The 241,702-nt window shown below is 48.1% G+C and overlaps 4 protein-coding genes and 1 long non-coding RNA gene across 11 annotated transcripts; 3 read left to right on the top strand and 2 right to left on the bottom strand.

Moving 5' to 3' along the window:
- Positions 1–29,481: 29,481 nt before the first annotated feature.
- On the bottom strand, positions 29,482–76,988 carry IWS1 (interacts with SUPT6H, CTD assembly factor 1). 4 transcript variants are annotated; one of them, XM_036857928.1, is made up of 15 exons: positions 76,654–76,987; positions 74,129–74,247; positions 54,669–55,818; positions 52,605–52,794; positions 51,993–52,050; positions 46,715–46,812; positions 45,418–45,568; positions 43,867–43,949; positions 42,261–42,390; positions 41,250–41,367; positions 38,391–38,502; positions 37,637–37,693; positions 34,728–34,839; positions 34,105–34,262; positions 29,786–29,853 (listed from the first exon to the last, which is right to left on the bottom strand). In XM_036857928.1, the coding sequence occupies exons 1-14, from the start codon at positions 76,685–76,687 to the stop codon at positions 34,134–34,136; spliced, it is 2,541 nt and encodes an 846-aa protein (XP_036713823.1). In that variant the 5' UTR covers positions 76,688–76,987; the 3' UTR covers positions 29,786–29,853; positions 34,105–34,133. The 4 variants fall into 4 exon arrangements, with proteins under 4 accessions (XP_036713826.1, XP_036713822.1, XP_036713825.1 ...); XM_036857931.1 differs by lacking the exon at positions 34,105–34,262 and having other exon boundaries at positions 29,482–29,853; positions 52,605–52,791; positions 76,654–76,988; XM_036857927.1 differs by lacking the exon at positions 34,105–34,262 and having other exon boundaries at positions 29,482–29,853; positions 76,654–76,986.
- Positions 76,989–93,738: 16,750 nt separating this feature from the next.
- On the top strand, positions 93,739–196,854 carry MYO7B (myosin VIIB). The gene is made up of 48 exons (XM_036856979.1): positions 93,739–93,814; positions 116,744–116,785; positions 122,607–122,720; positions 123,795–123,947; positions 125,653–125,837; positions 133,805–133,926; positions 135,076–135,218; positions 137,136–137,249; positions 139,326–139,479; positions 141,916–141,992; positions 143,072–143,191; positions 143,492–143,634; positions 147,573–147,783; positions 148,416–148,551; positions 153,654–153,817; positions 157,950–158,087; positions 159,856–160,008; positions 160,557–160,655; positions 162,354–162,448; positions 165,657–165,741; positions 167,409–167,615; positions 168,446–168,616; positions 169,525–169,734; positions 169,857–170,024; positions 172,993–173,070; positions 173,220–173,347; positions 177,413–177,539; positions 179,376–179,495; positions 180,545–180,718; positions 181,322–181,549; positions 182,838–183,005; positions 186,166–186,283; positions 186,371–186,497; positions 187,572–187,738; positions 188,699–188,880; positions 189,793–189,923; positions 190,239–190,396; positions 190,555–190,708; positions 191,207–191,362; positions 191,994–192,099; positions 192,892–193,005; positions 193,222–193,309; positions 194,349–194,455; positions 194,927–195,112; positions 195,339–195,455; positions 195,673–195,756; positions 195,941–196,060; positions 196,473–196,854. Exons 2-48 carry the CDS (start codon positions 116,768–116,770, stop codon positions 196,572–196,574), a joined length of 6,420 nt encoding a protein of 2,139 aa, XP_036712874.1. The 5' UTR covers positions 93,739–93,814; positions 116,744–116,767; the 3' UTR covers positions 196,575–196,854.
- A 568-nt stretch (positions 196,855–197,422) lies between these two features.
- Positions 197,423–233,169, bottom strand: LIMS2 (LIM zinc finger domain containing 2). 4 transcript variants are annotated; one of them, XM_036858017.1, is made up of 10 exons: positions 233,029–233,169; positions 214,692–214,851; positions 212,334–212,400; positions 212,050–212,170; positions 201,552–201,701; positions 200,735–200,885; positions 199,765–199,857; positions 199,138–199,186; positions 198,897–198,972; positions 197,423–198,278 (listed from the first exon to the last, which is right to left on the bottom strand). In XM_036858017.1, the coding sequence occupies exons 1-10, from the start codon at positions 233,037–233,039 to the stop codon at positions 198,131–198,133; spliced, it is 1,026 nt and encodes a 341-aa protein (XP_036713912.1). In that variant the 5' UTR covers positions 233,040–233,169; the 3' UTR covers positions 197,423–198,130. The 4 variants fall into 4 exon arrangements, with proteins under 4 accessions (XP_036713912.1, XP_036713913.1, XP_036713911.1 ...); XM_036858018.1 differs by lacking the exon at positions 233,029–233,169 and adding an exon at positions 220,803–220,875; XM_036858016.1 differs by lacking the exon at positions 233,029–233,169 and adding an exon at positions 219,971–220,356.
- On the top strand, positions 207,417–212,038 carry GPR17 (G protein-coupled receptor 17). The gene has a single exon (XM_036858014.1). The coding sequence runs from the start codon at positions 208,249–208,251 to the stop codon at positions 209,266–209,268; it is 1,020 nt and encodes a 339-aa protein (XP_036713909.1). The 5' UTR covers positions 207,417–208,248; the 3' UTR covers positions 209,269–212,038.
- LOC118898089 lies at positions 229,263–232,997 on the top strand. Its single transcript, XR_005020620.1, has 3 exons — positions 229,263–229,471; positions 231,866–231,940; positions 232,632–232,997. It is a non-coding gene; the product is annotated as an uncharacterized LOC118898089 (long non-coding RNA).
- Positions 233,170–241,702: the final 8,533 nt, after the last annotated feature.

Genomic DNA, 241,702 nt, shown 5'->3' with positions numbered 1-241,702 from the left:
AGGGCTCGAACCCGTGTCCCCTGCATCGGCAGGCAGACTCTCAACCACTGCGCCACCAGGGAAGCCCTCTATCTATTCTTATAAGCTTAAGGTGTGTTTTACAGCTGAGAATGTGGTCCGTCTTGGTCAATGTTCCATGTGAACTTGAGAAGAATGTGTATTCTATTGTCATTGGATGAAGTATTCTATAGATGTCAATTAGGTCCAGTTAATGACTGGTACTGTTCAACTATGTCCTTACTAATTTTGTGCCTGTTGGATCAATTACTGATAGAAGGCATTGAAATCTCAAATTATTAAAGTGGATTCATCTATTTCTCCTTGCATTTCTAGCAGTTTTTGCCTCACATATTTTGTCACTCTGTTGTTAGGTGCACACATGTTAAGTATCTTTTTTTTTTTTGCCAATGCAGGGGACACAGGTTTGAGCCCTGGTCCAGGAAGATCCCACATGCTGTGGAGCAACTAAGCCCGTGCACCACAACTACTGAGCCTGAGCTCTAGAGCCCTCGAGCCACAACTACTGAGCCCACGTGCCACAACTACTGAAGCCCACGCACTTAGAGCTCATGCTCCACAACAAGAGAAGTCACCGCAATGAGAGGCCCACACACCACAATGAAGAGTAGCCCCCACTTGCCGTAACTAGAGAAAGCCCATGTGCAGCAACAAAGACCCAGTGCAGCCAAAAATTAAATAAATAAATTAATTAATTTTTTTTAAAAACTTAAAATTTTTGTTTCCCTTGAGTTTGCAATATATACTTACATCCAATATAAGTCTTCTTTCAAATACACTATACCAGTTCATGGATAATGCAAATACCTTATTACAGAGTGTTCCAACTTCTCTCTTCCATCTTTTATAGTATTGCAGTCATTCATTTCACCTATTCATAACCTATAATCACTATTATTATTTGGAACAAAATGTTACCTTTTAGATCAATTAATAAGAAAACTAAAATATTTTAATTTACCTTCATTTATTTCTTCTCTTCCTTTCTTTATGTAAATCTGAGTTTTTGACCTGTATACTTTTCCTTCTCTTTGAAGAATTTCTTGCAAGGCAAGTTTACTGGTGACAACTTCCCTCAATTTCTTTTTTTTTCCTGAGAAAGTCTTTATTTCTCCTTCACTTTTCAAGGATAATTTTCTGGATACAGAATTCTAGGTGTGGGTTTTTTCTTTCAATACGTTAACTATTTCATATCACTCCCTTCCTGATTGCATAATCTCTGAAGGGAACTTTGATATAATTCTTATACGTTTTCCACTATCGGTAAGGTGTTTTACCCTCTTGGCTTCTTTCACGTTTTCTCTTTGCCTTTGATTTCTGCAGTTTAAATATAATATGCATATATGTAGATTTTTTAGTATTTATCATTCTTGATGTTCTCTAGGCTTCCTGTATCTGTGATTTGTGTCTGAAATTGATTTTGAAAATTCTCAGTCATTGTTATCAAATATTTCTTCTCTTTCTTCTTTGGGTGTTTCCATTATGCATGTTACACCTTTTGAAATTGTCCCATAGTTCTTGGATATTCTGTCCCATTCTTTTTCATTATTTTTTCTCTTTGCATTTCAGTTTTGGAAATATCTATTGACATATCTTTAAGTTCATGGATTCTTTCCTGGGCTAGTGTACAGTCTATTGATGAGTCCATCAAAGGCATTCTTCATTTCTGTTACAGCATTTTTTGATTCCTAGTATTTCCACTTGATTCTTTCTTAGAGTTTCCATCTCTCTGCTTATATTGCATACCTGTTCTTGCATGTTGTCCACTTTTTTCATTAGAGTCCATAGCATATTAATCATATTTTAAAAAAAATTATCAGTCTGGTAATTTCAATATCTCTGCTGTATCCAATTCTTGTTCTGACTTGGATTGCTTGCTCTGTCTCTTCAAAATGTGTTTTTTTTTTTTTTTCTTTTAGTATGATTTGTAATTTTTTGTTAAAAGCCAGTGTGAGGTACTGAGTTAAAATGAACTGAGGTAAATAGGCTTTTATGTGAGGTTTTATATTTATCTGGCTATGGGTTAGGCTATGTTTATTGTTTGCTACAGATGTAGATGTCAGAGGATAAAATATATTCTGGAGTCTTTGCTTTGTCTCCCCTACTGTCTTTGGGTTTCCCTAGAGCCTTCTTCTTAAATTACATCTGAGACATGCAGTTCTTTTAGTTGTATTCCTTGTTATTAAACAGGATCTCTATTGACGGGGTTGTGAAGTGTGGAGAGAGGGGAATGTTCTATAGTCCTATGATTAAGTTTCCGTCTCTTCATGAGCTTGTGATCCTGGACTGTGATATTCACAAGTGCTTTTCAGTTGTTTTTTTCTCTCTTAGAGAGACAGGAAGGCTAGAGGGGGCTGGAGTTGGGTATTTTTCACCCACATAGAAGGTTAGAGGAGGCTCGAGTTAGGTATTTCCCCTCCCCCAGGTCAGTTAAGCTCTGGTAAACCACTTTCTCTTGAGGGCAGGCCTTATTAAGACAAACAGAGTATTCTGGGCATATTTCAAAATGACTATTTTCCCCTCCCCCCTCCCAGAAGCATAAGGGGATTTTTTTTCTGATTCTGAGAATGTGGTAGGGCTTCTGGAGATAAAACTCAGAAAAGTGGGGTTGGGGGTATAAGACTGTCCTTCTTGGAGTTTTTAACTCTCAAACTTGTCCTCACTGAGCCTCCAGCAAATCATCAATTACAGTTTAGGTTTTCCTGCGCTGGTATTGGTTCCTTGGAGTTTCTGCTCCTGTAAGTTGTGATTCTCTGTATCTGCCTGTTTCTCTAATTTTGTGGGCAGAAGTTGTGATCTTGAAACTCTGATGGATCTAAGAATAGTTGTTGATTTTCCGTTTGTTCACTTTTTTTCTTGTTGTGAGATCAGCAGTGATGACTGTCAAACTCCTTACATGACAGATTGAAAACTAACAATGTTTTCTAAAGATCAAAAGTTGTTTATTTTGAAGAAGTCTAATTTATTAATTTTTTCCCCTTTATTGTATGTGCTTTTTGTGTTGTTTAACAATCTTTGCCAAGCTCAAGGTCACTAAAATTTTCTCCTAGAAGCTCTGTAGTTTTAGCTCTTACATTTAGGTCTACAATCCATTTTGGGTTATTTTTTGAATGTGGTGTGAGGTAAGGTCAGAGGCTTAATTTTTTGCACATCCAGTTGTTGAAAAGATTTCTTGCAAATATTTCTTTCTTGTAAAGATTATCCTTCCTCACTGAATTGCCTAAGCATCTTTGGCAAAAGTCATATGTGTGTGAGTCTATATAGACTCTCTATTTTGCTTCATTGATCTAATTGTCTCTCTTTATGCCAATACCAAAATTTTGATTACTGGGGCTTTATAGTAAGTCTTTAAACCAAGTAATTAACATAAAGAAAAAATAATTCAATATTAATTATTTTTCAAAGTATTTTGGCTATTGTAGGTCCTTTTCATTTTCATATAAATTTTAGAATCAGCTTGTCAGATTTTACAAAAAAGTCTGCTAGTATTTTTATTGGTAGTGCAATAAATTTATAGATCAATTTTCAGGAGAATTGATACCTTTCTTTCCATGATAACTGTTTACTAAACTTCTATCATATCCCAGGCACTGTGCTAAGTGTTTCATGCTTATTATTATTATATTTTATTTTTTACTGAAGTATAGTTGATTTACAATGTTGTATTAATTTCTGCTGTGCAGCAAAGTGACTCAGTTATAGACATATATACATTCTTTTTTATATTCTTTTCCATTATGGTTTATCCCAGGACATTGAATATAGTTCCCTGTGCTACACAGTAGGACCTTGCTGTTTATCCATCCTATATATAATAGTTTGCATCTGCAAATCCCAAACTCCCAATCCATCCTCCATCCTTCCCCCACCCCCCTTCCCCTTGGTAACCACAAGTCTGTTCTCTATGTCTGTGAGTCTGTTTCTGTTTTGTAGATAGGTTCATTTGTGCCATATTTTAGATTCCACATATAAGTGATATCATATGGTATTTGTCTTTCTCTGTCTTACTCCACTTAGTACGATAGAGAATTGATATCTTAAAAATAGTGAGACTTCTGAAACATGAACATAGTATATCTCTCAATTTATTTAGATCTTCTTTAGTTTCTAACAGCAATTGTAGCTTTCAGGGTACAAGACTTACATATCTTTTGTCAAAGTTATTCATAAACAATCAATAGTTTTCATGCTATTTTAAAATGCATTTTAAAAAATTCAATTTCCAATTCTTTGTTCCTAGTATAAAGACATATGATTGAATTTCCATTTTCATCTTGTATCCTGCCACTCTGCTAAACTCACTCATTAGCTCTAAGAACTCTTCCATAGAGTCAATGAAACTATCTACATAGATAATCACATTGTTTGTGAATAAAGACCTGTTTTATTGTTCTTTTCTAAACCATATAAATGACTTTAAAAAAAGCCTACCTTATTGTACTGGTAAGAATCTCTAACACAATGTTGAAATAAAAGTGGTAAGAACAGCCTTGCCCTGTTGCTAATCTTAGGGAAAAGCATTCAGCTTTTCACCTTAAATAGGGTGTGAGCTGTAGGGTTTTTTATAGATACTCTTTATCAGGTTGAGGAGTTTCCTTCTTTTTCCTAATTTTCTGAGGGTTTCTATTTGGAATGGATGGTGGATTTTGTCAAAATTTTTTTTCTTGCATATATGAGAGGTGGTTCTATTTTAGTCTGTTAATATGGTGGTTTACACTGATTTTGAAATGTTAACCATTCTTGCATTCTTGGGATAAAATCCACTTGGTCATGATCTACTATCTTCTTACACTTGTTAGATTCAATTTGCTAAAATTTTGATATGGATTTTTCATGAGGGGCAACTTCCTGTTTTCTTTTCATGTCTTTTTTTTTTCTGGTTTTGATATGAGTATAATGCTGTCTCAAATAATGAATTTACAAGTGTCCGTTCCTCTTCAATTTCCTGGAAGAATTTGTGTAGAATTATTTCTTCCTTAAAAGTTTACTAGAATTCACCAGTAAAGACTTCTTGGCTTGGAGTTTTCCTCATGGGAAGGCTTTTATTTATTTATTTTATTTTTTAATTAAAAAAAATTTTTTTTAAACATCTTTATTGGAGTATAATTGCTTTACAATCGTGTGTTAGTTTCTGCTTTATAACAAAGTGAACCAGTTATTTTTTTTTTTTTTTTTTTTTTTTTTTTTATGATATTCTTGTCTGCTTACATTCTTTTTTTTTTTTATTTATGTATGTATGTATGTATGGCTGTGTTGGGTCTTCGTTTCTGTGTGAGGGCTTTCTCTAGTTGCGGCAAGCGGGGGCCACTCTTCATCGCGGTGCGCGGGCCTCTCACTATTGCGGCCTCTCTTGTTGCGGAGCACAGGCTCCAGACGCGCAGGCTCAGTAATTGTGGCTCACGGGCCGAGTTGCTCCGCGGCATGTGGGATCTTCCCAGACCAGGGCTCGAACCCGCGTCCTCTGCATTGGCAGGCAGATTCTCAACCACTGCGCCACCAGGGAAGCCCCCAGTTATTTTTTTTAATTGTATTTATTTTTTAAATTGAAGTGTAGTTGATTTACAACATCCTATTAATTTCAGGTGTACAACATAGTGACTCAACATTTTTATAGATTATACTCCATTTAAAGTGCCCAGAACATAATGGTTATATTTCCCTGTGATGTACAATACATCCCTGTAGCCTATCCACTTTATACACAGTAGTTTGTACCTCTCAATCTCCTCCTCCCATCGTGCCCCCCATTCCCCAACACTGGTAGGCACCAGTCTGTTCTCTATACCTGTGAGTCTGTTTCTGTTTTGCTATGTTCATTCATTTAGTTTTTTAGATTCCACATATAAGTGATAACACACAGTATTTGTCTTTCTCTGTCTGACATATTTCACTAGGCACAATACCCTCTGGGTCTATCCATATTGTTACAAATGGCAGAATTTCATTCTTTTTTATGGCTGAGTAGTAGTTGTGTGTGTGTGTTTGTGTGTGTATATACATTTATTTATTTATTTATTTATTTTTGGCTGTGTTGGGTCTTCATTGCTGCACAGGGGCTCTAGAGCACAGGCTCAGTAGTTGTGGTGCACAGGCTTAGCTACTCTGTGGCATGTGGGATCTTCCTGGACCAGGGCTCAAACCTGTGTCCCCTACATTGGCAGGCAGTTTCTTAATCACTGTGCCACCAGGGAAGTCCTATGTATACATCTTCTTTATCCATTCATCTGTTGATGGACACTTAGGTTGCTTCCATATCTTAGCTATTGTAAATAGTGCTGCTATGAACATTGGGGTGCACATATCTTTTGAATTAGCGCTTTTGTTTTCTTCAGATATATGTCCAGGAGTGGGATTGCTGGATCATACGGTAGTTCTATTTTTAGTTTTTTGAGGAAACTCCATAATGTTTTCCATAGTGGCTTCACCAATTTAAATCCCAACAGTGTATGAGGGTTCCCTTTTCTCCATATCCTCATTAACATTTGTTATTTGTATACTTTTTGATAGCCATGCTGACAGGTGTAAGGTGATATCTCATTGTGGTTTTGATTTGCATTTCTCTAATGATTAGTGATGTTGAGCATCTTTTCATGCGTCTGTTGACCATATGTATGTTTTCTTTGGAAAAATGTCTATTCAGGTTTTCTGTCCATTTTAAAATTTTATTGGTTGTTTTTTTTTTGATATTGAGTTGTATGGGCTCTTTATATATTTGGATATTAGCCCCTATTTGTCATATCATTTGCAAATATTTTCTCCCATTCAGTAGGTTGTCTTTCTGTTTTGTCAAAAGTTTCCTTTGCTGTGCAAAAGCTTTAAAATTTAATTAGGTCCCATCTGTTTATTTTTGCTTTTGTTTCCTTTGCTTTAGGAGACAGATCCAAAAAATATTGCTATGATTTATGTCAGAGTGTTCTGCCTGTTTTCTTCTAGGAGTTGTATGGTTTCCAGTCTTACATTTAGGTCATTTAATCCATTTTGAGTTTATTTTTGTAGATGGTGTGAGAAAATGTCCTAATTTCTGTTCTGTAGCTGTCCAGTTTTCCCAGCACCATTTGCTGAAGAGGCTGTCATTTCTCCCTTGTATATTTCTCCCTTGTATATTTCTCCCTTGTATATTCTCCCTTGCCTTCTTTGTCATAGATTAATTGACCATAAGTGCATGGGATTATTTCTGGGTTCTCTATTCTGTTACATTGATCTATGTGTCTGTTTTTGTGCCAGTACCATGCTGTTTTGATTACTGTAGCTTTGTAGTATAGTCTGAAGTCAGGGACTGTGATACTTCCAGGTTTGTTCTTTTTTTTCTCAAGATTGCTTTGCCTATTTGGGGTTTCTTGTGGTTCCATATACATTTTAGGATTATTTGTTCTATTCTGTGAAAAATGTCATGGGTATTTTGATCAGGATTGCATTAAATCTGTAGATTGCTTTGGGTAGTATGGACATTTTAACAACATTAATTCTTCTATTCCATGAACTTGGGAAGATTTTTAACTACAAATTCAATTAAAAAAATAGATATAGGGCTATTCAGGTTATCTATTTCTTCTTGAGTTAGTTTTGGTAGTTTGTGTTTTACAAGAAATTTGTCTAAGTTGTCAAATTTATTGGTATAAAGTTGTTTATAATATTTTGTCTATCTTTTTAATATACATAAAACAGTGCTGTTTCTTCTCTCATTCCTGACATTGTTGATTTGTGTCTTTTCTCTGTTTCCTGATCAGGCTGTTCTATATAAATGAGCCAAAGATAGGTTCTGTATATTGCTCCTATGCTGTTATTCATAGTAGGCTGGGATTCGTAAGCTCAAAGGCTGGTGCCAAACTCAAACTTCACACATCCAGTTGTTTTAAACATATCCCTAATAAACAAATTTTTAGCTCTTTAGAGCCTCTCTGCTTTGCATACCCCAGGAAACTGCACCCAACATCTGCTAGCCACAGATAAGATAAACCCAGAAATCTCTGATCCAGATGCTCTCCATTGCACGGCTGAGCGACACTGTCTAGAAGCATAAGTCCCCCCACCATGATAGTCATGAGAAGGGTTCTTCTGCTGTAAAGAAGCTGAATAAATTACCTGCAGAGGGTTAGGGCAGTTAGATGTTGGAATCGCAGCCTCTTTAATTCTTCTCCTCCTTTAGCATTCTCTTGCCCTCTTCCCCTCCTGGGAGGTGGTCCCTGTGTGGTAGCCTCTGTAGCATGTAGATGGTCTCAGGCTGTGAGAGACTTCCCACATGTCACATGTCAGTGTTGCCCGAATAAAGCTTGCTGTGTGCTACTGCTACTTCAGGATCATATCTTTTTTCTTGATCAGCCCCCCAGATGCTTGAACTCACTACAAGGGTGATGAGGAAAGGTAGGATTTTGGAAATGATGAAGAAATTGATATGGGGTCTACTGAGTCAGTAGGACAATCAATTGGCAAAATGATCCTGGAGAGCCTTAAGCGGTTGGGACTCAAAATTTGGAACATCTCCACTTCAGTTTGATGTGGCATTGCTCTGTGCCATATTGTACTCTATTTTCTGTAGTCTTTCCAGTGCCTCATTAGCTTGGACAAATGGTTCCACCAGTATTGAGTGAACCCCTGCCACTGGAATTGACTTTTGGGGCTAGAGGTCCTGAGCTGCCCTGAGTGGGAGGTCAGTCCACATTCCTGGTCTTCTACTAGGCAGGTGTTGGACAATATAAAACTTTGGGGGCTGGGTGGTAAAGGGGAAGGAGGGCACACCTCTGCACAAAGGGTGGGTTACTTCCGACTCTGTAACAGGCTATAGCATGAGGAGCTCCCCACAGCCAGGCTGGTAATTTAGGGAACTCTTGAGATGAGAGGCAGGTAGAGGAGCAGATGGGGCAGAGATGTCAGGCTGACGCTGGCCTCCTTGACAGTTGGGGGAGATGCCTTTTAAAGAACTAGCATGCCTCTGCTGCTTGGGTCTGCGGTGCCCAACCCTTGGGCTAAACCTGCTAAAGCATTATTCAAAGTGACTAAATACAAGGAAGTTTATATTCCTGCCCCTCTCAGGACTCTGAAGGAGGTGGTTATCCTATTGAACACGTGTTCCAAACCTTGAGAAGATGAGATGCCTGTTGGGCTCTGCTTGCCACTTCTCACCAGGAACTGTCTCTTCAGGATGTCATTGCAGAGGAGGCAGGAGGTCCAACTCCCAGGGGATGAGACCTAGGGGAGGATTCTGGGCAAGAGGCCTGGCACTGCCCTCCAGAGAAGAAGGCAGCAAATACCACCACGACAGTCATGAGAAGGGTTCTTCTGCTGTAAAGAAGCTGAATAAATTACCTGGGGAGGGTTAGGGCATTAGATGTTGGAATCTCAGCCTCAAGTTCTCCTCATTCTGGCATTCCCAGTGCAAAGCCTGGCCCTTGCCTCATGACCCTAAAGCAAAGCCTGCCAATCAGTGGGCTCTGCCAATTCCTATAGCTTTTCCTGTTTTTTGTTTGTTTGTTTGTTTTTTAAATATTTATTTATTGTATTTTATTTTTGGCTGTGTGGAGTCTTAGTTGTGGCACATGGGATCTTCATTGCGGCATGCAGGATCCTCTGCTGTGGCATGCGGGCTCCTCGTTGTGGTGCGTGGGCTTCTGTTTAGTTGTGGCGTGTGGGCTCCAGAGTGTGTGGGCTCTGTAGTTGTGGTGCATGGGCTCTGTAGTTGCAGCACGCAGGCTCTCTAGTTGTGGCCCGTGTGCTCAGTAGTTGTGGCGCGCAGGCTTAGTTGCCCCGCGGCAAGTGGGCTCTTAGTTCCCTGACCAGGGATCAAACCCACGTCCCCTGCATTGGAAGGCAGGTTCTTAACCACTGGACCACCAGGGAAGTCCCTCCTGTATTTTAAAACATTACCTTATTCTCACAATTTAAAAGATGACTGAATACTCAACCACGGTATTTATAGGTGCATATCTACCTGGTGTAAAAACTACTTTTTTAAAAAAGGAGATGATTACGATGAGTCAGAATAGTGATAAGCTGGTTGGGGAGGGAGCCAGGAAGTTAGAGAATTCTGATAGACAGAGGCATACAGAAGGCTTCTTGCGTAATACTGGCAATGTTCGGTTTCTTCATCTGGATAAAAATTCATTCAGCTTAACATTTCTGTTTCATATTTTCTTTTTTGGTATGTGTTATTTATTTTCCACGAAAGAATACTTAAAGGAAAAAATACAAACTAAGACTCACTGGATATTTGAAGAAAACCCTTGATGTGAAAGTAAAAAACCTCAAATAAAGAAATAGAAAAACTGACTCCAGAGGAAAGAGAGAAATTCAGGAAACAAAAGAAAAGTTTAAAAGAAAAATTTAATTTCCTTAAAGAGATTTTTTTTTTGAAAATTATATCCTTAAACAAGAAAAAATGTAATAAAAAAATCAGAGACCCAATTTTAAAATGGGCAAAAGATCTAAACAGACAACTCACCAAAGAGGATGTACAGGTGGCAGATAAGCATATGAAAAGATGCTCAACATCATATGCCACTAGGGAATTTCAAATTAAAACAAGGAGACACCACTACAAGCCTGTTAGAGTAGCTGGAATCCAAAGCACTGACCACACTAAATGTTGTCAAGATTGTGGAGCAACGGGAAATTTTAGTCATTGCTGGTGGGAAAGCAAAATACTACAGCCACTTTGGATGACAGATTGGCAGTTCTCACACCGCTAAACATAGCCTCAACACATGATCCAGCAATTGTGTGCCTAGGTATTTAGCCGACTAATTTGAAAACTTATTTCCAAACAAAACCTACACAGATATGTTTATTGCAGCCTTTTTGGTAATTGCCAAAAAGCATAAATAGCAAAGATGTCCTTCAATAGCTGAACAGATAAACAAATTGTGCTATGTGCATAAATGGAATATTATTATTTTTCAAACGAGCTATCAAGCCATTGAAAGACAAGGATGAACCTTAAATGCATAGTGCTAATTGAAATAAGCCTGTCTGAAAATGGTACTTACTGTATGAGTCCAACCGTATGATATTCTGGAAAAGGGAAACCTGTAGAGACAGTAAAAAGTCAGTGGTTGCCAAGGGTTTAGGGGGAAAAAAGAGGTTGAATGGGTGAAACAGAAGGTTTTTTGGGGGGGGCGGGGCTGTGAAACTACTCTATATACTGTCATGATGGATACATGATATTATTCATTTGTCAAGACCCATAGAATTTCAGTATAAAAAGTGAACCTTAATATATGCAAATTTAAAAAATCATTTAGAAGTTTGGGGAAATCCTACAATGAAATTCAGACTGTGACAAAAAAAAAAAAATCTCATGTATCACAAATACACAAAAGAATCTCACTTAAGGGGATTGGGGTAAAGGTGCTGACCTAAGTAACCCTGGAAATGAGTGGAGTTTGTAAGACTAAAGGGAAAAATAACTGCATATAACAACTGAACTTGAGTTGATAAAGTTGTTTCTCTTAGGTGTATGGGTTAGCAATTCTGATGGCAGAGGGTGGAAGCCAGGATTCTCACTGTGGGAGTGGCAGCTTACAGATAAGGAAGGGAAGGAGGCTAGAATAATCCATAAGGTAATAGATTCGAGTTGAAAACATCAGTACGAATTCATGTTTAGCTTAACACAGATACAGGTGGTTACACAGAGAAATATTTAGAGATATGGTTATATACATGGGGTGGTATACACACATTTATATCCTTGCTCTGTCTCAGCTCTTGCTGGGAGGGCCTAGATGCAGCAACACCCCAGAAGCAACAAGCACGACTAGTGCCCAGATCGTGGTTTCCGATACCATTCTCCAATAAAAGGAATCAGGGATCCCCAGAGAAATGTCTGATTCTAGGACTGAGGCAGAAAATATACAAGATGAGCCTGGAGTATTTTATAGTGCCAGAAAGGAAGGAATCGCTCAAAACACACACACACACACACACACACACACACACACAGATGGGGCTATGTCAAAGAGACATAGGAGCCAACTGAAAGAGTTCCCAATGGCCAAAGCTGGATCCATCTGAACAACAAAATAAAGAAGTATTGGATTACAACTCAAAATACAAAATAAATATTCATACATAAATAACACAAGGAGAAAAAACACATAAATATAGGTGTCCAGCATCTGATTAAACGGCATACCAGAAAAAGAGAATAGAAAAAAATGAAAGAGTACAAATTATTGAAGAAATAATAGAAAAAAATGTCCCAGAACTGAGGAGATAAGTCTTCAAATTAAAAGAACCCATCAAATGCCAAGAAAGTGAGTAGAAAAAGACCCACGCCTATACACACTCTTGTGAACGTTCAGATCAAAGATAGACACTGGAAAGCTTCTAGAGAGATTTTTTTTTTAAAGGTCATCTTCAAAGGCATAAGCAAGTTTCTCTTTAGCAACATTAAATGCTAGAAGAGATAGAGGAACGTCTTCAAAAGTCCGTCGTGAAGCATTTACCTGTCCGTTTGGCACAGAGACTCCAGGAAGCAAACTTTGAGGTGGCTGCAACTTCTAATTTTAAGTCTTGCCCTCAGGGCGCTAGTGGGAGAGCCCAAGTGACAGCCTCCTTTAGTTTATCTGGCTCTCGTTACTGCGTAGGTCCCCACTGAAAAGTGGAAGATTTATGGGGAGGTTCAGTAGACAGGGCTGGCAAACACTGGAAGTGAGGAGCATGCTGGCACCAGAATCCAAACTTTCCTCCTCACTGTTGGGCTTCCTTGACAGATGTGTGAGGTTGGAGTGCCAACAGCTTGCCTTTGACTGGAGCATTAGTTGGCTAGGGCTGCCCTAACAAAGGACCGCAGACTGAGTGACTTAAACAACAGACATTTATTCTCTCACAGTCCTGGAGGCCAGAAGTCCAAAATCAAGGTGTCAGCAGGGCTGGTTCTATTCACGCCTCTCACCTGGTTTTTGATGCTTTGCTGGCAATCTCTGGCACTCCTTGGCTTGTAGAAGCATCGCCCTGATTTCTGTCTTCCTCTTGACATGGTGTTCTCCCCGTGTGTCTGTTTGCAAATTTCCCTTTTTATAAGGATACCAGTCAGACTGGATTAGGGACCCACCTACTTCCATAGGGCCTCATCCTAACTTAAATAATTACATCTACAATGACCCTATTTCCAAATAAGGTCACATTCTGAGGTACTGGGGGTTAGACCTTCAACATATGAATTTGAAGGGGGCACAGTTCAACTCATAACAACCCGATAGCCATGAGTGAAAGGTCCTGTCCCCCCCTTCCCCTCTCCTCTTTCTGCCCCCCCCCCATTTTTCTTCTCTCTCATCTCTCTCCCCCTCCTTTCCTCCCTCTGTCTCTCCCTTCTTCCAAAAGAAGTCCAACTATTAGTGCTGGCTGTAGACGTGAACAGAAAATGATCTGATGTGAGAGAGCTGGAGAAGAAAAATTTCAGGGTACAGAGCAGTGGCAATTCCCTGCTATGGTGGTGTTTAAGAATCTGGGGAGTCCCAAAGGCCTGCCTTGGGCGTTTCTTGATTATCTGTGCCTCTCTGTGGAGCGAAGTGCTAACAGTCTTACCCGCAGGAGAGCTCCATTAGGAGCGTGGTGAGTGGGAGAGAAAGGTGACAACAGTGTGGATGCCGGGCCCTCATTTCCTCTCTTAGAAGGGACCATTTAGAACCACATATGCTCACATAAGAGAGTGGAAACCACATATGCTCACATATGCTCACATATGCCTGTGTGTGGTAGGGAGATTTGCACTCGCATCCTTTGCACTGTTAACTGTTTCTTTTTTAACCATGGGCAGCTTTTACTTTCCAATTAAACAAATAATAATGTAAAAAACATACAGGGGTGAGTGGGTAGAGAATGAAGCTCTGCCACCGGAGGCTGCGATGACTCCTGCAGCACGGCGGGAAGGCCTCCTCCAGGTGCACCGTCATGGGTACAAGAACACATGGTTTTTGACCCCAAAGATAATTATCTTGATTCAGCTGCCTCAATTAGCAGACTTGGCTCTGAATAACTTATCATTCTTGTTCCAAGCCTGCTTTTCTTGAAAGAACAGTTTCTTACCATTATGGACACTCAGGGGACTCTAAGATGACATTGTGGTTTGTTAAATATTTTGAGCAATGGCAAGTGCTCAATTTTGGAATAAGTATACGCCTTCTCAGGGTGGTGTATCTCCAGATTGACTGGGTCAGGACATACACACCTGGAACTACACTTTCCCTCCAACATTCCATCTTCTTGCTCTGTCACCTGATCCTTCTCTTATGGTGAATCCTTTTCTCTCAGGGTTCCCATAATCCCTGCAAGTGGGCCTCTGTCTGGGCCACTCCAGCCCATTAATCCAATCAATAATCAAACCCAGTAGTGGACAAAGTTCAAAACTTTCCCCCCAGATCCCTAGCCCTAACGAAAATCAATGAATATGATGTCTGAAGAAGGTTGTCATCAAACCATTTACCAGTTTGGCTGAATCTCAGCTCCTACGTGGCTGTGACCCACTCAGGCTCTTCATTAGGATTTAGTTTTGTCAGTGTCCTGAGGTCTCCATTTATTATTCAAGGTGTGATTGCACTGAGCAGTAACAGCAAGACCTGGGAGAGAATGGACACAGGTGTTCATTTCAGATGGCATAAGTTTAACAAGGTCCAAGAGCAACTACAGGCTCAGCACAAAAACTCCAAGCATATATTTAAATCCTAGCATTTCCTCCAGAAAACACCAGAGCATAACCAAAAGCTTTGGAGGCAGAATTGACTTCAGATCCTTGGATGGCTTGCTATTTACTGTGTGACTTTGAGCCGTCATTTCATTGTGGACACATTTTCTCACTTATATAAAAGGTAATGATAGATGGTGATCACTCTGTAGTGTATACAGATGTTGAACAATAATGCTGTACACCTGGAACTGATATAATTTAAAAAATAAAAAATAAAAGGTAATGATGACTTTTTATAGTTAATTAAAAAATTAACCCAACACATAGTAGGCACAAGGCTGGTTTTAGTTCCTCTCCCTTTCAGTAGAGAAATGTACAGGATGGTCCTTATAAGACCACCTATGCTATGGGATTGACTTACAAAGTTTTGCTTTTCTGCTTTAAACGGTTTTAGAAAAGAAAATTGGTTGATATGAGAGCAAATTCATTCTGAATTCACCTCTAAGTTTAATATGATTATGCTGAAATTCTACTGTATTTGATTCATTTTAAAATTTCATATTGAACAATATTATTTCTCAAGAAACACTTAAATGGCTTTATCCACCTCATGGTTTTCTCTCTGACTTCATCAGTAAAAACAGAATAGCAATCATTAGGAATGATCAGAAAATAAAAGCCAAGGAATGAAAAGTCTGAACAATAAAAGCTATCACATACTCCATGTGGAAAAAATCCAATTGATCAGGTGGCCAGGAAAGCACATAGGATCTGGAATCAGAAGGCCTGAGCTTGAATTCTGGCTCTGCCACTCACCAGGTAGGTGGCATCTTGTTCCCTTGGCATCATTTTCTTCATAAAACAGGGACAACACCATCTCATAGAAGTAAGTAAAATAAATGTCAAAATGTGAAGTGCTGTGTGTTGGTTTAGCTCAGCAAACTGGAGACAACCACATGGACCTGGTCCATGACCCCTGGGAACTCACAGACTCTTTGACTTGGTCCTACTTCTTCCTGACATGGGTTTCAGAAGAGGCCAGCTTGGAATGGCTACACATAACTACATTGGTCAACTACCATGTAAGCTCCTCAAAAGACCAGTGCTTACTGACCTCTGCCAGTCTCACACAGAACTGATCTGGGGGAACCCTCTCTATTTCTAGACCATGTCTAGCCAAAAATTATAACTTCTTGCTCAAAGAGCATACAACAAAGACAAGAACTACAAATAAATCACTCTTCCTCCAAACTCAAAGGACACTCCAGAATCTACCTCTGCCCACCAGTGGGCCAGCACTAGCCCTAGGAACCCCAGGGGCCCTGTATTCAGCAGCATCATGACCCAGCCCTGCCCACCAGTGGCCAGCAGCATCTGCACAAGGCAGGGCCTGGAGACCAACCGGATGGTGGCTCACCACACCTACCAGACCACCCACCGTAGTCAGCCTGCCACAACAAAAGGACGCACACTGCCCAAACGGGGGCACCCCGACAGCATATAGCTCTGGTGACCAGAGAGGAGTGTGCTGCTGGGACTCATAGGACATCTCCTACAAAAGGCCACTACTCCAAGGTCAGAAAATGTAACCAACCTACCAAATACATAGAGATAAAATCAGCAAAGTAGACAAAATGAGGCAACAGAGGAATATATTCCAAATGAAGGAACAGGATAAAACCCCAGAAGAAGAACTAAGTGAAGTGGAGACAGCCAACTTACCTGGGAAAGAAAAGAGACATCCAGACTTCCAAACAGGATCAACCCAGAGAGGAGCACTCAAAGACACATTGCCATTAAAATGGGAAAAATTAAAGATAGAGAGAGAATATTAAACGTAGCAAGGGAAAAGCAATAAGTTACATATAAGGGAACTCCCATAAGGCTATCAGCTGACATTTCAGCAGAAACTCTGCAGGTCAGAAGGTAGTGGCATGATAGTTAAAGTGATGAAAAGGGAAGACCTACAACTAAGAATAATGTACCAGCAAGGCTTTCATTCAGATTTGATGGAGACACCAAAAGCTATAAAGACAAGCAAAAACTAAGAGTTCAGCACCACCAAACCAGCTTTACAAAAAATGTTAAAGGGACTCCTCTAAGTGAAAAAGAAAAGGCTGCAAATAGAAACATGAAAATTATGAAAGGAAAAAGCTCATTTATAAAGGCAAATATACAGTAAATGCAGTAAATCAACCATGTATAAAGCTAATAGGAAGGTTCAAATACAAAAGGAGTAAAAGCATTTATATCCACAATAAGTAGTTAAGGGATACATAGACAAAGCATGATGTAAAATATGATGTCAAAAACAGTAAACATGGTAGGGAGTAAAAATGCAGGGTTGTTAAAGTGCATTTGAACTTAAGAGATTAGCAACTTAATCACATATATATATAGAGATTGCTATATATAAACCTCCTAGTAACCACAAACCAAAAATCTATAATAGATACACATACAGGAAGAAGAAAGGAATTCAAACATAACACTAAAGATAGTCATCAAATCACAAGGGAAGAGAACAAAAGAAGAAAAGAACAAAAAAGAACTACAAAAATAACCTCAAAACAATTTACAAAATGGCAATATGTACATACCTATCAATAATTACTTTAAATGTAAATGGACTAAATGCTCCAATCAAAAGACATAGAGTGGCTGAATGAATACAAAAACAAAAGCTACATGTATGCTGCCTATAAGAGACTCACTTCAGAGCTAAAGACACACACAGATTGAAAGCAGGAGGATGGAAAAAGGTATTCCATGTAAATGAAAACAAAAACAAAGTCGGGGTAGCGATACTTATATCAGACAAAATAGACTTTAAGACAAAAACTGTAACAAGAGGAAAAGAAGGACATTATGTAATGCTCAAGGGATCAATCCAAGAAGAAGATATAACAATTGCAAATATATATGCACCCAACATAGGAGCATCTGAACACATAAAGCAAATATTAACACAAAGGGAGAAATTGACAGTAACACAATAACATAAGGGGACTTTAAAACTCCACTTACAGGAGTTCCCTGGTAGGGAACTAGTGGTTAGGATTCTGGGCTTTCATTGCCATGGCCTGTGTTCAATCCCTAGTCAGGGAATTGACATCCTGCAAACTGCATGGCATGACCAAGAAAAAAAGAAAGCCACACTTACATCAATGGACAGATCATCCAGACAGAAAATCAATAAGGAAACACTGGCCTTAAATAACACATTATTCCAGATGGAAAAAGAAAAAGAAATATATATATATAAAACATTCCATCTAAAAGCAGCAGAATATATTCTTTTCAAGTACACATAGAACATTCTCCAGGATAGGTCACATGCCAGGCCATTAAACAATTCTCAGTAAATTTAAGAACACTGAAATCACACAAAGCATCTTTTCCAACCACGATGCTATTAGACTAGAAATCAGCTATAAGAAAAAAACTGCAAAAATCACATACACGTGGAGGCTAAACAGTATGCTACTAAACAACCAATGGAGCACTAAAGAAATCAATGAGGGAGTCAAAAAATACCTGGAGACAAATGAAAATGAAAACAAAATGACCCAACATTTATAGGATACAGTAAAAGTGGTTCTAAGAGGGAAGTTTATAGCTGTACAAGCCTTGTCCTCAAGAAACAAAAATATCTCAAATAAACAACCTAACCTTACACCTAAAGGAACTAGAAAGAGAAGAACAAACAAAACCCAAAGTTAGTAGAAAGAAAGAAATCATAAAAATCAGAGCAGATATAAATAAAATAGAGACTAAAAAAATACTAGAAAAGATTAATGAAACTAAGAGCTGGTTTTTTGAAAAAAATAACAAAATTGAGAAGTCTTTAGCTGGACTCATTAAGAATAAAAAGGAGAGAGAGCCAAAATCAATAACATCAGAAATGAAAAAGGAGAAGTTACAACTGTCACCACAGAAATACAAAAGAACATAAGAAATTACTATGAACAATTATATGCCAATGATGAACATAGGTGTAAAATTCCTCAACAAAATATTAGCAAACCAAATTCAACAATACATTAAAAGGATCATACACCATAATCAAGCGGGATATATCCCAGGGATGTGAGGATGGTTCAATATCTGCAAATCAATGCAATACACCACATTAACAAATTGAAGAATAAAAATAGGATCACCTCAATGCAGAAAAAACTTCTGACAAAATTCAATATCCATTTATGATAAAGTCTCCAAAGGTGGGTATAGAGGGAATATACCTCAACATAATAAAGGCCGTATGATAAGCCCACAGCTAACATCATATTCAATAGTGAAAAGCTGAAATCATTTCCTCTAAGATCAGGAACAAGACAAGGATGCCCAGTCTCGCCACTTTTATTTAACATGGTATTGGAAGTCCTAGCCACAGCGATTAGACAAGAAAAAGAAATAAAAAGAATCCAAATTGGAAAGGAAGAAGTAAAACTGTCAATGTTTGCAGATGACACGATACTATACAGAGAAAACCCTCAAGACGCCACCAAAAAACTACTAAAGCTCATCAATGAATTTGGTAAAGTTGCAGGATACAAAGTTAATATACAAAAATCTGTTGCACTTCTATACACTAACAACAATCAGAAAGAGAAATTAAGAAAACATCCCATTTACAATCACATCGAAAAGAATAAAATACATAGGAATAAATCTAACTAAGGAAGTAAAAGACCTGCACTCAGAAAACTATAAGACAGTGATGAAAGAAATTGAAGATGACACAGATGGAAAGATGCATCATGTTCATTAATCAGAAGAATTAATGTTATTAAAATGACCATATTGCCCAAGGCAATCTACAGATTCAATGCACACCTTATTAAAATACCCATGATGTTTTTCACAGAACTAGAATAATTCCAAAATTCATATGGAAACACAAAAGACCCCAAATAGCCAAAACAATCTTGAGAAAGAACAAAGCTGGAGGTATTACACTCCCTGATTTCAAACTACAGTACAAAGCTACAGTAATCGAAACAGAATGGTACTGGCATAAAACCAGACACACAGGTCAACGGAACTGAATAGAAAGCCCAAAGTGAACTCACATGTATATGGGCAATTAATCTACAGCAGAGGAGGCAAGAATGTACAATGAGGAAATGACAGCTTCTTTAGTAAATGGTGTTGGGAAAAATGGACAGCTACATGCAAAAGAATCAAACTGGACTACTCTTTCACACCATGCATAAAAGTAAATTCAAAATGGATTAAAGACTTAAATGTAAGACCCAAAACCATAAAACTCCTAGATGAAAACATAGGCAGTACACTCTTTGACATAGGCCTTAGAAATATTTTTTTGGATATGTCTCCTCAGGCAAGGGAAACAAAAGCTAAAATAAACAAATGAAACTATATCAAACTAAAAAGCTTTTGAGCAGAAAAGGAAACAATCAACAAAGTGAGAAGACAACTTATTGATTAGGAGAAAATATTTTCATATCATATATCTGATAAGAGGTTAATATCCAAAATATGTAAAGAGCTCATACAACTCAATAGAAAAAAATGTGATTAAAAAATAGGCAGAAGACGTGAATAGACATTTTTCCAAAGAAAACATAATGATGGCCAACAGAGAAGATCCTCAATCATCAGGGACATGAAAATCAAAGCCACAATGAGCTATCATCTCTTCACACCTGTCAGTAGAGCTATTAACAAAAACACAACAAATAACAAGTGTTGGTGAGGATATGGAGAAAAGGGAACCTTCATACGCTTCATATGCAAAGTAGACTTTTAAGTCAAAATCTGTTATAAGGGACAAAGAAGGACATTATATAATGATAAAAAGGTCAATTCACCAAGAAGATATAACATATAAACACACACATATATATAGCAAACATCAGAGCTCTTAAATATGTAAAGCAAACACTGACAGAATTAAAGGGAGAAATAGACAGATTTACAAAAATAGAAGAAAACTTCAATACCCTCTTTCAATAATGGATAGAACAGCAAGACAGTAGATCAGTAAGGAAATAGAGGCCTTGAATAACACTGTAGACACCAATTAGACCTAGCAGACATATGCAGAATGTGTCACTCAACCACAGCAGAATATACATTATTCTCAAGTGCACATGGAATATTCTCTGGGATAGACCAGATGTAAGGCCACAAACAACTCCTACTAAATTTTGAAGGATTGAAACCATACAAAGTATCTTTTCTGATCACGACGGAAGAAACTAGAGAAATCAATGGCAAAAGAAAACAGGAAGATCCACAAATATATGGAATTTACACAGTACATCCGATGGCTCAAAGAAATCACAATGGGAATTAGACAATGTCTTGAAATAAACGAAAATGAAAATACAACATACCCAAACTTACAGGATGCAGCAAAAGTAATGCTAAGAGATAAATCTATAATTGTTCATTGTTATATTAAAAAAACTGAAATCAACAACCTAACTTTGCACCTTAAAAAACGAGAAAAATAACAACAAACTAAACTCAGAGCAAAAGCAAGAAAATAATAAAGATTAGAGCAGAGAGAAACAAAATATAGAAAAAAAAAAGCAAAACAAAGACTTGGTTCATTGAAAAGATCAGCAAAATTTAACTTTAGCTAGATTGACTAAGAAAAAGAGATGACTCTAATAACTAAAATCAGCTATCAAGGAAGGGATATTACCACCAATTTTACAGAAATAAAAAGAATTATAAAGGAGTACTATGAACTGCATGTCAACAAATAGGGTAACATAGATAAAATGGACAAATTTCTAGAAACACAATGTACCAAAACAGAATCATGAAGAAACAGAAATATGAATAGATCTATAACTAGTAAGGAGAATAAGGGACTTCCCCAGAGGTCCAGTGGTTTGGACTCCGTGCTTCCAATGCAGGGGGCGTGGGTTCAATTCCTGGTTGGGGAACTGAGATCCCACGTACCATGTGGTGCAGTCAAAAAAAAAAAAAGAAAAGAAAAAAAAAACTAGTAAGGAGATTGAAACAGTAATCAAAAACCTCCCACCAAAGAAAAGTCCAGGACAAGATGGCTTCACTGGTGAATTCTATCAAATATGAAAAGAATTAACATCAAACCTCCTCAAATTATTCCAAAAGAAAATGGAAGAGGAGGGAACACTTCCAAACTCCAAACTCTGAGGCCAAAACCAGAGAAAGACAGTACAAGACAAGAAAACTACAGACCAATTATCCCTGATGAATATTGACTCAAAAATTCTCAGCGAACGGGGGGTGGGGTTATGGGTGAAGTGGGTGAGAGGAGTCAAAAGATACAAACTTCCAGTTATAAATAAGTCATGGGGATGCAATGTACAGCATAGCAACTATAGTTAATAACACTGTAGTGCATATTTGAAAGTTGCTAAGAGAGTAGATCTGGTAAGTTCTCATCGCAAGAAAAAAATTCTCAACTATGTATGGTGATGGATGTTACCTAGACTTACTGCAGTGACCATTTTACAATATATACAAATATTGAATCATTATGTTGTACACCTGAAACTAATATAATGTATGTCAATTATATCTCAATAAAAACAAAACAAAAACCTACTACTTCAGTCTAAAATATTAAAAGGTTATTTAAAAATAACTTTAATTCTAGTAATTCACACCCCCTCCTGCAAAATAAAAGATACTGGCTTTCAAAATTGTCACAATTCAGTATAAGGAAGTATATCAATTCTTTAAAAGATCCACGTTTAAAAGAATTGTTACAAGGAAAATTAAATGAGGATATTGAACGAGATAGGTGGAAACATCCTCAACACAGGGGGGAAAAATCCTCTTGTGTCCATGTCTTACAATAAAGTAAATAAACCTGTAGGCCTATATTATTCACATGTAACTCAGTGAAGGTCCTCTTCAGAATGACTTTTTGAATTTTGATATGACAAAGATGATTATGTATCAGGTGACTGTGAGGTTGTTCAAACTAACAATCTCCAACTGATGCTTATTATTATTATCATTAGAGTGAGGCATTTCTAATTATTTCCTAGATTATAAACTTCTCGAAGCTGGGATCATACTTTCTACACCTTGAGATTCCTTACATCATTAAGTATCATGATCTAAACATAAATGTTTGTTAAACTGAATTTCTGTATAAGCTGATAGTCTTTTATTTTCAAACCCTAGGAAAATAAAATTTATTGAACTAAAAAGACGATCTATTTCTCATGCTATAATGGACTCACATGAAACTCTCGAAACTTGTGAATTATTTTCAAAAATGTATTATGACTAAGAAAAAAAGCTCTTAGCAATAAAAGTTGTATAGATACTAAATTATCTCTTAACTTTCACTTTAGTTAAGACATAACTTTATATGTGGATAAACTGTACATATTACCACATTTTCAAAAATAAAGAACTTGTACCAAATGTTAGAACAGAGTAATTAGAGATTGCCTTTAAAATTCTGAATTGTTTCATTACAGATATTTGGTTAATTATTAACCCTTTATTCCTACCAGTAGAGAAGGGGAAGAGTCAATGTTATGATAATTCTCTTGCTATATATAATAGGATTGCGTATTACCAAATTAAGAAGTTGAATTAGGCCACACTACCAGAGTAGCTAGAAAAATAACTTTGCCAAATTAAAGTTAAAATACAAGTTGCTATTAGAGTGATTTTTAGGCCATCTGTTGAGTAAGAAATATCAGTGAACAGTAAGATCAGTGCCAGAGCCTAGGAATCATATGACTATAGCATATAAGCAAGAATACACATTCATTAGGTATCATAGGTGTTCAATGCTTTTAACTGCAAAAGCAAGAGAATATTCAAGTAATATTAATAGAGAGTAGAGGTGAACAAAAATTTTAGTCACTCTGTGATTAATGCTGTTGACAACAACAAAATCATGGCTTTTTCTTCTAGGAAATGTTTTTTAAAAAATCCTCAAAAAAATTTTAGCCAACAAATTCAATAGCACATAAAAGAATTATGCACCATGACCAAGAGGGATTTATTCTTTTTTTAAAAATAAATTTATTTATTTTATTTTTGGCTGTGTTGGATCTTCGTTGCTGCGCGTGGGCTTTTGTCTAGTTTCGGTGAGCCGGGGCTACTCTTCCTTGCGGTGCACAGGCTTCTCATTGCAGTGGCTTCTCTTGTTGCAGAGCACGGGCTCTAGGCGAGCAGGCTTCAGTAGTTGTGGCGCATGGGCTTAGTTGCTCCACGGCATGTGGGATCTTCCTGGACCAGGGCTCAAACCCGTGTCCCCTGCATCATCAGGCAGATTCTTAACCACTGCACCAGCAGGGAAGTCCATGAGGGATTTATTCTTGGAATCCAAGTATGGTTCAAAACACAAAAATCAATCATTGTAACACATCACATTAACAGAATAAAGGGCAAAAACCACATGACCATCTCAATTGATGGAGAAAAAGCATTTGACAAAATTCAACATCTTTTCATGATAAAAAACATTCAACAAACTGAATAGAAGGAAACTATAACAACATAATAAAGGCCATACATGACAAGCTCACATCATACTCAATGGTGAAAGACTGAAAGCTTTTCCTCTAAGATCAGGAAAAATTAAGGATGCCTACTTTTGAGACTTCTAATCAAATGGTACTGGAAGTCCTAGCTAGAGTAATTTCACAAGAAAAAGAAATAAGTCAACCAAACTGGAAAGGAAGAAGAAAAATAATGTTTGCAGACATGCTCTTAAATACAGACATGCCAAAATATTCTACACTCACACAACCACACACACCTGTTAGAATAAACAAATTCAGCAAAGTTGAACGATATAAAATTAATATACAAAAATTTGTTGCATTTCTGCATGTTAACAATGAAAAATCCTAAAAGGGAACTAAGAAAATTCCATTTACAATAGCATCAAAAAGAATACTTAGGACTAAACTTAACCAAGGAGGTGAAAGACTTCTGCACCGAAAACTATAAAATGTTGCTGAAAGAAGTTAAAGAAAACAATATATGGAAAGACATCCTGTGTTCATAGATTGGGAGATTCTTAAGATGTCAGTACTACCCAAAGTGATCTACCGAACCAATACAAACCCTATCAAAATCTCAATGATGTTTACTGCAGAAACAGTGTAATTCATCCTAAAATTCATATGAAATCTCAAATGATCCCAAATAGAAAAAACAGTCTTGAAAAAGAATGATGTATGAGGACTCACACTTTCTGATTTCAAATTTTAATACTAAACTACAGTAGTCAAAGAAGTATCATACGGGCACAAAGACAAACATAGACTGATGGAGTCCAGAAATAGACATATATGGTCAAATAATTTTTGACAAGGGTGCCAAGACCATTAAATGGGAAAGGACAATCTTTTCAACAAATGGTGTTGGGAAAACTAGATATTCACATGTAAAGAAAAAAAAAAAGTTGTATGCTTACCTTATATCAAATGCAAGTTAACTCAAAATGGATCAAAGACCTAAATATGAGATAAAACTCTTATAGGAAAACCTAAGAAAAACTTCACGAATCATCAAAAAAATCTACAAACAATAAATGTTGGAAAGGGTGTGGAGAAAAGGGAACCCTCCTACACAGTAGGTGGGAATGTAAATTGGTACAGCCATTATGGAGAACAGTATGGAGGTTCCTTAAGAAACTGAAAATAGAGCTACCATATGATCCAGCAATCCCACTCCCAGGCATGTATCTAGAGAAAGCCATAATTCGAAAAGATACATGCACCCCGATGTTCACTGCAGCACTATTTACAATAGCCAGGACATGGAAGCAACCTAAATGTCCATCGACAGAGGAATGGATAAAGAAGATGTGGTACATGTATACAATGGAATATTACTCAGCCATAAAAAGTAATGAAATAATACCATTTGCAGCAACATGGATGGACCTAGAGGTTGTCATACTGAGTGAAGTTAAGTCAGACAGAGAAAGACAAATATCATATGATACTGCTTATATGTGGAATCTAAAAAAAGGGTACAAATGAACTTATCTACAAAACAGAAAGAGTTACAGATGTAGAAAACAAACTTATGGTTACTGGGGGTAAGGGGAGGTGGAGGGATAAATTGGGAGATTGGGATGGACATATACACACTACTATATATAAACGAGACAACTAATAAGGACCTACTGCATAGCACAGGGAACTCTACTCAATACTCTGTAATGGCATTTAGGGGAAAAGAATCTAAAAAAGTGTATATATGTATAACTGATTCACTTTGCTGTAAACCTGAAACTAACACAACACTGTAACTCAACTATACTCCAAAAAAATTTTAAAAAACGAACAACAACACTGTTGTTGGAAAAGGGAAAAATAAAAACTGCATGGAAAAGGAAGAAATAAAAGAAAAGCTTCATGACATTGGATTTGACAAAATTTCTTGGATACCACAAAAGCACAGGCAATCAAAGAGGAAAAAGATAAATTGAACTACACCAAATTTAAATCAACTGTGTGTCAGAGGGTACAATTAACAGAGTTGAAAATACAACCCAAGGAATGGGAAAAAATTTGCAAATCTTATACCTGATAGTCATCCAGAATACATAAAGCACTCTGACAACCCAACAAGGAAAAACTTACTTTAAACTGGGCGAAGGATTTGAATAGATATTTCTTCAAAGAAGATACCCAAAGCACCAATAAGAATACAAAATGATGCTCAATATCACTAATTATTAGGGAAATGTAAATCAGAATCACAATGAAATACTATTTCACATCCATTAGGATGGCTACTATCAAAAAACCAGAAAATAAGTGTTGGTGAGGGTGTGGACAAATTGGAACTCTTTTGCACTGTTGGTGAGAATGTGCAGCCATTTAAAAAAATTACAAATAGAATTACCAGGGACTTCCCTGGTGGTCCAGCAGTAAAGAACCCGCCTTCCAATGCAGGGGACTCGGGTTCAATCTCTGGTCAAAGAACGGAGACCCTACATGCCATGGGGCAACTAAGCCCGCACACCACAACTACTGAGCCCACACGCCTCAACAAGAGAGCCCACGTGCTGCAAACTACAGAGCCCACACGCCCTGGAGCCTGCACGCCAGAACTAGAGAGAAGCACGCACCACATCGAAGAGCCCATGCCGAAACGAAAGATCCTGCATGCCTCAACTAAGACCTGATGCAGCAAAAAAAAAATTAAATAAAAAAAAAATTATAATAAAGAAAAAAATTTAAAAATAGAATTACCATACGATCCAGCAATTCCACACTTCTGGGTATATACTTGAAAGAATTTAAAGAAGAGTTTCAAAGAAATATTTGTATACCCATATTCATGGCAGCATTATTCACAATAGCCAGAAGGTGGAAGCAACCCAAGTGTCCATCAACAGAATGGATAGACAAAATGTGGTATATACATGACAGAATATTATTCAGCCTTAAAATGAAATTCTTTCACATGCTACACCATAGGAGAACCTTGACATTTATGCTAACTGAATGAATGATCCAGTCATGATTCCACTTACATGAGACATCTAGAGTAGTCAAAATCGGAGACAAAGTAGAATGGTGCTTGCCAGGCTTGGGGGAGAGGGGAATGAGTTACTGTTCAATGGGTACAGCTTCAGTTCTGCAAGCTGAAAAGATTTCCAGAGATGGAAGGTAGTGACTGTTGCACAACAAAGGGAATGCTTGTATTGCCACTAACGGGATACTTAAAAACTGTCCTTTAAGATGGCAAATTTTATGTGTACATTACATATTCACATAAAACTTTCCCAAAATTACAATTAATCAACAATTAAAACTTTCTTTTAATTGAAAAAAAAAAAGTGATTCTGCATCACTACGTCCAAGTGGCCAAAGTTAACACCACCAACACTGGGACAAACTGAGGGTCCTTGTTTTGGGGAGAAATATGCATAAGTATTTGGGGATCAAGAGGCAAGCTGTCAGCAAATGTGGCAAAACGTTAACACTTCGTGTATACAGGTGAAGGGTATATGGGAGTTTACCACTTTTGCAACATTATTGTAAATTGGAAGTATCTCCAATTAAAAAAAAAAGACTATTCTCGGCCAATTTTGAGACTTAAAATGAACCACACAGCAATGGTAGTTTATAAAGAAACTAGCAATTTTTTTAACATTTTGAATTCCCCAGGTATGATTATCACTTTAACACCTGGCACCATCAGGAGTTTTACCCTACATACGTGAAATTTTCAGATGACTGGAGCTTACCCCATTAAATGCCAGAATGGTGTATTAATAACTCTAAAGCCTTTTTAAAAAAGTACTATTTTACTTTTCTTGTTTAGAATTTTTAATGATCAGGGTCATCAACATGTTTCAGCAGATGGCTGTTTGTTTTGTTCTCACGAGTGTTTTTGAGGGTATTAATATAAAGCAAAAATGACATTGCAGAAAATAGTTTTTTCCATCTCCATCTAGTGGTTAGCTATTACCTGATATCTTTATGTACCTGCTTTTTACAACTATCACATTTGTGCTTTTAAATTTGTTGAAAGTAAGGGTAAAGAGATCCCCATTTTTTTATGAGTAAAGTGCAAAAACTTCGTGATCTTTTGGTTGTTCCAAGGCTTTTATCGCCAATAAGATTCTCACGTGTTTTGGAAAATCAACATTGCCAGATAACCCTTCCCCAATTTGTATCATAAGATTTCTATAATTAAAATCAATTACTTACTCTTGGATTTAGTCTTCTTGACTAACAAGAGACTTCTCATAAATAAGTTTGCAGAGACTAATAAAATGACTTTAAAGTATCACAAAAATAGAACAATATAGCCATAAGCAATATTATTCTCTATCCCAACTGCCCGGCTGCTTATCAGCAATTACAGTGATTTTTAATTATGTCCATGTTTCCTCTAAGACAGTATTTCTCAATCTTTTTTTTCAAATTGTAGGACCTCCCCCAAGGAGAAAACGAATTTAATTTAAATCAAATAATTAAAAATTTCCCTAACAAGAGAAATACTAAGAAATAAGATTTTGTCCGCATTTTGTTTCAACCCCAGTGGGATACTGCAATTCAGTTCTGACACTGACCACCTGAAGTCATCACTGGCTCCACAGGCGTAAGGGCTCGGTCCCCCACGAGCTGCCCGCACTGGAGATGATGGCTGCCAGTGGAGTCCATCCCCACTTCTAACCGACTCGTTACTAGTTCTGACTAATTTGGGGGTTCCCACAATCCCCTCACATTCAAGAGTTTGCTAAAATGACTCAGAACTCAGGAAAGCACTGTGCTTAAAATTAGTTTTATTGTAAAGGATTCAAATGAGGAGTACCAGCCAAATGAAGACACACACAGGGTGAGGTGAGGTCTGGGAGGAAACACAGAGCTTCTGCACCCTTTCTCTGTGGAATCAAGGTCCATCACCATTTCAGCACATTAGTGTGTTCACCAATCAGAGCCTCAGTGTCCAGAGTCTTTAACTGGGCTTCCCTATTTAGACACGACTGATTACATCACCGGGCAACATGACTACGTCAATCTCCAGCACCCCCCAGCCCCCAGCCCATGAGGCCTGCCCAAAGTCCTGACCCTCTAATTACGTGGTAGGTCCTTTCTGGTGACCAGCCCCCATCCTAAAGCTATCCAGGGGCCTTTCATGACCCACCTCATTCGCATCACAAAGACATTCCTAGCACCCAGGAATCCCAAGGGTTGCAGAAGCTCATCGTCAGGAACCAAGGGTAACGACCAGACAAACCACACCACAGTTAGGCAGGCTGAACTCCGAAGGGCCACAAACCACTGTAATATCTAAAAATTTTCTGCACTCACCAAGAACCAATTTTCACCCCCATGGAGAATGCATCCTCGAAGACAATGAAGAGACAGCCCCCCAAAACCAGAATGGAATTTTATTGTGTAAAGTTGATAGAAGTATGACTAGTATTCTTCTGTACAAAGTGCACAACAAATGGTTTTAAATATAACTGAGAGAAATGCAAGTCCTATGACAACATTTGATACAAGCTGAATCATTTACAAGTACACTAAAAAAGTTTTTAAAATATCATCTTTCGCCAAAGAGTCCATCGCGCATTTCTTAAGAGCAGAGATAGGGAACCTCCCAGGCAGTCACAAGGGCATTTTATTGCCCTCGATGCTGATTTTTACTGCGTGTGCAGATCTGCTTTTTTTCCTGATGTCTGTGAACTTTCTCATCTGTTTATCCAGTCGACTGATACCCTTCTTGGAGGTCCCCTGAAACTAAGAGTGGGGTAAAAATTAAAGAGCAAATTATTGAAACACATACGCTTAGTTTTGTCTTTCATCTTCTTTTATCTGAAAGTCAGCAGACAGAAGGGCTCTCAGCTCTGGAATAGCCAGAATAAGCTTTGGTGACCTCAGGAACAACAGAGCAAGTATACACAGCAGTGTTAGAAAAGCATATTAAACTCTCTCAATGGAGAATAATTTTGTTCTTATCTGTGTCTTACTTTCAAATTTTGCCTCTAGTCCACGGAAATTTGCTAGAAGAGAGAAAGGGGGGTTAAAACTGAAACTACGATCCCCCTAATTCCATCAGATCACATCTTGACTGTATGCTTCTCCCTTTCAAAGACCAAATGTGGAGGTGATCGCTTGACACATATACCTTCAAACAGTGCTGGCATAAAAAATAATGATCTTCTAAGGCAAGGAAAGTCATCGAGAAAAAGCCTGAAGCATAATGAATGAGGTTAGAACCGCTAGGTGCTTGCTGGAACTCTAGTTTCCGATTAGAAACTAGTCAGGGTTCTGTAACCCTGTGCAAATGATGCCCCTTGTCTGAACTACTTCCAGGACTGCTGGGAGAGGTGAATAAGATAATAATAACAAATACAAGCACAGAGGCTAGCGAACAATCGGCGTTCAAAGTAAAAGCAGCTATTATTGCTATTACTACTACTTTGCAATCAATTAGTTTGACACAAAAAGAAAAGTAAATTAATTCTCTTGAACCAAGGGGCTTATACTTCTTGCATCTCTTTCTGCTTGCCCTTTATGTTTAAAGGTTTGCTTGTTAGGTAATTTCTCTTCTATTTTGAAAAGACTGTGTCTTGAAAAGGTGTGGTCTCCAAGAAATTGACACCTTTTAGAAATGTTGAAAAGGTCTGCCATTTATGTCATATCAGGGCAAACTCTTCTTGCTGGCTACAGTAATCTAACAATTCCAATCTTTACGGCTGTCAAGTGGTTTAAAAAAGATGGGATTTTCTAATTCTTCTCCCCAGATGTTTACTACTGAATCACCTGTGAAGCTCAATTCAAAGAATGCTAAAATAAGGTGGAGACTAGGAGACACCCTAAGGTCGGTACCAGTGGGGTGAAGTTCTTTTGAGTTGGGGAGACCCCCCCCCCAAGCCTTATCTCACCTCTGGACTCGTCTTCCACCTCAGTTATAAGCAAAGACCTCTAAGTCATTCTTGAACAAGAGCTGCATTGATCACCCATCCTAGATTTTCTACATACATCCCAATTCCAAATATTATTTTATATCAATTTTAATACTGGGCACTAGTACTCTGAGGGAGCATAAAAATTCATTATCAGATGAGAAAGTTATGCGACTATCACCCTATGCATGCAATACCCCAGATTTCTAGACAGTCCCAAATATCTGACTTCCTTTCAGACACTGTGCCCTGCTTTTTAGTACTTGCAACCAGTCCACAGTGGAAGCCTTACCTGCTCAGACCTCTGCCAACTGCCCAACTCCCAGCAGCCCTACCCATCAGCCCGGACTTCTTATCCACTCCCAGAACCTTCTCTAATACTTTGAGCCTCTAGCCTCAGCAACTGGGACGTGCCCAGGCTGCGCTGATCTACTCCTAGTTACAGCTTGTATGACTTGTATCTGGCAGATGCCTGGTTACCCCAAGCCTGAAAACACACAGAACTGAGTACCTAGCCTGTCAAATTCAATGACTCCTCTCTTGATTTGTCAACGCTACACCACTTCCTTAGGACAGTAAAACTGTATGCTGCGCTGCTTTATCAGTGAAAAACCAAAAGTAGCCTAAAAGATTAGCAAGATGGGTTTGCTTAAAAAATATGGTACAATCATATTACAACACAATATTAAGTCACTGAAGAATGTTAACTCAAATGAATTTTACCATGTTAAGTAAAACACAAACCCAACAAGGTATAAAAGAGTATGATCACAATTTTGCTTAAAAGTTAAAAACCAAAAACAAAAAAACACCACCACCTCCAACAAAAGCCTCTCCAAACCAGTAATAATGTTTATGTACACATATATAAAGGACAGGAAAGAAATAACCCAAAATGTTAATATTAAGGTGTGGTGGGATTACAAGTGACATTAATTTTATTTGTGCTTTTCATATTTAAAAGTCTATATAAAAACATGCACTGCTTGTGTCATTCTAATGTTATTTTAAAAGCATTCCATGGAAAAAATTAGCATATAAACATACAATGTAGCACAGGTTACTGCATTATTTAGAAGCGAAAAATCAGAAACCATAGAGGAATGAATAAACAAATTATATAGTCACATGATAGACTATTATGCAGCCATTACAAATGATAACTCTATAAGGTGGTTTAATGAGAAGTGATCAAAATTCTATACAATATAATTTTAATTATATTAAAGTATCAATAGAAAACAAGGCAAAAATTTTATCAAATTGCTTTTGAGTGGTGAGTGATTTTTCTCTTTATAATCTCAAAATTTTCTACAATTATAAGCAGAAAAAACTAAGTTTAAAGCATTACTGAAAATACATGTAACACATCAAAATTGTTAGCAGTGGTGACTTACACAGAGGAAGAGCAGGACTTTGGGAATGGGGCTTATTCTCTAGTATATTTACTCTTGTAACTTCAAAAATAAAAATTACATTTAAAACAAAAAGAGTTTCATTTGAAAGCCATTTACTCACTCCAATTTTCTTCTTGGGAAACATGTTTTCTAGTAACACTCATTAGTGTCTGTGCAATGTGAAAGCCTTGAATGAATATGTAAGGAATCTTCTTGAACAGGGAAACAGTGTCAGGTGGTTTAAGGACAATTTACTGAAATGTAACATGGGACTACCAGCCCCCAAAACGTGCCTTATTATTATTTTTCTTTTTTTGACAGAGCTCTATAAGCCAGACACAGGCCAAGATAAATACCAGCCCGTTTTGATCTGGGGAGTGCTGGGGATGGAGAAGAACTCTGCTTGAACTCCCCTCTCGTCACGCTGGTCACCTCTCGCTCTAGCAACAGGCTGGGCCACCTCTGCCCACCTCCCCATCAGCTACGGGGAGGGTGGGATCAGAACCAGCAACACCAGCAGACAGGCACATGCCCTTCCAAACAAGACTGGCCACTAGGATTTTTTATTACGTTTTTCACTGCCCTATTATAGTTCTTGATTCTCAAGATAGTGTGCTGGGGAAGAAAATGTGTTACGACAGAGAGGAATAAAAGGATGGAAGAGACAGTGAGAAGTAAAGGTAAAGAGAAACAGGGGTGGTCGGGGGGGAAGGAGGGATATCAAGGGACACAGAAATAGGAAGAAGAAAAAAGGGAGGAAGGGGACTTCCCTGGTGGCCTAGTGGTTAGGATTTCACGTTTTTCACTGCCGTGGCCCAGGGTTCAATCCCTGGTCGGGGAACTGAGATCCCGCAAGCCCCGAGGTGTGGCCAAAAAAAGGGGGGGGGGGTGGGAAGTAAAAAGGGAAGGAAGTAGAGATGAAGAAATTCTTAGCACTGAACCAGTGCTCTTCTACCCTTTATTTATTCTCATTAAGTAAGACTGTGTGCTTTGTTTTGATAGTAGCTTAACAACAAAGTGAAACGGCAGGAAGGTAGTGTGTCCATGGAAATAGCTGCCAAAGCAGGGGTCACGGAGGAGTCACAGAAAGAAGGCAACACACTCAGACAGATGCTCAAGAGGGCACTGCCGCAAAGGCGCCACCGTTAACCTCTGAGCACAGCAGGTCAGTGAGTCTGGCTTTATGAATGTTTCCAAGTCTTCTTCATTTCCGACCATGAACTGAATATGTGTTAATTAAATTTATCTCCTAAATATTCAGTGTCAGGCTTTATGCAATGAGCCCTCAGTGCAGTTACTGAGCCACTGACAACAGGAAAAGAAGCCACCTCCCTTTCACCAAGACGTTACAAACCAATTTGCACGCCTGTAAGGGCGACCACTAGGATTCCAGGCCCTAATAGAAACCTTTTTAATAAAAAGGGTACCAGTCAGAAAGACCAAACTGCCTAGCCGTGAGGTAATTACCTATTAGTCTCTAGGGTACTGATAAAGGAAGGGAATCCCGTATCAATTTCTCAATATTCAAGAGGACTAGAATGTCACTAAGTGCCTGTTACGGTCATTATTTCATAAACTGAAAGTGGTCCTGGCCTTTTCTGGTTAAGAAAGCACACACACACTTGTTTTCACTCTAGCTGCTGACAACTCAAGCCCATGCACAGAGCATGCTTCCTTGGGGATACCTCCCGGACACGCTCTGGTAGGGCCAGGCCTACAGGGGCATCCTGTTGCCTTCAATGCTGAACTTGACAGCACGGTGCACTCTGCTGAGTCGCTTCTGTTCTGCAAATCGCCTCTTATGCTTTTCCAATCGGCTTAGGCCCTTTTTAAGAATACCAGGCTAGAAAGAGTAGTTTGAATGGAGAACAAAAAAAGATTACTGAGAAGCAATAAGGATCACCGAATAGTATTTACAGTGATGGCAGAGGAAGTGTCTACCCTAATAAACACCTCACAACAGAATTACTTAAAACAGCTGAATAGAAAGGGAGGGGTAGCTTGCAGAAGCAGGTGAGTTTTGTTTCTCAGGGTTCTTAAAAAAAAAAACGACTGTACCAAAACACTCTAGGCTTCAAGATTCAGTTGAAATAAAGGGACTAATAAGAGGAAACTTCCCAACTTGATAATGTGCCTTTAAGTCCAAAGTAAACCTCATCAGCAATAAGTGATCTGGCTAGATAAGTGACCAGAAAATAGCTCTCGTCAAATCAGATAAACCTTAAGAGCTGTTAAGGGTTATTAAACACAAAGTAAAAGACAGTCATCTGCATTTCAGATCCACCTTGCTGTCCCCCTGCTTGCTTACCCTGGACGACTCCATTTCCACGTTCCACTTGGGCCTGACAACATAGTCCTTGTTCGAGGGCATGGGGACCCTTGCCCGGGCACAGAATCCAGGATCTCCAGGTCTAAGAGCCCTGAGAGCGGGAAGAAGACATGCTGCTTATGTAGCCGACCACACCCGGCTGCATCCCGTTCTTCGGCTGCACACCTGTGTCAAACCTCCTCTGCCCTCCCGAAGTCACCCGCTCCAGCATCCTGCTGTCTGTCTTAGATGGCCTCATCGTCACTCACACTGCTGTACCAATGGCTCAACTTCCCCCTCAAAGCCAATTTCCTCTGCATTTTCAGGACTCCTTTTCACCTCTCCTCAGCTTCAGATATAATCGCATCTCTCCTTTCTAAGGTTGGTTCCTCCATCAGGACTCTGAATCTCAATTTCTCTGGTCTAATAGAGTCACTCATGTGTTCACTTGTGAGGTGAAAAACCAGGGATTCAAAATGACCCCCCAGACTGAGTATGCCCATAAAGTAGTTTACATGGTTGTGCATATGCAACTCATACAGTAATTTTTTGGTCTGTTTCTTGTTTTTAAAAAAGTTCGAGATAATTATAGATTCACATGCAGTTGCAAGAATTAATGCAGAGAGATCCAGTGTCTCTCCCAAAGGTAACAACATGCAAAAACTATAGTACAATATTACAACCAGGATATTGATGTTGCTATAATCCATCAATTTTTATTTACATTTCCCCAGTTTTACTCGCACACAGTTATCTGTGTGTGTGTGTATTTAGTTCTATGCACTTTTATCATGTGTGTAAGTTCGTGCATCCACCACAGGATCCCTCCTATTGCCCTTTAGTAAACATGTCCACCTCCCTACCCCATCTGCCCAGTCCCTAGCCCCTGGTGACCATGAATCTATTAATTTCTGTAATGCTGGCATTTGAAGAATGTCATATAAATGGAATAATATACCATGTAACCTTTAGAAACTGGCTTTATCCACTCAACATAATGCCCTTGAGGATCCAACCAAGTTGTTACATCTATCAATATTTTGTTCCATTTAATTGCTGAGCAGTACTCTATGGTATGAATATACTATAGTCTGTTGAACCATTCACTTGCTGAAGGACATCTGGGTTGTTTCCAGTTGTGGACTATTACGAATAAAGCTGTACTAATAGACAGGTTTTTGCACAAACATAAGTTTTCATTTCTCTGGGATAAATGCCTGAGAATCTTGTGCAAGTGCTGGGTTGTATGGTGGTTGCATGTCCAACCTTACAAGAAACTGCCAAACTATTTTCCAGGGCAGCTGTACCATTTCACCCGCAGCAGTGGATGAGTGATCTAGTTTCTCTGCATCCTTGCCAGCACTGGATGGCGCCACATACAGTAACTTTTATGTACAAATTGGAGCACTACCACGCTAGACTAACGTAAGACTACCATCCTTCAAAAGTGAAGCCTATTTGATGTCTAGGAATTCGAATCATTCAACCTTTAGGTAACTATCCACCCCAGTGGTAAACGGAGGGTGGGTATTTGCGGGGGTGGGGGAAGAAGAGGAAGAGAAGGCTAAAAAATTCTAAAATTGTTTCTATTCCCTTGTACGGTTTACTCCATTCTTAGTATCAAGCTTCTGTAACTTTCATATACGTGAACTGAAACTTCTGTAACTTTCAGATACATTAACTGACTAGAAAACCTCCCACAACTCTCATTTTTCCCCTGAAGCCACTGTCAGCACACCTATCCACCAGCAAGCGACACGTGCCCCCTCTAGCTCATTTCTCGTTCTCCTTTTGCGATCTGGGTGCTGCCTGATTGCCAGCCCTCACTGCACAAACCCCCGTGAAGCCTACCCTCTGCCACGCCCCCCCACCCCAGCGTGGCCTCATTCTCCTCTGGGTTCTCCTCCAACGTGCAGGACCACAACTGCTCACTGGCCTTCACTGGCTACACCCCTTTTCAAAGGGTTCAGTTTATTTCTTACTCTGTACTCTCTTGAGTCAACAATCTTTTCTACGGAGCTAACTATCAAATCTATGTCTCTAGCCCAAATTGCAGTTCTAAGCCCAGGATAATTATAGGACCATCTCAGTCACCTTACATTTAATATGCTCAAAACAGACATCATCTATGCCTTCACATCTACTCCTCCTCTCCACTCTAGTGAAGGGTTATTTAAGTTTAAAGTTCTGGTTGGTATCTTCAGCTCTAGCCCACTTTTTGCCCGCCACGCCAGACTCCTGGCAGCTGTACACCTGCGAGGGCTCCTCAACCTTCTGCTTCTCCGTTACAGTCTCAGTTTAGCTGTATCACTGCCTTCAGTTCCTCTGCCCTGCAACCCATCCTACATCGTGCTACCAGCAGAAGCATTCCAAATCAATCGGACGACTTCACATCCATGCTCAAAAACTTTCTAGGAAACCACAAAGAGAAGTGAGAATTCCTCATCTTGACTTAAAGCACTTCAGAATTTGGTCAACATCTGCATTTCCAACCTTATCTTCCACCACCTCAGGCACCATACTACTGCCCGACTACTTGCCATCCCTAAAACAGGCCTTGCGTGCTTACCCCACATCTTTGCTTAAGCTCTCCCCTTTGCCTACAATCCCTCTAAAGACTTTCTGAAAGAATGGACTACTTTTAATTTGATTCTGTATTTTCAGAGTTTACCAGAGAGTCTAGCACATAGCAAGCAGCAACAAAATCTTTATTGAATGAACTATTTCTCAATCTTCTTATAACCTCCAGGGCACCCATAGAATGTGAATATTCAATAAATACTACACTAGGAATCATCCCCTGCCAATGTGAACAGAGCATCATTTCATTTGCTATTTTTCTTAAAACAAAGCAGCAAGCAGAACATTCCCAATATAGTCTACACTGAAAATCAATACAAAAATCTTACTTTTCCTCTCCTGTCAGCACCTTTTCCAAATCTCTTCGGGGTGTCTGACCACCAGTGCTGGGAAAAAAAGTAATTGATGAGATATTAGGAAATGTCAGGACCTTATAACTAAGGAAAAAAGAGCAAAATGAAATATCAAACTTAGACTACCGTTAGGTCCTTTACCCTGGATCAGGGAAAATAATTCCTAATATTGTATTATAAAAGTACTACTTATTATTTTTTTTAAAAAATTATTTATTTATTATTTATTTATTATGTTTATTTTTGGCTGTGTTGGGTCTTCGTTTCTGTGCGAGGGCCTTCTCCAGTTGCGGCGAGCGGGGGCCACTCTTCATCGCGGAGTGCTACTTATTTTAATGATCATTTGCACACCAGGTTTCCCTCACCTGTAATGAGCCTGCCATCTTGGATGCAACTACATCCAGTTTATTGATATAAACCGAACACTTTTTTTTTCTCTTAAGGATCTGGAAATGGGACTGAGAAAGTTTTTTCTGCAAGAGGCTGAAACAACCTAAGCAACCCCCAGAACGGTGGCAGAGGCCAGATCCAACCAGAAAAGCCTGCAAGGGGAAGGGGTGTGGGGCTTCACTGTACACTACCACACTTAAACTAAAAAGGTATCATGAACTGCAAGACATATCAAGCAGGCGAAAGACAAAATCCTACCATCTTGTAGGTTTCTTAATGATCTTAATTACCAACCCCCCCGAGTTATCGCAACAATAGCGTTTACTCCACTTACTCCTACCTGTTCATTCGTCGCCGTTGAGGCATCTGCTCTAGGTCTCTCTGCTCCCTTTCTTCTCTTGTCATTCCTTTGTAGTTTGAGGTAAGACCAAATATAGGCCGGGACCATTCATCTACAATGGAGAAAAATTAAATATTTAGCCCATAAAGTAGCATTTCTACTACCATTCTTTGAAATAATCATACCCTAGTGTAATATCATATTCTAGGCATTAAGAACATTCTTTCCTTAAAGATAACATTATCTCAGGACCATTTGTAGAATAAACACAGCATGATACCAGCATCACAACTAGCTCCAGCTGATTCAGAAAATTCAATATAAAAAGTTCACTTAAAAAAAAAAAAAAAGATCACTTAAACCTGTAATCACCACAGAGGCTTAAAGAAAGTAACATCTATCTCACTTTGACAGTCATCAACTAGCTGTGTTATTTCATAAAGACAGTTTAATTTCTAAATTTAGTCTCTTGAAAACAGAAAATCTTTTGTTTTTTTTTTTAATTGAAGTATAGTTGATTTACAATATTTAGTTTCAGGTGTAGAGCATAGTGATTCTTTTTTTGGCAGATGCTTTTTCCATTATAGGTTATTATCCCCTGTGCTATACAGTGTATCTTTATTGATTATCTATTTCACGTATAATATTTTGTACCTGTTAATCCCATACTCCTAATTTGTTCCTCCCCGCTTCTCTCTCCCCTTTGATAACTGTAAGTTTGTTTTCTATGTCTGTATGTCTGTTTCTGTTTTGTATACAGATTCATTTGTATTATTTTCTAGATTCCACACATAAGTGATATCATATAGTACTTGTCTTTGTCTGACAAGTACTATATGATATCACTTATATGTGGAATATGTATTTCACTACGCACAACATTCTCTACGTCCATCCATGTTGCTGCAAATGGCAATATTTCATTCTTTTTTATGGCTCAGTAGTATTCCGTTGTATAAATGTACCACATCTTATTAAGCCAATTGTCTGTTGATGGGCATTTGGGTTGCTTCCATGTCTTGGCTATCATAAATAATGCTGCTATGAACATTGGGATACATGTATCTTTTTGAATTAGAGTTTTCATTGTTTTTCTGGATATATATCCAGGAGTAGAATTGCTGGACTGTATGAAAGTTGTACTTTTAGTTTTTTAAGGAACTTCCATACTGTTTTCCATAGTGGCTGCACCAATTTACATTCCCACCAATAGTGTAGGAGGGTTCCCTTTTCTCCACACCGTCTCCAGCATTTATTAGTTGCAGAGTTATTGATGATGGCCATTCTGACTGGTGTGAGGTGATACCTCACTGTGGTTTTGATTTTCATTTCTCTAATAATTAGCAATATTGAGCATCTTTTCATGTGCCTGTTGGCCATGTGAATGTCTTCTTTGGAGAAATGTCTATTTAGGTCTTCTGCCCATTTTTTTAATGGGCTTTTTTTTTTGATATTGAATTGCATGAGCTGTTTGTATATTCTGGATATTAACCCCTTGTCGGTCACATCATTTGCAAATATTGAAAACAGAAAACCTTGAAATTCCTCTACTTTCTTACTCTAACCAAAAACAAGCTCCCTTATTACTTGTCAAAATGGTCTAAATCTTTAAAAATTACATTTTGATAGTGCAGGTGTAGGGTCTGTACTTCATTAAGAAAGCTGCTAAGGTGATCACACAAAAAAGTACTACATGCGCACTGTTTAGCCAATAAAAGTCCAGAGGTGCCAGCTGATGTCTTTGCTCTTATCGCTGCATTGTATCAAAACAAGAAAGGACCTTTACAGACAGAACACAGGTGTTGTCAAACTAAGAAGGAAGCAAGGAGTCTCAGGGGAGTCTATATCTCTTTAAAAACTGACCCGCTGTCCCCAACCCTGGATTCAGAATCACCTGTAGTACATCACAGGTACCAGGGGGAACAGTCTGCTTCTCTCTTGCCTAGGGCAAAAAGAACGTCGAGACCCACTGCATCAAAGCATCAAAAGCTTATTGTTTAATAGGCAATAAACTACTGATTATTAATAAGATCGAAGATATAATACTTCTCTAGTTTATAAAAAGAATTAAATTTCTCTAAAGGCTTTTGATAGTCTTAAACATTCAACAGAAAAATAACTACTGTATTCAGATACAAAAGTAGTTACTATTTCAAATTAGACTTGAAGTTTAAAAATTTCTTTCCAACACAAAGCACAGGAAGAGTTAAGGAGGATGATGAAGACGCATGTGGTGTTCATGAACAATATGGCAACTGAGTAAATGAACCTCAGTTAGATTCCTCTGGATTCCTCTGTCATCAGTAAGTCATAACACACAAAGGCTTTGGAGACCATTATAAAAATAACAACAATAGCAGCAGTGGCTACCATTTCTTGAAGACTTACTATATTCTAGGCACCATGCTTTACATACACCTTCTCACTTATTCTTTAAGACAACCCAAACTAAACACATAATTCTCTGTTTCACAGAGGAGGAAACCAAGGCTTAGAGCTTAAATCACTAGCCCAAGGATATGCAATAAGGTAGGTGGTGAATCTAGGATTTGAACCCAGGTTATGACTGACTCCAGGGCCAACATTCTAATCCCTCTCTCTCTACATGGTCTTGATCCATGATTAGAAAATGTATCATTCTACTTGTTATATACTGGATAGCATACTTAAATATACTGAGAAGCATTTTAAGTCTAAGGGGAAAAAGCTTAGTACCTATAAGAAGGTATCAAAAAATTTTCCTACTCCATTTCATTGACTCAATTTTAAATGAAAATTGGTAAAAATATAGTTAGCTTTTATATATACTTGTCTCTCTATATACATAAACACACCAAACAAAAAGTAAAATGTACATACTGATTAATTTCCCTGCCATGTCCTTGTTGGACCTTGATTCCTTGGGGTGTTTATAGAGATACATCACTGCTCGTCCAATCCCACTATGCTTCAGGGTCTCCTGGCTCACACTAGGTAGCTGGGGAACATAAACACAGACATACATATTAATCATTCTGAAGCTGGGAGTCCTGCCAATCTACTCTAGAGGGCCGGCAAGACCTGGTTCATTCACAATAGAATAACAAAAAAGTTTTATTTTCAGGATCTACGGACACTGAACACAAACATACTTTGTGTTCACATCAGTAGTTGAGAGTTCAGTACTACCACTGAGTTGAAGTAAAACTTAACAGTATGAGAAAGTGTGAACTAAGCATCCTCAGAGGTTAGCAGCGTAATAAATCAAGGGTCCTCTCAGGCCTCTGAACCAAACAGACCTAAGCCTGAACCCAACCACAGCCATCTGCTAGCTATGTGACCTTGGACAAGTCATTTAACTTCCCTGAGTCTTAATTTCCTCATCTGTAAAATGGAGATAATACACCTACCTTGCAGGTTTGTTGTGAGGAATAAGTGAACCTATATATTTAAAAAACACCTGGCACATAGCAGGTTCCTCGGGAACTCCTTCAGAAGTTAAGTAGCTTGCCCAAGGTGTCTCAGCCACATGAAGGTGGCCCAGATCAAGATTCAAATGCATGCTTATCTGATGCTGAAGCTGGTGCTCTTTCTACTTCAAGTGCCTCCCTACAACATGCCCACTACTATACTACTCTTCTCAGATAAACCAGAGCTACTCCAAGATCTTTTTTCCTTCAATACCACAGTCACACGAAGTTTTAAAAGGCTTTCCTTTTATGCTCATTTTATTCGGTATGTTCCTAATAAACACACCTAATAAAACTCCTCTTCTGATAGGCTGTGGCAGCGAGGATATATAAATATATGGCAAAATACAGAGGTTATGATAATACAAACCACAGTAGATAATGAATGAAGAGCAAATAAGTCAGATTATCTGCCTCTGACCTCTTGCAGAATCTTCAGCAGCTCTTCTCGAATCTTTAGTGCCGGCAAACTCCTATCTGGTAGAGGGGAGAGCCATTCTTTGATGGCAGACATCACACCACTGTCAATAAATGTTTCTTTAAGGTCCTGCCTGTAATAAGAAGAAGAATTAAAAAAAAAAAAAAAAAAGTCAAGTCTATGAATGTTGATTCTATTGTAGCTTCCTTTGGATTTTCTCACAGATTTAGTGATGTTTCCAAAAACTGCTTTTAAAAACTGACTCATATACATTATTTACTGAGCACCTATTCATAGACTTCAACAGCAATATGAAATTTAGCTCCTATTTTCAAGAAACAAACAGACTTGATAGGTAAAGATGATGTGTTAAAGGAAAAAAAAAAACACACAAAACACACCAAATTACAAAAGGTAATGCTGATATGAATGGTACAGACTGTAAGAATAATGAGCTTTAATTATTACAGCTAAGAAAAAAAAATGTTTAATCTATGAGAATAGTGATCCTCAAACTGTTTCAAGTAAGACAGAACCCAGAATTGTGCTATTCTTTGCAGGACACCAGGGAGAATACCATTCTCCTAGCAGAAAAAAATCCCAATGAAATACTGATGCTATTCAAATTCTATTTTATGTACTAGAATCAATTATGGTAACAGGGAACATGACATTATATATATGAAATCTGGCACAGATAATTTTGTCTGTTGGGATAGAGGTAGCAATATTCTAGTAGAAAGTCCTAGACCATATGGCTGGCTCATCGGTGTACTAATGCATTTCTTTAGCCATCAAAAGAAGGCTACTGCTGAGTTCAAGGAGAAATCAAAGTTGCTCAGGAATGTGAGCAAACCAATGAAAAGAACCTGCAGAAGGACCACTGACATAATTCATGATATAACAGGACACATGAGTCTTATTCACTATGTGCTTCAACTAGTCTCCCAGGATTTGCTCTGTTCTCAATCACACTGGGAAAAAAGATGCAATTTTACCAGACACTAAACAGTCTATAAAGAACAAAATAAGTGGTTTCCAAGTTTTTCTTTCATTAATATTAGTTTGCTATTTGTTCTGTTTGCATCAGGCATCAAAGTTTAAGAAAAATTTGTGATGAACTAATAATCTAGGAAATTCTATTCATTATTGTTTTTCTGTAAATTGACAGAAGGCAATCATTCTTTAATATCTCTAGAATACTAGTACATAGCTTGAATATCATTCCATTAAAAGGGAACACTTTTTCGGACTTCCATGGTGGCGCAGTGGTTAAGAATCCGCCTGCCAACGCAGGGGACACGGGTTTGATCCCTGGTCCAGGAAGATCCTAACTGCTGCGGAGCAACTAAGCCCATGCGCCACAACAACTGAGCCCGTGCTCTACAGCCTGTGCTGTGGACCCCGTGAGACACAACTACTAAAGCCCTCGCGCCTAGAGCCCACTCCGCAACAAGAGAAGTCACCGCAATGAGAAGCACGCGCACCGCAATGAAGAGTAGCCCCCGCTCGCTGCAACTACAGAAAGCCCGCGTGCAGCAACAAAGACCCAATGTAGTCATAAATAAATAAATAAATAAACACTTTTTCAAGAAAACAGAATACTTACTTCTTAAGGTGCATGACCACAGTAGGTAATAATGTTAATTTTTTCAGTGCTGGCTTTTTTTGATTATTCAACTGTCTGTCTTCCTATCCAGGAAGAAAAAGATTGAAAAAAAAAAAAAAAAAAAGGAAAAAAGGGCAATTGTTAACAGCGAATTATAACCACTACAATTCTAAACTTTAAATATAATAAAGCAGCAATTTCTCCAAGACACTACAGTTTTTCCTAAAAGAATAATTACATAAAGAATAGACTTTCTGCAGAGCCAAAACCCACAAAACTATTACAATAATTAGTTTTAACAACTATAAACCGAGAGGAACAAATTTAATTTAAAACATTGGCATTAACTATCAAGTTTTCAGAGTTCATTCAAGGTACAAATTATACATGGAAAAATTTGGTTTATCATCAAGAATAATTTTGCAGCTATATGAGGCTTGTAAGAAAGATAAAAGAATATGCTATTAAAGAAGAGTTTTAGTATTTGCTTGGGTATGTTTTTCCTACTTTTTTTTTTGCCAGGCCACACAGCTTATGGGATCTTAGTTCCCCAACCAGGGATCGAACCTGGGCCCTCAGCAATGAAAGTGCAGAGTCCTAACCATTGGGCAACCAGGGAATTCCCCCTACTTTTTTAATTATAGAAAATTTTAAATTCTACAGACATACAAAACAAAATAATACACTCCTGTCATGTACATTTCAACAATTAAACACACATGGCCAGTCTTATTCAGCTATCTCTCTAGCTACTTTTCCCTTCACCCTTGAATAATTTTGCAACAAATCCTAGACACATGTCATTGGATTCACAAATACTTCAGCAAGTGTCTCTAAAAGAGCAGGACTTGTTTTTAAACATAATACTTGGGCAATTTTTACAATTTGAGCAGAATTTTTAAATGCAGTGAGTTAAATGCAATCATTTGATCAGAGACAAAAGAATGACACACAGGTTTATAACATAATAAATATGAGTTTATAATTTTTTGTATGTGAAGAAACATCACTTTGTGGTAGCAGAACCTGAGAACAAAATCATTCCCCCATAAAACCAGCAAACCAATTCAGCTAAACAGCCCCATTTTACTTAATACTTAGTCTTTTCACTTTTTTCCTAAAACACACTACTTAAAAATTAAAATTATTTCCATGCTTAAAATTTAGAACAGTAAATGCTTATTATAAAAAAAACAAAGTATTTTTAATGTAGTTTAAGCAAGGATTAAGTGTAAAAAAAAAAAAAAAAAAAAGGCGGGAATTCCCTGGTGGTCCAATAGTTAAGATTCTTCACTGTCGAGGGTCCGGGTTCAATCGCTGGTAGGGGAACCAAGATCTCATAAGCTGCACGGAGAAAAAAACAAAACAAAACAGGGACTTCCCTGGTGGTCGAGCAGTTAAGAATCCATGCTTCCAATGCAGGGGACGCAGGTTCGATCCCTGGTCTGGGAACTAAGATCCCACATGCCTCGCAAACAAACAAAACAAAAAAGGCCACATAACCAATTATGTGGGAGAAAGAAAGATGAAGCTAGAAGTGACCTATCTCACCTCAGCAGCTTCATTCATCTTGACGATCATGGCGCTCACAACGTCGTCAGCATCACTAATAAAAGTACCACCATCACGGTTACGCCTGCGCTTGCCACTCAGGCTCTTTTTCCGCTGCAACATCATCTCAAAGTCCGACAGAAAGTCCATGCTAAGCAGTAACCCAAAATTAAGTGAAATATAAATTCCCTTTTAAATACCCATTTTCTTTTATGACAGTTAAGAACCACCAACTTTCTTAATTCTAACTCAGTGAAGTGCTACTTTCTTTTAAAGTGCAAGTACTTTTAAAATTGCTTTTAAAAGTACAAGTGATCATACATTTTATGCTCAACTTCCCAACAGTTACACATTAAATACTAATAGCCCTACACCTTCATACACTATGTTCATGCTTACATGTGTTAGCCTGAAAAAGAACATTTCAAATTTCAAGTTTTGCCTGCCACTCCATGGTTCAGTTTTAGTTGCATTGCCTTTTTGGGGGGGGAAAAGAGTTGTTTTCAATTATCTGAATTTTTTTGTCTTATACAGAATAAGTAGGAAAAAAAAACTGCTGTTTTTTAGTGATAAGAAGTATAACTCTCAAAACATAATGTGACTGAGATAAAGATAGAGATCTACAAATCTGCTAAGAGCCTCAAAAAGACTTTGTAGCTTTCACCTGAATCTTTACACTTAACGAGGAGCTAATATGCTCTCTGCCTCTATCATATAAATAAGATGATACGGTTTATAATTTAATTTCCAAAGGCACTGCCAAACTCATTCAGCTTAATTCTTGCATGTCACTAGGAATTAAAGCATCATCTTTATAAACAGTAACTAACAAATCATTCTATGTTTGTCACCTCTCATGACACTAGATTCTTCTGAACATAGATTCCAACCATCTCAACAAAACTATGTGAAATACAATCAAGGAATATTTTGTATCTAAAACTTCCCCCCTGGGACCCCCAAATCAGCTTCCTCTCTCTCTGTCAAAAAAGAAAGTTTTTATTAGGTTATTTTTCAGAAGAACTTACCTGGTGAGATATAAATTAAAAGCCTGGTAACCATACAGCCCCACAAATTAAGACAGCTGAGCACAGGGCAAATGAAAGAAAAATAACAACAGCAAATAACTTTTGGACAGCACTGTATATAGAGAAGTAGATGGGAGAAAAAAAATGGAAGATTCTTTCCTACACTTAATCAGGAACCAAAATAAGAAAAACAAAGTTTGGTAGTCTCCACCTTCATTTTTAAAGTTCTCTTTAACAAAGTCCTTTTTAAAAAAATAAAACAAACTTACTGTTTTCCTCTCTTTATGTTATCATCAGAATCCGAATCTTCTGCTTCTTTTACCTGTGTTTCACTTTTTTCTTCTTCCAAATCTTCTTGGTTAAAACCCTAAAGGCAGGGTAAGTTAGCCGGAGTTATCGCAACCTCATTACAGACTCTCTTCTATGTAACTGCTCTTAATTTTTTGCATTTTTAAAGTAATACATTCATAAAGAATAAAAATTAAGTAGATATCAAAAGACATATAGCAAAAAAGCTCCCTCCCACCCTAGCCCTTAGTGTTATTAGTTTTCTTGTCTCCTTCTTCATTTTTAAGGCTTTAGATGATTTCACCAAATGACTGCAACCATAATTTAAACATTTCCCTAATGACATTTAGGTATGTGTATTTGAAATTTTGAGAAACATCTGCATGCAAACTGTCCTCTACAGAGGTTATACCAAATTAACTCTCCTTCCAGGAAAGCACAAATTCACCTGTTTCCTCACCTTCCCACTACTACAGCAGGTTATCAAGCACTGATATTTGCAATCTCTGGACTGAAAAAAACAAAAGGCATCTCTGTAGCTTTCTTTGCATCCTCTTATTATGAGTAAAGCTGGGCATTTCTCATGTTTCAAAGCCATCTGTTGCTATTTCTCTGTGAACTCTCAATATCCTATGGCCAGTTTTCCGTTGGATCTTTGTCTTATTGGTATGGAAAATCTCTTTAAAAATTAGGGAAATTAGCCCTTGCTACATGATGGGAACTGCACAATGCTGACATCTGTACAGTTTGATTTTGTTTATGGTAATGTCTTCTGGGTATAATTTAAAATTTTTTATGTAATTTAAATGGTCAGTCTTTTCTTTATAGCTTCCAACTTTCATGTTATACTCAGAAAGGCCTCCCCAATGGTTCCCCTAGTATGCTGTTTTCTACACTGAACTGAACCCATAATCAAGTTGATGTCCACTCTCCACACTAGAGAAACATATCTTATGCTTGTAAAATGTTGCTTAACTGAGTGTAAGCTCCATGAGGGCAATGTCCTAACAATCTCTGGTATACAGGCTCTCAAACATTTGTTGAATGAATTCTTTTCTATTTTCTTTAGGTTTATTTACTATTTTTCTACCATCTTGAATTAGACTCTAAATTCATCTACTTTCATTCTCTCTTGCTTTAGTAATGAAAGTACTGACTTCTTTTTTAACACAAGAACTGTTTAACAACTAAGTTTTAAATTTGGGGATGGCAAGGGTGCTTTTATGTGCTAATTTTGTTACTAATTTTTAATTTCATTGCATTCAGAAAATGTTGTCTATAGTTTGTACATTTTGCAAAAGCTTGATTTAAACTTTATATGGAAATGCAAAGAACCAAGAAAAGCCAAGACAATCTTAGAGAATAACAACCTTAAAGGACATAAATAACCAGATATCGAGGGTTATGCATTAATGGTGCAAGGACAGACCAATGGAACAGAAAAGATACTTCAGAAACAGATTAGAAAATACATACATACTCGATTTATGACAAAGATGGCAGAATAGTGGAAAAGGATAGTCTGGTTCAACTAGATACTACAAATGGGGGGCGTAAATCTTGACTATCTCATATATACTGCACACAAAAACCCATTCCAGGTGGACAATATAACTAAATGAAAAAGATAAAATAATCAAGCTTCGAAAGAGTAACTCAGGAGAATATTTTATAACCTTGGGGATAGGCAAAAATTTCTTACAATTCAAAAAACTTTCAACATAAACGAAAAGACTGGTAAAGTTGATTTACACTAAAATTAAGAACTTTTGCTCATCAAAGACTCCATTTAAAAAGTGAAAAGGCAAGCCACTGAACAGAAGGTATTTTTATCTTTTATAATCTCCAAAGGGCTTATATCTGGATTATATAAAAAGAGACACTTCTCTTTTCTATCTTTCCTGGTTTTTTGGTCTTGATTATTCCATTGTTTACATTCCACTTAGATTACAGATCTGTTCATTCTCTTCACGGTTGTGTCAATTTTTGTTTTGCTTATACATATTTAAAGCCATATTACTAGGTACATGGCTAGGTACAATTTTAAACCCTTTTTCCAATATAAAGAGACCCTCTTTACCTCGAACAATGGTTTTTGCCTTAAAGTCTACCTCGTTGATATTCATATAGCTACACCAGTTTTCTTTTCGTTAGTGTTCGGAGAGAGTACCTTTTTCCATCCTTTTATTTTCAACTCTATCTTCTGTTTCAGATGAATTTCTAAATTAATATATAGCTGGTTTTTAAAATCCAGTCTTTAATTTGTCCTTTAATTGGAGCACTTAATATATTTCAGTATGATTTCTGATATTATCAAAGTTTATATCTGCTACCTTACTATGTACTACTTTCTAACTGTCCCGCTGTTTTATATTTCTTTTTCTCTTTTCTTGCTTTCTTTTGGATTGACTAGCTTCTATTATTTCATTTTTCCCTCTCTATTAGGTTGGAAGTTACACATTCCATTAGTCTTTTTAGAGATTACCATGCACATCCTAACTTACCAAAGACTACTAATGTACTTTTACATATATTTGCAAAGACCTGTGAACATCTCAATTCCATGTAAACACCCAATTTGTCACTGCCGTCATTATGTTTTAATTTTATATGCATTTTAAACCACACCAGACGTGACTTTGTTTTGGATGATCATTACACATTTAGACCTAGCCACATGCTTTTGTTGCTCTTTTTCCCTTCCTGCATCCTTGACCTTCCACCTGAGATTTTCTTTCTGCCTTTAGTATTTCCTTCAGTTGGCATTTGGTAAGATGAAATAGCAGGGAATCTTCATTCCTGAGAAGAATTTTTACTGAATATAAAAGAACTTTAAGTTTGCAGTTATTGGATTCTATTACTTCTGTTGAGAAGTTAGCTGTTAAAATAACAGTTGCCTCTCTGAATGTAATATCGTTTCCCCTTTGGCTGCTTTTAAGACTTTCCTGTTTTCGTTGGTTTCTTGCAATTTTCTTGTGGTGTATTGGGTTGGCCAAAAAGTTCATCCAGGTTTTTCCGTAAGATGTTACAGAAAGGGACTTCCCTGGTGGTACAGTGGTTAAGACTCCGCGCTCCCAATGCAGGGGGCCCGGGTTTGATCCCTGGTCAGGCAACTAGATCCCACATGCATGCCGCAACTGAGAGTCTGCGTGCCGCAACTAAATATCCTGCATGCCACAACTAAAGATCCCACGTGCCGCCACTAAGACCCGGCACAGCCAAATAAATTAATTAATTAAAAAAAAAGTTACGGGCTTCCGTGGTGGCGCAGTGGTTGGGAGCCCGCCTGCCGGTGCGGGGGACACGGGTACGGGCACTGGTCCGGGAAGATCCCATGTGCTGCGGGGCAGCTGGGCCTGGGCGCCATAGCTATTGAGCCTGCGCTCTGGAGCCCGTGGGCCACAACTGCTGGGCCTGTGTGCCGCAGCTGCTGGGGCCCGCGCGCCTGGAGCCCGTGCTCCGCGGCGGGAGAGGCCACCGCAGTGAGAGGCCCCACGCCTCAGCGAAGAGTGGTCCCCACTCGCTGCAACGGGAGAGGGCCCGTGCACGGCAGCGGGGACCCAGTGCAACCAGAAGTAAATAACGGATTAATTAAAAAAAAAAAAAAAAAAAAAAAATTTTACAGAAAAACCCGAACGAACTTTTTGGCCAGCCCAATATTTAAGTGTGGATTGCTTTGTTTTTATCCTGCTTGTAATTTGTAGAACTTCTAGACTCTATGGCTTTATGAATCATTTCTTTAAATATTGTTTCTGATATATATACATATACATTTTCCCCCCTCTCCTTCTGGGATTCCAAGTCACTCTGTTAAACCTTCTCATGCATAATTTATGTTTTATTTTTTACATTTTCCACACTAATAGCAATGCTTCATTCTACATAGTTCCTTCTATTTATTTATTTAGTTGGTTAGTTAGTTGTGGCAGGTCTTAGTTGCGGCAGGCGGGCTCCTTCGTTCCTTCTATTTATTTATTTAGTTGCGGCAGGCGGGCTCCTTAGTTGCGGCGTGCACGTGGGATCTAGTTCCCTGACCAGGGATTGAAACTGGGCCCCCTGCATTGGGAGCGCGGAGACTTAACCACGGTGCCACCAGGGAAGTCCCTCTACATAGTTCCTTCTAACTTACCTTCCAGCTCACTCATTTTCTTTTCAAATACGTCTAATCTGTTGTTAAACTCATCCACCAAGTTTTTAATTTCAGTTACTGTATTTTCACAGTTCCAGAATTTCTACTTGGTTCTTTTTCAGGTATTTTAAAAAAACTGTTTGCTCTAAGAAACTTTTCGATCCTTTACCTTGCTAAACATATATATTTTTTAAGGCAATATCTAAAATTCCTATATCTAGAGCCCCTAGGTCTATTTCTGCTATCTGCTGTTACTATTGTTTCTTTTTAAATGTTACAGATAAGTATGTACTGTGTATTTGAAAAACTACAGAAATAATTTGAGGTCTGTGATGATGTTACTTTTGTCCTGAAAGGATTTCTGTTTGCATATGTCAGGTGCCTGAGAGCCAGACAATGGTTTAAGAATCACTGCAATCAAACTTCTGAGACTGAGGTTCTCTATGTTGCTAGATGACTCAAAGGTGGCCTAAAATCTGAGCAAAGGCTATTTTAACTTCCAGTTCACCCTTAATCCTAGCAGTCTCAATCCAGAGCATGGGGTTTTCAGGGTCCCCTAACCTCAGCAGGTCCCAACCTCCCAGTTTTATCTCTTAAGCCTTGAGGCAATCAAAAATAAATTTAGCCTCTCAGCTTGAGTAGATGAACATCCCAGAAAAAGCAGTTCTAAATGCTGAGCTTACCTCTTTAGGTTTCTATCTTTTGCTGGGTTTTGGCTTAGTAATTCTTTGTTATCTAGTTCTTATGATGATGAGCAGATTTTTTAAACATTTTGTCTAGCTTTTGTAGTTGTCCTTAGCGGAAGGGCTGGTCCAAATGATCTCATGTGCCATTGCTATAATCAGAAGTTCCGTAACTACTGTGAATCTTTCTCTTTAGCATTATAAAGCGTGTTTCATTGTCTCTTAATGTGTTCCTTCCTCCCCTTAATTCAATTTTGCCTGTTATTTTCCTTTTATGTCTTTGTAGACCCTTTTATTTCACTTTCTGAATACCTTTGTTCTAGATTTTTCTACTGGATACATCATAGCTATTTATTTCTACTTATTGGAATCTCCTACTAGACAACCACTGCCATAAAAACAAAAAAAAGCATAATCAAAGAGGAAATCTTTCCATCTTATACTTACTGTAAATTCTTCCTCCTCCTCATCACCAGATTCTCCAAATATGTCTGCAATAAGATTTCTAGAATATAAAAAACTTTCATTTGCTTTCTTCTCATTTGCATAGGAATCATAAAATATTTTTCTAATAGGGTATAATTTAATAACAGTAAAACATGCAGATCTCAAGTGTCCATTTCAATGGGTTTTGACAAAAGCACATATTCATGTAACCATTATCCTAACAGAACAATTCCATCTCCCCAGAAAGTTCCCTTGTGGCCCTTTCTAGTCAGTCCCCCCTATCAACATCCCAGAGGCAACCACCACTCTGATTTCCACCACCACAGATTAGTTTTGCCTGTTCTTGAACCTCACATAAGTGGAATCAGATAACATGTCCTCTTTACTTCTTTCACTTAAGATAATATTTTTGAGGTTCAACCATGTTGTAGCATGCAGCAATAGTTCAGGACCTAAAATCCTGAATCCCCCAAGGTCATGAAATTAAGCAGGGTATATTGTATTACACCTCAACGCGGAATTTTAATACGAGTTTAAAAACCCTGAAAGACAAACCCCTCTCTCTACCACCTTGTATGAACCCTGGGAAGTTCAGGTTACACTGTCACTTACTCTTCTTCATTCCCTGACTCACTATCACTCCCAAACAGGTCCTTCTCTTCATTTTTCTTATCAGACAATTCTTTCCCTGCTTCTTCTTCACTGTCAGATGCTATCGTCTTCTCTCTTTTGCCTGATTTGTCTGATATAACATCACTGTCAGAGTCATCTGCATCAGAGACAACACGACTCTTCTTTGCTGCTGTTGAAAAAAAAAATCATCATTAATCTTACTCCATCACAGTCACTGTATTACTAAGTACAACAGGTGCTCTAAAATGTCAGTACGTGGCAAAACCCAAAGGCCTCATGATACACAGTTTAGAATAAAAAATAAATAAATAGCTAAAAGATTCAGAGTCATCTTACAATTATCTGCTATATAGAAAAAAGTGGCCAAAAGATGAAGATTTTCATCAACATAAAAGTGGGCATCAATAGCTACCTTACTTTTTGGGGAACAGAGAAAATAAGAGTAGAATCCCTTCTATGCTGCCTAATATTAGCAGAACTCTAAAGGCTTGGACATTCTTTTGTGGAATCCCCATGTTCCTCAGTCATCCATCACTGCTCAATCTGGAATTTCTCATCTACCTTAGGAAACTGCACATGTGGTGCTCTTTTCCCTTCTCCTTTAACAACTGTCGGGTTATAAAGAAATGTCTTTTCCCAAAAAGATGTTTCATAATAAAGTAATCAAGTAGTAAAGATTGGAATACTTTGTGGAGACATGGAGTCTCTAAATAGAGTCCCTCACAAACGTCCTTGAATTTGGCATTCAACAATGTTTAACAAATGAAGACAGGTACCCATGGGAGCTCAGTCATCGTCTAGATGGGATGTAGTGCATTAGCTGTCAAAGAGACCACAGTTAACTCTGGATAAGGTTGGGTTTTCATGTAAAAGTATTCTTTTGAAACATTACCCTTTCCAGTAAAAAAAAAAAAAAGGACTTCCCTGGTGGTCCAGTGGTAAAGAATCCGCCTTACAATGCAGGGGAAGTGGGTTTGATCCCTAGTCAGGAAACTAAGATCTCACATGCTGTGGGGCGACTAAGCCCTCATGCCACAACTACTGAGCTCGCGAGCCTCTACTAGAGCCCGCATGCTGCAAACTACAGAGCCCATGCACTCTGAAGCCCGCGCGCACAACTACAGAGCCCACACGCCCTGGAGCCTGTGTGTCACAACTAGAGAGAGAAAATCTGCAAGCCACAACTAGAGAGAAGCCCGCGGACAACGAGGAGCCTGTGTGTCACAACTAGAGAGAGAAAATCTGCAAGCCACAACTAGAGAGAAGCCCGCGGACAACGAAGAGCCTGTGAGCTGCAACGAAAGATCCCACGTGCCGCAACTAAGACCTGACGCAGCCAAAAATAAATTAATAAAAAATCTTTTAAAAAATTCTCATTTTCATATAAATCTTTTATATTGCCTTACTAATGCAGTCTAGTTTATCATTTTGAGGCAGTCAGAACTTAACAAATGCTGCTAGAACAACTCAAAGGAAATTTAATATTAAGACTTGCCAATGAGGGAAATCCCTGGCGGTCCAGTGGTTAGGACTCCGGGCTTTCACTGCCAAGCTCATGAGTTCAATCCCTGGTGGGGGAACTAAGATTCCATAAGCCACATGGTGCAGCCAAAAAAACCACAAAAAACAAAACAAAACAAAAAACCGAAACACTTGCCAATGAAAACCAGTGTCCTGGTGATATTTTAGAACACCAAGTTGAATGAGAGAATACAGACCTAACATTCCAGGAAAAGAAACAATGCTTCATAGTTATAAGCTTAGACAACAAGTAAAGCTATGGAGGGACTTCCCTGGTGGTTCAGTGGTGGAGAATCTGCCTGCCAATGCAGGGGACACAGGGTAGATCCCTGATCAGGGAACTAAGATCCCACATGCCATGGGGAAACTAAGTCCGCGTGCCGCAACTACTGAGCCCGCGTGCTCTGGAGCCCACGTTCCACAGCTAGAGAGCCCGTGTGCCTCAACTAAGACCCGACGCAGCCAAATAAATAAATAAATAAAAGTAGAGCTAAGGGGAAACAGCCCAAAATAATTCCTTACATGCTTTCTCTTCATCGTCACTATCAGAAAGCACGGCAGCTTTTCGCTTCGCTACCTTCTCCTCCGCCCCCTCTTTTTCTTCATCCTCGTCACTGCCCATCTTGGGCCTTTCTGGTTCTCCCGCCTCGCTGTCAGAACTGCTGAACCGCTTCCTGTCTGCACGGGCATCTGCACGAAAGGGGTCGCCCTGCACTTCGGCGTCCTCCCTCTTGCTCTCCCCGTCGCTGTCCTCCTCAGAGCCCGGCTTCGCTTTGCGTCTGGAGGCACCCTCAGCTTCGGAGTCGCTGGCAGGTCCCTTCTGCGGCTCCTCGCTCTCAGAGTCACTGACACGGGGTTTGGGAAGCTCCTCAGCTTCCGAGTCACTGGCTTGGTGCCTTGGGGGATCCTCGCTCTCAGAGTCACTGACACGGGGTTTGGGAAGCTCCTCAGCTTCCGAGTCACTGGCTTGGTGCCTTGGGGGATCCTCGCTCTCTGAGTCACTGATACGGGGTTTGGGAAGCTCCTCAGCTTCCGAGTCACTGGCTTGGTGCCTTGGCGGGTCCTCGCTTTCTGAGTCACTGATCCGGGGTTTGGGAAGCTCCTCAGTTTCCGAGTCACTGGCCTGAGTCCTCTGAGGCCCCTCACTTTCTGAGTCACTGATCCGAGGCTTGGGAAGCTCCTCGCTTTCCGAGTCACTAATGCGAGGTTTGGGAAGCCCCTCGTTTTCAGAGTCACTGGCTTGGTGTCTTGGGGGCTCCTCACTCTCAGAGTCGCTGACTTGAGGTTTTAGCGCATCCTCTGCTTCCGAGTAACTGGCAGGGCTTTTGGGGAGCTCTTCAACCTCTGAATCACTGGCAGGAGGCTTCCTAACGTCTTCATTTTCTGAGTCACTCGCGTGCCCATTAAGCAGCTGCTCATTTTCAGAGTCACTCACAGGTAACTTCCCGGTCCCCTCATTCTCAGAGTCGCTCCCATGGTGACTGACGCCCTCGTTTTCGGAATCACTCGCAGGAGGCTCCGCGTGCTCTTCCGATTCAGAGTCACTGTCTTTTTGCCTTTGAAGCTCCTCACTTTCAGAGTCACTGGCATTAAGATTTGAGGGGTCATCATTCTCAGAGTCTGTCACATGATGTCTTTTGTTGAGGCCATCTTCTCGATCACTAGGTTCATTCTGAAAAATCAAGGGAGAAAAAATTAGAAAAGTGCAAAAAAAGTTTTGGTAGTAAAAATGTTAAAAATTTTCAACTTAAAAAAAAAAAAGGAATACGCATGCTTAAATGTAGAATTCTCATCCTATACGTATATAGAAACATTCCACTTTTAAAAAGGCCATTCATCTGTGAAATGGCTAGCGTGGTTTAGATCCCAAAATGAGGAACGATAACCTGCCTTCATGAATCTGTAAAGCATATACCCCCAGATTACTCTACGGTACCTTATACTTTGAAAAGCTAGATTAAACAACAAAAAATAAACCTTAACTTTCTCATATAATTCTAGCTCCTAAATATATTCTTTAAGTACATACAAGCAAACATGTACCCAAGTTCTTTTAAAAAAGGAACATTCTTGGGTTTTATAATGTTAAAGTTATTTTAAGGAAGAGAACTATAAAACTTTACTTTATTTAAAGAGCCAAATTACACTTAGGGCACATTCTCCCAAGTGAATCTGAACGTATAAGGAGAGGAGCAACTAACAGAGCCAAATACCATGTTAGGGTCTCTCCTGCTAGTTTACTCCTCACGAGAGTATTTTTCATGATTAGAGAACTGAGGCTTAGAGCAGTCTTGGACATATATCTAGTAACCCTGGCAAAAAATTTAAAGTTTTAGGGAAAACACTGACTAATCCAGCTATACTAACAAATAATGTTACATGAAGGAATCTGAAAACTCTAGGGTACAAATTTGATCTAAGCATATTATAGCTATGTTTTTTAAATGCAGAGAAAAATATATAAAACTAAACATACCAAAATACTAATAACTAGAATGTGGAGAATTTTTTCCCTTCTATAATAGTATCTGAACTTCCAGTAACATGGTAATTAATATTCTGGCTTAAAAAGTAAAGTACTTCTGTGTTTGAGTTTTCCCCCTTAAAAGTTTACTGAGCCAAATATTTTTCTTTAGAATATATGACGGACATTTCCTGAACTTACCACAGATCAATTTTCAAGGAACAAAGAGCCTTTAATAAAGTATATGCCCACCATATCACACAATGAAATAATTAAGCAGTAAGAGAATACAGCGACAAGATAAAAGGCATTAAAATGTTTTCACAAAACCCACACTTTAACTTGCTTCGGGCTCATTTAAAAAAGATTAAGTATGCTGTGTCTACAACTTCAGAAAGAGTATAAAAACTTATAAAATAAGCTTATAAAAGATGTTTGAGGGTTTTTCCCCTCCATATTTCATTGTCATCTTGATAGCACAGAGTTCCAAAGATACAGTAACTGCTATACATATTCATTCAAGTATAACATATTCAGGAAACTTTCTAAAATAATAAACTTTTCAAATTTCCCAAAGACATTTTTCTTTTACTATCACGGGACACTCACAGCATAGCACTGGATTCCTTGTCAGTCATACATCCTACTACCTCAATGAAACTGGCATTTATCTATTAAATTAGGACAGGAGAAATAACAGAACCTTTTGATACAGTACAAGATATAGTACTCTATATACTGCTAGAAGTTTACTCTTGGCCATACTTCATAATTTAATTCTTTTATATTTTAAAAGAATATAGGTGAAGAAATTAACTATCCAGAATGTAAGCCCTAAGAAGGCAGGCATTTTTTGGTCTGTTTTCTTCACTGAGAAGGCACACTCTGTGTTTCAGAGCACAGAATGGTGTCTGGTATATACAAAATTACAGTAAATTCTTACTAATTAAGTAATTACTTACTTACCTACCTACTTACTTACTGTGGAAGAAAGTAATTACTTACTTAATTTTCTCATTTAATAAAAAGAGTTAAATGAGAATAATTTAAAGTGAGGAATAATTAACTGAACAAGTATTTGTTTAATGTCTACCACGTGTAAGGTGCTAGGAATCAAAGCTGACCATGTCTCAGTGCCTGACCTTAAGGAAATGTTGTCTAATGAGCCAGCCAAATATACCATAACAATACAGTATAACGTGCACTGTTATGAAGGTACGCGTGACATTTTGAAAGCCTACAGGAAGTAATCTATAAGAGACTAAGCTATAAAAGGTGTGTAGACAACAGGTATTCAGAATTAGTTTGTGATGACTGAATTAAGAAGTTAACTACATTACTGAGGGCAGAAGATGAAACATACAGGTACCAGCAGAGGCAACTAAAGCAGGAGGCAGAAGGGGAAATTGTTAACTGGCTTTTGGAATGCTTTCCATGGCATACACATGACATAACTCTAACAACATGTTCGTGTGTGACTCAATTTATTTCAGCTGCAAACAACAGAAATCATCTCAGGCTAGCTCCAGAAAAAAAGAACAATCTTTCCAGAATCAAAGTGGAATAAATGGCTAAAGGCTCAAGAAGGGTAGGAACCAAGGCAGCTCAGAGAGCTTAGAAAAGGAAACTCAAGGACCTTTCACTAGAGTACTATCAATAACATGACTCAGCTCTCACCTTGCTAAATTTCAGTGTCCAGGATCTAAATTTTAAATTCCCAGGAGACATGATCTAACTGGCCATGGCAACAGAGGATGTCGTTACTCTGTGACTCAATGCCAGAGCAGGGGCACAGCACTGGGAGCCACTCCCAAAGAAAGGAGAGATACCATGACCTGAGTAGTCTTCCCAAAACTTATCTGTTACACTCTACCCTGGACTTCCCAACACATGGTGTATGCATTCCAAACAAGCAACCATTACAAGGACATTACATGTAATTAATGACTGTGAAACTTACGAATTCCCATCAATTTTTGAGGAGTTTCATAAAATCCTGAGTATCTATCCATTACGTGTGGCACAGTGGGGAAAATGTGGGAAATCACTGCAGTAAGAAAGTACTGGTCGACAGACTCAAGTTAAAGAAGGCAGTTAGGTAAAGACATCATAGGATTTGGGAAAAGAATTAACCTTGGGCTTCCCTGGTGGCGCAGTGGGTGAGAGTCTGCCTGCCAATGCAGGGGACACGGGTTCGAGCCCTGGTCTGGGAGGATCCCACATGCCGCGGAGCAACTGGGCCCGTGAGCCACAAATTACTGAGCCTGCGCGTCTGGGCCTGTGCTCCACAACAAGAGAGGCCGCGATAGTGAGAGGCACGTGCACCGCTATGAGGAGTGGCCCCCGCTTGCCGCAACTAGAGAAAGCCCTCGCACAGAAACGAAGACCCAACACAGCCATAAATAAATAAATAAATAAATTAAAAAAAAAAAAAAAAGAAGTAACCTTAAAAGTTATCAAAACAATATTCAAATATTTTAGACTGGTTTCAGCAATTAGTCTAAATTGCAAACTTAAAAAAAATCCAAAATACAGTTTTTAAAAAGTCAAATATGGGTACATCAAATCAATAGTAGAAGCTGCCATTTAAATGCTATTTCTTAATAATATTAAAAAAATCCCTAATTTTAACTGTCAGAGAAATTGAGCACTCTAAGTGTCCTCAGAGGCTTTAGAAATGTCTATAATGCCTCACACTTCCCTCTTATGATCATTTACATTGTAGTTATAAATAACTTCTGGTTCCCCATAATGAATGATCTGGTGGTTTATCTCAGCAATCAAATGGTAACACACTCTTTATGACCAGTGCCACAATATACATGCACAGAGATAATTAACATTTTAAAATTACAAAATAAATAATAAAATTGCTGTAAAGCAAACATCAATTTGTAAATTACAAAGTAGTATAAGAATGTCAAATAGGAGTCCTTGTAAAGAACCAAACAACTCAGGACACCTGTTCCCAGTAAAAGAAACTCAAAACTGTTGAACTTGCATTCTAACCTTCCATCATAAATTGGTAAAACATTCAACACCAAGTCACACAGTAAATTCCATGAAGAAATATCTATAGGAGCATTTTCAAAACCATGTTTTACTGGACCTTAGTTCCAGAAGATATATTTGAAATCCTCGTCTTGGAGTTTGTCAATACATATCATCTTAAAAGCATAAGGAAGAATCTGGGAAATCCAGTTTTTACTACACAATGCTGTTAATCCAGGGTAGGTCCTGGAACGCTGCAAGGCTTTGACTCTGAGAAACTCCAGCTTTACAGCAAGCACAAACACACATAACAAAATGAAGATGTATACCAGTGTCCTTTGTCAAAAGCTGGTTGATCTTATTAGAATCAGTCAAAAACAGAAGCACTCCTGATGAGTACTAGAAAAAGAAAATGTCTACACAAAGTCTAAGAGTTTATAATGGGGACTTCCCCGGGGGTGCAGTGGTTAAGAATCCACCTGCCAACGCAGGGGCCACGGGTTCCATCCCTGGTCCGGGAAGATCCCACATGCCGCAGAGCAACTAAGCCCATGCGTCACAACTACTAAGCCTGTGCTCTAGAGCCTGCAAGCCACAACCACTGAGCCCATGTGCCATAACTACTGAAGCCTGCGCGCCTAGAGCCAGTGCTCCACAATGAGAAGCCCGCGCACCACAACGAAGGGTAGCCCCTGATCGCCGCAACTAGAGAAAGCCCGCGTGCGGCAACGAAAACCCAATGCAGCCAAAAATAAATAAATAATTAATTTTTTAAAAAAAGTTTATAATGATGAAGCAAACTCCTGCCTACCTCTCCAGACTCATTTCTGCCCTCTCACCACCATCAACCCTATGTGCTGCAGCAGCAGTTCCCAAACTTTTGCATAAGAATAACTTGGGGAGCTTTGGAGGAAAACATACAGATTTTTGTGCTTCTCACCTCCAGATATTAATACAGTAAGTCGGGGGAAGAGGTCAAAGAATCTGCATTTTGACATCTAATCCAAGTGATTCTAACCGCACATTATAATTTTACTGCAGACACATGGAACTACTAACTTCACTGTTACCTCCATGCTTTTACCTCACCTAGTCCTTTTCATACCTCAACACTAGGCAAAAATACCCCCTTCCTGAAGCCTCTTCCATCCTTCTCTCTAGGTAGAATGGACTCTGTGCAATATAATGTGACAGTTCACGACGTGGCCTTTAGTGTCGGTAAGACCTGGGGTCCAAAGCCTAGCTCACAGCCACCTTCTACTGTGTAATCCAGGGAAATTTTCTTAACTTCTCAAAACCTCAATTCCTCAATATGACAGAGTCAGAAATAGTATCTATAACTTAGAGGGCCGTTCAGAGGACCAAATGCATGTAACGCAGTTAGCATGTGCCTGTGAGCATTCAATACATGTTGTTAATCATTTATAACAAAAATACCTTATTAATTACAAAACATTCACCCTTCAAGACTCAGCTCAAATACATCATCTATGAAGGCTGAGCTGGTCAGTCATTCCTTCTTACATGTCCCCATAGCATCCTGTATCTCTACCTCACTGAAAGGTGATTTTTTACACATTTATCTTCATAATATGATTGAATAAATGACCTTAAGATCAAAAAACTATCTTTTACCTTCAGTATACAGAAGATACTCAAATTAAATTCACTGAAATAAAACAAACCCACAAGACAATGCTTAACAAAAAAGAACCAAAGCAAAACAATGTTCTTCTCCTCAATTTGGCAGACTCAAACACAAAGGCTGAAACCTAACACAAAAAAAAGAAGTGTAGATGGAATCAAAAGAACTGGTAAGAAATAGGGTAAACAAGGGACGGCAAAAGCCAACAAGAATCTTCTACGGGCCCTGACGTACTCCCCATAGGAATACTCTACTTATACTAGCACGTCTCTGTGGAAAGATCCAAATGACCGCAGGCTGCCATCTTTACTCAATTCAGAGTAAGGTTGGCGCTAATGGGGCTGTCACCAACTTCAATGACAGATGGATGCTTGTGCCCACTAGGCTTTGCCTACAGTCAGAAAACAAGCAGAAGCTATGCGCCATTTCCAAACAATCTCTTTCTCGATTGTCCCACACACTACTTTTTTCCTGTGAGACCCTCAGGAAGGGAACACTACTTTTCTATGCAGATGAAATCTACAAGCTGTATTGTTAAACGCTTATTACCTTCAATGTATTTCTGTGGAATAAAAACCAGCTGACCACAATCCACAACTAATTTCACACTGTTCAAGAGAATTTTTTATTTATTTTTTGGCCGCACCTTGCAGCATGTGGGATCTTAGTTCTCAGAACAGGGATCGAACAAATGCCCTCTGCCTTGGAAATGTGGAGTCTTAACCATTGGACCACCAGTGAAGTCCCCAAGAGTAAACAACAAAAATTAGAACTGGCAACTAGTTATAACTAGGTCACATTCACGCTCAAATTGCTTTATTAAAAAATGTGTCTTCAGTAATGACTATTCAAAAACATTTTTAAAAAAATCTTTCCCCTTTTCCCTATCTGCCCTACCGTCAACGTTGTGTGAAGATTCTGAGTTCTCAAAGTGCTCTACACAGAATAAATATACTTGAAAACTCTCCTGATATTCATATCCCTTTTAGAAACCTAGCCCAAAAGATGTTAATAACCTAGAAACAAATAATTTAAATATGTCATCAACTTATTGCTGCAATTGCTTATATATAGATTTCTTTAACAAACCAGGCCTAAACTTAAGAATATTATTTTTAAATTTCATTTCATAAGGTAAGTCTCTTTTGCTTTAAAACAGTGGGCCTCAACCTCATAAAGATTAACTCTTGACTAGCCCCCTAAGAAATAATCTGCCTAATTACTGTAAAGGCTAATTGTAAAATAATTAAAGGAAACCAGATTATGTCCCCTCAAAATATGCCTCTGACATAAAAATTTTGATCTGAAGGCAATTAATAAGCAGTAAACACAAGAGTAGCTCTCTCTACCTTCCCCCCTTTTCCTTCAAAAGGCAGGATATTCCCATTACTGGAGACAGAACTGTCATTAGCCCAAAGACACCAGCAGAGGAATCAGCAAACAAACTTTACTACATTAGTTTCTTCCCATATATTTACCTTCGCAGTCTGTCATCTTTGGAAGCCTAGAACTGCTTTCCTTTGTCCTGTCCTTTCTCCACAAAATTATTACTCTCTGTTGAAGATGCTATATAAACTAGAATTCTAAGCTACTGCTTTGAGTTACTCTCTGTTGAGTTTTTTCCTGCGTGATGTATGTTGCACATGTTAATAAACTCAGTTTTTTTTCACGTGTTAATGTCTTTTTGTTAAAGAATTCCAACCTAAGATGGGTAGGGGTAAAATTTTGCCTCCCCTACATAACATAACTGCTATTACAGTTTTCAGAGCTGTTACATAAGTTTTATTTAGCCCTCACAATAATTACTTTAACCCACTGTCAAGATGGTGGAGCTGAGGCTCAGAGATGAAATAATTTTTCTAGGACCTGACAGTCATTATGGTTATTAAGTGGCAAAGCCAATATATGAAACTACACTTTGGCCATCACACTGCCTTTCACTCTAAAGAGCTATGCAAATACAAAATTTTATCATCATCACCCAAGAGAGATTTGCTATTATACCATCTAACCCAAACTTAATTCTTCAGTATCATCTTCCATTAAACTATCCCACTTTCCAGTCACAATACTCATTCTTGAAATGTAACAAGTCCTTCTCAATCCTAGGCCTTTGAACCTGCGGCTCTCCAGCTAGAATCATCGCCAGCACCCCTAACCGGCTTCGGCATCTGGCAATAATGTCAGACTCGTTCCTCAGAGTCCACTCAGCCCACCCTCCCGTCCTCCCGTGGCCCTTCGTATGTACCCTTTCTGTAACTTTAAATATATTTAAAATTATTTGACGCATGCTAGTAAAAATAGGTAACCATATAAAATGATGGGACAGTTATTCTAACTATTCTCCCTTTGATTTTAAATATTAATGTGCCAACACAGGAAAGTATAAAGAAAATTAAAATTACCTTTAATAACAACCCAAAGATCACCATCATTTCCAATTTTTACAAGGAATTTCTTCCCAATCTTTTCCTTGTGTGAATTTACTTTAAAAAAGTAAACAAGGATCTAGAATCACAATTAATTTAATGGCCGTCACACACTGAATTCTCCCATGTCACAAAATATTCTTTGAAAACAATTTTAATGGACACATTGCCATTCTTACAAATGTTCTATTTACATTTTAATCACTAGTTTTTTATATTGTTGGAAACTTCTTGTTTCCTTTCTTATGCTTTCTACACCTCATTTGTCCATTTCAGTGTTCTCAGCCTAAGGGTAGCTCTGGGTTCTCCCCTAAGGGGTCATTTGTGAATGCGAGGGACCATTTTTGGCTGGCCATGACTGGAGAGGATATGTTACTACCATTTTATTTACTGTTTGGGAACCAAGATACTAAATGTCCTGCAATATACAGGCCGGCCTGCAAATGCCAACAGCTGGCTTCTCAGAGTCACCTGTTTAGGGAAGCACTGGGCTGCCCCCCGTGCAGAGGAGGCCACGGACAGGACCCACACACACAGGCAGGAGACCCAGTGAGACGAAAGAGCCAAATGGCCTAACAGAGACTGTGGTAATAGACAAGTAAAGCATCCTGGGTTCTTCTGGAACGTGAATGGGGGAATATGGAGAGGTTTGACCAATTATTAGAAGAGATAAAAACTAAGCCAGATGAGGGCTTCTGGTATGAAAATGAAAAGCTCTGCTGACCCACTCTCCAGTGAAACTGGTTAAAAGTATTTAAAAACAACTATTCAAAGCCCCTGGAAATGGTCCTAAAGACAAAGAGTGAATAAAGAAACATCTATCCAAGAAGATCTACAAAAATTTGGTAAGAGAAGCAAAAGTATCTGGTATCTGAACCAAGACCACTCCTCACTTTCAACTTCACAGCTCAGTCAGAAAGACTCTACTCCAGGCTGCTGCAGCCAAAGACAAAGGGTCCTCTTTCCCTCCAGCTTCCAGGGGCAGGGTGTCTTCCCAGGAAGAGCCCGATGTCAGCATTTCTCATTCTGCCTCCAGCTACCTGCTGTTGAAGGTAAGTTCCAGGCAAATGTAGTTGCAAGTGGGGGCTCCCATCTTCTGCCCAGCACTCAATCACAGTAAGAAGGCTCTTCTTTGGGCACAGCACACTGACAATACTGGGGCCCTGATCACCCTTGCCCCCATTTGTGTGACAGTGGTTCCATGCCAAGAGAGGCAAGCCAGGAGCACCTCAGGCTGCTATCAAATCCCCACTGCACACTGAGAGCTCGGCTTCTAGAACTGGGATGTCACTCAGAAAGAAACCTGCCGTCACTCTCTCCCCACCCCCTACCCCAAACTCCAGAGCCCGGCTCAGAGATTTTGCTTGGGGAAAAGGCAGGCAGTAAAGTAGATAGCTTCTAATTTTTCCCCAAAGAAACCAACTTCATTTGCAACCAAGCTTGGGGACGTTCAGGCTAAGGCAAGTTCACTAACACTGGAAACTGGTGGAAGGCACTTAGAAGGAGATTCAAAATACAGGATAAACTGTAGGCCAGCTAGTTTGCAGGAGATAACCAGGTAATAATACAGCTGGGAGGAGCCATCCTGAGGTCAGAACAAAGCAAACACAGACCTCAGAAATTATGCCTTCAAAGGAGCCAGAATTTGATTAGATTGACTTGTTGCGCAATTTATGCCATAGGGCATTGCTGAAAATAACACAGCCATCAGTGGAGTTTTAACAGCTGATTGTGGTAAGAGAAAGAGAAAAAAGGAGGCCTACTAATACCACTGTCATCCCAGGTGACTGTAAGCATGTCCCAAACTGCACATCTCTGAGGATGCAACACCAGAGATTTAAAACTGCGAGTGAGGAAACAGTATTCACTAAAATAATCCAGCTAGTCACTAAACAATTACTCTAAAATGTCCAGTTTCCAACAATAAATTAAAAGGCAAGCAAAGAAACTGGAAAGTATGACCCATAACCAGGAAAAAAGCAGGCAACAGAAACTGCCTGTGAGAGCAACCAGATATTAGATTTCTCAGGAAAAGACTTCAAAGCGGCCATTTGTAAACATGGTTAAAAAAATAAAGGCATGATGACAATATCATATCAAATAGAGAATATATATAGAAATAGAAATTTGACTCACCACCTGTAAGAGTAACCCAGTAAGATTAACAGCTGACTCCTCAATGGAAACAATGGAGGAAGAAAGCAGTGGGATAACATATTCTAAGTGCTCAAAGAAAAACTATCAACTAAGAATCCTATATCCAACAAAGCTATCTTTCAAAAATAATTAACAAAAAAGAAGTGAAAACTTTTCTAGATAACCAGAAAAGGAAAGAATTTGTCAAGTAGACCCACCATACAAGAACTGCTAAAGGAAGTTCTTCAGGCTGAAAGCAAGTGACCTCAGTGAATCCACATGAAAAAACAATAAGCACCAGTAAACATAACTGTGTAATTATGAAAGACAGTATAAATGCATATTTTCTCCGTTCTTAATTTAACTGATTTATGTAACAGTTGCATAAAGTAATATGTATATACTGTATTGCTGGACTTGTAATACATAAGACCAATGACAGTACAAAGAAGGTGGGTGGGAACAAACCTGTATTACACTAAGGAAATAACTTCTATAACAACGCATTGTTGGATTTTAGCATTAATAAATATAATATGTATAACAATAATATTACAAAAAGAGAAAAAGAATAGAGCTACATAGCACTAACCTTACTATATACCATTGGAATTAAGCTACCGTTAATCTGAAGCTGATTCTGATTAATATATGTGGTAAACCCTAGAGCAACCACTAAAAAAAAAAAAAACCTCAAAACCATAGTAAAAATATTATTAAAGAAATTAAAATGCACAGAGTATTAAAAATATAACTACAATAATTTGTTAACGAGTACACTAGAGAAAAAGACATAAAGCGTGACATCAAAAACATAAAATGTGGGGGAGAGCAAAAATGTGTAACTTTAGCATGTACTTGAAGTTATCAGCTTAAAATAGACTGGTATAAGATATTTTACATAAGCCTCATGGTAACCCATAAAGCAAAAAGGTATACTAGATATACAAAAAAAAATTTTTTTAAGTAATCTAAGCATACCGCTAACAGAAAATCATCAAACCACAAAGGAAGAGAGCGGGAGAAGGAAAAAAGGAATGACAAAACAGTCAGAAAACAAAGAACAAAATAGCAATAATAAGTCCCTACCTATCAGTATTTACTTTAAATGTAAATGGACTCAATTCTTCAACCAAAAGATAGAGTGGTTAAATGGATGGGAAAAACAAAAACAAAAACTGAACTATATGCTGTCTACAAGAGACTCACTTCAGCTTTTAGGACACACGCAGACTGAACAAAAAAAAAGGATGGAAAAAGATATTCCAGGCAAATGGAAACCAAATGAAAGCAGAGGTAGCTATATTTATAATTAGAGAAAATAGACTTTTAGCCAAAAACTATAATAAGATACAAAGAAAGTCATTATATTGTATAATGATAATAGAGTTAATCCAACAAGAGGATTTACCATTTGTAAATATTTACGCACCCAACATCAGAGTACCTAAATATTAACAGACCTTAAGGAAGAAATAAGATATCAACACAATAATAGTAGGGAACTTCAATGTCTCACTTTCAAAATGGATAGATCATCCAGACAGAAAATCAATAAGGAAATATTGGGCTTAAACTACACGTTAGGCCAAATGGACTGAACAGACATTTACAGAACATTCCATCCAACAGGAGCAGAGTACACATTCTTCTCAAGTGCACATGAACAATCTCCAGTACAGATCATATGTTAGGCCACAAAGTAAGTCCTAATAAATTTAAGAAGATTGAAATCATACCAAACATCTTTTCCGACCACAATGGTATGAAAGTAGAAATGAGTATGAGTCTGAGAAGTATGAGAAGAAAACTGAAAATTTCACAACCATGTGGAGATCAAACATCATGTTGCTAAATAACCAATGAGTCAAAGAAGAATTCAAAAAATATCTTGAGACAAATGAAAATGGAAATATTGATATAACATACCAAAACTTACGGAATACAGCAAAGCAGTCCTAAGAGGGAAGCTTACAGCGATAAATGCCTATATTAAAAAAAAAGAAATATCTCAAATAACAACTTTACACCCCAAGGAACTAGAAAAAAGAAACTAAGCCCAAAATTATTAGAAGAAAAAAAAAATAACAAAAATCAGAGCAGAAATAAATGAAATAGAGACTAAAAAGACAATAGAAAGGTCAATAAAATTAAGACCTGTTTTTTACAAAAAATAAACAAATAGACAAACCTTTAGCTAGACTTACCAAGAAAAAAAAGAGGATGGAAAGAAATAAAACTATAAAGGAAAGAGGAGACATTACAATTGATACCACACAAGTACAGAGGATCATAAAAACTAAGAACTGTATGCTGAGAAATTGGACAATCTGTAAGAAATGGATAAGTTCCTAGAAACATACAAGCTACTAAGATTGAATCATGAAGAAATAGAAAATCTAAATAGACTGATTACTGTGAAGAGATGGAATCAGTAATCAAAAACCGCCCAACATAGAAAAGTTCAGGACCAGATGGCTTTACTGGTGAATTCCACCAAACATTTAAAGAAGAATTAATACCAGTCCTTCTCAAAGAGTGCCAAAAACTTGAAGAGGAGGGAGCACTTCCAAACTCATTTCATGAAGCTGGCATTACCCTGATACCAAAACCAGACACGGACACAAGAAAAGAAAATTACAGGCCAATATCCTTGATGAACATAGATGCAAAAATCCTCGACAAATTATTAACAAACCAAATTCAGCAATACATTAAAAGAATCATACACCATGGTCAAATGGGATCTATTCCAGGGATGCAAGGATGGTTCAACATCCACAAATCAATCAATGTGATATACCATATTAACAAAATGAAAGCTAAAAATCACATGATCATCTCAATAGATGCAAAAAAAAAAGTAATTCAACTTTGATTCATGACAAAAACTCTTAACAAACTGGGCAAAGAGAGACTGTATCTCAACATAATAAAGGCCATATGACAAGCCCACAGCCAACATCACACTCAATAGTGCAAAGCTGTAAGCTTTTCCTCTAAGATCAGGAACAAGACAAGAATGTCCACTCTCACCACTTTCATACAACACAGTATTGGAAGGCTTAGCAATTAGGCAAGAAAAAGAAATAAAAGGCATCCAAATCAGAAAGGAAGACGTAACATGGTCTTTATTTGCAGATGACATAATATATAGAGAAAACCCTAAAGACTCCACCAGAAAACTGATAGAACTAATCAATGAATTCAGTAAAGTTGCAGGATACAAATCAATATACAAAAATCTGTTGCACTTCTTTACAGTAACAGTGAACTATGAAAAGAAATTAAGAAAACAATCCCATTTATAATTGCCTCAAAAAGAATAAAAGAATCTAGGAATAAATTTAACCAACAAGGAGAGTACACTGAAAACTGTAAGACACTGATAAAAAAAATCGAAGACAGGGCTTCCCTGGTGGTGCAGTGGTTAAGAATCCGCCTGCCAATGCAGGGGACATGGGTTCGAGCCCTGGTCCGGGAAGATCCCACATGCCGCAGAGCAACTAAGCCCGTGTGCCACAACTACTGAGCCTGTGCTCTAGAGCCCGCGAGCCAAAACTACTGAGCCCGCGAGCCACAACTACTGAAGCCCGTGCACCTAGAGCCCATGCTCCACAACAGGAGAGGCCACCACAATGAGAAGCCCGCGCACCGCAAGGAAGAGTAGCCCCCGCTCGTCACAACTAGAGAAAGCCTGCACGCAGCAACGAAGACCCAACACAGCCAAAAATAAAAAATAAATAAAATAAATCAATTAAAAAAAAATCGAAGACATAAATAAAAAGAAAGCTATTATGTGCTTATGGATTAGAAAAATTGATATTGTTAAAATGACCATACTATCCAAAGCAATCTACAGATTTAATGCAATCCATTTCAAAATTATGACATTTTTCAAAAAACTAGAAAAAATAATCCTAAAAGCTCTATGGAATCACAGAAGATACTGAATAGCCAAAACAATCTTGAGAAAGAACAAAGCCACAGAGGCATCATATGCCCTGATCTCAAACTATATTACGAAGCTACAGTAGTCAAGACAGTGTTAACACTGGCATAAAAAACAGACACATAGATCGACAGAACAGAATAGAGAGCCCAGAAACAAACCCATGCATATATGGTCAAATGGTCTACAACAAAGGAGCCAAGAATATACAATGAGAAAGAATAGTCTCTTCAATAAATGGTGTTGGGAAAAGTGGACAGCTACATGAAAAAGAATCAAACTGGATTACTTTCACACCATATACAACAGTATACTCAAAATGGGTTAAAAACTTAAATGTAAGACCTAAAACCATAAAACTCTTAGAAGAAAACATATGCAGTGCACTCTTTGACACTGGTCTTAGCAATGTTTTTTTGGATATGTCTCCTCAGGAAACGGAAACAAAAGCTAAAGTAAACAAAGGAACTATATCAAACTAAAAAGTCTGCATAGCAAAGGAAACTATCAACAAAACAAAAAGGCCGCCTACTTAATAGAATAAAATATTTGCAAAAAATATATCTGATAAGGGGTTAATATCCAAAATACACAAAGAATTCATACAACTCAACATTAAAAAAACAAATAACCCAATAACAAAATGGGCAGAGGATCTGAATAGACATTTGGCCAAAGAAGACATACAGATCGCCAACAGACACATGAAAAGATCACTCATCATCAGGGAAATGCACGTCAAAGCTACAATATCACCTCACACCAGCTCTTATCAAAAAGACAAGAAATAACAAGTGTTGGGGAGGATGGGGAGGAAAGGGAACATTTGTGCACTGTTGGTGGGAATGTAAACTGATGCAGCAAATGTGAAAAACAGTAGCAGCAACTTAAATGTCCATCAATTGACAAATGGATAAACAAAATGTGGGATCTCCAAAGAATGGAATATTACTGATCACAAAAAGGAATGAAGTACTGATACATGCTACAACTTGGATAAACATTGAAAGCATTAAGTGAAAGAAGCCAGTCACAAAAGACCACATGTTATGTAATTCCATTCATATGAAATGTCCAGAACAAGGAGGGGTTGGGGGGTGGGGGTGATAAGGAGGTAACAGCTAAAGGGTTTCTTTTCAATGTGATGAAAATATTCTAAAATTGACTATGGTGATGGCTGTACTACTGTGAATATACTAAAGACCACTGAATTGCATACTTTAAAATGGGTGAATTGCATGGTATGTAAATTTATCTCAATAAAGATATTTGAAAAAAAAAAAAGGTGATATTTTTAAAGGTCAAATTTGACACAAAAATCCATGATGAACAAAATATCAAAATTTAAATACTAGCATACACATGACTAAGTCTTCTTTTGCTTCAGGCTCCAATATGGACCAGTAAAGCACTGTTACTGATCCTGACTTTAAGATTTTGATTTTTTTTCATCATATTTTTTGCATTAAGTTTTAAAATATTATCTTGATCTTTTTTAACAGTTTCCTTAGAGATCTAAAGAAACACATGCAGAATGAGTACTATAGATAAAATGAATTAAAAAACAAACCAAAAAAACAAACCACAACTAGCCTGAACTCCAAAATGCAAACGGGAAAAACATTATTTGGAAAAATCATGTTGTGAGTACCATCTTGCAGCAGGCAAAACAATGCCCCCACAAAAGATGTCCACATCCTAATCCCCAGAACGTGTAAATAAGCAAAAGGGATGTGCAGATGTAATTAAGGATAGGAAGATTACCCTGGATTATCTGAGTAGGCCCAGTATAATCACGAAGGGTCCTCATGGGAGGGAGGCAGGAGGGTCAGAGTAAGAGACCAACGTGTGAGGACACAAGCAAAGGTCTGAGAGATTTAAAGATGCGACAGTTCTAGCTTTGAAGATGGAGGAAGAAGCCATATGTCAATGAGTGCAAGTGGCCTGTAGAGCTAGAGAAGGCAAGAGAGCAGATTCTCCCTTAGAGAAGGAACACAGCCCTGGTGCCACCTTGATTTTAACCCAGTGAGACCCACTTTGAACTTCTGACCTCCAGAATTGTAAGAAACGAATCTCTGTTTTTTTAAGCCACTAAATTTGTATCAGGTTGTTATGGCAGCAATAGGAAACTAATACACATCTTTTAAGTTTGGGGGCTATAACCTGCACTGCTCCATTTAATATAACTGTACTCTTTCAAGGGTACAATTGGCACTCAAACTACTAGAAGTTTAGCAAATTAGGATAACCCTCCTGGAGGGGAAAATCTACGAAAAGCACAAAAATATGTTCATGGCAGACTTCATTTATAATAGCTAAACAGTCTAAATGTTAATAATCAGGAAACTGTTGAATAAGTAATAGTCCATCCATATTATGAAATATTATGCAACCATTAAAAATTACACTTAGTGGGAATCTTTAACGACATGCGGAAATACTTAAGTATAATGTTAAGTGAAGAGATAAAAATGTTATATTGATACGTAACATATATAGAAAAATCACAAGTAACTTAAAACATATACATACGTTCTATAGAAAGAGAATAAAAACGCAGGAGAAATAATGTAAAAAAGTTAATAGTCATTTCTGTGACAGGAACATGCTGACTTCAATTTTCTTCTTTAAACTTTTATATAATTTCCAAATTTTCAACATGCACATTTATTTATTTAGAATCCATCTCATTAAAAAAAGTAGTTGAAAAAAAGAAAGTCAACACTACATTTATACATTTATAACTGAAGCATGAAGCCATCAGTCAATCTCCTGATGCTGCTTTCCAAAATGGAAAGTTAAGATATTATACACTAAATAAACTGTAACAATGTTTATGTTATCAAATAATTTCTACCTATCAATTACATATTAATTAGAATTTAGTCTAAATGCTTAAGAGTGTACCAAAAACTGAACGACGTCAAAATAACTAAAAGATAAGCCTTCCTCTCACTTCTGATCTCACCTGCCGCCTATTTATTCTAGCCACAACGGCTCCAACCTTAGATGTTTGTTAGGAGTGTTCATCCCCTACATAGACACGTGCTATTCCTTCACCTCCTTCCACGTCTTGATTCAAATGTCACTTTCTCAATAAGGCCTATGTGTACCTCCCTATTTAACACCAAAGCCTGCCCTCCACCTTGGCACCCTTCACTCTGTTCAAACTTTCTTCTTTCTCCACAGCATTTATCACCTCCTAACAAACTACAATTTTTAAAAAGAGGTGTGGAGGGCTTCCCTGGTGGCACAGTGGTTAAGAATCCACCTGCCAATACAGGGGACACTGATTTGGCCCTGGTCCGGGAAGATCCCACATGTTGCAGAGCAACTAAGCCCATGCGCCACAACTACTAAGCCTGCGCTCTACAGCCCGCAAGCCACAACTACTGAGCCCGCGTGCCACAACTACTGAAGCCCGCACGCCTAGAGCCCATCCTCCGCAACAAGAGAAGCCACCGCAATGAGAAGCCCGCGCACCACAACAAAGAGTAGCCCCTGTTTGCCGCAACTAGAGAAAGCCCGTGTGCGGCAACAAAGACCCAATGCAGCCAAAAATTAAAAAATTAAAAAAAAAAAAAGTGTATGTTGTTTAATGTCTTTCTCCCCCTGCTGGAAAATAAATCCAAGGAGAGGATTTTCGTGGCAGTGGAACCTCATTTAGTCACTCAGAAGAGCCTGACACATAGCAGGTGCTCAAAAAATATTTGTTGGATATATGAATATACTAGTGATATGTCAACGGACAGAGTCAATAACGCAATCTCTAACAACTGTATCTACTACTTAAAATTGGACAATTTTCTGTGCATGTGTAGTCAAAGCAAAATATTTGGTATATTGGCCATCTTTATCATTCCTACGTTTCAGTTTGTGTTTACCAAAAACTTACAGCTGAATTATTGAAAAAGTCCCAATTTTATTTTGTTAACATTGTGCAGTACAGACTGTATAACCAGGGAAGCAAATTAAAATCATATAAATTTAATAGGTGATAACCACCATAACTTTCTACTTCAATTGATGTTTCTTCAGACTGCAAATCCGCACTGCCCCACTAAGACATCATTCTGGGAATGGGGAAGCCTAGCCAAATATCAAAGGCCTGGCCTATTTTCTGAATCAATAAGCACAGTTGAAACTGCCTAATATCCAGAATGGGACTCAATCAATACTTATTTCCCTGTGATTTCATAAGTAACCAGACGATCCCTATTTATTTACTTTGAAAGCAGTTCTCTATCATTTTTGAAGGGGTTGAAGCCTAGACCCTAAGACAGGCTCTCTACAACTCCTAAATAAAACAGGTCTCATAGAATGTGCAAGGGAAAAGCCTCCCCAAAGATGTTGTTTAGCCAATACCTCTGAATGACGCTCTACACTTCCAGGGTCTGATCCAGAGTGCTGCTCATTTACATCCTCCTCAACGTCTGACCCTGAATCCCGTTCATCCTGTACTGGGGTAGCGCCACCATCATCTGCTTAAAAATAAAACAAAAACCCACTTAAGGTGTAAGATGGATGACATCTACAACCGAAACGAACACAATGAATCAAGAATAATGTAAGAGCAAGGGTTACCACTGATGAAGCGTAACTAATGATGCTAATTTGTGAATAAGACAACAGTACAATACTTACATAAATACCAACAATCGTAACTTGTATTGTTGACACATGTGGCAGCGAGAATATGTCATTAAAGGAATAGGAAGCTTAATAAACACCACTAAGGATCAAGTCAACAAACTAATAGTGTGCACTTTATTTCAACTTTATGTTAAAATAACCGAGTCTATTTTCTCCATAGCACTTACTTACCACCTTCTGATGTACTACATGACTTTCCAAGTTAGTTTTGTTTAATGCGCTTCTCTCTTCGCTTGAAAGAAAGTGCCAAAAGAACAGCGATTTTTGGTTCACTGCTGAATCCCTGGAGCCCAGAACACTGTCTGGTACAGTATTTGTTTATGAATGAAGAGCACAAGGAACTCCAGTCCAGAAATAGTGTAAACTCCCTAAAGTAAAGCATATACTACTATACTATTATAAAATGAATTGCTACCTATCTTTAACCAATACTTTAAAGATACAAAGTAAAATTGTACTGAGAGGAATTTAGAGTTGTTGGAGAATATGGGAAGCCTTGGTTAGGAGTTTACTAAAAATAAATAAATTTTTTTTAAAATTAATTAATTTATTTATTTTTGGCTGTGTTGGGTCTTCGTTTCTGTGCGAGGGCTTTCTCTAGTTGCGGCAAGTGGGGGCCACTCTTCATCGCGGTGCGCGGGCCTCTCACTATCGCGGCCTCTCTTATTGCGGAGCACAGGCTCCAGGCGCGCAGGCTCAGTAGTTGTGGCTCACGGGCCTAGTTGCTCCGCGGCATGTGGGATCTTCCCAGACCAGGGCTCGAACCCATGTCCCCTGCATTGGCAGGCAGATTCTCAACCACTGCACCACCAGGGAAGCCCAATAAATAAATTTATAAAAATGAAGCACTCAACTACAGGAAAATCAGTATCATACTAATCAGCTTCTCTACTTAGCTAAGGAGTAAAAATATATATATATTTAATATTTAATATTCTTATTATATAGTCATAATAAAAAATTCTGAAGTGTAACGAAAACTTGCGCTTCAATGGTTGGAATATGGGGGAAAGAGGGCACAGAAGAGGCTAAGACCCTGTCCTAGCATAATAGGAAGTCGTTACACAATGCCTAAAAATGATGCAACGAGATAGCATAAATTAGGAATACAGGGATGAACGTCAAAAAATGGCTAAAAAAATGAAAAGTCAGGAAATTGCTAACTTTTCATGTCTTTCAGCACGTTATATACACATATTACATATGATTACTTATTTTAAAGTAATTTAAAAACACAAATAAACTGACAACTATTTTGAAAACATCAGGAAAGCAAAGCAAAACAGCAGTATGTGTTTAGAAACGTGTTTGCAGTTTAAAGCAAAACAGCAGTATGTGTTTGGAAACGTGTTTGCAGTTTAAAGCAAAACAGCAGTATGTGTTTGGAAACGTGTTTGCAGTCACTACTATTCGCCGTCACATAATAAGGAATCGAAGTGAACTCAAAACACAACGGAGTAATTAACGCTTAGAAAATTATTTAAGCCCTTTTGATAGAGAATACTCAATGGAACTAGGACACAATAGGAAAGCAAAAGCAACGTTTTTATTCCCCACGAGGTTCTGCCTTATTCGTCTTTGGATCTCCGCTGGCTAGCACGGTGTTAGCAGAGAGGGGCCCCGTGTTTACAGACTAAACAGGAAAAGAAAGGAGAACTTCAGTGAGGAGAAAGGGGAAAGATCTCAAGGTGAAGGAAAGGAACAAAAATCGCTAGTAAGCCCCAGAGGAACACGCCTTATTCTAAAATATGTATACAACTCAAATTTGGGTCCTACGTGTTCTTTAATGGGAGAAACTAGTTTGCAGGCGAGATCAAACTAGTCCCAACTCCTAGTGAAAAGTCTAGATAAGATCCTGCAACCCCACTGAACAGCTAACTCCCTCGGATTCTCGAAAATCACTCTCAACTCCTGAAAAAAATCCCCTATCAGGAGACCTTCCCTCGTACTTTGCACACAGTGTCTGATGTATGGCTCCCTATTGCAGCGACGTCCTTCGCCGATTCAGAAGACAGCTGTCCCTCTAGAATCCCCTCTCCGAGGTTCTAACTTCGGGGGCCGCAGCCCGTCGGCTGGCTCTCAGCGCTCAGCCTCACTCCACGTTAGACCCAGTCCGCGGAGGGAACGTCTCCGGGGCGTCCCTCCCCTCCCCACCCCTCCCCCGCGGGAGTGCGAGGCCAAGCCCGGCCAAGTAACCGCTCCGCCCCCCAGCCCTGTCCCCTAGGTCCGGGCCCCACCTGACTGGTCGCCGCTGTAATATTCCGAGTCCATGGCAGGCGGCTCTCGGCGGGGAGTGTCTGCGCCCCGCGCCGCCCCTGTCACCTCCTTCCCGGCGCTGTGACCACCGACGGCGCGGCGCGGTGCTCAGAGGCTCCCGCCCGACTAGAGGCCTTGGAGGCTGCGGAGAGTAAGGCAGCAACAGCTGCAGACGCGAACACTTCGACCTAGAAAGTCCCGGCAGAAGAGGCCATACCCGGCAGGCTGGCAAGGTGTGTAGGTCAGCGCACTACTTCCCAGAAGCACCTCTACGGCCAAAATGGCGCCTGCCCCCGACCGTCAAAAGAATTCAGTGCGCAGGCGCCGTCACCTGTCATCCGGCCAATGAGAAGCCGCAACGGTAATGACGCACGACACGACCGGAAAGGAGACTACTGGGAAAATTGAGCGGGAGCCGCGGCTGCGGTTAAAACCTTCCCTTGGAGGAACCTGGTCCGTTCCCCATGGAGATGATAATGTTACTATATGGGTTCTCCGTCCGCGCCTTGTTTGAGGACCTTCTAATTTACTCTTCTGAAAAATGAAGACCCGCTAAAATTAAATTTTCCATCATACGGAAATTAACTGTCGTTCCCATCATGCAGCGAGGCGCTTGATTCCCGCCCTTAGTACGGTGAGGAAGTGGCGCATTGCCCTCTGGGACTTGTAGTTCGAAGCCTGGCGAGGTACGATGAGTTACTAAGTGGCGTGATCAAAAGGTCCTCTTTTCAAGGCATTTTTCTTCCTTTCTTTTTTAACATAACGACTTAACTTTCATCTTAAAAAGCCATTTGGTCAACAATACGAAGTACAGGTTTTTGCTTCCAGAAGAGTCCCCCCTAATGAAATCTTGAGGAAGTCACACTGTTGAACTTTACTTGAGCACTATATGCTCCCTGGAAACAACAATGGTTAGAAACTTCCTGACCTGTCAGTGTTCCCAGAACGGCTCACTGTAAAGAACAATCCTTGTCCCTATCTCTTAGGTAAAACTCACTCTCCACCCTTTTTCATGAGTCCTGTAAGACTTACAGAAGACCCCCTTGTTTACCCGTGACAAGGCCAAAGACCTTTCCCCATTTTTCTGACCCTGCTCGTAAGGGCGGACTCAGATCCTCAAACTTCCTGTTAAAATCTTTGCCCTCTAAAACTAGCTAGATACGGAGATAAATATTTTCTGTTCACTTGACTGATTGAAACTTCTGATTGCAAATCAATCCCGACTGTAAATCATCCCACCTTCCTCCCTATGAAAGCCTAAGACAAAACCACACAACCTAGACATTCTGATCTTCATATCTGGTGTGCTCTCCCTATTGCAATACCCCAAATACAGTCTTATTTCTTTGCTTGTTTGTTTTTCTCTTAAATAAAGAGGACAATGTTACTACCTTTGGATTGGAGGAGGGCCAGAGGAGGTATAAGCAAATGTTCCCCAGCAGGTATAGAGTTGCAGAATTAGGGCCTTTTGTTAGTGACAAAACATACATCTTGAACTGGATTTCTGGGCATGCCTAGCCTGCTGTAAGGCCTCATGTGGTGCCCTGAATGGTCCATCTCCTACCTTGGAGTTGAGATATGTGAAATCCCTGATGCTAGCTTTGCTATGAATTCTCAAAATGCCTTTAAGTGAAGCCACATTCCGGCTTTGATAATCCTGGAGCCCTTTGTTAGCCGGTCAGAATATGCTGGCAGAACCCAGTTCTAGGCTCCAGAAAAGGATATGAAAAGAGAAGGAAGAGAGAGGTAGGGTTTCTCTGGAAATTGTCATTTTCTTGCAAGAGAGTTCATGGGCATTCTTTCCCCTGCATAGTGGAAACCAGCTTTGAAATCCAAGTCTGCCCCTTCAGCTGTAAGAATGACATCTTCTCAGGCTGTTGTGAGAATTATAAGAGAAAGGAATTAATGGTGCTTGGAACCAAAGATGCAAAATTAAAATATTCATTTCCTTCCATTTAATAGAAGAGGCCCCAGGATCTAAGCTCTCTTCTAAAGAGAGTGCGTGAGATTGTACCTGTGTAATAAGGCAAGGTGAATAGGGCAGAAGTCCAGGAAGAGGTTAAATGGAAGGGAACCCAGTGCAAATCCTGCCAATAAAGAACTTGTAATTTCACCAAAGGTACAAGACCAACAGCCGTGAAAGTAATTGGGCTAAACGATGTAATTACAAGAGGATAATTGCTGAATTTTAACATAAAGATTCTAATTGTCCTGGCGGTTTGGAGAATGGAGAGATAGAAGTGAACTGAACACACAGTAATGTGCGGAGCCCCAGAAGGCTGTAAGGAAGTGTCAGATCTATTTTTTGTACTCAAGAAGCCATTAACTTAGTGAGACAGGACAAACTTTTTGAAATAAACATAGAGTCTTAGTTAAAGCATTGTGCTTGTAAATACAAACACAGCTCCAGGAAAGTTTTCCAGAGTCCCTTTTCACCAGCTAGCTGTCCTTCAGAGCCCCAAATGGAGAAATCCTGGAGCAGCACAGATGTGCTTTTCTGAGTCTTGGCTGCCTTGCATCTTGGAGACCACCATCTCTCCAATCCTCATTCCTCTCTCCAGTCCCAGCACAGCTGGTCCATGCTGGTGGTGGTAGAGAGGCTCACAGGGGGGACGCTGTTTTTCCCACCAAGGATACTAAGGACAAAGAAGAGAGGAAGGGAGAAGTGACCTTGCAGCCATCCAGAACTCTCTTTCCCTTGGCTGATAACCCAGAGACATACAAGATTTATCTGGCCAGCCTTTTGAGACACTGTAACTTGATGAACATGTCTGGGAGTGAAATGTCACACAATATAAAGAACAGCCTGGCACTGGCAGAGCTGCATACTGGGGGCTCAGAGATCTGGGTTCTGGGTCAAGCTCTGAGATTATTGTGTCAAATGAGGGAGTTGGATCAGAAGATTTCAAGGCACCTTAATTTCATTATTCTACGTCAGAGAAACCAGGCCTCCAAGTTTGATCTGCCTTCTTGTGCTTGAGCCACTAGAGGGCCCTGCCGGTGAAGAAATGAATGAAACAAGTGCGTTCTAAGCCTGCTCCCCAGGTCTGTGCACTGTTCTCACACCCAAGCCTCATGACTCACTAGGACACATGCAAGATGTGTCCTGCGAAGTCGCTTGTAATATTGAAAAGTGGGACTCACTTGAAAGCCCATTAATAGTGGATAATGAATCACTAAACATCAGTACCATGGCATTCCACACCACCACTAATACAATTGAATTGAGTCTTTAGCTCTCACATGGAAGGATCTCCACAATATATGAAGTGAACAAAACAGTCATAGAATACTATAAATGGTATAACATTATTTATGTGAACAACCAAAACAGCAAACAAAAACCCAACCTAAGAATTCCTTCATAAAAATAGAGGGAAAAGAACTTTCCAACAAAGATTGAAAGCTAAAGTCCATAAAAGGTTGAAAATTTTGACTAAACATAAAAACTTCAAAAAATAATAAAATAAGTGTAAAAACATATGCGTGGCAAAATCAACACACCATTATCAAAACCAAAAGATAAATGATTAGGAAGTTAAAAAAATTTTTTTTTCAACTCATATCATAGACCAAAAGGCTAATCTCCCTAATGAATATAGAGCCCCTAGAAATCAATAAGACTAATAACTCAATAGAAAAATGGGCAAAGGATATGACAATTCACAAAAGAGAAAAACAATTTTATAAGGAACAAGGTTTTTTTTAATAAATTTATTTATTCCTTTATTTATTTTTGTCTGTGTTGGGTCTTCGTTGCTGCGCGTGGGCTTTCTCTAGTTGCAGCGAGCAGGGGCTACTTTTCGTTGCGCTGCACCGGCTTCTCATTGCGGTGGCTTCTCTTGTTGTGGAGCACAGGCTCTAGGTGCATGGGCTTCAGTAGTTGTGGCTCGAGGGCTCAGTAGTTGTGACCCATGGGTTTTGTTGCTCTGCGGCATGTGGGATCTTCCTGGACCAGGGATCGATGCCGTGTCCCCTGCATTGGCAGGTGGATTCTTAACCACTGTGCCACCAGGGAAGTCCCGAGAAAATTTTAATGGCTTTAAGACGCATGAAAATATATCCTAAAGTAAGATAAAAGCAAATTAAAATCATATTGAGATACAAATTTTCACTTCTCAGATTGCAAAAATCTGATAACATTCCATTTGTGAGGCTATGGAGAAAGAGGCCCTCTCATAGGGTGCTGGTGGGAGTATGTTGGTGTAGCTCCCTACAGAAAGCAATCTAGCAATGTTTATAAAAATTACAAATGCATATGCCCTTTAGCCTAGCAATTGCACTTCAGAAAATGTATCCTATAAATATACTTTATTATGTGCAAATAATGTATCTACAAAATTATTCATTGCAGCAGTATTTGAAAAATACTGTAAATAACCTAAATGTCCAAACAGGAATGATCACAAAATTATGATACATCTGTACTATGGAATGTTATGTAGCTATAACAAAAAACAAGAAAACTCTCTATGTACTGATATATGAAAGATTTCTAAGCTGTGAAAAATTGCAAAGTGCAAAACAGTATGCCATCTTTTGTGAAAAGGGGAGGAGAACATATATTTATTGTTACTTGTAACTATATTTTTTAAATTTGAAAATCGTATAAAAAACAAAATATTGGTTGTCTGTCGGGGGAAGGGAGGACAAGGAAAGAGGGTGGGAATAAGCTTTTAAGGTTTTTAATAAACACATAACATTTACTCTTGCTCCACGTGATAACTCCTGTACAACTCTTTAATTTTGTCATGTTATATCTGTGAAAATTGATAAGCAGAAGCCTCATTTAAAATGGAGTCAGAAGGTCAGAAAGGGGAGCTCTTATGCCCTACTGCTCCACATCAGTTACAGACCCGACAGAAAGAAGTATCTTTGCATGTCCAACAGGAAGAAGATTACTGCTTTACTACCCAGCAGGAGGAAGGAAGAAATTTTCCTTGCCTGGCAATAGGCAGCCAATAAGAAACGGTCACACCTTAGCCAATGAAAAGCCACTACACTTCAAACTCCCAGTTTCCTCCAATGGACTCCGTTTAACAGCCCCTCCCAACGCCCCCTTCTCTATAAAGAAAATGGACCTCTCCTTTGTTCACTGGATGAGATTGCAGTTCACCATAGATTGTATGTGGCGAACTGCAATTCTTTGCTGTTCCTGAATGAACATTTTGCTGGCAAAATAACTGGCTGTTTTATTGTTTTAGATCAGCATATCAAATTAACTTCACAGCCCACTAATGGGCTTACAGCCCATAACTTGAAAACCGGAAGTGCCAGTCTCCAGTTGCCCATGGTGTGGAAGCTACCCGGACCAATCTGCTATGATTGGGCCCCATCTCTAGGCCCAATGATCCAGGCAGAGATATCTTCATGGATTCTGGTCTTGCCTTTTATAGAAACCGTAGGTGTGTGCCCTGCCCTGAGCAAAGCCTCTTCAACGCACAATTATGTGTGTGGCTGAATAATTATTCAAGTTAAGGACTCTTTGTTTTTGTTTTGTTTTAGTTTGTTTTGGTTTTGGTTTTGGCTTGTGGTGAGCACCATATCACTGGAAGTGTGGGAGCAGAGACTGCCAGTGTGTCATAAAGGGGTTCAGCTTTGGAACCATGGTTGGACCAAGTGACCTTCACAGCCTTTTTTTAAAATATTTTTTTATATTAGTAAAAAAATATATATAACACAAAACTTGCCATTTTATCTATTTTTAAGTGTACAATTCACTGGCATTAACTACATTCATAATGTTATGTAACCATCACCAAAATATTTCCAAAAATTTTCATCATCCCAAACAGAATCTCTGTACCCATTGAACAATAACTCCCCATTTTCCCTTACCCACAGCCCCTAGTAACTTCTAATCTACTTTCTTTCTCAGTGAATATGCCTATTCTAGATATTCCATACAATATTTGCCCTTTTGTAACTGGCTTATTTCACTCAGCATATTTTCAAGGTTCATCCATGTTGTAGAATGTGTCAGAACTTCATTTTTTTATCGCTAAATAATATTCAATTGTATGTATATACCACATTTTGTTTATCCATTCTTCTGTTGATGAACATTTGAATAGTTGTCACCTTTTGGCTACTGTGAATAATGCTGCTAGGAAGAGCAAAATTGCAATACAAAATCAACACTCAAAGATTAATTTTTTTCTATACACTAGTAATGAACAATCTGAAAAGAAAATTAAGAAAACAATTCTATTTATAAAAGCATCAAAAAGAATAAAATGCTTAGGAATATAGTTAACCAAGGAAGTGGAAGACTTGTGCACTGAAAATATAAAACATTGCTAAGAACAATTAAGGAAGATATAAATAAATAAAAAGCTATCTCATGTTCATGGATTGGAAGACTTAATATTGTTAAGATGGTAATACTACCCCAAATGATTCAGTGTAATCCCTATCATAACCCCAATAGTGTTTTTTTTTCAGAAGTGGAAAAACCTATCCTAAAATACATATGCAATTGCAAGGAATTCCTGAAGAGTTAAAACAATTTTGAATAAGAGCAAAGGTGGGGGACTTTCACTTCTTGATTTCAAAATTTACTACAAAGCTTCATTAATCAAAACAGTGTGGCATTGGCATAAGGATAGACATATAGACCAATAGAATAGAATTGAGAATCCAGAAATAAACCCTCACATCTATAGCCAACTGATTTTTGACAAGGGTGCCAAGACTGTTCAGTGGAGAAAGAACAGTCTCTTCAACAAATGGTGACAGGAAAACTGGACATCAACATACCAAGAAAATGAAGTTGGACCCTTATCTTATACCGTATACAAAAATTAATTCAACATGGATCAAAGATCTAAATGTAAGGGCTAAAGGTACAAAACTTTTAGAAGAAAACATACAAGCAAATCTACGTGACCTTAGATTTAACGATGGTTTCTTAAATATGACACCAAAAGCATAGGCAATAACAACAAAAATAGATAAAGTGGACCTGGTTCAAACTAAAAACTTCTGTACATCAAAGGAGCACTATCAAGAGAGTGAAAAGACAACCCAGAGAATAGGAGAACATTTTTGCAAATCATATATCTGATAAGGGCTTAATATCTAAGATATATGAAGAACTACAATTCAGTAACAAGAGGACAAATAGCCCAATTCAAAAATGGACAAAGGACTTGAGTAGACATTTCTCCAAAGAAGATATAAATACAAGTGGCCAATAAGCACATGAAAATATGCTCAGCATCATTGGTCATTAGAAAAATGCAAATCAAAACCACAGTGGGATACCATGTCACACCAACTAGAATGGCTGTAATCAAAATAATAGAAACCAACAAGTGTTGGTGAGGCTATAGAGAAATTGAAATCTTTATACAGTTGCTAGTGGGAATGTAAAATTGTGCAGCCACTGTGAAAAAATTTGGCCATCCCTCAAAAAGTTAGACATAGGATTACCATATGACCCAACAAATCTAATCCTTGGTATGGATCCCAAACAATTGAAAGCAGGGGCTCAAATGGATTTTTTGTTTTTTAATACATTTAAAATTTTGGAATAATTTTAGATTTACAGAAAATTTGCAAAGATAGTTTAATTTCCATATATCCCTCATCCAGGTTCCCTTAATATTAATAACCTACATTACCATTTGTCGTTACTTTTGTCAAAAGCCAGAAACCAACACTGATACATACCATTAACTAAACTCTAAACTTTATTTATTTATTTTTCAATATTATTTATTTATTTTTGGCTGCATTAGGTCTTTGCTGCTGCCAGCGGGCTTTCTCTAGTTGCGGCACACGGGCTTCTCATTATGGTGGCTCCTCTTGTTGCGCACCATGGGCTCTTGGCACGCAGGCTCAGCAGTTGTGGCTCGCGGGCTCTAGAGCGCAGGCTCAGTAGTTGTGGTGCAGGGGCTTAGTTCCTCCGCGGCAGGTGGGATCTTCCCGGACCAGGGCTGGAACCCACGTCCCCTGCATTAGCAAGCAGATTCTTAGTCACTGAGCCACCAGGGAAGTCCCTAAACTTTATTTGAATTTCAACAGTTTTTCTACTAATGTCCTTTCTTTGTCCTAGGACCCCAACCAGGATACCACATTGCCTTTAACTGTCTCCTTAGTCTCCACTGGTCTATGACAGTTTCTCAAACTTCCCTTGTTTTTCATGATCTTGACAGTTTTGAGGCATCCTGGAAAAATAGTGTGTAGATTACAGCAGTCCCCAACCTTTTTGGCACCGGGGACCAGTTTCGTGGAAGACAATTTTTCCACGGTGTTTGGGGGGATGGTTCAGGCGGTAATGCGAGCAATGGGGAGTGATGGGGAGGGGCAGGTGGAGCTTCGCTTCGCTTGCCCACTGCTCACCTCCTGCTGTCCTGCCCAGTTCCTGACAGTCCGCGGACCACTACCAGTCCGCAGCTGGGGGGTTGGGGACCCCTTGTGTAGAATGTCCCTCGATTTGGTTTGTCTGATACTTTTCTCATGATTAGACTGGGGTTATGGGTTTGGGGGAAGAATACCACAGAGGTGAAATACCCTCTCATTACAGCATTGAATATGACATATCACAGGAGATGTTAAAACTTGATCACTTGGTATATTAGTCTGCTAGGGGTGCTGTAACAAATACCACAGGCTGGGCAGCTTAAACAACAGGGATTTGTTTTCTCACAGTTCTGGCAGCGGAGAGTTCAAGGACAACGTGGCAGCAGGGTTGGATTCTTCTGAGGATTCTTTCCCTGGCTTGTAGATAGCTGCCTTTTCCCACTGTCTCTGCCTTGTCGCTCTTCATGTCTGTGTCCTAATCTCTTAAGGGTATCAGTCAGATTGGAATAGGGCTCTACCCTAATGACCTTGTTTAATCTTAATTATTACTTCCTTAAAGATCCTATCTCCAAATACAGTTCCACAATGGGCCACCTCAAGACCCTGGACTTCCTTTTGTCTCTAATAGTCTGGGTTTATTTAACAGAAGATATAAATTAAAAGAAGATTTAGGAGAAGTTACTAGGAGTTGTAATCTCTAGTTTTAGGGACTATGCAGGAAAAAAAAGTTGCTTTTTTCAAAACTAGTTTCAAGTAGCAGTGAGTGAGTTTTCCTGGATTATTTGACACATTTTCCGGGGCTCTGGATGGTAAATACATACCAGCACTGAGAGGAAATCCTGCCCTGCCCACACAGTTTGCTTCCAGCTGACCTGCAGTTCCCTCAGCCAGCAAGTGGTGGGTGACAATTCCTCTCCACCTTGCCGGCTTCAGGTATTAGAACAAATGGGATCAATACCATGGCTCCCTGCCCAAAGCGGGCTGCAGTTTCACTGGACATACAAGCTAATGGTCCTGAAACAATTATGGATGAGATGGTATAATTACTGGAAGCTTAGTCATTACTCAAGTTTCTGGGTGTGAATCCCGGCTCTGTCACTTTCTAGCTTGTGACCTCGGACAAATTGCGTAACCTCTCTGTGCTTAAACGTCCTCATCTATAAGTTGGGGATATTAGTAGTATTTATCTCATAGAGTTATTATGAGGATTAAATGTGTTTATGTATAAATAATGATTCCTGGGAGATATATATATATATATATTTATATACATATAATACATATATATATATAATACATATATATTAGTTATTATCATTATTATTATCAGGCACTGTGAAGATACAAAAAAACTAACATATAATTCTTGCCTGGAGAAACTTACAATCCATCAGAAGTCCTACTCTAAAAAAAAAATACATGGTAACAGGTAAATCATGTGATCTGAGTAACGAGCGCCTTAGAAATTAAAAAGTGGGCAAAGCTAGAGTGAACTGTAGCAGTCAGGGCCAACTTCCTGGGAGAGGAGTATTTGTGATGGTATTTGAAAGACAAAGGCCGATGTGGATGGGAGAGGGATCATGTTTTAATTATGGAAGGTTAACTATTACAACAACAACAAATTTTAGTGGCTTGAAACAAAAAAATTATTTCTTGCTCTTGTAAATGGGCAGTGGGGTCAGTGGTGGTACTCTGCACCCTGGAGTCATTCAGGAACCCAGGCTCTTTCCACACTGTGGCTCCACCGTCCCCTAGGGCCTCAGAATCCACTCCTGGATGCTCTGCATGCCACCAGCAGAGGGCAGAAGAGAGACAGTGCAGAATGGCACAGGAGGTTTTAACGGGCCGGGCCTGGAAGTGAAGCACATTACTTACCCTCATTCTGTGGCCGATCCTAATCATGAGTGAGGCTGAAAAGAGTATCCCAGCTGTGCGAACAGGAGGACACACAGAGCATTTGGTGCACACAGAGCATTTCAGCCAGGGGTAAGATGCCAGCATCCTAATGCTTCTTTTTTCAGAAATAAAGCTCTTAGCAATGGGCCTCTCACCCTCAACCTCTTCCAAGAGCTGGACAAAGTATTATTATCATCATCAAAATCAGCATCATTTAACTGGTTATTGAGCTGCCACATAATCAGCTTTTGCTTTCCCCTTCCACTACTTCAACCTCCCCAGGGAAATCATATTAGTCACCAGGATGCCATTATTCTGGTCATGGGGCAGAGGTCCCCCTGTTTACAACCAGTGGCCTGGGATTAAGTGCCAGAGCCCAAGACTGAGATTTATTCACTGGACTGCCCACAGTTCTCCAGAGAGGAGAAAGTGACACATATTTTGTGCCTGTATGGTCAGGCCACTCAAGATAGCTCTTCTCTTGCTCTCTGTACATCCCCTGCCCGACCAGTGCCTGCTTCACCTATATTCTACTCACCGGACTGACCTTCCTACATACTTGCCTCAGGCCTCAGCTAGTGATTGTTCTTATCAAAAAGGCAGTGAGGGGCGTGTCCCTCTGCTGGTTTCCCTGGTAACTAATGAGCCAACCTGACGTCAATTTCCCCCTAGAAACTGGCCGCCATGTCCTGCCTGCTGTTCACAGCACACAGTGGGGTGTCACTCCAGGACCTTGCTTCAGACTCCCCCCATCCATTAAACCACTGATGTCTCTGTCGCCGACTCTGGACTCTTCCTTTGGTCTTAAAGCTGGGCAAGGGCAGGCCCTAGAGGCCTGCGGGGTGCAGTCCAGCAGTGCCCCTCCTGCTGCCTAACCCTAACACTAACCCTTGGACAAACCTCTGGGCGGGTCCCTCAGATGGGTTCTGATAAAGCACAATCAGAAATGAGTCATTCCTCCTGGACAGAGATGGTAGACAACCCCCTGGCCCATCAGGACTTTGGATCTAAGCTTTGCCCAGTCTGGAAATGTCTATCTCACAGTTGCTGATCCAGGGAGGACGCAGTACTTGGGCTTCCCTGATGATACAGGCATTTCCTTGGTTTGTCAGAACCAAGATCCTCTAGGGAACACCAGTCCAATAGCCCCTGCCTTGTACCTGCTCCCTCCCCCATCTTCTGAGCCATATTTTCTTGCCATTCCAGGAGGCCAATTTGGGTGTCACCTCTTCCAGAAAGACATTCCATTCTGGCTCTGGCTGGCCTCCTCTTTCTCCCAGCCTTAATTGCACTTGGACCTATGAGCTATATATTGGTCTTCCATGGGGGCTGGGTTTTCCCCCTATTTGGAAATATTTGGAGACACTTTGATTGCACCACCAGGGGAGTGCATACAGTGGGTAGAGGCCAGGGGTGCTGCTAAAAATCCTAAAAATCCCACAGTGCACAAGACAGCTCCCCCCAATGCCCCCATAAACAATAATCTAGTCTGAAGTGTCAACAGTACCAAGATTGAGAAACTCTGAACTACCCAGATAGAATGTTTTCTGTGACCTACACCCCTGTACTGTGCATAACTGTTTCTGGGGAAACATTTAAGCCCTGCTTTTCCCCAGATATTTTTCTGCCATTGCACTTTGGAGATCACCGAAATGAAAGGCGAAAGGGCCTTCAGATCCTGAGCTAGGACGAGCAAATTGGAGAAGCACCTTCCCTGAAAAATCTCTAAAAATGGAAGTCTTATCTGTCTTTGAGGGAGGGGAGGGAGTCCAGGTTTGTTTGAGGGCTGGTGTGGTGTAGTGTAGTGCAATGAGCACTGGCCCTGGAGTCAGGTAGACCTCGGTTCAAATCTTGCCCCTGCCACTTTTCCCCATGTGACCTAGGCAAGTTTCTTAACTTCTTTGGTTTTAATTTTCTTACTGTGAAATGAGGATAAACACCCCAAATTTGTAGGGATTTTGATGAGGGTGGAATGGGTTCACATGCAATGAAGCCAGTATACCAAAAGCACTCATTAAATGCTCATTCTCTTTGAGACCGAGAATTATAAAATTCTCTAAACAGTCACTCTGTCACAGAGGTCTATGCTTACTGCTGTGCTATTTTATAGTGTTAATGGATAACTTAGTTGCTGTAGACTGGATGGGAAGATCGGCATTACCAGGAAACAAACCACTTCAGGTCGCTCTATGGTGTGTTGGCAGAGCTGAAATGAAACACTCACTGTGCTCTGTTTTAGTTGCTATGGTGATACTACAATGGGTTTGATCATTGGACAGAAATGGAATGAAACATAGGTTGTCCCATGGAGGCATTTTGGCTCAAGTCAGAAGCACATTCTTCTTTTTGTTTGTTTTTTTCCTTGGACTTAAATTTTATAATGTGTATAATACAAATATTAACTTTCATCATCTTTTCATATTTTTATTTGTGGCAGGCAAATATTATTTACAACACACACACACACACACACACACGTACACACACAGCTCCCTGCATCTTGAGGAGGATCCAGGTAACTGGAGTGTCCAAATTGTCCTTTGTTTGCTGACAAGTGAGGGGTGTATGGACACGAGACCGAAGAGCATGGAGGTGGAGAGTTGAAAGGCTCTAGCAAAAACGAGGTTGGATTGGTTGCTTGGAGGAGGCGATTGTCAGCTGGTGGCCTGGATGAGGGCCTGGGGGAGAACTGTGCTGAACAACGTGAATCCCACCTTCCCAACCCCAACCAAACTTGTCTCTCTTAGGAGACCATTAGTAAACTTTCCATGTCTTGTTAATGGGGTGGATTTTTCAGGGAGGTAGAAGGGGAGAGTGCAGAGGAGTTATGAGAACACAGGCTGATTGCTGGATCCAATTATTTCTGGGTTACATAGCTTCTCTTTCTGGGATATAAGTGCTACATCCCCAAATTACTAATAAAATGACAGTAAAGTAATTTAAAATTTCGGAAGACACTATAAACACCAACTTGTAATTTGTTTAGTCTAGATTCTTTTCTATGTGTAGGAATTAGAAAAGAAGCATAAAACTATATAACAATTAAAATCTGGTTTAATGAATGTCAATTAGTCCAATTCTCATGGCCTCCTTCCAGATCCTGTTTTATGTCTGTCAGATACACAGAATTATTACTGGATAACTGGGCTTTCCTGTATCATTCTAAGTGGAGTTCAATTATTATTGAACATTTCTTTTTCTTTTTTTTTTTAATTTATCTATTTATTTATTTATTTATTTATAGCTGCATTGGGGTCTTTGTTGCTGCACGTGGGCTTTCTCTAGTTGCAGTGAGCGGGAGCTACTCTTCCTTGCAGTGCGCGGGCTTCTCACTGCGGTGGCTTCTCTTGTTGTGGAGCACAGGATCTAGGCACGTGGGCTTCAGTAGTTGTGGCTCTCGGGCTCTAGAACTCAGGTTCAGTAGTTGTGGCGCACGGACTTAGTTGGTCCGCGATATGTGGGATCTTCCCAGACCAGGGACCGAACCCGTGTCCCCTGCATTGGCAGGCGGATCCTTAACCACGGCGCCACAAGGGAAGTCCCTATTTCTTTTTCTATGATAAACTTCTTTTGAAAATAGCAGTTTCAGAAATGAAAAATTTCTAAGATTATGAAGTACCATATCTAATAAAGTCATAAATTTTGAATATTGAATAATAGAAAAGTCCATTCTTCTTGCCCACAAAAATCCAGATACATAATAATCTAGTAGACTGGCTTCCTTTAAACAGGTTTGAAGACTTTTGAAATACAAAAACTTTTCCAGTTTCTGTTGAACTCCATCTACACCCTCTGCTAGCATTTCAGGGATCTGGGCAACTGAAAGAAAATCTAGAGACAGAATCTTTTAAATGAATTTTTTTTAAAATAAATTTATTTATTTATTTATTTATTTATGGCTGTGTTGGGTCTTCGTTTCTGTGCGAGGGCTTTCTCCAGTTGCGGAGAGCGGGGGCCACTCTTCATCGCGGTGCACGGGCCTCTCACTATCGCGGCCTCCCGTTGCGGGGCACAGGCTCCAGACGCGCAGGCTCAGTAGTTGTGGCTCACGGGCCCAGTTGCTCCGCGGCATGTGGGATCTTCCCAGACCAGGGCTCGAACCCGCGTCCCCTGCATTGGCAGGCAGATTCTCAACCACTGCGCCACCAGGGAAGCCCATGGAGACAGAATCTTTTCATGCTCCTGGAATTCACCGTCTTTCTCCGACTCGGGCACGTTTCCCTCGGAGTCATCCCCGCGGGGGTCGTTCCCCTCACCGTCCAGTGGTCCCCACAGACGTCGCCGTGATCCAGCCGCCACGCAGCGGCCCCTCGTCACCGGGGCCCAGAAACACGTTCTTAAAGGTTAGCGGACTATTTGCACCCTGAGGAGAATTGTGGAAGTAGCACTAGGCCATGGGAGAGCCCAGTCTGGCCACACATGTGACAGGGAAGAGCGTGCCCTGACTTCGCAGCCTCTCTTCTTGATTTCCAGGGCTTGGGGTACGTCAGCAACAGAAAACCCGAGGCTCTCGGAGAACTGCCCCTCAGCTGTCCCCTTTGAGCCCTGCCAACTGACACAGCAGTCAGGCCAGGTCCTTGAAGTTGTATGGACGCTGTTTGCTGGGAGGGAGGACTTGACGTGCCACTTGAGAAAGGTTAGCAACAAAACATTCAAGCCCCTTGTTTCAGTAAGTTCCCTTCTGCAACCTCCCTGTAATGACATAATGCAAACAAAGCTGTGAGCACAGACTTGTCCATCGCGGTGCTGCGGATGATCGTGACGGACTGGCTGCCTCCTGATGTCCATTCAGGGATGACTGCTACACGAATGATGGAGCGCTTGTAGGTTGGACCACCATGCTGTCTTTTTTTTTTAATTAATTTTTATTGGAGTATAGTTGATTTACAATGTTGTGTTAGTTTCTGCTGTACAGCAAAGTGAATCATTTATACATATACATATATCCACTCTTTTCTAGGTTCTTTTCCCCTGTATGTCAATACAGAGTATTGAGTAGAGTTCCCTGTGCTATACAGTAGGTCCGTACTAGTTATCTATTTTGTACATAATAGAGTGCATGTGTCAATCCCAACCTCCCAATTGATCCCTCCCCACCCTTTACCCCTTTGTAACCGAAAGTTTATTTTCTACATCTGTGACTCTATTTCTGTTTTGTAAATAAGTTCATTTGTACCATTTTTTTTTTAGATTCCACATATAAGCGATATCATACGATATTTGTCTTTCAGCACGCTGTCTTTAAAGACTGGTGGTTAAAGTTTGGTACAGTGTCAGAAAATGCTTATGATTTAATGTCAGATGTAAAAAAAAAAAAAAAAAAAAAAAAGCAGGAGACAAGTTTGTAAGTATCCCAAATGTGTTTCTATCAAATTTTAAGACAGGCTCTGGAGAGAGATGTCTTATAAGTCATTCTGTTCTACACAGATATTCTGTTTCACTATATTTTTTTGCAAGAGGACAGTGGAATGAGGGCTATAGAGGACCTAACCTGGTCCCGGGAGTCCCAAAGTAGGGGGCTCGTCATTTCCAGGAGCTGCTAGGATCAGCGGTGCCAATCCTGTGGGAGTGAAATGGTATCTTCCTAAACCAGAAAAGCCACCGGCCATGTGAAGCCCCCCAGAAGCAAGCATTGGCCCAGGAACTGGGTGAGGTTTTACGGGCCAGGAGGCTAGTTGGAGCCGGGCAGATCTTGAACACAGTGCTTGCGGGGAGTGGGTGGGAAGCTGGCTGAAAACCTCAGGGCCCACGCTTCCTCCAAATGGCCCTTCCTTAAGTCACCTCCCAATTCGCTTCCCTGCCTTTGTCCTGGGCTGGTTGGCTGTAAGGAACAGAAACTCCTTCAAGCTGTCTCAACAATGGAGTGTGCAGCAGAAGGAAGCTTCCGCAGAGCCCACTGCAGGAAGCACAGGAAGCTCAGGCAGCAGTGGCCACCGCCCCTCTCTGGGGCCACGTGGTCTCTGCCCCTGTGGCTCTTCTACTTCACCCTTCTCTCTCCCACCAGCATTTGGCTCCTGTCCCCCAGAGAGGCCCAAGGTCAGGGCTGCTGCCGTGCTGTGGCCTCAACTCTGTCTAAAAGATGATAGCTAGTCCCTACACCTCTGCCTGGGGTTCCCTCCCAAGTCCTGGGGAAGGCACAGAACCTGATCGGCTCTAGTTGGGCCAACAGTGAGGACCCCCGAGGCCTCTCCTCGCCCAGGGAAAGCGTTGCAGCTGAGCAGGTATCTCCCGTGGACTCATTTTCCACCCACCTCCAAAGCCCTCACCCTCACTTCCAGGGTCGGCCTGTCCCCTTCAGCCTGGCCTCTCCCAGGACACGCTGCCTGATGCCCTTTTCTTCAGAAGGATCTGAATTTGCCTCATAGCAAAAATCCCCCCTGCATTCAGGTCCCAGCCCAAGCCAGCCCCCTCTGCTCCCAGGGACCCTCCTGGGAATCTAGTTGCCCCAGTGGCCTTTAGCTCTGGTGTAAGGCTTCCTGGCACCTCCTGTGTGTGCCCCTGATTAGGACATGGGGTGTTTGGGAGCAGAGCCCCCGCATGGGCTGCCTTGGAGTCCCCTTGATGCCCGGAAAGATGCTCAGCTCCCTGGATGGATGGTCACCGTGGGATTTGGCTGGTGGCCAGCAACAGGTGTGTGGAATTGGGCTCTAATGGCCCTTGGGGACTCTCTGCTGCAGAGGCTGGGGTTAAAGATCGGACCGCCGGGAAGCTCTGCTAGCTGGGGCTGCAGGAGCCGTGTGGGAGTGGGTGTGCCTGGAGCCCAAGGACAAAGTCCTGTAATAAATTACGTGGGCCCGGAGGACTCTGCCGTTTCCTCTTGGGGCCCTTCCGCCACGCTCTCCAACGCACCCAGAGCCCTGGCACTGCCTCCTTGCCCAGCTCTTTCAGAGTGCTGAGGGCAGAGGGGAAGGTGGTCAACAAGAGCCCCACCCCAACAAGGTAAGAGAGCTCTTGGGGCCTTCTCTGTGTGCCAGGTGCCCCGGGCCTGCATTCTGCCAGCTGGGGGCATGGGAGGGGAAGCGCCTCCCGGGAGGAGGGTCTCTGGGCAGGAGGTGGGTTGGGAGACACAGACCTGGGGAAGCCCTGTAGGGAACAATGTGGGAAAAACCTTGTCCACATGACCAGGAGTGAGCTGGAGAGGCCCTGCGGCAGCCTGGAAACCAGAGCCCCAGTGCAGAGGTCCATCCCGGCAGCTGCAGGGCCCCTGGGGGGCTGAGCAGGGGAAGGAGGAACAGGAGGTGTCCCAGGCTTCTGCTCTAGGAAGGCAGACGCAGGAGCGGAGGGGAATGACAGGTGCCGGGGCTGCCTTTTTCCAGCAGGAGGGCCTCGGGGCAGGGGGGGAGCCTCATGGGGCGTGAAGGATAGCCTCGGCGCCAAGGACCGGGCACCCGGCAATGTCAGCCATGCCATATGTGCCATGTCACTGCACACTGGTGTTTTACCGACAAGGAGACTGAGGACCGTGGGAGTTGAAGTGCCCACGCGAAGAAGCAAAGGGGGACCCGACTCCGAGGCCCGGGCTCCTCTGAGCCACCACCTACCCTCTTGGACAATTGTAGACAGGTGTGTTAGTCGCCTCTGAGCGGCCTGGGCCCGCGGGTAAGGCAGGACCCTGCCTGCCAGGCCTCAAGGCCTTCCCTGGGAGGGGTGCTGTGCTGTGGGGAGAGGAGGGCCACCAGCCTGGGCTCCTCCCTCGAGCGGTCAGCGCGGTGGGCACCCGTCCCCACCTCCCAGAGGAGGGAATCTGACATGGACTCCCTCTGGGGAGGGGCTGGCCGCGGGCAGGGGGCGGCCCCATCCTAAGCCTCCTGACCCTACAACCAGGCCTCCCCCTCAGCCTCCACTCTGTAACTCTGGACTTGAATTTTGTTCCAACCCATAAAACCCCCGAACTCCATTCAGGATTTTATTTTGAAGAAAACCAAAGCTCTGCGTGCGGAGCACACACCCCCACCCACACACAAGGAATCTTTGTTCAGAAGCACTCAGCTCAGGGACTTCCCTGGTGGTCCAGTGGTGACGACTCCGCGCTTCCACTGCAGGGGGCGCCGGTTCGATCCCTGGTCGGGGAACTAAGATCTCACATGCCAGCCAAAAAAAAGAAGAAAAGCACTCAGCTCAGTATCACCGCTCCTACCCTGGACCCTCTGGGAGCTGAGCAGCTAGCCCTTGCGGCCTCTACCCAGGGGAGCTGTGCGTGCGTGTCGTGGGCCCTGCTGCACCCACGCCTCAGCATGGCCAGGCCTTCGGGGGGGAGCGGGCCACAGCTCTGCGGAGGGGTGACACAGCAGGGGCAAACGTTTCCCACTTTCCCAGATGCATTCGGGTAACTTGGTGCTTCTCATGTCTTACGAAGGAACTTGCTTGCACATCCTTAGTCTCCATGACAAAGCCCTCCAGGGAGGAACAGCAGGAATTATAGATCATTTTCACAAGAGAGGACATTGAGATGAAGGAGGGTAAAATCCTTTGCCCAGGGCTACTGGATATGCGCACCTTGAGGGCACAGACCGGACCTCCTGGTTCCTCTGGCCCCTGCACCCACCCAGGACCTGGTGGAGAGTAGGCCCTGGGCAGATGTATAGAGGAGTGGAGTCGTGAGTGGCAGAAAGAGAGGTCGGAACGAAGTCACATTTTCTAGTCCACTGTCATGTTAGACTGTCTTATCTTCCTCCTCAAGTAATCAAGCAGCCTGTATCACGTTCCTGCTCTGCCAGGCTGGTGAGGTGAGACCGTGCAAAGGAAAAGTCACCCATCCGGGGGTACAGGCCTCACAGCAGCAGGAAGTCAGAGGTGGAGATCGCTGGGGCTGAGGACAGGTGAGGAAGAGGGAGGGACCGGAGTGGACTGTGAAGGCAAGGATGGCTTGATGGCGATGGTGGAGGGCAGGGGATGCCCAGGCTGAGGAAGGGCCATCCTAAAGATGCAGAGGAGGGACTTCCCTGGCCGTCCAGTGATGAGGACTCCACAATTCCACTGCAGGGGACACGGGTTCGATCCCTGGTCGGGGAACGTAGATCCCACAAACTGTGCGGCACGACGGAAAAAAAAAAAGTAAAGATGCAGAGGAAAGAAAGTACAAGTCCAGCTCGGGCATGGCTGGCTCCTGGCAGGAACCCAGCGTAGGTGTAGGGAGGCTGTGGGAAATGCTCTTTCCATGCTGAGAGCAGCATTCCCTCCTGCACTGTCTAATACAGCAGCCACTGGCCACATGTGGCCATGGAGCCCAGGGGGTGTGGCCAGTGTACCTGAGGGACTGAATTTTTAATTTTAACTAAGATTAATTTAAATTTCAATAGCCACTTGTGGCTAGTGGCTACCATATTAGACAGTGCAGCCCTAGAGAGTGGAGCACGTCAGACTCGGGAAAGAGGTAAAGTGGAATAAATGAGCAGAGCCAGACAAGCGTGGGTTCAAATCCTGACCCAACCACCTACCAAGTATGGGACCTGAAGCCTCGGTTTCTTCATCGGTCAAATGCAACGACATCACTTACCTTGCAGCATTATTGTACAGATTAAATGAATGGACTACCATTGGAAAACTTTCAGCACAGTGTAGTAGGAGCCCCTACTCTGTTTTGGGGGCTAGGGACGAAGTGCTGAAGGTACAGAAAGGGGCCACAGCACAATGGGAGACTGGCATGCACATGTGGATGTATCTATCAACCTCTCTCTCATCCATCACCTGCCTTATTCAAAAGTAAACAGAAGAGAGTCACTTGAGACAGCTTACAGAGATACGTGCAATACAACAGAATCAGAAATATGAATACAATAAATGAGAAACCAAGATGAAGGAAAATTAAGGTAAATACAATGCAGCAGGAGAAAGGTTTGCAAACGAAGCTCCAGTCTATTTGCTAGACAGAGCTACCAAATGTATTCTGAGCTTCCTGGCGGATAATGCAAAAATAAAATAGAAGCAGCGACTAGATTAATAATGTCCTTGAGTTAAGAACAAGCCCGTTTCTGAGAAGAAGCCCATCTTTCCTGATGGGATACCACGAAGGGGGTACCAAGAGAGGAAATGCTATTGACATAAACGGTAAATTCAGGAGGGCTTCTCAAGGGCCGTCCCTGCCAAGCTCTCTCCAGGCAGGCTGACAGCACCCCGCCAAGGCAAAGCTTGAGGAAAAGAATGTTCTCTGGACAGGTGTAAACCATGGGTTTCAGTGCAGGGTGGTGAACATCCTTCCCAAGGGCTGGCTAGGGTCTTCTGGGACATGAGAGAGACAGATATTAGCTAGGGTGGCTGAGGACAGAGTCAAGGAGGCTGCAAGGGGACTCTTAAGCCAGGTCTGGAAGAGTGGCCTGGAGATGAGTTTGGAGAGGCAGGGACTTCACCTGTACCTGCAGGGAGCCAGAAAGCACTTGAACCCAGGTGTGAGAGGGGACTGGATAAACCTAGTTTAATTCACTCACTGTGTGACTTTGCGGGGGACCGGCAGCCTTGCTGAGTTCCCCACAAGTGCACTGCGTCTCAGGAGTGGGAGCAGAGCCCTGCTAGGAGGAGAGATTCCCCTGGGAGGGCCCCTTCACCGGGGCCACCCTGCCATCTCTGACTTCCCCTGCAGGGGCCAGGAGCCTGGCTCTGGGGAAACGGCGTCTCTCATTGTCTCACACTGCAAGGTTTTTGGCAGTGAGGGTGGCCAGGCAGGCCCTGTGCCCTCTAAGGGAAGACGGGACACAGGACTATACCTTCACATCCTCACCCTGGGTGACCTGGGCAGAAGGGAAGGAGCCCTACCAAGGACCCAGGAGCATCACGTCTCTGGGCCGGGGCACCTCTCTACACCTTCTGGGCGGCCAGTCACATGTATTCCTGGAAGTGCCACCCCTGGACATCATCCCGAATGCCGGGCAGTCCTGGGTGGGGTGGGACTTGCTTTCAACAGAGGGTGTGACTTTCTTCAGGCCCTCTGGGGCCCTGGGCTGCAGAGAGGGGCTGAGCTGTCCCTGGGTGGATCAGGGCCCACAGAGGGGCTTAGACTCTGGATTCCCAGGCCCTTTCCTGTATGCACAGCTGAACCCCGCCACACTGAGAGCTCCCGGCTCAGTGCAGCTGCGACTGCCGTGAGCTCTTCCATACCGCCCTGTCACTGAGACTGGTGGCTGATCTTTGCAGGTAGTCATCACTGTGGGGACGAGGTGGGATTTCAGGCCCCTGGACAATCCTGTGAACAGTAAAATTAATAATAAAAGCAATCTCTGGATGTGGAAAGGCTCATCTCCCTCTGCTCCCCATCCCAATTCCCTTCTCCAGAAGAAACCACCGTCAATGGTTTAATACAGTTACCTCTAAAAAAGATGTATCTCCAAAAAATATATCTTATAGCTTGTGTTTATTACATACTCATATATCAACATGTATTAGATGGAACCACGTGAAACTGCCGATATTTGACTTTCTTGACTGTCTGGAGTGGGTGGGCCAGCCCGGATCCCTGTCACCTGCTGGATGATGCTGATTTCCACAGAGCATTGGCCCTTCCCACCTTTGCCAGCCCGTGCAGGCTTTGTTTTCCTTGCAGTGTCGGATTCTACACTAGGGACCTTGAGCTCTGGGAGGGTGGGGAATAGGCAGTTAGCTGGTGGCATAGCGTATGTACCTTCCAAGCCTCTCAGTCTCTCACCCAGCCCCAGACACCCTTTTGACCCAAAGATGCTCGCATCCCTGACTTGGGCAATGCTTTGTCAGCCCTCTAGGATAGGGGCTCCTTCTGGCCTGGCAGCCCACAGACTAGAGTCTCAATTTGGCTTTGCCTCTTAGACCCCAGTCTGCTGATCTGTGCCCCACCCACCACCTGGCACACAGCCCCCGGCCCACTCTGGTCCCTCCTGGTCCCTGCAACCTTTGATTTTCTCCCCAGGTCCACTTTCTCATTCACCTTTCAGCATTTTCTTACCCACTCCCCCCACACTGATGTTCAATGATGACCCAGAAATGCATGTTAGTGGTGTGGTTTTAGACCTCCAGCAGCTCTGAGGACGTCTTTGGGAACCAGCAGCTTACCCTTCTCCCCTCGGGTGATAGTCATCCCCATTCTGATTCTTAAGATTAGGTAGACCCTGGGGCCAATGCAAGGTACTGACCACCATGGGCTCAGCCACAGTGACCTGCCTCAGAGCTGGACAAGAGGGTCTGAGCTAAGAAGAAGCATCTCACCTCAAAGGGGCAGGAACTTGCACATACCCCTGGGCTTCCCCTCAGGAGCAACCCCTTACCCGCCTTCCTGGGATGTGGGCGGGGCTGCTTCCATCCCCCAGGACCCATTCATCCATCCACCTATCCACCCACCCATCCATCCAGTCACTCAGCAATCATATCGTGAACTCCTTCTGGGATGAGTAAGGCACAGTTCTGCTCCTAAGTTTCTCACAAATGTGGGAGAAACAGAAGTAAGTGACATAAGAAAAAAACAGAAGTAAGGGATGACGTAGCAAGAGCTGCTGCATGTGAGACGTGTGTGCCTGTGTGTGAGTACATGTGTGCATGTGTATGTGTTCCTAACTCATTTCGGATCAAGTTCAGAGACACTGAGGTGAGAGACAATATGGGGTATTTCAGGAACCGCATGAAATTCAGCACATCCTGGGGGAAGAGGTGAGATACAGGGCAAGCTGAAAAGGTGGGCAGGTTAGGATCCTGAAGGACCTTGAACGCTATAAAGATACAGCACACTCTTAGCTGTGGAGAGGCATGACATGATTGATTTTTTCCATCTTTTAAAGATTACTTGGTTGGTTAAATGAAGAATGATTTTTGGAGAGAACGGAAGAAGCAAGTCCACCTGGGAGGCTTCCATTCTACCAAGTGATAGGGGACTAAGGGATGGGCAGGAGGGGAGAAACCCTCAAGTTTTTCCTTTCTTTTAATGTCTGTTATCTGGTTTTGGTATTACGGTAATGCTGGCCTCATTGAATGAGTTAGGAAGTGGTCTCTCTGCTTCTATTTCTTGGAAGATATTGTAGAGAATTGGTATCATTTTTTTCCTTAAACGTTTGGTAGACTTTATCAATGAAACCATCTGAGCCTGGCATGTTCTTTTTTGAAAAGTTCTTAATTATTAATTCAATTTTTCTAGGTATAGGTATACCTAGGTATAGACCTATGTAGATAGTCTATTTCTTTTTATGAGAGTTTCAGTAGATTGCATCTTTCAGGGAATTGGTCCACTTCATCTAAGTTACCAAATTCGTAGGGATAGGGTTGTTCATAATATTGCTTTATTACCCTTTTAATGTCCCTGGGATCAGATCAGTTATCAATGGGGTGTCCCTCTTTCATTTCCATATTAGAAATTGTGTCTTCTCTCTTTTTTTCTTGGTTAGCCTGGCTAGAGGTTTATCAGTCTAATTGATGTTTTCTAAGAACCAGATTTTGGTTTCATTGATTTTCTCTGTTGATTTCCTGTTTTCAATTTCATGATTTCTGCTCTAATTTTAAATATTCATTTATTTTTCTTATTGCTTTAGGATTATATTGCTCCTCTTTCTCTAAGGTGGAAGCTTAGATCATTAATTTTATACCTTTTATTTTTGAATTAAAAAAATTTCCTGATATATAGTGGATTTACGTATTATATTAGTTTCAGGTGTACAGCATAGTGACTCAGTATTTTTACAGATTATACTCCATTAAAAGTTATTACAAGATAATGGCTATATTTCCCTGTGCTATACAATATATCTGTGTTGCTTAGTTTGTGTCTCTTAACCCGATACCCCTAACTTGCCCCTCCCTCTTCCCTTTCCCTCTTGGAAACCATTAGTTTTCTATATCTGTGAGTCTGTTTGTGTTTTGCTATATACATTCATTTGGTTTTTTTTTTTTTTTTTTTTGGCTGCACCGTGCAGCATGTGGGATCTCGGTTCCCCAACCAGGGATCGAACCCATGCCCCCTGCAGTGGAAGCTCAGAGTCTTAACCACTGGACCGCCAAGGAAGCCCCTCATTTGTATTATTTTTTAGATTCCACATATAAGTGATATCATACAGTATTTGTCTTTCTCTATTTGACTTATTTCACTAAACATAATATTCTCTAGGACCACCCACATTGCTGCAAAGGGCAGAATTTCATTCTTATTTTATGGCCAAGTAATAGTCCATTGTATATTTATGTACCACATCTTCTTTATCCATTTGTCTGTTGATGGACACTCGGGTAACTTCCATATCTTGGCTATTGTAAACAGTGCTGCTGTGAGCACTGAGGCACATGTATCTTTTCAAATTAGTATTTCTGGTTTTTTCTGGATATATACCCAGGAGTGCAAATGCTGGATCATATGGAAGTTCTATTTTTAGGTTTTTTGAGGATGATGATAGCCATTTTGACAGGTGTGAAGTTTCTCATTGTGTTTTTGATTTGCATTTCTCTGATAATTAGTAATGTTGAGCATTTTTTCTTTTTTTAAATATTTATTTATTTATTTATTTTGTTGCGCTGGCTCCTTAGTTGCAGCACATGGGCTCCTTAGTTGTGGCTTACGGACTCCCTAGCTGTGGCATGCAAACTCATAGTTGTGGCATGCATGTGGGATCTAGTTTCCTGACCGGGTATCAAACTCAGGCCCCCTACATTGGGAGTGTGGAGTCTTATCCACTTCGCCACCAGGGAAGTCCCCAAGCATTCATTCATATGCCTGTTGGCCATCTGTATATCTTCTTTGGAAAAATGTATATTCAGGTTTTCTGCCCATTTTTAAATTGGGTTCTTTGGTTTTTGTTTTGTTTTTGAGATTGAGTTGTATGAACTGTTTATACATTTTGGATATTAACCCCTTATCAGTCATATAATTTGCAAGTATATTCTCCCATTTAGTAGGTTGTCTTTTCATTTTGTTGATGCTTTCCATGCTGTGAAAAAGCTTTTAGGTTTAATTAGGACCCATTTGTTTATTTTTGCTTTCATTTCATTTGCCTTAGGAGACAGCTCCAAAAATTATTGCTACAATTTATGTCAGAGTGTTCTGCCTATTTTCTCTTGTAGGAGTTTTACAGTTTCAGGTCTCACATTTAGTCTTTAAACCATTTTGAGTTTATTTTGTATATGGTGTGAGGAAATGTTTGAATCTCATTGTTTTACATGCAGCTGTCTAGTTTTACCAGCAGAACTTATTGAAGAGACTGTATTTTCTCTATTATATATTCTTGCCTCCTTTGTCATATATTAATGGACCATAAATACATGGGTTTATTTCTGGGCTCTCTATTCTGTTCCATTGATTGATATGTCTATTTTTGTGCCAATATCATGCTGTTTTGATTACTGTAGCTTTGTAATATAACCTGAAGTCAGGGAGCATGATGCCTCTAGCTTCGTTCTTTCTCAAGATAGTTTTGGCAATTTGGGGTCTTCTGCGGGTCCATAAAAAATTTAGAATTATTTTTCCTAGTTCTGTGAAAAATGTCATGGGTATTTTGACAGGGATTACATTAAGTCTGTATATTGCTTTTGGTAGTATGGACATTTTAACAATATTATTCTTCCAATCCAAGAACACAGGATATCTTCCCACTTCTTTGTATCATTTTCAAATTCCTTCATCAATGTTTCATTGTTTTCAGAGTACAGGTTTTTCACCTTCTTGGTTAAGTCTACTCCTAGTTATTTTATTCTTTTTGATGTGTTTGTAAATAGGATTTTTTCCTTAATTTCTCTTTCTTATAGTTCATTATTATTGTATGGAAAAACAACAGATTTCTGTACATTAATACTGTATCCTGTAACTTTACTGAATTCACTTATTAGTTCTAATCATGTTTTGGTGGAGGCTCTAGGGTTTTCTATATATAGTATCATCTCACCTGCAAATAATGGCAGTTTTACCTCTTCCCTTCCAATTTGAATGCCTTTTACTTCTTTTTCTTGTGTGATTGCTGAGTCTAGGACTTCCAATACTGTGTTAAATAGAAGTGGCAAGAGTGGGCATCCTTGTCTTGTTCCTGATTTTAGAGGAAAAGCTTTCAGGTCTTCACTGTTGAATATGATATTAGTTGTGGGCTTGTCATAAATGGACTTTATTATGTTGAGATATTCCCTCTATAACAATTTTGATGAAAGTTTTTATCATGCATGGGTGTTGAATTTTGTGAAATGCTTTTTCTGCATCTATTGAGATGATCATGTGCTTTTTTATCCTTCCTTTTGTTAATGTGGCATATCACATTGATCAATTTGTAAAAATTGAACCATCCTTGCACCCCTGGAATAAATCCCACTTGATCATGGTGTATGATTCTTTTTATATATTGTTGAATTAAATTTGCTATTTTTTTGAGGACTTTTGCATCTATATGCATCAGAAATATTGGCCTGTAAGCTACTTTTTTTTCTTTGTAGTGTCTTTGTCTAGTTTTGGTGTCAGGGGAATGGTGGTGGCTTCATAGAATGGTTTGTGGAGTGTTCCATCCTCTGATATTTTTGGAATAGTTTGGGAAGAATAGGTATTAGCTCTTCTTTATATGTTTGGTAAGATTTCCCTGTGAAGCTGTCTAGTCCTGGGCTTTTGCTTGCCAGGAAGTGTTTTTGTTTTTCTGTTTTAATTACAAATCAGCTTCACTGCTAATGATTGGTTTGTTCACGTTGTATATTTCTTCCTGACTTACTATTGGAAGGTTGTATGTTTCTAAAAATATTGTCCATTTCTTCTAAGTTATTCAGTTTGTTGACATATAACTGTCTGTAGCAGTCTCTTACAAATTTTTGCATCTCTGTTGTATTGGTTGTTATTTCTCCTCTTTCATTTATTATTTTGTTTATTTGTGTCTTATTTGGTTTATTTGGATCTCTCTTTTCTTCTTGATGAGGCTGGCTAAAGGTTTATCAATTTTGTTTATCTTTTCAACAAACATGCTCTTGGTTTCATTGATCTTTTCTATTGTTTTTTGGTCTCTATTTTATTTATTTCCTTTCTGATTTTTATTATTTCCTTCTTCGGCTGACTTTGGGCTTTGCTTGTTCTTTTTTTTCCTTTAGATGGAATGTTAAGTTGTTTATTTGAGATTTTTCTTGTTTCTTGAGATAGGCCTGTATTGCTGTGTATCCTTCTTAGAACTGCTATGCAGCATCTCAAAGATTTTGGAAAGTTCTGTTCACATTTTCATTTGTCTTAAGGTATCTTCTAATTTCCTCTTTGATTTCTTCATTGACTCATTGGTTTTTAGTAGCATGTTGTTTAGTCCCCACATGTTTTTGCCATTTTTCTTCCTGTAATGAATTGTTAGTTTCATACCATTGTGGAAAAAAAAATTGCTTGATATAATTTCTTTCTTCTTAAATTTGTTGAGACTTATTTTGTGGCTGAGCATGTGATCTATCCTGGAGAACGTACCATGTGCATTTGAAAAGAGTGTATATTCTGCTGGTTTTAGATGGAATGTCCTGTGATACGTATTCAGTCCAACTGGTCTATTGTGTCATTTAAGACCACTGTTCCCTTACTGATTTTCTGTCTCTATGATCTGTCTATTGATGCAAATGGGGTATAAAGCCCCTACTATTTTTTTTCTTTTTTTAACATCTTTATTGGAGTATTATTGCTTTACAATAGTGTGTTAGTTTCTGCTGTATAACAAAGTGAATCAGCTATATGTATGCATACATCCCCATATCTCCTCCATCTTGCATCTCCCTCCCACCCTCCCTATCCCACCCCGTAGGTGGACACAAACACCGAGCTGATCTCCCTGTGCTATGCAGCTGCTTCCCACTAGCTATCTGTTTTACATTTGGTAGTGTGTATATGTCCATGCCACTCTCTCACTTCGTCCCAACTTACCCTTCCCCCTCCCGTGTCCTCAAGTCCATTCTCTATGTCTGCATCTTTATTCCTGTCCTGCCCCTAGGTTCTTCAGAACCTTTTTTTTTTTTTTTCGATTCCATATATATGTGTTAGCATACGGTATTTGTTTTTCTCTTTCTGACTTACTTCACTCTATATGACAGTCCCTAGGTCCATCCACCTCACTACAAATAACTCAATTTCATTTCTTTTTATGACTGAATAATATTCCATTGTATATATGTGCCACATTTTCTTTATCCATTCATCTGTTGATGGACACTTAGGTTGCTTCCATGTCCTGGCTATTGTAAATAGAGCTGCAGTGAACATTGTGGTACATGATTCTTTTTGAAGTATGGTTTTTTCAGGGTATATGCCCAGTAGTGGGATTGCTGGGTTGTATGGTGGTTCTATTTTTAGTTTTTTGAGGAACCTCCATACCGTTCTCCATAGTGGCTGTATCAATTTACATTCTCACCAACAGTGCAAGAGGGCTCCTTTTTCTCCACACCCTCTCCAGCATTTATTATTTATAGATTTTTTGATAATGGCCATTCTGACCAGTGTGAGGTGATTCCTCATTGTGGTTTTGATTTGCATTTCTCTAATGATTAGTGATGTTGAGCATCCTTTCATGTGTTTGTTGCCAATCTGTGTATCTTCTTTGGAGAATGTCTATTTAGGTCTTCTGCCTGTTTTTGGATTGGGTTGTTTGATTTTTTGATATTGAGCTGCATGAGCTGCTTGTATATTTTGGAGATTAACCCTTGGTCAGTTGCTTCGTTTGCAAATATTTTCTCCCATTCTGAGGGTTGTCTTTTCATCTTGTTTATGGTTTCCTTTACTGTGCAAAAGCTTTTAAGTTTCATTAGGTCCCATTTGTTTATTTTTGTTTTTATTTCCATTTCTTTAGGAGGTGGGTCAAAAAGGATCTTGCTGTGATTTATGTCATGGAGTGTTCTGCCTATGTTTTCCTCTAAGAGTTTTATAGTGTCTGGCCTTACATTTAGGTCTTTAATCCATTTTGAGTTTATTTTTGTGTTTGGTGTTAGGGAGTGTTCTAATTTCATTCTTTTGCATGTAGCTGTCCAGTTTTCCCAGTACCACTTATTGAAAAGACCGTCTTTTCTCTATTGTATATTCTTACCTCCTTTATCAAAGATAAGGTGACCATATGTGTGTGGGTTTATCTCTTGGCTTTCTATGCTGTTCCACTGATCTATATTTCTGCTTTTGTGCCAGTACCATATTGTCTTGATAACTGTAGCTTTGTAGTATAGTCTGAAGTCAGGGAGTCTGATTCCTCCAGCTCCGTTTTTCTTTCTCAAGATTGCTTTTGCTATTCGGGGTCTTTGGTGTTTCCATACAAATTGTGAAATTTTTTGTTCTACTTCTGTGAAAAATGCCATTGGTAGTTTGATAGGGATTGCACTGAATCTGTAGATTGCTTTGCGTAGTTTAGTCATTTTCACAGTGTTGATTCTTCCAATCCAAGAACATGGTATATCTCTCCATCTGTTTGGATCACCTTTAATTTCTTTCATCAGTGTCTTATAGTTTTCTGCATACAGGGCTTTTGTCTCCTTAGGTAGGTTTATTCCTAGGTATTTTACTCTTTTTGTTGCAATGGTAAATGGGAGTGTTTCCTTAATTTCTCTTTTAGATTTTTCATCATTAGTGTATAGGAAGGCAAGAGATTTCTGTGCATTAATTTTGTACCCTGCTACTTTACCAAATTCATTGATTAGCTCTAGTAGTTTTCTGGTAGCATCTTTAGGATTCTCTATGTATAGTATCATGTCATCTGCAAACAGTGACAGTTTTACTTCTTCTTTTCCAATTTGGATTCCTTTTATTTCTTTTTCTTCTCTGATTGCTATGGCTAAAACTTCCAAAACTATGTTGAATAATAGTGGTGAGAATGCGTAACCTTGTCTTGTTCCTGATCTTCATGGAAATGGTTTAAGGTTTTCACCATTGAGAACGATGTTGGCTGTGTGTTTGTCATATATGGCCTTTATTATGTTGAGGTAAGTTCCCTCTATGCCTACTTTCTGGAGGGTTTTTATCAAAAATGGGTGTTGAATTTTGTCAAAAGCTTTTTCTGCATCTATTGAGATGATCATATGGTTTTTCTCCTTCAGTTTGTTAATATGGTTTATCACATTGATTGATTTGCATATACTGAAGAATCCTTGCATTCCTGGGATAAACCCCACTTGATCATGGTGTCTGATCCTTTCAGTGTGCTGTTGGATTGTGTTTGCTAGTATTTTCTCGAGGATTTTTGCATCTATGTTCATCAGTGATATTGGCCTGTAGTTTTCTTTTTTGGTGGCATCTTTGTCTGGTTTTGGTATCAGGGTGATGGTGACCTTGTAGAATGAGTTTGGGAGTGTTCTTCCCTCTGCTATATTTTGGAAGAGCTTGAGAAGTATAGGTGTTAGCTCTTCTCTAAATGTTTGATAGAATTCGCCTGTGAAGCCATCTGGTCCTGAGCTTTTGTTTGTTGGAAGATTTTTAATCACAGTTTCAATTTCAGTGCTTGTGCTTGGTCTGTTTATATTTTCTATTTCTTCCTGGTTCAGTCTTGGAAGGTTGTGAAGTCCCCTACTATTATTGTATTGTTGTCAATTTTTCCTTTTTATGTCTGTTAATATTTGCACCTATATTTAGGTGCTCCTGTATTGGGTGCATATATGTTAATGAGTGTAATATCCTCTCCTGATATTGATCCCTTTACCATTATATAATGCTCTTCTTTGTCTTTTGTTATAGACTCTGTTTTAAAGTCTCTTTTGCCTGATATGAGTGTTGCCACCCCACTTTCTTGTCATTTACATTTTTAAAAATACATTTATTTATTTATTTATTTATTTATTTTTGACTCCATTGGTTCCTTGTTGCTGCACATGGGCTTTCTTTAGTTGCAGTGAGAGGAGGCTACTCTTCGTTGTGGTGCACGGGCTTCTCATTGTGGTGGCTTCTCTTGTTGTGAAGCACAGGCTCTAGGCACGCGGGCTTCAGTAGTTGTGGCTCACAGGCTCTAGAGAACAGGCTCAGTAGTTGTGATGCACAGGCTTAGTTTTTCTGTGGCATGTGGGATCTTACTGGACCATGGCTTGAACCCGTGCCCCCTGCATTGGCAGGCAGATTCTTTACCACAACACCACCAGGGAAGCCCTTGTCATTTACATTTGGATATCTTTTTCCATCCCCTCACTTTCAGTCTGTGTGTGTGTTTAGCTCTGAAGTGATTCTCTTACAGGCAGCATATAGATGTCTCATTTTTAATCCAATCAGCCACCTTATGCCTTTTGATTGGAGCATTGCTTGTCTTCCAGTTGTTTTGGTAATCCTTCCTTGTTCTTTTCTTCTTCTTTTAGTTTCTTCCCTTGTGGTTTGCTGATTTCATTTAGTGGTATGTTTCTGTTCTTTCTCTCTTGTTTCTGTGTATCTATGGTAGGTTTTTGATTTGGGATTACCATGGGGTTCATATATGTTGATCTATAACTATATTTAATTGTTTTAAACAGGTAGTCCTGTTAAAATTAAATTAAAATTAAAATTAAATGTGTTAATTTCAAACACATTCTAAAAGAGCTACATTTTTTATTCTTTTCCCCCATACTTTGTGTTTTTGGTGTCATATTTTATATCTTCATGTTTATACCTTTACTGATTATTGTAGTTATACCTAGTTTTATTTTAATTTTTTTTAGTTACACTTAGTTTTATTTTAATTTTTTGTCTTTTAACCTTCATACTAGCTTATTTAAGTGGCTGATCCTCAGCCTTTACTATATATGTGCCTTTACTAGTGGGATTTTTTTCTTTCCTATAGATACTTACTTCTTCTTATAGCTTTTTCTTTTCCACTTTGAGAAGACCCTTTAACATTTCTTTTAGGGTTATTTTAGTACTAATGAACTCTTTCAGGTTTTGCTGGTTTGAAAAGTTGTTTATCTCTCCTTGAATTCTAAATGATAATCTTGCTGGGTAGAGTATCCTAGATTTCAGGTTTTTCCCTTTCAACATTTTAAATATATCATGTCACTTCCTTTTGGTCTGTAAAGCTTCTGCAGAAAAACCAGCTGAGAGTCTTATTGGGGTTCCCTTGTATATAACTCTGGTTTTCTCTTGCTGCCTCTAGAATTCTCTTTTTTCTTTAACTTTTGCCATTTTAATTATGATATGTCTTGGTGTAGGTCTGTTTGTGTTCATCTTGTTTGGGACTCTCTGTGCTTCCTGTACCCAGATATCTGTTTCCTTCTTCAGGCTTGGGAAGTTTTCAGCCATAATTTCATTAAATACATTTTTTACGTTCTTCTCTATCTCTTCTTCTTCTGGGACTCCTATGCTGTAAATATCGGTACACTTGATGTTGTCCCAAAGATCCCTTAAACTGTTTTCATTTTTAAAAATTTGTTTTTCTTTTTACTGTTTTGTTTGGGTGATTTCCACTATTCTACCTCCAGATCACTTATGTGTTGTTCTGTATCACCTAGTCTGTTGTTCATTCCTTCTAGAACACTTTTCATTTGAGTTATTGTATTCTTCAGTTCTGACTGGTTCTTTTTTATATTTTCTAGTTCCTTGTTAAAATTCTCCCTTGTTCATCTACTCTTTTCCTTAATTCAGTTAACATTGTTATTACTAATGCTTTGAATTCTTTATCTAGTAAATTATTTATTTCTGTTTCATTAGTTGTTTTTTTTTAGGGGTTTTCTCTTGTTCTTTCAATTGAGACAAATTCTTCTCTCTTCTCATTTTAATTATCTTTCTCTGTCTCTATGAATTTAAGTGAAATTTTTACCTATGGTGGTCTTGAAAGTGTGTCCTTATGTGGGAGCATCCCTATACATTTTGCTTGTGCCCAGTGGCTTTGCTGGGAGAGATGGGTTTGATGTGAACACAAGTGATGTCTTTCCCCAGGGTGTGTTGGCAGCTGTCTTCTTGGTAGTAGGTGGGGCTGGAGAAGGAGGGGCTAGGGCTAGAGCCAGGTGTGAAGTGGGGCTTACCCTTTCCTCAGTGGCCAACGTTGCCTTATCAAGGGTGGGGTTACGTCTCAAGTTGCTGGAACAGAAGCCCTGAGTGTCAGGTGTGAGCTGGCTAAGTTCCCTTTAAGTGTGTGCTCTTCCCCCTCCCAGCACCAGCACCTTCAGCCCCAGAGGGGAGCAGAGCTGGAGCAAGAGGCGCTGGACTGGGTATTCAATGAACGTTGGGCACAGACTATGTTGATATGGCCACTGTCAAAGATCTGGAGTGCCTCTGATGTATCACTTGTGCAATCACCGGTAATGACGGCCCCCTCCCTGCTCAGAAGCTGCTTAGTGTTTGAGCTGCCACAGAGTCTCATAGCCAAGCTTTTTCCTTGGCCATGGCAGCCCTCACTCCAGTGTGGAGCTGTGACGTGGGGCAAACAGTGCTGGAGCATTTGCTCAGCTCAGGTTAGGGCACGCTCTGGGGTGGTCCTGGGAAACCAGTCAGACAGCTGTGTGGTTTCAATCTGCCCTCTCCACCCTGCTTCGGGAGCAGACAGGTGTTCATGTGTTCCTCACAAGCAAGGTACAGGATTTCCACCTCCCTCCTGTTAGTCCCACTTGCCCTCCAATGAGCCAAGGGGGCTTGTCTTCCCTTTGTCAGACCCCAGGGTTAGAGCACCCAATATGTTGCTCAAACTGCTCCCTCTCCAGGGAGGGTCTCTGCCCATGTAATCTCTCTTTTCTTCTGAGTCCCCTCCCAGGGGCACAGACCCCCACCTGACAGCTTCTCTTCCCTTCCTACCCAATTTTGTGTGTATCTTTCTTAGAGCCTTGGTTGTACAGGAGTCTTTCTGTTAGTCTCTAGTTAGTTTTCCGCAAGAATTGTTCCATATGTAGATGTATTTTTGATATGTTCGTGGGGGGAGGTGAGTTCTGTGTCTTCCTACTCCACCATCTTGATTTGGATCCTCATCTTTTTAAATATAGTCTTTCAGTATTATAAATTTCCTTCTAAGCACTGCTTTCACTGCATTCCACAACTTTTAGTAAGTTGTATCTTCATTTTCATTTAGTTGAAAACACTTTAAGAATTTTCTTGAGACTTTGACTTGTGTTATTTATAAGTATGTTTCTTAATCTCCAAATATTTGGGGATTTTCTAGCTATTTTGATTTCTAGTTCAATTTTTTTGTAGTCTGACAACAGACATTGTATGATTTTTATTTTTTAAATTTTCTCAGGGGTGTTATGGCCCAGAAGGTGGCCTATCTTGGTGAATGTTCCATGTGAACTTGAGAAGAAGGTATATTCTGCTGTTGTTAGATGAAGTATTCTACAAGTGTCAATTAGATCCAGTTGACTAACAATGCTATGCATTTCAACTATGTACTTATTGATTTTATGCCTGCCAAATATGTCATTACTGATAAAGGGGTGTTAAAGCCTCCAACCATAATAGTGGATTTATTTTTTTCTCCTTGTAGGTTTATCAGTTTACCACATGTATTTTGATGCTCTGTTGTTACACACATACATGTTAAGTAAAGTTATGTCTTCTTTGGAAATTGGCCCCTTTATTATTATGTAATTCCCCTTTATATTCCTCATAATTTTCGTTGCCCTGAAGTCAGCACTACCTAAAATTAGTATAGCTACTCCAGCTTTCTTTTTTTTTTAATATTTATTTATTTATTTGGTTGTGCTGGGTCTTAGTTGTGGCAGGGGGCCTCCTTAGTTGTGGCTCGTGGGCTCCTTAGCTGCAGCTCCTGATCTTAGTTGCAGCTCGCCAGCTCCTTAGTTGCCACACATGGGCTCCTTAGTTGCAGCTCCAGGGTTCCTTAGTTGCGGCTCACTGGCTCTTTAGTTGCAGCACGCAGACTCCTTAATTGTGGCACGCAAACTCTTAGTTGTGGCATGCATGTGAGATCTAGTTCCCCGACCAGGGATTGAATCCAGGCCCCCTGCATTAGGAGTGCAGAGTCTTATCCACTACACCACCAGGGAAGTCCCCAGCTTTCTTTTGATTAATATTAACATGGTATATTTTTCTCTATCTCTTTATCTTTAATCTATCTGTGTCTTTATATTTAAAGTGAGTTTCTTGCAGACAACATATAGTTGGGAGCCTCAAGCTTTTAAAAGATGAAATCTTCAGATCCTAGTGATCATTTAGATATGAGGATCATAGGACGACTGAAGTGTTTTCTTCAACAATTGCTAGTTTCATTCACTGAGATAAAGAATGAAGGGGAAAGAGCAGATTTAAGGACAGAGGAGATGTGTGGTCATGTTGAGTTTGTTGTGCCCATGGCTTATCTGCTGGAGATATCCAGAGACTAGGGCCTTGGTGGAGCTGGAGTTCCGGATAGAGATGAGGGTTTGAGACATTGACTTCAGACTCAGAAGTGCTTTGATTCTGTCAGTGGCCCTGGGAGAGGGTGGGAATGTGCAAGGGGAGTGGGCAGACTGAAGGAGAATAGAATGAGGACCACCATATCAATGAGAATTCTTTGGTTTCAATGACAGAGTACAGATGGCTTAGCTCAAATAACAAAGTGCAAAAAGTCAAAGACAGGATTTCTGTCTTTTGTTTCATTCCCTCCTGTCCTTCCAACTTTCTTCTCTCATATCAGCTATTTTCAGGACAGTAGGACCATAGCCCCTGGCAGTTCTGAAATCACATTTCAGAACTTTGTAACTAGAGAAGAAAACTAATCCCCAGCTCCAATTCAGAACATCTCAGCGAAAGCCCTTTCTTGGATCGCATGCCATCTTTGAGGTACCATGATTCATGGTTCCCATCAGAAACATTTTGGACAAAGGGAGGAGAATTTCCCTCAAAAGAAAATAGGGGAAGGCACATCAGGCAGACAAAAACAACCAGCATCTCTCTCAGACACCAAGAGATCAAGGTGAGGGAAAGGGCCCTGGGAGGAGATTGAGGGGACCCCCAAAAGCAACGGAATGACAGGGAAGTGTAGTCCTGCAGAAGCCAAGGGGGCATGCTCAGGGAACAGGGCATGGCTGAAAAAGTCCTGGCATGGACTTGAGCAATGTTGGCCCTGGAGGAGTCGGTGCAGCATTTATGGGTATGTGTGTGTGACCCAAGGCTTGGGAAGGCATGAAGGGTGAGATAGTGGAGGCAGCATGATGGGGCAACTCTTTCAGGCAGTTCAGCTGTGGAATAGAAACAAGAGGAGGGCAATAGCTGGAGGCAGTCATGAGGCCAAGAAAATTCATTTTAAGATAGACAAAACTTGCATCTCTATGCAGGGAGGAAAACCAGAAGAGTAAGAAAGAATGAAGATGTGAGAGGGAGAGGTAATTGTATTAGTTATCTACTGCTGCATAACAAATTACTCCAAGATTTTGCAGCTTAAAATGACAAATATTTATTTCCTCACCCAATTTCTGAAATCCAAGAACAGCTTATCTGGGTGGTTCTGGGCCAGGAACACTCACGTGGTTTATATTTATTTTCTAGGGTTGCCCTAACAAAATGCCACTGACTAGGCAGCTTAAACAATAGATATTTATGTTCTCATAATTCTGGAGCTGGAAGTCTCAGACCAAAGATGTTGGCAGGGGTGGTTCTTCCCAAGGCCCCTCTCCTTGGCTTGCAGACAGTTACCCTCTTGCTACTTTGTCCTCGTATGGCCATCCCTCTGCATGTACAGCTCTGGTATTTCTTCCTCTTCTTACAAGGATATCAGTCATGTTGGATTACGCCCCACCCTCACAGCTTCAGTTTAACATCACCACCTCTTTAAAAGGGCTTTATCTTCAAATACAGTTCCATTGTGAGGTACTGAGGGTTAGGACTTTCAACATATGAACTTTGTGAGGGGTTCACAATTCAGCTCATAACAAGGTTGCAGTCAGGACGTTGGCTGGAGGTCTGGTCATCTGAAGCCTTGACCATGGCTGGAAGATCTGCTTTCAAGATCACTGGCTGTTGACTGGAGACCTAAGTTCCTCACCACATGGGTCCTCCTTGAGGCTGCTTGAGTATCCTCATGACATGGCAGCAAGTTCCCCCAGGCCGAGCGATCTCAGACAGAGCAAGGAGGAGGACACAGAGCCTTTTATGAACTAGTTTCAGAAGCTACACTCCATCACTCTGACCTTATTCTATTTGTTAGAAGGAAGTCACTAAATCCACATCCACAGTAAGGAGAATGAGTCTCCATATTTGGAAGGGAGCAGTGTCAAAGAATTTGTGGGAGTATTTTAACCACCAGAGTAATTGATAAAGCAAAAGCCCTGATGGAGGAGGCCAGAGAGGGCAGGGCTGGAAGGGTTAGTGTGGGGCTGTCAGGGGGCCCCTTCCCCTGGGCGGTCCCTTAAATGTTCTCAGATATAGGGAAAGGCAGGGAGTGGGCAGAGCTGGAAGCTGAGGGTGATTTTTCTCTCTTTTTTCAATGACACAGATCAAGGTGTTCTGCAGAGTGAGTAGTGGGAGGGAGATTTGAAATAAGAGTGTTGCTGGGTTTTTTTTTTTCCAGAAAGAGCTGACCAGGGCCCACTCAAGTGTCCCTGAGCATTTCTAAGGTCGTAGGGGAGGTGCTGGCCCCTGTCATCAAGATGGTGTGACCCATCCTTGGTGTGCTCAGCGTGGTGCTGGGACTTTGCAAGGTGCGAGCAGGAGTCAAGAACATTCACAAGACAGGGGTGGACCAGAGGGGTCCACAGAGAGTGCAGCTTATTGTACTTTATTTTTGTATTCCGTTTATGGGTACTTACAAAACCACTTTGTTCCAGAAAAGATGTAAGTCAGTTTCTAGGCAGGTTGGGATAGAAATGAAGCTCGGATGCCTGGTTGATAGAATGGAGAGCAAAGCAAGGGCTGAGGGGTCGTGATGAAATGAGGGAACAGTGGGCCATGGGCAGAGGGCCTGGTGCTGGCCTGGGGTGTGGCTAGAGGGTGGCAGCTGGAGGACATGGCTTCTGAAGTGGAGAGGTTCTGGAACACAGGAAGACCAGGGCCAGTCGTGGGGGAGTGGAGGTCAGTAGAGTCTGGGGACCAGAGGAGTGAGAGTCCAGAACACTTGGCAGGTTCATCCCCCAGGGATGGCAGGATTGGTGGGGGGCACCTATGGGACAGATCCTGGTGTCTGGAGAGGGATTATGTCCATGGAGGTCAGTGCCATGGGTGAGGGGGTAGAGGGTGACAGAGCTAAAGAACATGGGTGAGCCTCAGATTCCTACCTGGGGTGGAGAAGTGAGGGGCCAGAGCCACAGTGGGGAGCGAGAGGCAGGCAGTGCCCTCTGTGTCTTTCCCACCCACCACCTCATTGCAGTATGTGAGGCGTGGAGATGGACCAGCCTCCCCTTGAAAGAGCTGTAGCCTCAGACCCTTAAAAAGGAATCTCAATCTGATTACTACCGCCTTTTCCATTGTAGGCACTCAACAAATGCTAGGAGGAGTAGATTGCCATAAACATATAAATGCTCACACACTAAAGAAAAATTGGAATAAGAAAATTCTTTGTCCAGCAGAACAGAGTGGCAAAGACTCTCTGTCACATTCACCCACTACCTACACCTCTACTCTCCTCTTACCTCCCAACTTGGTCCGCTCAACCCAAATGTGCTGACCCCTCACATCCTTTGCACTTTTCCCTCTGCCTTTGCTAAAGTTGCAGCATCCCTAGAGAATCGCTCCCCCTCCCCTTTTATTTTGGTCTCTCGGCTTGCAAGATCTCAGTTCCCTGACCAGGCATTGGACCCGGGCCACGACAGTGAAAGCCCTGAATCCTAACCACTAGGCTACCAGGGAACCCCCGAGAAGGCCCCTCTTTCCTTCCACTGTGAATTCTTACAAATCTGGCAAAGCCATTGTCAAAGGACATCCTCTCCAAGGGCTTCGTTCTCTGTTTCACTGAACGACTATTTCCTGGGTCCCTCCTTGGAGCAAGTCTGTGTTAGAAGCAGGGAGCATATGATGAACGAAAAAGCCAGTACCTGCCTCCCGCAGCTCAGTGGGGCAAGGCTGGGGATGGGTGGGGCTCCTCCTTGAGATCAGGGCCTCCGCCCTCCCCTCCCCTCCCCTCCCTCCCCTCCCCTCCCCTCGCCTCCCTCTCCTCCCCTCCCCTCCCCTCCCCTCCCCTCCCCTCCCTTCCCCTCCCCTCCCCTCCCTCCCCCCCCTCCCTCCCCCACCTGCTGGCAGCTACACAGGCCCGCTTGTGTGCTCCCAGGGCACGGGGGAGGATGCCAGGTGCTGCGGACAGGTTTGCAAGGAGGCAGGTCCAGGTTGAATTCCCAGCTGTGCTACTGATCAACGGGTCACCTTTCCTTTGTTGAGTTCCATGAGTGAAATGGGGGATATCTGTGTTTTGGGGGTGTCTGTGAGGTTTATTTATTTATTTTTGGCTGCGTTGGGTCTTCTTCTTTGCATGGGCTTTCTCTAGTTGCGGCGAGCAGGGGCTACTCTTTGTTGCGTTGTGCGGGCTTCTCATCGTGGTGGCTTCTCTTGTTGCAGAGCATGGGCTCTAGGTGCGCAGGCTTCAGTAGTTGTGGCTCACGGGCTCTAGAGCACAGGCTCAGTAGTTGTGGCGCATGGGCTTAGTTGCTCCGCGGCATGTGGGATCTTCCCGGACCAGGGCTCGAACCCGTGTCCCCTGCATTGACAGGTGGATTCTTAACCACTGCGCCACCAGGGAAGCCCCTGTCTGTGAGGTTTAGATCAAGTATGTTGTGTCTCTAGTTCTGCTGCCTGCTTCCCTCAGCACTCCGTGTGGTGTAGGGTGATGACTGGTGTTCACGGATGTCTGACCAGACACAGCTTGAGCTTCTGGATGGCAGGGATGGTGTCCTAAGGATGTTCAGAACCACCGCACTCCCAGTTGAGCCCAGTGCCAAGTGCAAAACAGACGTTCAGTAAAGATGAGATAGGATGGACCAAGCTGAGAGAGCCTCCTCTCACACTTGTGGTGTGACTGTGACTCATCCTCTCATTCATTGAAGAGTCATTTCTCAGCCCCATGCCAGGCGCTCAGAGCCACGCTGATGAACACACGTGGCTCCTACCCTCCAGGGCTCCAAGTCAGGGCCACGAGGACTGACTTTCTGCTTTCTCTCTGCACACAGGCTGTCAGGAGCGGCTGCCTCAGGATGTCTGGCTTGAGACTGGTAAGAATTGCATCTCTTCCATCAAGGGGTTGTTCGTGGGAGTTGCCAAAGGCTGAGTCAAATCACTCCCAAGGAAAGAAGAAGAGAGGCAATGAGACCCTGTAAGGAAAATACCGGAGACAGGGAGTTTGGAGGAACAAGACAGATTGTCTTAACTAAAGAAAATGACCTTGGCCAACCTTTGGGCTTTGGCAGGGGGACCACACTTGCACAGTAATCCCTCACTTTTATTCAGGGCTTAAAATGTCTTGACAAAACACACTACAATATATAAAATAGGTAACCAACAAGGACCTACTGTATAGCACAGGGAACTATACTCAATATCTTGTAGTAACCTATAATGGAAGAGAATGTAAAAAAAGAATATATATATATATTAATATATATATGTATAACTGAATCACTTTGCTATACACCTGAAACTAACACAACATTGTAAATCAACTATATTTCAATAAAAATTTTAAAAATAAAATAAAATGAAAAATAAAAGAACAGAAAAACAAATGTCTTGACAGGGTATTTCTCAATTGTTGGATCCTTCATTTATCTAAGTAAAGGCAGCACAGAGCCATCTCTAGGCCCATCTCTTCTATGGGAAGAGAAGACATGGCAGGTGGGCACATGGGATCAGGGCACAACACCCATTTCAGCCAATGTCCAGAAGAGCCAGCCCACCTCGGAAGACTGAGGGTCAGGTCTCCCGGAAGTGGATTCTTCATGGCCTTGGGTCTTTGAGCTTCCTTGTAGTAATTTCTGTCTCAGGCTGGGGAAGGAGCTTTCTGCATCATGGGCAGCAGCCAGCTGTCAGGTATTTCTTACCACAAAGAACAACGAAGGTCACGTGGATCTCTCTGCTTTCTGTAATTCATCCGCTATTTCTTGAATCTCAATATAGACTTGACTTTCTTTGCAGCTGATAGCTTCTGCTTTATCTCTTCTCGCTCACTCTTCTCCTGATTCAGCTGTTTCTGCACAGTCAACTTTTTCTTCCAATAGAGTTCATGAAGCAGCTCTATTTTCTGCTGCTTGGCTTCTCATTTATTTCCTAGGAGAGCTTTGGCCAAATGGAGTGAACAAAAGTCATGTTCTAGCTCTTTTATTTATTTTTCCAGCTCATGTTGGCCTGACACCTTATCATTAAGTGTGGACTGGAAATGGTCTTTCTCTTTTTCATCTCTGGTTAATATCAAGTTCACTGTGAGATGCCCATCATCTGTCTTTTTATTTATTTATTTATGTATTTATTTATGTATTTATTTATTTATTTATTGGCTGCGTCGGGTCTTCGACGTATGCAGGATCTTCGTTCAGGCATGCGGGATCTTTCACTGTGGCGTGCAGGCTTCTCTCTAGTTGTGGCGTGCGGGTTTTCTCTTCTCTAGTTGTGGTGCACAGGCTCCAGGGCGCATGGGCTCTGTAGTTATGGTGTGCGGGTTCCAGAGCGCGTGGGCTCTGTAGTCTTTGGCACGTGGGCTCTCTAGTTGAGGTGCGCAAGCTCAGTAGTTGTGGCACTTGGGCCTAGCTGCCCCGCAGCATGTGGGATCTTAGTTCCCTGACCAGGGATCAAACCCACATCCCCAGCGTTGGAAGGTGGATTCTTTACCACTGGACCACCAGGGAAGTCCCCATCATCTGTCTTTGACTGATAATCTTCTCTCTTTGGTAATTTGCCCGCTGTTTCAGCTGCATGCTGCAATTTTCACACTGGAATTTTATCCTTGTTGTAAGAAAGTTTTCTAGGTCTCTGAGGTTCCTGATGTGATTCAATTAGTTCACTGAATCTAGTATGCTGCTCAGGCTGGTCTTCTGTATCCTGTGGCAGCTGTTCCTTACCGTTCTTCTTCATTTCGCTTTTAGTTTTATTAAGTTGTTTTGGGCACACAGTTTGAAGAATCAGTTCCCCACTTCCTCTTCCAGAGAGGTGACCACCCTCGACCTTCTAGTCGATTCATTGATACTTCCCTCTGTGTCTCTAAAGAACATGTGTACAGGGCTGCTTGAGTTTTTGGTTTCAGGCGTCACCTATTACTGACTTCCCACTAGGTGAGAAGGGCCTTAGCTCCTCGCTCCTAACGCCCACCCACAGTACTCATACTGTCTCTCCTTCCTCCCAAAATTGTTAAATCCTAGCTTTCATTAGATCTACATACAGAGTTTACTTGTTTTATCTAAGAAAATGTTCCTCTCGAATGAAATTATGGTTACCAGGGAGGAAGTGTCAGGGGCAGGGAGGGATAGTTAGGGAGTTTGGGATTGACATGTACACACTGCTATATTTAAAGTAGATAACCAACAAGGACCTACTGTAGAGCACAGGGAACTCTGCTCTATATTATATAACAACCTAAATGGGAAAAGAATTTGAAAAAGAAGCGATACATGTATATATATAACTGAATCACTTTGCTGTACACCTGAAACTAACACCACATTCTTTTTTTGTTGTTGTTTTGTTTTTATTTTTGGCTGCGTCGGGTCTTAGTTGCGGCACGCAGGGTCTTCATTGAGGCATGCAGGATCTTTCTTTGCAGCACGTGGGCTCTTCGTTGTGGTGTGTGGGCTTCTCTCTAGTTGTGGCCTGTGGGTTTTCTCTTCTCTAGTTGTGGTGCACAGGCTCCAGGGTGCGTGGGCTCTGTAGTTGTGGCTCATGGATTCCAGAACACATGGGCTCTGTAGTTTGTGGCATGTGGGCTCTAGTTGAGGCACGAGCGCTCAGTAGTTGTGGCATACGGGGTTAGTTGCCCCACAGCATGTAGGATCTTAGTTCCCTGACCAAGGATCGAACCCACGTCCCCTGCATTGGAAGGCGAATTCTTTACCACTGGACCACCAGGGAAGTCCCTAACACAACATTGTTAATCAGCTATACTCCAATATAAAATAAAAAGTTAAAAAAAAGAAAGAAAGAACATGTTCCTCTCAACTGAGCCCTGCAATGTAGTCTAAGTGCTGTGCTTCCCTTTGCTAGACTTTGTAATTGTCCTTCTGCCCTATCTGCTTTGTTTTCTCTGTACTTACGACGACATAACCTCCCCCCACACCCCGCCACCCAGCTTTCTCCCAGATATGTCAATGTCCTTTCAAAATGATTCATCTGGGAGTTCAATCAACTTCATCCTCAGGAAGAAGTTTCTCCCAGAGTTGCTGAGGCCATATCTAAACCGGCATCTTCTACTTCTGAGGCACACGTCTCGGAATTGTCCTGGGGTCTCCTTCACAACCACCCCGAAGATTTCTTTCACGTCTCCTTTGCACTGAATCCCTTTTCTTGGACCCAAGGTTCTTCTCTCTCTTGGTTTACTCCCTTGTTTTGATCAAGCACAACCTGTAATAGCTTCCTGAGAAAGGGTACATATGAAGTAAATATTTTTAACAACTGGCATGTCTAAAAATATGTTTTTTCACATTTGAATGTCAGCTGGGCATAGGATTCCATACTAGATGTAATTTTCCCTGAAAACTGTGAAGACATGTACTCCTTCTGGTTTCCAGCCTTGCTATGGAGAAGGTGGACAACATTTTAATTCTTGAGCCTTTGTATAAAACTTATTTTTCTCTCTGAAAGCTTTTATGATCTTTTCTTTGTCCCAAGTATTTTGAAATTTCTTCATGTGTGTGTTGGTGTGGACCTATATTCATTCTTTGCACTGTTGACTGAAGTTTGTCCCCTAATCGTTTTTCTCCAAAAGGCTTATGGGAAAATGTTGCATCTTCAAAAATGTTTGTTATCTTTATACTGGAAAGACAATTTGGCTGGGTTAAAAAATTATTGGATTTTTTTTTCTATTTTTTTATTGTGGTAAAAAATATAACATTCAATTTACCATCTTAACCATTTTTAAGTGTACATTTCAGTATTGCTACATCTATTCACATTGTTGTGCAACAGAGAACACTTTCATCTTGCACACTTGAAACTCTATACTCATTAAACACTATTTTCCTTCCGTCCTCCTCCAGCCCCTGACAACCACCTTTCTACTTTCTGTTTCTATGATTTTGACTACTTTAGATACTTTCCATGAGTGGAATCATACAGCATGTGTCCTTCTGTGACTGGCTTCTCTTGCTCAGCATAATGTCCTTGAGGTCCATCCACACTGTAGCACATGACAGGATTTCCTTCTTTTTTAAGGCTGCATAATATTCCATGGTGTGTAGTATTCATTGTGCTATGTCATTTTATATAAGGCACTTGAGCATCCATGGATTTTGGTATCTGCAGGGGCTCCTGGAATCAATCCCCCAAGTACTTTTAGGGATGACTGTATATATTACATTTTTGTTTATTTGTTCATCTGCCAATGGACATTTGGGCTGCTTTTACCTCTTGGCTATTATGAATAATGCTGCAATGAACATGGGAATGCAAATATGTCTTTGAGATCCTGCTTTGAATTTTTTTGGATATTTACCCAGAAGTGGGATTGCTGGATCATATGGTAATTCTATTTTTAATTTATTGAGAAACCTTCATACTGTTTTCCCCAGTGGCTGCACCATTTTACATTCCCACCAACAGTGTACAAGTGTTCCAATTTCTCTACATCCTCAAAACACTTGTTATTTTCTGTACTTTTTATAATGGCCATCCTAACAGCTGTATTGCTCTCTTCCTGAGATCTTTGTAGGAGGTGTTCAGCCCTCATATATGATTTGAATTTGTCCTGAATTATCTCCTTATAAGTGAACTTGTCTTTTTGTCTCCCTACCCCTCAAAAAATTATTTCTTTATTTTTGAAGTCCAATAACCTTTATGTCCTAGAGTTGATTTTTCTTTGTCATTATTTCAAAGACATAATGTTGTGTCTTTAATCCATAGATTCAAGGCTTCATTAATTTCTTGAAAGTTGTCTTGAATTTTATATTTAAGTATTTTTTCTCTTTTTCTCCCCGATTTTCTTCTTTGTGCACTTCAATTATTAGTATTTTTGTCTGCCTTCCATATCTATCCTTTTCTTCCTAATCCTAATTTTGAAAATTTCTCTGTCATTTTGCTCACTTTTCTCCTCCTGTCTTCTATGATCTTTACTATGATTTTAGCAGTGCTTATTCCCCTGTTGTTGCTTCCAGTTTTGCTTTCATCTCTGGCCCATGTTTACTTCTTTTCCTCTGTTTCTTTCTTGAGCTCTGCCAATTCATGTCCCATCCTTTTCAATTGTCTTGGCATCTAATTTCTGAGCCCTTGTGCCTCTGCTCTACACCTCAGTAAGTTTTTGGAAATCATGGTGAGATACTTGGTCACAACTTTCCACTGCTCTGTGGCAGTTTCTTTTCCCCTGGTGAGTGTTATTCACCTGCTCATTTCCTCCTTTTGAATGTCAGTATATTTGCATGTGGATCTGTGCTTGTTCCTTTGGGATTCCTCCTCTTTGAGCAGGGTGAGCTTTCTTGGATTAGAAAGAGGTTCATGTGGGTCAATGCCATGTTGCAGGCCAGGCACAAACCTACTGAAATTTTAGTCTTTGTCTTTCCCCAGCCAATGGGTTTGGGTACTATAGGGCTATTCGCAGGGCAAAGACTCTCTTATTGCACCTCACAGAGAGATACTTTCCTGCAAAAACTAGGCCAGGGAAGCTTCCCCTGCCACCTCCCATTAACTTCCTGGCAAGAGTGAGAAAGGGCTGGGAGCAGGGTAGGAGAGAGGGAAGAAGAAAAAGAAGAAGGAGGAGGAGGAAGGGAAGGGGGAGAGAGCACGCCTCAGCCACCTTGGGATCTCTTGGTTGGAAGGGACACCCCCCCGGGGAGGTAAGTCTTGAGCAGGAAGGGGAAGGTGGATCAAGGATCTGACCATCGACTCCTCTCTGCTCTCCAGGGTGACCATGTGTGGCTGAACCTCACCTCTGCTGACAAGACCAGCGTGCCCATCGGGGGCATCATCAAAGAAACAAAGCCTGGCAAGATCTTGGTGGAAGATGATGAAGGCAAAGTCAGTATGGCCACCCTCTCCTGAGAGGCTCCGCCTTCTCAGCCCCATCGCCCCACCCCTCCTGGGCCCCGAGCCCCCTGCCTTCTCTGGTGCTGCTCCCAGCACCAGGGATTCCAGAGCCCAAGTCAGGGACCCATGTGGCAGGACACACTACAGGGAAGTCCTGTCATGGTGAACATTGTGTGTCTGTCTTGGGAACTGTTTCTATAGTGAAGAAGCAGGGAGTGTGTTGGCAGATGGAAAATTAGGACAATTAGGGGAGCAGGAAAGCGTGAAGTGGGAAATGGGCTGTGACAGAGGGAAGGGGAGGGCAGGAAGATGGTTTGCAAAGTAAAGGAAGCTGAGCAGGAAGGACAGGAGGAGGGAGGGAAAGGTGAGAAAGATGCCTGGAGGGGAGGCCCCGGAATGTGAGGAGGAGGAGGAGGAAGCCCAGCTCACGCTGAGCAAAACAGCCCAGAAGAGAGAGTAGGAAGCTCAGGGTGACCTGCTGGGAAACCAGCTCAGTCACCTGGGGGGCTGGGGAGGAGCAGCGAGCGACCGTGGAGAAGGGCATGCGGAGTGAGGGGTCCAGCTGGTCATTTAAGTCCTCCTTGGGCAACCCTCTTTGCTGAGGGGCTTCCAAGTGAAGCATGTGGAGACTTGGCCTCTAAGGAGAAAGTTCTAGACTGTGACCTGTGAGCCCCATAGATTGGAAGCCAGTCAAATGTTAACAATAATATCTTCTATTTGAAAAATGATGTCATGCCATTTAAAGAACACTTTTACTTGCACACTTTTATTCCAACTATCTGTGAGGCTTCCCAGCTGCAAACTGCCCCTGATCCCAATCACAGCCAGATCTAACTCCTGGCTACACGCTCCTCTGACCCTGGTCTGAGCTTCACTCTTAGCCCCAGTGCACACTGACCCTCGGCCCTAGACGTGTGCTGACTCCAGCCTCGGACTGAGCCGATCCCTTGACCTTCACCACAGACCAACTCTGGCCAGGTGCTGGCCACCAGATAGGCTGATCCATTGAGGACATGGAGGTCCAGGACAAACCCCACTCAGGAAAGCCTGTGCCCTTTGTTCCAGGAACACTGGATCCGAGCAGAGGACCTTGGCACCCTCAGCCCCATGCACCCCAACTCTGCTCAGGGCGTGGATGACATGATCCTCCTGGGGGACCTGAACGAGGCGGGCATGGTGCACAACCTCCTGATCCGCTACCAGCAGCACAAGATCTACGTGAGTCCCTCCTGGCCACATGGGGCCCCCTGGCGCGCTGGGGCCACACGCGCTGACTTGGCTGGGGAAGCAAACTATGCCCCGGGCACACCTGGCTCAGTCCCCACTCCCCACGCCCTCATAGTATGAGGAAGCTCATCAATCTCTGCTCCCCAGTCTGAAAGAAGCAGGGGGATAAAGCCTTCGAGTGTACAGAAAGCTGACAGGCAGCATGCCAGCTCAGTGCCCGGCACACAGGAGGTACTCAATTACTGCTGCCTCTTCGCTGCTCTGAGGGCCGAGTGGACCGAAGGCCATGGGGAGTAGTCTTCTGCCTGGTCCCTTCCTAGGTATGCGGCAGAGACAGGGTCACCAGGCAGAAGACCTCTGCCCTCCTATGAAGTAAGTTGTGTGATGACCAGGAGGGCCACGTAGGTAGATGCGGGTCCTTCTCCCAAAGCCTAGCTGTGGATGGGAGGGTCTCATCCCTGTTCTGATGCAGACTTCCCAGGGGAGGTGGTATTCCAAAACTGACACCAGCCCTGCCGTGAGTGGCTGTGACCCGGGGAAGTCACCACCTGCCTGGGCTTCTCAGAGGGAGGTGGCTCATTGACCTCTGACCAGCCCTGATCCTGGGGTGCTCAGAGGAGTGGGAGAGTGAGCAGGGGTCCCCGAGCAGAGGGCTGGGCTGGGAGAGGAGGAGGAGGAGGCCCTCAGGGGAAGGAGGAGGGGACGGGGCACTCTGAGTCCACTTTGGATGAGTGAGCCTCAGCTCCTGGGACCAATGACAGCAAGTATCTAAGATGAATTGCAGCTTATCCTTTCCAGAGAGCTTATGCTTGCGTTCTTGTATCTGGTTGTCATAGTCCTGAGCCAGAGAGATTATCCCCTCCCTTCCTAAAATGAAAACGAAGACGCAGATGATTACATGACTGCTGAGGTGGCCGTCCCCGTCCCAACCCAGAGGGGCAGGCAGGCCCAGTGGAGGCTCCAGATGAGCGGGTGATCCTGAACTAGGGTCCAGGAGGGGTCCATGAGGGCTACTGTGGTGGCCCAGCCTCACGGAGCCCCCTGTGAAAGGCAGGTGAAGACTCGTTTCATACATTCACTCCTTTTTTTTGGCTGCATTGGGTCTTCGTTGCTGCACGCGGGCTTTCTCTAGCTGCAGCGAGCGGGGGCTACTCTTCATTGCGGTGCACAGCCTTCTCATTGCAGTGGCTTCTTTTGTTGCGGAGCACGGGGTCCAGGCGCGCGGGCTTCAGGAGTTGCAGCACGCTGGGCTCAGTAGTTGTGGCGCACGGGCTTAGTTGCTCCGCGGCATGTGGGATCTTCCCGGACCAGGGATCGAACCCGTGTCCCCTGCATTGGCAGGCGGATTCTTAACCACTGCACCACCAGGGAAGTCCCCATTCAGTCCATTTTTATCAAGCCTCTTCTGAATACCAGACAGAGCGCCAAACATTAAGCACGACCGCCTCATTTAATGTCCCTGTGAATGCGCCCCTGCCCCGGGAGCTCTCATTCCTGGTGAGCACCCTTATCTTTCCAGGTGAAGGATCTGAGCTGCTGAGGGTCTCGTCTCTCGGTCCAGAATCAGACCCCGCCTCCCCGCCACAGTCAGCCAGCCCTGGTGGCCGTCGGGAGGTGGCATCCAAGGCCAAGATCAGGGCCAGGCAGTGCTGATCCTCAGAGTAGGGGGTCACTAACCACCTTCTCCCTTCCCCAGACGTACACAGGCTCCATCCTTGTGGCCGTGAACCCGTACCAGGTGCTGCCCCTCTACACCGTGGAGCAGGTGCAGCTGTACTACAAGCGCCATGTGGGCGAGCTGCCACCGCACATCTTTGCCATCGCAAACAACTGCTACTTCAACATGAGGAAGAACAAGACGGACCAGTGCTGCATTATCAGGTGAGGTCCTGGGCGGGCAGGTGGGCCGGACACCGCCTCTGAGCATCTCGTAAAGGAGGGCGCATCTCCTCTCCCAAAACCTCTCCGGAGTAGTGTGTGACTTAGGGGCTCCCGTTCAACTACAAACACCCCCCTTCATGGCCACCAACTCCCCTGCATCTGGCCCCTGTGGCCACTCCACCCTGAAAAGTCCTTCTGAGGCTGCCTTCCTTCAGAACCTGCTCTTCCACTGTATCATCAGGGCCTGGACCGCCCCAGCCTTCTGTGAATATTTCCTGAGACAAGGAAGGAAGGGTGGGGATGGGCTGATTGAGAAATGGGACCCAAGACAGGCACTTGGGGTGCAAGGATCCAACAGGTGAGGCCCCTCAAAAACAACCTCAGGGGGACTTCCCTGGCGGTCCAGTTGTTAGGACTTCGCCTTCCAATGCAGGGGACACGGGTTTGATCCCTGGTTTGGGGGCTAAGATCCCACATGCCTCAGGACCAAAAAACCAAAACATAACACAGAAGCAATATTGTAAAAAGTTCAATAAGGACTTTAAAAGTGGTCCACATCAAAAAATCTTAAAAAAAAAAAAAATCCACCTGAGGGCAGGTCTCAGGGAGGACAGATCTCAGGTACTTGGGCCCAGAAGGGATGTGTCCCTCTCCAGTCCAGGTGGTGCTGCTGCTTCAGAGACTCGCTGCCTGGCCTGGCTTCTCTGCCTTCTGCCCTCCTGGTACCCATGGAAGGGAGGCAGAGTGGGAAAGAAAGGGCGAGAGGGAATTTGGCTCCAGGGCACCTTGCTTAGTTCTCTAGTGGAGTCATCCATTCACTCATTCTTTCATTCACTCATTCATTCATTCATTCATTCACTCATCCATTCATTCACCCATTCATTCACTCATTCATTCATTCATTTGAGGTTCTTTTGTGCTCCAATTCTGTCTCCTGTCCTGTCCTAACATGAGGAGACAGCAGCAAAGGAAAGGGACTAAAATCCCTGCCTTGCAAAGAATATACAAATCAATTTTCACTGCAAAGTAAAGGAGCTGTTACAGTGGAGGATTACTGGACTGAATGTCAATATTATGACATAGTATGAGTGTGTTTCGTGTTTGGTAATTGCAATCATTGTTGCTTTTGTTGTGGTCATCCATGTACAATGCTTGGTGTCAGTCTATTTATCTCTTGTAAAAAAAAAAAAAAAATCCCTGCCTTGTGGACCTTACATTCTAGAAGAGGAGACAGGCAATAAATAAGCAAATTGTTTCAGCAGGTAATAAGAACTTTGAAGGAAAACACTGCAGGGAAAGAGGAGAAAGAGAGTGATGGGCCCGCTGCTTTAGGTAAAAGGGCAGATCGGGCCGGCCTCTCTGAGGAGGAGACGTTGGAACAGAGACTGGAATGAAGTCCTACAGCTTAGGTTATCATGTTTCACGTTGTCAGCAACTCTCTGTAGTAGATACTCCTATTCCTGTTTTACTGCTGGGGAAACCTCCCACCAGAGAGGTTGACATTCTTTCCTAGAGACACACAGCTGTTAAACAGGGAATTTAAACCCAGGGCTCTGGGAAAAGAAGACAGAGTGATGTCCTGGCCAGGAAGCCTCACCCCCAGGACAGCAGTCCCTGCAGAAATGCGCAGAGCACCCGGGTGGCTGTTTGCATGAGCACCACTTGAGTCAAACTGCCTCCCCGGGGCGCGAGAGAGGCACCTGAGCCCCCTTCCTTCGGAGTCATCTCTACATGCAGGGGTGTTCTCCTGACTGACTTCCCTGGCATAGTGATCAGGGACATTTGGATCAAAACTTTTTTAAAAAATTAATATTTTCAGAGGAAACCGTATTTGTCTGAGGTTTGCTTCAAAATAGTACAGGAAGTGCAACAAAACTGGTCAGGAGTTGCAGCTGGGAATGGGACTGTGGAAGTTCATTAAGCAAACTGTAAAGTGCAGGAGTCCCCTGGGAATCTCGTGAAAATGCAGATTCTGGTTGCGCAGAGCTGGGGGAGCCTGGGAGTCTGCATTTCCAACCAGGCGGCAGGTGCTGCTGGCCTATGGGCCATACTTTTATTAGCAACATATTGCATAATTCTGCCTCCAGTTGTTACGTTTGACATTTTCTATAATTAAAAATAATTCATAAAAGGTAACACTTAGGGACTTCCCTGCCGATCCAGTGGTTAAGATGTCGCCTTCCAATGCAGGGGGTGCGGGTTCAGTCGCCGGCCAGGGAGCTAAGATCCCACATACCTTGCAGCCAAAAAACAAAAACATAAAACAGAAGCAATATTGTAACAAATTCAATAAAGACTTTAAAAAATGGTCCACATCAAAAAAAAAAAAATCATTACTGCAATCCTGAGTGTGTGCTATGTGCCAGACATAAGTATATTTTTTAACTTAATCAAACCCCCTAAGTAATTTTTATCTTTATATTGATTGATTGATAATTATTTTACTGTTAAAGTTTAAAACATGTATGGTTTTGTTATGGTTTCCTCTTTAATTCATTGTCTTTTGTTATGGTTTCTTCTTTAATTCATTGTCTTTTAGAAGAGCACCTTTAATTTCTAAACATAAAAATGTTTCCACATTTTAGTCGTTGATTTCTAATTTAATTGAATCGTGATTAATATGTTCTGTATGTCATTGACTCTGGAATATGCTGCTTTTACAGACCTATTAGTCAAATGTGTAAACATTTTATGTGAGCTTCAAAACATTTATATGTTCTCTGTTAGCTCAAGAGTCTATAATTATTAGTTTAAGCTCACTAATGCTTTTTTCTATCTGCTTGATCTTCAGATTTCTGACAGAAATATATTAAAATCTCCTTTTAGTTTCCACAGAGTTGGCTTTGTATATTTGGAGGCTGTGTTATTAGGTGCATACAAATTTGTGCTATTGATATCCTGGGAATGGTTTCTTTTATTATGTAATGTCCTATTTTTTCTATTAATGCTTTTTTACCTTGGTATATTTTGTAGTAATATTTTGGGTATTTTTTTCTGATATATCTGTTCTTTCCAAACTGTGTGTGCATGGTGTGTGTTTTGGCTATTTTTTCTGATTAGTATTTTATGGTAGATATTAATGCTTTTTTTTTCTTCCAGTTTTATTGAGATATAATTGACATACAGCACTGTATAAGTTTAAGGTGTACAACCTAATGATTTGACTTACATACATCATGGAATGATTATCACAATAAGTTTAGTGAACATCCCTCATCTCATATAGATACAAAATTAAAGAAACAGAAAAAAATTTTTTCCTGTGATGAGAACTCTTAGGATCTACTCTCTTAACAACTTTCATATGTGATGTATGACAGTGTTAATTACATTTATCACGTTGTACATCACATTCTTAGTACTTATTTATCTTATAACTGGAAGTTTGCACCTTTTGACCGCCTTCATCCAATTCCCCCTCCTCCCACCCCCCACTTCAGGTAACCACAAATCTGATCTCTTTTTCTATGATTTTGTTTGTATGTTTGTTTCTAAAGTATAATTGACCTACCACACTACATTTGTTCTTGTTACACAACCTAGTGATTTTTTTCCTATACACTTCAAAATGATCACAACAAGTCTAGTTACAATATGTCACCACAAAGATATTATTTAGTTATTGACTATATTCCCCACACTGTGCATTTCATATCTGTGACTCATTTATTTTGTGACTGGAAATTTGTACCTCTTAATCTCTCTCACCTATGTCTTTCCTCCCCCCACCCCTGACCCTCAGGCAACCCCCTGCTTGTCCTCTGTATCTATAACTTTGTTTATGTTTTATTCTGTTTGTTCATTTGTTGTGTTTTTTAGATTCCACCAGAAATCATACAGTATTTGTCTTTCTCTGTCTGACTTATTTCAATTAGCATAATACCCTCTAGGTCCATTCATGTTGTAGCAAATGGTAAGATTTCATTCTTTTTTATGGCTGAGTAATATTCCATTATATATATCATTTAGTCCCTTTACATTTAAAGTAATTGTTAATAGGTATGTACTTATTGTCATTTTGCTAATTGTCTTCGGGTTGTTTTGTAGTTCTTTTTGTTCCTTTCTTCTTTTTTTGTTCTCTTCCCTTGTGATTTCATGACTATCTTTAGTGTTATGTTTGGATTCCTTTATTTTTCTCTGTGTGTATCTATTATAGATTTTTGGTTTGTGATTTCTGTGAGGTTTATATATTGCTATGTAGATATGTATGTCATATATCATACATATAATCATGTATATAATCATACATATACATGATATATAATAATCATACATATATACATACATATATATACATGATTATTTTAAGTTGCTGATCTCATAAGCTAAAACGTATTTTAACAACCCTGCATTTTTACTCCCCCCACCCATTTACTATTTTCCACATCATATTTTATATCCTTTTGTTCTGTATATCCCTTGACTACTTATTGTGGATTTAGGCGATCTTAACTCCTTTTGTCTTTTAACCCTCCTACTAGCTTTGTATGTGGTTGACTTACTACCTTAACTGTATATTTACCTTTACCTATGAGCTTTTTTCTTTTCATGATTTTCATGTTTCTAGTAGTGGCCTTTTCTTTTTTGCTTAGAACTCCCTTTAACATTTGTTTTAAAGCTGGTTTGGTGGTGCAGAATTCCTTTAGCTTTTGCTTGTCTGTAAAGCTTTTGATCTCTCCATCAAATCTGAATGAGAGCCTTGCTGGGTAGAGTATTTTTGGTTGTATGTTTTCCCTTTCATCACTTCAAATATATTGTGCCTCTCCCTCTGGCCTGAGGAGTTTCTGCTGAAAAGTCAGCTGATAGCCTTATGGGAGTTCCCTTGTATGTTACTTGTTGCTTTTCCCTTGCTATTTTTAATATTTTCTCATCCCATTATCATTTTAATTACAGTGTGTCTTGGTGTGGTCCTCACTGGTTGATCCTGCTTGGGTCTCTTAGTGCTTCTTGGACCTGGATGTCTGTTTCCTTTCCCAGATTAGGGAAATTTTCAGCTATTACGCCTTCAAATATGTTCTCTTCCCCTTTCTCTCTCTCTTCTCCTTCTGGGACCCTTGTAATGTGAACGTTAATATGCTTGATGTTGTCCCAGATTAAACTGCCCTCATTTCTTTTCACTCTTTTTCCTGTTGAGCATCAGTGATTTCCACTACTCTGTCTTCCAGCTTGCTGATCCGTGTCTCTGTATCATCTGATCTACTGCTGTTTCCGTCTAGTGTATCTAGCTGATGGGTGTGGCCAGTTCCTGACATGGCTAGCTGCAGGGTCTGGGATGTCCCAAACCTGGCTTCGGCCTGTTGGTGAGTGGGGCTGGATCTCAGGGTGTCCTGGGGCTATTGCTGGCTCACTGGGGACAGAACTGGGTTCCCAAGGTGTCTCAGAGCTGGTGTCAACCTGCTGGTAGGCAGGGCCCGGGGATTTCCAAGGTTGGTGTTGGCCTGTTGGTGCGTGTGGGCTGGTCCCAGGGGTTCCTGAGGCTACTGCCAGCTCGCTGGTAGGTGAGGCTGGGTTCCAGGTCCTCTGGTGGACAGAGCCAGGTCCTACGGCAGCTGTCTGGGGGTCTTAAGACAGCCTCCTGCTGGTGGGTGGGGCTGTGTCCCCATCTAGCAGTTGCTTGGCCTGAAATGTCCCAGCACTGGCAGCAATAGGCTGTTGAGGTCTTGACACAAATGAGCTAGAGGGAGGATTCCACAATGGCACCCACCAGCCCCCGTGTCCACTTGGTCAACAAGCTCCCCAAATGGCTGCCACCAGTGTCCGTGTTCCCAGGGGGAGCTGCAGTTGCCCCTTGCCTTCAGGAGACTCTCCAAGATCAGCAGGTCTGACCCAGCCTCCTTTCAAATCACCGCTTCTGCCCCAGGCAAGCAGTGTGAGGTTCTGTGTGCGCCCTTTAGGAGTGGAGTCTCTATCCCCCACAGCTCTCTGGCTCTTCTTAAAGTAGGTCCCACGATAACTGATTCACTTTGTTATAAAGCAGAAACTAACACACCATTGTAAAGCAATTATACTCCAACAAAGATGTTAAAAAAAAATTTTTTTTTAATTAAAAAAAAAAAGTAGGTCCCACGGGCCTTCAAAGGCAAACATTTTGGGGCTTTGTCTTCCTGGTTCAGGAGCCCAGTGTGGGTCGCTCCTTGGGGAGAACCTCTATAATTGTAATTATTCTTCCACTCGTGGGTTACCTACCCGGGGGTATGGGTCTTGACTATATTGCATCTCTGCCCCTCCTACCATCTCATTGTGGTTCCTTCTTTGTTGTTGTTGGTCTGGTTTTTTTTTGTTTGTTTGTTTGTTTTGAGTTGATATAATTTAACTGTGAACTAAATGTATTTTATTCTTTAAACATAATTCCATTTAACATTTAGTCCCGAGACAATTAAGCAAATATTTTTTGTTTGTTTTGTTTTGTTGTTGTTGTTGTTTTGGGGTTTTTGTCTTTTTAATTTTATTAGAGTAGAGTTGATTTACAATGTTGCGTTAGTTTCAGGTGTACAGCAAAGTGATTCAGTTATACATACACATATATTCATTCTTTTTCAGATTCTTTTCTCATGTAGGTTATCACAGAATATTGAGTCGAGTTCCCTGTGCTGTGATTCCTTCTTTATGTATTTAGTTAAAGAATTTCTTTCCCTCTAGTCTTCCAGTTTTCGTCATCAATAATTTCTCTGTAAATAGTTGTAATTTGGGGGGACTTCCCTGGTGGTCCAGTGGTAAATAATCCGCCTTACAATGCAGGGGACGTGGGTTCGATCCTTGGTCAGGGAACTAAGATCCCACATGCTGCGGAGCAACTAAGCCCGCACACCACAACTACTGAGCTCACGCGCCTCAACTAGAGAGCCCACGTGCCACAAACTACAGAGCCCACGTGCCCTGGAGCTCAAGCACCACAACTAGAGAGAGAAAATCTGCCCGCCACAACTAGAGAGAAGCCCGTGCGCCACAAAGAAAGATCCCGCATGCCTCGATGAAGATCCCGTGTGCCGCAGCTAAGACCCAACACAGCCAAAAATAAATAAATAAATAAATAATGAATAAATCTTTTAAACAAATAAATAGCTGTAATTTGGGGACAGGAGTCAAGCTCAGGGTCCTCAAGGTCCTTCTATAGCACTATCTTGGCCACTGCACTGCCCTAAGTAATTTTAAAAACTGGTTTTCATATTTTACCATTATGAAATTAATATATATATTCACTATGAAAATTTTAGAAAATTTCAGAAAAATATTCTCAGCAAAAATATTGCTAGACATTTTTGGAAGAAAAAGCTTCCTCTACCCACTTGGTTAAAATTTTACTGAATACTACCTACATTTACCACTTCACTTAACTGGTAAGCATTGCTCATGTGACTGCAGGCTCTGTGCAGACCGGGATTAAGTGGCTGCACAATGTTCTCTGACTGGATGGACCACAACTAATTTCCCCCATTTTTGTTGCTTCCCATGTTCCACAGTTGCAATGATAAATAAATAACACTTTAATGAGCAGGAAGCTTTGTGGAGAAGGCTTTTTCTGATTTTAGGATTCTTTCCTTAGACTAATGGCGGTATAATTCTGAAGGGTTTTGATACCTATGCCAGACTGCTTTCCCGAAAGGCTGATGCAGTTCCCCCTCTGGCCAGCATGACCTCACTGCTCACAGAGAGAACGTTATATCAGGGCATTGCATCACCTGGTCTTATTCATTCATGTAGTTACTGAACACTGTGCCAGTGACCCTGGAAAGAACCACATACAACCATACCCACAGAGTCGAGCAGGAAAGATGAACACACTAATAAACTAACACAAAGTAGGCGGGGGACGTCAGGGAGAACGCAGTGGGATTTCTGCACAGGGAGAAAGCATCCTTGTTCAGACTGGCCCAGAAAGCGGGCCTGTGATGGGTTTGCAGGAGAGTTGAGAGGTGTTGAAAAATAGTTGTTCTATTGACTGACGTTCCTGCATACCCTCTTTGCAGTGGCGAGTCTGGAGCAGGGAAAACAGAGACCACCAAGCTCATCCTGCAGTTCCTGGCCACCATCAGCAGCCAGCATTCGTGGATTGAGCAGCAGGTCCTGGAGGCCAACCCCATCCTGGAAGGTATGCAGTCACCCACGGGACCAGCCTCCTTTCCAGGACCTGTGGGCTGGCACCTTCCTGCCAGGGGGTGCCTGTGGGGAAGGGCAGGATAAGCCTTACACTTTCAGCGACTTCTCAGGATTCCTCAGGATACGAAAGGCAAGGATGGGGTGGATGGTAGCATGGGGGCTTCCGGGAAGCACAGAGAAGAAAGACCGATGATCTGCTGAACTTTCACAGGTGTGATTTCCATGGAACCTTAACAAGTATTCCTTTTAAAAAGGGCTCCAAGGGACTTCCCTGGCGGTCCAGTAGTTAGGACTCTGCACTCGTACTGCAGGGGATGCGGGTTCGATCCCTTGTCAGGGAACTAAGATCCCACATGTCGCGCAATGCAGCCAAAGACTAAAAAATAAAATAAAAAGGGCTCCAAGATGAAATCAATTTGGGAAATGCTGGGAATGGATTATTGATACAAGGAAGGATCCCAAATGCATTATGCTAGTAAGAGTAGCCAGATCCTCTGTTTTTTTCAGTTATGTGTGCAGGTGAGGATGTGTGTGCAAAGGATCTTTCCTAATGCAGTCACATCCTAAAACCTTGCAGAAACAGCTCTACGGAGTGCACTTTGGATCGTGCTGCAGCCCAAATGCCATCTGGTCTAAGCTCCTTATCTGCGCCCTGACCCGTGCCAGCTCTTGCCACTCTCTCTGCGAGCTTGCCCTCTGGAACCCAGCCTCCACCCTACAGCCTGAGCAATCTTCCTAAAATGTAAATCTGCCTCCACACTCCCTCAGAAGGTTTCCTGCTTCCCCTGTCACCTGTGGGACTAATGCCAAACTTCTTAGCTTGGCATTCAAGGCTCTGCACTCCTTGGCACCCCCTGCTAACGGTTCCATCCATCTTCCACTGCTTTCCTCCTGTATCCTATGGTCCAGCCGAATTTCCCTCCCTGGAAGCACACCCCATGCTTTCTGACCTCCGAACCTTTAGCTGCACTTTGCCTTCCTCTTAGCAAACCCTTGGCTGCCACCACTGTCCACTGTAATCCTACCCATCCTTCGAGTCTGGGCTTGGCCACCTCCTCTGAGAAGGCTTCCCAGAGGACCCCAGTAAGAGTAAATTTTCTCTTCTCTGCTCCCATCATGGGCATCATCTGTCGGCCCTCAGCCTTTGGAAATGCCAAGACGATCCGAAACGACAACTCAAGCCGCTTTGGGAAGTACATCGACATCTACTTCAACCCCAGTGGGGTGATTGAGGGGGCGTGCATCGAGCAATTTCTCCTGGAGAAATCCCGGGTCTGCCGGCAGGTGAGGCCTCCGCCTGCTGCACTGGTCCTGGGGGAACCTCCCCCGACCCCAGGATGGGAGTCAGGGGATCGGGGAGGCTTCCAAGAGGGGTCCCTTCCATCACTCTCACCCCTCCTTTCCTCCGCCCCAGACCCCATAGGCCTTAGCTTGCTGTCATTGAACCCTGGTCCGAGATGGGCCAAGGACCCTTAGAATTGGATAATGATGGTCCTTCCCCAATATTCAAGGAAATGATTTATTCAAGGATGTTCTCTTTTGAATTTTCCATCTATACAGTTGTCCTCATCCTTTCGTGCTTACTACTCTTCACCTCTACTAGAATTAATTCTGAGGCCAGGCCAGTCCCCGTCTGGGGGTGGATGTATCTTCAGGTGTGTTGGGGCCCCTGGCAGGAGGACCTAGATGACACTGTCCAAAAGACCACCTGCAGGAAATGAGGTGGCATGTGGCCTGTGTCGTCAACACAGAGCCTTGTACTCACGGGGGCCCGGTCTCAGTTTGATGCTCTGTTGTTGCCATCTTGAAATTCTTAATAAGTCTTTAGCAAGAAGCCCCATGCTTTCATTCTGCACTGCGCCCCACAAATCAAGTAGACAGTCCTGGGTCACAAGGGGCCCAAAGTGTGGCAGCCACGTCGGCTGAGTTAACACGGCTTTGTTGGGGGTAGGGTGCTCTCTCCTATGATGCTATAACCCCCAACACGTGTGTGCATGAGCGCACATGCACCACACACACACGATGTTTCAGATTGGGGACGTGCCGCCAAAGGGACTGGCACTGTGTGTTAGGACAGACAGACACCTGGGCAAGCTGAAGAAGGAAGCTCACCTTTAGTGACCCCCACCTGGCGCCAGGTGTTTCCCCTGCATTATCTCATTAGACCTTCACAACAACCATGAGAGATGGGTCTCTTTCTTCCCATTGTATAGATGAAGAAACTGAGTCCGGGTAAGTTAAGTAACTGATCCAGGGTCACAGAACTAGTAGAAGGTAGTCTCTCCGACTCCAAAGTTTGCCCTTTCCAGAAGCTTATAATTCTTCGCATGGAGGTTGGTGAATTCAGAGAATTTGTTCCTCAGAGAGGTACCCCAGGATGGACAGGAGACTTCTAAAGCAGGTCAGAGACAAGTCCTGTCCATGATAAGATGAAAAAGTTTTGGCATATCTATACTGTGGAATGCTGGGCAAGTTAAAAGGATGGGGAGGTGTGTCTGTGTCAGTGTAGACAGACGGCTAAGAGACCCATTTAGATGAAAAAAGAGGAAGCTGAAGAACAATAAGTATGTTCTTGCCTAAAAAATAAAAATAAACTTTTCATAGATATACTCTAAGTAAATACATTAGTGATGTCTAGAAAGGAACACAGGCCATCAAACTGTTCTGAGGAGGAAGAGGAGGTCATTTGAGGAGTGGCAAGGTGGGGCGGAAAGAAACTCACCCTTTAACACTCTATACTTGGCATTGTCTGAATTTCACAATGGGGATGTGAAATAAAGTTTAAAAATGTAGAGGCCCAGCTAGGTAAACCTGTGGATGTCAGGTCCTGGGGGTCACACGGTGAATAGGAAGGCTTCACCGTAGACTGTAAAGAGTCCAGGGTTCTGAGTCAGAGGGCCCGGGTCTGAACCTGGACACACTGCCTCACCTGTGACTCCGGGCTGCGAGGAGCAGTCAGTATGCAGGGAAGCCCCGGGGAGTGACGAGTTCCAAGGGCAAGGTGGTCTTTCCGCGCAGAACAGTCAGGATGAGCTGGCCTTGGAGGAGCGACCGGGCGTGGCCATCCCTCAGGTCAATGCCGGAGCCCTACCTGCTGAGAAAGAAGGAAGCTGGGACAGGGCTGGGGGCAGGAGACAGTCCTGAGGCCCCGCAGCCTCGGGGGAGATGCTTACAAGCTCCCTGGAACTCCCTCCCCACTAGGCCCCGGAGGAGCGGAACTACCACATCTTCTACTGCATGCTCATGGGGATGAGCGCGGAGGAGAAGCAGCTGCTGGGCCTGGGCACGCCCTCTGAGTACCACTACCTGACCATGGTGAGGCCCGCGCTGCCCCTTCCCTCCCCTTCTCGCCCTGCCCCTGCCCTGCCCTGCCCCTGCCCTGCCCCGCCTCTCCCGCCCGTTCCCTCCTCGCCCCTCCCCTTCCCTCCTCGCCCCGCCCCTTCCCTCCTAGCCCCGCCCCTTCTCGCCCTGCCCCCGCCCCGCCCCGCCTCTCCCCGCCCCTTCCCGTCCTGCTTCCTCCGCACGCCTCAGCCCCCGTGGCCTGGGGCGCCGGGAAGAGGAGAAGATCCGGTGCAGGTTTCTGTTCAACCTTCCTTTCCCTCCCCGCCTTTCCCTTCCCCTCCCCCCTCCCCTTCCTACCCCGTCCCTCCTCTCCCTGCCCCTCCTCTCCCCTCCCCGCCTCTCAATAACAATGAAGAAGAAGGAAGAAGGGCCGGCTCCAGCTCAACCCTTGGTTTACAGCCTCATAAAAGCCCAAACTGTGGTCGTGCCCCTGGGCAGGGACTGAGGACGCCCCTTTTCCATTCTCCACGCCACCCTTTCTGTGTTTGGCATCCACTTTGCGGCCATCAGAGGCTTGCCCTTGTCCGTGTGCTTCCCTGTTTCCTACTGAGCCCATGGTCCTGCCCCACAAGCCTCATCTTCCTTCGTTCCCTATGGCCAGAAGGCTCTGAAACCCTCGCTTCATTCCACTCACCATCCTCGGAGGTGCCGCTAGAACTTGAGCTCCAGGAGAGCAGGGGTCTTGCTCGCTGCGTCCCCATGCACGAACAGTGTAGCCCAAGCAGCCATCAGGCTCACCTTGCCGCTGAGGGAATGAATGGAACCCACGTCTTGACCCTGTGTCCTGCCTAAGCCCTCTCTCCTGGGTCTCTGCCTGGAGGCCTCCGTCATCTCTTGCCTAGACCATGGTGCTAGCTTCCTCCTGGGTCCCCCCCTCTCTTCAGACTTGACCCCAATCTATCATCCAGCCCGAGACCTCCCACAGAGCAAGTCTGACAGACCACGTCTCTCATTACAGCTCTTCAGGGGCTCCTTGTGGCTCCTTGGCAAGGTTTCCAAGCCCCTCCACATCCCACCATCCACCAACCTCTCCCCCTCAGCGGCGACGCCAGGCTCCTTGCGGCTTCCACCCGTGCCTCCCACCTCACTGCCCAGTCTGGCCGTTTCTCCCCTGTGCTGCTGTGAAGCTCAGCCTGTGGGACCGCTCAGATGCCTCCTCCAGGAAGCCTTTCCCCAGCTCCCAGGAGGCCGGTCCAGCCCCCTTTGGTCTCAGCGCCTGTAACAGCCTGTGACCCCGCCATTCGCTTTGTGCCTCCCCTCCTGGATGCAACAGCACCCAGGGCAGGGCCTGGTCTCTCCATTTCTGAATTCCCAGCACATAGCCCAGGGGCTGGCACACAGTGAGCCTTGGAAAGTGTTTGTTAAAGGAATGAACCCGTGATGTTCCCCCCGAGAGGGTGAGGCAGGCGTTACCATGGATGGCTGACAAATAGAGGCTCAGAGAAGCGGAATGACTTAGCCGTGGCCACACAGCTGTCAGGCTACCATAGCACGCTGCGTCTGTGTCACCACTGTTCCGCCTCTGTGTATTTTCTTTTTCTTTTTTTAAAATATTTGTGTATTTATTTATTTATTTATTTTTGGCTGATTTGGGTTTTTGTTGCTGCGTGCGGGCTTTCTCTAGTTGCGGCGAGCGGGGGCTACTCTTCATTGCGGTGCGCGGGCTTCTCATTGTGGTGGCTTCTCTTGTTGCAGAGCACGGGCTCTAGGCGCGCAGGCTTCAGTAGTTGTGGCACGCGGGCTCAGTAGTTGTGGCTCACGGGCTTAGCTGCCCTGCGGCACATGGGATCTTCCCCGACCAGGGCGCGAACCCGTGTCCCCCTGCATTGGCAGGTGGATTCTTAACCACTGCGCACCAGGGAAGCCCTTCTGTGTATTTTTTGAGCTTGGGCCTCCAGGTGGCCCCTTGGGATCCACCCAGAGCCAGTGCAGTATCACTTACCAGGGCCCTTTGGCTGAATCCCTGATGCATCTCTGCCTTGCTGGCCCTACAGTGGAGGAGGTAGGGTGTGGGGTGGCCCCAGAAACCTGATGGGCCCGATCTTGCAGGGGAACTGTATCTCCTGTGAGGGGCTCAGTGACGCCAAGAACTATGCCCACGTCCGCTCAGCCATGAAGATCCTCATGTTCTCCGACTCCGAGAACTGGGACCTCAGCAAGCTGCTGGCCGCCATTCTCCACCTGGGGAATGTGGAGTTCATGGGTAATGCTGTTTCCACCCAGAGTACACCCCCTGGGGAGGAAGAATGGGGGGACTGGGACAGAGGAGGAAAAAAATCCCTGCGGGTCCTCACCCAAAGGACCCACCAAAGTCACAGCATCTTGGAAAAGTACATTGAAAATTTTAGCTATGATTTTGGAGGCCTTGTGGGGTTAGGGGGGAGATGCCAAAGCTTAGGGCCCTCCAAAGGTGAAGACTCTGATCAATCATCCCCCCACTTTTGGCTGGGAACCCAAAGGGTGATACAGAGTAAGCAAAGCCATGCGTGAACTTACAAACCAGTTTGTAAGCATCCAGTTGGTCTGGGGATTAAGGTGTCCTGGCTTGTTAGTGCCTCCAAGCGCCTGACTGACAGAGCGGCTGACAATCCTCTGTGGAAGAAAATAGCATCCACCTAGGTCACAAATTATTCCTTTAAACAGTTGCAAACACAACATCCAGCATGCCCCCAAAAATAGACAAGAACAAGGGAATGAGATACCATGAGCAAGAATCAGCAGACATAATAGACAATAGAAACAGAGCCACATAGATTTCAGAGATTGGAATTACTGAGCACAGACCACAAAGCAGCTATGCTTGCTTTGTTCAAGAAAAGAAAAAACCAAGCCTGAAAATTTAGACAGGGAACTGGAAACTATAAAAAAAGTGACATTACAGATTTTAAAAGGAACCACATAGAAATTCTAAAGTAAAAACAAAACAAAACAAAACAAAATGAACTCAATGGATGAGTTTAACAGCCAGTTTTTTTTTAATATATATATTTTAAATTGTTTATTTATTTATTTTTGGCTGCATTGGGTCTTTGTTGTGGTGCGCGGGCTTCTCACTGCGGTGGCTTCTCTTGTTGCAGAGCACAGGCTCTAGGCGCGCAGGCTTCAGTAGTTGTGGCACGTGGGCTCAGTAGTTGTGGCGCACGGGCTTAGTTGCTACACAGCATGTGGGGATCTTCCCGGGCCAGGGCTCAAACCTGTGTCCCCTGCATTGGCAGGCAGATTCTTAACCACTGCACCACCAGGGAAGTCCCTAACGGCCAGTTTTATAATGTGAAAAAGGAGGAAATGTCAGAAGAAACTGTGTGTACAGCATGGAGAGATAAAAAGATGGAAAATATAAAAGAGAGAGTAGGAGACCTAGAAGATACAGTGAGAAGATGTAGTATACATTTAATTCGAGTTCTAAAGGAAAAGAGAAGGATGGGGCATACACAACATTTGAAGAGATTATGGCTGGCTTTAGACCTAATGAAAGACACCAATTCATAGAGCAGTGCGGAAAAGATGGACTTTTCAATAAACTGTTCTAGAGCGATTCATATAGAAAACATGAACTTGAACCACTGTCTCACAGGATATGAGGAAATCTGCTCCAGGCAAGTTGTAGCTAGGTGACCATGTAATGAACCAGACGTGGGTGCTGACAAGCAGGGGGGCTTCAGGACATGGAAGAGAATCAAATGTGATATTGAAGAAATGAAGCCAAGTGAAAGAATACAGACAATTATAGATCACACTTACACAAAATTTAAAAACAGGTAAGATTAAATGCTACAAAGGAATGCAGGTGGTTAGATGACACACAGGTAAACAGGTAAAATTAAATGCTGTTTAGGGATTCATACGTAGGTAGGAAGAAGATAAAGAGAAAATAGGGAACTGGTTTCCATGGAGGTCAGGAGAATACTGCCTCTTGTGGAGGAACTGGTCTGAGCAGGAAAGGATGTAGGAGGCTGCGGGTGTTAGTGAGACTCTGGGTTTTGGCTTCAGTGGTCGTTACACACTGTTGACTTAATAATTATCCGTTATGACATGCCCTTGGATTTTATGCATTTTAAAAAATCTGTATGCTTTATTTTACAATTTTTTAAAGTTTAAAAAAGAAAAAAAAAATACAGAAACAGCATTCCTCCCTCCCCCCAGCTCAGCAGCCCTGAGGTGGAGGGCCTCAAAGGGGAGGGACTTGAACCAGGAGGTGGGTCAGGAGACGTGCAACAGAGCTGGGCCCCGGCCTCCAGCCACTCCTCCACTCAGCTCCGTGCTTGTTTGACCAAACGAACGAACACGCCTAGGTTTCTATGGACAGCAGAGTGGATGGAAGGGGACTGATGGCTGATTTTCTCCCTCAGGAGACCCCACCTGCCCCACCAGCACCTTCTCCCTCCAATAACGTCAAACTCCCCTTTGAGTCAGGGTCCCGATCTCAGCAGAGGGGGACATACCCTGTTAACAGTAGTTACAGCTAAGGTGTTGATAGGTCCCCAGGGAGGCCTCGGCTCTCAGAGGGGGTCTGGGAGAGGCAGTGCTTCCCTCCTGGGGACGGTTGTCTCTAAGTGTGGATCTGGGGCTGCCTTCCTGAGGCCTCTGTCCCATCACTTCAGGCCAATTTGCCTCTCAGGGTCATTGCTTCTCTCTGCAGCTGCGGTCTTCGAGAACCTGGACTCCTCTGACGTGATGGAGACGCCCGCCTTTCCCACCGTGATAAAGTTACTGGAGGTGACTGGGCTGTTATGTCCGCCAGCTTCCATTTTCGTGAAGAGCCCCGGGGGTCTGGGCTGACAGCCCTTCCCAGGCTCTAGTTCCTTGCTCCTACCCCTCTCCCAGGCTCTCCGCTCACCCCCTGAGCTCCCTGGTGGAGCGTTGCAGGCCCTGGGGTTGGGAATCAGGGTGGGGTCATGGAGCTAACCATTAACGAAGTCCTGGAAATGATCAGTTTTGCTCGAACGTGTGTTTCTTCCCTTTTCCCTGACCCTCCTGCTCTTCTGTGGCCTTTACTCAACTTTCCACCCCACCCAGACCCCAGGCTCTCCCCACTCACACAATCTGATGTCCTTACATCAAAAGGTCCCTGCCCCGTGTCCTGGTCCCCGGGGCTTCTCCATGAGTTGTGCTATTCTGGGCCCGTGGGATGTGCTCAGACCATTCACCCTACACGTTATTAAGGAGACCAAATAGAGCGTTGACTTGGAGCGATGGGGCATTGTAATGTTCTACAAATGACACCCCGTTGACAGGTCCAGTGGGAAATTAATAGAATCAGAAGGGGAGGGGGAAAAAGCAATCACATTAGGTGGGCATGTTTTGCTGCTAATGCTCTTCATGTGGTTCAGGGTTCTTAGAAACCTTCGGTTTTTGCTGGTTCAGTCTTCCCCGCGTGGTGGGAGGGACTCCATCCAGAATCCTCTTGCTCCCTTGGGTCTTTGGCCTCCAGGCAGGAGCGACGTCAGTTGGGGCGTATCCAGATGTCAATGGCCGGGCCTCAGAGCCCTTCCTTCCCGTTGTTTCCCAGGGTCCACCCAATGGTGGGCCCAGCACCAGGAGACCAGCACAGGACTGGTCAACCAAGCAACCAGCGTGCTCGGGGCCCACCCAGCTTGTGCATCTTTCCCCAGCACTGATACCCCAGTGCTCAGACTGACCCTGGACCGGGCCCTGCCCAGCATCCTGACTCTGGCCCTAATCACAGGCATCTCCGACCCTCAGGCCTTGGGCATAGGGTATTTGGTCATGAGACAAGGTGTTGGCGCCAGGCCCTGCTCAGTCAGCTGTGATGCCAGCCCCCACCTGCCTTCCAGGTGAAGGACCAGGCACTCCGAGACTGTCTGATCAAGCACTCCATCATCATCCGTGGGGAGTTTGTCACCAGGCCCCTGAACATCGCCCAGGCTGCAGACCGGAGGGATGCCTTCGTCAAGGTACAGAGCTGCGGGAAAAGATGCCCGCGTGTCAATCTGTTGAGCATGGCTCCTTGCCTTGTGGGTGGACAGCAGGAAAGGGCAGAGATAGCTGGGCAAGTCCCAACTCTGCCGGTCACCTGCCTGGTGACCATGGGCTGCCTAGTCTCTCCAGGGTGGTTTCTTACCTTAAAGTAGGGATGATCTCCCTGAGTAGGTCCATGAGATCCAGTGTGCCTGCAGCCTTTCCAGGTGAACTGGAAAGGGGCAGCCTTCCTCTTGTACATCAAAGCCTGTGGGCTCTACCCCATGTCTCCGCAGGGCATCTATGGGCACCTCTTCCTGTGGATTCTCAAGAAAATCAACGCTGCAATTTTCACCCCACCTGCCCAGGACCCCAAAAACGTGCGAAGGACCATCGGCCTCCTGGACATATTTGGTTTTGAAAATTTCCAGAAAAATAGGTATGGAGATCAGTGCACCTGCTTTTGGAAAATGGAAGATAAGCTTAGCTCTTCTCTGAGCCAGCTGGAGGGTAGGCGTTCCTCCCCCTCTGGGCTAGGAGCAGGACCTCTCACCTCTGCTCACAGACACCAGGGTGAGTCCCTCAGCAAGACTATGGCTTTCCTCAGTGAGGTGGGTGGTCCGTGCACATCCCCTGGCATCCACAACATGTCTAGAAAAGGCCACATAACTAAAAGCATCCCTGAGAGTCAGGCTAAAAGCACCTCAGCATTCATCACCCCTCTTGAGCCATCCGCTCTCCTCATGAACTAGAGTGAATCATCACATGTGGTTAGGGTGAAAATGGAAATCAGTAACACTGATGCAACTGCATCTAGGTGGGATATCATACTAGATAATGGGGTTTGTGGCCCATCACTGACTCTTCAGTTTGGCAGGGGTAAGGTGAGGCAGGACACTTTTGATCCAGTGTCCCAGTCTGGAGGCTAAAGATCTGGAGGCAGGAGGCAGTTCAGAAAAGTAATTCCCAGCTGAGACTGTGATGAAGGCTGGAGGTGGGGGTAGAGAGGTGTGGTGAGGGGAGCCAGGCAGTGGGGCCAGATGAGGACAGGTGTTGCTCTGGGGTGTTATCCGGGGGCCGGAGGACAAGGAAATGAGGACTGGGGACAAGCAAGCAGGAGGCGTCCTACATGCGTGACCTAGCTTACCCAGGTGAGCCTGGTTCACTTAAAGGGATGGGCTGGATGGAGCCTAGAGTTGGTTCTGTTACCGAACTGAATTCAGGTCTGCTCACCCAATGTGCAGCAAAGCCAATCTACTGACACTGGGCTATAGTGAAGGAAAACACAGCGTTTATTGCAGGGTCAGGCAAGGAGAACGGGCAGCTCATGCTCAAAACACAAACTCCTTGATGACTTTCAGGGAAAGTTTTTTAAAGGCAACTTTTGGGGTGAGGGTCACAGGGTACGTGATCAACTTGTGGACTTTCTTCTGATTGGTTGGTGGTGAGGTAATGGGGTGATGTTTCACGTAGCTTAATCATCAACCTTCTGGTTCCAACCAGTCTGGGGTCTACGTGCTTGTGGTCAGCGTGTAGTCACCATCCTCCACCTGGGCAGGGGTCTTAGTTTCTGTAGAAGAACTCAAAGAGATGCATCAGATTGTTATGTATACCCCTTGAGGAAGAACTAGGACTCTGTTTTATCACTGCATTATTGTTTCTTGACTGCATTTCCTCACTTCCCTAATTAGTAACTGCTTGAGTCTGCTCTTTGGAACTCAGGGATGGCCTAGGAGACTAAAGCCTTTCTCTACAAACAAGAAACAGGGGATGCAGAGGGGCTTTTGTACCTAGGAGGGTCCCGCAGGGTCCTGCTTGGTTTCGGTTCCAAGTGGAGGCCTCTGGGAACTGTCAGAGGAGCCAAGGGGCTGTCCTGACCCTGGCATGCCCCTGCCTGAGGCCCTATCTCCAACTGAAGTCTTAGAAGGTCCCTTTGTTCCAGGAAGGGGGACCACTTCCAGGGCCCGAGAGTGGGCCCTTGTCTAACACTCGGAAATGAATTGTCCGAGGAGACACATGTGCTGACAAAGCAAGAGACTTTATTGGGAAGAGGTGCCCGGGTGGAGAGCAGGAGGCTAAGGGAACCCAGGAGAACTGCTCTGCCATGTGGCTCGCAGTCTCAGGTTTTATGGTGATGGGGTTAGTTTCTGGGTTGTCTCTGGCCAATCGCTCTGACTCAGGGTCCTTCCTGGTGGCGCGCACATCGCTCAGCCAAGATGGATTCCAGCGAGAAAGATTCTGGGAGGTTGGTAGGACATATGGACTGGTGTCTCCTCTCTCTTTTGACCTTTCCCGAATTCTTCCACTTGGTGGTAGCTTGTTAGTTCCACATTCCTTACCAGGACCTCCTGTTTAAGATAACTCATGCAAGTGGTTACTATCAGGCCTGGCCAGGGCGGGTGGTTTCGGTCAGTGGTTTCCCTAACAACTTGGCCACGATTGTTAAGATACAAGCCATTCCAAACGCAAGCACAGGGGGATGACAGCCTCCCAGGACCAGCTCTCTGCAGGCAGGTGGGATGGGGTAGGGCTAGCAGAACTCAGCCCAACGCGATGCAAGCTCTAAGTAAACTAAAAAGTGATTCTGATCATTGGTTTCTGGCCCTGAGAGGGGCCGTTGAGCAGACCAAGCACACTTTTGGACCCTGTGGAGGTGGACGAGTAGTTGGTTGTAGGGGATCTGGCCATTTATGCAAGGACCCTCCGTGAAGGAGCCGCGAGCCGGGTTTGCGACAGGGCTGCAGTCTGGGGGCCACGTGAAGGAGCAGGGCTGTGTCACTCGCCCGACCAGGGTTCACCGAGCGCTCTTGTCGACTGAAAAAAAGTGCACGACCTCAAAGTTGAGAGTCATGTTTTATTCAGTGGACGTTCTTAGGACTTGAAGCCCAGGAGACAGCATCTCAAACAACTCTGAGAAAACTGCTCCGAGGAGGCGAGGGGCGTCCCCAGGCATATAAGAGTTTTGCAACAAAGGGCAGGTAGTTGGAACATCAAAAGATTATTGTTAATTAAAGAAAATCAGACATCCCAAGTTAAGGCATTTAGCGCTTTTCTATGTATGGGAAGATGCAAGAGTCAGGGCTCATTGAAATCATTCCTTTGATAGGCACCTCAGCTATCCGAGGCCAGTATCCTGTGCTTTCTCATCCTGAGTCTCCTCCATCTGCACCGTTGGGGGTGGCTGCAGTCTGCTGACTGCTAGATGGTGGCCATTCCTTGTCTCCATCCTGAGTTCCCTCGGGGCTCATGGCTGTGACACCCTTTGTTTACTGATATGGCAGGCAGCATTCTTAGTCCACACTCTGCAGGCGGTGTGTTAACTCTCTTGGGTTAACAGATCTTGAACAACAAGTCCCGGGTACCGCGCGGCTTTGCATAAATGGGCAACACATCCTGAAAAAGAAATGCCTAAGTGAGACCCAGAGGGTGAACAGAACAAGCAGGTCAGAGGAGGGAGGGGAGGGGGCTTACGCGTGTGAAGAAGACTCAGAGGTAAGGAGGGGCAAGGTGCCTTCCCAGCACCCAGAAGTCCAGGGTGCCCCTCGGCCACTCCCTGGCAGAGACGGGCAGGCTTTCTACCGTGTCACTGTCTGTCTGGATCCCGAACACAATGGGCGCCCAGGTCCGCGAGGATTCGAAGCAGGGGGAGAGCGGGATCAGATCTGCTCCCCCTAGTGGCTGTGGAGGGTGATTGCGGGGGTGAGGCTGGAGGGAGGCAGAGCCAGGAGCAGGCTGTTACCGCGCTCCAGGTGAGGGAGAAGCGTGGCCTGGATTAAGGTAGCAGCAGTGGCGGTGAAAAGAAGTAAACAGGTCTGTGTTGGAGAAAGCGTGGACCAGACTTTGGCAACTGATTGGAATTGGGGAGGAGGGAGAGAGGGGTGTCAGGCATGACGGGCTGCTTTCTGACCTGAGCTAGGGGAGATAAGTGGCGGACCCATTTTCCAAGGTGGGGAACCCAGGAGGAAGAACACGTTGGGAGGATTGGGGTGGGGGTAGGGGGTATGTCTGGTTGATGCAAAGGAGCCCAGCCAGAAGCTCATCTTAATACCAAGGCCACTTGCCCACGGATGCTGGGGTGGCTACCGGACATTTGGTCCCCCAGGGATTGTCTCCGTGTCAGGATAGGCAGGCCTGGCAGAGGACTGCAGGGGACCGTAAGGAGCCAAAGGCAGGGGCTTGATGATACACAGAGCCTCCTCATGTCTCTGAGTCTGTTTGCCGTGGGGCGGAGGAGGTGATGGAGGTGGAGGTAGAAGAAGAGGGAGGCTGTGTGTCGGCGTATGCATGTGTTTGGGGGTGTGCAGCTGTGTGCCAGTGGCCGGCTGCAGTAGCGATCGAGCCAACCCTGCCCCGCCCGGGGCGACCCTGTCCCCACAGCTTCGAGCAGCTCTGCATCAACCTGGCCAACGAGCACCTGCAACAGCTCTTCGTGCAGCACGTGTTCACCATGGAGCAGGAGGAGTACCGCACCGAGCACATCGCCTGGGACTACGTCCACTACCACGACAACCTGCCCACGCTGGACCTGCTGGCCCTCAAGCCCTTGAGCATCATCTCCCTCCTGGACGAAGAGAGCCACTTCCCACAGGTGCGCCCCTGGGCCCGCTGCCCCTCGGGTGGAGACCCCACACGTGGGAAACTCCGGGGCTGCTGGAACCTCTGCCGGGGGTTAGCAGACAAGCCCCAGCCTTCCAGCCTTCCTCTCCTTCAAGGCCTGCCTCCTGCAGGAAGGCACCTGACTCTACCCTCACTCCCACTCCCCAGCATGCATTATTTAGATTCAAGGACACACCCCAAGAGGGGGCTTGTTCAGCCTTGTGGGTCAAGGGCTGCAGAGGGTTCAAGACAAGGAAACACTTTCATTCTCACTTTGGGGGACTCTGCCTGTCCTTGGGGAGATGGATTCTCAAATGTAGTCAGTGAGAGCTCTGATCCACAGAAGGGAGAAGCTCTGGTCCCTGGGCAGCTGTAGGGAAGGGCGGAGCAGGAGAGCTGGCGGTGGGAGAGAGACCCAGTCTCCACTCCCGCCTCTGTCCTCACTCACCGCAACAAGCTGCCGCCACCTGGGCATCCGTTTGCTGTCTGTAGAAAGGCCCTCAGTCATTCTGAACCCAGTTGTTTCGCCCCCTTGAGGGAGCCCCTGAGACCTGGGGCTGTGCCAGCTGACCTCCCAGTGGCTGGACTCTGGGACCTCAGCCCATAGGGTGTCCGTTCTTCCAGGGGACAGACACCACCTTGCTGCAAAAACTGAAGAATGTCCATGCCAACAACAAGGCCTTCCTGCAGCCCAAGAACATCCACGATGCCCGATTTGGCATCGCCCACTTTGCCGGCGAGGTGTACTACCAGGCAGAAGGTGGGTGCAGCTCCTCTCCGCAGCCCCTTCCTTCCAAATCCCGAGCACTCCAGGGAGGCCAAGGAAAGAAGGCTCAGGGGACTAGGTCATTCTGCAGAACCAGCAATGGGACAGAGGGAATGGAATGGACCAGGCATGTTTGTTTGTGTTTTGTTTTGTGGGTAATAGTTCTATTGAGAGATCATTCACATACCGTAGAATTCACCCATTTGAAGTCTACAACTCAATGGTTTTTAGTATATTCACAGAATTATGCAGCTGTTGCCACAATTTTAAAACTTTTTCATCACCCAAAAGAGAAACTCCCATTAGCGGTCATTCCTCATTTCTCCCCAGCCCTAGGCAACCACTGATTTCTGTCTCTATGGATTTGCCTGTTTTGGACATTTCACATAAACGGAATCATACACCATGTGGCCTTTGTGACTGGCTTCTTTCACTTGGCATAATGTGTTCATGGTTCGTCCACGTTGTAGCATGTGTCCGTACTTTGTTTCTTTAAATTACAATATTCCACTGTACGAATATGCCACATTTTGTTTATCCTTTCATCAATTGATGGATATTTCGGTTGTTTCCACTTTTTGGCTATTATGAATAATGCTGCTATTAACACTCTTGTACAAAACTTTAAGTTTTCCTTTTTTAAAGAAATTTTTTTAATTTTTTGGCCGCGCCCCGCACCTTGCGGGATCCTTGAACCCGGGCCCTCGGCAGTGAAGGCGTAGAGTCCTAACCACTGGGTTGCCAGGGAATTCCCCACGTACAAATTTTTATGTAGACATATGTTTTCACTTCTTGGGAGTATATACCTAGGAGAGGAATTGCTGGGTCATATGGTAATCCTATTTAACTTCTGGAGTAAGCACCAAACTGTTTTCCAAAGCGGCTACACCATTTTACATTCCCATCAGCAATATATGAAGGTTCCAATTTCTCCAGCTCCTTATGAGCACATGCTAATTGTCTTCTTTTTTATTGTAAGTACCTGAACAGATACAGAATGTGCAAATATTATCTCCTATTCTGTGGGTTACCTTTTCACTCTCTTGGTAGTGAAAGTGTATATGCTGAGATAAGGTCAGGCATGGTTTTGATTGGAGAAATAAAGACCTGGGGTGGTCAATCTGCTGATGTGCTTAGAAAAATGGGAAAGGTGGCCAGAGAATGCTGTGGTCAGGAAAACGAGGCAGACGGTCATAGTGTCACTGTGGGGCTCGTATGGAGAAATGAGGAGTTGCTCTGATCTGTTTAAATGGAAACTCGGAGTCAGGGATGTTCCAAGCACTTTTCAGGTGGAGGGACAAGGCAGCAGGAGGGGCTGATGTTTTACATAGAGGAGGGGCAGTGTTAGGAGGTCAGGGGATTATTTCTGTTGGAAAAATAAGGAGGCGAGGCTGCTCCTTCGTAGTTCCCACCAGATCCTGGCTTTGGGGCTCTTCCGAAAGGGAGAGACCAGAGCTAGCGGGACCCCAGAATCCCAGAATACAAAGACACTGAGCGCAGCAACCTCCATGGGCTACTCAAGGCCAAGTTTTAGTCTTTGAAGTGACCTGAAGCTTTCCTGTATGCTAAGATTAAGGTAGCTTCTTTCTGAGTGCAAAATTTTATTCACGCTCTTTGACGATGGGCCTGCTGGTTTTTCTTTTGGCGCCCTGCTGTGCTGACAACTTGAGCCCCATTTACTCTGTCTTTTGAGGGACTGAGCCCAGGGGTGCCTTGACCCTCCCCCGACTCTGAGAACACCTGGGGCGGGGAGGCTTCGCCTAAGCCTGGAGAGGCACAGGGTGCCACCAAGTGTCTGCCCGTCCCCACCTGCAGAAAGCAGCCTCCTGGCACACAGCTGGGAGAGGGGCTTCGGTGGCCTTGGAGCCTCGCCTAGGCTCTCACCACTCCCAGCTTGGCGAGGGCCGCATGGCCCCAGCTCCCGGTCCAGTCCCCTCCTCTCACAGCACCTGCTCTCAGAGGGGAAACCAGGCTCCCTTCTTCCACCCTTGATGCGGTCTCCCTGCACCCCACACCAGGCCGTGTGGGGTTTTTTTTTTTTTTGGTATGCATACAATTCAGTTATAGTTTTGTTAAATTAACTGTTAAATGGCAGAGATACACAGATGAGCTTTATAGTATTTTGGGGTTGTTTTGCTTGTTTGCTTTTGTTTTTTTTTATATATAAATTTATTTATTTATTTTTGGCTGTGTTGGGTCTTCGTTGCTGCGCGCGGGCTTTCTCTAGTTGCGGCGAGCGGGGGCTACTCTTCGTTGCGGTGCGTGGGCTTCTCATTACCGTGGCTTCTCTTATTGCGGAACACGGGCTCTAGCGTGCAGGCTTCAGTAGTTGTGGCACGCGGGCTCAGTAGTTGTGGCTCATGGCCTCTAGAGCACAGGATCTGTAGTTGTGGCACATGGGCTTAGTTACTCCGCGGCATGTGGGATCTTCCCGGACCAGGTCTTGAACCCGTGTCCCCGGCATTGGCAGGCGAGTTCTTACCCACTGCGCCACCAGGGAAGTCCTATAGTATTTTTGTAGTTCCTTAGTACCACTTAGTATTTCAATATTGTATCAGCTTCTGATATCCTGTAAATGTGAATTAGAGGGAATAAGAAAAGTCTTTCATCGGTTATCACTTTTAAATTCTGAACAAAATAGAGACCATACACTACTCAAATTCCTAAGAATTTAAGAATGCACCCCACTAAAATGTGGGGTGACTCAAAGCATGAGGACAAGTCAGGGTCGGGCCCTTGCTGGGTGAATCCCTCAGCAGGCCCCGGGTCCTCATCTAGCCTGGCTTCGAGAAGCAGCCTCTTCCAGTGCCTTCTCCCTGCGATTCTGTGCCCTGCCTCAGGTGGTCCACTCTCTCCCATGGCAGCAGGGGAGGGGTGCTGTCTGCTCACCCCCAGACCCACGCCTCTGTTCGTTGGCCAGCGCTGCCGTGGCAAAGTTCCACAGATGCGTACAGAAATGTATTTTCTCACAATTCTGGAGGCCAGGAGTCCAAGACAAAGATGTCGGCAGGACTGGTTCCTTCTGATGTCTCTCTTCTGGCATCTTTATTGTCTCTGGGTCCTAATCTCTTCTTCTTCTTTTTTTTTAAAATAAATTTATTTATTTTGATTTTTGGCTGCGTTGGGTCTTCGTTGCTGCGCACAGGCTTTCTCTAATTGTGGCGAGCGGGAACTACTCTTGGTTGCGGTGTGCGGGCTTCTCATTGCCGTGGCTTCTCTTGTTGCGGAGCACGGGCTCTCCGCACACAGGCTTCAGTAGTTGTGGCGCACCGGCTCAGTAGCTGTGGCACACGGGCTTAGTTGCTCCGCCGCATTTGGGATCTTCCCAGCCCAGGGCCTGAACCCATGTCCCCTGCATTGGCAGGCGGATTCTTAACCACTGCACCACCAGGGAAGTCCCTTATCTCCTCTTCTTATACGACACCAGTCAGACTGGATTAGGGCCCACTCTAACAGCCTCATTTTACCTCAATTATCTCTTTAAAGGCCCTTCTCTCCACATATAGTCACATTCTGAGGTACTGGAGGTTAGGGCCTCAACATACGGATTTTGGGGGGCACACAGCTCAGCCCATACATTGCCCTCCCTGATTTCTGGAGGCTCAGTCCTTAGGCTGGAGGGCCCCTTGGCCCTAGAAAGTCCTTCCAAGGCCCCAGAGCAGGGCTGGTAGAGGGGCCCTGGGGTTCCCAGGCCCTCAGGGTCTCCTTAGTGAGTGACAGACATGCTTTGTTCTTAACCCTACTCTGTCCAAGCACACACATATGCTCACACGCATGTGCGCACAATGCCTATGGGCACACGTTCATTTCCAAGACCAGTGCAGTTTAAACTTATGACGAAGAGGGAAATACGTCTCAGGACCTCATAATCAGCAAGTCACCCCCCCCCCCATCCTTGAAGCCAGGAAGCCAAATGGTGTTTAATTTCTTTCGTTTCCCCGTTTTGGGCTTCCAGGAGGAGCAAAGCAGCTACTGCCCCCGCGCTGGTTCCGCAGGGGCGTTTTCAAGTGGCCGCTCCTGCACAGACCGGCCAGCTGGGAAGGGTGGGCCTCCAGGCGGGAGTGCCCAGGTCTTCCTCTCCAGACTGCAAGCTGCCTGGACGTGACCAGGCTGCCAGATTTTCAGGGATTATGAGGGGTGGGGAGGTTTCTGTACTTTCTCCTTTCCCTTCTCTTCTTCTTTTGGCTCCTTTATGTAAACACGCAGTTGCCTCAATCATACTTGCCCAGGGTCCCCGGAAATTCAGAGCCCGGAGGAGAGCCTGCAGGCACTGCCCTCGGGGAGGTCTAAACTGCACGTGAAACGGACACTCCGTCTGCGGTGCTGCTAGTGGGTTCCTGGGTGCATGTGGCAGTGACAGCGGTGGCTGGGATTGCTGGGATGTTGAGGGGCATGCACTCGCTCCTGCCCATGGTCCACCCGGGGAGCCGTGGCTGGTGGAGCAGATGCGAAGTCCTCAGGCCACCCCTGAGCCGAGTGACAGGGCGTAAGGGAGCCCCAAGGAGGGCCTCTCACCCCACTTGTGGGACAGGAGAGCCTCCTGGGATAGACGACGCTTGAGCTGGCCTGAAGCACAAACCAGAGTTGGCCTGGGTGGGTTAGGAGGGAAGAGGGCCCCAGAGAGCTAGTGGAGGCTGCAGGCCCCCCTGGAAGAGATGAAACCCCCTGGGGTGGGACACAGGGCCTGGGGGAGACATGAGGTCTCCCTGGGGCGGGGTGGAGGCCCCGGGGGAGAGAGGAGGAGGAAAGCAGGCACTGGCAGCAGAGGAAAGGTACAGAGGGGTGACGGGCGATGCGCCCTCTCAGGAAGGCCCCTGGGGGCAGAGGGGCCAGGCAGGCAGGGAGGCGCAGGAGGCAGGCAGGGTAATCAGGCGGAAGGCCTGGGGGCGGCTTGGATGGGGGCGGCAGTGGGGATGGGGGCTAGCGGGGGCCGTGGGATGTGGCCGTGGCCGTGACAGCCCCCGGCGCCGCTCCCCGGTGATGGAGGCGGGCCTGGAGGGGGTGGCCTGCGGGGGGCTCGTGTCTGCACCGCGCCCGCCCCTCGCCGGAGTCAGCAGCGGTGGCTGAGCTGGGTGGGGGGCTCTGCTTCCCTGCAGGCTTCCTGGAGAAGAACCGGGACGTGCTGAGCAAGGACATACTCGCCCTGGTCCGCTCCTCCCGGAACAAGTTCCTGCGGGAGATATTCGGGCTGGAGTCCTCGGAGCTCAAGCGGGGCCGAGGGACCATCGTCCGGGTGCCGGCGGGCAACCAGCTCTTCAAGGTGGGCTCGGTGGCCCTGCCCAGCCCGGGTCCCGGGGTCTGGGGTCGGGGATTCTCAGGCGGGGCGGGGCAGAGGTGGCTGAAAACGCGGGGAGGGGCTTCAGGGGCAGCAGGCGGGGCGGGGGCGGGGGAACGGGACTCCGCCTGCTTCCCAGTGAGTGGTGGACTCTAGAGGGCCCACCTGCTTTGGTTTTTATCTTGTTTCTTTCTATATCGGTCTCTGTGTGTGTTTTGTGTGGTGTGTGTGGTATGTGGTGTGTGTGTGTGTGGTGTGTGTGGTATGTGTGTGCGTGTACGTGGTATGTGGTGTGTGTGTGTGTGGTATGTGGTGTGTGGTGTGGGTGGTGTGTGTGTGTATGGTGTATGTGGTATGTGTGTGTGTGTACGTGGTATGTGGCGTGTGTGTGTGTGGTATGTGGTACGTGGTGTGTGGTGTGTGGTGTGTGTGGTATGTGTGTGTGTACATGGTATGTGGTGTGTGTGTGTGTGGTATGTGGTGTGTGTGTGGTATGTGGTGTGGTGTGTGGTGTGTGTGTGTGTACGTGGTATGTGGTGTGTGTGTGTGTGTGGTGTGTGTGTGGTATGCGGTGTGTGCTATGTGTGTGTGTGTACGTGGTATGTGGTGTGTGGTGTGTGTGTGTGGTGTGTGTGTGTGGTGTGTGTGTGTGTGCATGGTACGTAGTTTGTGTGTGTGTGCTGTGTGGGGGGTGTGTGTGTGTGGTATGTGGGGTGTGTGTGGTATGTGTGTGTGTGGTGTGTGTGTGTGCGTGTGTGTGGTATGTGGTGTGTGGTGTGTGTGTGTGTGGTATGTGGTGTGTGGTGTGTGTATGTGTGTATGTGGTATGTGGTGTGTGGTGTGTGTGTGTGGTATGTGGTGTGTGGTGTGTGTGGTGTGTGTGTGTGGTATGTGGTGTGGTGTGTGTGTGTGGTATGTGGTGTGTGGTGTGGTGTATGTGTGTGTGTGGTATGTGGTGTGTGGGGTGTGTGTGTGTGGTATGTGGTGTGTGGTGTGTGTATGTGTGGTATGTGGTGTGTGGTGTGTGTGTGTATGTGTGTGTGTGGTATGTGGTGTGTGATTTGTGTGGTGTGTGGTGTGTGTGTGCGTGTGTGGTATGTGGTGTGTGTGTGTGTGTGTGGTGTGTGTGTGTATGTGGTGTGTGGTGTGTGTGTGGTGTGTGTGGTGTGTGTGTTGGTATGTGGTGTGTGGTGTGTGTAGTGTGTGTGGGTTTGTGTGTGTGTGTGTGTGTGTGTGTATGTGGTATGTGGTGTGTGGTGTGTGTGTAGTATGTGGTGTATGGTGTGTGTGTATGTAATGTGTGTGTGTGTGTGTGTGTATGTGGTGTGTGTGTGTGGGGGGTGTGTGTGTGGTATGTGGTGTGTGTGTGTGGTATGTGGTGTGTGGTGTGTGGTGTATGTGTGTGTGTGGTATGTGGTGTGTGGTGTGTGTGTGTATGTGGGTGTGTGGTATGTGGTGTGTGTGGTGTGTGTGTGGTATGTGGTGTGTGGTGTGTGTGGTATGTGGTGTGTGTGGGGTGTGTGGTGTGTGGGGGGTGTTGGGTGTGGTTTGTGGTGTGTGGTGTGTGGGGGGGGTGTGTGGGTTGTGTGTGAGTGGGTGTGGGGTGTGTGTGTGGTGTGTGGTGTGTGTGTGGTATGTGGTGTGTGTGGTATGTGGTGTGTGGTATGTGTGTGTGTGTGTGTGTGGTATGTGGTGTGTGTGTGTGTGGTATGTGGTGTGTGTGGTATGTGGTGTGTGGTGTGTGTGTGTGTGGTATGTGGTGTGTGTGTGTGGTATGTGTGTGTGGTATGTGGTGTGGTATGTGGTGTGTTTGTGTGTTGTGTGTGTGTGGTGGGGTGTTGTGTGGGTGTGTGTGTGTGGTGTGGTGTTGTGGTGTGGTGTGTGATTTGTGTGGTGTGTGGTGTGTGTGTGCATGTGTGGTATGTGGTGTGTGGTGTGTGTGTGGTATGTGGTGTGTGTGTGGTATGTGTGTGGTACGCGGTGTGTGGTGTGTGTGGTGTGTGTGTGTGGTGTGTGGTATGTGTGTGTGTGTGTATGTGTGGTGTGTGTGTGTGTGGTGTGTGTATGTGTGTGTGTGGTATGTGGTGTGTGGTGTGTGTGTGTGTGGTATGTGGTGTGTGTGTGGTATGCAGTATGTGGTGTGTGTGTGTATGTGGTATGTGGTGTGTGTGTGTATGTGTGTGTGTGGTATGTGGTGTGTGGTGTGTGTGTGTGTGGTATGTGGTGTGTGGTGTGTGTGTGTATGTGTGTGTGTGGTATGTGGTGTGTGGTGTGTGTGTGTGTGTATGTGGTGTGTGTGGTGTGTGTGTGTGTGGTATGTGGTGTGTGTGTGGTATGTGGTATGTGGTGTGTGTGTGTGTGTGTGTGTGTGGTGTGTGTGGTGTGTGGTATGTGTTGTGTGTGGTATGTGGTGTGTGGTGTGGGGGGGGGTGTGTGGGTTGTGTGTGAGTGGTATGTGGGGTGGTGTGTGGTGTGTGTGTGTTTGTGTGTGTGTGGTATGTGGTGTGTGTGGTATGTGGTGTGTGGTGTGTGTGTGTGTGGTATGTGGTATGTGGTGTGTGGTGTGTGTGTGTGTGGTATGTGGTGTGTGGTGTGTGGTGTGTGTGTGTGTGTGGTATGTGGTATGTGTGTGTGGTGTGTGGTGTGGTATGTGGTATGTGGTGTGCGTGTGTGTGTGGTATGTGGTGTGTGTGTGTGTGTGTGGTATGTGGGGTGTGTGTGTGTGTGTGTGGTGTGGGTGGGGTGGTGTGTGTGGTGTGTGTGTCTGTGGTGTGTGGTGTGTGTGTGTGGTGTGTGTGTGTGTGTGGTATGTGGTGTGTGTGTGTGCGGTGTGGCGGCAGCAGCACTGAGGCTCCTGGCCAGGGCGGTGGGCAGCAGAGAGCCCCAGGTGCTCCTCAGAGCAGCCTAGGACGTCAGAGCAGGGTGCGGGTCTGCCCACCCACTGCCAGCCGTGCCTTCACCCCTTAACAGTGACTGTTCCACAAAAGCCCCGTGAGTCACCTGACGAGGAGCTCCCCCACCCCAGGCAGGGAGATGAGGCTGGCTCAGTGGCTCAGCAACTGTGGGTGCAGCAGAGGACACCCCCCATCCCCCACCCCATGCCGCACAGTCAGCTCTGGCCACACTGAGGTGCCCTTGACCTCTCATCATCCCCACCCCGACCTGTACTCCTGAGGCTTTAGCGCCCAGGGCCCACAGCACGACCACGTGCAGAGCCAGCCCAGGGGGGTCACCAAGGAGCCGCGAGGCTGTGCAGGAATTGCCCAGGTCTGGAACCAGGCGGAGCCGGGCCAGACCCTCTGCATTCACGGAGCCAGCCTGGATGTCACAGCTGAGGCCGGAGCACAGCCTGGTCCTGGCCCTGTGGGGACACCAGAGCATGTCCCACAGGTTTCAGGGAACAGAATGACAGTGGAGGGAAATGCACATTATTTTATAAACCGGAACAACAGGAAAATGCTGCCCATTGTCATTAGGCCTGCCGGTGATTGCATCCTGCTTTCAGAGGTGTTAAACGGTGAACTCGTGTCTCCAGACTGATGCAATTTGGCAGTACATACATTTGCTCAGGAACATTCGACCTTGGAAAGGTTTGATCAAGGAGCATGGTCCAAGGCCAGCATTGCCCAAAAACACACACTACTCTTGGCCCGGGGCTTGGGCTCTTGTTTTCTCTTGCATCCATCATTTTAATACATGTATTTTAAAACTGTAGACATTTACTATAATGCTTACAATGTACAGTATAAAACACACAAAAAAGCAAATAAAACCGATACAAAAACTGAAAATGTAGAATGGTGAGGTAGACAGTTGGGAGTTCTCACATTCGCTCCTCACCCTGGTGCATCATCTTGTGCGTCCCACTTGGGGGGCCCCACCCCTAGACAGGAGGCTTGCCCTGTCTTACTTGGCTCTGGGTCCCCAGTGTCTAGCTGGGCACCTGCACACATAGGCACTTGGGGAACCTGTGCTAGATGAATGAATGAGCGATTGGATGAATGTAGCCCTGCCCACCTGCGGGACCTCGGCAGAAGCCCTCACTGTGCCACGGGTCAGCTGTGCCCCAGGCCAAGCTCCCCAGCCCCCCACTTGTGCCCTGTGCTTTTGCCTGCAGTCTGCAGACTCCAGCAAGCGGCCCTCCACCTTGGCGGGCCAGTTCAAGCAGTCCCTGGACAAGCTGATGAAAATCCTGACCAACTGCCAGCCTTACTTCATCCGCTGCATCAAACCCAATGAGTACAAGAAGCCACTGGTAATGCGGGGAGGGAGAGGGCCTCTACTGGATGAGTCTGATGGCATCTGGGGTCATGTCACTCCCTGCACAAGTGTCTGAGCAGCTTTAGAGCTATCTGCCCCCATTTTACAGATGGGGGGTACTGAGGCAAGGTGACCAGTCTAGGCCATTCGAAGGTCTGTGACCTTCAGGGCTTTGGATCACCCGGACCTCAACTGTCTCAGCCCTGCCATTCGCCTGCCATTGGCCAGGTGTGTTGCTTCTCTGAGCCTCAGTTTCCTCTTCCGTAAATTCAGGATCTGCCTACCTGCAGGGGGTAGCAAGGATTGCACGTGACGTTTTTGCCACACCTGCATAAGTAAACCACACTCCGTAAGGGGCAGCAACCAGTACTGTGATTTTAGAGACTGACACCAACTGCTGGTCACCGAGACCTGAGGCCATGCAGCCCTTGGAAGGCGGCTTTATCTGCTTATGTGTGGGGTGGGGTGGGAACCTGCTGCCTGCCCAGCCCCTGACGTGTGGGCTTGGGAATCCCACCCAGAGGCTGCAAATACAGGATTCCAGAAACTGGGAGATGCCATCTGAGAGGAGATAGAAGGATTCAAAAACACAAAAAATCTTATAAGAGAAAAGAAATAAGATTACATTAAATGAAGTGCCTTTTTGAAAAGTATAAAATCATATGAAATTCAGGCTGGCCCAGGAGATCCAAAGTGTGTCTTCCTTAAAGCACAATGCACAGGTGTTAGAGAGTAACTGTGCTCCCAGAGGTCCTTACCCACGCCCACAGGTGGGGGGCCTGAGGATCATTCTCAGGTCTTGTGGGTGCCTCCGGCTGAGACATTTCTGGGAGTTGGTAGCTGCTGTGCGGGTGTAGGGGAGCCCAGGCTGAGGGGCCAGGAAGGCTCAAGGTAGGAACCCTGGCTCAGCCACTCAGGAGCATGGCCCTGCGCCTCAGGCAGCTTGTCTTTAAGTTGGAGCTAAGTACTGCACCAGGTAGGGCTGTTGTAAAGATTAAAGGAGAAGCACCAGGCCCACCAGAAAAAATAAATGGGAGCTAAGAGGTTGCCCAAAACTAACTACTGTGGCCCTTCGTGTTTCCAGGTGCTGGTGGGCTTGCCAGATTGGAGGGCTTGCCCCTAGTCCCCAGACACTCCTGGTTGGAGGTGGAGGGGGGCTCTCGAGGGTCCCAGCCATGCAGAGTCTTGGGGCCATGGCTGAGACCCCATACCCCTGTGCAAAGCATCGTGGCCAAGTTCCTCTCCAAATACCCATCTCTGGAGGATGGAGAGACTAAGTTGACTAGAACATTTTCACACTCAAAGTAGGAAAGGTACTTATTCCTTCCACTAGAGTGTGAGAGGCACGATGGAGCCCCAGCCGGAAGGACTGCAGGGGCACCAGTCACCCCAACACAGGCAAGGCCAGAAGGAAGCCGTGTCCTTGGGCATCATTGTTTGGGGGTACTTCAAAAAATTTTAAACGTGGCATATGCAAAAACACTTTGATATTCCTCATACTTTGCATATTCTGAAAATGCGGGAAGTATCTGGTGTTCTTGTGGGTGTCCCAGTTCGTATGTTATCGACTTTTTATCTCCTTGGGAAACACTTCCAGGACTTGGCAGCGACTTCAACCAAATATCTCCCTTCAAAACAGAACGTTCATGAAACCAGGCGTTTGCTTCGTTCTCCTGCATTTGGTGGACGGCCGAAGGGTTGGTGGCAGGGAGGTCGGGAAGGGGGCGGCCCGCGCCATCAGCCCCTCTCCTCTGCGCCCGCAGCTCTTCAACCGGGAGCTGTGCCTCTGGCAGCTGCGCTACTCAGGCATGATGGAGACGGTGCACATCCGCAAGTCCGGATTCCCCATCCGCTACTCGTTCGAGGAGTTCTCGCAGAGGTTCCGCGTCCTGCTGCCCAGCGCCGTGCGCACGGAGGTGTGCGTCCCCGCAGCCCGGCCCACGGGCCCCGACAGGCGGCGTGCGCATGCGCAGAACCCAGCCGCCTCTGGGCGCCCGCACGGCCCCCGTTCCAAGCGGGCTGCCCACCTGATGCCCAGGGCCCCTCCCTGGACTCCAAGCTTTGAAATGACCCCCGTTCCTGCTTCCCTTCTCTGGACGAGGCTAGCCACTGAATATGTTCCTTCTAGGAGCATCCGCAGTTAGAAGCAAACACTCTCTTTTACGTGGCAGAATGTCACAGAGGTGATAAGTGGCCAGGGAGCAGGACCCTTCCTGTTTCCCAGCCTTCCCCGAACACTCGGCCATCCTGAAGTTTGGGCTGCCCGTGTCCAACGGCCACACTGAGGCCCCAGGCCCTACAAGGTGTGGTGGCCTCGTGGTCCCCTGGGCCCCACCCTTGATCCAGGAGCCCCTGACGGCGACACCTGTGGGAGCAGAGGGACCCCTCTCCCTAGGAAGCCCCCGAGGAGGGACCTCAGGCTCCAGCGGGACTCCACAGAGCCCCTCCTGTTTCTCTTTGGCAGCTTCAGGGCAAGTTTCGCCAGATGACCCTGCGCATCGTCGAAATGTGGCTGGGCACAGACAAAGACTGGAAAGTGGGAAAGACCAAAATTTTCCTGAAGGTGAGACCCTGAACGCGCTGGTCCTCAGCCTCCTGAAGCCTGTGTGGCCTGTCTGGTGCCCGTGGGCGCCTGCCCCGTGCGTGGCCCCTGCCCTCAAGAAAGCCACTCTAGGGGGGAAGGGAGGCAGGGGGTCGGGGGAGAGCCCGGCCCAGCCCGTGAAAGCCCGGGGGCTTCTCAGAGGAGGACATTTAGGGCGAGGCCTGAGGAGAAGGAGGGCCTGCCTCCAAGCCACCGCGGGAGAGCAAGAAGGAGCTGAGGGAGGTCTCCCACTGTCCCCGAGAACAGCCCTTGAGGCCCGGGGCCACAGTCTGCAGTCCGACCTGGGAAGCCCCGCCCCTGCCTCCCTGGAGAGGCGGGGCTTCAGGCAGGAGGCAGTGTGCCCCCCTCCCCCCATGACAGCTCCTTGGCGGGCCAGTGCAAGCAGCACCATCTCCCACCTCCCACCTGCCTCTCCATCAACTCACAGGGAGGCTCAAGGTCACGCAGACGCAGCCTCCCGCCCTTGAGGCTGGCCTTCGGGCCCTCCAGGATTGCAAACTGGGTCAGAGAGCCACAGGGAGAGAACCTCCGTGTCTCCTAGCCTCACACACCTTGGGCAGGTCAGCAGGGCGAGAAAGAGAGGGAGGAAGAGAAGATCAGGGCTAGAATCAGGGCTCTGCCAGCCCGCCCCGCACCCCACCTCGTCCCCACTGCCCTTCCTGAGGCCTCCACTCTGTCCTCTTCCCCCGTAAAGCCTGCCCAAACGTCCTTGTCTGTCCTCCCAGCCCCAGCTCTCCAGTGGGTCTGTCCGTCTGTCCGTGCGTTAGTCAGGTCTGCCTGTGCTGGGACTCTGGGGCTTGACAGGAAGGAAGAAGCAGAGGGGCTTCAGACTCCACTGGGGAGGTGAGGCTGGCAGAGGGAAGAGGTCTGGGGAGTCCCAGGGCCGCTGCCCAGGAGGGTGTGGTATGGAGAGTGGGGTCAGCGTGGGTGGATGGCCAAGGAGGGGAGGAGAGTGCCCGCCCCTCCATCCCTCCCCCTCCCTGGCTGCTCCGTGAGGCCACAGTCGGGGGTCTAGTCCATCTCTGTGTCCCCAGGGCCCACCCAGGCACACGAAGAGACCCAGTGCTTGCTTGATGCAAGACTGATGGGGGCAGGAAGGGCCACCAAGCCCCTGGCCTCTGCCCATCACTTACCAAAGGGCCGTGCTGGTCTCGCCTCTGCAAAGACAGTCCCTTCCTTCCGGCCCGGGATCCAGGGGCAGCAGGGAGGTGGGCCAGGGAAAGTCACCGCTCAGGGATGAACATGGCTCATCACCTCACACCGTGAAGTCTATGCAAAGGCTGGAATTCATGTTTACATGGAAACAAGCATGCATCTCTGTTACAGCTGAATGCGCGTTGCACATGAATTTTGGGAAATAAAATACAGCTTTGGGGAAATTTTTTGCCCCCCTCTTGGGTTCTCCGGAGCAGAAGTGAAATTTCCCAGATCGAATTAACAAGAAGAAAGAGCTAAAATGGGAAGTTCTTGGATTGGGGCTGGGGATGTAGCTGCGGTTCTCTGCTCTGAGCCACAGCGGTGGCAACATGAGGGCCCCTTCCCCTGCCCGCCCTCCTGGGAGCAGTGTGGGAAGAGTCTGAGAGACCCTGACTTCTGGCTGCAGGTGGGGGAGTGGCGGTGCGGCGGGGCAGCTGCATGATGAGATCTCTCCCATCCCAGGAAAACCAGGAAACCCTGCTGGCGGTACAGAGGAGCCAGGCCCTGGACAAGGCTGCCGTCAGCATCCAGAGAGTCCTGCGGGGCTACAGATACAGGTGCCCGCCCTGCCCCCTCCCAGCCCACACACCCACCCGCCTTGTGCCCTGGGCAGGCCTGTACCCCCCAAGGGCCACAAGTTCCCACTGGTCCCCCTCTCGGGGTAACCGAGGCAGAAGCGCTGTCGGGACCTCCTGACCAGGGACACTGCAGTCTGTGTTGGCCAGAGAATTCTAATACATTATTTGAATGTTTGGGGTGGAGGACAAAATCCACCACGGAAGCAAGAGGCAAATGAAGCATCAGCTCTGGTTTCGACTGTATCTCGGCGCTCTCCTTCAGTTGTCTTAGAGAATGTATGGGTTTGGTTTTATGAGGTGGTTGGTTTTGGAGGGAAGAAAAGAACTGTCTTTGACTCGGTTCCCTGGTCAGTAAGAAGATAATGCTTGAATTTCAGTCCAGGTTCAGTAAATCAGCCATATTACCGCCTCCCTCCCCCTCACCACGTCCAAGGGTCTCGGCAGGTCCCATGGTGCCATTCCCTGCTGTCCTGTCGGCCCGTTGCCAACCATAAGAAGGCCTGGAAACCCAGATAGGACAAAATGCAAGCAAGTGGCTGAGCCACAGGAATATCGGCCATGGGCACCAGCAAGCACGGTCGTGAGGCGGGGAGGTGTGGCTTAGAAGGCCATACAGGTTCAGGATTCCCCCGTGGTCTCCACTGCCATTGTTGGGGGTGGGCTCATTACTACCCATCAAGGATGACTTCCTATACAACCCAGGTGAGGGTGGACGTCTAGGCTTTCCACTGGGCATCTTCTGGTGTAGGTGGGGGAACCACAGTTGTTTACACGGTGTTTCACTGGAGTAGACTTGGTTATTATCTAAAAGTTTTCTGTCTTGCTAAACTGCCCCTTTCTTGATCCTTTTGGTAGAGAGAGAAGGCTTTTCTTGGGGTCTTTCTGGTCTGTGCCCATTGTCATTTCTGGACTGCCTTCTTCTTCAGCTCCTAGTCTAGAGTATGTGAGGCAAAAAGAAATCCAGAGAAGTTACCACTGTGTCTGAGATCCTTAGCTGGTCTTCCTTCTTCTCTCCATGTTTCAGAGTCTTCTTAATGTTTGTTTTATGTATAATGTCTAGGGGTTTTTAGTTGTAGTTAGCAGGAGGAGTAAGGGAAAGTATGTCTACTTCATCTTCCCAGAAGTGATCACCATTGGTAATTAATGGTGTTCTCGCTGTTCTGGCCAATGCAATTAGACAAGAAATTTAAAGAAAATATAGAAATCAGGGTTTTTCAGCTTCAACACTACTGACATTTTGCTTGGATAACTTTTTGCTACAGGGGGCTGTCCTGGGCATTGCAGGGTGTTCAGCAGCATCTGAACTCTACTCACTAGATGCCAGTAGCATTCTCCTCCCCAGCCCCCGGTCATGGCAACCAAAAATGTGTCTCGACATTGCCAAGTGTGCCTGGGGGGCAGAATCACCCCCAGTTGAGAACCACTGGTATAAATATTAGAAAGGAGACCAATTATCTTTATTTTTAGATAACTCAGTTGTTTACTTTGGCCTTATATTAGAATCATCATGTGAGTGTGTGTGTGTGTGTGTGTATGTACATGCACCAAAAAATATTGAATAGATAGATATACAGATATATATTGTCCACCCATCAACAAAGATTCTGACTTAATTGGACTGCACGGCACCCAGGCATCAATAAATATTGAAATTTTCCAGATGATTTTTTTCTTATTCCTTTTTTGTTTGTTTGTTTTGGTTTTTGGTTTTTATCCCCCAGTTTTATTGAGATATAATTGACTTACAGTACTGTACAAGTTGAAGGTGTACCACATAATGATTTGACTTATACGTATCATGAAACAGTTACCACAATAAGTTTAGTGGACATCCACCATCTCATATAGATGTAGAAACAAAAGAAAAAAATGTTTTTTTCCTTGTGATGGAAATCCTTCCTAGGGTTTACTCTTTTTTTTTTTTTTTTTGTTTTTTTTTTTTTTTATTTATGGCTGTGTTAGGTCTTCGTTTCTGTGCGAGGGCTTTCTCCAGTTGCGGCAAGCGGGGGCCACTCTTCATCGCAGTGCGCGGGCCTCTCACTATCGCAGCCTCTCTTGTTGCGGAGCACAGGCTCCAGACGCACAGGCTCAGTAGTTGTGGCTCACGGGCCTAGTTGCTCCGCGGCATGTGGGATCTTCCCAGACCAGGGCTCGAACCCGTGTCCCCTGCATTGGCAGGCAGATTCTCAACAACTGAGCCACCAGGGAAGCCCCAGGGTTTACTCTTTTAATAACTTTTATATGTACCATAGAGCAGTGCTAACTATAGTCATCATGTTGTACATTACATCCCTAGTACTTAACCTTATAACTGGAAGTTTGCACCTTTTGACCACCTTCATCCAATTCCCCCTCCCCCAACTCCCCGAAGATGATTTTAATATGATTGAGATCTATTTTCCTAAACCTAAGAAAATACCCTGAAAAATTATTAGAAGTGCTAAGAAAACTCACTTAAGTGTGGGAGAAAAGGTACATCCGTATGCACCTCTGACTCCCCAGAGGCGAGGTTTCAGGTTACCTCCTCCAGTTTTCAGCCCACTTTCCTCCGTGTGGAGGGAGCAGTCTGATGGAGCTTGCCAGGCTGCCTGGGTCTGGGGGCTGCCCTCTGCTTTGACCTGCCCCCAGAGAGGAGCTCTGGTCCTGAGACTTCTGACCTGATTTCTGATAAACCCCTGGGCTAGTGGCCAGAGGAGGGGGCGGAGTCTGGCAATGAATAAAAAGTTGGAAATGGGTTTTATCCCTTCAGAGATCTTTGGGGGGAATGAGGAAATTTTTTCTCCTCACTCTAAACACTGGACTGTCCTCGGGAATTCCCTGGTGGTCCAGCAGTTAGGACTCCTCACTTCCACTTCAGGGGGCACAGGTTCGATCCCTGGTTGGGGAACTAAGATCCCGCAAGCTGCGTGGCATGGCCAAAAAAAATAAAGAAAAGAAAAAGAAAAAAGATAAATTTAAATAAATAAATAAAAACTGGACTGTCCTCATTCACAAATTTAGTTGTTGGCCGTAGATTTTAAGTTCCTAACCTGTCTTTCAGCCTATAAAGGCTTCTGGAAAAGAAATATTGTATGCATTCATTTCCCCCAACATTTCATTATCTCTCTTCCCTTAAAATCAGTTTTTCCCCCCCAAAGGCTTTAAAATGTCTGTGGTTGTTACCACTGACTTGCATTTCCGCTTCTAGGAAGGAGTTCCTAAGGCAGAGGCAGGCAGCTGTGACCCTCCAGGCCTGGTGGAAAGGCTACTACAGCCAGAGGAACTTCAAGCTGGTAAGAGACTCACGTGGGAGGCGGAGCCTGCAGGAGCAGCCGTCCAATTAGATACGAATGTTGACGTTTGTTTATGACTGTGAGAGCTGGGGCAGGAAGCATCACATCAGTCACAGGCGTGATCCAGACCTCAGCACCCCACACACTCTTCTCAGCACAGTGTCAGGTCACACGGTTTGCAGGTTTCAAAGCGTTCTCCTGCAGAATTTGGGGCATCTCCAGAGCTAGAATGAGATGTCTTACTCTGAAATTAGATGGTGGCTTTTTTCCAGGCAACAAAATAGGTTAATGGATTGATTATTTTCTGTTTCAAGCATTTTTTTTCTAATTTTTTCCTTGACCACAGGCGCTGCTAATGAGTGTCTGCACAACAAACAAACCAGAGCAACCTTTAACCGTGTCCTGTGGGGTCTGTTTGACTGCTTGTCTTGGTCATGGCTGCGACTGTGGTTGGGACATGCAGTGGTCACATCAGCAAAACTGACCCAGACCTGTCCGCATTCCATGCTCACAAGGGCACGTTGGCAGCTGATATGGATGGAAAGGCCACTTGGGGCCTGTTGCTCTGTGTGCATCCTTTTATTTACTGTTAAGCCAACGCTGTATGTCAAGGAACCGAGGCACAGAGAAATTAAGTCATTTCCCCAAGAGCACGCCATCAGTAGGCAGCAGAGCTGGAGTTTGGATGCATGTCTGTGTGACTTCCAAACCTGTAAGATGAAGCATGACCCCTCACACCTGGCAGCCGTTAGGTTGGTCTTTCAGAAGCCAACAGGAGCCATCCCAGAGGCTTGGGGACTGCTGTGGCCTAGGGTGTGTTTGCAGCATAGAAGCAGGTACTCATAGTTTATTATTTCCTCTTGATTTTCAAGATCCCTGAGGGATTAGCTTGATGGAGCCGGCCATAGGCCTCCACACAGGTGCTCTAGCTCCACACAAGCTGGCTGGACTTGGCTGCAGGTGTGAAAAGCAAGGCCTCTGGAATCGTATCACGCATGTGACACCCAAACCAGTTCTCTGTGACTGGCAGAACTACCAGGAAACTACCTTATTATTTACGCCATTTTTTTTCTTTTTTTTTTTTTAAGGAATTCCTTTATTTTTATTATTTATTTATTTATTTATTTATTTTTGGCTGTGTTGGGTCTTTGTTTCTGTGCAAGGGCTTTCTCTAGTTGCGGCAAGCGGGGGCCACTCTTCATCGCGGTGCGCGGGCCTCTCACTATCGCGGCCTCTCTTGTTGCGGAGCACAAGCTCCAGACGCGCAGGCTCAGTAGTTGTGGCGCACGGGCCTAGTTGCTCCGCGGCATGTGGGATCTCCCCAGATCAGGGCTCGAACCCGTGTCCCCTGCATTGGCAGGCAGATTCTCAACCACTGCGCCACCAGGGAAGCCCTATTTACGCCATTTAAAAAGACTTCTTTAGCACTAATTTCTTGCCAGGCTCTGTTCTAACTGCTTTACAAGTATAACTCATTTAATACGCTCGTACTCACAGGCACATAAAATTTTAGCACTCGCGCTTTGCCATAAAGCAGGTAACTGTAAAGCTGATTTGTGAGGTCACCTTGCCCCTTGCTCTCTGTCCCCTCGGGAAGGCCTTTCTCTGCTCTGTGCCCGGCTGGGCCCAGGCCTCTCTGTGAGCGCCCGTCCTTCTTGCCTCCGCAGGTCCTCCTGGGTTTTGAGCGTCTGCAGGCCATTGCCCGGAGCCACCTGCTGACAAAGCAGTACCAGGCCATGCGGCAGAGGATGATCCAGCTGCAGGCCCTCTGCAGGGGCTACCTTGTGCGCCAGCAGGTCCAGGCCAAGAGGAGGGCAGTGGTGGTCATCCAGGCGTACGCCAGGGGCCTAGCTGTCCGGCGGCAGAAAGCCAATGTAGGTGGTCACTGCCCTCTCGGGCAGGTGGGAGATGGCCGGGCCCACGTGAGGGAGAGTAGGCAGGAGGAGTAAGCAGCAACACAGGGCTCCCACCAGACACTCCTGCCCCCTCCAGGTCCAAAAATACCAAGAAATACCAAGAGGAGCCTTCAAGAGAGTCCGGGCAAGAGAGGCGGGAGGGCGGGGAGCAGGGGAGTGGCGCCAAGATGCATATCCCTGCGTTCTGAAATTTCACCCTTGCGTGATCCCATTTCCTCCATTCGGACAGCACCTGAGACTCAACCTCACTCCTCAGAACTTGCTCGTTTGGCAATGGTGATAAGGAAGAGGGCCTAGGATGAAGTCTGCCCCTGCTCCGTAGATGAAAATGGGTCCCCGGAGCACAGTGCTAGTACAGTGGCCAGAGCAAGAAAGAGGGCAGAGCCCCAGACATGTCAGCAGCGTGTTCCTGCACCCACATGGCCCCGGACGGGCCACAAACCAGGGCCGGCCCAGGGCCCTCTCCCAGGGGAACCTTGGTGCTCTTTGTGAAGGGACCAGGTGGGCCTGGGTGGGTTTTGCAGCTAGGTTCTGGGGGTCTTCGGGCTTTGGCGTGGTGCCCTGTGAGGACAAGCAAGCATCTCCCCTCTCTGGACCTCTAACTATCCACTGGGAAAGGAGAGGCCCAGGCTGGTTATCTCCAGTCCCTCTCGCTTTTAAAACCTAGGATTTTAGAGGGAAATGTATTGATTTGGACAAATACGGCAGGAGGAGGTTTATTTGGCTTCCGGGAGGGGCTTGCCCCCGCCGGGCCTGTGGTAACCGTGGCCCCCGGGGTGTCTGTGCAGGGGCCTCTGGTCGTCCCCGCTGAAAAGCAGAAAAGCCCAAGCGCTGTCCCCAGGAGGAAGCGTAAGTCCATCTACGACACTGTCACCGACACGGAGATGGTGGAGCAGGTGTTCGGCTTCCTGCCTTCCCTGATGGGCGGGCAGGAGGACCAGGCCACGCCGCACGTCGAGGTAAGACAGGCCCTGCCGGCCCAGCGGCGGTGGGGGGCTCTGTCTAGGGGCCAACCTCTAGGCTTTGTTGAAAAGCCAAGACTCAGCTCGGGGAGCCGATGGAGAAGGTAGGTGTTGAAGTGAGTTCTGCGGTCCTGGGTGAAGATGCAGACAAAAGAGGAGCGACGGTCTCTGTGGTCAAACCCTTTCAAGTTGAGCAGGTTTCTCACCTGCAAGGCTTCCTAGAGCCTTTACTGTGCGAATGTCATTGGGCTTTCAATCGAGCAGCGTTTCCCACATGTGTTCGGCCCCTGTCACACAGCACCTGGGTGGCCGCTGCTCTGCCGTATGTGACCTGGGGACCCGAGGTACAAAACGCACGGCAGGAGGAGGCCGTGTCTGATGGGGGGGGGGGGAGGAGGGGGCGGCCGGGCGGGGGGGGCGGGCAGGAGGGGGCAGCTCCGGGGCTGTCCCGTTGGCTCACACCGCATCCTGCTCTGGGCCAGTGACCTAGGCGCCCCCCAAGGTGCTCATGCCTCCCCCTCCCCCCGCCCAGGCTCCCCCCACACAGATCATCTGTGCAGTGCCGGCAGCCCGGCCCCCCTCCACTGGAGGAGCACTTGACGGAAGCGAGCAGGAGGCGGGTAGGGAGTGGGGGGTGTCTGGAGAGCCCAGGTCTGCAGGCAGAGGGTGCCAGGTACCTGGGGCTTTCACACCGAGGCCCGCCCAGCACCCGGCAGCCCACCAGGGGCCCACCGAGGGTGAGGGTCGGGGAGGTCCCCAACACAAGGGGCAGTGGATAATTCTGCACCCCGTCAATAACCAGACAGACCCTTCTTGGGGCTCCCTGGCCCCCAAAGATGCACATGCTGCCAGGTCACATCTGAAAGGACAGCAGACCCTTGTCCCTCTCTCTCACGGGCACCCAGGATCTGGAAGAGAGGACCCAGAAGCTACCCGAGGTTGACCTGGACACGGTCCCCATGATGGGGGAGCCCGAGGAGGATACAGACGACCTGGCCGAGTACACCTTCCCCAAGTTCGCCGTGACCTACTTTCAGAAATCAGCCAGCCACACACACATCCGGCGGCCCCTGCGGTACCCTCTGCTTTACCACGAGGAGGACGCCGACTGCTCGGTACCTGGCTCTCTGGTTTCTGGCGGCTCAGGCCTCCCCCTGGCGAATTCGGGCGGGGTGCTGTGGGCTCCGCACGGCGTGGAGCCGGGTTCCAGCCGGGCGCTCTGTCCCCGTCTCCCCAGGCCGCCCTGGCTGTGTGGAACGTCATCCTGAGGTTCATGGGTGACATCCCGGAGCCAGTGCTCTTTGCCAGGAACACCCTGCGCGGTGGCTCGGTGATGCGGCAGATCCATGACGCCCTGGGCAGGGAGAGCAGTGCCCAGCCTCCGACGCACAGCGGATCCGCACAGGTGCGCAGTGGGCGGGGGCACAAAGGGCGTGTCCCCCAGGCCCCGGAAGCTGGACCGGCAGGGGGAGGCAAGGCGTGGAGTGAGCACCACCTGCTGGGCGCAGGGGCCCCCAGGGCTTTTCAGTCTTGAATGGCACTCAGGGGCTCACGAGTCAGGCGTTACACCCAGGACTTTGTGAATTATACAGTCATCACAGGAGAGGATCTCCCAGGCTCTGAACACCGGGTTTGACCTGAACATTGGGCAGTAATACTAACAACAGATGTTATTACTGACTGGCAACGTGCTATGTGCCAGTTGCTTCTCTTCAGTTAATTTCCAGATGAGCCGTCCCTACAAGGTAGGGATTATTAAGTTTATTGTAGCTAGAGAAACTGAGAAGTGAAGTGACTTGTCCCCAGATCACAGTGAATACATCTGACACAGCTGGGCTTTGAATCCATTCTGCTGAATTCAGAGACCAAGTTCTTTACCCATGTTCTGCCCTGTCCTCTGATGGAAGGTTAATTCACGTCCATTTTTGGTCAGAAGTCCTTCCTAAAGCCCTAGTTTCATGATGTCATCTTAGTGGAATTAACCAAAATAGTCCAAAGGAATGACACAGCAGTGATAGCACTCGGGCCCACCAGCATTAGGAGTCCCACAATTGCCTACGATTCTGACACCAATTCCAGTGTATGTGGATTTTTCCCCACACCAAGAATTCTCAGCACCAGCTGGGTGTCCTACAATTCAACTCAATCCTGACACTATCTGCCTGGAGATAGCATCTGATTCCACAGATGAAGGGCTCCGTCCTTCAAGACGACCCCTGCTTCAACTCAAGTCCGGATTGTTCCTCATTTGCTGACCCACTGGCTATAATCAGAGGTTCCCACGACCCCCCCTTGGGTTTCATTTGCGAGAGCGGCTCAGAGAATTCAGAGCAACATTTTACTTACTACATTACTGGTTTATTATAAAAGGATACAACTCAGAACAGCCAGATGGGAGAGATGCATAGGGCAAGGTGTGGGGAAAGATTAAGACGCTTCCATGGGGAATTCCCAGGTGGTCCAGTGGTTAGGACTCTACACTTTCACTACCGAGGGCCCGGGTTCAATCGCTGGTGGGGAAACTAAGATCCCACAAGCCACACGGTGCAGCCAAAAGATAAATAATAAATAATAGAAAAAAAAAAAAAAAGAAGCTTCCATGTCCTCTCCAGGCACCACTCTCCCTAAATCTCCAAGTGGTCACCAACCTGGAAGCTCTCTGAACCCTGTTCTTTGGGTTTTTACGGAGGCCTCATTACATAGATACGATTGATGAAATCATTGGCCACTGAGCCAGTTGAACTCAATCTCCCGCCCCTCCCCCACTCCCCTTGTCCCCTGGCAACCAGACCCACCCTTAGGTGCTTTCCAAAAGTCACCTCATTAACATAAAAAGACACCTTTATCACAGGAAATTCCAACGGCTTTAGGAGCTCTGTGCCAGTAATGGGGACGAAGACCAAATATATATTTCTTATTAGAAATCACAATATCACAGTGCCCCATACCTCAGCTCAGATAGCTGTGAGGTCCTGTGTGCAGACCAACTGCATAGACATCTAAGGGAGTCTGCAGCCTGGCATCACGTGGCCAGATCTGGTCCAGGGATGACATGGAAGTTGCCCAAGCTCAAGCCCTGACTCCCTGACCTCTAGAGATGTGGGCTCTGCAGAGTGTAATAGTCATTCACTGCTGTGTAACAAATTACCCCCTAAATTTGGCAGCTTGAAACAGCCCACATTCGTTATCTCAGACAGTTTTTGAGGGTCAGGAGCAGCTTAGTTGGTTAGTTTGGGCTCAAGGTCTCTGGTGAGGTTGCAGTCAAGCTGTCATCTCGAAGCTCGACCGGGGCTATGGGATCTGCTTCCAAATGGCTCCCTCACGTAGCTGCTGGTGGGAGACCTCAGCTCTGGCCACCTGGGCCTCTCCATGGTGCTGCCCGAGTGTTCTCACATATGCTTCCTCCACAATGAGTGACCTCAGAGAGACAGCAGGAAGGAAGCTGCAATGCCTACATGCCCCGGTGGGTGAGAATGTCAGGAGGCAGGGGCCACTGGGGGCCACCTTGGAGGCTGGCTACCTCTCAGGGAGGGGACGCTGGGAGGTGGTCCAGCCACTGGCACCTCTGGAAGGTGAGCACAGGGAGGACTGGCTTCCCAGAGGTCAGATCTCAAGTGTTCCTTCCTGCACGTTTATTAAGCACCCACCGTGTGCCCTCTGAGGAGGGGCAGTGGGCTGAGTGAGCCCTGCCCACCCTCGCTCGCCAGCCTAACATGTTTTATGTTTGTCCCCTGTGTGCCAAACCAGGTTTAGCCCAGCCAGAAGCTGGTGCCCAGCCCTGGACCCGGTCCCACACTGAGCTCTAATTTTGGCAGCAACTTCTCATGACACCATCAGGACAGGGTGTGACCCCTGCCTAAGGAGACCAGCAGATCATGATGGCTGGGGGCAGACCCCTCCCCACACAGCCTGGGCCCCGCAGCTTAGAATCTTCTGATCTCTGGGAAAGCCCCTACTTTGCAGTGGGTGGAGTGTATTCCAATTCATCCACCAAATTGTCACAGAGAATGACCATAGCCTGGGGCTGTCCTGGGCACCTGGGCTCAGACCCAGCCCGCTTGGCTGGCGAGAGGTCCAAGCTTTGGAATCAGGACAGTCCTGAGCCCTCCCAGAGGGCTGGTGACTGGCCGAGCAGCTTTTGTCCAGTTTCTCACTTTCCTTCGCCTCTGTTTCCTCACCCAGCTGTGAGGATGGCAGTGCACACCTGTCAGTGTTGCACAGCTCGGTCAAGATGAGGGGCTGCTCGGTGCTTTGTGAATCGGCTGGGAAATGGCTGGGGCATCTGGAGACCAGCCCCACCCTAGGCACTGTTGGGTCAGATTGGGAGGTGCTACCCCAGCTCACCATCCCTCAAGAACTGTCTCCATCCACAGAGGCCCAGCCGCAGGGACAGAGGGACCAAGGACATCTCCTCCATGAAGCTGAAGCGGTCCTCCAGGGTCACGGGCCAGGTGAGCCCAGGGGACAGGGGACCCGGGCCTGTTCCCAGCTCTGCCGCCCACCGGCTGGCCTGCGGCAGCATTCCAGGCTTTCAACCGGTTTCCTCCTTTGCAAATGGGAAGAATCTCAGCTGTCCTGACTGCCGCCTTTGGGTTTCAAGGTGGCCAGCCAGCTGAATATCGGAGAAGAGGCATTTGATCCTGACGACCCCATCTCAGACCGACCCATGTCCAATCTGGAGAAGGTGCAGTTCATTGTGGGCTACGCCATCCTGCGGCCCAGCCTCAGGTCAGTCCCCACCCCCGTCGCACCTCATTCAGAACATGGGACCCCTCACTGGCTCTCAGCCCATGGCTGCGGCCCTATCCTGCTCCCTACCCTGGGGCCTGCAGGCTGGGTCTCAGGACAACAGACGCTATCATCAAGGGTTCTCTATTTGCTCTGCGTTAAAACCCCTGGGTGAAACCCAGTTTTAGGAAGACAAATTCATCATGGGCTGGTGATTCATTTGATAACCAGCTTTAATGCAAGTCCCTTTAAATGGGCAAGTCCCTCATTTATGTTATATATATTTTGCTTTATATACAACTTGCTTTACAGGAATTGTGTTTTTATACAAATTTAAAGAACCATGTATACTGCTTTCAGGGACAGACTACTGTATCTCAAGGGTTCACATATTTTAAGTTATTATTTTTAACCAAATTGGGGGAATTTGGGGCATTATTTCTTCAAATGTTTTTTTCTACTTCATTCTCTCTCTCTTTTCCTTTGAACTCTAATTAAACCTATGGAAGACTTTTATATTATCCCTCACATCCCTGAGGGTCTGTTCATCCCTGCTTTCTTTTTTTCTCCTCTGTTCTTTAGATTGGATAGTTTCTACTAATCTATCTTCACATTCACTGATTTTTCTTTTGTCTTCCCCAGTCTGCTATTATACCCATCCACATTTTTTTAAAATTTCAGATATTATATTTTTCAATTCTAGAGCTTGCAGTTGGTTCTTTTTTATAGTTTCTGTTTCTCTACCAAGATATCCTGTTTGTTCATTCACTATGAGCATAGTGTCCTTTACATCTTTGAACACAGTTACAGTAGTTTTTAAACCTTTTCTGATAAATCCAATATCTGGTTCATCCTGGGGCCAGTTTCCACTGATTGCCTTTTCTCTTGAGAATGGTCATGTTTTCCTGTTTCCTCATATGTCCAGTACCTGACTGTTATTTTCTCAGAAGTCTAGTACTTTGGGGTTGTATCCTAGACAGTTGGGGATGATATGTTTAGAGACTCTGGAATCTGTTGTATTCCTTCAGAGAGTGTTGACTTTTCATTTTGGCAGACAATTAACTTGGGTGGATTCAAACTCTGTCTCCCTTTGGTGAGCAGCAGCTGGAAACACTGTTCAGTTATTTCAGCCTTTGCTGGACTACCTGGAGTCTGCCCCACACATGTGTAGATCAAGGGTGAGCCAGAGGTTTAGGAAGATTTTATATGCAAAATGTAGGACTCCTGTTCTTTGGTTGTCTTCATTACAGGATTTCTCTTTTCACTTTCAACTGCTGTGGGTACCCAAACTCTGTCTTCTGGTTCTTCAAGCCAGTAAGGCTAGCGTTTTAACTGCCTGCATGACACTAACGTGGCAACTCTTCAAACTTAGTTGGTTCTACTGGTAATTCTCTCATGGCTGGTCCTCACTGGCCATCACACTCTCCAACATGGCAGACCCATATGAGATGATTGTGGGTTCTTCAGATACCCTGTAGGCACTTCTGCCTAGTCCTGACCCCAGCTGGGGCCAACACTGTCTCAGGGATCCCTTGAGATTCTCTGTCATCTCTAGCCCCTAATGGAACATACCACAGCCTCTTACCACTGGGACCCTCTGGAATGATGGTTGGCCTGCTTGCGTGGATCCCAGCAAGATGCCTGAAGCCCAGCTCCTTCCATGGCCTCCTCTTGGTCAACAGAACACTCATCCACGCTTGCCCCACCAAACTGTACAAGTGCAGTTCTCAGTTCCCGACTGTTCTTTCTCCATCTTGCCCATCAAGGGTGGTTTAGACTTCTCTAGCAGGAAGCAGACACTAGTCTCTTGTTCATGGAGACCCCCAACTTGTATCTCCAGGGGACACAAATGAAGCACTCTCAAGAGCTCTGTCATCATGCCCCATTCCAGTACCCTGGGGTGGTCCAATGGGCTGCTGGGGCTCATCATGCCTCAGATGGGGAGTGAGATGGGTCCCGTCTCTGGCAGACAGTCCCCATCTCCATTAGCAGTTCTCCTGGGTCCCCCTCACTCCCCCTCACTTAGATGTAGTGAAGATGAGCCAGAGATCTCTCTATTCCCATGAAGTTGCTTCCAGGAATCACCTTTCAAATTTCTCACCTTCCTTTATGCAGGCTGGAGATGGCGTGCTGGCTGGACTGGTTCTGCCATCTTTTAGTAAATCCTACAAGAGTGTATCTCTTTAGAATATTGAGTATTATCATCTGTTTATCCTTGGCTTTGGAGTCTTAGCCAAATTCCAAGACAAAGCAAAGGCCCCACTTCACATCCAGCCACACGTTCGATAAATGTTTATTAAGTACCTGCTCAGGGCCAGGCCCTGGCCTGTGGGCTGGGGATGTAGAGATGGAGGCAACATGTCTCTGTCCTCAAGGAGCCCATCCTTTAGTTGGGGAGCATGGGAGGACCCGGAGACCCACAATAACTGCCTGTGCTAAGGTGGTGATCCAGTGGGGGCACTGAGAAAGAGTAGGGCCAGGTGGGGTGGGAAGGAGGAGGGGTGTTCGCTAGACAGAGGGAGAGGGTGAGCGGGGTCACAGAGTTCTGAAACAGCCTGAGGGTCTGGAATTCCAGATGATTTGTCCCAGCTGGGGCCCGGAGTCTGAATTCAATCCTTAGAGCGTAGGGAAAAGCTTTAAGAGAAGACCATGAACATAGATGACTTCCAGAAAGATCTTCCTGGCAATGACATGGAGGGATGGAGCCTGGGGGTGGGAGGCCAAGAGAGGGCTGCTGCAGAGCTGATGAGGGAGCCCAGGGAGCAGAAGTGGAGAGCAGAGGACAGGGAAAATTTCCGGGAGACAGATAGTAGGATGTGGTGGCCGATGGGTGGAGTCTGGGGTGGCCCCCAGATTTCCAGTCTGGGTGAGTGGTTGATGGCAGTGCCTGCAGAGGCTGCAGAAGGAGGAGGTCTGCTGGGACTGACTCTACTGGCCCAGGAAAGCTGGCAGTGCTCGTCTCCTCTGAACTCTGTGGTCAGCAAGGTGACATTGTTGGCTTGAAATCAGCATTGGTGGGAATATTTACACCACAGAAATTGGCAAATGCAATGAATTTCAGGGCTTTTTCCCCCAGAAGAGTTGGTTGTTAAACATTTAGGAGCATACCACTGAGTAATTAGGGGAAAGGTGCTGGCCTCTGGGTATGTGAGGTTGGAGAGGCTAATGGGACACTCTTATAAGTTGATAGAGGCTTGAGTCAGCAGGGAAGAGTGGAGGAAAGCCCCTTCCCCAAGAGGACACAGAGAAGAGAGGCTCATGAGCCTGTGGGAATGGGAACTGATCAGGAGGTAAGGAGTTGAGGGGTTCTCTCTCGAAGTCCCCACTCTCCTCCCTGCAGTGGGGGGCGGGGGGGGTGGGCTGCATTCAGGGGCAGGGGGAGGGCCTCTAGGCAGAGGGAAAGGTTTGAAATAATTGTGAGGTTGGGGAAAGGGGCAGATCAGATTGGGCTGATCTACTAGGAGCAGGGCTTTGGCTGGAGACCCCTGGGCCCTCCCTGTAGCTGTGACCCACAACTGGAGGGTCAAGGTGCTGTGGGCAGAGTGGGTGAGGGAGGGAGCAAAGGCCCAAGGGGCCGAGATGACTGACTGGGAGGACGGAGGGCTGAGGCTTTGGGAAGACAGGAAACAAGGGCTATCAGGAGCGGGGGTGCAGAGGGGCTTCCCTGGTGGTCCAGTGGCTAAGACTCCGTGCTCCCAATGCAGGGGGCCCGGGTTCGATCCCTGGTCAGGGACTAGATTCCTCATGCCGCAACCAAGACCCAGCACAGCCAAATAAATAAATAAATATTAAGGAAAAAAAAAAAAAGGAGTGGGGCTACAGAGCTCACTGGGGAGACATTGGAGGGAGCACAGTCCTGGGAGACGACAGGGTCCACGGTGGGCCTGAATGTGACGGGGAGGTGAGGGCGTGCAGCAAAAGCAATTGGAGGTGAGGAGGCTGGAGGTCCCCCTGCAAACATGTCTGCCCCCAGGGGTGCAGAAGCTGTGTGCCCGTGTGCCCCATCTCCTCTTCTCCCCCAGAGCCAGCCCCCTGCCTGGCCTCCCAGCGCTCCGTGTCTTTTAGGGATGAGATTTACTGCCAGATCTGCAAGCAGCTCTCGGAGAACTACAAAACGAGCAGCCTGGCCCGGGGCTGGATCCTGCTTGGTCTGTGCCTGGGCTGCTTCCCGCCCTCCGAAAGGTTCATGAAGGTGGGGAGGGCCGGGGGCAGGGGCTGAAGGCGGGGGCAGCGAGGGTGGGCCCGGGGCCCTGGAGCAGGTCCAGACCTCCTGACCCAAGCATGGCCCAGTTCTCCTGCTCCTGCAGGCCAGGATGGGTGTCAGTGCCCGGGCTTCTTTGAGCCTCAGTTTCCCGTCTATAAAGAAGGATGCTCCTTCCAACCCCTAATCAGGATCTGCAGGGTCATCTTACCTGGGCTCAGTCACCAGGAGACAATGAGAGGATGGGTGCAATGGGCATTGAAAAGGCAAAGGAGTCTGAGGAGTGGGCACCAACCAGAGATTGGCTGCAGCATCTCTCTCTAGGCCTTAGAACTAACAAGGGAGGTGCTTTCAAGTGTTGGAGGCCCCAGGCTTTGCTACTCTAATATACCTTTTGGTTCTGATGATAAAAGTAATATGTAGGATAAGAAGAAAGTCTAGAAAGAAAATAAAAGTCATTCCCACACCCAAAGGTAACTTCTGTTACAATTCCTGGCCTTTTATGGTGCGATAGGGTCATACTTGGAATCACATAGGAAACAATCTCACTACCTCTTGTCCCTTCAGGGACAGCAGGAAGTGTGGTCACCCTGGCCATCTGCCCTGGGCCCTGGGCCACCCTTGACACCAGTAAACCCTTCCAGGCTGCATCCCCTCAAAGAATCTCTCTGAGAGACAAAAAGGTTTTCAATGCCTTGTTTCAGCATCTTGTCAAACATATTTTGAACATCGGCTCTCCTGCAGCTTTCACTTATCTTATGTGTCTTCTCATGTCATAAACTGTTCCCAAATGGCAGTGCTAATGCCATCTGTTAGCGCTGTCCCAGAGCGTATTTCACTCGTTGATGGACATCTAGGATCCATCTTCCAATTGCCCATCACCATAAACACCACTATGACTAAAAACTTTAGGGACTTCCCTGGTGGCACAGTGGTTAAGAATCCGCCTGCCAATGCTGGGGACACAGGTTCGAGCCCTGGTCCGGGAAGATCCCACATGCCGTGGAGCAGCTAAGCCCCTGCGCCACAACTACTGAGCCTGTGCTCTAGAGCCAGCAAGCCACAACTACTGAGCCCACGTGCCACAACTACTGAAGCCCATGTGCCCTAGAGCCCATGCGCCACAACTACTGAGCCCGCGTGCCGCAACTCCTGAAGCCCGCACGCACTAGGGCCTGCGTGCCACGACTACTGAGCCCACATGCTGCAACTACTGAAGCCCGCGTGCCTAGAGCCCGTGCTCTGCAACAAGAGAAGCCACCGCAATGAGCAGCCCGCGCGTCGCAACGAAGTGTAGCCCCCCCTCACCGCAGCTAGAGAAAGCCCACGCATAGCAACGAAGACCCAGTGCAGCCAAAAGACTAAATAAATAAATAAAATTAAAAACAAAAAAAAAACTATATATCTCCCTTTATCATAGGTTTGAATTATTAGGTCGAAGAGTATGTACATTTTTAAACTATGTACTATTTAAAACATATTGACAAATGACTCCTCAGAAATGCTGTGCAATTGATATTTCTTCTCACAGTGTGAGAGCCCCGTGTCAATGCACCTTTGCCAACACTATTATCATTTTTATTTTCATTTAAACTTTTTTCCAGTTTTATTGAAATATAATTGACATATAACATTGTTCAAGTGTAGGGTGTACAGTGTAGTGATTTTACATAGGTGTGTATTGCAGAATGATTGCCAAGTAAGGTTAGTTAACACATCCAACGTCCATAGTTACAATTAGTATCACAGTTTCTAGAATCTGGACAGTAAGTAGAAAGTGTCCTCTATTCTAAGTGTCTTCGTCCCCTTCCCTTCCTCGCCCACCAGTATCTGCTGAACTTCATTGGTCAAGGGCCAGTCGGCTACGGGCCCTTCTGTGTTGAGCGCCTGAGACGCACCTGTGCCAACGGGGTGCGCACGGAGCCACCCTCCTGGCTGGAGCTGCAGGTAGGGGCGAGAGACGGTCTGTGTGGGGTGGTGCCAGCCGTCACGGCTCTTCCAGCACAGCTCATGGGGCTGCCAGCAGGAAGTGTGTGCTCCGGGCCCGTCCACCGCCTTCTGTGCCAGTGGTCCCTGTGAGCCTCCCCAGGCCTGGTCCAGCCTTCAAAATTGCACCCTCGCCACCAATCTAAATCGGCATTCCTTTAGGGCCCTACTAGCTGAAGGGGAAAGTAAGTGTACTCAGTTCCTTAGCTGCAGAGTGTGAGTGGCTGCTTAAAGCGTTACCCCTCCCAAGGACATATGCATTTTATGTGGCCAACCAAGGTTGGCAATGTTGTTTGTGTCACCTGTGAGTTCCTGCAGTATCCTCAGGAAAGGTCCTTCAGAAGCAGGCGGGGTTGAGGGGACACCCCTGCCCCCCACTATACCTGCAGCTCCTGAAAGGCACTCACTGTCTGTGCCCCATGGTGCCCTATACCAGGGTAACCTCCCGCCACACCCCCTCCCATCCTCGCCCTGCCACCCGAGTCCACAGGGCCTCCCCGCTTCCACCTTATCTACCTGCTCTGCCCGTGAGCCTTGGGGTTGCAGGTGAACTTGCCTTAGCGGTGTGGTGGTGCTCATGCCCTGCTGTACGCAGAGAGGAACAGTGGCTTCCTTGGACCCAAAATGTTCCAGAGTACGAGACCCAGCCATTTCCAAGAGCTTTTTGACTTTCTGTGATTCTGAGTCACCCAGCCAAAGCTCAGGGATCTCATGTTAAAACTGGGCCTTCCACTTGCCGGCTGCATCCCAGGGGCGCAGCCCTGGCCCACTCTGTCAGTTCAGTAGCAGATGTCCGTTGGCCAGGACTTTTGTTAACTCCCTGCCGCACCGGGTGGGGCTTCAGAAGGCCCCTCCCCTTGGAACCCATGGGGATGAGCCAGTAGGGTCAGCGGGTTGGGAAGAGGGGATGGTGGACCGGCCTCCCATCCCAGGGTTCCGGGAGCACCAGCGCCGGCAGCTGAGTCCAGGAGCCTCCCGGGTAGAGGACCTGAGTCTTCGTCTGTCCCCAGGCTGTCAAGTCCAAGAAGCACGTCCCGATCCATGTGACCTTGGCGACTAGAGAGAGCCTGACCGTCTCGGTGGACTCAGCCTCGACGTCTCGGGAAGTCTGCCTGCACATCGCCCACAAGCAGGGCCTCAGCGACCACGTGGGCTTTTCCCTGCAGGTCGCCGTGTACGATAAGGTACTGGCCAGGGGGTCCCATCCACCACCCGCCTGTCGGCCTAGCCACCGCTCGCCTTGCCGGCTGCCAAACACAGATGCGAACACAAACTCCCGCTCACAGACATGCCTCCTAACCAGGCAACCTGCCCTCCTGTCCCAACACTCACGCGCTCAGCCCAGAGGCTGTACCTCGGCCCCAGACGGTGTCACACACACACCTGGTAGGTCCCCTGCCATGCCCACATCCTGCTCCAAGCCCCCCCACGCCGGGGAGCTCAGACTCCCATGTAGCAATGCGGAGGTCACACCAGCACTGCCCCACCTGAACCCCACATTGTCGGCCCCCCAGATGCCCTGACGCCCATGCTCACAGCCTCAGACCGAGACGTGCTCACGCCAACCAACCAATCAGAGTGTTCCGACCCCGTCACGTGGGCATGTGCCGCCTGTGGGCGGGGCGGGCGGGGGGCAGTGTTGAGGGGGGGGTGATTGACAGTCCACGCCCCGTGGGGAGGAGTCCCTCGGGCGTCCAGCGGGCTCTTGTCCTCCGTGTGCCAAGGGCAGGTGGGGCGGCCTGACACGCAGCAGTCGCTCACCCCTGCCGCCCCGATTCTGGCCTCAGTTCTGGTCGCTGGGCAGCGGGCGCGACCACGTGATGGACGCCATGGCCCAGTGTGAGCAGCTGGCCCGGGAGAGGGGCGAGAGCGAGCGCCAGGCGCCCTGGCGCCTCTACTTCCGGAAGGAGTTCTTCACCCCGTGGCACGACTCCCGGGAGGACCCGGTCAGCACCCAGCTCATTTACCACCAAGTCCTCCACGGAGTCTGGTCCGGCGAGTACAGCTTCGAGAAGGTGAGGGGGCCGCGGCCGTCAGGGCCCTGAAGACCCACGCATCAGACAGCCTGAGGAAGCACCCTGTTCCAGCGCAGGGGCGACGGGGACAGAGCAAGGGCAGCTGGGCTGCGGCCACCAGGGATGCCCGTGGGGAAAGTGGAGGGCAGGCGGCCAGGGGAGAGGAGTGGGCCCGGGGGTGCGTCCGCCAGTGTAGGTCCCTGGGCCCCTCCGGGCGCAGCTGTCCCCGCCCGGCCGCCTCCATCTCGCCCCTCAGCCATAGGTTTGCTCAAGCCTCTGGGGTTTGGGGCACCTGCAGCAGGTGGGGAAGCCCCCCCATCAGCCCCAAGCCCACCTGGCCTCACCAGGGCAGCTGCTTATGGGGCAGCAGGGCCTGGGGGTCAAGAACATGGCCTTGGAGCCCCGGCACTTGAGTTCAGGTCCCACCTGTGCCTCTTCCTGGCAGTGTGACCTTGGAACGTTAGGTCACCTCTCTGAGCCTCTGGCCCTCATCTGGAAAGTGCAGAGTCACCTGAGCTTTCTGTATGTTTGTGAGACTTGAGGGAAGGGAGCTCGTGCACCTGAAGTCCTCGGGCAGCACTGCACCTGTTCAGTGGGTGCAGACCTCCCGGGCCTGAATCGGAGGGTGCTGCCCTGGAGGTCGGAGGCAGCCATGGCAGTCCTGGAGGCCGGCCTGGAATGGGGCAGTGGGCAGGGAGAGGCAGGGGTGAGGGGAAAAGGGGGCCGAGAGGGCAGGCAGCTAGGTGGCCGGGCAAGGTTTTGGTCTCCCGGGAGGAACAGGGCTGCTTGGAGCCGGAGCCCTGCTCTGTGCTGTGCACGCTGGTGCCTTACACAGGCTTCCACCCACATGAGTCCCGCAGAGGCCACGCAGGGGTGGCCACTCGTCACCTTTGCCCAGTGAGGACTCGGGGAGACAGGGTAAAGGCCTCGCCCACACTCACCCCACTCAGACAGCAGTGTTTGGGGCTCCACCCAGGCCTCAGAGCTCCCTCCCACACATTCTCTGGCTCCGGAGGGCCACAGGGGATCCCCCCCTTGTCCTCAAGCAGAAGCCCCGCAGGGCTCAGGCCAAGGCCGCTGGGAGGTCCCTGCCTGCCAGCCGGAGCCCAGCCCGCGTCGGCGCCCAGTCGGGGCCCGCGGAGGTTCTGCCGTGGTGGGGGAGGGGCAGGTCCTGCCTAGCGGAGGTGGCTGGTCACCTCTGCTGTGCCGGGGCGAGAGCGTCCTGGGGGAGGGTGGGCCCTCAACGCCATCCCCCCCCCGCCCGCTGTGTGTCCCCCGGGCTGTGCAGGAGGAAGAGCTGGTGCAACTGCTGGCCCAACACTGCTACGTGCAGCTCGGCACCTCGGTGGGGAGCCAGGCCGTCCAGGAGCTGCTGCCCAGCTGTGTCCCCGCCAAGCTGTACAGGACCAAGACCCCAGAGAAGTGGGCCAGCCTGGTCACCGCCGCCCACGCTGAGGTCAGCCCCCCAGAGCCTGTGCACTCGGCCTGTGCAGCTCTTTTTGGGGCCCTGGGGGCCCTGGGTGTGTAGAACGGTTGGAGACCCCGTTACGAGTCCCCACTCATGGGGGGTTGGGAGACTAACTTGCCTCTCAGCAGAGCCCTGTCTCTTCAGGTTTAAAGAGTCTCGTTCAGGTCCACTCCCTCTGACAGGCCCGTTCCGTCTTCCCTCCTCCTTCCACGGTGGCATCCTGCATAGGTCAGGGCGGCTCAGCCCCGCATTGGTCTCCACTGCAGCGTCGGGCTGGGCCCTGGCCTTCCGGCGCGAGAGGGCATCCCCAGCTGCTGACCGCGAGCACGCCCTTGCCTCGGCACCAGTCCCGCCCTGTGAGGCCCCATCCTGGCCCCAGGCCTTACGGTGTCCCCTTGCTGGGCCCTGTGTGCCCGGGGCTGGCTCTGGACAGCAGGGAGGGCTGCCCCTCTCCTACTTGGTCAGCCGCACCAAGTGAAGGCGGCTCCCGGAGGCGCACAGCCTCCTCCCCAAGCCTCTGCCTGCACCTCCCAACGCCCGCTCGTGTTCTCGGGATCGCCCGCACCAGCGGAGGTTTCTGCTGCTCCTGAACTTCCACCCCAAGAGGGGACAAAGACAGGCTGTCTGGTTCAGTCCCCCTGTCTCTCTGCCCCTCCCCACAGGGCTGTCCCCAACCCGCCCCTCTGTCAGAGCCTCCTTCCTCATAGGGTGCTTTGCTCTGCAGCGTGGCCTGAGGGTGCAAAGGCATCTCTGAGGACCTGGCTGGCTGGCGCAGCTGCTGCAGGAGAACTGTGCACGGGGGGTTACTGAGGATACAGCCCTTTGGTTAATGCCTCCCCTGCATTAACTTGCACTGGGGGCCAAGAAAGAACAGGACAGGCAGTGGGAAATACGAAGGCAGCATGGCGCCTGTTTGGCAGGGGTTGACAGCCCAGTGGCAGGGAGATAAGCCCCGGGGGGAGTGGCAGCAGGGCCCATCCAAGCGCGGAGAAGGGCAGGGAAGATGACCAAGAAACACGCTCTCCTTTCTGGCAACACAGAAGGAGGGGCTCAAAGTGGGTCCGTGGACAAGGGCCCTGTACGCCTGCGGCGGGGGATGCAGCTTGCTCTGTCCTGCTCTTAGGGTGTCACAGTGCACAGCCCTTAGGAAAGGCTCTAAGAAGTCCTGCAGGACAGAAGCCTGATTGTCTTACCCAGTGTTCCCCACACAAGCTTGACCACAGATGCCCTGTTCCACAAGGCAGTGGCTAGCATACCTTGGGGACAATCCTTGAACGGGAATTTGGGGAAGCAAACCCTGTTGGTTGTTTCTGTTGTTTCCCAGCCTGAGTGGACGTGTTTACAGGGGAGAGACCATGGACGTTTTAGGGCTAGTACGAGACGGAGGGGAACAAGAGAGGCACACGACCCCAGATGAGCATGAGTGAGAAGTGGCTTCGTAATTTGGGAAGGGGGAGTTGGGGTGAGAGTAAAGAATTAGGAAATTCACACCACACTTTTTCCAAAGTGGACATAGTTTCACTGATTTTTTTCCATTAAACACTTAAAACCTGGGCATTACCAAATAAACCAGAAAATACAGACAAATACAAAAACAACAGGGAAATCACCAATAATATCACATCAAAGCGCTCATCCCTCTTAAGCTTGTGGCGTGTGTCCTTCTAGACTGCCTTATTCACACGTACACAACGGAGACGTGCATATGATTGGAGTGAGAGAAACACGCCTTTTTTTTTGGCTGCGTTGGGTCTTCGTTGTTGCACATGGGCTTTCTCTAGTTGCGGCGAGCAGGGGCTACTCTTCCTTGCAGTGCGCAGGCTTCTCATTGCAGTGGCTTCTCTTGTTGCGGAGCACGGGCTCTAGGCACGCGGGTTCAGTAGTTGTGGCACACGGGCTCAGTAGTTGTGGCTCACGGGCTCTAGAGCGCAGGCTCAGTAGTTGTGGCGCACAGGCTTAGTTGCTCCGAGGCATGTGGGATCTTCCTGGACCAGGGCTCGAACCCGTGTCCCCTGCATTGGCAGGCAGATTCTTAACCACTGCACCACTAGGGAAGCCTGAAACACACCTTTTTTAAAAAATAAAAATAGGATTATCATTAGATAACTTTAAAACATGCTTCTTTACTTCACTTAATAGTTTGGGTCCCTACTTCTGTGTCACTAAATACCGATCTCTCTGTTTTTAAGGGCTGCATAGTACTGTATTCATGAGTTATAATTCACTTCACTGATTCCTACTGATGAATGTTAAGGTCATGCCCCATTTTTCACTGTTAAAACAGCAAGGCGAACCTCTTTGTAGATACAACTTTTGTATGTTTGCCGGTTATTTCATCAGGATCAATTTCTAGAAAAGGGATTTCAGAGTGTGTGAATGTTCTAAAATCCTTGACACCCGTTGCATACTGCCAAGTCTCAGGTAGGATGTATCAATTTACATCCCCCAATCCAGTATCTGAATGTTACCCAACCACCTTTTAAAGTAGGAACAAGAGAAATAACATTTTACTCAACACACTAACAAGAAAGCTCAGTTGGATGTTACAGCCAGCGATGAGCACAGAGCAGTGAGACGGGGAGAGGGAAGGGTGAAGGTGGGGAAAAGCCGAGGACGGGGGAGGAAGGAAGGTGAGACCAGACTTGGTGCGGGGGTGGTTTGAGGTGAAGGTGCCTGAAAGACGCCTCCCAAATGTGCAGACGAAGAGCTCCGCAGAAGAGAGGCAGAGGGGCACCAGCAACACACGGACACACACACACCATGGTTGGCCTTGGGCACGGAGCAACATGCAGCCCCTTGAGGCCAGTGTCGGCGAGAGCCCGCCTGAGCCCGCAGACGGGGGCCCGCAGACACCTGCACGTGACCCTCACGGTCTTCCAGGCTGAGGCAGCGAGCAGGAGCCTGGCCCTACAGCCTCTGGAGCTCTGATGCTGAGGAGGGGAAAGCCTTCCTTCCTTCTCAAAACCGCCCGTGAGGGGTCCTCCCCAGCCCACCAGAGCCTCCCACCCAGCCCTCGCCGGCACTGGCCTGGCTTTAGGCAGAGGCTTCACAGAATGATCCAGCGCATGAGCGCCCTGGGCGCTGGGTGAGTAGTTAGGTGGCGGATGATGAGTGACGGAGGTGACGCATCATCATGTCCCCCGAGCAGGCGCCATACACCCAGAAGCGGGCCACGCCACTGGCCGTGCAGGAGCAGGTGGTGGACACCGCCTGCCTGAAGTGGCCGCTGCTCTTCTCCCGGCTCTTTGAGGTCACCACACTCTCAGGTAACGGCGTCTGACCGGGTAAGAGGGTGCGGCTGGGCCCACACCCCGGGCCAGCCCAGGCTTCACACTTCTGTCTCCGTCCGCCAGGCCCCCGACTGCCCAGGGCCCAGCTGATCTTGGCTGTTAACTGGAAGGGGCTGTACTTCCTGGACCAGAAGGAGAAGATGCTGCTAGAACTCTCTTTCCTAGAGGTCATGAGCCTGACCACCGACAGGTGGGCGCCCTGAGGGAAGAGGCCCCAAATCTCTCTCTTCCCACAGCCTCAGCCCTTGGGGGCTGCAGGAGAGACAGGGAGAGGAGGAGGGACATTGTCCCTGGGAGCCCGGCTGGCTCATACCACATCACACGTGTGGTGTGATGGCCGTTGGATCGGGACCCACCTTCCACTGTCCCAGGGCCAGCACTGTGTCTGCACATCACGCGTTGCCTTCTCAAGCTTCCTTTAGAACCCAGGCCCCCTGGAAAGGGGCACATAAGCTTGCAGCCTCCAGGGTGTACGTTCACCTATAGGCTCCTTCCCTTCTCACGGGTGGGAACCACTGACGCGGAGGTGCCAGCCATCTGGGAGAGGGAGCGAGGGACAAGGCTGCGTGTGCAGGGCACAGAACAGCACGAGGGCGGCCTTGCATGCCTGGTGGGACCTCGGACGCCCTGTCCCTGTGCTCTCCATGGCTCTCACCTTCTGAGAAGGCCTCCGTGCCCTTCGGGAAGGCCTGCTTGTGCCCTGCCAGAGCCCCTGGTTGGTTAAAGCACAGCCCGCTGTGGCATGACCACTGTGGTCATTACCGGTGTGTGCAGGGCGCAGGCTGGCCACCACTCACTGAGGCACACCGTGCTGGGCGCTCTCTGCTATGCCAGTAAGTCCCCCCAGCACCCCCAGTCTGCAGATAAATGAACGGAAGCACATAGAAGCTGGGTAGCTCGCCCAAGCTCGCCCAGGCTGGTGCTCCATCTCAGCGCCACCATTCTTTGCGGTGGCCCCGTGGTGGCCCTCCACGCTGGCCACCACCTTGCCTGCCCGGAGCTGACCCACAGACTGGGGCTCAATACCACCACTGCGTTTGGAGCCCATGGGAGCCTAAGCTCTGGCTCACCTGCCCACACACACAGCGGGGCCTGGGACCGGGGCAGACTTGCTCTCAGCCCCTGGCCCTGCCATGGCTCTGGACTCGCTGCTCGGTTTCCTCATCTGTAACGCAGGCGGGTCACCCCTCCGAGGCTGTCGAGGGGCTGACCCAGGGGGAGGGTGGAGTAGACCTCTGGTCACATTGCCCCCTTTCCCCCTCAGGGAGGCCCAGGGTGGGCAGAGGCTGGCGCTCTTCACGCTGCACGAAGAGGAGTTCGAGTTCAGGTCCCCCAGCAGCGTGGCCATCGCCGAGCTGGTGGCCATGTTTCTGGAGGGCTTGAAGGAGAGGTCCGTGTTCGCCATGGCCCTGCAGGACAGGAAAGCCACAGGTACCCAGCCAGGTGGGGAGGGGACCCGGTGAGGTGGGTGGCTTGCTCGTGCCAGGTCCCAGTGGTCACGTGGCAGGCGGGGCACAAGGACTCAAGCAGAGAGAGGGAGAGCGGCCACCAAGCACTCGGGGGGCAGCGGTAGGCAAGGCCTTCCCATGTGCAAGATGAGGGGACTCGGGGAGGGGTCTCAAACCCTCCAAAGTGAAGTGCGCTGAGGGCTGTCCTCGCGCCCTCACCTGCAGAGAACAGCTGGGCCACCCGCCCGTGCCTTGCCCGCCATCCCCACAGCTGCCCTGTTGTCCCATTTTACAGGCAAGGACTGGAGGCTCAGAGAAGGGGCGCAACTTGTCCAGGGCCACACAGCTCAGAGGGGGGTTGCGGGCGGGGTGAGCCCGGGCAGTCGAGTTCTCGGCCACAGCTTCCCTGAGCACGGCTGGAAATCAGGCTTCACGAGGGAGGGGGCAGGGGAGGGCTGTGCACAGGGTCTTAAGTGCAGTAGGAAACGTCAGCAGAAGCTTTGTCCCTGGGGCCCATTCCATCCTCACAACAGCCCCAGGAGGGAGGAATGACTCTTCATTTTACAACTGAGGAAACAGGCTCAGAGAGGTCACCCAGCTCCCGGGCAGGCTTGGTGACTGCCAGCTGGTGTTCTGTTCCCTTGGTCCACCTCCCTCCCGGCTTGCCAGCCATCTCCTGGTCAGGCGTCTGAGCAGGTCTCCCCAGCTCCTGCCACCCCAGGCTCTGTGCCTGTCCAGGCCCCCTGAGGGCCAGAGCTCTGGGAATCCCACCACCAGCTCACTGTCAGGGTGGCCTTGGGCCCATTGCTTTGCGTCTCCATTTCCCCACCGGTCAAAGGAGATGGCCCACAGGATGCCAGCACAGCCTGTGGCCTCCGCTGAGCCCTTGGGAAACGGCGTCTTCTCTGCCCCGTGTGTGTGTCTGTGTGACCTGGATTTGTAGAGGATGCCACCCTCCTGCCCTTCAAGAAGGGGGACCTGCTGATCCTGACAGAGAAGCAGGGACTGCTGACCTCTGAGGACTGGACCCTGGCCCAGAATGACAGGACCAAGAAGACGGGGCTGGTGCCCACGGCCTGCCTCTACACCATCCCAACGGTCACCAAGCCCTCGGCACAGCTGCTGGTAACTCATGTGCTCCCCTGCCCTCAGCTAGGCACCCGTGGGCACCTGGGGAAGTGGCCGAGATGCCCGGCCTGGGGTCCTAGCTCAGGGGCGGGGGACCCACCTCACAGATCCTGGGCAATCACGTCAGCTCTGCCAGCCCCATCGTCCTTCTGGGGTGATGGAGAGGCAGGAAGTGCTTGTGCAGTGAGTGCCTGGCGCAGCGCTCGGCATTTAGTAGGTGCTCAATCAGTGGGCATTCCTTCCACCCCTCCTACCAGGGAGTGTCCTGGGGATGCATCCGTCCTTGTCTCAGCCTCATTTAAACTCTGACCCAGGGGGGCTCAAGTCTCCCTACCCCTGACAGCCACCCCACCCCAGCCCCCAAGACCAGCCCCCCAGGGAGACAGGACAGACAGGCCTTCCAGCGTGCATGTATTGAGTGCCAACTGCGTGCCCCGCGCCTGCAGTACAGGATTGAACACAGTAGTATCTCCGCCCTCAAGGAGCACTGGGACGAATGACTTGATGGCAAGTGAACGAAGTGCCACCAAGAAGAAGTACCTGTTGTTATGGGAGCAAATCCTAGGGCGGGGGCTTGCCCTGTCTGGGAAGGTATCCCTGAGGGACTGGCACTTGTGCTGAGGCCGGAAGGAGGTCGGGGGCCAGGCTGTCAGGGTCAGGGTGAGAGATGTCCCTGAGGAGAGGTGCCCCAGGGAAGGGGAGCGTGGTGGGCCTGAGAGCCCTCCTCAGGGAAAGGAAACAGGTTCAGAGAGTCACTCATCCTGGGTCACACAGCAGGTGACACAAGAAGGGTAGACCCAGGCCTATCCAGCCCTGTGGGCCGACCCCTCCCGAGTCCCTGAGGCAACCAGGCCAGGAGGAGCCAGTGGGCAGGGGCTCCTGGACACCCACAGACCCGTGCCCTCACAGAGCTTGCTGGCCATGCCACCAGAGAAGCGGAAGCTGGCAGCCCAGGAGGGGCGGCCCGCAGAGCCGGCCCCCGAGGAGCAGCCTGAGGAGAAGCTGCACACCCTGGAGGAATTCTCCTATGAGTTTTTTAGGTGACTGCCCTGCCCACCCCCAGAGCCCACCCCAAGCAGCCTCTCTCTGCTCCCCGGGGGCCGGAGGCCATGAAAGCAGGTGCACTGCCCGTCTGGCCTCGCTGGGCAGGGAGGGGACCCTCTGACCCTCCCACGACCACCCCGTTTCTGAGCTGCGTGCTGTGGGCACAGAGGGCCTCCCCGTGGGGACCTGCACTGGAGCCCGGGGCTCTCCTGCCACTGTGTGCGCGTGGCTCGTGGTGGGGAGGGGACAGAGAGGAGCACGGGCAGAGGAGGCCTGAGGAGGGCCCTCACCCCCGCCTCGATCCCGGACAGGGTCCCAGAGAAGGAGACGGTGAGCAGAGCTGTGCTGCCCCTGGCCCGGACCCGGGGCCGCCTGTGGGCCCACTCAGCCGAGCCGCTGCGGCAGCCTCTGCTCAGGCGCGTCCACGCCGACGCCGAGCTGCGGGACGTCGCCTGTCGGATCTTCATCGATATCCTTTCCCGGCCAGCCTGCCCCGGCCCCGCAGCCCGCCCGCCAGGGGGCCAGATCTCCCAGGGCACAGCGCTGCCCCAGGGTCCGCGCGGGGCGGGGCTCGGGGGTCAGCGGTGACAGGCAGCCCCGCCGGCGCGTTCTCCTTGACAGCCGCACCCATCCTCAGGTACATGGGCGACTACCCCTCTCGGAAGGCCTGGACCTCCCTGGAGCTTACCGACCAGATCTTCTCGGCGGCCCTGCAGCAGGCGGCCCTGCAGGATGAGGTTTACTGCCAGATCCTGAAGCAGCTGACGCACAACACCAAGAGGTCTGTGGGGACCGGGGAGGGGCAGAGGGCACCGCGCGCGCGGGTTGCCATGCCCACGGCCCCCTCAGGCCTCGCCCCAGCCCCCGAGGCTGTGTCCACTGTTCAGAGGGGGAGGCGGCCCCTCATAGAGGCGACCCTCGCAGTAACGGTGGGAAGGTTGGGACCCGGTGTGTCCCTGACTTCCTGGGCTGGCCAGAGCCGGCGGGGAGGCAGACCTGCCCTGGGTCCCCCTCTCTCCTTTGTCACCTGGGCAGGCCCTGGCCTCTCTAAACCTCGTGCCCTACTCCACAAGATGGGCACAATAGCACCCCCTCCCCTTCTCGTGGGCAGGGAAGCCTTGGCGGCATTGGCAGCAGGGCAGCGGCTGCCTTGCCCAGGGCCTCAGGCAGGCCTCAGCTCATAGCATAAATCCTAAGAAGCCCCATCTCCCCGAGGTGCCTGGCTGGCCCGGGCTGCCGGGAGGGGCCCCTCCTGGGCTGACCAGCGCTCCACCTGCAGGCACAGCGAGGAGCGGGGCTGGCAGCTGCTGTGGCTCTGCACCGGCCTCTTCCCGCCCGGCAAGGCGCTGCTGCCCCACGCCCAGAAATTCACAGACACGCGGAGAAGGGAGCTGCTGGCCCCCGACTGCAGCCGCCGCATCCAGAGGGTCCTGAGGTGCGCCTGACAGCTCCTAGGCCCCCGTGGCTGCCTGTCCAGGGCAGAGAAGGAACTGCCCTGAGGCCACAGGATGGCCTTGATGTCCCCAGCCACCTGTGTGTCCCCCTAGCCCAGCCCACAGGAGTTGAGCTCAGACCCATCCCTGCCAGCCCGTCCTGCAGTTCTTCCCCGGCTCTGCCTGCCCTCCAGCCCTGGCTTGGCCTCCTGTGTCTGTGGGAGAGGGTGGGGTGACCTGGTGAGCAGACGTGACAGTGAGTGGCAGCCTGGGTCGCGGTGGGGAAGGTGGGTGTCCCCATCCCCAACCCCCCGCCCAGCTGTGTGGGAATGAGGACACGACCCACCCTGCCTACTGGTGCCGGGCCCAGGACCCCTGGCCAGCCGGGGTCCCCTCCCCACGTGTGTCCTCAGAACCTCGGGGCACCTGGGAGGGGAGGCCAGGCTGGCTGCTGCTGCCTCCTCTAGGCCATGTGCCCAGCACCGCAGGCAGGGCGGCCCCCAGGGAACGGCGGTGGTCTCGGGGTTGGCTTTTGTTTTGTACCTGGCACAGAGCTTAGCTTAGAGGCTGGTGACGGGCTGGGCCCAGGTGAGGGTGTCGGGTGGCAGGTGCAGCGTGCACTGTCTGCTCCAGGACGGGGCCCCGGAAGCAGCCCCCGCACCAGGTGGAGGTGGAGGCCGTGGAGCAGAACATCTCCCGCATGTGCCACAAGATCTGCTTGCCCAACAACACGAGCGAGGTGAGCCCCTGCACCCCCCCAGGGACCCGCAGCCGAAGCAAGGTCCCTCCCCACGGGGGTCACCCGAAGAGAGCCGGGAGACACCGCCGGACACGGCTGTTTCCAATACAGAGTGGATGGTCTCCCCTTCAGCGCTCTCCTAGCCCTGCCCTGTCTCCCCCGAAACTACCACTTCGCCCCACCCCGGTCCCCATGAGCATGAACTGAGTGCTGGGCGCCCTCAGGTGCCCCGGGCCACACAGGGGAGGGATGGGCCCCGGGGCGGCTGTAGAGCAGTCAGGAGTCCGGACGTCCCAAAGGTGTGGGGGGCATTCCAGGCTGGGCACAGGGGAGAAGAGGCCACAGGGCTGGGCAACAAGGCTGAGTCCCAGGGCCTGGGGGCCCCGGCCCCGGGACACGGTGAGCAAGGGCCGCCATGGGGTGCCTGCGGACAGAGCCCAGTCGGCCTCTGGGGACGGCGGAGGAGACAGGTGGGAGGCGGGAGACCCTCGGCCAAGGGGCAGCAGTGCAGCGAGGGGGCCCTCACAGCCCTCCCCAAGCGGACTGTGGCCTTGACAAAGCTCCCACAGTCTGGCGGCAGGCTCTCAGAGCAAGTTCAAAAGGCTGGGACTCTTGGGACCCCAAGACAGCGAGCCCTGTGACCAGACAGCGCACACATCGGCCAGGTTTCCAGAGAGTCTTGCCCTTCTCAGGACAGGGCAGGCGCGAGCCCAGCCCCAGCCAGCAGGCTGTTGAGGGTCACCCCGGGCCGAGCCGCGTCCTGAGGCGTCCCCCTGCCCCCTCTCTGCCCAGATGCTGGAGGTGGGCACCAACACCCGGGTGCGGGAGGCGTGCGACAGCATCGCCGCCCGGCTGCAGCTTGCCTCCTGGGAGGGCTGCAGCCTCTTCATCAAGATCGCGGACAAGGTGCGCGGCCCAGCAGGCCAGGGGCCGGGAGGGAGGGCGGCCGGGCGGGGGCCTCCCACCTGCGCTGGGCCGGGCCCCCCGCGGCACACAGGCTGAAGGGACGTAGGCGGGAGGGTCGGAGCCCCAGTGCCGCACCTAGCCTCCCAGGCTAGAGATGGGTTCCTGGATACCGCACAGCTGCGTGCCTCCCTGTGCCCTCCTCTCCACCCGCCCCAGGTCATCAGCCAGAAGGAGGGAGACTTCTTCTTTGACTCCTTGAGGCAGGTGGCCGACTGGGTGAAGAAGAACAAGCCCCAGAAGGAAGGTGAGAGGAGGGCTCTGTGGGGCAGGCTGGGGCCAGAAAGGAGGGGAGGGGCGGGGAAGGAGCGGTGGGGCCGGCAGGGAGGGGTGGGACCGGCAAGGAGGGATGGGGCCGGGAAGGAGGGGAGGGCCCAGGAAGGAGGAGGGGGGCGAGGAAGGGAGGGGCCGGGAGGCCGGGAAGGAGAGGTGGGGCGGGAAAGGAGGGATGGGGCGGGGAAGGAGGGGAGGGGCCGGGAAGGAGGAGTGGGGCGGGGAAGGAAGGGAGGAGCGGGGAAGGAGGGGTGGGGCCGGGAAGGAGGGGAGGGGCGGGGAAGGAGGGATGGGGCCGGGAAGGAGGAGGGGGGCGGGGAAGGAAGGGAGGGGCGGGGAAGGAAGGGAGGGGCGGGGAAGGAGGGGTGGGGCCGGCAAGGAGGGGAGGGGCGGGGAAGGAGGGATGGGGCCGGCAAGGAGGGGAGGGGCCGGGAGGCCGGGAAGGAGAGGTGGGGCGGGGAAGGGGTGGGGCGGGGAAGGGGTGTGGCGGGGATGTGAAGCGGGGCAGGGTTTGTCTGCCTCCTGGGCCAGGGTCAGGCGGCTCCCCAGGCCACTCCTGCATGGCTATGCCCATTCATTTATTCATTCATTCTCATTACCCTTCATGTTCCCTGGGTCATGGGTAGGCCAGGCCCGGGGCCAGGCGGTCAGGCCCTGCCCCTGGAGCTCTCCCAACTCCGGCAGGGGCCGGGCATGCTGCAGGCCTAGAACACATGGCGGGACTGCGGGTGATGGAGGGTGCATGGGGGCAGAGAGGGCGGAACGGGGCCTGACCCCTCGGGGAGATCCGGGAATGTTCCTGGAGGAGGGGGCTTCTACACTCATCTTGAGGGATGAGGACGAGCTGGGGGCCAGGGAGGAAGAGGTGTGGAGGCTTTCCAGCTGGGGAGGCCGCGGTAGCAAACACAGCGGCGATGCGAGGGGCCAAGGGGCAGGGTGCGGGGGTGGGCGGGCAGCGCCCCGGGCCTGCCGGGCCAGGGACAGGCTTGGTGCTCACTGCCGCCCCTGTCCAGGGGCCGCTGTGACGCTCCCCTACCAGGTGTACTTCATGCGGAAACTGTGGCTCAGCGTGGCCCCAGGGAGAGATGTGAAGGCAGACACCATACTCCATTACCATCAGGTACCCGGGCCGCCCCTCCTGGTGGGCGTTGGGGCCACGCTCGCTCCAGCCCACACCTGCCCTGAGAGTGGAGCACGGCCGCCTTGCCCCTGGGCACCCAGCTCCCGGCCAGGGCCTCACAGTGGGCCGGCCGCGCCCCTGAGGGCTCTGGAGCCAGGAGCAGAGGGACAGCGGCGTCTGGAGACAGCGGCCGTACCAGCACCTGCAGCGTGCCTGCCGGGGCGGGGAGGCGCAGGGGGTCCTTCAGCCCGAGGAGCACTGGCCCTTGCCCTGAAGGGGTAGAGCAGGCCTCGTCCTCCACGGCAAGACGGCAGGGAGCCCTGCCTCCACTTAGCGGCCTTCCCTCTGCGGGACACCTTACCCTGAAGACCTTAGCTTTTTGCGGCTCGGTCTCCTGAATGAGGGCGGGCTATCACATGAGTGTGAAGCCGGGGGCGGCCGCAGCCTGAAGTCCAGCTGTGCTTCACCCAGGAGCTGCCCAAGTACCTGCGTGGGTTCCACAAGTGTTCGCAGGAGGATGCCGTCCACCTGGCAGGCCTCATCTACAAGGCCCAGTTTGGCAATGACCGGTCCCAGCTAGCTAGCATGCCCAAGGTCCTGAGGGAACTCGTGCCTGAGAACCTCACACGTCTGATGTCCTCAGAGGAATGGAAGAAGGTCTCTGGCAGGGGCTGGGGAGGGGCCCCTCGGCTGCTGCCCCTACAGGGACCCCGCCCAGGTGCCACCGTGGGGGGTGGCCTGGGTCCGCTGTGGCACCGTCCCCGCGCTGTCCACGGCCTCAGGCAGCAGCCGCCGCTCTGGGCCAGGACCTCGGGGCCTTGTGTGGCAGCCCGGTCGGGCAGTGGCCTCCGCTCAGGCCCTCACTGGCCCTTGCTTCCCCCAGCGCATCCTCCTGGCCTGTGACAAGCACAGGGACATGACAGTGGAGGAGGCCAAGGTGGCCTTCCTGAAGTGGATCTGCCGGTGGCCCACCTTCGGGTCCGCCTTCTTCGAGGTGAAGGTAGGGTGCGCCGCCCCAAGCCCGGCCATCCTGGCCACGCAGGCCCCGCCCGGCTCTGGCCCCAGCAGCCTGAGCTTCTCCTCCAAACACGCCACGGGCAGGGCCAGCGCAGGTCTGGGGGAGCAGGTGTGCACCTGTGTGCGTGCGTGCGTCTCGGGGAGGGGCCGCCTGGCCTCCCAGGCTGCGCTGTGATCACTGTGACCCCCTCGCTCCCCAGCAAACCTCGGAGCCCTCCTACCCGGACATCATCGTCATCGCCATCAACCGGCACGGGGTTCTGCTCATCCACCCCAAGACCAAGGTAGTGGCAGGACCCCGGGGACTGCGCCAGGGTCCTGGGGCCCCTGCGCAGGTGGGGCGGCCCTCCTGGCCTCCCCCACATGGCCCCGTGGGCTCTGGAGGACCCCGGGCAGCAGCTCAGACTCAGGGCCCCTGGGCCGTCTGGGCTTTGGTTGGCTCCTACCCCCCGCCCGCTGTGCCCCCAGGACCTGCTCACCACCTACCCCTTCACCAAGATTGCCAGCTGGAGCAGCGGCAGCACCTACTTCCACATGGTGCTGGGGAGCCTGGGCCGGGGCAGCCGCCTGCTGTGTGAGACCTCTCTGGTGAGCCCGAGGCCCGGGGGGCTTCTCCCAGCCCACACACAAAGGACCCAGAGGCTCCGGACACTGGGTTTCCCTGACCCTGACCCAACGCCCCTGGCCACCGGGCGAGTTGCTCCCTGGGAGGACGTGGCCCCCATGCCTGGGGTGGGCAGGCCAGGCTGGGCCGGCAGAGGAAGGAGGTGCAGCTCAGGAAGGGTTGGGCGTGTCACCCAGGGGGGCAACAAGGCCTGGCAGGGGGGCCTGTGGTCTCAGGGAGGAAAGGGGACTTGGGGCCCGGGCGCAGGAGCCCTGTTTCTCTCCTCACGCCCTGCCCGGTGTGTCACTGAGGCAGAGGTTGGGCCCCGCAAGCGCTGGCCCAAGCCCCGCTTAGCTGTACCCCTCAGACTCCCACCCCACCCTTCCCCCCGTCCAGGGCTACAAGATGGACGACCTGCTGACCTCGTACGTGCAGCAGCTGCTGAGCACCGTGAACAAGCAGCGGGGCCCCCGGACCTCAGTCCCGGCCAATCCCTAGCAGCGGGGCCCTCTTGCCCATTCAGCCACCCTCCGCAATCGGGGGGTCCTGGTGGCACTTCCCGAGGGCCCTTCTCTGGGCCCAAGGCCTGCCCTCTGGTGGCGGGCTTTCAAGTCACCCTCTCCCCAGAACCCCCAGCACCACCACCCTGTGGCACCCCAGGGGCCCCCTCCCCCAGGTGCTGACTCTGAGGGCCGAAGGGCAGGGCCGGGACAGGCAGGCCTCCAGGCCGACGGATGGATGACAGGGAGGACCCGCCCCCGCAGGAATGTTCAATAAAAGTTCCGCGGAGCAGTGGGGAGCGTGTCAGCGAGAGACGAGGGCTGGGCTGGGGCTCGGGTGGGCAGGAGGTCCAGCAAAGGGTTCCTTCCAGGGAAAGCAAACAGCACTGCAGCCCGTCCAGTCCCAGCAGAGGACAGCTCCGTTCTCAGGGAGTGACTTCCTTTGTGTCTCCCTCCTCCCTTTCCTTCCACCCCCCCACCCCTTCCCTTCCTGCTTCTCGGACTGCGGAGATGCTTTCTACAGGCCCCTCTGCACACCTTTTCTCCTTCCCCCGCCCAGCACTGGACATGGGCTGCCACCAGGAGGGTCTGGTGGAGGTGGCCGCTGGCTTCGCTGCCCCGAGAGCGGAGCTGGATGCAGGGCCTCGGAGCCTGGGCTGGGCGCCCACGGCCCCGGCCCGCCCTGTCGGAGCCTGTCCCCCGACTCCACCCACCGGGCCAGCCTTCAGGGACTGAGGGTCTCTGTTGGCAGCCTGGCCCTGGGATGCCTGTCCAGTCTGGCGTCTGTCTCCCTAACCCCGTGGCAGCGTGTCCACCGCAATGTCACAAACCACACAAGCCCTGGGGTCGTGTAGAGAAGCCTTCATTCGTTGTGCAAGTGCGAGTCCCAACACCAGGGTCCCAGGCTGTCCTCCCCGGAGGGCAGGAACGAGCCGCCCACCAGAGCCCACCACCTCATGGCCCCAGGCCGTACCCAGGGAGTCAGCGCGTGCCCTGGCGGCGGGTGAGCGGGGCCCTCCTGCTGCTGCATGGGCTGAAGGAACAGGACTTGCCGGCCCGGTCTGGGCACGAGGCTCCTGCTTGGCTGAGCGCGTGCGTGGTCGGGGGACCGCAGGGTGGTTCCCCGGGGGCGCCCACCCACGTGGCCCTGGGGTCCGGGCGACCACCTGGCCGTGGGCTACACCCGTGCCACGGGGGGCGGAGGCTGGCCAAGCTGCCACAGCATGTGAGCCACGAGGCCTCCTGCGGGGATGGAACAGGTCAGGACAGGCCGGCCCAGGTGACCCTGGCCCTACTTCTGTCCCTGGAAGACCTCGGGCTGAGGCTGTGGACGAGGACCTGTCACAGGCTTGCCACGCCCAGGCCCCTGCCCCGTGGCCTCTGGCCTCGTGGAAGGAGGGCGGGGAGGGACGGGACGCCTTGTGGCGGGGAGGAAGAAGATGCTGAGCAGAGAGACGGGCAGGGGGAGGCCACAGGTTCGGGCAGCGGGGGCAGGCAGCGAAGCCGCGGGGGGCAGGAGGACGACGGGCCGGGAGCGGGCGGCGGGCGGGCCTCTCAGGCGGGCTGGAGGCCCGCGGACTTGGGCTGCGCCCTGCGGGCTGCCAGCTCCGACAGCTTCTTCAGCCGCTTCTTCAGCTCCAGCGGGAACTTCTCGTAGCACCTCTTACACACGGGCTTCATGTCGAACTCCACGAACTTGTTCCTGGGGAGGAGGGGCAGCGGCCAGGAGAGCCGCGGTCTCCTCGGACCCCCGGCCCAGAGCCCACCACCTCCCCCTGCCGCAGCCTGTCCCCCGCCAGCCGGCCAGGCCCGGGGGGCACCTTCTGGCCGGACGCCATGGGAGACGAGGAGATGGGCCTCCAGGCTTCCCTTTCTGCCTAGAGACTTCTCTTGAATGCAGCAACTCCAGAACCTTCCCTCTTGTCCTCAGAAGCCGGGCCGCACCTCCCCTCCCCTCACCGCTCCAGCTGGCCTTCCCCCCTTGGCCTCCTAGGTGAGGTCTGGCTCCTCTGGCTCTGAGCGCGCTGCTCCCTGAGCCGGAGCGTCCCTCCCTCCCAGAGGCCAGCGCCCTTCCGGGTGCTGGAAGGCCGTGTGACTTTTCCTCCCTCTGTGCCCTGGGGGGGGTCCCTGGACCTGCCTTCTCGGGGCTGGGGCTGCCCCTGCTCCCACTGCATCCCCAGGGAAGGTCCGATGAAGAGAAGAGCCCATGGCAAGCCGACTCCAACCCGAGCCCCCAACGGGCCCCAGGAGGCGGGAGGGGGACGCCCTGCAGGTCTCCGCCCCCCTTGGCCCCCGACCCCCGGGAGCCAGCACGACTTACTTCAGGGTGAGCCGGCTGTTGCAGGTGGAACAGGAGAAGCAGTGCACACACCAGGCCTTGTTGAGGGCCGACACCACTGTGCGGGGCAGATGGGGGCTTAGAGGCCCCCCCAGGCCAGCCACAGGCCCAGCTGTGCACACGGAGGGCCAGCTGGGCACGCAGCTGCAGGACCCACAGCCCAGAGAGCGCGGGGGAACGGGGCCTGGGGCGGGAAGGGGGCACGGGGACAGAGGGGCCTTACCATCGCCCTCGATCACGTGGCTGCAGGTGTAGCAGACGTCCCCGAAGAGCTGTGGACAGAGCGGGTGTTAAACAAGCTGCAGGCATTTGTGCCCCCAGCCCGGGGCCAGGGGTGTGGCCCCCACCCACTCCCACAAAGGGCAGCTCTCATCAGCCACCTGGGCCTCCTGCCAGGGCACAGCCTCAGGCCTGAGGGCCCATCAGAACTACCCCCTGGGAAAGACAGCAGGTGGAGGCATTGCTCCCCCTAAGGCCCCTTTGCTCCCGCCCATGTCCTGAGAAGTGTGGGCAAGGCAGTAACCCTGTCCTCTGTGCCAGAACAGCTGGGCAGCTTTGCCAGGCCTGGCAGGGGGGAGGAGATGGTGGTACACGTCACCCCGAGAGCCCAGGACTTCACACTGCCATCTCATTCAGTGCCCGGGGCAGGCCTGGGCCACAAGGCACGTTTCTCAAATGGGGACACGGAGGCCCAGAGGGCTGCCCCGGTCCCGAGACCCTGAGCTCACCAGCCTGGCCTCAGCACCCACGGCGGGGCCCCGGGGGCCGCCCCATGTCCTCTCCTGCCACTCACACAGCCCGCGCCCTGCCGGCTCCCCGCAGCCCCCGCCCCCCCTGCCCCGGGCCCTACCTGGTTGTAGTGGGTCTCACAGTAGGCCAGGCCCTTCTTCTCATAGTGCCGGTGGCCCAGGAACGGCTTCTCACACTTGGCGCAGACAAAGTGCTGGGGGGGGTGGGCAGGGAGGGCAGCGTCAGGCCTGGAGCGCCTCCCAGCGCACAGCCAGGAAGCGGAGGCTGGTGGGCGGGGGGCCTCGCTGGGCTGACACCTCCACGGACTGCTCCTGGTCAGCAGACCCCACCCCTTCCCTGATGCCCGGCGGCGCTGCATCCGCCCCGGGCCCACGGGGCGCCCTCGGCCCCCGTGTCGGCGCTGGCAAGGAGCCCGGGCCGTGGCGGGCTGCACCGTCTGCTTCTGGCGCCCACCTCTACAGGCCCAGAGTCACCGGACACGCCTTCCGCCCGTGGAGGCTGCGGCGTGTGAGGATTCACCCTCCCCCAGGGGGCCGGGGGCCGCGCCAGGACCCTCGCAAACAGGCCGCCCAGGGCAGAGACTGCGGGACACAGAGCTGGCCCGGTCACGGGCTTGCACGCCTCCCTGCCAGGTGGTGTCCCTAAGGCCATCAGAGCCCCCGGCGCAGGGGTGAGTGTTCCCGGACAGCCGGCCGGACACACCTGAGCACCTCGCCTGCAGGTGGGCCAGACACGCAGCCACTTCCGTCAACCGCAATCCCACAGGGCACCCCGGGCCAGTGTCCCCAAGGTGTTCTCATGACTTTGGAATCCTCTAGAAGGCCAGGATGGGGAGGGAGGGAGGGGGTGTGCCTGCGCGGCCATGGCCTGTGGGCTCAAGTCTCCTGGGTCCCGTGGACAGACCTGTCCCAGACCAGGGGTGAGGAGGGGTAGCACCCAGGAGGAAGGTGCCCGCTGGGAGCCGGCCACGTGGCCTGGGGGCTGGAGGGCGTGTGGAGGGGCTTCGGGGCCAGGCTGGCTGGGGACGGGAGCCGGGGCGCCCACCTGCTGTCCGGGCTGGCCTCGCTCACCTCCACGTGCCACTGCTTGCCCAGCGCGTTGACCACACGGCCCTCGATGGGCCGGCGGCAGGCCCCACAGATGGGGACACCCATCTTGTCATGGCAGGGCAGGCAGTAGAGCTCGCCCTTCAGCTCACGGGCCTCTGCAGTCAGCTCCTTCCTGGAAGACAGCGTGAAGCCCCCGGGTGACCACCCTGCCCTTCCGTGGCCTGTCGTGCTGGGAGGGTCACCCCAGCCCCTCAGCGCCAGGGAAGCAGCTTCCTGAGACACGCCCGCCACCTCCACCCCCCACCAGCTCAGTCCCAGCAGAGCGCCCGGGACAGGCGCTGCTTTCATCTCTGCTCTCTCTGGAGACTTCCTGTGCCCCAGACGGGCCCCAGGGCACAGGATTCCCGCCCGGCCCTGGCAGAAGGCGGCCTGTGTCCGGCACAGATCTGTTCCCCGGGCCCCCGCCCTCCAGACCAGACTGGGCGTCTGGGACTGGCACGAGGGGATGGCTCCGTGGCCTCTCCTTCCTCCCTCATCCGCCCCACCTCACGCTCACCCTCCGCACCTGTGATTCCCTCCTCTCGGCTTCACCGGGGGGCCCAGCCCTCCCTCACCCACCCTCACCTGTGAGTCCTCCCATCAGCCTCCCCTGAGAGACGTGTTTCCTGCAGCAGTGCCCTCCCGGACCCATTCTACCTGCCCCTGCACCCCACTCTCCGGACGCCCCTCTCTGCCCCCCTAGTGCTCCCCTCCCGCCCCGTCACTGCCCCGGGCGGCCGGACCCCCTCCACCCGGCTCTCCACCTTCCCGGTCCGCCGGGCCCCGGCTGTGCCCCTACCCGCAGTGGGTGCAGCTGAAGTGGTCCGGGTGGTGGGCATCATTCCTGAACATGAGGGGCTGCTCGTCGATGACCAGGTGGCAGCGCTGACAGATGTACTTGCCCAGGTCCTTGGCCTTCTCACGGTTGTGGCAGGGTCGGCACAGGTGCCTGTGAGAAGTGAGCTGGGGGTCAGGGGCGGAGCCGCTCCTCTTCCTCCCCAGGCAGCCTGGGCCACCTCCCTGGAGAAGACGCCCCCAGCCCCCGCCCGCAGCTTGAACGGACGCCTGCCGGGAAGCCTCGGGGGCTCAGCACGGTGGTCCAGAAAAGCAAGCTAACAGTCCTGCGGCCGGGAAGGCCACGGGTGCACCCTCTAAAAGGAGCCTCTGCACGGGACAAAGGCCAGAAGGAAACACGGCAGCATGCTGGTGTTTGCCGTGTTTGGACAGTACAGCAACTGTGGTGCTTTTCTTCTTTACGCTTTTTCTGAGCCTAGGACATCGTGTGTGGACGAGAGCAGAAGTTTCATGGATATTTGCTGAAAAATTCATTTTATTTTTCAAATGTCTTTTAACACACACGAGTAACCGTATAGTGACTTTCGTGCCCAGCCCAGGGGCCAAGGAGTGCCAGGCCCGTTGGGCCTGCACGCCTGCTTCCTCAGGGGTCGGCCCGACAAAGAGGAACCCGGACGTCTACAGGCCCTCTCTGTCTCCAAAGACAAGCGCAGCTGTGTCAGATGGAGGCCCCCAGACCCAGGAACTGTCATCACAGAGTCTTTTTTGTGAAGACCTCTGAGGAATTTCTGGTGCTGCTCCCTCCATTGGGCCACAGCTGCGGTCTCCACCGAGAGAGAAATCAACATGGTTTCTGTTTCCTTGGGCCTCAAAGGCGGCAGCAATTTAGATTCAGGGTCCCCCGGCGAAGACGCACAAAGGCCCCAGTGCACTGCTCCCATCCCCCACCCGCCACCCAGTCTGCAAGTGCTCTCAGCATCCGGGCCCTCCTTCCCTCCCTTTCCAGGTCCCCAACCCACTCTCACCAGCCTCCCGGCCACCTGATACCGGTGTGGGCCTCTGTTAGAGGCAGGTCAGGGAGTGCACTTAAGCGATGGACTCTCAGACTCAGGAACCCCCAAGCAGGTGTGGTGGGCAGATCCTAGGTGCCAGGGCAGCCAACTCAGCACCCACGCCCTTGACCGCAGTGCCTCCTACCGCGTTTGGGTCTGGACCGCCCTGTGCTTGCCCTGAGTGTGTCCTAGCTCCCCGGGGTGAAGGGCAAGGGGCCCAAGGGAGTGCCCAGCAGCCGCCTGCTAAGCCGCTGACCAGCTCCCAGCTGTGCTCTTCTGGACCCTGTGTGCCCCACCCAGGGCAGCGGCTCAGGACAGGTCTTCTGATGCGTACGTGGGTGAATGGTTGTAAAAGACAAGAAGGGAAGGACGGCGGGCGTCATCTCCCCACGACGACGTGGCCACAGAGACTGGAAGGTCGCCTCCTGGCCTGGGACCCCCGGCTCACTCTACCGGCCCAGGGGCCACAGACGTGGCCCGTGGCTTCAGTCCCCATCTCCCTTCCGTCCCCAGATCCCTGAAGCCCAGTGGGTTCTCCCCGCCCCACTCTCCCCCAGACACCCCGTGCCCCAGCCCCATCCCAGGCCTCCTGCCACGGCGGGGCCTCGCCACTCCCACGCCTGCCGCCTACTGCGTCTCTGCCACAGACAGGGCATTTATTCCCTACAACCCCACTCCAATCCTGGTGACTCGTCTTCAGCAGTAGGACAACATGCAACCCATACGGAACGCTTTTTGTTTCAAAGATATAGAAATTAGCGCAACTCCTCAAAATTCTGTTGCAACGGTCAGTGCCCTTAAAACCACTGCCATCAGTCACCCGACAGCAGCCAGCCAGACTCCCACATTTCAAGTCACCGTGAGCCAGTTCTCCCAGACGGCCACCCCGGGCCACAGCGGGGAGGGGGGCCGCACACCCCACCGGCTCCCAGGCATGACAGAACTGCGCAGTCCCGCTCTCTTGACGGAACCCCAGACGGGAAACGTCTTTTCAGCAGACCTGATCCCAGCACCAGATCTAAGGGCAACCTGCAGAATTTTTTCCCAGGTAGAATGAAGATGGAACCTAAGAATTTTACCACTGAGCTGCAACAGAAGAAGAGAACAAAACACACACGCTTACAGCCTGAGTTTTAGAGTGACACACGCTTGAGTCCAAATGCGGGCTCGGCCACCCCACTGGTTTGTCATTGGCCAGTTACCTCACCTCTCTGAGCCCCAGTTTCCTCGTCTGTAAAATGGGCAGTAATCCCAAGTGCACGGGATTGTGCGAAAGAAATTCAGACATTTCAGACAGTACTTGTGGCAGGTACTTCCCAGTGATGGCTGTGTACATCTTTCAACCTTGTAACTAAAAAGTTTTTTAAAGTCTTTTGAAATTAGGAATGGTGATTCGGTTCCCTGTGTCACCGGACGCATCATTTCGGGAAAGACGGGGAGAACCAAGCTCTGCTGGAGCCGTCTCAGGAGCAGCCACTGTCAACATCCAAACGCCCCGCAGACTCCCGGACTCCCAGGAGGAGCTGTGGGGCAGGTGGGCGGCGGGCCACAGCGACCCTCTTCCCAGGCTTCCCGTCCGGAGGAGGAGCCCACACAGGCGAGGGCCAGGCCTCCGGGTCCCCACAGGCACAGACAGCGCCCCATTATGAGGCAGCCTGCAGCTGGGCCCCGCTCGAGATAAAGGCCGTGATTTATTCCGCACACCCAAGCGGGGCCTCATTATATGGGGCAGGACACAAGGACCCTAAGCAGGCGTCCTGAAAGAGTCCCCTCTCATTGGACCGAACGAGACTCCTCGGCCTCCCACCCTCCCCATTCACAAGACCCCCTCTGCCGATGGCCAGTGCGGGCTTGGGCGCCCAGGCCCGTTGCCATGGCGGCCAGCCCCTCCCTGGCCCCCTCCCCCACCCCACCCCCCCAGGAAATTACCCTGATCTGAAACGTCCTGTTGTGTCTGTCGGTCCCAGCCAGGCCTCCCACCCGGCCGGCGCCCACTCTGCGGCTTCGAAGACGGTCGCACACTCGGCCTCTGTGACGCTCGGTGGCCCAGCTGGGGGCGGGGGGGGGGGGGGGACGGCTGGGACACACTGGAATATTCACGGCCCAGCGGCAGCAGAGGCAGCTAGAGGAGTGGCCCACCACACAGGGGACCCCTCAGGAATGAAGCGGCCTTTCAGGGCCCGAGGGGCTGCAGCCTCGCCTCCTCTCCTTAAATAGCCAGCCGGCCTCCAGCACAGCTGCCCGGAGCTCACCACCCACCCACAGGCTGCAGCCCACCTGCCGCCCCAGACCCGCCGAGAGAGGTAAGGGCAGGGCCTGGCGGGGCGGGCGGGGAGCTCAGGCCCAGCGGGGGCAGAGTCGGAGCAGGGCAGGGACGCGAGCCCAGCCCCGTCCCCCAGAAGCCTCTCTGTGGTCGGGCTACGACCTAGTTATCCAGGCCGCCCGGTCTGCATGAGAGCGGCGCACAGGCAGCGTTCCCGTCTCACTGTCGGGGCTTTTAAAGGAAGGGTGAGCGCCCGGCCTGCGGTCCCACGGCTGCAGTGACAGCCCCCGGGCGCCTCACCTCGAGCCAGGCGGCTCCGGGAGGGGCCGGAGGAGGAGTCAGGAGGGAGAGGTGCTGGCGGCGCCGATGCCGGGAGACGGCCACCTCGGCCACCTCCCGCCACCAGGCCTGCCCACGTCCCCTCCGCGGAGGCCAAGCCCTGCGCCTGACCCACGGCCGGGGCCCCAACCCCCCAAGGCCCGGGCCAAACTCCATGCAACCCAGTCGCCCTGGCCGAGCAGAGCGACACATCGAGGGGCAGCGAGTGCGGACGCTTCTAGGGACCCGCGGAGGGGAGCGGGAGCCACTGCGGACCACGCGGCGGGACCAGCACCAAAACTCCTAACGTGGCGGAGGGGGAGAGAAACCCCGACAAACCAGAAACGGCCTGAAAGCATTCTGAAACCAAGTCTGCGCCCCCAGAGAGAGCGCGGTGCACGCAGCCTTCAGGGGTGGGAGGCGGAGGGCACGGGGCAGGAGCAGAAAGCAGGCGCTGGCCCGCCCACCAGGTGCCACCTGGGCAGGCACGCGGGGCCCACGCTCGGTTCGCTGCTCTGCCGTCACCACTGTGCTGCTTTTTGAACAGCGGTGGTACAAACTGTGTCGCTGGTCCTGGGGCCAGGCCCCCCGGGGGCGCCGCTGAGCCGGGGAGGAAACTCCAGCACGAGCTCTAGCAGCCGGGAGCTTCCAGCCTCCACGAGAAAGGCAGGTGGAGGTGTTGGCTGTCCCCGCCGGGTCCTCCTGACCTGACTTCCTACTCCAAGGCCGTCACCCGGCCAAGTGACCCTGGGCAAGTTGGCGGATGCTGAGCCTCCGTTTCCTCATCTGTGAAATGAGGCAACGGACGCCTGCCCCTCAGGACTGGGGTGCGGTGTCCAGGCAGGCCCGCCGCCTCATGCCGGCCAGAGGAGGTGGTCAGTACCTGTGAGTGGCCCTCACGGAGGGGCACGACTGCACCGCCGCGGGGCACAGCCCGGGCCCGAGGTCAGCCCAGAGCGGAGGGCACCCAGCTCAGCCCCGCCCCATCCCCAGGTTTCCAACAGGACCCCTCCCTCACTTGGCCTCCAGACCACCCCCTTCAAGTCACACACACCTGGACCAACAGGCAATAATCCCTGTATCAGAACTTCAGGCAGCCTGAACCACTCTGGAGCCAGGAGACATCATCTGGCCAGGGGAACTGCCCTGGACCCCTTCAATAATTAAAATGCGGTATGATTGGGCAAGCGCCCGCCCTCTGCTTGAGGACGACTGGCCAGATGCTCTCTGCCACTCAGCCACAGCCATCTGTGGGGAGGGAGGAGCCCAGGGCCCCGGTGGTGGTGAATGAGGCATGAAGCTGCTGCCCGGCCCGACAGCCCCTCGTCCCCGCAGTCTGGACCACCCTCCCTCCCTCTACTATGGGAACCCACGGCTGGGGACGGCACCCAGCCTCCTCCTCAGGGCTGACGTCCCCACGCCGTCGGGGCACCTGTCAGCCCCTGCCAGGGCTATTATCATGGGCATGAAAGCGGAGGCCTAAGAGCCAGGGGAAGCTTGCAGACAACTTGCCCCACGTCCTGCTGCTCGGCGGGACACGCCGCTGCGCAAGCTGCTCGTCCCTGCTTCCTGCTGCCCCCCTGCAGCCCAACCGCACAGGCAGGGAGTGGAGGTGTCGGGAGGCGGGGCTTCAGGGGAGCCCCAGAAGCTGCGCTGCAGGCAGGGGTCGCTAGGCGGAAACCCCAGGGCGTGAGAAGGCCCTGGCAGCCAGCTCCCCGACCCCCACTCGGGGCTGTGGCCTGTGTGGGGTGTGGACAGAGGGCGCTCTGGCCCGGCTGTCCTGCCTTCTCCTGCCCACACCACCTGGTCCCAGGCCTGGCGAGGGAGGCGGGGTGTTAGGGACCTTCCCTCTCCTTTCTGGATCTCCCGAGTTCAACAAACTCAAAATAGGAATCTGTTACTCTGTCTGCTGGGGCGGCAGCAAGGGTGACCCACTCAGACCTGGGGTCGGCAGACAGAAATGGCTTGTTACCAAGGCCAGCAGGGCTCCGAGCTGCGCGGCCTCTCAGGTGTAGGTACACCAGGCGGGCGAGGCCAGGCAGAGACAGGCCGCCTCCCTGGGCCCCGGGCCTCTCTGGGGCTGCAGATCTTGGCCAGAAAACCCTGGAAGGTCTCTCTACCTCTGGGAAAAATGGCTCTTCCTCTCCTGGCAAAGAATCCGCCTCCTGGTAGTTAAACTACCCTGGGTGGTAAAATACCCGCTGCAGGCCTGGGGCCCAAGGGCTTTCTAAAACACAGGTCTCCCCTCATTAAGATGCCTAACGTGGGGCTGGTGGGCTAAGTCCAGAAAGTTCAAGAGACCTTGGGATCCAGGCCCGGATGTGCCAGCAGACAGAGCAGGCCTCTGCCCCCCTGACACTCTGACACTGCATTCCCAGCCAGGCCCTCCTGTGGCGGGTGCCGGGTGCCGGGAGAACTGGGGAGCCGGGTGGGCAGGCGGGTCAGGGAGGGGTACGCAGGGTTCTCCCGAGGCTGAAGAGGAGCTGGCCGAGTTCCACACACCGGGCCCTCAGGAACAGGTGACCCGGCCACCCACCCATGAGAAGTGGGGCTCAGGGGCCCCATGCACCCCACCCCTCAGACAGCACACGGGGGAAAGGGATAGAAAACGTGGGGCTCCTCCCTCCGCCCTCGCACCCCCCCAGAGCCTCAGACAGACGGGTCGCCATGCTCTCCCTGTGGTGCTGACTCCATCCCCCAGGCCTGAGAGGGGGCCTTCCGGGTCACCAGGGTCCAGCGAGGGCCCTCACACGCCCTGTAGGGACGTGGCTGCAGAGTGGGGAGCCAGCCCCAGCCGCAGGTTAGCACCCAGTCCCTGCTTTTGGTTTTGCTTCCTGCTGGAGTGCAGAGAGCCTGTGACGCCTGCCCACCCCCAGCTGGACCCAGGAGGTGTCCCCAGTGGCCCCCGAGGCAATGCCGAGCATGGAACAGGGTCGGGGTCGGCAGGTACCGCAGGCTTCCGAGGGCTCACGTCTGCAGAGGGTGACGGCCCGCCGGTCGCAGGCTCTCCGGGGCCTGTCTGCTTGTTCCCTCCAGGCTCAGCCCCGGGCTCGACCTCCAGCCAAAGCATGGATGGCCTCGAGGTGGCTTCCCCAGGCCTGACGGCCAACTCCTCCCTGGCCCCCCCGGAGCACTGTGGCCAAGAGACGCCCCTGGAGAACGTCCTCTTTGCCTCCTTCTACCTCCTGGATTTCATCCTGGCTTTTGTTGGCAACTCCCTGGCCCTGTGGCTCTTCGTCCGGGACCACAAGTCCGGCACCCCTGCCAACGTGTTCCTGATGCACCTGGCCGTGGCTGACCTGTCCTGCGTGCTGGTCCTGCCCACCCGCCTCGTCTACCACTTCTCGGGGAGCCACTGGCCGTTTGGGGAGATCCCGTGCCGGCTCACCGGCTTCCTCTTCTACCTCAACATGTACGCCAGCATCTACTTTCTCACCTGCATCAGCGCGGACCGCTTCCTGGCCATCGTGCACCCCGTCAAGTCCCTCAAGCTCCGCAGGCCCCTCCACGCCCACCTGGCCTGCGCCTTCCTCTGGGTGATGGTGGCCGTGGCCATGGCCCCGCTGCTGGTGAGCCCACAGACGGTGCGGACCAACCGCACGGTGGTCTGCCTGCAGCTGTACCGGGAGAAGGCCTCCCAGCACGCCTTCGCGTCTCTGGCCGTGGCCTTCACCTTCCCGTTCGTCACCACGGTCACCTGCTACCTGCTCATCATCCGCAGCCTGCGGCAGGGCCCGCGCGTGGAGCGGCGCCTCAAGAACAAGGCGGTGCGCATGATCGCCGCGGTGCTGGCCATCTTCCTGGTCTGCTTCGTGCCCTACCACGTCCACCGCTCCGTCTACGTGCTGCGTTACCGCGGCCACCGCACCTCGTGCGCCGCCCAGCGCGCGCTGGCGCTCGGCAACCGCGTCACGTCCTGCCTCAGCAGCCTCAACGGCGCTCTCGACCCCGTCCTGTACTTCTTCGTGGCCGAGAAGTTCCGAGACGCCCTGTGCAGCCTGCTGTGCGGCAAGAGGCTCGCGGGGCCGCCCCCCAGCGCCGACGGGAAGACCAACGAGAGCTCGCTGAGCGCCAGGTCGGAGCTGTGAGCCGGCGGCCACCGCCTCCTCCCCAAGGGCCACCCCTCAGACCCACCCCCGAGGAGGAGCCCGCCTCCGCCCCAAGCGGCCCCCGAGGAAACAAACTGCAGCCTCAGCGGGCCACCGCCACCTGCTCCGAGGCCCGAACGCATCACCCGGCGCTGAGTTCTGTCTTCTCTGCCACGCAAATCCCTGAACAGGGAGAACAGAAGGGACCAGACGGCCACCCCCCTGCGGAGACTGGCCCTGCTCACTCACAGCTACAAGACACTCAGCAGCTTCACCCCCTGCTGCGGGGGCAAGGAGGCCGGAAACATTCCTGCACAATGAGCGTCTTTCTTTCCCGAGTGCCGCCTGCCTGCGAGGTTCCCGGCCTCCTTCCCCCGACAGAGACAGAAACGCGCGGCGGTGAAGCTTTGCAGAGAGGACGCGGGAGACAGCTGCAAACGGCCCACCGGAAGAGGGGGCACTGGAAGCTGGGGGGCGGGGGGGGGTCTAAAGGTTTTCTCTCAAGTGCAAGGTGCTTTGAGGTCCCTTTGTGGCACCTTTGCCAAAGGACTCTGCGTTTAGGGGACACAAGCTATAAATTAGAACCCAACACTGTAGGCACATTTCAGGGTGGTCACCAGGTGACAGCCAGCAACACGGGCGGGGCCTGTGAGGCACGTCAGCTCTCCATCCCTCCTGCCAGACACCCACACACAGACCTGCATGTGCCCGACAATCCCCAGGGCTTCTCGGCAGCTGCCCAGTGCCTCCCGAGTCCCGGTGGAACACACGCTATGGGTGGACGGTCACAGGGAGCTGAGCTTTGTCACCGCCGGGCGGCGGGGAGGGCAAGGCCCGGCCTGTGAACCCGGCTCCCACTAACCCAGACCCAGCAGGGGCAGAGCCCCACTCCTTCCCAAGAGGCTTCCACCAGTCCCGGCGGGCCAAGCTTTGAGCTGTTTTGCTCATAGGGTGGCCTGTATCGCCCTCACCGGTCCTTTTTTGTACTTGATTATACTGATCATAAACATAACCGTACTTTAATAACTGAAGGTTATTCTGTTTGATTAACACAACTCCCTCCCCAGAACTTTTCTTCCCTCTGACCCAAGAACGGCAAAGCGGAGGCAAAGGCAGCAGTGTGGACTGTGGGTCTGGGGGCCCTACGGTGGGCCTGCCCCGCGCAGACTCTGAAGTTCTGCCCCGTGGGCTTCAGAGCGCCGACCTGGGCTGGAGGGTGCGCGTAGGGGCCCCGCGCTCCTTGCATCACAGCGATACTTTACTTTCCTGAGCACGTCCAGCCTCTTCCGGATTTTTCCAGCAGAGCACCGGAGCAGGGGTCCCAGCATGAGCTGCGGCTCAGGCGCACACCCGGCAGGTGACCCCACAGACCAGCATGGGACCCCCCCCCGCCCCGCTGCACTGTCTGCTCCCCGATGGTCTCTCAGATCCGCACCCACCACCCGGGCTGATACCGAGTGCTCTGCAGACACCAAGACGGACAACACGCGTCTCTGGTGGGGCAGGCAGATGGGCGAGATCGCTACGGCAGCGTCAGGAAGGGGAGCTCAACCGGCACCAGAGAATGTGACAAGTGCCCGGACAGGGGAGGGCATGGGAGGCAGACCGCTAGGGCGCTGCTAACGAGGCCGGCCTGCTCTTCCCCGAGGCCTGACTGTCGGCAGAGGGGAAACTCGCAGTCGCTTGGTTGGTTGGGCTCTGTGGCACTTGGGGTGCCTTCTGGACACCACGTGGAGCTGGCATGTGGGCAGTGGGGTATGCGGGGAGAGGTCTGGGGGGGAGGCGGACATCTGCATCGCCCAGCACACACTCACCATGTGAGGCAGCCGGACTTTGGGCCCAGGGCAGAGCCCCAGGGGAGCCCAACATGGAGAGACGGGCGGAGGAAAGTGAGCCAGGAGAGGAGAGGGCCAGCGCAGCTGTGAAGTAGGAGGAGACTCCCAGAACACGGGGGCCTGGGTGCCCAGAGAGGAGCAGGAGCTGCCGCAAAGGCCGCGGGGACACCGCCCAGCCTGGGCGGCGGGGAGCAGACGGGAGGACCCGGCTGGAGGGCTGGGGAGGGCTACAGGGAATCGCTGTGGAAAGAAGGCTCAGAGGGTGCTTTGAACCCTGGGGGCCACCGAGCCTGAGCCGTTAGAAAGGGAGAGAGAGCGGACCAGAGCCACGAGCCCCCGCTGGAGAGGGTGTGTGGAGTGAGCAGGGCTTTGGGGTGCAGGGACACGGCCCCCACTCTGACAAGGCAGTGGGGCGGCACAGATGCCGGGCGGCAGGGGTGCCCATCCCTCGGGGAGGGGGACGGGAGGTCCTGGCTGTGGGCGTGAGGGTGCAGGGACAGTGCGGGGTGGGGGGTGGGTAGGAGGGGAGGAGAAAAGAGCAAGTCTTCGTGGAAGGTGACAGCTTAGCCTGCTGAGGAAACCTGGGCCTCAGCTGAGTGCCGTCCCTCCAGCAGCGCTCGTGGGGCGTGAGGACGGAGGTGGACGGCTGGGGTCAGCACTGAGGGTGGCCAGGCAGGCAGGACCTTGACTCAAAGCTCCTCATCCGTGAGGATGACCCACGCACCCGCTTGGGCCGCCTGTACGCTGTCAGCCTTCTCCCAGGAAGAGCCCCGAGCCTGGGTGGCCCCCGACTCACCGTCCCTCCCTCTCTCCAGGCTCCGTCCTCACCCGTAGTCTGGACAGGGCTCTCCTGTCTGCCTCGCGGGGACAGGGCCGCACGGCAGCCCCACCCGCAGCCTGCAGCGCCTGGACCGGGCCTGGGCCTGTGACGAGGGGCCCGCCTCACCTGCCGGCGTTCTTCACGAAGCCCAGGTCGGCCAGCTCCACATCGCACAGCTCGCAGCGGAAGCACCCGGGGTGCCAGTTGTTGTTCATGGCCTTGATGACGCGGCCGATGATGAACTCGCCTGGAGGAGAGAGGTTCCTGCTCGCCTGGTGCCCTTCCCCTCCGCGGCCCCCTCCCAGAGCCGGGAGGGCGGTGCCCGCGGGAGCCCGAGGCCGGTGCTCTGAGAGGCAGGGCTCTCTGCCCACCCGCCCCCCAGGCGGCGCCGAGGCCTGTGCGGCCCTTACCGCAGGTCCTGCAGCACGGAGCGAACAGCATCTGGAAGTCATGTTCGCAGTACTTCCGCCCTTCGAGCTGCAAACGGGGCCAGCAGACAGAGGACAAGGAAGGCACTGTCATCCCCCGAGCTGCGCTGGCCGGTCTGCTGGGTGAGGGCCTGCCCTCGGGGAGGCTGGACAAACACCCCACTCTGTGCACCTGCTGCCACCACAGGAAGCGGGGGTGGGGGGCGGGGAGGTTTCCTGGAGGAGGTGATGAGGAGTGGAAAGGCAGCAGGGGGTGGGGGTTCCGAGAGGAGGGAATTCCAGACAGTGAGCAGCCCGTGCAAGGCCTGGAGATGGGACGGGATTGGCCTGTTCGACCTGGGGAGAGTGCAAAGCGAGGGGCCTCGAAGAAGCTGGCAACTCAGCAAGGCCAGCCCCTCAAAGGGCCACTGCCGCTTGCAGAAGATCTTGGCCCTGTTGGTCCCAGGAACAAGCTGAGGGCTGGGGGCGGAACTTCAGGCTGGGGAGGGCGGGGATGGAGTTTGAATTCTGTGTGTCCCTTGGCCCTATTTCCTGTGTGAGAAGTCCATTCCCCCAGGGGCCACAAAATACCCAGGGAAGGGACACAGAAGGAGGGACACAGGAAGGGGGGCAAGGGAGTCCTGCAGCCGCTGTCCGCATCTGTCTGGGCAAGGAGGGCCCTCACACTGGCCCCAAGAAAGCCTCTGCTTTCTTCTCCCTTGATAACTGTATTTGGTTTTCCCCTGTTCTCTAAAATGAGTGTCTTATTAAGCTGCACCTGGCTAGAGCCCTAGCCAGTGACCTGCAGAGGCAGCAGGAATTTAAACTGTCGTAGGCACATCCACAGCGCCCTGCCCACATCACACCCCCCCCCCGCCAGCCCCGCCTGCATCATCGGCCAGCATTTCCCAGGAGGCACCACAGGCAACAGCAACCCCTACTCTGCCAGGCAGATCACACACCCCACAGCCGTCTACCAGCCCGTCCCATCAGCTTGGAAATCTATCCAGCCTCCGAGCACTGCCCTGGTGTGCTGGTAAACATTTCACAACTGGTTCTGAGGCTGCCTTGTAGCGTTTGCCGATTTCTATGGTGTAAATATTCCCACCCGTGGTCAATTTCAAGCTACCAACAGACCTCCGCATGGAGCTGAGAAGAGACGTCAGTAGCCACCATGGTACAGTGTTTCCAGCACACAGGCATAATAACAAATCATAACCTCAAAGGCATAGCTGATCGTGAAATGTAATAGAGTAATTAGGAAGTGGTGAGTTTTGAGTTTCTGTTACCTTTGTTGTTTTTTTAAATTAATTTTTATTGGAGTATAGTTGCTTTACAATGTTGTGTTTCTACTGTACAGCAAAACGAATGTTACCTTTGTTTTTAATACAGTTTTATCTCATTGTATGTTTGTATCATTTAACTTTTAATAATGGCTGTGTTTAACAACCGGCTTGCAAGACTGCTGAAAATTTAACAATCTGCTCCTGTGACCCAGTGCAGCCCAGTGTAGGCCCCTTCACTTCCATCTGGATTACGGAAATAATGGGCTTCTGGTCCCACCTTTTCTCCTGGCTTCTGTCCCCGCCCGCACACAGTCTCTCCTCAGCATAGCAACCAGGGGTCCTTCTCTAAGGTCAGACAGACGATGTGACTCCTCCCCTCCAGACCCTGCAGTGGTTCCTGCCCCTCCCAGAATGAAAGCCTAAGGCCCCACGAAGGCCCACGGGGTCAAGCAAATCTGCCTCCCCACTCTCATCTTCTGCTGTTCCCTCTCCTTTGCTCTGCTTCCATCACACCGGCCCCCCACTGCTCCTCAAATACCTGCATGCTCCAACCTCAGGGCCTTTTTGCACGTGCTGTGTCCTCTGCTGAGAGCTCTTCCTGCAGGTGCACGCTGCTCCCTCACCTCCTTCAGGTCTGCTCAGACATTACCTTCCCTGATCACCCACCGCCCCCGAGATGCCTTACAGCCAGAGCACTTAGCACCATCTGATACACGTGGGTTATGTTTACTGCCTGACCCCAGGGAGGGTAAGTGCCACCAAGGCAGGGCGTTTGCACCCCAGGGCCCCCCAGCATCTGCCCAGAGGTGACAGGATGAACGGTGACTCTCCTCCAGCACCCACGGCCACCAGGAGAACACTTCACGTCTCACAGGTAAGGGATGGGGCCCCGAGGCGTGGCCAGCAAAGTTCTCAGGGAGCACCGCTCGGCTCAAGGGCTGGCATGTCTGCCTCATCCTTCACAAGAGGACCACGGCCGGGCACGGCCCACAGGCTGCCCGAGGGCCGACCCTGAGCTGGGTCCGGGGCTCAGGCTCCGAGAAGGCGGCGGCGAGGGCCCCGGGAGCATCCTCACCTCGTAGAAGAGCCCCTCGGGGAAGGGCCGGAAGCATTGGGCGCACACGAAGCAGTGCTCGTGGTACAGCTCTCCGTTGCTGTTGACAATCCGCTCGGCGGGGGCGAAGCGGGCCTGGCAGCGCTGGCACACGGCATTGGCCAAGGCATTGGACATGTTACTGGGCGGGAAGAAGGAAAGGGCGGGTCAGGGCCTGAGGGCCGCACTCGATGGACACACTTTCTGGGGTGAAGACGGCGCTGTCCTCAGCCCGGGTCGGCCTTGGCACCGCAGGGACTGAGTCACACAGTCAGGGCCACGCTTCCCGGCACCGGCTTGGGTCACCCCGCGTGGCTGTCACCCATCCCTGCAGCTACCGTGTGCCTCGGACACGTTAGGTGCCAGCGCAGGCCAGGCCACGGTGGCCTTCCCAGATGACAACCGTGCGAGGCCAACGCAGCACCTCCATCTCCCAGCTGGACAAGCGGAGGCCTGGAGAGAGTGACCCGCCCACCACCAGGGCCACAGTGGGTGGAGGCAAAGCCGACATCAGAACTCTGGGGCCCCGACCTTCCCCCACACCCTGCAGCCCCCGGTGCCCCACACAAGGGGTCAGGCACAGGCCAGGCCGTCGCCGGGCTCACGCCGGCCAGAGCAGTCACGGCTCAAGTCCGGTGCTCTCACTCACGGGGCGGCCGGGGCTGGCCCTCGCTCTCCAGGCCCAGACACCCAGCCGTGGAAGGACCCTAATCACGGCCGTGGCCACGGGTTACAGGCCGTTAGATGACGGACACACAAGCTTTCAGCAGGGTGCCCGGCCCACTGTAAGCCCGCAGAGGACGGTGCTGTGCTTGTCAGTGTCACTGACCGGGCCCCTAGGCTGCTCGGTCATGGTGCTGGGCCATCTCTCGAGGTGTCAGGGACACCCCGGCTTCCTCCTGTGCCTCCTGTCACCCTCTCAGGGAACCAGAATGTCTCCGGTAGAGACTGTCACCCAGACACAGGGGAGCGGCTCGGTTTTTACACACTTATTTAATCCCCGAGGCCACCCTGCTTTCCTAAGGCTCAGAGAGGTTAAGTAACTTGCCCAAACTCACAGAGCAGATGACAGCGTCCAGATTTGAACACAGATTGGTCCGACTTCCATGGCTCTTTTCCCTGCACCGTGAATTAGTTTCAAATCACCTGCACCCCCAAAACATATAACCACCCTACCGTGGAGAAGGTGAGATTGTGAACACTGGGGATGGGCGCAGAGTGCGGAGCGAATCCCCTCATCCACGGTGGGCAGCTGCCGTCCCCGGGGAAGCGGCAGGCATCCTGCCGGGAGGCGTGGAATCCGAACTGAACTACAGGGGAAATGGCCATACAGACAGACGTGTGCCGGCTCCAGGCTGGGGCCCCAAGGCTCAGGTGGGAGCCTGGCTGTCAGCCCCGACAGCCTCCACAAACGCCCGGCACCCTGATGCCTGTGCCTCTGGCTACAAGGGCGGCAAACAGATTTTGTCTCGTGTCAACTGGGTGGGCACAGAAGGAAGGTCAGGCTCAGGGAGGAGAGATGTAACCCGTTGGCCACATCGCGTAGACGCGTGCGCTGGCACGCGGCACGTCTCCTGAGAACATCTTTTCAGCCTGTTCCGCCTCCCGGGATGCTGAAGCCCACCCCTCCCTCACGGCCACAGCACCGGGAGGAGGTGGGAGAGGGCTCCGCCCTCAGGGGTCTAGGTGTGGACAGTGGGTCTAGTGGAGGGTCGCTGCCACGTGGACAGACTGGAAGCCGGCCTGGGGCACCCGGGCAGGACTTCCTCTCTGCTCTGCTGGACGAGCCCTCGTGGCAAGGGCAGGGCCGGTAGGCCCCTCGGCAAGCCTTGCCAGGCAAGTGGAGCGCTGCATGCCTCTGCCTGCCCTCAGGTGTACTTGGGGGACCAAAGCCGTCTCCTGCATCCGTATTTAAGCCAAAGGGGCAAGGAGGCAGGACAGTGGCAGGAGGCGTTGGGCAGAGCCCAAGGTGACAGGGAGGCTCTGTGCACAGTGGCCACCACCCTCCTCTCCAGCTCCCTGCTGATCGCCACAAGGCGGAACAGACAGGGCAGGGACTGACCAGTCGCCATGGGCTGGGCTGGACTCCGTCAGCACAGGCATGGTTTCCTGTCCCAAGAACACTGTGAACCTGGAGGCCTTGTTCTCCCCAAACACACATACCCAAGGTGGCTGGGAGGAAGTTCCAGTGCCTGGCCATGAACAAGACCTTGGCAGGTCTTGGAGTAGTCAGAAATCAACAGGAAATCCTGTGACTCTGAGCCTGGAATTCCCCACTCAAAGGACCCAGAAAATGAAGCCAAAACAAGAATTCAAGTGCAGCCCCAGGCTTCCAGATTGTTCCAGACCTCTGGACCCTAACCAAGCGAGTGCACAGCAGGCCCATCTTCGGTTTGCCTCTCCAGAACCCCGGCCTCCCCGCACGGCAGACATTCAGGGACTGCATCTCCACGCTGTCACCACGGCAGCCAGCCCCCAGAAGAGCAGCTGGCCCTTCACTGGTCTGGGTCTAGTTCCCTGGCTGGGTCCCTGGGAGTCTCAGGTCAAGGATTCTGCCGTCTGTCCCCTACACACCTCGCAATAAGCCCCGGCACAGACAGGTGGGGTGCGGGGGTGACCACCTCCCCCCTGCCCCACCGGCTGCCCCAGCCCAGGTCTCGGGCAGGTGCACCCCCGGCGTCACTTCTGTAGCTGCATCCCCACGGCCCCTGCTCCGGACCACAGAGAACACCCCAGCCCACTGGCCAAAGGCAGGGGGATGGGCAGACGTGCCCACGTGCCGGACAGCCGGACCACAGCCCCGCCGGAGAAAACGCCAGCTGTCCCCTGCAGGAGGAGGCCGCTCCGGGCTCCGCCCCACGAGGTTAAACGCTGACAGCCCTAGCCCGCAGCCGTGCCCCTGGAAGGTGCCAGCTCCTCGGGGCCTCATTTCCCCATCGGCAAAGAGGTCGCCAGAGGAGCAGGACCCGCCGCGCAGAGCTGAAGCGACGCACTCGCTGCCTGCAGCGCACGTACAGCGCGCGGAGCACAGGGCCGGGCAGGCCAAGCGCTGGATACAGAGCGGTTGTTGCCGGCAGCTCAGGGACCCCCCGCGCCGGCCCAGCAGCGCTCCCTGCGAGGACTAAGGAGGGAGACACGCGTGCCACGTCCTCCTTCACACATTCCGCCCAAGAGCCGGGAGCACAGTCTGCCCGGTTACCCGCAGGGAGACACCGCCGCCCCGCCCCCGCCCCGGCTGGACAGCACACAAACACTGCCGAGGGCACGGCCACCACCTAGAGGCCAAACCCTAGAGCTGGGGGGCGGGGGGGGCACACCTGTGCTGCCGAGCGGGGCCCGTGGGGATGCCGTCACAGAAGTGCCCGCTCCCTGAGACGGGCTGGGGCAGCCAGTGGGGCAGGAGGGAGGTGGTCACCCCCACCTACCCTGTACCCTTCTGCAACCCTCCGCGGCACCCCAAAGGCTCTCAATCTTGACAGCCAACGCAAGCCTATTTGTTGCAAGACGTCACTGAGCTCTAGGCTGGGGTGGGCTGGAGGGAGTCCTCTCTGAGCCAGGTCCTTGTGAGGGGAGGGTGCTGGTTCCAGATAAGGAAACTGACGTGCAGAGAGGGTCAGAAACCTGCTGAGGTCACACGGGATTGGACCCGTGCTCTCTCGTCCCCTCAGCTCCTGGTGGCATCACACAGGCATGAACATTCAAGACTGCTTTTTCAACAACCCCAGACCATCCCCCACTCCAGTCTCCCACCCACCAGAGCCTAGAAAGCCAGCGTGAGGGCCCGGGAATAGGCAGGGGCTGGCCACAGGGGTCTTTGCACACTCGAGGGTGAGTCCGTGTCGCTGAGGCCAGGTGATCCCGCACAGCAGTCAGTCACAAGCCAGAAGCTCGAAGAAACATCGAGCTGAGGTTAGCATATGAACGTGTGTGCGTGCGTGTGTGCACGGGACTTTCCTGAGGCCTGATCTTCACCATCAGCCCTGCCCTCCTTTCATCTGGGCCGAGTTCTTGTGCTGCATTCATACGGTGAAACCAGCCTCCGGCTTGGCCTCTGGCCCATCAGGGCCCTGGTCGCCCACTCCCGGCTCACTCCACAGATGTCCAGGGTCATCCAGAGGCCAACCGGTGAGGGTTCCCGTTCACCCAGGTAAGTCACTTGGCCTCCCGCGCTCCGGATTCCCCACCGGAGCAGTGGGCTTGTCCAGTGCCCATCCTGGTGTGGCCCCTGGTGAGGGAGGGGCCTGAGACACGGATGCAGGTGCAAGCCCGGCTACAGCAGATATCCCGCGGGTGGCCCTCTGCAGCCTCTGCTCCCCGCTCCCCACCTGACGGCCTCCCAGACACCTTTGAGGGCTCAACCCTCAGCCCCGCCCCGGAAGGCTGCCCTGGCCACGCGCGCACCGTGAGCACACAGTGGGCCGCACTTTCACCGCGGAGCATCAGCCTCTGGGTTCGCTCTCCTCCCCTCCCAGACCCGCCAGGCCGCCCACCTCTGTGACTGCTGCTCTGTCTCCTCCCTGAATCCCCACCCCCTCCCAAACCCCACCTCCTTCCCACAGCTCCTCCCCCACGCCTCTGGGGGTCCCACCTGCTATTTTGATGCCAAAGACCCCAAGCCCACAGCCCTCACCGCTCTCACTCCCTGCAACTTCAACATGTCCAGGAGCCCCTCCCCCAGCCCCACCCTCACTCCGGGGGCTCCACCATCTAAGTGCCCCCTCGGGCCCTCCCCACCAAGGCTAACTCATCCTCGGAGATGCCCTGAGGTCCATCCCGTACCCACAGGTTCCCCCTGCCAGTCCCAAAGGAAGCGCTCCTCATTTGTCTACACTGGCAGTTCTCCCCGGGACAAAGCAGTTCAGGCTTTAGAGTCAGTCCACCCTGGCTTCAAGTCACAGCTTAGCCATTTTTTGGATGGGTGATGTCAGGCGGGTTCCCTGACCACCCAGGGTGCTCATCTAGAAAGCGGCCAGAAAGCGGTCCGAGTCTGAAAGCAGTCGTGGCGGTTACCTCGGGCACCTTATCTGAGCGCCCCATCCTAGGCGCCCTGCCCAAGAGCGCTGATCCCAGGACCGCAAACCCGGCTGGATTAAGCTGCGCCCTGCCCCCCATGGCCGCCACGCCAGGCGCTGTCCCCACGCCCGGGGCAGCCGGGCCGCCGCCGCCGTCGGAAGGGCCAGGCGGGCGTCCGAGGAAAGGCCCGCGGCGGCAGCTTTCCGGCCATTGTCCCCCGCGCCCCCGCCCTGCCCCCGGCCACCTACCCGGGCGCGGCGGGCGGCGAGCTCTGCCGGTGCTGGCGCCGCCGGTACAGCCCCGACGCGGCGAGCGCGCCCAGCCGGGCGGCCATGGCGCGGGCCTCCTCCTGCCGGCGCGTCGCGGGCCGCCTGCTCCGACCGGCCGTCGGACCCCAGCCTCGGAGGGCAGGTGTGGCGGCGGGCAGCCACCAACGGCCGGGCTGGGCGGCCGGACGCCCGGCGCGCAGGGGGCGCCTCGGCCCCCACCCCTCTGCACAGGAGCTCACGTTACGCACTGCGATCTCCAAAGGGCAGCAGAGTCAACTCCGAATAGAAAGGATATTGTTCCCGCCGCGGGGGCAGCACAGTGAAAGCTGAGGCTGGCAGGGTTGGGTCCAGGCTGGGGAGGGGACACGCTGGGAAGATCCCAAAGAGCACTGAGGTGAGAGGTCCAGTCCACAGTGGCAGGGCAGGATGCCTGGAGATCCCGGGTTGCCAGGAGCCTCCGAGGAAACCCTAAGCCCCCTGGACATGCTGACGATGGTACAGTCATCTGAGGAGGGCAGTATGGGACTGAGCCGGGTTAGGAATCCTGCAAACAGTCAAGAAGCTGATGAGGGATTCCTACACATGCCCACGTTTGCCTTGTTCCCTTCCCTGAGAACCTGCAGCCACCTAGGAGACCCAGACCAGGGCAGCCCGGTCCCTGGATCTGGCCAGCAAATAACCATCCACCCCAAAAGAGGTCCACACTGTCAAAAGCTAGAGGGCAGGCAGCCCCCCAGCTCACCACGGAAAGCAGAAGCTGCAGGATCTGATGGAAGACCACCAGGAAGGCACCGTTTCCACGCATTTTTACCTAAAGGGACTGGCGGGGTTACTGTGGTCTCAGTGCAAACACCCACGGCCGGCATCTGAACTGTGGCCACTGCTGGCCGGGCGGGCACCACGATCGGCATTAAATAAGGATCCAGAGCACTCACAGAAATCTATACCATAGATTCCATTTCCCTGGAAAACCTTTCTAGTGAGGTCAGGAAGCATGAGCAGTATCTTCCTCTGCCTTCCATCATCATTCCAGGGTGCTGGTCCTCCACCACTGGGGCAGGAGGAAACTGCGGGGATCCATTGAGACTCAGATGCCAGTCCCAGACACCGAGGAACACACGTCATCCAGTAAATCCAAACACGAGGAAGTAAGTACTCATTAACCACCCCGGGGGTCAACCCCCAAACACAGCCAGATGACTACAAGCATTGGGTGCAGTATAGTTTGTCAAAGCAGCTCAATTCCAAAGGTACCAAGCACTGATCAATTCAACAAATATTTTCTTAAAGGTGGCCCCAGGGGCTAAAGGGCAGAGAGAAGCTGAGCCTGGAGCCAACAAGCAGAAGGACCACCTCCCACCTGCTGATGTAGAGAGATGAATGCTTAAGAAAGCTAGTGTAGAGAGTTTTCTTAGAGCAGCTTCAAGTCGATGGCCTAGGGCCTAGGCCCCTCTTACCAGTGGGGGTGGAGGTACCAGTCACACTGGGATCCCCGGCCAGCATTCTGGCTCCAGAGAACACAGTTGCAAAAACACAGTAAGAATGATGTCAGCAAAAATGGCAGAATAAGGACCTCTGAAAGTTTGTCTTTCCATAAAAGCAATGAAAAAACTAGCAAAGAATGTCAGCACCACCTTTTTCAGAACTCTGTAAATTAACCAAAGACTTACAGTAACCCAGAGAGCAAGAAAAACTGCTGAGAAGACATACAGACGACCAACAGGTACATGAAAATATGCTCAACATCACTAATCATCAGGGAAATGCAAGTCAAAACCTCAAGGAGATATCACACCTGTCAGAAAGGCTATTATCGAAAAGACAAGAAATAACAAGTGTACGTGAGGATGTGGAGAAAAAGGAACCCTCTTGCACTGTTGGTGGGAATGTAAATTGATGCAGCCACCATGAAAAACAGTATAGAGGTTCCTCAAAAAATTAAAAATAGAACTACCATATGATCCAGCAATTCCACTTCTGGGTATTTATCTGAAGAAAACAAAAACACTAATTTGAAAAGATATACACACTCTATGTTCATTGCAGCATTATTTACAATAGCCAAAATATGGAAACAACCTAAGTGTCCATCAATAGATGAATGGATAAAGAAGATGTGGTATATATAAATGCAAGGGAATACTATTCAGCCATAAAAAAAGAATGAAATCTTGCCATTTGAGAAAATATGGATGAAACTTGAGGATATTATGCTAAGTGAAATAAGTCAGACAGAGAAAGACAAATACTGTGTGGTCACATTTATACTTGGAATTTTAAAAACAAAACAAAACAAAAAGCCTAGGTCAGATACAGAGAACAGATTGATGGTTGCCAGAGGTGGGGCGGGGTGGGGGATGGGTGAAATGGGTGAAGGGGGTCAAAGGATACAAACTTCCTTTTATAAGACAAATAAGTCATGGGGATGTAATGTACAGCATGATGACTATAGTTAATAATACTGTATTTCATATTTGAAAGTTGCTAAGAGAATAAATCTTAAAAGTCCTCATCACAAGGAAAAAAATTTTTTATAACTATGGTGTCTAGTTAACTAGATGTTAACTAGATTTATTGTGGTGATCATTTCACAATATATACAAATATCAGATCATTATGTTGTACAGCTAAAACTAACATAGGGGCTTCCCTGGTGGCGCAGTGGTTGAGAATCTGCCTGCCAATGCAGGGGACACGGGTTCGAGCCCTGGTCTGGGAGGATCCCGCATGCCGCGGAGCAACTGGGCCCGTGAGCCACAGTTACTGAGCCTGCGCGTCTGGAGCCTGTGCTCCACAATAAGTGAGGCCGCGATAGTGAGAGCCCCGCGCAACGCGATGAAGAGTGGCCCCCGCTTGCCACAACTGGAGAAAGCCCTCACACAGAAGCGAAGACCCAACACAGCCATAAATAAATAAAAAACTAAAAAAAAAAAAACAAAACTAACATAATGTTGTATGTCAATTAAACCTCAATAACAATAGATAAATTAAAAATATAACCAACTGGGAGGGGGTTATAAAAGCTGAATCTTGGTAAGAACACCTTTATGGTGTTTTAATTTATCCTAGTCCTTAATCCCCACTTCCTAACTTCATAGCTGCCTAGAAAAGTAACTGGCTGCATTCCCAGTAATGAGGGAGCAGAACAGGGCTGAAACTCTTTCAGAGCTTCATTCCCAAAGGAGAATGACCTGGTCTTCCCTGGAAGATCCCGCTTGAAAGGCTGGTTTTTATGTGACCTCACTCACACTTACCCAGTGCTCAAAGCCTCTCCTGGGGTGAGTTTTCCAAATGTATTACTATCACAACTACCTATGTATTACTATCATAGCTGCCATTGTCACAGGCAAAGGGTAACAGTTGGGCAATTGACTAATCAAAAGCTTAAAAGGAAACACCAAGCAATGAGATGTCCTTAGGGGCTTCGAAAAGAACCGACATATTCCTGAGAATCTAGAAGGCCATGTGAATGCCCAGGGCTATGTGCATGCTCAGGAAAGTCCCTAGAAGGTCCTAAGCTCTCACTTATGATGGACCTTTTGGGATCTGTACAATCAGGAAGTGAAGACTAAGGCGGAGTTGTAAAATGCCTGGTTGGATGTTGAAACTGTGCCCCAACACACACTCAGAGCCTTCAGTAAAGGCTGGGAGACTTACTGGTTTCAGACATTCAAGAAAATCTCTGTCTAATCATTAGCTGACTACTAAACTAACCAGGCAGAGACTTCAGTGGCCACAAATGACAGAGATACAGACTTTACAGAATCGGTTCAGAAAAATCACTAAACAAACAATAAGCAGCAACAACAAACCCTGGGGAGTAGGGAGAATCTGGTTTCCAGAGCTGCCACATTATTTTATTTGAAAAGTCCTGTTCTCAGCAAAAATTATGATACACACAAAGAAACAACAAAAAAAATGACCTAGACACATAAAAAAAAAGAGCAATCAACAGAAACTGTCCCTGAGGAAGCCCAGATGTTAGACTTACTAGACAGACCTCAAATCAGCTAATATAAATACATTCAAAGAACTAAAGGAAGCCAGGTCTAAAAAACTAAAGAAAAGTATGAAAATGTCTCACCAAATGGAGAATATCAATAAAGAGAGAGAAATTATAAAATGGGACCAAAAACAAATCCTAGAGTTGAAAAGAAATACTAAAGAGAGTCCTTCAGGATGAAATGAAAGGACACTAGACAATAATTCGAATCCACATGAAGAAATTAAGAGCAGGGACTTCCCTGGTGGTGCAGTGGCAGTTAGGAATCCGCCTGCCAGCATGGCAGGGACACAAATTCAATCCCTCGTCCGGGAAGATCCCACATGCCTCAGAGCAACTAAGCCTGTCCTCCACAACAACTGAGCCGGTGCCCTAGAGCCTGTGAGCCACAACTACTGAGCCCGTGGGCCACAACTACTGAAGCCTGCATGCCTAGAGCCCATGCTCCGCAACAAGAGAAGCCACTGCAATGAGAAGCCTGAGCACTGCAACGAAGAGTAGCCCCTGCTCACCGCAACTAGAGAAAGCCCGCACGGAGCAACAAAGTCCCAACACAGGAAAAAATAACTAAATAAATAGGAAAAAAAAGAGAAGAAACTGTTAAATTATTTAAAAACAAAACAGAAACTAAGAGCAGTAAAGGTAACCATAAGATAAATATAAAAGACAGTATAAATGTATTTTTTGTTTGTAAACCTTTTTTTCCAATCTGGTTTAAAGATGACTGCGTAATGAAATAATTTAACACAAAAGGAGGCAATGGTGTAGGAATTAAGAAACAAAAAAGACATAAGACAAATAGAAAAAAATAGGAAAGTGGCAGATGTAAACCCCAGTTATCAGTAATTACATTACATATAAATGGATTAAACTTTCCAATTAAAAGTTTTTTGAATTTTTTTAAATGGATATTTTAAATGTGATCCAATTATATGCTTTCTACAAGAGATTCACTTTAGATTCAAAAACACAAAAAGCTGAAAATAAAAGAATGGAAAAGATAGACCATTCAAACAGCAAACAAAAGAGAACTGGAGTGGCTATACTATCAGACAAAATGGACTTTAAGGCAAAAATTGTTACAAGAGCAAAGAAGGACATTTTATGATGATAAAAGAGTTAATCCATAAAGAAGAAATAACAAGTATAAACATAGGCACCTAACAACAAAGTCCCAAAATACCTGAAGCAAAAATTGACAGAATTGGGAGAAAAATAGATAATTTAAAAATAATAGCTAGAGACTTCAATACTCCACTGTCAATAATGGATAGACCATTATATAGAAGCTAAGCAAGGATATAGAAGACATAAACAACACTATAAGCCAACTAGGCCTAAAAGACATCTATAGAACACTCCACCCAACAATAGCAGAATATACATTCTTCTTAAGTGCACATGGAACATTCTCCAGGACAGACCATATATTAGGACATAAAACAAGCCTCAATAAATTTAAAATGATTGAGATCATAGGAAGCATATTCTCAGACCACAGCAGAATAAAATTAAAATCAATCATAAAAGGAAAGTTAGTAAATTCACAAGTATGTGGAAATTAAATGACACACTCCTAAAGAACCAATGAATCAAAGAAGAAAACACAAGGGAATTTAAGAAATACTTTGGAATGAATGAAATGAAAACACAACAGACCAAAATTTATTGGATGAAGCTCAAGTGGTACTCAATTTATAACTGTAAATATCTACAGTAAAAAAATCTCAAATCAATAAGCTAACCTCCCACTTTAAGGAACTAGAAACAGATGAGTAAACTAAACTCAAAGTAAGCAAAAGGAGGAAATAATAAAGATTAGAGCAGAAATAAATCAGACAGAAACTAGAAAGAAATAGAGAAAATCTATGAAACCAAAAGTTGGTTCATTGATAAGATCAACAAAACTTAACAAATCTTTATCTAGTCTGACCAACAAAAAAAGAGAACATTCAAATGACTAAAAATCAGAATGAAACAAGGGACTGAACTTAGAGAAATTTAAAGGATTGTAAGGAAATACTATGAACAATCATATGCCAACAGATTAAATAACCTAGTTGAAATGGACGAATTCCTAGAAAGATATAAATTACCCAAACTGACTCAAGAAGAAACAGAAAATCCAAATAGACCAGTAACAAGTACAGGGAATAGGTTAGTAATTTTTTAAAAAAGGAAAAGAAAAAAATACTTCCCACAAAGAGGACCCCAGGACCAGATGGTTTTATTAGTGAATTTCATCAAATGTTTAAGTAGAATTAACACCAGTCCTTCACAAAAATCTTCCCAAAAATCAACCAAGAGGGAACACCTTAACTCAGTGAGGCCAGTATTGCCCTAATACCAACACCAGACAATGACATCACAAGAAAACTACAGATCGATATCCCTTATGAATACAGATGTCCTCAACAAAACTGAATCTAGAAGCCTATAAAAAGTATTAAACAACATAACCAAATGGGATTTATTTCAGGAAGATAAGGTTGTTTTAACATTACAAAATTGATACATCATATCAATAGAATAAAGGGAAAACACCACATGATCATCTCGGTGAATGCAGAAAACACACTTAACAAAATCCAACACCTTTCATGATTAAAAGAAAACAAAACAAAAAAAACTCAAGGATCTAGGAATAGAAGGGAATTTCTTCAAACTGCAAAAAAACCACAGCTAACATCATACTTAATTGTAAAAGACTGAAAGGTTTCCCTCTAAGGTCAAGAACAAGACAAGATATCCGGCCTTCTCATTTCTTTTCAACATTGCACTGGAGGTTCTAGCAAAGACAACTAGGCAGGAAAAGGAAATGAAAGGCATCCAGATTGGAAAGAAGGAGTAAAACTATCTCTAATTGTGCATCACATTTTCTTATATATAGAAAACCCTAAAGAACTCCCCCCTGACACACACACACACACACACACACACACACAAACCTATTACAGCTAGTAAATTAATTCACCAAGGTTGCAGGATAAAAGAACAATATACAAAAAATCACTAGCAATGAGCAATCTGAATATAAAATTAATAAAACAATTCCATTTTTAATAGCATCAAAAAGAAAAAATTCGGGGCTTCCCTGGTGGCACAGTGGTTAAGAATCTGCCTGCCAATGCAGGGGACACAGGTTCGAGCCCTGGGCCAGGAAGATCCCACATGCGTGGAACAACTAAGCCCATGCACACAACTACTGAGCCTGTGCTCTAGAGCCCGTGAACCACAACTACTGAAGCCCGTGCGCCTAGAGCCCGTGCTCTGCAACAAGAGAAGCCACAACAATGAGAAGCCCGTGCACCACAATGAAGAGTAGCCCCCGCTTGCCGCAACTAGAGAAAGCCCATGCGCAACAATGAAGGCCCAATGCAGCCAAAATAAATAAATAAATAAGAAAAAAATACTTAGAAATAAATTTAACCAAAGAAGTGTAAGCCTTATACACTGATAACTATGCAACATTGTTGAAAGAAATAAAAGAAGACCTAAATAAATGGAAAGACATCCCATGTTCATGGATTAGAAAACCTAACATTGTTAAGATGGCAATACCTTTCCCCCCAAATGACCTATGGATACAACACAATCCGTATCAAAATTCCAACTGCCTTTTTTACAGAAATGGGCAAGCTAATCCTAAAATTCATATGGAAATAAATGCAAGGGACTCAGAATAGTTGTTCAAAACAACTTGAAAAAGAACAAAGTCAGAGGACTCACATTTCCCAATTTCATAACTTACTACAGAGTTACAGTAATCAAAACAGTATGGTACTGGCATAAGGATAAACATGTGCATCAGTGGAATCGGATTGAGAATTCAGAAATAATCCCATACATCCAGGATCAATTGATTTTTGACAAGCCTGCCAAGACAATTCACTGAGGAAAGAATAGTCTTGTCAATAAATGATGCTAGAACCACTTAATGACCACATGAAAAAAAATGATTTTAAACCTCTACTTCAGGTCATATATACAAACTGACTCATAAAAAATAAAAATAAATAAAAACTGACTCATAATGGATTGAAAACTGAAATATTAGAGTTAGCACTAAAGAACTCCTAGGAAAAAACATAGGTATAAATCTCCATTGATTAGGTAACAGTTTCCTAGATATGAAACCAAAAACTCAAGCAATCAAAAATAAATAGGTAAATAGGACTTCATCAAAATTTAAAACTTTTGTGCATTGAAGAACACTCAGGAAAGTTAAAAGACAATCCACAGCAGAAAGTATTTGCAAATCATATATCTGACAAGTGTCTAATATCCAGAATACAAAAAGAACTCTTACAACCCAACAATAAAAAGAATCCAATTTTTAAATGGGTGCAGAATTTGAGTAGACATTTCTCCAAAGAAGATATACAAGTGGCCAACAAGCACCTGAAAAGGTGTCCAACATCACAAGTTACTAGGGAAATAAAAGTCAAAACTATAATGTGATACCACTTTACACCTACTAATGCAGATAATGATGTATTAATTAGGACGTGGAGAACTGGAACCCTCACACATTCCTGGTGGGAATGTAAAAATTGTGCTGTTACTTAGAAAACAGCTTGGCAATTCCTCAAAAAGTTTAACATAGAGTTACTATGTGACTCAGCAATTCCACTCCTAGGTATATGCTCCAGAAAGCAGAAAATATATATAGGGATGTTCACAGCAGCATTATTCATAAGAGCCAAAAGTGGAAACAATTCAAATGTCCACCACAGATGAACATATAGACAAAATGTGGTATATCCATATAAGGGAATATTTGGCTAAAAAAAGGAACAAAGTACTGATTCATATGACAACATAAATGAACCTTGAAAACATGATGCTAAATGAAAGAAGCCAGGCAAAAAAAAAAAAAAAAAAAAAAGGTGACATAATGTATGGTTCCATCTATATGAAATGTCCAGAACAGGCAAATCAGTAGAGACGGGAAAGCAGACTAGGAATTGCCAAGGGCTGGGGGAGGGGGGAAATTGGCTGCAAATGGGTTTCTTTTGGGAGTGATGAAAATGTTCTAGAATTAGTAGTGATGGTTGCATAACCTGGTGAATGTACTAAAAGCCACTGACCTGTACACTCTGAAACAGTGAATTTCATGGCATGGGATTCCTATCTCAAATGTTTAAGCAGCACACACATAGTGATGAATGCAACTATGTCACTTACTAGGGCAGAGACAAGGGCCAGGGCAGCCGCCAGCAAGGCATGAGATGGCACTGCCTCTCTGGCTAAGTGGTTAGTGCCACCCCCAGGGGAGCCAGCGACACCACCACAAACAGCCTCTCCACCAGAGCCAACCTCACTGGGGGGCTGAAGACGACTCGCCCAGATCCTTTGGCATGCCTGAGATGATAAACGGTGTATTCCAACCTTCTTGCCTCACAGGAAATTCGAGTAAATAGACATCATCAGAAATTCGGAAGATGTGAATAAACAGCACAAGGAGGACAGTTCAGGTACCTCCCTCTGCCCCGCTCCCCACCTAGACATGAAGCCCCCAGGAAGGTTGAAGTGAGAATCTGCACATGGTAGGTGGGAGCAGGGAGCAGCTGTGTCGCTGCAGAGGCGGGCCAGCCGCTGCGCAGGGAACGCCTGGTCCCTCTCCCCAGCGGTGTGCCCGGGTCATCCTGTGCCAGCTCACACTGCACACTGCTCAGTTTTCAGGAATTTCGTGAACGGGTTCACATCACATGGGTAGCCTGAAGTGAGCCCAGGTAGAGGTGTTGTTATAGTACGGAACTGGGCACACGCTACAGGTCAGGCCAGCCGGAGAGGGGAGTCTACACTAGAAGCAGAGGAAAAGGGAGGGGGTGAGGGGCCATGGGCGGGGCCCAGCCTGGGGCTCAGGCCTCCGCTGCACATCCCGTGTCACCCGCTTCCCACTTTGCTTAAACCCTTGACTCCATCACAGCCCCATGTGCTGTCCTGAGGGCTCTGGCTGCCACCCTAGCCGCACCCCGGCAGGTTGCTCTGCTGAGGGGTCACTGGCCATATTCCTGAGGAGGGTGGGGAACAGCTGGGAGCACCATCGGGGTCGGGGGAGGCTGGTAGGTGTGAGGACAGAGCTCTAGCAGCCCCACTCTGCACCGTACCGAGCGTGGGACCCGGCTGGGATCTGGCAGCCTCTGCGGATGCCGGTCATGTGGTGGGTGGGACCTGGTGGGTAGGCCAAGCCACTGAGTCACACTGCTGCGAGCACCAGGTCCCAGGCTCCCTCTGGAAGAGAGCTGCTGCCAGGCCAGGTCCCTGGGGAGGGGACGTAACCCACCCGGGCTTGAAAACCGGTGATGCCAAAGGCCCCTTCAGCTGGGACAAAGATGCGGTGTTTTCAAGGTCCAGAGTCCCCAGGGCTGCAGCTGGGGCTGAGCCTCTTCCCACAGCACAGCTGCTCCCTAAGCAACCACGCCCACGTTCCAGGCCTCATTCAGTCTTCCGTCCTAGCTCAGCCCTCTCCTGGCTGCAGGCGCTCATGTCCAGTCTCAGGGTTTCCCCCTAGACTCACCACAGCTCTTCGAATGCTTCATGGCCCAAACTAGCTCTGTGTCCACTCCCACACCTGCCACCACAAACTGGGCATCCTCTTCCTGGATCCGCCCGGGGTCCAGACTCCACCCCCCAGGTCCCCTGAGTCCGTCTAGTCTTCTCGAGTCCCGTGGCTCCCAAGGAGAGGCTCTCTCGTTGCTTGCCTCCTGGCCAGTCTCCTTCCCCACCTCTTCCTCAGCAGCCCCAGAGGAGTATTTCCAAAGTGCCTGGTCATGCACATCACTCCAGGTCACTTCAGTGGTTCCCCACTGCCCTCCCTCTGGTCTCATCTGCTCCAGTCCCATGGAGGGCTGGGACTTTACGCCGTTGGCAGGGAGAGCCCCAGAAGGTGCATGAGGTGTACAAGGACAGGGTCATTTCCAAAGGTCAGTCTGGTCTGGGCAGCAAGGGATGATGTGGAGAGAACCAGCATCCAGGTGTGAGAACTGCCCTGGCATCTCGTGGGGGCAGTGGACGTGCGGAGGGCATGGTGGCATGAAAATGAAACTTCACAGCTTCTGGGACAGGAAAAACCTCGCCCACCCCAAAGATTGGGTAGAATGTCCATTGCTCTGCCAGCCTGGCCCCTATGCCTGTGTGGGGAGGGGAGGCTAGCCAGCCCTGGCATGACGCCGCATGTGGTAGGCAAACTTCAAAGGAGGGTGGAGACCACTCACAGCTTGTGAAAAACAAATGAGCAGGAGAATGAATACACCACAAGAAAAGAAGAAAGCCACCAAAATGTTCCTGAGGGCATTTCTGAGGAGTGGAACTGCCGGTGTTTTCTTTCTTTCTTCTAATGTTTCTGTTACCTTTTTTGTTTCTGGGTTTTTCCTAACTCTCTAAGATGAGCAGCTGTACTTTCACAAGGAAAAACCCGACTCAGTGTTTTCCAAGGCTCACTCTGGTCCGTGTCACTTGACGACCAGCATCTTTCAGGCTCAGGGAGCCCGCTGGAGCCAGGCAGCAGCTGGGGCAGGCTGGCCTCTGCTCCGCCCCCCCCTCCACTGCCTGCCTTCCCAGCTTCTCCTGCCGGGCTGCGTCTGGCTGACCCGACGGCCCCCCTCTTCCGGGAAGACCCCCGGGACTCAGGGTTGAGAGGACTCCTGCTGAGGGAACAGAGGTGCGTCCGGGTTTCTGCCTCAACGCCCACCCAGGGCATCTGGGCAGAAGCTGCTACAGAAGCTGGCACCCTGCGGCTCTGCCCTACGATCTCTTCTGCGCCTGGAGAACCACCTGCCGCGCGTCCCACCCCCACCCCACTACCCATCCATCTGTCGCTGCTCCTGATTCTGTCCCTGTTCTCTCCCCCTTCTTTTCCTCGGAAGCTCTGAGGGTGCGGAGCGAGGCAGCCGGCAGGGGCGCCCTGCGAGGGACCGGAGGACACGAGCGCACCAGGAGGGGTGAGCACTGGGGGCTGGCTTTGTCCACAGACTTGGGTCGGGACAGGAGGTCTGCGAAGTGGGCAGCAAATCGCATATGAAGCACAGGACTCCCCAGGTGACAGGACCCGTGCTGGTTCCTGGGGCTGCCCTAAGACTCGGGGCCACAGCCTTAATAGCGATCAATGTGCCCCTGCAGGCTGGGTGACCGCCCTGCACATCACCTAGGTTTGGGTCCACCACCCTGTCCCGAGTGGCCGCTCCCCATTCCTGGGCACTGCCTCTCCAAGCCCCTTTCCCCAGCAAAGCCACGGGGTCCCCTCCACCCTTCCGCCCAAGTCAAGGGGTGGTGAAGAAGAGCATCCTCCTCCCAGGGATTGGCTGGAAGGGGGCGCCCGGACCTCAGAGACCAGCCCCTCCCACCCAGCCGTGAGTCATGCACTTGTACCCAGCCACGTTCCAGAAAGGGCCGCAGAGGCCAACACCGGCCAGAAACTGGTGGACATGTGACTGGCCTGGTGAGTCACTCGGGCTCTGTGGCCTCAGTCACCCCATCTGTGAAATGGCCACAAGGGGTATGAGAGCAGAACCTGGGCCAGGCCTGGGGGAGTTTCCTGCCCCCAGCCCATCCCCGTGCAGCCTATGTTTGGGGGCAGTTCTGGCCAGGCCCCCAGTCAGACCTTTTACCACTTTTACCATTCCTGGCTTACAGAAGAGGGAACAGAGGCTCCAGAGGTGAGGCCTCACAGATCACACAGGGAAGCTGGAAGAAGCCGACAGCCTGGGTTTTGACGCCTTGCCCTTTAGTTGGCTGTGACCTTGAGCAAGTCCCCGGCCCCTCTGAGCCCCGAGCCCTGGTCCTCCGGAGGGGGCGGGGCTAATGGCCCCGTCGTGCGGGTCAGGCCCTTCACCTGCCGCTGCCCGGGGCCGGCGGGAGGGCGGGACGCGCCGGGCAGGGGCCGCTGACCTGACCGGCGCTGCCGCCCGGGAGCGGCCGAGGTGGAGGGGCCGCGCGAGGCCGGCGTGCGGGAAGGGCTCCGGGCGGGCGGGGGTCCTGTCGCGCAGCCCCCCTCCCTGGCCAGCGGCGCCCTCCGCCCGGGGGCAGTTACCTTCCCGTCATGGTGGCCGAGCGCGCCGAACCGGGGCCGCCTCGGGACCCCCAGAGCCGCCGCCGCCGCCGCCGCCCGCCGAGCGCCCGCCCGCAGGTCCGCGCGGAGCGAGGAGACGCCCAAAAAAGGCCGGGAGCCGCTCCGCCCGCCGCGGAGCCCAGCCCAGCCCAGCCCAGCCCAGCCCAGCCCAGCCCGCCGAGCGGGAGGTGGGGGCCGCGGCCGGAGAGCCGGGGGGGAGGCGCCCCGCCCACGAGGTGTGGGCGGGGGCGGGCGAGGCGCTGGGAGCCCAACGCTGGAGCGCGGGGAGGGGTCGCCGCGCCACCCGCGCCGCCCTGTCTCGGGGGACACGCGAGCTCGGCCTGCGGCGGGCGCGGGTCACGTCCTCCCCGCCGGCTTCGCCCGCCACCTCCCGGATTCCGGGCATAGCTTTCCTTTAAAAGGGAGGGAAGTTATAACAAACGCGAACGAGCCCCCTCGCCCCGCCGGGGCGCCCCACCCGGCGCTCCCCCTCCGCTGTCCCGGGCCGCCCTGGAACGCGAACACACGCAGGGGGTGGGAGGACGGGGGAGAGAGCGGCGGTGCTGAGACCACCTCCCTCCCCGCTGGCCCCCAAGCCCGGAGTCCCCGCTGCGGCCCCGGGCAGGAAAGGGGGTCACCTTCGCGCTTTAATTCCGCAGACGGATGTTTCTGGGCACCGACTCCCTCCCGGGGCGCTGGGGACTCCCAGTGCACGCAGCCCCGCCTCCAGGGAGGTCAAGGTCGAGGGGCGCCCCTCGGAGTCAGGAGCCTGGCTCTGCATACTTGGATGCCAGGCCAGGAGATTACCTAGTGCCCTCCCCAGGAAATTACCACTTCATCCAAGTCTGTGAGCAGCCCCCTAACCCAGCAGAAGGTACTCTGTGAAGACAAACCAAACGCCGAAGTTGGGGAGGAGGGCCAGGTACTACTCCTCCTTCCTGTGATGAAGCGCTCGCTCTTGGTAAGCTAGAGGAGAGCCATTAAAGTGACCTGGTGACATAAAACCATTTAGGGAATCTGTTCTGAGAAAAGTGTTAAACAAATAAACAAAACAAAAGCCTCACTCTACCCGAAGGCAGATATTTCTAGCGGGGCAGTGGAGTGCAGCTCATAATTGGAGACGGCCCACATGACACCGTCGGGGGGCGGGGTGGGGGGGGGGGAGGCAGGCAGAACTGAGCAGCCTGGTCTATTAACCCGACTGAACGTCGCGCATTACTTCTTGGCAACAGACAAAGACTCCCTAGAAATGGCCATGCAAAGTAGCAACCTATGAATAAACAGGGAATTCAGAAAGATGAATTGATACTACCGTGCAGCCTTATATCTGCAGAATAAGCTTGGAAAAGGCACCTATTCCTAAGTAGCTGATATCTTGAAGCTAGTGTGGTTTGCAGTTGTTCTTTCTGCGAACATGTCTTAGCAGATTCTGATTAACTGTAATTTGCTGGTTGATTAAGTGTAAAATGTGGATGATTTCTTGGGTCGTCTGCCTGTTGAGAGAGAAATGCTTTCCGTAATTGTGAACACAGAGAAGCACGTGTGCTGGGGGCCGTGCACCAGAAATGGACTGGATGCTTAAGCGAGTAGTGGGGTCCTGTGGGAACCAAAGGGGATGAAAAGTAGACGGCAAAACACCAAAGGGACCTGCTCCCTACCTGTAGGGGATCCCATGCCTGCCCTCCAGCCTTCCAGCCTCCCTTTGTACTGTTGCTGAGCAGGAGACTATCTGCCTGTGGCCAAACCAGAGCCCTCTGCTGCTCACCCATCATCCAGAGTGCCTCTTCCCTGTGCCGGAGGCAAACTCAGCAAGAGCTGGGTGGCGACTGTGGCATCGTTCAGCCCCACTGGAGATGTGCAGCCTCCAGGAGTCATGGGCCAGCCTCCTACGGTGCAGCTACAGGTCAGATTTGCAAGAAAGAGCGTGCAGTCTCCTGGCAGTGGTTATTCAGATGTTCACTCACTCATCACCCCTTCATTCAAGACTATTCATGGTGTATGAGCACCGGGGGTACAGCTGTGAACAAGAGGACCTGGGCCAAGCTCTCACTGAGTTTAGCTGGGGCGGGGGACAGGCTGTAAACAAGTAAACATGATTTTAGACAGGGACAAGTGCTGCAAAGAAAAGGCAGTGTACGGGGCTGCTTTAGAGTGGAGGGGCGAGTGGACGTGACGCTTGAATGAGGAAAAGAGTTGGCGGAAAAAACAGCAAGTTCAGGGGCCCTGAGGTCAGAAAGAAGGTGGTCTGGAGAGCGGGAGGGCGGGGCATGGGGAATAAGGGAGAGGGTGGGGCCAGAGCACAGGGGTGGAGTCTAAGAAAGGACAGACACAACACTGACACCAACGTGGATGAATCTCCAGACATGACTCTGAGTGAAAGAAGCCTTACGCAAAAGAGCGCCTGCTCCATTTATATCAAGCTCTACAGCAGAGAAACTGGCCGGTGGTGGAAAAAATTCAGGATGGTGGCTGCCTCAGGGTGTGCGTGGGGGGCAAGGATTGGCTGGAAAGGGGCATGAAGAAACTTTTGGGGGTGATGATAATGTTCTATATCTTAATAGGGGCTTGGGTCACACAAGTGTATGCATTTGTCAAAAATCATGGACTGTACAGTTAAGATTTGTGCATTTAATCTTGAGAAAGAAAAATGGAGCTGGAGGAATCAGGCTCCTGGACTTCAGACTATACTACAAAGCTACAGTAATGAAGACAGTATGGTACTGGCACAAAAACAGAAACATAGATCAATGGAACAGGATAGCAAGCCCAGAGATAAACCCACGCACATATGGTCACCTTATCTTTGATAAAGGAGGCAAGAATATACAATGGAGAAAAGACAGCCTCTTCAATAAGTGGTGCTGGGAAAACTGGACAACTACATGTAAAAGAATGAAATTAGAACACTCCCTAACACCATACACAAAAATAAACTCAAAATCAATTAAAGAGCTAAATGTAAGGCCAGACACTATCAAACTCTTAGAGGAAAACATAGGCAGAACACTCTATTATGTAAATCACAGCAAGATCCTTTTTGACCCACCTCCTAGAGAAATAGAAATAAAAACAAAAATAAACAAATGGGACCAAATGAAACTTAAAAGCTTTTGCACAGCAAAGGAAACCATAAACACACGGTTGCACACCCCAGGGAAGGTGGCGGGGGAGTGGGCACTGTGAACCTGGAGCTCAGAGAGGTCCCATCTCTGCAAAGATGTGGAAGGTTTGGTGCAGATGGAGTTTCAACCCTGGGGCTCATGAGGTCGCTGAAGGTGTCTGTGCTGAGCCAGGAGCCCTCCAAGGGTGAGAGGTCAGGGGACCAGGGAGTAAGGACGAGAGGGGTGAGGTGTCACAGAAGCCTGGAGGGCATGACGGCTCCCATGTGCAAGCTGCTCTGGTTGCAGGGCAGGAAGGGACCTCGGTTTGGTGGCAAGAGCAGGTCCATGCGTGTGAGGGGGCCTGAGTCCAGCTGGACGGGTGCGGGGGGACCCTGCAATGCCCCACTCCTAGGAGCACTCCTCACTGTGGTCATGCAGACGGTGCTCCCTGCGGTGGGGCATGCAGCGCCCTAGGGGGAGAATGGAGGTGACAGGGAATATTATAACTGCTTGGAGAAATCCTGCTCTAGGGGGGCAGAGACGTGGGAGGGAGGGAGGAGGAAAGGGTGCAGTTAGGAGGCTGGGGTTTGACAGGGAGGGAGCCCCTGATGACACTCAGAAGTGAGGCTTGAATCACCCACTTAATGTGATGATTCAGAGCAGGACAGATGAGGCTTTGAGACGTCACAGGGCAAGGCTGGGCCACAAAACAAGCAGGGGAGCGACACGGCAGCTGTCCTAGAAGGGACCCGGAGGCGTGGGGTCCCCCCGGGCGCAGGCTCCACACCCTCTGGGCCTCGGGGCGTCTGTAAGCACCCCCTTCCCAGGGCGTTTCCCTGGCTGCCCCGCCCATCCACCCTCTCACTCCCCACTCCAGCCCAGCACCACACCTGAGCTAGCCCTGTGCCTAGGGGTCCCATGGTGGGGGGCTGGGGGTCATGGGGGCCAAAGGAGGGGTTGGGCCTCCCTCAGCCAGCATGGCCTAATCAGTAGGATGAGGACAGTGGGAACTGGGGGTCTCCAGGTGCCTCGAGTGGCCTTCTCTCTAGAGCCAGGGCCCTTCCCCCATGTGGCAATGGGACGGAGAAGGAGGTCTCAGGGTGGTCTCAGGGTCTCTCCTGCCAGGGCAGGAGCAGAGGGGCCTTCCCAGCAGGCAGGACGGGTGTCACGCCTGGTTAACAGCAGCCCATGTGACGTGAGGGCCCCAGGGGTCTCTCCCCCTGCGTCTGGTCTGGGCATTTCCCTCTCGGGGTGTTGGGGGTGATCAAGCACTGGTCCTCGTAGGGCAGGAATACATTACTCAAACCAGCCAGCTCCTTCGAGTCTAAAGTTTGTTCCAGAAGTGGCCTGCGAGAATCCCTGGGGAGGGCCAGGGAAGCACCTGGACGGTTCCAGCCGGAGCCTCTCCCCCGCCCAGGCTTCCCAGGCTGAGAAGTGAATAGCGGGCAGCACACCCACAGACACCAGAACATTTGTCGTTTTGACAAATACACTTTTCTATTTTAAAATGTGAGCATGCCCTCAGAACACACCGTCTGACCAGCACAAAATGTCCTTACTTCTTCTCGGACCACGCAGCGCGCAGTGAAATAAGCTGGTGGAATCGTAACCCACTAATTCTTGTAACACTTGTAGAACAAACAAAGAGACCCAGAGACCTTCTTCAGGGTAAGGAGAACCCAGGACGCTTCTTCAGAGTCTGGTTCACTCAGGGGTGCTGCTAAGCCAAGGAGCTTCGCCACTCGTGGCTCGGCTTCCTCTCCAAAGACGGCCTGCCTTGAACTTTGAAGAGGAAAACGCATCTCAGTCTTACCTTGGCTCTGGGACAGACTTGACTCAACTCCCGAGTTCGGAACAAGAGTGGCCAGAGAACAGCCCACAGCAGGCATTCAGCAACGCCACGTTTTTGCACCTCAAACATCATGGCCTCCGTCACCCAACAAGAAACCACCTGTGCACGGTGACCACAGAGTTCTTCACCTGCAGGGTCCCCAGCCTCTCCCTGCTTCTAAAAGCACCTTTCTTCCATGCGCCGAGGTCCGTTTCACTTTCCCTTTCCCACGAGGACGACCAACCGCCAACCTTCCCATCGGAGCATCTCCATCCCGTGTCCGGAATAAAGATCGGCTGTGCCCACGGCCACCCGCAGCCTGTCCATCCTTGGCCTGCCCAGCAGGAGGCCCAGCATCTGGCCAAGGTAAGCTGGGCATTCCCCCCATGGTCCCTTTCCCCATCAGCGACCTTAGCGAGACCGCTTAGAAGGCATAAAGGGAATGGCAGGGAGAACCAGGAACAGGGCCCCACGCACATCTCAAGAGCAAAAGGCGCCACTCGCTGGGTACCATGCAGCGTCTCTACCTCAGAGGGCTGAGTCGCCACTCCGCCTCCTCCTGCCGCCTTCTGCCCTGGGCACCGCCAGCCACTTCTCTGGGGAAGAGCAGCCGCCTGGCCCTCCTGGCATGGCCACGTGGAGAAGGCCCGGGCAGCCCCTGGGAGTGTCCGGTCACCGCGGGGTCCCCAGGCATTTCAGCCCCGTCTCTCCCTGGACAGAAGGCTGGGCTGCAGCTGGTGGTGGGGCAGGAGGCGCTTCTGGGATCCGGAGAAGATGGAGGAAGCCGAGGAAGGAAGGGCTGGCCTCCCTGGGGAGGCGCCTGCTGGGCGGGCCGTTGAAAGTCTATTCCCTGCCGCCGGGAGCCAGGGCTGCAGAACAAATGGAGCAACAGCTGCCCTCTGAATTCAGAGGGGCCAGCAGAGGTGCAGCCGTCCCGGGTGGCCTTCGTTTGGCAGCTGCTAAACTGAGCGTTCACTAAACCGGGTTCATGAGCCCCTGGGAAGCCTGATGCTTAGAACAGGTACACCGGCCAAAGCCACCCCCCGACAAGGGCACAAGAAGAGAGAACCTGCAACCACATGGAATAACCCAAGAACGCTTACTAAGACACTTCCCTGCCAGTTACTGTTTCCCCATGAAGGAAATTCTCAGGATTATTTGTGTCAAATCAATTATAATCTTCTGCTATAACAATTTCATTGTATTGAGAAATGCCCAGAAGTACAAAGAAGAAAAATTACCTTGAGTTGCACCATCCAAGATGGGTACTGACGACCCCTTTGTTCCAGTCTCATTTGGGCAGAGTTATTTGGTGATCTTTTTGCAGAGTTATTCTGTGCTCCTTCTGGGTTTGCAATTGCATGCTCTGTTTCTTCATGGCAGATGCCCACACTGATTGGCACTTAGCAGGGCAGCCCCAGTCGTCCCACTCTGGGCATCAGTCACACTGTGTAGGATCTCCCTGGGCTTGTGCTGCTTGCTAGGGGTGGGCCGGCATTCGTGTGCACAACTTTTATGAGGATGACTGGCTTTCGTTTTTCAATCAAACGTTACACCCCTCGAGGTTGGAACTGTTGAACTGGTACACAACACAGCACCCAAGAGGGCCAGCTAGATCTAGAGCAGGCACTCACCCATTTGCTGGAACCAGTGATGTTATACTGTATTGACATGTTGTTTAAAATGACTTGCCTTCATGCTATAAATATACTAGACACCAGAATGTAAACAGGGCTCCTGCCCTGTTCACTGCTCTACCCCCTGGACCAGAGAAGCTGCTCAGTAAATATTTGTTAAATGAACATTGTTTTACACATTCCTGGTCAGTTTTACACACGTACGACGAGCTGCCTAACTGTAGAGTGCGTTATCATACTCCTGTTGCTGAAAGCATCTCAAATATCCTTTTACTCAACACATCAATTCCTGAACTGAATTTGTATAACTGAAAGAGTTTACACCTAAGGGAATCTATCATTCGAGGAAATCTTGATGGAAAGTATTCTTTGAAAAATGGAATCTGTTTGGAAATGCAATTAATGCTCAAAGTCATCTTACATATCCCGGACTTTCATAGCTGTGCACTAGTCTGAGATTTGCCCCGGGAGAAGCAGGTCTGGAAACACCCCCAGCCCCGCCAAGGCACAGTAACTTTGACCAGCACTAATGCTACTCCATTAACTGACCAGCTACAGGGAGGCCCAAGGCCTCTGACCGGTGCCGCCCAGAGAAGCTGTAATTCCACCTGCACGTCTGTCAATTAGGACCGAGTCCGTTAGTGTGGGGTCCAAGCATGAACGCAAAGCAGAAATCAGCTGCACATCTTTTCCCCTGGGGCCACCCCCAAAGTTGTCTACATGAAGACACTCGGAGCCCAAGGATTCTGCTGGGCAAGAAGGGTGCAGACACCTGGGGAAAAAAAGGGGCTGGGCCGGCATCTAATGGTTACTCTGAGGCTTAGAAACACTGTAACAAGTGGAAAAACCCATGCTCTGAAAGGCAGTGTGGCATCGTGGTTTGAAGAGTATAGACCACAGAGCCAGGCTACGTGGGTTCAGATACTGTCTCACGCTTACTGTGTGATGGACAACTGCTTCCCTGCTCTGGGCCTCAGTCTCCTCATCTGTAAAACAGGGTTGATAACAATAATCCTGATAAAGATTTTGTGGGGATTAAATAAACTCATATATGTAAGTGGTTCTCAAAGGTATTGAGGATACCAAAGTTAGTTTGGTACCAAGGATATACCAAGGTAGAGCAAGGATACTTTTATTTATGTGGGTTATATCTATCAATATTTACCATATTAGAAATTAAAATGAAAAAACTTTAATTAGTTATCAATTCATTTAAAAATCAGTAAGAGGGCTTCCCTGGTGGCGCAGTGGTTGAGAATCTGCCTGCTAATGCAGGGGACACGGGTTCGAGCCCTGGTCTGGGAAGATCCCACATGCCGTGGAGCGACTAGGCCCGTGAGCCACAACTACTGAGCCTGCGCGTCTGGAGCCTGTGCTCCTCAACAAGTGAGGCCGCGGCAGTGAGAGGCCCACGCACCGCGATGAAGAGTGGCCCCCGCTTGCCACAACTAGAGAAAGCCCTCGCACAGAAATGAAGACCCAACACAGCCAAAAATAAATAAATTAAAAAAAAAAAAATCAGTAAGAATGGGGACTTCCCTGGTGGTCCAGTGGTAAAGAATCCGCCTTCCAATGCAGGGGACGTGGGTTCAATCCCTGGTTGGGGAACTAAGATCCCACATGCCTCGGGGCAAATAAGCCCATGCGCCACAACTACTGAGCTCGCACGCCTCAGTGAGAGAGCCCACGTGCCACAAACTACAGAGCCCACACACCCTGGAGCCCACACGCCACATCTAGAGAGAGAAAACCCACACGCCACAACTAGAGAGAAGCGTGGGTGCTGCAACACAAGATCCCGCGTGCCTCAACAAGAGATCCTGCATGCTGCAACTAAGACCTGACGCAGATTAAAAAAAAAAATCAATAAGAACATTAGTACATATTAACATGATACATGTTTATGAAAACTAACTCTATTTTCCAAGACAAAAAATAATTACTAAGACTTCTATACCCAGCCAAGATGAAGTAGCAGGAACCAAACAAAATATGTAAAACAAGAGACAAAATATATGAAACAATTGTTTTCAAGATACTGAACATCAGGTAACCAAGGATGGTAATCCGTAAGAGACAGAACAGAC

This window comes from Balaenoptera musculus, chromosome 7, assembly GCF_009873245.2.
Source record: "Balaenoptera musculus isolate JJ_BM4_2016_0621 chromosome 7, mBalMus1.pri.v3, whole genome shotgun sequence".
In the NCBI taxonomy this organism is placed as follows: domain Eukaryota; kingdom Metazoa; phylum Chordata; class Mammalia; order Artiodactyla; family Balaenopteridae; genus Balaenoptera; species Balaenoptera musculus.
This window is presented reverse-complemented; position numbering and strand designations above follow the sequence as displayed.

Bases quoted from the DNA above. Each gene is read 5' to 3' on its own strand.
- GPR17 (XM_036858014.1), top strand. From the start codon at position 208,249: ATGGATGGCCTCGAGGTGGCTTCCCCAGGCCTGACGGCCAACTCCTCC.
- IWS1 (XM_036857927.1), bottom strand. From the start codon at position 76,687: ATGGACTCGGAATATTACAGCGGCGACCAGTCAG. The intron at 38,503-41,249 runs GTATGTACATTT...TCTCCATTGTAG, and splicing joins CATGGCAGGGAAATTAATCA to ATGAATGGTCCCGGCCTATA. The intron at 29,854-34,727 runs GTAAGCAAGCAG...CCCCACTCTTAG, and splicing joins TGGAAATGGAGTCGTCCAGG to TTTCAGGGGACCTCCAAGAA.
- MYO7B (XM_036856979.1), top strand. The intron at 165,742-167,408 runs GTAAGAGACTCA...TTGCCTCCGCAG, and splicing joins GCCAGAGGAACTTCAAGCTG to GTCCTCCTGGGTTTTGAGCG. The intron at 183,006-186,165 runs GTCAGCCCCCCA...TCCCCCGAGCAG, and splicing joins TCACCGCCGCCCACGCTGAG to GCGCCATACACCCAGAAGCG.
- LIMS2 (XM_036858016.1), bottom strand. From the start codon at position 220,056: ATGGCCGCCCGGCTGGGCGCGCTCGCCGCGTCGGGGCTGTACCGGCGG. The intron at 214,852-219,970 runs GTAGGTGGCCGG...CTTCCCGCCCAG, and splicing joins TCGCCGCCCGCCGCGCCCGG to TAACATGTCCAATGCCTTGG. The intron at 199,858-200,734 runs GTGAGCGAGGCC...CACCCCCCCCAG, and splicing joins GCAAGCAGTGGCACGTGGAG to CACTTTGTCTGCGCCAAGTG.